At 37.9% G+C, this 283,592-nt stretch overlaps 1 protein-coding gene and 1 non-coding gene across 3 annotated transcripts; one reads left to right on the plus strand and one right to left on the minus strand.

The window, feature by feature from the left end:
- Positions 1-98,697: 98,697 nt before the first annotated feature.
- LOC131036115 (replication factor C subunit 1) lies at positions 98,698-240,556 on the plus strand. 2 transcript variants are annotated; one of them, XM_057967928.2, is made up of 23 exons: positions 98,698-98,919; positions 99,628-99,717; positions 99,971-100,450; positions 100,606-100,673; positions 100,799-100,874; positions 101,035-101,096; positions 101,194-101,348; positions 131,651-131,835; positions 131,966-132,169; positions 132,250-132,374; positions 132,465-132,672; positions 181,081-181,134; positions 181,499-181,668; positions 223,762-223,852; positions 224,128-224,309; positions 224,477-224,516; positions 235,376-235,500; positions 238,202-238,274; positions 238,405-238,497; positions 238,641-238,863; positions 238,980-239,012; positions 239,141-239,200; positions 240,093-240,556. In XM_057967928.2, the coding sequence occupies exons 1-23, from the start codon at positions 98,917-98,919 to the stop codon at positions 240,224-240,226; spliced, it is 2,934 nt and encodes a 977-aa protein (XP_057823911.2). In that variant the 5' UTR covers positions 98,698-98,916; the 3' UTR covers positions 240,227-240,556. The 2 variants fall into 2 exon arrangements, with proteins under 2 accessions (XP_057823911.2, XP_057823912.2); XM_057967929.2 differs by having other exon boundaries at positions 98,709-98,919; positions 131,651-131,811.
- TRNAS-UGA (transfer RNA serine (anticodon UGA)) lies at positions 198,969-199,040 on the minus strand. Its single transcript has one exon. It is a non-coding gene; the product is annotated as a tRNA-Leu (tRNA).
- Positions 240,557-283,592: the final 43,036 nt, after the last annotated feature.

The following is a 283,592-nucleotide window of genomic DNA, read 5'->3' on the forward strand; positions in this document are numbered from 1 at the left end:
GTCCCGGTGTGACCTATTCTACCAGGCATGTGTGTCAGTATTATGTAACCCGCTTGTTACCTGTTGGATATAATTAACTTTCATGAAATAAAAGTATCTGTTATGCATTTCCTCCATCATATCTGTGTGTTTCCATTGTATTAACTCTTGTTGACCAGTTTAGACTGATCTCCTCAAGGTCCCTCTTCACCGATGACTGCTTCAAGTGCTCAGGTACTGCAGCTCCCTTTCCCTTTCCCTGAACATTCGTCTGTTACAAGAATATCATTAACAATTACAAAATTACTCTAAAACACTCAAGAAAATAACATAATAATGTAACAGTTTGCTTCTATCTAATTTGTACAATTACAATGATGTTTACCTGCTCGGTAGAAGTGTCGTGACCTACATCCCTGTCTGTGCTATGTGATGGATCCATGTCACCCTGTGACAAAGAAAAAATATAAAAACGTTAGAGAAATGAAACCAATAGACTTAGCAAAAAATAATAATAATAAAATGGTATATTGGAGTCATTAATTGGAGGTTGGTTAATTTAAATGGTATATAGTATGTACCACCCCCATGATAGTAACTTTGTTTGTATCTATATTATTCAAATTGTAATCGTTTAGCATCTCTTCCCTTGCACTTATTGATTTTATCGCACATACGAATACATGATTTCCCTCGCGCGCCCCAAATATACAATTGGGTTGTTTATTAGTTGACCTAGGTCACGTACTATTTATAAAACCTGCAATATTCCATGTTTCTTTTGGCCTTCCATCAATGTATACAGCCACTCGTTTACTTTGATCATTATCTTTCTATTCTATATAATTTGCTGACAGTGCATACCTACGCATACTTTTTTTTATATCAAACAATCTGCATCCAATTATTTTCATTGTAACAAGGTCTGACAAACTCCATCAATTCAGCAACTTTGTTGTAACAGAACTTTATGTCTTCCATGGAAAATAGGCCCAAACCATGTAACGACAAAGGTGCTATGCGATATATCCTATCGTTAACACAAAAATCGATGTTTATTGGAAGAAGTTCTTTGGGTACCCATTGTTTTTGTAGATGTTTGTACTTCAAGGGCACCTCAATGTTGCCTTTGGTCTCATAATCATAATAACATGACCCCCCTTGATCAAGGAAAAATTCCATGTGTTTATTGAATTTTCTTCCAATCTTTTGACCTCTAGTTAATCTCCCTATTGTAGACCTACTACATGTCTCACTTTCATTTTCTATTCCTGCATTTCCCTCACTCGAGGAAGACACATCTGACAAATAAGAATTTGGTAGTACCTGCACTCCATCAAATGAGAGAGTTAGTTGGTAATGAGAGATATATTTTGCAAATGAGGTTAATGTTGATGAAGAAGTCGGCCCTAAAGTTGATGTTGAGATTAAAATTTGAATAAGTCCAACTGGGGCCTCAAGTGTTGATAACTGTATTAGATTTGTTGCTAATGTCGAGGTTTGAAAAATTGAGGAAGTTTATTTTCCAATTAATTTTTTAAAAATAAACTATTTCTATAGGGTGTATTGACTTATACCTGTGGATCCATGAGACTATGCAGGATCCTCGTTAAAGGGGTTCAGGTTCCTACTCATATAATTTAATTATCTTATGTTATCTAAAAATTACATAGTACACAACATGAACAACATGAACTTTGTAGACAAAAAGAGTATTAAATAAAAAAAATATGTTATCATAATCATTGTAAATTTTATAATTCCTTACCTTTACTTTATGTAGACTATGGAGGATCCTCGACTAAAGGGTTGACGATGTCTATAGTCAATGACTTGTTCCCACCAAGGGTGACAGCATCACACAAAATATATACATGAAATCAGCACCATCAATTGAGCATCATAAGCATTACATTTGTAAGTTAATAAATAATAAATACATATGTATCATAAGCATCATAAGCATCACATATGTATCATCATATATTTAATTGAGCATCATAAGCATCACATACGTGTCATCATAAACATGTAATCCATCACATATGCATCATAAATCACCATCCATCACATAGGTAACGAACAATCCACATTCTATAAATAAACACAAAGTTCAAAAAATGTCACATGTATCATCATAAACATGTAATCCATCACATATGTATTTTAAATCAACATCCATCACATAGCTAATAGAAAATCCAAATTCATAAATAAACACAAAGTTTAAAAAATGTCACATAAATAGTCACTCTCCCTATCTCCATCTCCTCAGGGTGGCATAGTTCTACTATTAGGACCTGCAAGAGGTGGAACATGAATTAAAAACATTAAAAGGTGCATCATGAATTAATGATGTAATGGCATTAAAATTCAAAACATAATGAATTAATTATGTAACCATATAAGTCAAATAAATTTCTATCAAGAAATCAATATTAAATAGATAATATACTAATCGCATACCTAATACATTTCATTCATGTCATTGATCTTCTTCTTCATCCAACTCATCATCATGACCATCACGATCATCATAGCCATCATCATCATCATCATCATCATCATCATCATAGCCATCATCATCATCATCATCATCATCATCATCATCATCATCATCATCATCATCATCATCATCACCATCACCACCACCACCACCACCACCACCACCATCATCTTCATCATCGTCATCACCATCACCATCACCATCACCATCACCATCACCATCACCATTACCATCATCATCATCATCATCATCATCAGCTTCTTCTTCTTCATCATCATCAAGTAACTATCGATCGTGATCATCATCTACAACATCTTCTACTTCTTTGGTATCTTCTTCTTCCATCACATTATACTTTATCGGCCTTCCTCTGGGTTCATGTCTAACAACAAATGACCCACCCGGTTTATGTGGAACCTCTGAGTAAAATACCTGCTCACATTGGCTTGGAAGAACATAGGGCTCATCCCCAACTGGTTCAAACAACCTTGTATTAACCATTGTAAAACCATTATCATGTTCAATAATAGTTCTATTAGGATCATTTTTATTCAATCGTAGCCTATACCATTTGATGACGAACAAAACTAATTTGAAGGAATTAAATTCACACTCAAGTATATCATCCAAAATGTCATAGTATCAATTTTGAGACTCTTGAGGATGTATGGTGTTTCTCGATGAAATATTTGTCGCCTCAAAGACTACAGTTATCTCAAAAACACAAGTTTTCTTTGTGTCATCCAACTTTTTGATGTGAAATTTATGACCATTGTAGCACATAGCATTGTGGTGTTTGACCTGCAATATGTCAAACATGTAAAAATAATTACATCATGAGTTGATAAACATATGGGTGATTAATAAATTTATACGTACCTGTTTATCTCTTAAACCATATGCTAAATCAATTTCCCTTTGCCTAACATTGGAATCTCCATTACGATGAGCTTCTTTAACCAATGAAGCCACACCTTCCCATATTAATGTGTGACCAGAATGTTGACAATGTTCAATCCATACCGTCAACCAATCAAGATTATTTGTAATATACAAATGTAGTGCATCCCACTCTCGACCAAATGTACAAAAAATAAATAGACGTCTTACAATCGATTTATTTTGAAGATTAAGAATTAATTAACTACAATAACATCTTATAATTACCTCTCACTTTCCTCAATCTACCTTTCCTCGTCAAGTACTCTCCTTCGAATTTGTTAATGGGGTTGGGATCCCAAATGCGATCCACATGGATCTTTGTTGCAAACTTAGGAAGATATTAAAAAATGTACACCATAGTCTGGTATACCATATATCCCTCCACCATAGAACCCTCTGGATGTGCTCTTTGTCAAACCAAAGCCTTCAAAAATTTCAAGTGCCTCTCAACCATCCACATTGATCTAGTGTGTACAGGTCCACACAATTCAATCTTCTTAACTTGGTGTATGAGGTAGTGTTCTTGTGCATTGAAAAAAGTTGAAGGTAGACACTTTTGCATTTCACACATTAGATGAGGATTTTTTCTCTTCCAATATTTAATATCTTCTTTATGGATTTCTTTACATGACAACCACCTACAAGATATTCAAGACGCAAAAATATATATTACATAACAAGTAAAACAAATCACAAATATAATATCTATACAACGCACTAAACAAATATCACTACTTACCTCATGTATTTTCCAAGATCATATATGACTTGCTTGACATTATTGTCGAAGTGGTCTGGGAGAGATAGAGGTAGAACGTATTGCAACAATTATAAAATTATCTTTTCATTTTGTATAACATAATACAATGAAAAGTACATGCCCAATATACAAATATATAGTAAATACACAAGAACATGAATTACCTTAATGAAGGTATGCCAATCATGCGTTTTCATCCTTGGCCCAAATTCACTTTTCTTTGATATAAGATTGTTTATGTTCGCAGCAAAACCTGTGGGAAATCGAATCTTTTGTATGGCTTCTTTTATAGCATTGCTTTGTTGGTTCGTTAATAACCAAGGAAGGTCACTTATATTAATCTGGTCTCCATGGCTATATGATTGAATGACATTTTTCATTGCATGATTGGATTCCTGAATGTCACTACAAATTTTGACCTTTTTTTCTTTGTCACGCCTTCCATCCAATATTTTCCATAATGTCTCTGTTATATTCTTTCCAATATGCATAGTATCAAACAAATGCACAATTTGTAATTGCTCGTAGTAGGGCAACCTACTAAAATGTCGAAGATAACTTTTTAGTCTCTTAGGAAGGTGGTCATTAATGCCTTAACGACCTTCATGATTATCAATCACATCATCAGTAAACAAAACACAATAGAAAAGATGTTTTATGACATAAACCATTAGATAGAATGGCATTACCTTAACAATTAATTCTATTATATTCCAACTTCCACATGTGAGGTGTCATTCTTTGTGGCTTTGATGTATTCTCTTCTTTCCCATTGAAAATATGTTTTTCAGTATTTTGATACTTATGATTTTTGTGGAGAAAGTACCTATACTCATTAAACACCTGCTTTCCTAAACTTTTTGAATGATGAGATTTCATCTTTGGACCACAAACTAGACATGCAAATTTTCCCTTTGTTTGAAGACCTACAAGATAATGTATAATTGGATTAAATATGTTAATTTTTTTAATTATAATTATCATGCGCAACTTGAACACTATAACATACCACAAAAATGTGTTAGCCCTGGGGCATCGTGTATTGTCCATACAAGCATCACATGGAATTGAAATTGTCTTTGTCCTACTGGTCTAGCGATGTCATACATAGTGACACCATTCCATAACTGCAGTGATAACAAGCTCAATATATACATTCATATCTTGCAAAGGTACTTACCTAATCGAATGAACAAAAACATTACATAATTATTATGACCATTTTACTGCAATATTTATAATTAAATGTAGACGACTATTAAATGATAAAATACCTGGAACAATCATTGCCAACATTATGTGCTCCCTCTTTATTGACATCCATGGAGGAATGTTATTGTTGATAACTAAAACAGGCCACACTGAGTAAACAGATCTCAGCTCTCCAAATGGATTGACACCATCCACAGCCAATGAAAGCCTGAGATTACGAGGTTCTTCTTTAAAGTGTGGCCACTTTTCCTCTATGTCCATAAATGTTGAACCATCCACAGGCATTCGAATAATGTCATCTCGACTTCTATTGCATGCATGGTAATCCATAAATTGTGCCAATCTAGTGCACTTGAATAATCGTTGCATACATGGAATAATGAGAACTTTGATCTGTTCGATATCTACTAATATGACATTCAGGGCATTCAGTTCGAAAATCATGTTGTTTGTGATATATAATATGATCATTGGGACAAGCATCTATTTCTTGATACTCCATTCCAATATCTTTGATAATGGCAGATAATTCTCGGTATGAGCGAGGTAGAATATTTGATGGTGGTAACAAAAACTCACCTATCAATCTACAGTAAAAAAATATAATTTGTAATATAAAGAATATTAATGGTACATGATTCACCATTTATTAACTATAATGACATGTATATGATATACCTTAACATACGTGAGATTGTTATGTTGGATAAACCATTCATAACCTTCAAGTTCACCAACAACAATACTACGGAGAGAAGAGTTGTTTGGGAGCCTTCGTAAAGGGCCTCATATGCCTTCTCAAGTAGAGGTAAATCATGAACAACATCAAGGTCATTTTTGTCATCATGATCAGTTACGCCAGTACTAAATGTGTCATGGATCAATGTATTTGTACCATCATCTTCAATTGTGTTTTGTGGCTCATGATCGTCATCTTCCATGGGATCATTATCTTCAGCTTCGATATTCACACCTCCATGTTCCTCCACTTCGAAAACCATATTCTTCGGGTTGTGTTGATCCATATCATGTGCTCTGGGGTTCTCGACCTATATAAAAATTATAAACATAAATAAACCATGATTATGATCTCATCATCAAGTGATTTCTTATGTATATAAATTGTTAAAATGATATAATGAAAAACTTGCCAATGGATGATAATCATGTCCCCCTTCAATGTGACCATGCAGCCTACAATGTTTCTTAGTTGTTTTGATTAGAAGTCTTCTAGTCTTTAACCCCTTACAAATTTTGCAGGGACAATAACATTTTCCATCACTTTTTCTTTTCAAGTTAGACCACAATCTAGCAATTGTCTCCTTATTTTGTTGTTGGCTGATATTGTCTGACATGGTCTTTCTTGACAGGCAAAAAAATCGGGCTATAGAACTAGTTATATGGAAGTTGAAATGTTAGTTATGAAATCACATTTCAATATAATATACCAAATTAAATTACTTGAACATAGAAATAATGCAAATTGAACGAAAATCATTTAACTCTTCTTTTTCATCTCAAAACATATCTAATGGATTTGTGGTGATTTAGAGCAGGTGATATGCTAATGGCTTTGTGGTATGCAATCCTTGTATCACATCTTAAGTTGATTAATGTCTAATTGGGGTAATCCATGAGTGTCTAATGTGAATTCATTATCAATGTTGTGAAGTCATCGAGAGTATGGTGATAGTCATCCTTATAGAATCCTCTCAATACTGTCCAAATCAATCTAAAAGGAAAGTAACTATCCATTCTCATGCTCATGCATACTTACACGACTAATGTTGCCTTTGTGTATCCTAAACATTCGAGAGACCTTATTTGACTTGCCTAATCAATGTGGTAGTTGTCCTAATATGAAATACTGAGTTCTACCCTTGCCTCTCCATCAAACTTCTCACATCATGTTTCTTCAACAAAACACACTATTCTGATCCCAATCTTCCTCAATACTCTCAATGGAGGGGCATGTATAATGGTTTCAACATACAAAGTCAATGATCATACAGTCCATTCTTCTAGACACCCTTGGATACATTACTTGGTTTCTAGGCTTGGGAAAACTAATATGAATTGAGCCAACACCATGAGGATAGGGTCAAGTATCATGGCAACTAATCATAATACGTGAAGACGGGGTTCACACCTAAGTGTTGGCTCTCAAAAATGCTACACTTCCAAAATTGTCAGTCTCAAGACTTCTCCTATTGGGCCAACACTCATTGATGGCCACAAGGCCAAATCAATGTATCTAGGGTTCGAACTCCTTACACTGTGCTTGGAGGACCCTACATAAGGTCTATGAACACTCACTTGGTATTACAATAGAAAGAGCCTTCCTCTAGAACTTTGTTTGCAACACACACATCATTGGTAATCATTGTTATGATGGATGGTCTATTAGGACAATAAATAAAATGCTTATTCTTTTTCCACCCTTTGAAACTACAACAAGGTATTTGACTTGGCAGGGTCCCAACAATCACTTCAGCACCAAACATTAGGCAATTCAACCTTTTTCCTTCTCAATGCATTTATTTTTGTTTTTCACTGGTTTTCTCAGTCTAATACATAGGGATATCAGACCTTTCATGGCATCATCACATGCGTAAACTTCCCCATATGTCCATGTAAGTCTAAGATATTAAATACATTTCACCTAGCACTATCTGGTACAGATTCTTGTGTCCTATCCATATAGGATGTTTGCACACCACACTATCATCCTTGACTCATGTGTATGATGCAGAGGTAGGGGCATGTATAATGGTTTCAACATACAAAGTCAATGATCATACAGTCCATTCTTCTAGACACCCTTGGATACATTAATTAGCTTCTAGCCTTGGGAAAACTAATATGAATTGAGCCAACACCATGAGGATAGGGTCAAGTATCATGGCAACTGATCATAATTTGTGAAGATAGGGTTCACACTCATTGATGGCCATGACAAGGCCAAATCAATGTATCTAGGCTTCAAAATCCTTACTCTAGGCTTGGAGGACCCCACACAAGGTCTTTGAATTTTACCATTATAATTATTTTTTAATGGATGAGGATCTATATTATCATTTCCAAAATAGTGTTATGCATATTCATAAAAAGAAAGGTAAGTGGAAAGAGTCACATCCCAAATTCCAAACAAGACAATAGCTCAAGACAAAAAACTATTATAACAAGACAACTAAGAGGAGGAGGTTAGCCCTAGTCATTTGTTTTGCTCTTGATCTATCATTTCTTGTTTTGCATGTCACTTGAAACTACACTTCTATGACCCTATTACAGACAATAGGAATAATTTTGTAAAATTAGCAATAGCACTATCTTTTCACCCAACTATACTGAAAGTCCCAAATCATCTTTGGTGGTTCCTTAGTGAGATTACAAATGTGTCTCATGTAGCATAGGAGCTCATTTTCTATGTGAAAATCAAGAACGTACCACCTAACTGTGAATTTTTGGTATATGTCAAAGAATTGAAGATCTCTAATGTTAAGTTAAGGTCATTCTAATGTTTCATGCTTGCAAGAACCAAGTGTTGTTATCAAAGTTGCAGATGAAAGATAAGTCAAGCATATATCTCTTTGTTATATTTTAGGTACTTACCCACTATGTTATAAAACATCTTGTTATGGTAAATAGAAAAAGTCTCAGGTGACACTATGTTAGAAATGGCTCACCATTGTAGGTATATGGAGCACCTTTGATGGTCATTTTGCAACTCACCTTGAGTCTACATGAGTTGCAAAAGCTTGTGATAAGTATGGATGATTGTCTCCTTCCAATATGCAGTCTTTTGATTATATGCAGACCTAAACAATAGCATAAATCTCTGTCATATTTTAGGTGCCTATACACTATGTTAGAAAACATCTCACTATGGTAGGTAACTAGATGCTAATGTTATCCAAGATTTCTCCCCATACATGCTCTAAGGCATCTATTTTGATCTCAAAAGATTGCTACGAATCAGCAAAACAAAGAGTGGTACTGAACAAAACTTCTATTTCAATTGAGTGAATGCTTGTTGTTGTGACCCTACTCATATGAATTTTTCTTAGGCCCCCCTTTTGTTGCATGTTTAGAGGCAATGCAATGTGAATAAATGTGAGCAAAAACCTAATGTGGAATTTGGTTAGCCCCAAGAAACTCAAGAGTTTTATGAGAATCCTAGGAACAATATATTCTTTATAGATCAAGATCTTCTCTAGGTCAACATGTACACCATCTTCATCAACAATGTACTTGAAGTACTAAATCCTCTCCATGCTAAAAGAGCATTTCTCTATATTGGCATAAAGCTTAAGCTGATGCAAGTTCAAAAGAACTTATCACGTGTTATTCCCATATCTTTTTTAACATAAGAATGTCATCCAAGTAAACAACCACAAACAGCCTATGAAGAATCCAGGTACATCATTCATCATCCAAATGAATATTTTTGGTGTAGTGATTATGGCAAAGGGCATCAATAACCACTCAAACAAGCCCTTCTTGGACTCAAAGAAAGTCTTCCAAATGTTAATTAGCTCAACAAGGAATTCATGGTTCCCTAATTTCAAATCAATCTTGTTGAAAAATTCATCTCCTCAAAGCTAGTTCAAGAGGTCAACAATTTGAGGGATCAAAAAACTTGTTCTTGATAGTGGTCTTGATTAGGACCCAATAGTCTATTTGAATCACCATGTCCCATCTTCTTCTTGGAAAGTACAAAATGGGCTTCCACAAAGCAAAAGTAGTTGGTCAATATGACCAGTTTGAATCAACTGCTCAAGTTGTTGTTTAAGTACTGATGTAGTCTTAAGACATCTCAGGACTCCATTACATGTCCACACTTGGGTTTACAAACACAACTCTATCAAAACAAAAACAATATCACTAGTAAAACTATGACTGTGACAATTAATACCCTAGGACATTCATACAAATTTAATCTATTTCATTTGGTTTTGATCCACAAACCCTTCCAAAGGTTGCATAGGGTCCCCTCACCCCTCTCTCTGTCATCAACCACTTCAAAATACCAATCACTTGGTCTTCCCACCAAATTCTTCACTCTTACTGCCTTTTATTGTCTAATACATAGATATATCAAATTGTCCTCATGACCAAACACGTACCAAATCTAATTTGGAGCCCTACACATAACATAATATGATACATAGCATGAACACAAGTCTTCCCACACATTTGGATGAATTTATATGCATGGGAGACCAAACTATACATTATTTACTCCTCTCGGTAAACACTAGGTAGGGTTTTGTCAATTTTTGGAAAAACATATCTTCTTTAAAACACAATGAAATTCAATGCCACAAAAAGACAAAATTAAGTTAAATCACTGCTCTACCACATCCCAATTGACTTCCCATCAAATTATGATAATTTTCACAATGAAAAATAAAGAGAATCAGACCGAAACGTCAAAAAATGCACAGAAAACCCCAATTTTATTAAGCAAAACTCTTGGATGGCATGCCAAAGGCCTATTTATTCCCATCCAAGTGGGTTACAACCTCAAACCACCATAAACTAACTTTCCAACCATATTTTTAAGAATTTGCTACAAGAAATGCAAAAGTTGTCATGGCAAAATGATAACTTTTTTCCCAATGGACCTCAAACTTTCACAATTAGGTCCCAATACATGAATATTTGAATGGTATGGCAGCTTCCAAAGAGGGTAAAGCATGAGGTATGGATAATGAAGATAATGAATACTTGAGATGTTTTCTACATTGCAACACCACTTCCACTCTAAGCTATGGTATTTCAACCTTCATGGTAAAGAGCAATTCAAAACAATGAAAGAGTTTTTCTTCATGGCATATAATAGTGAGTAAATTGAGAGCATGATATGCAATGACCACTAGTTTCAAACAACAAATAGATAGTGTTAACATCCCTTTGACAATCATATAAATCAAGTTAAAGCATCAAATAGCAGTTTAAGGCCAAAAAAAGATAGAGCATTCAAGATCAAACCAAGTGAATATTAAAAATAGTTCACAAAAAGGCACAATGACTGTCAATATAGTGAAATTTAAACAGTTTATAGTACAGTATATAAACATCCATCTACATATGCAAATGTGATAAGGCAGTGTGCTTGGGATCACCCATACATAAAATTGAAAGAGCACAATCATTTCATTCATCATGAAATCAAGAATAAGGAGCAGTATTTTCAAATTTTTATTGTCCACACAAGGACATTATAGCATCCATGTGCAGATTTAGAGTTTGTATAGGCATTAAGGTGTAGGTGCAGGGTCAAGAGTGTAGGTCTGAAAAAGAGTAGCTATTGGATAGTGATTTTGTAAGCAAAGAGCAGTCATGTTAGCAAGGCATAAGTCGCATTGCATGGTATCAAGAATATGCATGATTAAAGGCATTATAACTACACCTAAGACAATGCATTTGTGATAAAATGTTGATTGCTTTGAAGCCAACAGTAGTCACGGATATAGTGGTAAGTACAGTGCAGCCCATGGAGATTTACAATAGATGGCAGCCTGAACCATGGGCAAAAGTATACAAACAAATTCAAATATTGTACATATCATGGGCATGTATATATCTCTCAATATTTTTGTGTAGATCAAATCTCTTGAGACCTTCGAAAAAGATTCACCTAGGTCTATTTGTAGGGCTTTGTTAGGAAATTTGGAAAATATAAGGTGTGACATTCGATGTTATCAACACACTCAAGATCTCTATCTCTTATACCATTTGATGCAAGCACATAAATATTCCTCTACCTAACTTAGAAACTAAATAATAGTTAGCACAAATGTATAGATTCTTTGCACACAATTGAACTGACTTAAAGATTACAATAAAATATTTATTCAAATATGCAATTAACAATCTCCATGCACGTCAATCATCTTCACATTTAATGTCACTCCCTAGCATTTCAATTTTTTAGATAGTTGTTGATTTGATCAAACACATGGCAATTATATTTATGGTAGAGTTTCAAAAGCCTTTATGCTTTGATGGATATCATACCCTACTCTACGGCTCAACCTTGCATCTTTTATATTCTTGTTTCTTGCATAGCCTGTCTCTATATTGAGCCACGCACCATCTTTGCAACCTTCCAAAGTAGTGTTATATTTGTTCATTGCCCCTTTTACTAAACTCTATAAACTGCAATCTTGTATTTATTTTTAATCGATGCTTTCCTACATTGTTTGATCTGGCATCTTGTTAGAAATCTCCTCTCTATTATGCTTTGATGGATGTCACATCCTGTTACAAACCTCACATTTTGGCATTGGCGGAAAGGATATTAGCAAAGGTTGTGGAATATGGCTTTTACATCTACCAATTGTCATTCCATCTTGTGCATATGGCTTTTACATGTAGAAGAAATAAATTTGATAAATAGGCCATATGGTGGATGATAAGTGGAGGATATAAGTACTAAAGGTGTGGCACTAATGGCTTTGGTACATGAAGGTGACTAGAGGTTGTGGAAGGAGAAATGGTGGAAGTTGGATCTATGGTAGAGGTGGGAGTAGATGTTATTTACGCATGAAAATGTTAAGCTAATACTCATAAAATAGCTAGGAATCCAACTTAAGGCCTTCTATTTGTTAATAAAGTTCTCTACCATTGAGCTACTACCCCCTTTCTTACCATTCCATTGTTAGCTTGAGTGTAGATTATTTTCAACACCCATTATAAGACACATTAAAGGTTCTTAGGGCTCCTAACCTAACCTAGCTTTGATAACATTTTGAGCTACTACTCATGGACTAGTTAGGTTACCAAGCTATGACCTTCTATTTGTTGTTAGAATGCGATCTATGACTAAGCTTCTAGCCCCTTTCTTGTTAGGTCATTTTTGGTCCAAGTTTTTCTTATTTCCAAAAATTAAAACCATTTGTAAATTTTTGCGTCATGTAGATTACCTTGGAGGTTGCAAATGAATTGGTTGATTACCTCAGAGGTTGCAGAGCTACAAATATACTAGTCACTGCACTTTCATAGAAAGAGACAAGCCCATTATAGGGTGGTAAACTAGTGTTCACTTCAGTTGTGAGGGGTCATCAAGTGTATGACCGAAATATTTGTGCACTAATACGTGCAATCAAGAAATCGAAACGCTATCTACTAGGTAAGGAGATAATTGTTCACATGTGCCCCGCCTGGGCCCCCTAATTCCTAAATTCAAAATGTTTCTTGAGCAGTACAAGCTGCTCGAGAAAAAAAAAAATTAGGCCCAGGTACGGCTAACCAAGCTCAGCCAATCGGATATACAAATTCAAGTGCTTCCCCGCCTTGGATTGCCAGGACAAAGAAAAATAAAGGTGGATAACCACAAGTGTTTTCCACTTACCCAAGTGCATTGACGAATAGGCATGCAGCTCTGTGAACATGTTTATATCGCTTTCATTCCTTATTCATTAGGGATTCAGGAGTGGAGGTATTGAAACTCGACCATAAGACATTATAGTATTTGTAGGTTCAAAGCAAGTTTTTGCAGAGATGCCATTACAAGTTGGTTGCAAAAGAAGGTGAAGATTCTACCTTGAATGGTGAGTCTATGAAAGTATCTCGATGGTGAGTGTCGTTTGATCTTGCCAAAGGTCAACGAAGCCTACGCAGGATTGATTGCGCAAATGACTTGCCCTCTTTTGTTGTTGTTTTTTTGTAATGCTTGAGTTGTCGTCGAAATTTCGTAGAACGCAGACACTTTTTTTAAAAAAAAAAATTCATTACTAATGCCTTCTCTGTCGAAACCAAATGTGAAATTATCATCGGAACTCCAACGAATTCGGGCATTTTTTCAAAAAAAAATCAAATTTGGTCACAATATACCTTCCCCATCGGAATTCTAGACCAAATGTATTAGTGCCTAATCCCCAAGCAAACGATACAATAAGGGTCTATTCTACACATAAAAATCCATAAGCATTAATATCATTAATAAGAAAATCCAAATAATAACTTTTAATCTTAGTGAATAGGAGCTCAGTGAACAGTGTGGTTCTTTTTTGATATACATATATATACTGACATAGGAGGCATTTTGTTGTATTAATCCTCTCTATATTATGTTCATATCATAATACCTAGTGATCTGACACGAGGCTACGACCTTTTTGATATATATGTGAAAATGATATTGTACAAAGCATAATACATGTAAAATACAAGGCACCGGAGGTTATGATGTATATGTTTTGAACTGTTTTAATATAAAAATAATTTTTGATCATAGATTAACATCTCATAAAGTATTATATTAAATCAACAATATCTAATCCAAGTCATAAGTATACCATCACTAACATCAATATGTCCATCGCAATTAAATTACAATAGTAATCATGTCTTGAAACATATAAGCATCATAATAAAGTCCAATAACATGGACCACATGAATGTATCCACACACACACATGAACAAAATAAAACACACATAATGAGCCAAACATAGTCTAACAACTCAAAGTAATAAGTATCTAAAGAAAAGCATAGATGGGTACTACGAGACATGCTATGTGTAAGATGGTGAAAATTAGGGTTTCACCAATTAAGTTAACAAAACCACTAATTTTACTTAAGAAACCACCACATTGTAAAACGGATGGACCTAAAAGATCTAGGCTTAATCCCGATGGTAGAAAGAGTGAAATTCTTATTAGGTTTACTTGGTTTGTTTGCCCCTCTTTCTATATTGAAGGCCCATGTATTTGTGAAATGTTGAAATTAGGGTAAAACAACGAATTTTTGATGTAAATTGACATAAATAGTAAGCTACAAATGTCCCACAGAGCCACCGACCTAGATTTGAGCATCTTTTACATATGCACAATTTTAGGCATATATGCACAATTTAACCATATGTGGAAAAACAAGCAGTAAACGCACAACTTTATGATGGATATGCATGAATAATAGGTAAAAGTGTAGTTTGGCTATATGTGCCAAATCAAGGGATAAATGCGCAGTTTGGGGATGGATGCACAAAAAAGAATGGTTAAATGCATAGAAACAATATTCTTGCACATACAAACAAGTTGATCAAAACCCTCAAAATTGACCACAATAAATGCAACTTAAAAGCTAAGAGAAGGTACACATACTGGGGGGTCATACTCCTTTGGCCAGTCGAATCGTGGAATCACCATCTTCATCGGGAATGCTCTGCTCTCCTTCTCTTCACAACCAATTCTCTATAGCTAAATGTGCAAATGAGTTGAAAGGGACACCTTGACACCTATTTATCTATCAGTTTTGATCTTCTTGTCTATTTTCTTACAAATTTGCTTGTTTCTTTTATGCTAGATCTATTTTATTTCTACTGGAATGGACGCCTTTTGTCTTGCCCTCGTCTATAATTTAAGTGATCAATACTATGATAAAATCTGCAATATCTGCATATCAAAGACATAGATAACTCACATTTGAGAAAAAATCATGCAAAATATGTTCACAAGAACTTAATGAAGCAAGACACATTAACAAAAAAACATCACAGTTTTTCACAACCTGCTCAAAAAAAATAAACTACCATTGGTTTAGTTTTCGGTGAACATTTCCTTTGGTGTAAAGATGATATTTTCTTAAATTAGAAGAGGCTAAGCATTTGATTTATACTATCCTCTAAATATTCTAGAATGACATGTGTTTTGTCTATTACAACCAAGTTTTTCATGTTAACTAAGAGCACTTGTTTTTTTCTTCATTGCGTTCCTCATCCCATAGTGTGTATGGTACCCCACCAAACTATCAAGTTTACAATCAACAATTATCCTTCAATTAATACTTTTGGTAGTCATTTACAATGAGTTATACACATCTATCATTTGAGCAAATAATATTCAAATTATTTTCAACATTCAAATCTTATAATAGTTTCTATTTACAATGAGTTATACACATCTATCATTTGAGCAAATAATATTCAAATTGTTTTCAACATTCAAATCTTATAATAGTTTCTATGATTTTTAATGCCACATAAATAAAATATTCCATCCCAAGCTTTTATTAGTAGGTTTGTGAGTTGTAGGCTAAGTGTTTGTGACTTTTTTATTTTTATCTTATAGCAAAATATCAGTGTTACCGGGGATGCAGTTTCGACATTATTTGACCTGTCCTGGAAATGGGGTGTCCCATAAAATTAATGATTGAATTTTGATTATTTGTTTGACTTCCACTCTCATGCAAACTCTCAATTTAAATTATTTAACACAAATGTTATATGTTAAGGTTTTACAATGTATATAAGCATGATTTATCCATGTTTTTATACAAGTATTTAAAATTTCCCTATATATTTTTAATTTTCCCTACTTTTTATATAGATGTCGCCACATGTCTTCCCCTACTCAGAAAAAAAAATTCGTCCCGGAAACTCTACGTAACATAGCAAAATGCTTTTTAGATTTGAGTTTATGAATTTTAGCATTTGCCATGTTATTAGCTAATGACATTCTTTCATTTTATTTTTGAGTTGGAGATTACTCTCTAATATAAAATGTTAAGAAACAATCAATTATATAGTTGTTTAAATTCATTTTAAGGAAAGTCCAGATTTATCATCAATAATTTCAATAGTTTGAACTAAATTATGAATAAATATTTAGGGTCTTATTCAATACGGATATACTAACCATGGCTTATAATTTTTATGAAGTTTAATCAATTAGATTTTCAAAATGTTAATATTATATTACAAATTTCTTATTATTTTTTGATAATTAGGGAGAGTTTTACCACAAAATCTTACATCTAATTTTGTCACCCAAATTATATTTTATTTAATCAATTTGTATACATAATTTTGTTGTTGTTCACATTGCATGAATTTCTATTAAAATGTCCAAAAAAAAATCACTTCTAAAAAATGAGTAGACTCTTGCTCTCATGCATCACATACGTGTCTACAAAAGGTCAAAATCAACTACAATAATAAATGTTAACGATCAATGACATATAGAGTGCAATTATTTTATAAATTTATTTTTCTATACTTTAAGACTATGTTTATGATCCACACTAATTTTTGATGATATTTTTATGCATAACAAAAAAAAGTTTTCCCTTAACATGTATCAATTTTTTTTTTGTCAATTACATGTGGCACAAATATATGGATTAAAGTTTCTTCTCTACTCTAACTCTATATGAATTGTTGTTGTAGAACCATCAATCTAATGTCCAATGTCCTCAATTCTATGTTAAACAAAAATCAATGTTCAAAATGGTGTTGTATCAAGCCTTGCAAATGATATCACGCATGCCAAGACATAATATATAGCATTATATCAAGATCTATAAATGATAATTAATTATTAGTACATTCTTCTAATATTCTCTCATTTATTAAATAAAGGAATGTTATGGCTTCAAGAGTTACTAACAAAGCAAGTAAATTTGGATACACAATTGGAACAAAAACAATAACAATTTGTTTGGGCAAGTTGTGTTGATTTTGAGCACTTCGTCTTTTGTGGTATCCTTCATTTTGATCATTGCTTCACTTGTAAGCCTACTCTTCATTTGGTCAAAGTGAAATGGATGTAGTTGTCTCTATTGATTTGGTCATATACACTACCCCTTTTGGTATGGTATACACATTTAGAATTGTCTAGTAGTCTCATTGAAATGACAAAGAAGCAACCAAGAAATTGCGTTCATGCACACACATCACTGAGAGGGATACCTTAATAGACTAATTAAATGAGTTTGCATTAGCTAATTAGAAAAAAATATCCTATAAATGATATCATTAATAAATAAATAAAATGGCTTCTTTATTGATCTAATTATACATTCAAATTTATAAGATTTTCTATATAAATTAAAGTCAACATACCATTGTACTTTCATTACAATCTTGGAGTAAAATTGTCAATTTGTTAATCAAAACAAACATACCACCCAAAACATGAAAACAAATAATCAATATAAAGTCATATTATATTTAGAAATTGTATATACAAAAAATATTATTCTATATATAAGGTGTTGTAAATTAAATTAATTTATTTTTTATGGACATATAAAGTTGTACTTTCTAGAATATATATATTATCTTTGACATCCTTCCTAGTCAAAAGGGAGTGGGAGACTTATGTGTCACAATATATCCTATTCATTCTCCATCTTCTCTATTTTCAAGACTTTGGTCTCTCCACCTCACCATGGTCAAATGTGACTCATGATACACATATCTCATGAGGCCTACCTTTGCTCTTACATTCCAACAACTTGAAATGTTTCAAAATACTGACAAATCAATGTGTAGTATCTACCAATATAATCTTGAGGCAAGTCTTACAATTTTACTCTGTTCAAAATATCTTTTGTTGTATAAAGGAGCTTCTTACAGTTAACCTATTCTCAAGTTTGCCTAATAAACTCCATTTAACTTTGCAGTATCCCTAGAACACAACCAAGCAGGCACAAGTTGAGTGGCACAAAAAACCCTTCAAAATCCAATATTTGAACCTATGGTAGGCTCAGCATTTCTTTCAGCTATGTCTTTTCTTCTCTTTGTTTGTGAAATTCATTCATTATATTCTCTATAGCTCTGTCTTTCTTCTTTTTATTTGTCATTTTCTCTAAGGAATTACTGATCTGTAAAATGGCATTTATTATTTGAAGAATCAAACACCCTCTTTGTTTATGAAGGGAACCAGCGGTGACAAATGTTGTTGAAATTCCAACACAATTTTAATGCAATTCTAATGCAGGAGCATCCCTAGTTCTTGGCAATCTTTCATCAACCAAAAACATTTTCTTTTCAGTTTGTTCTTGTTTTGCAGTTTCAGCATTTCTTTATGCGTTTTCTTGCATTTCTTCACCGGACCTTGTGGAGCTAGATGTAGATTGTGGACATGGTCATTTTCCTTATCCTAAGTCTATGGGATGTTTGGATCTTTTCTCGAAAAGTTATCACTTCTAGAATCCGAGATAGTTTTCTGGCTTAGAACACTGAAACCACTTGGACCTAATTTGGCTATTGGTGAATCTTGCAGATCATTTCTATAGCTAGTGGAGCTTCAATTCATTGTTTCCAACGTTCCTTGGCGTGTGGCCAACCTTTCCTTAGGTCTGCACTTCATCCTATGGATTTTTTGGATGGATCTCTTCAGTGGAGGCTGACCTTGTTGTTTTACATATTTCATCTTGTTCATCGGTTATTGTTTCACCTTGGGCCAATGTGGATCACCCTTGATCATATAAATCAATGTAATTAAGCATTTAGAATCATTTTTTAGAACATAGAAGATAGATCTTGAGATTAAGAGGTCTAAAGTTGACCGATACTATAATTGATCATGTATGCATTTAGGCCAGTGAGCCGAATCTTGTAGCCCACATGTTGTCAGCAGATTGTAAAATATTTTCATGATATAATACATTCAGTTTTGCATTGCCTCCATCACATTGTGTTTCTTATGTTGTGTTCCTCTTACTGCATGGTCCAAATTGTTCTCTTGAGGACCCTCCTCACCGTGATTTCACTAAATTCATTTCTTAAACAAACTATCATGTTCGAAATTGTTTTGCATAAACCAATATTTTACAGATATCTGACTGCAATAATAAAATCATTTACCTCATGCCAAGTTGTTAGACCCGTCTTTTTTCTATGAAGAGGGTTATCTCGTTGGTGAAATTCATCCACCTAGCGTCATCCATTACTTCATTTTATCGATACCAATTCAACATTTACCCTATTGACCATATAACATTTCTCCTAGGAATTTGAACATGCCATATGAATAATGAAATTTAATTTATTAAAAAATTTATTCTATATTAAAATCATAGAAATTCACCTTTGTTAACTCACTCCAAGCTTGAACCAAACTAAGAGCTTTGGAACAAGTTTTGGACATCCATCAATGCATAATGGAGATGATATAGTTGCAAATGCCCTGGTACACATGTATGCAAAATGTGGAAGCATATACAAGGTGCATGAACTTGTTTTAATGAATGCCTCAAAAAACTGTCTCATGGACTGCAATGGTGGTAGGATATGAACTGAATGATCAAAATCAGTTTGTTGAAAAGGCCTTTGAAACTTTTAAGCAAATGCAATCGACAGATGTAACACCTGTTTCCATAACCTTTGCCACCATTCTATCAGCTTTCAGCAAAGCGGGAGCTTTGAAATAGGGAATGAATATATACATCAAAGAATATTAGAAAGTGAATTTTCATTGATGTTGTAGTTACATATGCTTTAATAGATATGTATGCAAAATGTGGAAGCATAAATAAGGTATATGAATTGTTTGATATAATGTCTTATAACCTTTTCTTGGATACTCTTTATTATGGTGAGTATATAAATTTTGGATCAAGTGCAATACTTGTAGGACGGATCAAGTGGCCCAGTTATCATGTATTGAATATTTTGAATGAAAACAAACTTAGGCCAGCCTTAAACCACACACACTAAGCAGCATATTAAGCCTAGAGAATGTTAGTCAATTCTGAATGTTTAACACTTTTAAGTTTAGAAGTCAAAGCTTAATGTGTGTGATTTAAGCAGTCTAGATTCATCATAAATGTATGGTGGTTATTGTAATTTCTTTTATTTGTTAATTGTACGTCAGAGATTTGAAATTTTTGGGGGATTTCAAATTGTATTATGGGGATTGTATTTGGTCAAGGATTGAGTTCCCATTCTGAATTTTTTTCTTTGTTTAATGTGGAAGTTGCGAGTTGCAAGTGCCCTGGTAGACGTATGCAAAATGTGGAAGCATCCTCCTTGCTTGTGCCAAAATGGGAGCTTTGGAACAAGGTATGAACATCCATCATTAAAGCACAAAGGATAGAGGAATTTTGTCTGGTGATGTAGTTGCCACTATCCTGATTGCCATGTATGCAAAATGTGATATAATAATTAGAACATAATATAGATTAATGTTATATATGTTTTATAAAAAAAGGTAATATAAGATAAAATAATAATAAAATAATTTGAATGATAATATAAAAATATTTTAATGATAGCATAATAAAAACAAGGGACACAATGCATTGAGTTCCTGTCATTAGTGTTGATAGAAGAGGTGAGAGAGAAGGATATATATATATATATAGAGAGAGAGAGAGAGAGAGGAGAGAGAGAGAGAGAGAGAGAGAGAGAGAGAGAGAGAGAGAGAGAGAGAGAGAGAGAGAGAGAGAGAGAGAGAAATAGGGAGATAATGAGAGAGGGTGAGATGAAGAGATAGAAAGCTAAACACATGAGACCTTACGTGCCTTGTAGTTTCCTATGCCACTCACTAAAGTGGTTATAATCTCCAAAAATGTAAGGTGCATTTTTTGTTTCAGAGAGCTTGAAGTGCATGTACATCATCCCATACAATATGTTTGACAATTAAAGTGACTTTAAGCAGTATTTAAATATTTTTGTACACATACATATATATCATATGTGTATATGTATGTATATGTGTGCATATATGCATTGTCATATATATAATTGTAAAGATATACAATTTCTTTCACATAAATCTAGAATAATTAAATAAATGTTTAAACAACAAGCATATAATCAAACTGCATTAAATGAGGATAGTTGTTGTCAATATTGGGCCATGAACAAAACTTGGCACAAAAGTGTGTCACTTATCAATTTCTAGTTATTTTAAGGCATTTGATCAAAATGGAACCAAAACTAATGAGAATCTGCATGTGTATGGAAACATCACCATTAAAATTATATATATATGATATGTATTCCTATTTCAGGCTTTTCTTCCCATACTGTAGTCATAAAAAATGGCAAAAAAATTAAGGAGTAACTATAGGTGTTACATTATAGAAAACATTAATAATGAATCTATATAAAATGCCAGTCATTTTTGGCTAACACTATTTTTACTATTGGTTCTCAATTATTTCTTTAATGCTAATGTGAAGCATGTGTTTGAAGATGAGATTTTTAGTTAGCCATATATATTTATTTACAATTAATACTCTATCACATGATTTGGCAGTTTAGCTTTTGATATAATGAGAGAGATGGAAAACATAATAAATTCACATACCTTTAGACAACCTTGAGCCATTTTTCTTTATTTTTTAAAAGGTCAGTTGTACAGTCACAAGGCACAAATGATGTGTTCTTGGATGAAAATGCCTTAATTTGTTGTGGTCAATGGCTTTGAAGGTTCAAACTTTTGGCCATTTCATTTTAGAGAATTCAAGCTTCTTGGTTTACTTGCATCTTCAATCTGTGGCGATATAGTGAGTAATAATTACTCATTTAATGTATGTTGTTTAAAGAGCACTAAAAGAACTAAAATTTGATCAGATACCCAAAGAGGAAGAATGGTCGTATGAGTGGATGCAAACAATGAACTAAGTAGAAGGTTGATGCTTTTGTAGAGAGCATATAAAGCGCCACAAGATTTTAAGGATATGTTTGAAAGTGCCTTATTTTATATTTGCATCACATAATTCCTTAATCTATAATAAGGCATTGATGCTATAAAATTACAATATGTTATTGGTAAATAAATAAATTTTCTACCATTAAAATGATGTCACATAGGAAAATGTTTGCACACAAAGCAAGTGGTAGCCGCTTTAAATTTTGAGTGTAGAACATCTTAATGTATGATGAAGGCATTAATGCATTATAATCACAACTTTTATTAGTAAAAAATGAATTCTTTACCATTTGTCACAACCCTATTTCATAACTTACAAAATAATTACACTTATTTATTCGTTGATTTTTCATTAAATTCTTAAAGCAGTGAAAAAAATAAAAATATTTGAATTAGATATATTATTAGTATCACTATAAAAATCTTTATAAATATATTAAATATTTTATTGAAAAGCTTTTATAAATTAAATAAAAAAATTTATATGAAAAACATAAATAAAGTAGAAACTCTATCTAAATGGATTATTAGAAATCTTTTATTATGAAATGCAATTTTTGATATATTAAAAAAAAAGTTTGAATATAAAATTTATTTTATATTTTCTTTATTATGAAAAAGTTCTTTCTTTTAACGAATTGATTCTTGTAAGGAAAAGAAAGTATTAGTAAAGGTAAGAAAATTTTAATAAGGAAACTTAGCATGAAAGCAAGTTAACGAATTATTAAAAGAAAAGTAAATTTAATATAGAAACTAGGGGAGAGGGACCAATAGGTGATAGGGGTACCAATACATGTTATATTACATGGATACTTTTAGACCAATAGTGGTGCCTTAAAAATGTCATGTCAATGCTTATCCCCAAAAAAGTACCTCTAAGTTTCAAAAACAAACCAATGATGTGATGCCACATCAACGCACAAGTAAACATGACTTAGTGCACACCTATGGGTCTTATGACAATTTGGGACCATTTTGGACACCTTCACAAAAATGCATGTTGATGTGGCATCATATGTGACCATATGGACTTGAAATTTTGTTTTTAAGTAGGGGACTTGACAAGTGAGTTGCTATGCAAAATTGATTTTTTTTTTTAAATGTCCACATTTGATTTTGAGAAGCGTGAAGTTAGGGTGAGCATGTGTTGGCTCCTCTCCCCTATGATATGATAGTTGGGAACCAAACAAAGAAGGTTAATTTTGGGGAAATCAATGAGAAACTTAATTTAATGAGAAGATCGAATCTGCAAAAAGAATAGGAAATTATTTAATCAAAAACTTCAAGTTGATCTTGTTATCTAGGAATTTGACTGTCACCCTTCCTTGTCATATGATTTTTTAATGACGTTTTCGTCATTACAATGTCTTTCATTTGACGTTTTAAGAAAAATATTAATTATCAAAAAAATATTTAATTTAGACAAAATATTAAAAAAATATTTTCTCTCACAAAGAAGTTAATGATAATTTTAAACTTTTCAATTGTGGTTGTTTAGAAATGAAAATCCTTGTAATATATGCAACAACAAAAAAAATTTACTATGCAAATTTCTAAGTTCATACTCAAAAATCTTGTTTATAATTAAAATAGAAACTATTTTAAAAATTAATATTAAAATATCATTTGAATTATGATAAGTTTCTAAATTCATATAAAAAATATTTAAAATAAAAAAATTGACTAAATTTCTAAATTCATGTAAGAAAACAGATACTAAAAATTCATATTAAAATATTATAAAATTAAAAAACAACTATATCCTACCATTTTAAATGAATTTGTATTTTTATAATAAACAATTTAAAATAATATATATGGATATTAAAAATTATAATACTATATAATATATATTACCTACTATATTTTTTTACGATTTATTAATAATTTGAAGTGTCATATATACGATTTTAGAAAAAAATAGCATGTCATATACTATCTAAAAGTGAAAAAACGGCCATATAAACCGTCAAATTTCAAGCTTGTTGTCATCATCACACCCAAAAAGGCTACAAGATTTCTCACTTGGTATGAATCCTATCTTTTCAACAACCATTAAGGTAAGGATAGTCTTCTTACAAGGAAAAGGATGCACAACAAAAGGTGAGGGGTACACTAGAGAGGGACACGGGTGCATAGATTGTGATGAACAGGTTATTAAGTTAATATATATTCCAAGTTAGTCCAAATTACCTCTATCTGATTTGTGCATGGCCAAAACTCTAGTTTTGTCACTCGCTAGTCTATGATTTTCTTGCCTTCTTAGTCTGCTTGCATTTGAATCAAAAGTTTATGCGTAGACTATAAAATTTATCTTTGTTTTTAATATTGATTTTCTCATAAATTTTAATGTCCAATGCAAGTTAAATAGACATATATAGTGGGAAGCGGGCCACAATATCTATAGCCACTGTTGTTCCTTCTCATGTAATTTATTTGGATTGATTAAACCTACTTTATTTTCAGACCGACTATTCTATCACCATTGTTTTGAAGACCCTATATACATTTACCTCATCATATTTAGGATGTCTTACTATAATCCATCATAGCATTGTTTAAGGTTCTATAGATCTCTATTAAAATCGACTTTCATTATCAATTCATTTCAGTATAAACTTAAACTTCCTTTGATAGGAAATATTGACCTTTTAAAGCCTAATTTTAGCACATTGCAAGAATGAGATATCTATATTTTAGTCATGCTTTGAACACTTAGTAGAATTGCCTTTCGATCAGTGTATGAGGAACCAAATGAATTATAAGGTTGTTTATGATGTGTCTTTTATACAAAGAATCTTTGGTCAATGTTAGCAAATTATGTTACTTCTTATCAAAAGCCAAATTTGGAAAAAGTTTAACTAGAGTTTCAATAGTATGTCATTCATTGATTTTGGAGAATTAGACATTGCAAATATTAGTCATTACTTAAAGATGTTGTCAATGTGAGTGTTGAATTATATCTGCACCTATGACTGATATTCGATAGACATGAAAGAGTTGTGCTTATGTAGCTATAAGGAAGTTATATCATCCTTTATCAATTGATGTGCATATCACTCAAAGTATTCTTTTTCATAATGCATTGAATCGCTTGAGGATTCTTGACTTCAAGAATGAATGTAAGATTATATTATGGAGTCTTCTTGACCTTGTTTATCATCACTATGTTTTCCATGTGTTGAAATGGAATTAGACTTTATGTAAAAGCATCAAATGGAGATGATTGTTGCTCCTATCTTCATATGCTTGCTATGATCTTCTTGTGTGTTCATGTCATGTTGCACAAATTTCATTACCCCTGCCAAATTTTTATTGTTAGCCTACCTCATGCTAGGGTCAGGTATCTTCCTTGTTATGAAAGATTTCAAGGAAGTGCAACTACTTCGTGGTAGGGCGGATAAGCGTCTCGACGATGTTCTCACCCATGGTAGACAGATGCCAAGGGTTGTCGTTAGGATTGCCTTCATGAATTGTTCTTTATGTATTTATTGTAATCGACCTTTTGGTCCATTGTAAACCTGAACATGTTTACTTATGTTCTACCTCGCTATGGGATTACACACTTTAAATCTTTAGCTCAAAATATAATTTCAAGTCTGCAACCTTGTATATTTCACGAGTGGCAATTATTTAAGTTTGTTTATGTGTATTATTGTGAATTATGTTATTTTAAAATAATGGAGGTCCTTACACCATTAAAATGATGTCATGGAGGAAAATGTTTGCATTCGAAGTAAATAGAAACCATTATAAATTTTGAATGTAGAAACTATCAATACTAGAGACAAAAGTATGAAATCTTAGAAATCAACAAGGTTATTACATTCATATATTTTCTCATCAACACTAGAAATGCTACAGAATAATCAAAATGGCATTTCACTACAAGCAGCAAGCCTAAGCAATCTACCAAAATCTTTTACCTTCCTATAGCATTTCTTACTATTGACACATACACACTCGAAGTAAATAGAAACCATTATAAATTTTGAATGTAGAAACTATCAATACTAGAGACAAAAGTATGAAATCTTAGAAATCAACAAGGTTATTACATTCATATCTTTTCTCATCAACACTAGAAATGCTACAGAATAATCAAAATGGCATTTCACTACAAGCAGCAAGCCTAAGCAATCTACCAAAATCTTTTACCTTCCTATAGCATTTCTTACTATTGACACATACACACATGTATACACACACACGTATATGTGTGTGTGTGTGTGTGTGTGTGTGTGTGTGTGTGTGTGTAGACGTATACATATACATATATGTAGACATATATATACATATATATATATATATATATATGTATGTATGTATGTATATGTATGTATTATATATATGTGTGTGTGTGTATATGTGTGTATATATATATACGTGTGTGTATATATATACATATATATGTATATATGTATATATACATATATATGTATATATGTATATACATATATATATATATATGTATTGTATATATGTATACATATACATATATATATGTATACATATATATGTATATACATATATATATATACATATATATGTATACATATGTATATATATACACATATATATATGTATACATATATATGTATACATATATATGTATATATATATATGTATACATATATATATGTGTATATATATACATATATATGTATACATATATATACATATATATATATATATATACATACATATATATGTATGTATGTATATATATAGATATTTATATATATACATATATATTTATATATATATGTATGTATATATATATATACATGTAAAGCGGAAAAATCGAACCCTAATTATTCTCCCCTCCCCAACTCCATGGAGAGAGAAGGGAGAGTCACTAGGGTTGATGGTTTTCACTTAGGAGAGACTCTACATTCAAAAGAGGGGTTGAAACCCACAAGATCCAATCCCACACAATGCAAGATTGGATTCTAAATGAGTTTCAAGGGTTGTGACATCAAGGATACGCTCTTTTGTAAATAATGTAGATAGAAAGATTGAACTAGGAATGCATGTAAAGTAGGAAAGATTCGCTTATAAACAGAGATAGGGATACGAGATGAAGCTGCAGACCTGGAATTAGCAGTAAAATGTCGAGACGGTGCTGTTCTGCAAATTTGAGCGAAAGTTGACGGGACGATGGCGCCCGGCGTGCACACGGTCCTCCGAAAAATCCGCGAAACGAAGGTGGATCTGTTCGTCTCTGCACAAGGATTCCAGATCTTCAATTACAATCGCGTACCTGCAACCTACACACTGAAAAGAGAGGACGATTGGGGGGTTAGGGATGAGGGGTTTGCCTTTAGGTCAAACCCCGGTTTTGAAATTAACCAAGAAATGAGAATGCTGTAAATGTAAATGTTTGTAATGTAAACAAGTACTGATACCTTGTTGTAAGAATGTTTGTATTCTTACATGCGAAGGTGTAATGTATGTAATATGTTGTATGTTGTATGTGATCTCCTCTTCAATGGTTGAATCCTTGTCTTGAATGCAACACCTAGCCTTGAATGGAGACTTAGAATGCTCAATTGCTTGAAGGAATGCTTGAAATGCTTGAATGTTTGAATGTTTGAATATCGCTTCCGCGTCTTGCTCTTGCTCCTTTTCTTTCCTCTTTTTCTCCTCTAAAAGAGGAAAAGTAGTTTATATACTTGTCAATTAGGGCTGATAGACTGATTTTTCCGACCTTAGGCCGACCAGGAAATATTATTTCCCGAATTGCAAACTTAAAGACCCGATGCCCAAAAGAGACCGGGCCCAAAATAGGGCCAGGGACCAGGGCGCTGGGCGCCATGGTCCTGGGGGACTAGGGAACTGGGCGCCCTAGTCCAGAAGGACCAGGGCGCTGGGCGCCATGGTCCCGCCTCCCGAGACAGCAGGGTGCAAGGAGGGATCAGGCCAGGGTGCAGAAAAATGCAGTTTTTGGTGTTATAAACAAGTTTCGGGGTCTCCATTCAAGTTCAACGTTGCGCCGCCATCGTGAAGACCCAAATGCAGTCGAAATTGCAAGTGTCACAATTTTAGGACGCTACAATACATATATATATATATACATATATATATACATATATATATATACATACATATATATACATACATATACATATGTATATATGTGTGTGTGTGTACATACATACATATACATATGTATGTATATGTATGTATGTCTATGTATGTATGTATATTACATACATACATAGACATACATACACACATACATACATACATATATATGTATATGTATGTATATATATATATATATACACATACATACATATACACACACACACACACACACACACACACACACACACATATATAGATATTCAAGCTGCCTCAGAATTCTGCAAGAAAGTTGGACAATCTATTGAAGAAATTGGGTGGAGTTGGACTCCACAAGATGGAATTGCAGAACTTGGCGCTAGGTGTCAAACTTGTGTGGAAAATGTAGGTAAACCCCAAAAGCTTTGGTGCACAATTTTCAGAAAGAAGTACTTGGATTCTGATGAGCCTAACAAAATTTTAACTGTATCAAACACGACCAAGGGATTTTCCCCCTGGAACTTTTTATGGCGATCTAGGCACATAATCACGGAACACATCTCATGGCAGATTGGGGATGGGCACACTGCAAAATTCTAGTATAATTCTTGGAATGGCAAGGTGGCAATCTGTGATATTATTAAGGACCCGACGTGGATTCAAATGGTCGAGTCCCAATATGGGGAGTATGTATGCGATTATTTTGAGGTGGATCCTCAAAATGGTTCTATCAGAAGATGGAAGCAAGTAAACATAGGGAATCTGTTTCTTTGCGATCTCCTGCAAAGCATTCTAAGGTCTAGACATATCCCTATATCCAATGCAGATGATATTATATTCTGGTGCGGATCTAAATCTGGAGAATACAAGGTTCATTCGGGATACCTTGCCCAGAGAGAGAGTGGCACCACATTGACATGGCCTCATATGCTTTGCTGGAACAAGAAACTCCTTCTGAAAGCCAACGCTTTTCTTTGGATAGCTCTCCATAATCGAATCCTAACTAGGGAGAGACTGAAACATATTGGGATTTCAGGACCCGACTAGTGCATCATGTGCAAAAATGCGGAGGAAACTACCAATCACTTGTTGTATACATGCCCGATCGTGGATGCATGCTGGAGCTGGTTCTTTGATAAAATCAACTTCACCACAGTAAGAAATGAATCACTAAGGCCGACATGCCAGAAATCAAAATGGAGTGATATATGGCTTGTTGGTCCCTCTCTGATAGCGTGGCATATCTGGAAAGAGAGGAACAGGAGAATTTTTAAAGACTCTCAACTTTCAATAAAAAAGCTCATCGAAAGTGCATATGGTGAAAATGGATAACAATAATAACAATATTGAAAGGCTAAATGAATCCAACCACAAAACCCTAGCCTAACAATCAACAAAGATCCACCATAACATATGAAGATTACCTAAGACAATGTAAATAAAACAAAATCGCAAAGATTATACCATCACATGTCCAATAGGGTTTGGATCTCCATTCTTCCTATCTCCATTGATCTTGCTTGATATATTTGCTCTCAGATTTTATGTGCACAAGAGCTCAACAAAGAATGGAATGTGGTTGCAAGTAGGATCGTAGTGTAGCCAAGTGTATAAGATTCATTCGAATGTCTTCTTAGCTCATTAGGATGCATCATTAGGGTTTGATAATGAAGGAAGCATCTCCTTATATAGAATACACAATATGAAATGGAGGGATAAGATTGAGAGGTGTAAAAGGAGGTTGGCTATGATTAGAGGGTAGGTAAAAGAAATAATAAAATAATGAAAGGGGTAGGTAGTGTATGAATTAAGAGATGAATGACATGTGTCATAGGTAGAAAAGGTTAATGAATTAATTAAATAAATAAAGATCTATTTAATTAATAGAGGAAGTGGGATCAATTAAATAAATAAGATATTTATTTAATTTAGGAAAAGGATAATTTAAATAAATAAATGAATTTATTTAAATGAGAAATAAGGCTAGAAAAGGATAAATGAATTAATTAAATAAATAAGGATTTATTTAATTAATAGAAGAATTAAGCTTGGATAATTAAATAAATAAAATATTTATTTAATTAGATTGGACAATTTTGGGTGTCTACATTTTGCCCCTCTTTGAGACAATGAGGCTTGTCGCGTTGTTTCAAAGAAGATAAGATGAACTGATAAAGAGTTGCCCCAAGATGGGAATGATATGCCCCCTCGAGAGATTGGATGAAAATGTCTGGAAAGATCACAAACAATCTCTCGATAAGAAAGAAAGGCTAGAATGGGCTGACCGGATAAAGTGACAAAGTCATGGGATAAAGAAGACTGACTCGGGAAACGAAGGCTAGGGGTAGTCTATAAGATAGACCACGGGAGAAAATACATCCTCGTTGTCATCTACACATCCACGAGAGCAGAGTGCAGAGCGAAAATAGAGCAGCAGCAGTCAGCAGCGATGGCCTTCATTCATAGATTCGACCGCGTTCGCCGATTCTAGAGGCCAGCAGAGGCAGGAGAGCCGGTAAGTACTGTATATGGTGAAAATGGATAACAATAATAACAATATTGAAAGGCTAAAATGAATCCAACCACTAAACCCTAGCCTAACAATGAACAAAGATCCACCATAACATATGAAGATAACCTAAGACAATGCAAAATAACTCAAAATCACAAAGATTATACCATCACATGTCCAATAGGGTTTTGATCTCCATTCTTCCTATCTCCATTGATCTTGCTTGATATATTTGCTCTCAGATTTTTATGTGCACAAGAGCTCAACAAAGAACGGAATGTGGTTGCAAGTAGGATCGTAGCGTAGCCAAGTACTCCAAAATCAGCCATTAGGGTTTGACAATGAAGAAAGCATCTCCTTAAATAGAAGACACAATATGAAATGGAGGGATAAGATTGAGAGGTGTAAAAAGAGAGGTCGACTAGGATTAGAGGGTAGGTATAAGAAATACCAAAATAATGAAAGAGGTAGGTAGTGTATGAATTAAGAGATGAATGACATGTGTCATAGGTGGAAAAGGTTAATGAATTAATTAAATAAATAAAGATTTATTTAATTAATAGAAGAAGTAGGATAATTAAATAAATAAAATATTTATTTAATTTAGGAAAAGGATAATTTAAATAAATAAATGTATTTATTTAAATGAGAAATAAGGCTAGAAGAGGATAAATGAATTAATTAAATAAATAAAGATTTATTTAATTAATAGAAGAATTAGGCTTAGATAATTAAATAAATAAAATATTTATTTAATTAAACATGACAATTTTAGGTGTCTACATTTTGCCCCTCTTTGAGACAATGCGGCTTGTCGCGTTGTTTCAAAGAAGATAAGATGACCTGATACAGAGTTGCCCCAGAATGGGAATTATATGCCCCCTCGAGAGATTGGATGAAAATGTCTGAAAAGATTGCAGACAATCTCTCGATAAGAAAGAAAGGCTAGAATGGACTGACCGAATAAAGTGACAAAGTCACGGGATGAGAAAGACTGACTCGGGAAACGAAGACAAGGGCTAGGCTAGGCTATAAGATAGACCACGGGCAAAAGACATCCTCATTGTCATCCACACCCTTAGAAGATCACAGTGCAGAGCGAGAAAAGAGCAGCAGCAGTCAGCAGCGATGGCTTTCATTCATAGATTCGACCGTGTTCGCCGATTCCAGCGACCAGCCGATGCAGGAGAGCCGGTAAGTACCCGAAAACCTCCTCGTACTTTCACGCATTTCAAGTTTTTTCATTAATGCATGCTAAGTAGCAATAAATGCGCTAGAAATAGGGTAGTTGAAATATGCAAAAACGCGCAACCACGTCTGTGTTAGTGCCAGGCACGTCTGTGTCGGACAGGCGCGTCTGTGTCGGGTCCAGGCGCGTCTATGCCTGGAACCGCGTTTGTGCTTAATACGGACGCGTTTGTGAAATGTAGAAGCGTCTGTGCCCTGTAGGGGCGTTTATGTCATGCAGGGACGTCTGTGTTCCCTGGTCGCGTTTGTGCATGGTATAGGCACGTTTGTGTTCAAAAAACGCGTATGTGTTGCAGAAGCGCGTTTGTGCAGTCTATAAGCGCGTTTAGGAGTTAAAAGTGCGTTTGGGAGTCAAAATGCATAGTTTGAGTCTTCTAGGTCAAATCGGCAGTTCTGTGATGAACATACGCTGTCGATTGGATAAGCTGCTGAGAGGATACACTCAAGCAGGTCCTCTAGGAAGACTAGGATAGATCAAGGCACTTTGTGATGAACAGGGAGCACCAAGATAGGCAGCACTTTGTGATGAATAGGGAGTGCGAATGTGAGTAACACTTTGTGATGAACAGGGAATGTCACCCACGTAGTACTTTGTGATGAACAGGGAGCACTACTAGGATAGATAGCAACACTTTGTGATGAACAGTGAGTGTCACTAGGATAGGTAAGCGTATGCATTTAGCTAGCAAGTAGCATTTTGTGATGAACAATGAATGCCACGATAACTGACATGATTGATTGGTTGACTGCAGGAGTATCTGCCTATGTTGGAGTCACGGGAGAGATTCCCATCGACTCAGAGGTTGCGACCAGAGTTGTCGATCCAGGATAGGATTTCCATTGAGGAGATGGGTCTTACACATGTGCTATTTGTGCCTGAGTTTTGGGCAAACATGGGTTTGCTGACTGCGTTGGCTGAGAGATGGCACTCTGAGACGTGCACGTTTCATCTGCCAATGGGTGAGATGACAGTGACACTGGAGGATGTTTACAGGATTTTGCATATTCCGATCGACGGAGAGTTGATTCCATACGATCGTGACGGTGACAGGGAGGCATTGAGACGGGTATTCCAGGATCCCGGTTTGGAGATGAGGGCAGGTCACGTAGCCTGGGATACCATGACCGCCACAGGTTTAGCTTTGCCAGCGGTTATTGGAGGAGCCATCAGTGGTTACTTGTGTCCGGACAGAGCCACATGGGGATTGGCAGTTGGCTGGGGAGGGGCATTAGAGACGCTGATGATAGAGCACACCAGATATGCATGGGGGCCATGTGTCTTGGCACATTTATACTATGAGCTGCATCAGTTTGTGTATCACGGATCAGTGGGCTTGGGCTGCGGAGTGACTCTCCTTCAGGTGTGGGCATATGAGCATCTGCCGATCACACGGCCGATCCACTTCAGAGGCAAAGGGCAGGGACGGAGTTTTGTACACCTGTATGATATGATTACATCACAGCCTCGGATTGGTCGACTAGAGCACTGGAGGCGTGTCATAGATGACATTGATATGGTTATCTGGAGGCCATACCTGGGGTGCGAGGAGTGGGATGACGACGCACTGGAGCTACCCTATGCATTCAGGAGCAGGTATCTGATTGGGCGGACGCCCTATATTCTGGAGAGGCAGCTTGTTGACAGGGTATGCAGGCAGTTTGGCCGTATTCAGCGGATGCCACGAGGCTCGGGCATGTATGCCCGTACAGTCAGAGATCAGGTACAGTTCGGGCCGCTGTTATCATATGATCAGGCCGTGACACAGCTGGCAGAAATGATGCCATTACCATGGGACATGTGGCCGGAGGTAGAGGATGCAGGGATGGACACAGAGTACTCTGCGTATTGGGCAGAGCATCCCTTTCCGAGATTGATAGATCCGGGAGAGCTGTTGGAGGGAGAGGTCGGGGGGGATGATGATGATGATGGTGGAGGAGATGGAGGCAGGGGCAGACGGAGGCGGAGAGGAGTGGTGGGGGAGAGGCGAGTAGCACCTCAGAGGGAGGGAGGACAGGAGAGAGCAGCTCAGGTGGTGAGGGGTCGAGGTGGATTGCCCCTACATGTACCAGCAGCACAGGGTCCTAGAGCACAGGGACCTAGACAGGTACAGGGACAGGGACAGGTACCTATTCAGGCACCGAGACAGGTGCAGGCGGAGGCACAGGTACAGGCACCTGCAGAGGAGGAGCCACAGGCAGAGGCTGAGGGCGGAGATCCTGAGGAGGATGAGCTGTTAGAGCTACGAGAGATCTGCCAGGGCCAGGCAGATGAGATTGAGGATTTGGTGCGGGAGAGGGATCGCCTCAGGATCAGGCTCAGGGACACAGAGCGGGAGAGGGACTAGGCCATCCAGAGATATACTGAGGCCGAGACAGCTCTGAGGGCAGGGAGGCGGGCAGCAGAGGATACAGGGGCAGGCTACGCATATGTGCTGCGAGCCGGGGAGGAGATCGCTTACTGGAGGGATCTGTACTATGGTGTCGTGCCAGCAGATCAGCGGGCGAGGAGCTTCCATAGATCGTCGCGCACAGCGACGGCTACGGGAGGGAGTTGCAGGAGGCAAGCATCCAGCGGTGGGGTCATGGGTCCTCCACCACCACCAGAGAGACAGGGGGATCCTAGAGCGGGTCCATCTATAGCTTAGACTCCGTCGAGGCCAGGTGGCTCCGAGGGAGGGAGTTCATCATAGCCATAGAGGGCTCCCCTTTGTATCAGTATATGTACTATTTTTATATTGTAGACACCTACGGGTGATTTTTGTAGCCATATGATTCTTTTGACATCATTGTATCATGACACATTTTGATTATATATGAGATATGGTCCATTTTTTGCGGCAGCTATATGCATGTGTACCTTATGTGATGAGATGTTCTTGTGTAATACATGTTTTATGATATGGATGCTTATATGATGCAATGCAATATTTTATTTTATTTTTGTTCGTTTATGTTTTATATGTGTATGCATGATGCAAATGTGAATGTAAGTAATGCAGATGAATATGATAATGCAAATGATTATTTACATAATGAAAATGTGAGATGTGCTAACATGTGTTGTATGCAGGATGTGATGAAATTGTGATATCTATATGTATGTATGAAATGCTTATATGTGAGAATGCAGGTGTAACTATATGAAATGCAAATGTTTTTGGTGTGTCATTATACTCAGTCATGTGATAGCGGGCTACGCGGACTCGAGAAGGACAATGGAAGTCAATAAAGAAAGGGGGATGGAAGACAGAAGATATGAACGTGAAAGAGCTTCTTGTGCGTTATCATCATTGAGCTTTATTATGGCAAGTAGGTTATGACAATCGAGGCATTTGTTCGGCCCAGAAAGTCATTGTACCTGTTTGCATGGAGATAAGACAGTCACAAACAAGGAATGCCCCAGTTCACACTAGACTCACAGTGTCCTCATATCCTTGGACAAGTCATAGCATTACTAAGAGACAATCCACAGACAGCAAATGCAAATAGGTGACGATACCCCATCCTCGCCTTTCTAGTCAAAGACATCCTGGAGATAGAATCTCTAGTCAAAGACATCCTGGAAAAGCTAAAAGACATGTCACCAAAAAGATAAAATCAAAAGAAAACCAAGACTCGACACCAACATCCACTGTAGTCCTCAAGTTTAGTGTCTCTTGTCACTTGTATAAGTCTTATTTGATTATGGTCACAATGTTTACTTTCACAAAAAGGATAGATAGCACTGAACCATAATGTTGTCTGAGTCTGTTGAAAGATTTGATTTGTTGAAGCCCATTGTTGCTGCTGTGTCTCATCTGAAACTGACTGAATCCATGAAACTGATACTTTATTGCGGAGAAGATGAAACTTTATTGCGGATCTGGCGATGCAGATGTTGCTTTATTGCGGATTGTGCGCGAATAGACTGAAGAAAGCTGGAAGAAACTTTACTCCTTGAAACATGTGATGTTCTCAGTTCCACACCCATTACTAGATGTAGGATTTGTCTTAGCCACAGATAGGATCTGATTTATTATGGATGGAAAGGGATGTGAAAAGGGAGGTTTATTATGAATGGCTAACCAATCTTGGGTAGATCAATAACAAGCCATGATGAGAATGGGTAAGTTTATTGTGAACGAATAGGTTATGAGTGTGTGCGAAGTGAAAGGATGAAAGAGAATCCTGAAAGAGGGAGGAGCAAAGTCTCTACGCATGGCGCTGGTGACCCAGTTTTCACCATGGTACTTGCCTAGGGCGCCACCGAAGTGGTTTTCACCGTTGGACGAAATTATTTCTCTTTACTTTTTTCGATTTTTCAATTTTTTTTGTGTCACAAGGCGCCTGTTTGCCAGGTTTTCACCAAGTAACGATTTTTTTTGTTTTATAATTTTTTTTTTTGTATTTTTGAATTTTTTTTTTTTTTTTGTATTTTTGAATTAGGATATTCCAAAGAGCTTATGTGTAGAACCTGCGAAGGTGCATGCTGTTGATAGGATCCTCCAAGGGTTCACCTTCTGTAGTTGAGAGTTGATATGCCCCAGATCCATATACTGCTATAATGATGTAAGGACCAAGCCAGTTTGGTTCGAACTTGCCCTTCTTATCTCTGTCTTGCTGATTCTTGGGGTTCTTTCTGAGGACTAAGTCACCTACCTCAAATGTGCGAGGCTTAACTTTATGATTGTAACTACGACTCATTCGTTGTTGGTAAGCCTTGAGATGATTAAAAGCAGTGTGCCTTCGTTCCTCCAGCAGTTCCAGTTCTTGTAAGCGAGAGACCCTGTAGTCTTCATCGTTGATTATGTTTCTCAAGGAGACTCGTAAAGAAGGTAGCTCGACCTCAATAGGCAAGATGGCTTCAGAGCCGTAGACAAGTGAGTAGGGTGTAGCTCCTGTAGGTGTGCGGACACTTGTGCGGTAGGCCCAGAGTGCAGGATTGAGTTGGGATATGCCAGTTACGGCCAGCGTCGTCGACTGTCTTTTTAAGGATTTTGAGAATTGTTTTATTAGACGCCTCAGCTTGGCCATTACCTTGGGGGTAATATGGTGTGGAGAAATGATGGGAGATATGGAAGCGCTCACAAAGTTCACGAACATCCTGGTTTTTGAAGGGACGCCCGTTATCAGTAATAATGGAAGTAGGAATCCCGTATCGGCAAATGATGTAGTTCAGGATGAAGGTAGCGATTTGTTTCCCAGTAACTTGTGTGAGAGGCACGGCTTCAATCCATTTTGTGAAATACTCTGTGGCTGTGATAATGAATTTATGTCCATTGGAAGAAGGAGGGTGAATCTTGCCTATGAGATCGAGTCCCCACTGACAAAAGGGCCAAGGAGATGCAAGTGGTTGTAGTTCCTGTGCTGGTGCATGTATGAGGTCTCCATGAATTTGACACTGCTTACACTTCTTGACAAACTGATATGCATCTCTTTCCATAGTAGGCCAGTAGTATCCAGTTCTGATGAGTTTCTTGGCCAAAGTAGGACCACTAGTATGCGGACCACATATCCCTTCATGCACTTCTCGTAACGCAGTCTGAGCTTCGTCACTCTCTAAACATCTAAGAAGGGTGCCATCTAGACCTCGTCGGTATAGGATATCTGCTAAAATGACGTATCGAGAGGATTGGCAAATGAAAGTGCAGCGTTGATTGTTTGATAGATCGGGAGGTAAGATATTGTCGCGAAGGTATGTGAATATGGAACCATATAACTGGGATTCAGGACCAACAACACATATCATTTCTGTAGGAGTGATCTCATATGACGGAATCAGCAGGTTGTCTACCAGGAATTCATAGCAAGTCTCGTTTTGCGGTAGATCAATGAGCGAAGCAATTGTAGCCATGGCATCACCAGCGCAATTCTGTTCTCTTGGTATCTGCTCAAACTCTATCTTTGCAAAGTGTTGTTTCAGATCATCTACCAGTTGTTTGTAAGGCATTAGCTTTTCATCTTTTGTTTGATAATCATCAGTTTTTTGACGGATGACAAGTTGAGAATCCCCAAAAACACGAAGTTCTTGGATCTTCCATTGAACTGCAATTCTTAACCCAGTTGTTAATGCCTCATATTCCGCTATATTGTTAGTGCATGGAAATAATAAACGGTATGACTTTGGTATAGAATCGCCTTGGGGAGTTATAAAGAGTATACCCGCTCCTGCCCCGTGTTGTGTATATGAGCCGTCAAAATATAATTGCCATGGCTTTGCAGGTGATATTGTCAGAATGGATTCATCTGGAAATTCTGACTGTAGAGGAGCATCATCTATCATGGGAGCATCTGCCAGTTGGTCTGCAATGGCTTGTCCTTTGATTGCTTTTCTATCCACGTATTCAATGTCGAATTCACTCAAAATCATTACCCACTTGGCCAGCCGCCCAGTAAGTGTAGCTTTGTTGAGAAGATACTTTAGTGGATCAATTCTTGCAATCAACTTAGTTTTGTGAGTGAGCATATAATGTCGTAATTTTTGTGAAGCAAAGACCACAGCAAGACATGCACGCTCGATTGGTGTGTAGTTTAGCTCATATCCCACCAATGTGCGACTGATATAGTAGACTGCTTTTTCCTTGTCGTCAGGTATTTGCTGTGCTAGGAGTGCCCCCAGTGCTGTCGGAGTAGCTGATATGTAAAGTAGCAATGGTTGATCTGGAATTGGTGGCATCAAAACTGGCGGGTTCAAAAGATAGTCTTTGAGCGCTTGAAAAGCCTGTTGACAGTTCTCATCCCATTTGAACTTGATGTTTTTGTGTAGCAGGTGCTGGAAAGGGTTACACTTATCTGCAAGTTGTGCTATGAATCTTCGTATGGACTGGAGTCTCCCTTGTAAAGATCGAAGTTGACTGATATTCTTGGGTGGTGGCATGTCCAAGATAGCCTTGACTTTTGCTGGATCAGCTTCTATTCCTCTTTTAGACACAATGAATCCTAGGAGCTTCCCGGAGGTTACTCCAAAGACACATTTCTTTGGATTTAATCTTACCTTGTATTTTTCCAGTCTATCAAAGACAACTGAAAGTATGTCCAAGTGTGTATTTCTGTCTATTGATTTAACCAAAAGGTCGTCAACATAATCTTCCACTGTTACATGCATGAGATCATGAAAGATAGTGGTCATTGCTCTTTGATAAGTGGCGCCTGCATTTTTCAGCCCAAAGGGCATGACATTCCAACAGAAGGTTCCCCATGGACAAGTGAATGATGTTTTATGTTGATCTTCAGGTGCAATCCTGATTTGATTATATCCAGAAAATCCGTCCATTAAAGATAACATTTTATGGCCTGCTGTGAGATCAACGATCAAGTCAATGTTTGGTAATGGGAAATCGTCCTTTGGACAAGCCTTGTTGATATCTCTGAAGTCTGTACATATTCAGAGGCTGCGATCCGGTTTGCTGACAGGTACTAAATTGGAAATCCATTCAGGATAATCAATTGGGCGTATGAATCCGACATCCAATAATTTCTCCAGCTCTGCCTTGACTAGCAATGCCACTTGTGGATGCATTTTCCTTAATTTCTGCTTTACTGGTTTTGCCCCTGGTTTGACTGTTAAATGATGCATCACCAAATCCGGGTCTAGCCCAGGCATATTAGCGTAAGACCATGCGAAGTTGATTTGTCGTCCCTTAAAGAAGCTTATGAATTTTGCTCTCTCGGCCTCTATCAATGATTGAGCCAAAAATATGTTGTGTGGAACCTCTGTTGTACCAATGTTTGTCTTTATAGTCTCCTCTACCAACATGGATGATTTTTCCTCGTATGATGCTGGGAGAATGTCGAGCCTTCCATCTTCGGGCGCCTCAGAGAGGTTTTCACCCTCAGATACGTCCTTTCTTTTTACTTTTTTGGGGTCAGATAGCGCCACAGTGTGGTTTTCGCCATAAGACCCTTGTTTTGTTTTTATTTTCACATTTTTGCGACTAGAAGGCCCGACACCCTCACCAAAGTATGCTATGTTGTTGAGCTCTATGGCGTATCCTGCTTTGTGGTCTCCAGGGGGAAGATCATCTCGAATGCCAAGGTAGTCGATAATAGCTTCGTCATTTTGAAATGTATCAAATTGTGTTGGTCCTTCATGATCCCAGTCAATGAGTTGGGGGTGAACAAGGGGAAGGTCTTTAGTGTTTTCAGATTTTGCAGGACTAATAGTGAAGATGTGGTTATATTCGGGTATGTCAAGGTAATCGTCGAGGTCATCGATGGCACTCTCCTCATCAGTTTCGATCGTGAGCGAATCCAAATTGTCATCACTAGTAGAGCCTTCTGGGATAGGTGTCCTCATCCTATGTGATTTTGACCTAGGACCTTGAAATGAAGCTTGTACGGGATCCTTATGGGTTGGTTCTTGACCAACTCTGAACTTTTTGTAAAATTCCTCCTCCTCTGTGGGTTCATCTGGCTCTCTGAATGTTTCAGTGAGTTCATAGTCACTGGAGGATTTGTCTAAACCCCATTCCCACTCATTGGAATCTGTGGAATAGTAATCTTCTTGTTGAACTTCGGCAACTTTAATTCGCCATACCTCTTTTGTTCTTTTATTTTGTAGTCTGGGATTCAGAAAACCAAGCCCCTTGGAGCGTTCCCTTCTTGTAGTTAGCTCAGGTTGTAAGGGCTCCATGACACCTTCTTTGCGTAGTTCGAGAGGTCTTTTTCCATCATACCCGAATCTTTGCAAAATTTTGAAGCCTTTGCCATAGTTCTCACAGGGTATAATAATCTGATCACGTGTGTCCTCTTCAACGTCCTTATAGAGCATTTTGTATAAATTTTCTTCTTCTAGTTCACCCCATTTTTGAAAGATGGTAGGATCCCATTTGAGCATCATGATAGAGATTTACTTGTTAGGATGTGGCCTCCCATATTCCTTGGGAGAGGTCATGACTTGTCGTAAAAACATTGTTTGATTCAAATTGTATTCTCCCATGCCTTTGTCTTGAAACTTGGCTCTAAGTTCACCTTGTTTGGATGTCGAGGGCTTTAATGACTCAGGATCAATATATGCTGAAGAAGGAGTAGCCTCACGATTGTTGGGGATGATAGTCTCAGTATGTGATCTCAAGTTATTACAATATATGAATGGATTTGGATCACCATTGACCGTTACCTCGACTCCATTGTGAGGAAACTTAATGCACTGATGGTATGTTGATGGTACTGCCCTCATTTCATGAATCCACGGACGTCCTAGCAATACGTTATACGTGAGATCTAGATCTAGGACTTGACAAACCACATCCTTTGTGACTGGCCCTATTCTTAGTGGTAAGGTGACCGTGCCCTTGGACGAGCGCTCTTCATCATCATAAGCCTTAATGGTGATTTGGTTTGTAGAATTCACAGTTTTGTCAGAATATCCCAATTGTCTGATGGTGCTCAATGTACAAATATTAAGACCTGCTCCTCCATCTATCAAGACTCGCTTTATTCGATGTTTATGTATGAAGGCTTCAACATGTAGAGGTGCATTATGTGGCTGACTTATGGAGGCGTCATCAGCTTCTGTGAATGTGAGGGAGTGTGGAACGGATAGGTATCCCACCATGGCTTGAAACTGGTCCACGTTCAGATCAGTAGGGACGGCAGTATCTCTCAAGATTTTGTCAAGGATAGCTTTATGTGCAGGAGATATACGTAAGAGCTCAAGAATAGAGATGAGTGCAGGTGTCTTCCCTAGTTGTTCTACAAGGTCGTACTCAGGCTTGATTGATGAAAGATTGGTATTCTTAGTGGAGGTACTTGGCAATGTGATCTTACCTCGACGGGTTGTAACATGACATTCAGAGGTAGATGCAGACGAAGATCCCACACCTTTTAGGACAATTTTGGGTCTCTGAGAAGGATTCTCAGGATTTTTGTTTTTGATAGTAATGGTAGAGATATGATTGTCCATTGAGATGTGATTGATAGTAGAATCATAATTGTAAGGTGCTCTAGTGTAATTGGCTTGATCATCTGTGACTTTGCCTTTTCCTTTGTCATGTTTTGGGAATGGTTCCTTAAACACCTCATGCTCTTGATTAGATGAATGTCCCTCAATCTCAATGTCACCTCTATCAATGAGATCTTGCACAATGTTTTTCAATCGATGGCAATTACCTGTCTTGTGACCCTTACTCTTATGAAATTCGCAATACTCATCATCATTCCACCAATTTGGTTTTACCTTTGGTTCATAAGGAGGAAAATCTGGAACTGTAATTACTTTGTTTGCTACAAGCTTTTTGAATACTGATTCAAGTGGTTCTCCCAATGGAGTGTACTTCCTTCGTGGTCTAGAAGTTGTTTGAGTGTTCACCTGATTGTTGGTAGAACTTGATCCAGAAAAGACGAACTTTGGTCTCACTGTATTGGCATCAACAACGCCGTCATTAACTGTGTTCTTGTTCTTGTTCCAAAATTTTGGTTTGTCCTTTCCCTTAAAGTCCTCTTTATTTTCTTTGAATAGTTTAATAACTCCTTGTTCAATTAAGACCTTTTCTGTTGCTAGGCCCTTTTCAATGACATCCTTGAATGTAGACAAACAAGCTTTTCTGAGATCATAGCCAATAGCCTTATTAACGTTTTGTGTGAACATCTCCACCATTTGTTTTTGCGGGATTTCACAAGAGCATCTGCTAGCTAAGTTTCTCCATCTTTGTAAAAATGACGCAAAAGATTCTCCTTCCTTTTGTTTAGTATTGCACAAGGTAGTAACTAAGACATCTGTTTCTATGTTGTAGGAGAAATGTTGAATGAATGCCTCTGCTAAGTCGCCCCATGACTTAATACCAGGAGGTAATTGAGAAAACCATTCCATAGCTTGATCGCCTAAGCTCTGTGGGAATAACCTCATCAAGTATGTTTCTTCTGCCGCTACCTCAATGCAAGCTGTGAAGAATTGTCTTATGTGTGCCTTGGGGTCTCCTCTCCCTCTATATTTGTCGAATTTTGGTGTCACAAAGTGTGGAGGAAATGGAGGCATTGGAATGCTCTTATCAAAGGGATAAGGGCATATATCTCTCATAGTGTATGTAGGTTTTGATGTACTCATGTCCTCCATTTTCTTTTGTAAATCTCTAATTTGTTGCTCCAAATTATTCTTGGGAGGAGATGGATTTCTTGTAGCATACCCCATGTTTGAAACACCCATTTGAGGAGGAGCTTGTTGCATGTATGGATGATACTGATCGTAGACATGTCCATATGGAGGTCTATATTGTTGCGACATGTATGGAGCACTTGGCATAACTTCTTGTTGGGGAACCCCATATCTGTTTTGTGTGTATAAACCATATTCAATAGGCCTTTCATTTTCCATTGTGTTGCCCCCAATTTTGACATGAGGTCTCCTTGTGTCAAAATTTTGAGGATGTCCTTGAGTATCCACTTGTTTTGATTGATTCATACCTTGAGCATGTGATTGAGCATAAGGCCTCCATGATGGTCCTTGAGTGTAAGTATCATATGTTTGACCTTGTGTATGTGGGATTGCTGGCTTTTGAAGCAAAGCTGATGGTGACTCCGGCATCATATTATTCGGTCCTCTATTTCCTCCACTATTTGGTCTCCTTTGATCCATGTTGGGTTGAATTTGTTGTGAGGGTCGACTTTCCATAAGTTGAGATAAGTCAAAATCATGCGGTATTTTAGCTCCACTTTGTGCCATCATGTTTAAAAAGTATTGTCGATCTCTCCTCATTATCTCTTCAACCAATCTATTGAATTGAGGATCCATTATGGATTCTTGTATGTCTGCTGATAGTATTGAAGAATTGTCAACTGTGTCATTGTGTGTAGCATTGTTGTTTATAGTGTTTGCGCTTTCCACATTTGGATTGTGTCTATAAACATTCATATCTGGTAATGTAGTGGGCTCAGGATTGTAGAATAGATCATTGTCATACTCATAAGAACTCATGTTTACGGATTCTTGAGCTTCCTTAGCTATACTCCTAGATTTTTGAAGGCGGGTTTCAACCATGAACTAGGTGTTAGACCAAGATGTGAGAAACTAGATGAAAAATGACAAGAGTACGGAAGACCAAGAGTTGTATGGAGTGTAAATGAATCTTGGGGTGTACTTGCAATGTCCAAAGTGTAAGACCAAGTCTGTAAGTAGTAGAGTAGGTGTGACTTCCAAAGAGAGGATAGTTTCTCTTGATGAGGTAAGCTGACCTTGACTCTAAGTAAGACCAAATGAGACCCAAAGGTAAGAAACCTTGATGAGGGACCACTTAGCAAAGTGTAGTTGTATGTAGTGTGTTGAAAGGGTATAGTGAGGACAAGCAAGTGACCTTTTGACTCAAGTTTAGACAAGTATGAATGTAAAATGAGGTGTGAAGCAATGATGGACTGTATGAGACCTTAGGACAGGCTGACTGCTAGATGAAACCTGAAGAGACAACCTAAGAAGCTCAAGTATGCTGAAACTGACTTTCTTTGTTTGCTTGACTGTTAAAGTTTTCAAATCCTGACACAGACGCCTCTGTATACTTCACAGACGCGGTTCCAAGACACAGACGCTACTCTATTTTATGCAGACGCGGACAAAAACACAGACGCTATTCTGTACTTCACAGACGTGCTTATCCGACGCAGACGCGGTTTGAACAAACACAGACGCGTTTCTGTAACCTTAGTGCAATTTTTCCTATCTGTGAAGTTGTTTTGTTGTGACCAAATCTGATTTTTCGACTGTTTTTCGTGACAAGAGGACACAATCTTGATGACTCAATGTTTGCAAACTGTTTAGACTCCAAAAGTGTGTTGTTTGATGTAAAAAGTTTTTTTTTTTGCATACACTTGAAGACACAAAAGACACAATGTTTTGCTATTTTGTCTTGAATGTTTGAGTGTTTAGTATAAGACAAGCACAAATCTTAGGGCTGGCCAAGACAATAGTTGTTGATCCCACATAGGGTTTTACCCCCGAGGCTACGCTATTCAGAGCGGATACTTAGATGCTTGAACTCACTGGCTCCACCCTCGGCACTCACTTCTCGGGTCAGCCAAGCATCAGTCCCCATGAAAACTCCCCATGGCGAACTTTGTATCTCTACTAAGAACCGTATGTGTGTGGGCCGCTACCAGAGGTCCGACCTCCTGCCTCAACAACTAGAAGGATTTTGGCATCTAAAACAAAGGGGTGCTAGTAAGGGCATCCGCTCGTGTGGCCATACATGCGGCACTTTCAGCTCTGTAAATACAAAAGGCTCCTAGCCGGTAGGGGTTACGCCCTACAAATGATCAAATAAATTTGATCAAACGGGTTTATGGGGAGACATAGTGTCGGTATGAACTAATCAGCACACGTTATTCATAGTTTTCACCATGAATACATTTGATTATAGTGATTTGGATGAGGTGGGTTTTCCTTGCTACCACTTGGGTCATTCTCTTCTCACTAGTAGTCCTAATGACCACACGGGAAGACAGACCCTCTAAAGATTAAACAAAAAGAGCCTATTGCTCAAGACATAAAAGACAATGATTCAATTTTAGTGCACCAATGGAAGTGTTTGCTAATCTATGAAAACAAGGCACACAACAAAACTACAAAACCCTAGCCAAGGCCCTGCAACAAAATTGTTAGTAGTTTGGGTTGTTTCAAATGATCACCCCTTCCTGCAAGCACACAAGTTAGGTAAATTTTTAGAAAACCCAAAAGACTTTGTGAAAAGGGGCCTTCAACAAAAATATTTTTGCCTCCAAAGCAAGCTGCACAAACTAGGTTAGCTAGATCTGCAAGGGTTAGCCAAAAATAAACCAGATCTGAAATCCTAAGTACAAAATCCGAAAACCCGAATCAAAGAAAAATTGAAAAATTGCAAAATAGAATGCACAGACGCCTTTATACCAGACACAGATGCGTCTGTACGACACAGACGCGGTTCTGCAGTTCACAGACGCGACTTTCGAGTGCAGATGCGATAAGATCAATCACAGACGTGGTTAAAATTCTCAGACGCGATTCCAGAAACCTGCAAAAATAAAAATTGGCAGAAACACAGACGCGATTCTCGATATCGCAGACACTTCTGAAACACAAAAAACGCGATCCGAACACTCGCAGACGCGGTAAAACCTAAAATGTTGTCGAAAACTGTCCGATCTGCAACTTAAAAATGCAAAATCTGCAACAAAAATGTTAAATGCAAAGGGACAAGAGTCCCACCAGGCGTGCCAAAATGTATATGGTGAAAATGGATAACAATAATAACAATATTGAAAGGCTAAAATGAATCCAACCACTAAACCCTAGCCTAACAATGAACAAAGATCCACCATAACATATGAAGATAACCTAAGACAATGCAAAATAACTCAAAATCACAAAGATTATACCATCACATGTCCAATAGGGTTTTGATCTCCATTCTTCCTATCTCCATTGATCTTGCTTGATATATTTGCTCTCAGATTTTTATGTGCACAAGAGCTCAACAAAGAACGGAATGTGGTTGCAAGTACGATCGTAGCGTAGCCAAGTACTCCAAAATCAGTCATTAGGGTTTGACAATGAAGAAAGCATCTCCTTAAATAGAAGACACAATATGAAATGGAGGGATAAGATTGAGAGGTGTAAAAAGAGAGGTCGACTAGGATTAGAGGGTAGGTATAAGAAATACCAAAATAATGAAAGAGGTAGGTAGTGTATGAATTAAGAGATAAATGATATGTGTCATAGGTGGAAAAGGTTAATGAATTAATTAAATAAATAAAGATTTATTTAATTAATAGAAGAAGTAGGATAATTAAATAAATAAAATATTTATTTAATTTAGGAAAAGGATAATTTAAATAAATAAATGTATTTATTTAAATGAGAAATAAGGCTAGAAGAGGATAAATGAATTAATTAAATAAATAAAAATTTATTTAATTAATAGAAGAATTAGGCTTAGATAATTAAATAAATAAAATATTTATTTAATTAAACATGACAATTTTAGGTGTCTACAAGTACCACAAAACCTCCTTGTACTTTGTTGCAATAAAAGTTGTCATAAATGCATGCTAGGTAGAGTAATAAATGCGCGTTTATGTCAGGAAAGCGCGTTTGTGTCCAAAAATATGAATTTTTGTCTTCTAGGTCAAATCAGCAGTTCTGTGATGAACATACGCTGTCGATTGGATAAGTTGCTGAGAGGATATACTCAAGCAGGTCCTCTAGGGAAGACTAGAATAGCAAATAGGGCTAGGATTGACAACTCTGTGATAGAACATACGTTGCCAATTAGGAAACTACACAAGAGGATTCACTCAAGCATAGGCCCTAGGATAAGATAGATCAAGGCACTTTGTGATGAACAGTGAGTACCAAGATATAGTACTTTGTGATGAATAGGGAGTACTAAAATATGAGCAGCACTTTCTGATGAACAGTGAGTGCAAATGTGAGCAGCACTTTGTGATGAATAGTGAGTGCAAATGTGAGTAACACTTTGTGATGAACAGTGAGTGTCACACAGGTAGTACTTTGTGATGAACAGGGAGTACCACTAGGATAGAAGCAACACTTTGTGATGAATAGTGAGTGTCACTAGGGTAGATAACAATATGCATTTAGATAAAAAGTAGCATTTTGTGATAAACAGGGAATGCCACTATGACTGACATGAGTGATTTGCTTGACTGCAGGAGTATTTGCCGATGCTGGAGTCACGGGAGAGATTCCCGTCCACGCAGAGGTTGCGACCTGAGCTGACAGCCGAGGAGCGAGCTGCTATTGAGGAGATGGGATTGAGACATGTCCTGTATGTGCCTAAGTTTCGGGCGAACATGGGACTATTGACTGCGCTGGCGGAGAGATGGCACTCTGAGACATGTACATTTCATTTGTCGATGGGTGAGATGACAGTCACCCTTGAGGATGTATATAGGATTTTGCGAATACCGATCGACGGGGAGCTAATTCCGTACGATCGAGATGGAGACAGGGATGCCCTTAGATGAGCATTCTAGGATCTGGGACTGGAGATGAGGGTGGGACATGTGGCATGGGATACCATGACATGGAGAGGATTAGCACTACCAGTAGTATTGGCAGGAGTGATCAGTGGGTTCCCCTGTCCGGATAGGGCGACACGAGGGGTGGCTGCAAAGGACACAGGGGCCAGATATGCCTATGTTCTGCGGGTCGGGGAGGAGATTGCCTACTGGCGAGATCTCTACTATGGTGCAGTGCCAGCAGATCAGCGGGCGAGGAGCTTCCATAGACCATCGCGTACAGCGACAGCTATGGGAGGGAGCTGGAGGAGACAGGCATCGAGTGGTGGGGTTATGGGTCCTCCACCACCACCAAATAGAGGAGAAAGGAGGGATGATCCTGGGGCGGGTCCTTCAGGGGCTCAGATTCCATCGAGGCCAGGCGGCTCTGAGGGAGGGAGTTCATCATAGCCATAGAGGGCTCCCTATGTATCAGTTTTTTGTACCATTTTTGTATTGTAGACACCTGCGGGTGCTTTTGTAGCCATATGATTTTGACATCATTGCATCATGACACTTTATATATATATGAGATGATTCATCTTTGCGGAAGCTATATGCATGTGTACCTATGTGATGAGATGTTCTTATGTGATGTTTGTTTTATGCTATGGATGCAAATATGTATATGATGCAATGCAATATTTTTGTTCTTTTATGTTTTAAAATGTTATGCCAATGCAAATGTGAATGTATGTAATGCAGATGAATATGATAATGCAAATGTAAATTGTGCTAACAGGTGTTGTGTGCAGGATGTGATGCAATTGTAATATATATATATGTATGTATGAAATGCTTATATGTAGTAATGCAGGTGAAACTACATGAAATGCAAATGTTTTTGGTGTGTCATTATACTCAGTCATGTGATAGCCAGCTACGCGGACTTGAGAAGGACAATGGAGGTCAATCAAGAAAGGGGGATGAAAGACAGAAGATATGAAAGTGAAAGAGCTTCTTGTGTGTTATCATCGTTGAGCTTTATTATGGCAAGTAGGTTATGACAATCGAGGCATATGTTCGATCCAGAAAGTCATTGTACCTATTTGCATGGAGATAAGACAGTCACAAACAAGGAATGCCCCAATTCACACTAGACTCACAGTGTCCTCATATCCTTGGACAAGTCATAGCATTACTAAGAGACAATCCACAGACAGCAAATACCAATAGGTGACGATACCCCATCCTCGCCTTTCTAGTCAAAGACATCCTGGAGATAGAATCTCTAGTCAGAGACATCCTGGAAAAGCTAAAAGACATGTCACCAAGAAGATAAAATCAAAAGAAAACCAAGACTCGACACCAACATTCACTGTAGTCCTCAAGTTTAGTGTCCCTTGTCACTTGTATAAGTCTTATTTGATTGTGGTCACAATGTTTACTTTCACAGAAAGGATAGATAGCATTGAACCATAATGTTGTCTGAGTCTATTGAAAGATTTGATTTGTTGAAGCCCATTGTTGCTGTTGTGTCTCATCTAAAACTGACTGAATCCATGAAACTGATACTTTATTGTGGAGAAGATGAAACTTTATTATGGATCTGTGATGTAGATGCTACTTTATTGCGAATTGTGCGCGGATAGACTGAAGAAAACTGAAAAAAACTGTACTCCTCGAAACATGTGATGTTCTCAGTTCCACACCCATCACTAGACGTAGGATTTGCCTTAGCCATAGATAGGATCTGATTTATTATGGATGGAAAGGGATGAAAAGGGAAGTTTATTATGAATGGCTAACCAATCTTGGGTAGATCAATAACAAGCCATGATGGAAATGGGTAAGTTTATTATGGATGAATAGGTTGTGAGTGTGTGCAAAGTGAAAGGATGAAAGTGAATCCTAAAGGAGGGAGGAGCAATGTCTCTACGCATGGCATTGGTGACCCAGTTTTCACCATGGTACTTGCCCAGGGCGCCACCGAAGTCGTTTTCACTGTTGGACGAAATTATTTGTCTTTACTTTTTTTTATTTTTCAATGTTTTTTGTGTCACAAGGCGCCTGTTTGCCAGGTTTTCACCAAGTAACGATTTTTTTTGTTTTATAATTTTTTTTTGTATTTTTTATTTTTTTATTTTTTTTTATATTTTTGAAATTTTTGATTTTTTCTTTGTATTTTTGAATTTAGGATACTCTGAAGAGCTATGTGTAAAACCTGCGAAGGTGCATGCTGTTGATAGGATCCTCCAAAGGTTCACCTTCTGTAGTTGAGAGCTGATATGCACCAGATCCATATGCTACTGTAATAATGTAGGGACCAAGCCAATTTGGTTCGAACTTGCCCTTCTTCTCTCTGTCTTGTTGATTTTTAGGATTTTCTCTGAAAACTAAGTCACCCACCTCAAATGTACGAGGCTTGACCTTGTGATTGTAGCTGCGACTCATGCGTTGTTGGTAAGCTTTGAGATGATTAAAAGCAGTTTGTCTTCGTTCATCCAGTAGTTCTAGCTCTTGTAAGCGAGAGACCCTATAGTCTTCATCAGTGATGATGTTTTGCAAAGAGACCCGTAAAGAGGGTAGCTCAACCTCAATAGGCAAGATAGCTTCAGCACCATAGACAAGTCAATTGGGTGTAGCTCCTGTAGGTGTGCGGACACTTGTGCGGTAGGCCCAAAGTGCAGGATTAAGTTGGATATGCCAATTACGACCAGCATCGTTGACTGTCTTCTTTAGGATTTTAAGGATTGTTTTATTAGACGCCTGAGCTTGGCCATTACCTTGGGGGTAATATGGTGTGGAGAAACGATGGAAAATATGGAAGCGGTCACAGAGTTCACGAACATCCTGATTTTTGAAGGGACGCCCGTTATCAGTGATAATGGAAATAGGAATACCATATCGGTAAATGATATAGTTGAGGATGAATGTAGCAATCTGTTTTCCTGTGACTTGTGTGAGAGGCACGACTTCAATCCATTTTGTAAAATACTTTGTGGCAGTGATAATGAATTTGTGACCATTGGAAGAAGGGGGGTGAATCTTGCCTATGAGATCGAGTCCCCACTGACAAAAGGGCCAAGGAGACGCAAGTGGTTGAAGTTCTTGTGCTGGCGCATGTATGAGATCTCCATGAATTTGACATTGCTTACATTTTTTGACAAACTGATATGAGTCTTTCTCCATATTGGGCCAGTAATATCCAGTCCTGATGAGTTTCTTGGCCAAGGTAGAACCACTAGCATGTGGACCACATATCCCTTCATGCACTTCTTGTAACGCAATTTGAGCTTCGTCGCTTTCTAAACATCTAAGAAGAGTGCCATCTAGACCTCATCGGTATAGGATATCAGCTAAAATGACATATCAAGAGGATTGGCGAATGAAAGTGCGACGTTGGTTATTTGATAGATCAGGAGGTAAAGTATTATCACGTAGGTATGTGAAAATGGAACCATGTAACTGGGATTCGGGACCGCCAACACATATCGTCTCAGTAGGCATGATCTCATATGAAGGAACCAAAAGGTTATCCACCAAGAACTCATAGCGGGTCTCGTTTGGAGGTAGATCAATCAGTGAAGCAATTGTAGCCATGGCATCTGCGGCGCGATTCTGCTCTCTTGGTATTTGCTCAAAGTCTATCTTTGTGAAGTGTTGTTTTAGTTCATCCACCATTTGTTTATAAGGCATTAATTTCTCATCTTTTATTTGGTAATCATCAGTTGCTTAACGGATGACCAGTTGGGAGTCCCCAAAAACACGAAGTTCCTGGATCTTCCATTGAACTGCAATTCGTAATCCTGTTGTTAATGCCTCATACTCCGCTATATTGTTAGTGCAAGGAAATGATAAGCGGTATGATTTTGGTATAGAATCCCCTTGAGGAGTTATAAAGAGGATGCCAGCTCCTGCCCCATGCTGTGTGTATGAGTCGTCGAAGTACAGTTGTCATGGCTTTGCATGTGACATTCTCAAAATGGATTCGTATGGAAATTCTGAACTTAGAGGAACATCATCTATCATGGGAGCATCTGCTAATTGATCTGTGATGGCTTGTCCTTTTATTGCTTTTCTGTCCACATACTCGATGTTGAATTCAGTCAAGATCATTACCCATTTGGCCAGTCGCCCAGTAAGTGTTGCCTTATTGAGAAGGTATTTCAATGGGTCTATTCTTGCAACTAACTTAGTCTTATGAGTAAGCATGTAATGTCATAATTTCTGCGAAGCAAAGACCACGACGAGACATGCACGCTCAATTGGTGTGTAGTTTAGCTCATATCCTAGTAATGTACGACTGATATAGTATACTGCTTTTTCTTTGCCCTCAGCAATTTGTTGTGCTAAGAGTGCCCCCAGTGCTGTTGGAGTAGCTGATATGTATAGTAAGAGTGGTTGATCTGGAACTGGTGGCATCAGAACTGGTGGATTTAGAAGATAATCTTTGAGCATCTGAAAAGCCTATTGACAGTTATCATCCCATTTGAATTTGATGTTTTTATGTAGCAGGTGCTGAAAAGGATTACACTTATCTGCAAGTTGTGCTATGAATCTTCGGATGGACTGGAGTCTGCCTTGTAAGGCTCGAAGTTGACTGATATTTCTTGGTGGTTGCATCTCCAAGATGGCCTTGACTTTTGTTGGATCAGCTTCAATTCCTCTTTTGGATACAATGAATCCTAGGAGCTTCCCAGAGGTTACTCCAAAGACACATTTCTTGGGGTTTAATTTTACTTTGTATTTTTCCAACCGATCAAAGATGATTGAAAGTATGTCCAAATGTGTATTTCTGTCTATTGATTTGCCCAAGAGGTCGTCAACATAATCTTCCACGGTTACGTGCATGAGATCATGAAAGATAGTAGTCATGGCTCTTTGATATGTAGCACCTGCATTCTTTAGCCCGAAAGGCATGACATTCCAGCAGAAAGTTCCCCACGGACAAGTAAATGATGTTTTGTGTTGATCCTCGAGCGCGATCCTTATTTGATTATAACCAGAGAATCCATCCATCAATGATAACATTTCATGACCTGCTGTGAGATCAACAATCAAGTCAATATTTGGTAATGGGAAGTCATCCTTTGGACAAGCTTTGTTGATGTCTCTGAAATCTGTGCAAATTTTGATGCTGTGATTTGGTTTACTGACAGGTACTAAGTTGGAGATCCATTCGGGATAATCGATTGGGCGTATCAATCCGACATCCAATAACTTCTCAAGTTTCACTTTGACTAGTAATGCCACTTGTGGATGCATTTTTCTTAATTTTTGTTTTACTAGTTTTGCCCCCGGTTTAACTGTCAAATGATGCATTACCAAATCTGGATCCAATCCAGGCATATCAGCGTATGACCAGGCAAAATTGATTTGTCGTTCTTTGAAGAAACTTATGAATTTTGACCTTTCAGACTCTGTCAATGATTGAGCTAGGAATATGTTGTGTGGAACCTCTTCTGTATCAATGTTTGTTTTGATAGTCTCCTCTACCAACATGGATGACTTTTCCTCATATGATGCTGGGAGAATGTCGAGCCTTCCATCTTCGAGTGCCTCAGAGAGGTTTTCGCCCTCAGATACGTCCTTTCTTTTTACTTTTTTGGGGTCAGACAACACCACAGTGTGGTTTTTGCCATAAGACCCTTGATTTGTTCTTATTTTCACATTTTTGCGACTGGAAGGTCTGACACCCTCACCAAAATATGCCACGCTATTGAGTTCTATAGTGTATCCCGCTTTATGGTCTTCAGGGGGAAGATCATCTTGTATACCTAGATAGTCAATAAAAGCTTCATCGTTTTGGAATGTGTCAAACTGTGCAGGTCCTTCATGATCCCAGTCAATGAGTTGGTGGTGATCAAGGGGAAGGTCGTTAATGTCTTCGAAGTTAGCGGGGCTAAGAGTGAAGATGCAGTTATATTCGGGTATGTCAAGGTAATTATCGAGGTCATTGATGGCACTCTCCTCATCAGTCTCGATCGCGAGCGAATCCAAATTATCATCACTAGTAGCATGTTCCGGGACAGGTGTTCTCATCCTATTTGATTTCAACCTAGAACCTTGAGACAAGGACTGTGTGGAATCCTCATGGGTTGTTTCGTGACCAACTCTGAACTTGTTATAAAACTCCTCTTCTTCTATTGGTTCATCTGGCTCTCTGAATATCTCAGTGAGCTCATAGTCACTGGAAGACTTGTCGGAACCCCATTCCCATTCGTTGGAATCTGTGGAATAGCGATCCTCTTGTTGAATTTTGGCAACTTTGATTTGTAAGGCTTCTTCTGTCCTTTGGGTGTGGACCTTAGGAGTTAAGAAACCAAGTCCTTTCGAGCGTTCCTTCTTGATAGTCAATTCAGGTTGTAAAGGTTCAATGATGCCTTCCTTTCGTAATCCCAAAGGGCTTTTTCCATCATACCCGAATTTTTGTAGAATTTTGAAGCCTTTGCCATATTTCTCACATGGTAGACTAATGTGATCTTGTGTTTCCTCTTCACTGTCTCTGAAAAGCATTTGGTATAAATCTTCCTCTTCTAGTTCACCCCATCTTTGAAAGGTAGCAGGGTCCCATTTAAGCCTCATGATGGAGATTTTCTTGTTAGGATGTGGTCTTCCATATTCTTTTGGGGAACTCATGACTTGTCGTAAGTACATGGTCTAATTTAAAGTATATTCCCCCATGCCTTTGTCCTGAAACTTGCCTTTAAGCTCACCTTGTTTTGATGTCGAAGGTTTTAATGACTCAGGATCAATGTATGCCGAGGAAGGAACAGCCTCACGATTACTGGGAATGATGGTCTTAGTCTTTGATTTCAGGTTATTGCAGTATATGAATGGATTTGGATCACCGTTAACTATTACTTCCACTCCATTATGAGGAAACTTAATCCATTGGTGATATGTGGATGGGATTGCCCTCATTTCATGAATCCAAGGGCGTCTTAGCAATATGTTGTAAGTGAGATTTAGATCCAGGACCTGACAAACCACATCCTTTGTAACTGGCCCAACTCTGAGAGGTAAGATGACTGTACCCTTGGATGAACGCTCTTCATCGTCATATGCCTTGATGGTGATTTTGTTTGTTTGATTCACAACTTTATCAAAATATCCCAATTGTGTAATAGTGCTTAATGTGCAAATGTTTAGACCTGCTCCTCCATCTATCAGGACTCTTTTTATTTGATGTTTGTGTATGAAGGCTTCAATGTATAGTGGTGCATTATGTGGTTAACTTACAGAGGCGTCATCGACTTCGGTGAAAGTAAGGGAGTGTGGAATGGAAAGGTATCCCACCATGGCTTGAAACCGGTCCACATTTAGATCAGTAGGGACGGCAGTATCTCTCAAGATTTTATCAAGAATGGCTTTATGTGTGGGAGATATGCATAATAGCTCAAGGATCGAGATGAGCGTGGGTGTCTTCCCTAGTTGTTCTACAAGGTCATACTCAGGTTTGGTTGATGAAGAAGCGGTGTTTTTAGTTGGAGCACCTTGCAAAGTGATTTTACCTCGACGAGTTGTAACATGACATTCAGAGGTAGGTTCAGAAGAAGATCCAACACCTTTTAGGACAATCCTGGGTCTCTGGGTAGAATTCTCAGACGCTTTGTCCTTGATGATAATGGTAGAGACATAATTGTCCATCGAGATGTGATTGATAGTGGAATCATAGTTGTAGGATGCTCTGGTATAGTTGGTTTGATCCTCTGTGGCTTTAGCTTTTCCCTTGTCATGTTTTGGGAATGGTTTCTTAAACATCTCATGTTCTTGATTGGAGGAATATCCCTCAATCTCAATGTCACCTCTATCAATGAGATCTTGTATGATGTTCTTCAGTCGATGAGAATTTCCTATCTTATGACCCTTGCTCTTATGAAATTCACAATACTCATCATCATTCCACCAATTTGGTTTAACCTTTGGTTCATATGGAGGAAAATCTGGAACTGTGATTACCTTGTTTGCCACTAGCTTCTTGAAGACTGACTCAAGTGGTTCTCCCAATGGAGTGTACTTCCTTCGTGATCTGGAAGTTGTTTGAGTATTCACTTGATTGTTTGTAGAACTTGATCTTGAAAAGATGACTTTGGGTCGCACTGTGTTGGCATCAACAACACCATCATTGACTGTGTTCTTGTTTTTATTCCAAAATCTTGGCTCGTCTTTTCCTTTAAAGTCATCTTTGTTTTCCTTGAATATCTTGATGACTCCTTGTTCAATTAGGACCTTTTCTGTCGCTAAGCCTTTTTCAATAACATCCTTGAAGGTGGACAAACAAGCTTTCCTTAGATCATAACCAATGTCTTTGTTAACATTCTGGGTGAACGTTTCTACCATTTGTTTTTGTGGAATTTCACAAGAGCATCTGCTGGCTAGATTTCTCCATCTTTGTAAAAATGATGAAAAAGACTCTCCATCTTTTTGCTCGGTGTTGCACAAAGTAGTGACTGATATGTCTGTCTCTATATTGTAGGAGAAATGTTGAATAAATGCCTCTGCTAGATCACCCCATGACTTAATACCAGGTGGAAGTTGGGAGAACCATTCCATAGCTTGATCTCCTAAGCTTTGTGGGAATAATCTCATCAAATATGTCTCTTCTGAAGCTACTTCAATGCAAGCTATGAAAAATTGTCTTATGTGTGCCTTAGGATCCCCTTTTCCTCTATACTTATCGAATTTAGGCGTCACAAAGTGTGTAGGAAAAGGAGGCATTGGAATGCTCTTGTCAAATGGATAAGGACATATGTCTCTCATTGTGTATGTTGGCTTTGGTGTATTTATGTCCTCCATTTTCTTTTGTAAGTCCTTGATTTGTTGCTCCAAATTGCTCTTAGGTGGAGATCGACTTCTTGGACCATATCCCATGCTTGAAGTGCCCATTGGAGGAGGAGCATGTTGCATATATGGATGATATTGATCATACACATGTTCATATGGAGGAGTTCTATAATGATGTTGCGTATATGGACCACTTGGTATAGATTCATGTGGAGGAACACCATATCTATTTTGTGCATGTATACCATACTCTACAGGCATGTCATGTTCTATTGTATTGCCCCCAAATTTGACATGGGGTTTCCTTGTGTCCAAATTTTGAGCATGCCTTGGAATATCCCATTGCTTTGGTGGTTGATCCTTAGCATTGATATGTGATTGAGCATATTTTTCTCCATAAGACTTCCATAATGGTCTACGAAGGTGAGTATCATATGTTTGACCATGTGTATGTGGGACCTCTGGTTTTTGAAGCAAAGTTGATGGTGATTCAGGTACCATATGTGGTCCTCTATTTCCTCCACTATTAGGTCTCCTTTGATCCACGTTGGAGTGAGGTTGTTGCAAAGGTCGATTTCCATTATTTGAGACATGTCAAAATCACGAGGTATCTTGGCTCCACTTTGTGCCATCATTTGTAAAAAGTATTGTCTATCCCTCCTCATTATTTCCTCAACCAATCGATTGAAATGGGGATTCATAATGGATTCTTCCACATCTGCTGAATGTACGGAAAAGTTGTCCATATTGTCATTGTGTATAGCATTGTTGTTTATAGTGTCCATGTTCTCAACATTTGGAATGTTTCTATAGGCATCCATGTCAGGTAATGTAGTATGATTAGAATTGAAAAAGATCTCATTGTCATACTCATAAGAACTCATGTTTGCGGATTCTTGAGCCTCTTTAGTTTCTCTCCTAGATTTTTGAAGGCGGGTTTCAACCATGAACTAGGTATTGACCAAGATGTGTGAGCCTAGATGAAAAATGGAAAGAGTATGGAAGACCAAGAGTTGGATGGAATGTAAATGAATCTGAGGTGTACTTGCAATGTCCAAAGTGTAAGACGAAGTATGTATGTAGTAGAGTAGGTGTGACTTCCAAAGAGAGGATAGTTTCTCTTGATGAGGTAAGTTGACCTTGACTCTAAGTAGGACCAAATGAGACCCAAAGGTAAGAAACCTTGATGAGGGACCACTTAGCAAAATGTTGTTGTATGTAGTGTGTTGACAAAGTATGATGAGGACAAGCAAGTGACCTTTTGACTCAAGTTTAGACAAGTGTGAATGTAATGTAAGGTGTAAAGCGAAATGTGAAGCAATGATGGATTTTGTGAGACCCAAAGACAGGTTGAATGTTAAATGAAACCCTGGAGAAATGACCTAGGAAGCTCAAGAATTCCGAAACTGACTGTGTTTGTTTGCTGGACTGTAACAATTTTTCAATTCTGGACACAGACGCGCCTGTATACTTCACAGACGCGGTTTCCTAACACAGACGCGGCTCTGTTTAACGCAGACGCGTTTCTAAGATTTTTGCAAAGTGTAATGTTGACTGTTGGAACACAGACGCGAATCTGCCCTTCACAGACGCGGTTATACCACACAGACGCTATTATGTCCGACACAGACGCGTTTCTATAAAATTTGTGCAATTTTTTCCAATCTGTGAAGTCGTTTTGTTGTGACCAAATCTGACTGTTTGACTGTTTTTCATGACAAGAGGACACAGTGTTGATGAAGACCCAATGTTTGCAAGTGTCTAGACTCAAAATGACTCCAAGAAAAGTGTGTTGTTTGATGTAAAAATGTTTTGCATACACTTGAAGACACAAAAGACACAATGTTTTGTTGTTTGGTCTTGTATGTTTTGAATGTTTAACATAAGTCAAGCACAATTCTTATGGTTGGCCAAGACAATAGTTGTTGATCCCGCATGAGGTTTTACCCCCGAGGCTACGCTATTCAGAGTGGATACTTAGATGCTTGACCTCACTGGCTCCACCCTCGGCACTCACTTCTCGGGTCAGCCAAGCATCAGTCCCCATGAAAACTCCCCATGGCAAACTTTGTATCTCTACTAAGAACCGTATGTGTGTGGGCCGCTACCAGAGGTCCGACCTCCTGCCCCAACAAATAGAAGGATTTGGGCTTCTAAAACAAAAAGGTGCTAGTAAGGGCATCCACTCGTGTGGCCATACATGCGGCACTTTCAGCTTTGTAAATACAGAAGGCTCCCAGCCGGTAGGGGTTACGCCCTACAACTGATCAAATAAATTTGATCAAACGGGTTTATGGGGAGACATAGTGTCGGTATGAACTAATCAGCACACGTTATCCATAGTTTTCACCATGAATACATTTGTTTATAGTGGTTTGGAAGAGGTGGGTTTTCCTCGCTACCACTTGGGTCGTTCTCTTCTCACTAGTAGTCCTAATGACCACACGGGAAGATAGGCCCTCTAAAGATTAAACAAAAAGAGCCTATTGCTCAAGACACAAAAGACAATGATTCAATTTTAGTGCATCAATTGAAGTGTTTGCTAGTCTATGAAAACAAGGCACACAAAAAATCTAAAAACCCTTGCTAAGGACCTGCAACAAAGATTTATTAGTAGTTTGGATTGTTTCAAATGATCACCCCTTCCTGCAAGCACACAAGTTAGGTAAATTTTAAACCCAAAAGACTTTGTGAAAATAGGGGCCTTCAACCAAACGATTTAGCTTTCAAAACAAGCTGCACCAATTTCGTTAGCTAGATCTGAAAATGTTAGCTCAAAATAAACTAGATCTGAAACATTAAATGTAAGACAAAATGGCGAAAAATGAAAACCTAATTTTTATTTTTTTTATTTTTTTTCAACACAGACGCGATTTAACACCTCACAGACGCGTTTTTGCAAAAAAAATGCAAAACAGAAAATCCTACAAAGCACAGACGCGATTAAAATGATCACAGACGCGATTAAATTGCCCACAGACGCGATTCCACAACATAGACGCGTTTCTGCAAAAAAATGCAAAACAGAAAATCCTGCAAGACAGACGCGATTAAAATGATCACAAATGCGATAAAATCTCACAGACGCGATTAAAGTGCCCACAAACGCGCTTCTAATGAAAACTTGCAATCTGAAAAATGAAAATACTGCCAGAAACACAGACATGGTTCAGAGGTTCACAGACACGATTTGGGAACACAGACGCGATCCGAAAGTGTACAGACGCGACAGAAAGCCAAAAACGTGATCTGAAAGTGCGCAGACGTGGGGAATATCAAAATGTTGTCGAAAACGTCAAATCTGCAACTTCAAAACACAAGATCTGCAACAAAAATGTTAAATACAAAAGGGACAAGAGTCCCACCGGGCGTGCCAAAATGTATATGGTGAAAATGGATAACAATAATAACAATATTGAAAGGCTAAATGAATCCAACCACAAAATCCTAGCCTAACAATCAACAAAGATCCACCATAACATATGAAGATTACCTAAGACAATGTAAATAAAAAAAATCACAAAGATTATACCATCACATGTCCAATAGGGTTTGGATCTCCATTCTTCCTATCTCCATTGATCTTGCTTGATATATTTTCTCTCAGATTTTATGTGCACAAGAGCTCAATAAAGAACGGAATGTGGTTGCAAGTAGGATCGTAGTGTAGCCAAGTGTATAAGATTCATTCGAATGTCTTCTTAGCTCATTAGGATGCATCATTAGGGTTTGATAATGAAGGAAGCATCTCCTTATATAGAAGACACAATATGAAATGGAGGGATAAGATTGAGAGGTGTAAAAGGAGGTCGGCTATGATTAGAGGGTAGGTAAAAGAAATAATAAAATAATGAAAGGGGTAGGTAGTGTATGAATTAAGAGATGAATGACATGTGTCATAGGTAGAAAAGGTTAATGAATTAATTAAATAAATAAAGATTTATTTAATTAATAGAGGAAGTGGGATCAATTAAATAAATAAGATATTTATTTAATTTAGGAAAAGGATAATTTAAATAAATAAATGAATTTATTTAAATGAGAAATAAGGCTAGAAGAGGATAAATGAATTAATTAAATAAATAAAGATTTATTTAATTAATAGAAGAATTAAGCTTAGATAATTAAATAAATAAATATTTATTTATTTAGACTGGACAATTTTGGGTGTCTACAGAAAGTATTAAGATGGCAATTGAAGAGGTGATCAACGGCAAACACAAAACTCGGTGCAAATCTTATAACTTATGGGATAAAACTATTGAAAAGTACTCGCTACTGAAGGAACACAAAAATGGATCTATACCCCTGAAGAAAAGGATCAACAGAAAACATGTTAGATGCAAAGCCCCAACCCACGTGTAGTACCCCTCCTCGATTGAGCTTGTTAGACTCATTTTTCTCTATGGGGTACTTTCAGTGGATACATTGCTTTTATGTGTTATTCAGACTTATGGACATTATTTCATGTTTTATCTGAATATGGGATGCATACTTTATTTACAGTATTCAGTAATTGTGATGGTAGAATTTATGGACTATTACATTTCACTGACACTTTACTTTATCTATGCGATGTGTCATATATATGTTGCGTATTTGCAAATGTATTGGATGCAAGAGGATGATTTTCCTTCACTCACTCCAATGAGACAGGGAACGTCGTGATTCTCCTTCATCAGTGTGTATGTCATGTATTCTATAATTATATATATGCATGTATGGTTCGATGATGCAGGATATTGCAAGTACAAGTACCGGGTAGGTACGAGGTATCGTCTCCACCTGGTTTCACAGGTCTAAGGGTGTCTTATTTGTCCAATGGGAGTGGAGGAGATAGTGGTAGACCCTAGTTTGACCCCTATTACACTCTTGTGAGTGTCGCTAGTCAGTTGTCCTTCTATGGTTCGATCTTCGAGTTTTGCCTTGTTGACCTTTTTCAGAGTCTTTGTTTGGGGTTGCTCTGTTTGTGTGCAATTATGGATTAATTAATTAATTTAAGTTCATAATGCCATTTCATAGTTAGTATATTTAAATTATGTGTTATTATGTGTTTGTAATTATGAATTTAATTAAATAAAGGAAGTAATTAAATTTGGTTGCGAATTGCATTATTGTAAAAATATAATTGTATTTAAATATTAGTAGAATATGAATTAAATCAATTGTATTTAACGATCTCTAGTTTTAAAAATAAATAATAAATAAAAAGAATTAAATTATTGCCTTATATTCTTTTTGGGAAAAAGTTAATTAGAGGGCATGAGAAAAAGAAAAGAAAAAAACAAAGAAAAACAATTTGTTTTGCTAATTCATTCTATTTATGTGTTTTTTGGAAATTAGGAAAGAAAAAGAATATTTCTTTATTAATAAATTTAATATTATGTTTTAGAATAAGATTTTTCAACCTAGAAGTTTAGGTTAAATATTATTTTATTTTTCATTTCCTGGGAGTTCACGGGAAGAGGCTGAGAATTTGGGGAGACAAATTATTTTGGAGGCAAGATTTGGAGGAAAAGAAATTTTACCAGAGGATTGCTGGTAGGAGAAATTAGCTTGGAACTCGGTTGCAAGATTGAGCTCATCCCAGAGAATCTTCCAGGAAAGCTTCTCAGGTTGGGATCTTGGCTGGTGTTTTTTTTTTTTTTTTTGCATTCCTTAAATCTTCTTAGTTTATTGTTGAAACTCCTATCTCTGTTGAGGAGATTCTCATGTTTTTTTGTTCTCTCCTTTACTTTTTAGTTATAGTTTTGTGAAAATCGTAGAGAGCTGGCGAAATTGTGTCAGATTCATCTTCTCTGTGCATGAAGGTTTATTCCGTGTTATGCATATTGTATTCCTGTTAGAAAGGATTCATTCAAATGAAATTTGGGTAAAGAAAAGAATAGGTTATGGAAGATGCATTGATTTTAATCTTTGTTCATTTTAAATTTTGATGGAATCTCTGTTGTAAAAAAATAATAATAATAATAATAATTTTATTTCCTGTACAAATTGATTTCTCTTAATTTCTAGAAAAGTTGGATATTCTCAGTTTCTCTGTTGAAGTATTCTAAAAAAATAATAATAATAATTTAGATTAAAGGGCCTGGTAAATTTTCAATCTCTGTTTGTACTCAAGCAAAATTAAAATTTATTTGGGGAAATTTTACCTTTGTTTTCAACTCTGGCTATATTCAAAATTATTTAAAAAATAAAAAAAATATAGGAAGAAAAATGTATGCTGTGCACAGAGAGATTCATCTCTGTGAATTTCATTTTAAATGGAATTGAGAATCTTAAAAAAAAAATACATTTTAGACAGAGAAAATAATCTCTGTAAATTCATTTTTTTGAAATGAATTGTAAATTTTAAAAAAATAATAATAATAAATAGATATATATATATATATATATATATATATATATATATATATATATATTATATTATTATTATTATTATTATTATTATTCTGCTATTTAGTTATATATTTTGGAAAAAAGTAGATATCGTATTAGTTTGAAAAAAAAAATGTTATTTCTAAAAATAAATTTAGTAATTTGGAGAATAGAAGACATTGCATAATTTTTAGGAAATAAATGTTATTTCTAAAAATAAATTTAGTAATTTGGAGAATAGAAGGCATTGCATAATTTTTAGGAAATAAATGTTATTTCTAAAATTTTTTTTAGGAATTTGGAGAATAGAAGACATTGCATAATTTTTAGGAAATAAATGTTATTTCTAAAAATAAATTTTTTTTTTTTATATATATTTTAATATAATATAATCATATAATATGGTATTCAATGAATATATATGTATATTGAAATTATATTATATTATTGTATATATAGGTTTAATTTAGAAATAAAATTAGATTATAGTTATTGTCAATTCGGATTTAATTGTAATTTAATCATGAGCAAATGATTGGGGGGTGAATTTATAAATGTGATTTTTAATTAGCCTTATAAGACATGTGATTTCATTGTTTTCTTTATATTAATATAGAATTAAATTCTTTATTTCTGAAAAATCTCTGTTGCAAGTATCTATGCTTTTTACTGCTTTAAGAAAAGATTGCTTGATGGATCTTGTGTTATTAGTTATTGCAATTAAGTTTAGATTTCGATGCAATTTTGGTGAGTTATCATTTTGTCATATGTGGTATATCCCCTTAGTTCAGGTGTCGTTGTTTAAACCCTATGGATGTGAACCATTATGTGTTATGTTTCCTAATGGTCAATCCTGAGTAGTGGTTGTAAACCCTTCACCTGTGTTATGTCAGGAGTAGATATGGCCTTCAGTTCGCCATAGAGTCTCATAGAGAGATCTTTCCTGTTAGTTTCTTAGGAGAGAGAGTGGCTTTCGGGCGGGGGCCGCACCCAAAGAGGATGGCAAGATAACCCCTCGAAAGTCAGATAATAAGTGATAACCTAATAAATTGGTTAGGGGGTGGGTAGTTGTAATGCTAATAAAGATATTGTACCTCGCATACGATTGAGTGCTTGTTTAGACTCAAGGTGTCGTGAGAAGGCCTAGAATGGCATACTTACCATCCTGTCCTCACGAAGGATTGGTAAGGTCCACATGAAACTTGGATGGAGCCGGGGGTTCGGGAAAGGTTACCAGGATAACCCAGGATGGGGGCCGGGACCTATGGAGACCTACCTAGAGTTACCATCTTAAGCCATGTGATGACACTCTCTCTTTAGGGTCACTAGTATTTGTGAGTTGAGTCACTTGAGTTCTGCGGAGTCATGTGTACTGTTGTTCTTGTCTTATTGCTTGCTTGAGGGTCTCTGCTATCTCCTAGCACGGTGGGGTGGTAGTGCCACTTCCCATCGGATATCTTGTTCTTACCTTCTTGCGAGGATCAACTTCGTTGGTGGTTCTTAGCTTGTGACTCTTGTTCGAGCTCATGTTCGAGATCTTTGTACAGTTGTGACCATGTGGTCATTGTATCATTCAGCTTTGTAACCTGGGCATTGTAACCTATGTAGTTATTTATTCTATTGAAGCTATGTAATTTATGGAATATTGTAATTTAAGGTTCAATGGAATGTATGTTATTTTAGTTATCCTCTTCTTATGTGTAAATGAATCATTGGAAGTAAATACACTGTAACTCTTTAAACCTATCTAGTTGGATTTCAGTTTTTGAGTTGAGTTAGTTAATCGTATTTGATTTTCCCTAAATTAGATGGATAATTAGATTAACATTGTGATGTAGTTTTAATTCGAAGTAATCTTCATTGGTAACCCTTTAGGATGTCATTGATAGACTTCCGCTTGTGTTATTAAACGTGCTTTATTATAATAAATGCACTTAATCTTTTTTTAAAAAAATTGTTGTACCCTTTAGTTGCCTTGTAGTGTGGTTTTTCCTTTAGGGTTTTTGGCAGGGCATTACACCACGAGTGGCTCAAATTAAACTTCGATGAAGCATGCAGAGGCAACCCAGGTATCTCAGGATATGGTGCAGTGGTACGAAATGCCAAGGGGGAACTGATTGTCAGTACTTATGGATCAATCGGGTTGGCGACCAACCATATGGCAGAAATTCTTGCTCTGATAGCAGGACTAAACCTATGCATTGCCAACAACCTATCAAATATAACTATTGAAGGTGATTCATTGAACGTGGTTAATGGGATCATGAATTCAAAATTTGAAAACAGAAACCTGTGCCAATGGATCCCGTGCATAAACACGCTTCTGAGCTCGATCGAGACATATGAAATTAAGCACGTTTTCAAAGAAGGGAATAGGATAGTTGATGCACTTGCTAATCTTGGTATTGATGAACAAGTGCAATCAAAAGATTTTGACATTTCGACGACCCCCAAATTGGTCAGAGATCTGATCGATTCAGATTGAGGGCAGAGCTCTTGACCGAAAAGAGGAGAAATGTGTCCCTGGTGAGGTGCGGTGGCAAGATATGAAGTGATAACACAAACCACTCCTTGCCTATCGATAGTCTCCCAATGTCCTCTTTTGGAATGGATTGCGATGGCTCGACGATAGTGTTGGGACTGTATTCTCAATTTGGTGATGCAGATTTAAACGCGTCTCCCACACGAATTTCAATAAAAATTCGCTCGGGATGTAGATACAATCTAGAGATTGGCTATTTCTATTTAAGGGGATCCCTGGATGAATGATGGGCAACCGAACTCAGAGTTGTTTTTGAAGGAATTTTGTTTGAGTATGGTGTATTTTGGACACATCTTGTGTGTTAACTGTAAGGAATGCCTAGAGGTACAAATCCGCAACCTTTTCAACATAGAGGAACATGTATATGAGGCTATTCGAGGTTTGATCGAGGTCACCCTTACCAGCGACAGGCACAGTGTGATAGTAGGGTGTATGAAGCCGTGCTCCTCCCTTTAGTTGACATTATGGAATCCTGAGTGGTGCTGGTTGAGCTTGTAGATGGCTTCGTCAAGATCGATGTGGGAGATGCCATTGTGGATGGCATTCTAAGTCTCCCGGTGGATATGTGGGTGAGCATCCTGAGAACATACTTCAACGTGAAAGATCATCTTCCAACGGATTCCTCGGAGGAAGACTCACAGGCGGGTTCTGATGAGGAATCCCAGAATGAGGTTGCGGATCGCTACTTTCAGAGGCTGCAAGAACGAGCAGTTGAGCAGGAAAAACAGTTGATATTCAGAGATAACGCGTGGGAAGTGTTCAGGTGTGATGTTCGTAATGGTCACTTGTCCCCATTTCGCAGACTTACCAACGCTCCGGAGTGGTGTCTTTCAGATTATTCTACTACTAATGTCACCAACATTAGTGAACATGCTGCCATTGTATTACATGCCATTAACAGAAATTATTAGGTAGATGTTGTCTATATGTAAATGTCGATTATGTTGATTGGTCCTATGTTTTGTACAACTGGCATTATCTTCTATGTAACAAACTTTTTCAGTTTCAATATAGGGCGCTATCCTCATCCTGATAGCACTTACCCAAAAAATATGTGTGTGTGTGTGTGTGTGTATATACACACATATATATAGACATACACATATACATACACATATACATATATATGTATATGTATGTGTATATATATATATATATATATATATATATATATATATATATATATATATGCAGACACCTAAAAATGGTCAACGCTTGCAGAGTCATACTTCAACATTGGCGCATTGTCTCATTTTAGAGTTTTTGCATCGCATTAACATTTCTCCTATGTTACGCACTTGGTCTTTATCATTTGTGAGCATTGAGTCATTCTTCTGCATTCTTCATTTATCTCGCTCTCGAATTTGGTCTTGTCGACAATAATCTTCAGTCATGATTTTGGTCAATCTTATCTTGTCACATCTATGTGCGTATTCATTTGTCATCATTTTGGACATCCTCAATCCTAATTAGGGTTTTGTCCTTTTACCAATCTTGTCATCATGCGATCGATTTGTCATCGATCGTTGTCGTTATCAATCTTGTCATCATGTGATCGATTTGTCATCGATCGTTGTCGTTATCAATCTTGTCATCATGCGATCGATTTGTCATTGATTGTGGTCATTTTCAATCTTGTCATTTTGCAATCTATTTTGTCATCGATCCTTGTCTTCTTGTCAATTTTGTCATTTTGCGATTGATTTGTCATCGATCGTTGTCCTTCTTAATCATGTCAATTTGGATCAATTTGTCATTGTTCCTTGTCAATTGGCGCATTTATTAAATCAAATTGTTTGTCAGCATTGGTCTTTTATCAAGTCAGAATCATGATCAAATCGAATCGACGTCAATTATCTTTTGTCAGGACCTAATTGTCATTCTTGCATTTTCTAATTCATCTTTTAGGGTTTCATGATTTTATTCATTTAACCCTATTTGTCATTTCTCCCTCTAGGTTAAATAATTTATTTATTTATCCTAGGTCTTCGTGTCACAATTAAATGTTTAATTTAATTGGCTAACTAATTATTCCTCTTTTTGTGGATTAATTAATAAATGGCAAATTATTAATTGATTTACCTAATTTCTCCTAATTTCATCATTTCCTAATTTTTCATCAATTTCTAAATTCCCTCTTTGTGAATTAATTAATAAATGAAAAATTATTAATTAATTCACTAAATTCCTAATTTCCTCGTTTTCTAATTTCCTAATTCCTATTTTCCTCATTTTCTAATTTCCTAATTCCTATTTTCCAATTTTCTAATTTTACTAATTTCTAATTCAATTTCCTCCTATTTTTCTCCTAATTTCATGGGAATGACACTTCAATTTGTCATAATTTGTCATAATTGACAATCAATCAATTTTTGACATAGAAAGTTGTCATAATTTTGTCTTGAATTATCAATCAATCAATTTTGCATAGAAAGTGCAAATTTGTCATAATTTGTCATAATTGACATTCTTGATTTGCAATTTCCATTTGAATCTAATTCATGCTAATTTGATCTTTTCTCCAATTTATCTATAAATTGGATGAATTTCTTCAATCAAGACTAATCACATTATCAAACGAATCACTTTTCGAATCGATTCCCAAATCAATCACGCTTCGAGTATTCTTGAGAAATCATCTTGTCTACTTGCTTTCATATCATGATCATGCACTAGTAGGTGAGATCCACAACAAAGCTATTTGAAGGAGAAAGAAGGACAATGGAGCCACATGAAGGAGACATTCAAATCTACATTTGGTTTGCTTAAGTTTTTAATCTTGAATGTTTTGTTTTCATATCTCTATTGGATGTAATTAGGATTGTTATCACTGCATTTAAGCTTTCGTGATTGAGCTATGACTAATAATTGATTTGCTTTGATGATTTCCGATTTCCTAGATACATTAATTGGTGAACCTGACGTGAAATAACCCCCTAACCATGCTTTTGAGTGCTTTTGAGTTGATTTGCAGGTCAAAAACCCAAGAAACAGGGTAATGTAGGGGTTTCTGGGAACTTCTGCGCCTGTGTCAAGCATTCTGCATCTGTGTCAAGCATTATGCGCCTGTGTCAAGGACATTCTGCACCTGTGTCAAGCATTTTGTGCATGTGTCAGACATTCTACGCCTATGTAGGGCCAGAAACAAAGGTAAAAGACAGTGTTTTTCACTTGCAAATTGTTTTCTTTTGCATTTTGTTTCTGCTTTTTTTGGTTTTTTGGTACTGATTCTCTGTGCAACACCTTGGCATATGCATGGCAAAGACCACAAATGAAACTACTAACATGTTTTATGCAGGTTCGATAGTCAAAGACTAAAACATATCAAACTTCTGACTTGGGTTTTGCAGGTTGCCTTGGACTACAACTAAACTTTGTGTTTGTAATTAATATTTAGGCACCTAGTATGATTTCTAAATAGGATGGAATGAACGTATGTTTGCTTTGATTGTTGAGTTTGACATTGGAGTAGGAGAGTATGCTCTCATCCTTCTTAGGGTGATCAGAAATCCAGATCTTCGATACCATGCTCAGGTTTTTGATTGTGTGTCACCTTTAGAGGGTCTGCCTTCCCGACCATTTGCTTTTGCAAGCAAGTGACAATTGTGAGAAGGGAACGACCCAAAGTGAGTACGGCTAGAATACCTTGGCATTCTAACTCACTATAAACAAATACCTGATGGGCGAAAGCTTTGAAGGAAGGGTTACGTGGGAATTGCAGTTACTTGGGAAGTGATGACCCTTGGACTCTTTCTCATATCAGCATCTAAGTAGGGCCTCACGGTCTAAATCGTGCTTGCGCGACTACATTTGTTTGGTATCTTGGTGGGCTTAATGTCTCAATCACGCTTGCGTGACACCAAGGAGTAGCGCTTAACATAAATCCTAACTAAACACCTTGTATTTAGAGGCCAAAAATCCTTCTAGTTGCTTGAGAAGGACAAGTTCGGATACTTGGAAGAGATACTAAGTTCGCCATGGGGAGATTTCCATGGGGACTGATGCTTGGCTGCCCTGAGAAGTGAGTGTCATGGAGGGGAGCCCGTGGGGTCAAGCATCTATGTATTCTCCTTGAATCCCATAACGAGTCTACCTCTCAAGTACCTAATGTCCTTGCCTACCATAAGAAATGTGTGAATGAGCATGATTGTCTTGAGTCTAAGTTGAAATATCTTGTCTTCTTTGTTTGTCAAAAGTTGAGTTGTGTCTCATTTCAAAAACAAGACAAATTGATTCAAAACAAGGTTAAACACAAGAACATTTCATCCAGCAAAGTTCAAAACACTTTCAAACATGGTTGTCAAACATTTTTCAAAATCTTGTCTCAACATTCATGTCACTTAGATTTAGGTTCATCCTAGGTGTCCATTTTGCAAAGTCATTGTCAACTACCAAGGTTAGGTCTCATCTAGGTCATACTCCTTTTGCATATCAATAAAAGTCATCCATTTTGCATGTGTCCTCTTGCACTAGAGTAACACCATTGTCATACATTCATATTTGCATACCCTAGGTCTCTTCATTAAGTTTAGGTCATTATCATATCATATTAGGGTTATTTGCATAGTAATTGTCCCTTTGCATATAGTGCCAAAACTAGGTTTTGTCATACTTGAGTAATCCAAATCTTTGATAAACCCTAAGTCATTGTTAAGAAGTCTAGACCTTATCAAACTTTTATCTTTTGTCATCAGTGTCATTTCGTCAAACCTAGCTTAGTGTCCAAGCATATAGGGGAGACATTGTCACTTTGTCCTTTGTCACTTGGTCCTTTTGTCTTTTGAGGTCTAGACGTCATTTCAATTTCCTAAGGGTCTCTTTTAGATTTGCATTCCAAAAAGTTTGTCAAAATCTTCAAAAAACAACCAAAAACATAGGTTGCATTCTCATTCATTTAGTTTGCATTTAGTTGCATATCATATATTGTCCTTGAAAAATTCCAAAAATATTGCATTTGCATAAGTGACATGCCTGTTGAAACAAGGTCAAAATCTAAGAAGATGGGCCAACCAACGTATCAACCCATTGACAACATATCAAATTCACAATTTCAAACCAATCAAACAGTACAAATTGAAGGTTTATCAAACACATCACTACCACCATATGGAATGGTTCAACTTGGACCACCTCCATTATATGAACCAGTGTTTGTACCTATGAAACCAGGACATGGGAGTGTTCCACCAACTCCAAGAGGAAATGCACCTTTCGATTGGAATCAACCAAACCTGCAACATGAAATTCAAACATTACATGAGGAACAAACCCTTTCACAAGGATTTGGTTCAGATCAAGGCATTCAACAAGAAACGAATCGAAATGTCCAACTAGATTCTTCATCAGATTCCGATGCATCTGATGATGTTGACATGTTCCTTCAAGATCCAAAGTTGACAAAAAAGATGGATAAATTCTTGAACAAGGTCTTTAAGATGTTCCCACAAAAGTATCTTAACATGATGAGTAATGTGACCTCCTCAAGTGAGCAAATCAATGTGCAAAAACAACAAGGCGGTGAGCTGTTAAGTTTCTCTCCGCATCCAAATGAAGAAAATATGCAACAAGAAACTCAACCTACCTTGATGAGTAAACATGCTTCAAAGGCATTGACAGTGACTATTCCTCAAAAGTCACCATTTGAGACAATAAATAATCCATTATTCAATACAACACCTGTAACACAAGATCAAATGAAGACCACGCAAATATTGACAACTATCCCTCAACAAGAAGTGGTTCCTTACATGCATAAAATTGGATCCAAATCTAAGATGCAAGAAAGCTTCACGACTGGAATGCCTGATATTACCAATGTCCAAAACAATTCCACGATGCAACAAAGTTCTTATGTCCCATTAAGCTCAATATATTTGCCAAACACTATTGCGAAAGATCCTTCGATAATGGCGACACAAAGAGCTACGAATAGTGGTTTGCACCAACAACAATTGTTGCAACAATTGAGTAATACACAAAAGGTACAATCGAATGTGCAAACAAGCAATGTACAACAACAACAATATCGCATTCGACAAAAAATTGCAGTGCCTTCTCCCCCATTACAAGTCAATGCAAACTTGCAACCATCACAATGGATTGGACAAACAACACATCAAGGTAATGCAAGTGCCATACCCCATCTTAAGGAGAAACAACAAAAACCACCCAAACAAAGTTTTTTGCAAATGATGGGATATACACCGCGACAACAATTGGCACAAAGTCAGCAAATTTCGATTTGTCAGCATCAACAACAACATGTGCCTCAATATGTGCCAAGACAAACAAGCTATCATACTTCACAACCGCAATTGGTGCCTGTGCAATATCAACAACACACTCAATTGCAATATCAACCTAGGCTACAAGAAGCACATCAACAAGGTCGATATCAAGGCATGGCACAACCACAACAACAAGAGATGTACCAAGAACATTATATGCTGGAGACACCAAAAATGGCCATTTCAGAGCATCAACAACCGATCGGAAACACGATGTATCGACAAAGAGTACCCACCGGGATTAATGATGGACCTCCAAAATCTGATACAATTGCGCAACAGCTTGAGAAGTTGCAATGACAAGTTGACGCATTAGAAACTAAAGGAACAAAGAAATTGTATACAGATCAGGATTTATGTCCTAATCCATTTGACAAGAGCTTATACATGCCTCCATTCCCTAAGCATTTTGAAGCACCTAATTTTGAGAAATATAAAGGGAATGGCAATCCAAAAGATCACATTCGAGCATTTTTCGCGACATGTACTGAAGTGAGTTATGAGGAGACATATTTAATGCACTTATTTGCATGAAGTCTCATGGGACAAGCCATGGATTGGTATTCGCATCTGCCAGGAAACATAAAGACTTGGTCGGAACTAGCTCAAAAGTTTACATCTCACTTTGCATTCAACATCGACAGTGACGTGACCATGTCAGATTTATGCAACACCAAGAAAAAGCAAGGTGAACCATTAGTGACTTTCTTGCGATGATGGCGAAGCTTGTATAGTCGTTCTTCCCTAGATATACCTGAAGAACAACAAGTGAATCTGTTTATCCAAAATTTGGTCCCAGAAATGATGTATGAACTAAAATTGAAAAGTCCCAGTACTATAGAGAAACTCATTAAGAAAGGGATGAACATTGAAACTGCTCTTGTAGCTAAAGGAATCATTAAGCTTAACAAAGACAGTGACAACACGAACAATTTAGGGGACAGAAATAGATTTTGGTATAAGAACAAGAATGTCACTAATGATGGAGTTGTTGATGCAAGAGCGGTGAATACAAATCAACCCCCATTCACAATCAAGAAATTGAGTGTTCCTAATATGTCAACTATGGAACAAAATCAAACACCAGCGAGCAATGTTACTCAACAGCCGCAATACCAACAACATCTTCAACAATATAATCAACAACAAGGCCAGCAACAAAACCAACAACGCAAACCTTTCTGATCAAGGGATGGGCCTCCTCGACAGTTACGCCATTGGGAGAGCCTATTGAGTTAGTAATGAAACAATTAATACAAGCAAAATTTATTAAGCTACCAGATATCAAGGCAGAACCAGTGGTAAAACCGCATTGGTGGAATGATAATGCATATCGTGAGTATCATTGGTCAAAAGGACATAAAATCGCATCATGTTTTCAATTGAAACATATGATTCAAGACTTGTTAGAGCAAGGAGTAATTGAGGTAGATCCGCCCAACACGACCTCTAACACTGATCATACAATTTTCAAAACTCCTTTGCTTGATCATGACAAGGGAAAAGCATCTTCTTCAAACTCTACTCAAACAACAAATTATGCAAATACTGGTTATAATAATGTCATCAATTGTTTTCGCACATCAGAGGAGTATGTTTCCACCCTAAGAATAAAGGGACAAGATCCTTCTTGCACAGTCACCACTCGTCGATCCAAAATAGTCCTGAAAGGAGGTCCTGCAGCTCCTCCCAAACCAACTCTTGCAAGTCAATATAATCTATTGGATCATCTAGGAAAGACACCTGCACAAATATCAATCCTTGAGTTGTTGAAAATGTCCCCCATGCACCGTGCAGTCCTAGGTAAAGCTTTAATTGAGTCCACTGTCCCGACAGACATTGATGTTGACCAGTTTCAAGCCCGAATTGGACATCTAGCTGTTTTCCAAAATGTCGCATTTTCGGATAATGATATCTCACCTGATAAGCTCCCTCATAATGATCCTTTACACCTTGAAGTCTTTGTCCATAATTGCAAAATCCGACGAGTCTTGATAGATGGCGGAGCGGGTCTTAATATTTGTACCTTGAGAGTGGTCATTGGCCTTGGTTATACAGAAAATGACATTGATGCTTCCAGAAGAATAACAATCAAAGCATATGATGTTGCTGAGCACCCATCTAAAGGGATAATTACCTTACCTATCAGAGTCGGTCCAATGACGGAAAACACTCTCTTGCAGGTCTTAGACCTTGATCTCCCTTACAATATGATTCTTGGCTGTCCATGGAACCATGCAATGAAAGCAGTTCCATCCACCTATCATCAATGTTTAAAATATCCTTACAATGGAACTGAGATAACAATTCCAGGAGATCCTAATCCATTTCAATTTTGTGCTACTCTAAAGGATACCCCTCAGCAGCAATTCCCCGTCAATAGAGAGGCCAAATCACATAGTTATGTGGATCCTAATGAATTGTTAGATGTTGTCAAAGGAAAATTGAAGATACAGGAACAAGGATGCGGATAATATTCAATGGATCAAACATTCCTCATCGGGAATTTACCAATATCTCCAAAATCATATGGCAAACCGCATTTGTTGCAAAAGGAACCTGAGGTAATTATTCAATATCAACCTCCCACTACATTTACAAGATGGGGTGAACTTGACAAAGAAACTGTAGATGATGATGTCATAGATTGGCTTTATAAAGATCCAACTGAGATCCCACCTGTCAGATTGCCAGTGGAACGATATGGCAAAGGATTTACTATGTTGCAAAAGAAAGGATATGATGGCTGCAGTGGCTTAGGCCTGAACAACAATGGAAGGCTAGAACCTGTTATACCCAAGATGCGACCTCCAACTTTAGGGTTAGGTTTTGTACCATTGCGAATTGGATCCTCATCTACCAAAGTGACCACGTGTGGAAAAGGGCGTGACTCTGATGATGAAATAACACCTGAGGATACCCGACCCGAAACTGATTCCAATGAATGGGAGTGGAGTTCCTTTTCTTCTAGCTCTTATGCCCTTGACAATATTTTCCTTGACCCTGATAATTTGCCTATGGAAGACAAACATGAAATAACTCCTCTTCCTAAAACATGTCCTAATGCTTGGATAGAGTCATTCTGGGACCCAAGCTCTGAATCAGATACAAGTAGTTCAGATAATGATCCCACAGATGTTTACATCTTTACCATCTCAGTCCTCTCTCTCCTTAAAACTGATGATGACATGCCCCTCGTCTATCCCCAGCTTATCCAACATGACCAACAAGAACCACTCACATTGGACTATTTTCAAAATGACGAAGCAATTGCAGAATTCCTTGGACTACGGGAAGGCATACCACAAGGTGATCATAAGGTAGGATTTTCTATTGACCTAGATTCCACAGCATATTTCGGGGAGTCAACTCCATCTTCTAGTCATCAAAATGAAAAAAGAAAAGAAAAAATACAAAGTCAAATCAATAGGTCTTTGAGTGAAAACTGTAAGGCACTCTCTGATCATACAAAAGTAAAAATAAAAGATGTACCTGCGGGTGAAAACCTCTCCAAGGCGCCCAAAGGTGGAAGAGTGGACATACCCCTATCAAGTCAGGATAAATCAACATTGCTTGTGGAAATGACCGAAGAAATCAATTTGGGTACACCTGACAACCCTAAGGTCATTCATTTTGCTGCTTCTCTATCACAACAGGAAAAGATAGATTTTGTCAATTTCTTTCTGGAGAAGAAGATCAGCTTTGCATGGTCCTATGCAGATATGCCTGGCCTAGATCCAGAATTAGTCCTTCATCACTTGCCATTAAAAGCAGATGCCAAGCCTGTCAAACAGAAACTTAGAAAGATGCATCCCCAGGTGGCTCTTTTGGTCAAGGTAGAACTGAAAAAATTACTGGATGTGGGCTTTATTAGACCCATCGATTATGCAGACTGGATTTCAAATTTAGTACCAGTTAGCAAAGTAACTGGGAGCATCAGAATCTGTACAGATTTTAGGGATCTCAATAAAGCATGCCTTAAAGATGATTTTCCACTGCCAAATATCGACATCATAGTTGACATGACAGCTGGATATGAGATGCTCTCATTGATGGATGGTTTCTCCGGCTATAACCAAATTCACATTGCTCCTGAAGATCAGCATAAGACTGCATTCACATGTGCTTGGGGTACTTATTGCTGGAATGTGATGCCCTTCGGTCTTAAAAATGTAGGCGCAACATATCAAAGAGCGATGATGACAATTTTTCATGATTTTATGCATACTTTGATGGAGGATTATGTTGATGACTTATTATGCAAATCAGTCACAAGAGATAGTCATCTAGCCATCCTGGGCCCAATCTTTGACCAAATGGAGACCTACAAGCTATGACTCAATCCAAAGAAGTGTGTCTTTGGTGTCACAGCCGGCAAATTACTTGGGTACATTGTTTCTCACCGAGGCATCAAAGTCGACCCGGCCAAGGTTAAAGCAATAATGGACATGCCTCCTCCTTCTAATCTCCGTCAACTAAGAAGTCTACAAGGAAAGCTACAGTCAATCCGCCGCTTTATAGCTCAATTGGCAGACAAATGTCATCCATTCCAGTATCTATTGCATAAAGGAGTCGCTTTTACATGGACTGAGCAATGCCAATCAGCATTTCAAGCTCTTAAGGACTATTTGCTATCGCCGCCTATTCTAATGCCTCTTATAGAAGGAAAGCCATTTATATTGTATATTTCTGCAACTGAAACGGCACTAGGAGTTCTCTTGGCCCAACAGGATGAGAACGGCAAAGAGCGAGCTATTTATTATATCAGTCGGACACTAGTAGGCTATGAGCTGAATTATTCAACTATTGAACGGGCATGCTTAGCAGCGGTCTTTGCAACGCAGAAACTTCAACACTATATGTTAAATCACTAAACATTGTTGGTTGCAAAAATTGATCCCTTGAAATACTTGCTTAGCAGAGCAGCTTTGATGGGTCGCCTAGCAAAGTGGGTTATGATCCTCAATGAATTTGATATTGAGTATATGGAGCGAAAGGCAATAAAAGGACAAGTCATAGCAGATCAACTTGCAGAGGCTCCTATTTATGATGATCATCCCATGTTGACAGATTTTTCAGATGAATCAGTCTTTGCTCTCACATCTTCTAATGAATGGAAGTTAAACTTTGATGGATCCCATACCAAGTTCGGGTCCGGAGCAGGCATCTTGTTTGTCACCCCTCAAGGCGATGCTATTCCCAAGTCCTACAGAATAACTTTTCATTGTACCAATAACATTGCAGAGTATGAAGCACTGGTCACAGGACTCCGAGTAGCAATCCACTGGAATATCACACATTTGCAAGTCTATGGAGATTCTCAATTAGTCATCTGACAAGTGAATGATGACTACAAAACAAAAGATGAAAAGCTTATTCCCTATAAGCATATGGTAGATTTCTTCAAGACAAAATTCACAGCTATCCATTTTAGTCAAGTCCCAAGAATGCAAAACAAGTCGGCAGATGCGATGGCTACGATTGCTTCCATGTTTAATATGCCCCACAATATGGACAAATGTGAATTTTTGGTTGAACAGTTGCTTGTCCCTTCTTTTGACATTCCGACAGTAGATGTGATGTGCGTTCTTGTTGGTCCCAACTCCCCGTGGTACAAAGATGTATATCAATATTTGAAATCCCAAACCTTACCACCTAACCTTTTCGCTAACCAATGCCGAGACTTCATCCGACAGACAGCCAAATATGTCATCATCGCCGACACCCTTTACCGTCGTTCCTTTGACCATACCCTCCTCAGGTGTTTGGATTCTGACGAAGCACAAACGGTTTTACACGAGGTTCACGATGGTATATGTGGGGGCCATTTTAATGGTCTGAGCTTAGCCAAAAAGTTGATTCGTGTTGGGTATTATTGGCCCACTCTGGAAAAAGATGTTCATGATTTTGTTAAGAAGTGCTACAAATGCCAGATTCATGGAAACTACATTCATGCACCAGCCCAAGAGCTTCATTCTGTTATATCTCCGTGGCCTTTTTCTCAATGGGGATTGGATCTTATTGGCAAGATTCACCCGACATCTACAAATGGACACAAGTTTATCATTACAGCCACAGAGTATTTTACAAAATGGATCGAAGCTATCCCCATGACCTATATCACTGGTGTGCAAATTTCAAAATTCCTATTGAATTATATCATATGCCGGTATGGGGTTCCCCTTTCCATAGTCACAGATAATGGTTGTCCCTTCAAGAATAAAGATGTCAAGGAACTCTGTGAAAAGTTTCATATCCAACACCGTTTCTCCAGTCCATACTATCCACAGGGTAATGGTCAAGCCGAAGCATCAAATAAAACCATTATCAAGATCCTGAAAAAGGTTGTCAATGATGCTGGTCGAGATTGGCATGTTCAGTTGAATCGAACACTATGGGCTTATCGCACTTCTATCCACACACCTACTGGCGCAACACCTTATTCCTTGGCGTATGGTGTGGAAGCCATTTTACCCTTGGAAGTGGAGATTCCTTCCTTGCGTGTTTCCTTGCAACATCTGATTGATGATGAGACGCACAGAGTCTCTCGGTTGCATCAGCTTGAGATTTTAGATGAGAAACGTCAGACAACCCTGACACATTTGCAAGCATATCAAAACCGTCTCTGTCGCTCTTATAATAAGAAGGTCAAAGGGCGACACTTTGAAGTGGAGATCTAGTTTTAAAGGCAAACCCTAAGAATGCACAGTCTACTAACATCATCAAAGGTAAGTTTGAACCTAATTGGGTTGGGCCTTTCATAGTGACTGCAGCCTATGGCTCGGGGGCATATCAGCTTGCCACTCCAAAAGGTGAACCTTTGTCTGATCCTGTCAATAGCATGCACTTTCGCAAGTACTGGGCATAATTTTCTATCAGCACTTCTTCAAGTATGATCCTGAAAAAATACAAAAAAATCAAAAAAGCAAAAAAATACAAAAAAAAAAAAAAAAGCAAAAAAATACAAAAAAAAAAAAAAGCAAAAAAATACAAAAAAAGTGAAAAAAAAAGCAAAAGAGAAAAAGAGCACAAAAAAGAAAAATGATTCGCCCTCTAGTGAAAACCTGGTAAACAGGCACTTTGGGCAAGTACCATGGTGAAAACCTGGCAATCAGGCGCCATGTGTAAACGAGATCATTGCTCCGCCATCTGTCATGACCTCTAAGCTATGCTTTCTCTCGGCCGATTTATCATGCCTATCTTTGTCTTGACCCATTGTTCTGTTCCAGGCCTATGATTGGTCAACATCATTGTCTTACATACTCCATTTCTTGTGCATATGTTTTGGTCCTGGTCGCTTTATATGTCTTTCCGATGTGCATTGGGTGCGTTCCCCTTGTCATGATCAATCACTGGAACTTTAAAATTGAAAAATGTCTTGAAATAAATCATAAAAATTGAAAAATATCCTGAAATAAATCATAAAAAATTGAAAAATGTCCTGAAATAAATCATAAAAATTGAAAAATGTCCTAAAATAATTCAAAAAAATTGAAAAATGTCCTGAAAAAATCTCTAAAAATAAAAAAAATGTCCTGAAAAAAATCCCTAAACATCAAATACAGTCCTGAAAAAAATGAACACAAAAAAATTGTAAAATCTCGAAAAGCAAAAAAATAAATAAAAAATATCCCTTTTGTGCATAAGACAAATCACTGAGCATCCCTCCAACGACACGCAATCACACATTGTGCTTTAATGAAATCACACATTAACAGATGACCTTTTCAATCAAACTAGACATTCAAACTACTCACCATTGTCATATCAATCAAACATCAGCATCACTATCATTCGTCCTTGTCACACTATCATGGGTCTTATACAGGGTGTGGTATGCTCGAAACCAAACTGTGTCCTGTCTTAGACGGGGTACTGCATTCCCTGAAACCAGACAGCATGATCGTCCTATCAACACTTTCAACTTTTGACAATGAAGATCAAGATGTTTGTTTGATTTGTTGGAATTTGTGCATCTTACCTTTTTACTAATTTATTTTTGGCTTCGATCATGTTCCTATGTTGCTCGATGATGTCACTGAGTGATTTAGAGTGACCGAGATGGTTCATGGTCCCTTTCTTTTTTGTTGTGATTGTTGTTTGTCTGTGATGTGTCTGTCTTTTGCAAAAAGGGTTGCATTTCAGCTCTGGCCTTCAATGCCATGATGCTACGCATCCATTTTGCTACATTAAAATAAAGGTTCTCACCTACAAAGTGCATTAGTGAAAGCAAGTTTTTCTTCGCCTCTAACTATCCTTTGTCTCATTTCTTCTTACTAACATTTCTTTCGTCAGTTCGGATAGTCAGTTCGGTCTAGTGCTCTGATTTCCCCAAACACATATGTTGCATCTTGCATTCATTGGTTAGTACATTTGCATCACATCGAGCATCATATCAAGTATTTTATCCATTTCATATTATAAATGCATCAAAAACACATAAAAAATAGATCCATACATGTTCCACAATAATACATCAACAGTGCATAAGTCATCTATACATGGACAATAACATAAGTCATAACACATTGCATCCCATCATATCAATGCATATCATATCATATGTCACAATAATATCGAAGTACAAAATTGGACTATCTGTCCTAAGTATGGCCCGCAGGCTGACTACATAATGTCAAACTACATTTGTCTCTGTCCTAAGGAGCACGTGCCTCTGTCACTGGGTGCTTCCTCTATCCTCCTCATCCCTGCCATGTCTCACGGATGATGTCCCTCCTGGTCCTGGCTGTGGTGGTCTCATAGGTCCACTCACCCTCATGCTGCTCAATGACCTCCGAGAGCGTGCCCTGCTCTCTGTCCTCGATCGTGCCCGATATGAAGCTGCTCTCTGCTTTGGTGGAACTGCACTCTCATATAGTGTCCTCCAATGGCGTATCTCCTCTCCGGTCTCTACCAACATCTGTGCCATCTCCCGTGCACTGGCGTCCCTAATCGACCCAATATACTCAATGACTCTTTGTTCTCGCTGTGCCTAAGCTATTGTTGTATCTCGAGCCGCTGTAAGTCTGGCTATCTCTGCTCTGAACTAATCCTACTCTATCCTCAAGATGGCATTCTGTCTCTCTAATGTCGCAATATGATCATGCTGACTCGCTATGGTAGCCCTGCACATCTCCATCTCCTCTATCCTAGCTGTCTCCGACTCTATGGGTATATCTTGCAATGCCTCCTGCTCGCCTGAATCTGGCTCATCCTCGTCATCCCCATCCTCATCTTCATCCTCGTCATCCTCATCACCGCCCTCATCCTCCTCGTCCTCATCATCTCCCTCCTCCTCTCCTGCGAGAGGGAAGTCCTCCCGTCTCCTCGGTATTGGAATGTCAGGATCTGTCAATGGCATTGGTCGTCATCGTGCAAACCGTCTCTCATACTCCTCTGTCATCCCGACGTCCTCCACATCTGATCTCCAATCCCACTGTCTCTGTTGTAGCTGTGTGAAGTCAGCATATGCTATGTGTGGCTGAATCATTCTCCCCCACTGACTCGACTCTCTGTGAGATCGAGCAAAGTGTGCAGTCCTCCTAGGTACATCTTGTCTCTCTCCAAACTGTCGTCTGACTCTCTCTGGCAGATACAACTCAATCACTCTCTGGCGATTCACTGGTCGCCCAATCAGGTACCTCTCCTGTCTACAATACGGTAGCTCCTCACTATCATCTAACCATCCAGGGTAATCACGATATGGCCTCCATGTGAACTCTCTCAATCTGTCTAGCTCGTGTCGCCAATACAATATGTGTCCAAACGGACCCTGTCTTAGTGCTCCCCCATAGCAGTACACATATGGTCGGTGTGGTAATACCTGTCTCTCTGCAATCGGTCGACATATGGCTATGTGCTCGAATGCCCATACCTGTAACAATGTGACTCCACAGCTCAAAGTCTGAACTCCCTAATATGCTATCTGATGCAACTGAAAATACAACATAGCCAGTACACATGGTCCCCATGCGTACATCGTCCCCTCTGTCGCCATCCGCTCCAGCACTCTTCCCCATCCAATAGGGAATCCATGTCCTCGTCTGTCTCCTGCTAGTAGAGATGCTATCACCACATATCGTCGATCATACTCTGATGCCATGGTCTCCTAGCCGATCTCCCTCTCTACGATATCCAGATCATCTGCGTCGCACTCAAATAATCGGCACAAAGCGTCTCTCCCTATCACTGGGTCATACTCCACCATCTCTCCATGAATTGGAATGCGGAGGATACGCCATACATCCTCTAGTGTCACCGTCGCCTCTCCAGTCGCCAGATGAAAAGAGGAGGTCTTCGAATGCCATCGCTCTGCCAATGCGGTAAGCAGTCTTGTGTTTGCCCTAATCTCGGGCATGAATGTGATATAGTATATCCCAAGTCCTGTTAATGTATCTCTGTCTGTGCTCCTGAGTCTATGTCGTAACATGAAGCAGTCAGGTCGGTTCTCTCGCGTGATCAATGGATATTGTCGACTCTGCATCACAATTGGGGCATATTTTGTCAGTTTTAGGGTTTGCTCCTACGGGTTGCATTTCCTTGTTTCATGTCCAAATCAGAGTGTTTTTCATCTATTTTGACCTATCCTCTTCTTATCCCCCCTTTTCGGATCATTTGCACGATGTTTTTTGACCAAATTAGGGTTTACACTGCACAATTGCGCCTGTGTGACAAGTCCTGCGCCTGTGTCACATAACCTACGCTTGTGTCCCCCTACACAAGCGCAGAAGACATTCCACAAGCGCAGAATTCGCCCTACACAAGCGCAGAAGACAGTTTCTACATTCCCTGTGGGCCCCGCAATGTCCCGCAAGCAAGTCAAATTCATGAAATTGAAAATATGGGTTTTTGAGATACATACCACTACTCCCGCGTCATCAGGTCGTCTGAATGTGCGTACACGTTCTTCGAGGTGATCCACCATTGGAATGTTTGCCATCTCTCAGCAAGTGTCCCTTTCCAGAGCAACAAATTCTCCTCCTTGGCTAGTGCAAATGAGCAAATTTCACTCTCTTTGCCTCATTTATAGATCTTTGTTAGTGCATAGATGGACGTGCACCCTATCCATCTTATGTTGGTCGCGGTCTTTTGCGTCTTCTTTTGTTTGTCTTTCGTGCATCCAATCTCCGATTGTTGGTCCGTTCGATCCTATCATTTTTATCGACCAATTAGCCTCTTTTCTGCATGTTTCCGGCCAATTCCTCGAGGGGGCATGCATATGTCATTGTTATTGTCTGGGACATTTTCATTATTGTTCTTTGAAACAACGCTTAAAATCGCATTGTCTCAAAGAGGGGCAAAATGTAGACACCTAAAAATGGTCAACGCTTGCAGAGTCATACTTTAACATTGGCGCATTGTCTCATTTTAGAGTTTTTGCGTCGCATTAACATTTCTCCTATGTTACGCACTTGGTCTTTATCATTTGAGAGCATTGAGTCATTCTTCTGCATTCTTCATTTATCTCGCTCTCGAATTTGGTCTTGTCGACAATAATCTTCAGTCATGATTTTGGTCAATCTTATCTTGTCGCATCTATGTGCGTATTCATTTGTCATCATTTTGGACATCGTCAATCCTAATTAGGGTTTTGTCCTTTTACCAATCTTGTCATCATGCGATCGATTTGTCATCAATCGTTGTCGTTATCAATCTTGTCATCATGCGATCGATTTGTCATCGATCGTTGTCGTTATCAATCTTGTCATCATGCGATCGATTTGTCATCGATCGTTGTCGTTATCAATCTTGTCATCATGCGATTGATTTGTCATCGATCGTGGTCATTTTCAATCTTGTCATCATGCGATTGATTTGTCATCGATCGTGGTCATTTTCAATCTTGTCGTTTTGCAATCTATTTTGTCATCGATCCTTGTCTTCTTGTCAATTTTGTCATTTTGCGATCGATTTGTCATTGATCGTGGTCATTTTCAATCTTGTCGTTTTGCAATCTATTTTGTCATTGATCCTTGTCTTCTTGTCAATTTTGTCATTTTGCGATCGATTTGTCATCGATCGTTGTCCTTCTCAATCATGTCAATTTGGATCAATTTGTCATTGTTCCTTGTCAATTGGCGCATTTATTAAATCAAATTGTTTGTCAGCATTGGTCTTTTATCAAGTCAGAATCATGATCAAATCGAATCGACGTCAATTATCTTTTGTCAGGACCTAATTGTCATTCTTGCATTTTCTAATTCATCTTTTAGGGTTTCATGATTTTATTCATTTAACCCTGTTTGTCATTTCTCCCTTCAGGTTAAATAATTTATTTATTTATCCTAGGTCTTCGTGTCACAATTAAATGTTTAATTTAATTGGCTAACTAATTATTCCTCTTTTTGTGGATTAATTAATAAATGGCAAATTATTAATTGATTTACCTAATTTCTCCTAATTTCATCATTTCCTAATTTTTCATCAATTTCTAAATTCCCTCTCTGTGAATTAATTAATAAATGAAAAATTATTAATTAATTCACTAAATTCCTAATTTCCTCGTTTTCTAATTTCCTAATTCCTATTTTCCTCATTTTCTAATTTCCTAATTCCTATTTTCCAATTTTCTAATTTTCCTAATTTCTAATTCAATTTCCTCCTATTTTTCTCCTAATTTCATGGGAATGACATTTCAATTTGTCATAATTTGTCATAATTGACAATCAATCAATTTTTGACATAGAAAGTTGTCATAATTTTGTCATGAATTATCAATCAATCAATTTTGCATAGAAAGTGCAAATTTGTCATAATTTGTCATAATTGACATTCTTGATTTGCAATTTCCATTTGAATCTAATCCATGCTAATTTGATCTTTTCTCCAATTTATCTATAAATTGGATGAATTTCTTCAATCAAGACTAATCACATTATCAAACGAATCACTTTTTGAATCGATTCCCGAATCAATCACGTTTCGAGTATTCTTGAGCAATCATCTTGTCTACTTGCTTTCATATCATGATCATGCACTAGTAGGTGAGATCCACAACAAAGTCATTTGAAGGAGAAAGAAGGACAATGGAGCCACATGAAGGAGACATTCAAATCTGCATTTGGTTTGCTTAAGTTTTTAATCTTGAATGTTTTGTTTTCATATCTCTATTGGATGTAATTAGGATTGTTATCACTGCATTTAAGCTTTCGTGATTGAGCTATGACTAATAATTGATTGCGGAAAAATCGAACCCTAGTCGTTCTCCCCTCCCCAACTCCAAGGAGAGAGAAGGGAGAGTCACTAGGGTTGATGGTTTTCACTTAGGGGAGACTTTACATTCAAAAGAGGGGTTGAAACCCACAAGATCCAATCCCACGCAATGCAAGATTGGATTCTATATGAGTTTCAAGGGTTGTGATAGCAAGCATACCCTCTTTTGTAAAGAAATGTAGATGGAATGATTAAGCTAGGAATGCATGTAAAGTAGGAAAGATTCACTTATAAACAGAGATAGGGATATGGGATGAAGCTGCGGACCTGGAATTAGCAGTAAAATGTCGAGATGGTGCTGTCCTGCAAATTTGAGCAAAAGTTGACGGGACGATGGCGCCCGACATGCACACGGTCCTCCGAAAAATCCGCGAAACGAAGGGGGATCTGTTTGTCTCTGCACAAGGATTCCAGATCTTCAATTTCAGTCGCGTACCTGCAACCTACACACAGAAAAGCGAAGATGATTGGGGGGTTAGGGATTAGGGGTTTGCCCTTAGGTCAAACCCCGGTTTTGGAATTAACCAAGAAACGAGAAATGTTGTAAATGTAAATGACTGTAATGTAAAACAAGTACTAGTAACTTGTTGTAAGGATGTTTGTATCCTTATATGCGAAGGTATAGATGTTGTTGTTTGTTGTATGTTGTATGTTGTAGTGTGTGATCTCCTCTTCAATGGTTGAATCCTTGTCTTGAATGCAACACCTAGCCTTGAATGGAGACTTAGAATGATCAATTGCTTGAAGGAATGCTTGAATGCTTGAATGCTCAAATGTTCGAATGTTTGAATATTGTTTCCCACTTTTTCCATCCTCCCCAAAATGAGAGAGGAAAAGTAGTTTATATACTTGCCAATTAGGGTTAAAAGACTGATTTTCCCGAGCTTAGGCCGACCAGGAAATGTTATTTTCCAAATTGCAAACAAAAAGACCCGAAGTCCCATAGGAGACCGGGCCCAAAAATAGGGCCAGGGACCAGGGCGCTGGGCGCCATGGTCCTGGGGGACCAAGGTGCTGGGCGCCCTAGTCCTGAAGGACCAGGGCGCTGGGCGCTCTGGTCCCACCTCCCGGGACAGCAGGGTGCAAGGAGGGATCAGGCAGGGTGCTGGAAAAATGCAGTTTTTGGTGTCGTGAGCAAGTTTCGGGGTCTCCATTCAGGTTCAGTGTTGCGTCGCCATCGTGAAGACCCAAATGCGGTCGAAATTGCAAGTGTCGCAATTTTAGGACGCTATATATATATATATATATATATATATATATATATATATATATATATATATATATATATATATATATATATATATATATATATATATATATATATATATATATATATATATATATATATATATATATATATATATATATATATATATATATATATATATACGTGTGTGTACATGTATTTATATATGTATATATATGTATGTGTATGTATATAATATATATACACATACATACATACATACATACATATATACACACATATATGTATGTATGTATGTATGTATGTACATATTACAAATGTATGCACATCAACCCTTGAAAGAGGCTGCTAAAAATTACATAAAAAAATCAGCCTTAAACTAGAGGAGATGTACAATTATTATTGCTAGAAGAGACAAATTACTTCCTGAACAATGTACCCAAACCTATGGACCTACATAAAGATCTCAAATAATAGCTATATCTGATGTGACTGCTGCTAAAAATAAATTGTTTGTGTTTCAAATAGAGGTGTAAATTGGGTTCCATCAAGGTGCTCTACGAGAAAATCAAAGAAGTGATATTCCAAAAGCTTCGTGTCCCACTTACACTTTCTTCTAACAAAGGCAAATCTGCCATTGCTACAAGCTCTTCTTCTACATCAAATAATAAGCTTGGTGTCCCACTCACACTTTCTTCTAACAAAGGCAAATCTACTATTGCTACAAGGTCTTCTTCTACATCAAATAATTGGAAGACAAAAATCTTCAAAATATTTAACTTAAAAGAAAATTTCTCAAAATATTGAGGGAGTAGAGAAAAATGGGTATTTGTAAAATTGTAACAACATGAAGAGCATATCCCAATATCCATAGATTGTAGATAAATTTAAACAAACTGAAAGAAGAATAGCCGTAGCTTATTTCTTGCCCCTTTTATAAACCAAGGGTGGAGATGAAAATACAGTAAAATAGTTGACAACGAAGACAAAAGAATAAAATAGTCACATGCCTGAAGAAACATTTCTATGAATTTATCATTGTACCATGCAAGATCATTAAGTATACGAGTCGTGTTGGCTTAACCACCAAAATGTTCCTGCTGTTGGTCTTAATATAATGTTGTGCTACTATCATGATTCAGACATTGCAATAAATGCAGTCTTCTGGGAAAAAATCATTACCGCTAGCAAGGACTGGTAAAATGAATGATGAGACAGGTGCGAGGGCTCAACCATAGCCATAACTTATTACATGTCTTAAAAAGATAGAGGGGATGCAAAAATAATGAAAGGAAAATTTAGCCATAATATTGAGAGGGCAATCATAATTTTGAAAAATAAATATAAGATCTACATGATAATTGAGGCTCTTGAGATTGAATGTGGAGATATATCACTAAATTAGGGCTATCAGGATATTAATGTCCACTGAGGAATATGATTTTTTTTTGGCATAAAAGTGAACTCACATGCACAATACCAATTATGAGAATAAATTAAATAAATTACTGTACTACAAAAAGGCTTCCTGAATAAAATAAAATTATTGGCACTACCAAGCTGTAGCTAGCTGTCAAAAGGGTGATCAATTTAATAAATGAAATGTTCTTCGTACTTGCTCACGTCATTGTTCTTTTGAGTTCTACAGTACATAAATCAATGAAAAGAGAGATAAATAAGTTTTTTTGAAATTATTAAATAAGAAGTTAATTGAAAACTATAGAAACTGTAGTTCAAATTTTAATTCTATGCATTGATTGGTTGAATTAATTAAAAAATAAAAGTGAATGATTCTCTATTTGGATAGTTGCTTTACCCCCAGTTCGATGTAGTTTTTTATGGCTGACCTGTTCCATCTTGAATTAGGTAGTTGAATTCCATGAGTAATGAGGGACCTAACTACTTTGGGTTGGCTAGACCATCCTTGTCAACCGATGGTGTGGGATGGGGCGGGAAGGAACCTCACTCGACAGGAAGGAAGTGGTGGAGCCCTATCCGAGGTCGAGGAATGGGTGGGATAAGCCCTACTATTCGTGTGTGGGTGGGAATTCTAGTCAGTAGATGCCATTGTGGGGGCTTATATTGGGGTGAGCAGGAATTCTAATTGCCGGCTAACTACTTTGCATTCTCTCGGGTAAGATAGTTGGATGGATGGAGAATAGGTAGTTCACCCATGCTTGGTAAGAGGATGGGAGTTAACACAGGAAGGAAGGTATACTCCCTCAATGAGAATTAGTGTCCCACCTTACATAAACTAATAATTTTAATATAAGATGAATTAATAATAATATAATGGCAATTAAAATATAATAATCAAATGGTAAATAACAATAATATAATATAATATATTATTTATTATATTTGTATTAAATTAAATCATATAAGAAAAATAAATTAATGTCATAATCTATAATGTCCCCTTCTTATCTAGCATCAACAAATTTGGATCAGTCTATTAACAAAGTCCTTGTAGACTAGTAAGGATGGACAAAGGACATTGGATTGGTGATTTTCTCCCATTTCAGAGGGCGCTTTAGAGTAAACAATGGTAGATTCATTGGACAATATTATTACCTCCAGGTCGCCAGTTAAAAACTACATTAAATCCAAGTATAACACCCTCAAAGGCATACATGAATATGGTGAGAGAGTGAGTGGTTAGAGAGAGAGAAAAATAAACAATGAGGAAGGATCTTTAAAAGGTTATAAATGTGATTTTTTTTAATAAATCGGTTTTAAATATGGGCAAATATACAAGATGCTAAAAGTGAAGCCTTTGGGAAGGGTCTAAAAGGCAAGTAAGTGAAAAATTAAAAGATTTTATTAAGACCATAACAAGTGAATACTATGAGTTTATTTATTTTAAGTGAACTCATTATTAAAACATAAAGTGGGCTCCCACTTGAAAAGTCTAATTAGGGTGTAGCTTTTGGAGGCTATTAAAAGGGTTATTTGGAAATCATTTGTTATATTATTGTTGTTATTTCACCTTGCCTCCTCAGAGGAGCTTGCTGGACCAGGTTTGAGTTGCTTGTGGAAATGAAAACCTCCATTAGCAAATGCACTTGTAGTTGTTGGAGATCAACCAAGAGTGTGCAAGGGAAATCTCATAGTAGGGGTTTCATTGAAGCTTCAAAGATTTTCAATTTTGAGGAGTTGCTGGTTGAAATCTAAAGTGAGGTGTTTGTGTGCCAAGCCACCCCCTATTTTGGCTCATTGGTAGCTAAGGAGAGGCTTTCTTATTGTTGGTGTAAATAAATATTCATTCTGGATATTATTACACTTTACTCAAGTTAACTTAGGATAATGCATCTCTTCGTAGTTTGGATTTGAGACACTTAGGGAAGTGTGCACATAGGGATAGAGCTTGTAGGAGAAATTCCACCTTTTGTGGTCTTATTTTGCTGTTACACTCCACATTCGGTGGGTCATCCACCTCTTGTGGAATATTATATTATTTCTCCTACCTACCCTTGTTTCTCATTGAGCCACATGTCATAAATGTGTGCTCCTACATCCATATGGCCTTGCATATATAAGTAGGCCTATATTCATTGTATTGGTTAATCTAGTTGATCATTTGCATATCGATGAGAATACAGTTTGTTCTTATCATTCTATTGTCTCTCTTTTTATGCTTTTCATTGTGCCCTTGATCTTGGCAAAATCCTACATGGTATCAGACCTATTGGGGCTTCATTGATTAGTTTTTTGGAGACATTTTGGAGGCTTCTATTTTCGGATTTGGGGATCTTCATTTTTTGGGGGCGTCGTACAACGATTTGGACATCACCGTTGAATCCGGGAGGCCGTTTCTATGAATTTCGACTATAAAGTTGACCTATTTTGGTGAGAATTTTTTTCCCCCATTTTGGCTATTATTGTACGGATTTCAAAAAAATTTAATTATTTTTCAGAAAAAAAAAGAATTTTTTTTTCGGATAAAAGCAATCAAAAAATAAATTAAAAAAACAAAACTTTTTTTGTTGTTTTGGGGGTCCGCAGACCCCCCCGTACTCCGCAGTACCCTGTGTTGCAGGGTCGTACCTGTGTTGCAGGCGTTGCAGAGCTGCCGCCACCACAGATCTCCCCCGTGCCACCGAGACCCGCGTCGCCCAGTTCCCACACCATCGGGACCCAGTCACCGTCGCCGGCCAGGACCTCCGACGACCTCCAGTCTCACTGCCGGTCGTCGTGTACCTCTAAACCGACGGACCCATACCCCGCCATGCGGAGCCCAGTCAGCTGCCAGGACCCCACCAAGCGGCACACACACAGTTCAGTCGTATGCCTAGTCATTGCCACACACACAGGCCAGTCAGATGCCACGCCACCCGCCACGCAGAGCTGACATAGACTGCCACATCAGCCTGTCCGTACAGTACGGACACCCAGTTAGCAGGCAGGTGAAGTTTTCACGACGGTCATACGACCGTCAAATTTAAGCCAGTAAATTGCTGACGTCAGCAGACTTTTGAAAATTTTCAACCCCTCTCCATTGAGCTTTTCAGTTTTGCTGTCCAACTTTGAAAGGCCATATTTTGCTCATTTTTGCTCCTTTTTTGGTGCAATTTTTTTTGAAATGGGCTAAAATTTCGTGATCTTCGCAGTGGTGTGGTTATTTTCTGATTTTGGTGCACAGGTTTTTCAGAATTTTTGGATTCTCTCAGCTGTACCTGTCCAATCCTCAATTTTGCAACTTCAAAGGCCTCGTTTGAGCTCATACGACCTCCTTTTCAGGTGCCGTTTTTTTTGAAAGTGCATGTTTTTTCGTCTACTTTCATAATCTATGATCAGATTTTAGAGATTTTGAGTGGAAATTGTACTTTCATATATTGGTCTTATTTGGCCTATTAAGTACTTGTAAAGTGCTTGGATCTTAGTTTAGATCTCTTGCATTATCAGTTTGAGTCTCTTTTGGCCTTATTGAGGCAGTTGTAAAATTGTAATCAGAAGTCCACTTTGCCATTTTTTGCAAGTGGCCCATTGTATACGCACTAATTATAAAGTGCCAAATCATCACTTTTGGGGGGGTTCTTTGATTGAGTGAATTTGGGGGGGTGTCTTGTGTGATTGTGCCCCTCTTTGTGCTCTTTTCTTTCTTGTTGCAATGAATCCTCATAAATTTCCACCTTTAACTCCACATAATTATGCATCATGGAAAATTAAAGTATGGAGTAAATTAATGGAAAAGGGTCTCACGCATTACATAGATGGAACAATAGCAGCACCACCTGATCCTAATGCTCAGTTAGAATGGCTCACTAAGAATTGCATGGCTCTTGGAACTTTGCGCGAGTATGTATCAGATGACCTCATTTTTCACATTGAGAAGTGTACAACAATCAAATAGGCTTGGGATATGTTTCAGAAATTGTATGGTCAAGTTGATGAAATCAGAGGTTACAAAATTGACAATGAGCTCACCAACTTGGATCCCAAGAGTTTTGATACAATCCAAGATTATGTCACCAAAGCAAATGAGCTAAGAGCAAAGCTTAAGGATTGTGGAATTGACAAAAAGGATGCTCAGTTGATATTCAACTTGTTGGACGAGCTTGCACCAGAATATGCAGCATTTGTGTCTAGCTTCCAAACTCATCGTTTGACAGTGGGGAGTTCCTATGTTATGCCTTCATTTGATGCTTTCACATAAATGTTAATATTGGAACAATCTAAGTTGTTGAACATGGGACTTCTCAAGTCTTCAAAGTCCAAGGCTTTGGTGGCTAATCAAGGGAATCGAGGAAGTCAAGGCAAAGATTCCAACAAGAAGAAGAAGCACTCTAAGTCTAAGCCACACCAAGAAAAAGGACAATCATCCTCTCCATCACAAGGCGATTTTTCATCCTCTTCCAAGAAGGGGACACTACCTAAGAAGGATAAACCAACTTGTGCATATTGCAAGAAGTATGGTCATGATGAGCATCGATGCCATGCAAAGCAAGTTGATGAGTTAACTAATCTTCTTAAGAAAAACAACATCAACTTACCATCCGCCTACACAAAGAAGGATTCATCTCCTTCCTCTTCCTCACATTCTAACAGAAAAGGGCAAGCATTTGTGGCTACAACAGGTTCTTCACAACAATGGATACTTGACTCAGGTGCCTCATATCACATGGGTTCTACAAAGGAGCAGTTTTCTTCATTGGAGCCATCTAAGGTACCTCACATTTACATAGGTGATGATACACAAGTAGAGGTTGAAGGGAAAGGTTCAGTTGACATGGATGATGGAACATTTGAGAATGTTCTCTATGTTCCTAACTTGTCTACCAACCTTCTCTCTATCTATCAAATCACTCACTATGGAAATGGGAAAAAGGTTGAGTTTACACCAGATTCAGTTGTGGTAAAGGAACTTGATGATGATGCCTTGGTAGCAGTGGGACAAGTCAATAACAACTCAAGGCTTTATTCATTCTCCCACTTTGTGCCAAGTTCACCTTCTAGGGCCTTGCTTACTCATTCAAATTCAGAAAGCAAGCTATGGCATGAGCGGTTTGGTCACCTCAACTACTGCTATCTTCAGCAGCTCAGCACTAAAGACATGGTCATGGGTCTACCTCGAATCAGTTTTTCAGAGGGTCTATGTTCAGGTTGTTCCATGGGCAAGCATCTCGAAGAGAAGTTTGATAAGGGGAAAGCTTGGAGAGCTTTGGAAGTTCTTCAACTTGTTCACAGCGATGTAGCAGGTCCATTTCCAGCACCTTCATTTAGTAAGGCCCGCTATGTTCTCACCTTTATTGATGACTACTCCCGCTTCACTTGGGTCTACTTTCTTATTCATAAGAGTGAAGTATTTGACAGATTTCAGGACTTCAAGACTCGTGTGGAGAAGCAATCAGGGAAAGTGGTCAAGATTCTTCACACAGATAATGGAAGGGAATATGTGAACAAAAGACTTGAGGATTTTTGTACATTTGAGGGGATTGATCTTCAGCATTCTGTCGCTTACACTCCACAGCAGAACAGGGTTGCAGAACGCAAGAATAGAACTCTCAAAGAAATGGCTAGCTGTATGATTCATGCACATTCTCTTGATCCCGCCTTTTGGGCAGAGGCTATCAGTTGTGCCACACACATCCAGAATCGGGTTCCTCACAAAGCTTTGCAAGGTATTACTCCTTTTGAAGCTTGGGCTGGTAGGAAACCGATTGTGAGACATTTCAGAGTCTTTGGGTGTCTAGTATGGGCTCACATACCTCCACAGAAACACAAGGCATTGGAACCTCAGAGTCGGCCTTGCATATTTGTTGGATATCCTGAGGGTGTTAAGGCATACAGATTGATGGATCCTGAGACACATGATGTGTTCATTGAGAGGAGTGTTCACTTCGAGGAAAGCTCTCCTAGCTTAGCCTCTCTACCTCCACCTTCCTCCATTGTGGATAGTGATGTTAGTGATTTAGATGACGAGACTCCTTCAACTCCGACTCGCAGGGTTACACCTCCGCAGGGTCCACTTGCAGTTGAGGAGCCTCGTTCTCCACCTCCACCTCGACCTCGTTGGGCTCGATAGACACTTGAGTCCACGGGTTCTCTTGTTGGGGATCCTTTAGATACACGGAGAACTTGATCACAACATCAGGATCTACCACATGCATTCATTGCTACCGCTTCCGATCCACAGACATTTAGGGAAGCATCAGGGGTTCCTGAGTGGGACCAAGCTATGGAGGAAGAGTATAGTTCCTTGATGAGGAACAACACATGGGATTTATTCCATCTCCCTGAGGGGAGAAAGATGGTTCAATGTAAGTGGATCTATTGGACCAAGTTTGCAGCAGATGGTAGTGTGGATAAGTATAAGGCTCGGCTTGTTGCAAAAGGTTTCTCTCAGGTTGCAGGTGTTGACTATACTGAGACCTTTGCACCCGTAGCCAAGATGAACTCCATTCGTTTGACACTTGCTATTGCTGCAGCTCATGGTTGGGTTGTACATCAGATGGATGTGAAGAGTGCTTTTCTTCATGATGATCTTGATGAGGAGATTTATATGGAGCAGCCACAGGGTTTCATCCAGGATACTTCCTTGGTTTGCAAACTACGGAAATCTCTCTATGGCCTGAAGCAGACCCCCAGGGCTTGGTACGCCAAGATGGATTCCTTTCTTCTCTCCGCAAGGTTCACCAGGTGTCATTTCGATCCGAATGTCTACATTTTGCGACAGGATGCCTCTCACTTGATACTTGTCCTCTATGTTGATGACTTGATCATTACAGGGAGTACCACATCCATCATTAGCAGGGTCAAATCTGCTCTGCATGACATATTTGCTATGATTGACTTGGGTCTTTTGCACTACTTTCTCGGGATCAAGATTTCACAGTCACCTTCCGGGATTACACTATCGCAGCCCAAGTATGCTCTTGATCTACTTGCACGCTTTCATATGGCTGATTGTAAGCCTGCTCCGACTCCCTTTCTTTCAGGAGTCAAGCTTGAGGCTCAGTGTTCTTCTCCACCAGTTGATGCCACTTTGTATCGTCAGCTTGTGGGTAGTCTCATCTACTTGACTCATACATGCCCTAATATTTCATTTGCAGTTGGCATGGTTTCTCGCTTCATGCAGGAACCACATGAGCTTCATTGGAAAGCCACCAAACATATCCTTCATTACATCCAGGGTACACATCACTATGGGATTCACTATGCAGTAGGCACAGGAGTTCGCTTGGTTGGTGACACAGACTCCAATTGGGCTGGCGATCTTGATGATCGTAAGTCTACTTCTGGCTACAATTTTCACCTTGGTTCAGGCCCCATTTGTTGGTAGAGCAAGAAGCAACATGCTATTGCTCTCTCTTTGACTGAGGTTGAGTATCGAGGCGCTGTTAACGCAACGACTGAGACCATTTGGCTCCAGCAGATTCTCACAGAGTTTGGATTCACCACTCCATGACCGACAGTTCTACATTGCGACAATCAGAGTGCTATTGCAATCTCGAAGAACCCAGTCCAGCACCAGCGGACCAAACACATCGAGATTCATATGCACTATATCCGAGAGCTCATTCAGGAGTAGGTCATTGATTTGTAGTATTGTCCTACAACGGAGCAGGTTGCTGACATATTCACCAAACCTTTCACCGAGAGTAAGTTCCAGCAGTTGCGAGCTCTCTTGGGGGTGCGAGATGTGTCATTAGGGGGGGTCAGCTGACTTCTCCTTCCTCTCTTATGGGGGGGACTTTTTCCTCTTTGAGGTTTTGTCCTTCTTATTTGAGAGTCTTTTGTACTTTCATCTCTCTTTTGGGGGGGAGTTTTTTCCCACTGGGTTTTCTCCCTTTCTCCGTTTGTGAGAGATTGCATTGCATAGTTTTTCTTGCATTTGCATATTGTACATGGGTACCTATCATGGCCTAATAGCCGGGACCCATCTTGCATTGTTGACTTGAGTCTTCATTCCCCTAAGTTGCACTTAAGGGGGGGTGTTGGTGTAAATAAATATTCATTTTGGATATTATTACACTTTACTTAAGTTAACTTAGGATAATGCATCTCTTCGTAGTTTGGATTTGAGACACTTAGGGAAGTGTGCACATAGGGATAGAGCTTGTAGGAGAAATTCCACCTTTTGTGGTCTTATTTTGCTATTACACTCCACATTCGGTGGGTCATCCACCTCTTGTGGAATATTATATTATTTCTCCTACCCACCCTTAGTATTTCTTACCTACCCTTGTTTCTCATTGAGCCACATGTCATAAATGTGTGCTCGTACATCCATATGACCTTGCCTATATAAGCAGGCCTATATTCATTGTATTGGTTAATCCAGTTGATCATTTGCATATTGATGAGAATACAGTTTGTTCTTATCATTCTATTGTCTCTCTTTTTATGCTTTTCATTGTGCCCTTGATCTTGGCAAAATCCTACACTTATGCATCTTCATCTTGAAAGACATCGAGACTTGTCTACACCAACAATATAATTTAAGTTTGCAACAAATTTAAGGGAGTTAGAATATATTTATTGAGTTTTCAGAGTCAGCTCCTTGCTTGCTAAGCTGACCCCCTTATTGAGCATATTAAGAGTAAGGCAAAGCCATTATTGTTGTTGTTTGGTATTGGTTGTTTATGTTTTTCACCATCGAGAAAGATAGAGGTAGTTTTGTTGAGAGTTTTCAAGCTTTTGAGATTTTGAATCAGATTTTTGAGCGAGGTACTTGGTAGTTTGGCTGATCCATTTCTTGGCCATATTTGGATGCATAGTAGTTATTTTGATGCTATCTAATCTTCAAGACACAAGGTTCTTCCCTTTGCAGCAATTTACACAAGTATTTCACCTTACTACAAAGGGTTTGACTATTACAATAGTAAACTATAAATCAAATCAGACTGAACCAGTTCTTGCAAATGAAGGGTTTCAAGGGTTAAGCGCCTAGTTACTTGAAGGCACACTTCTACACTTTGGGGTGCCTTCAAAGACTCTATACTCTGAAATAAATTTAAAATGTGAAGGACATTTGTAGCTGCTGCAACTCATTTTCTAAGCGACCTATGTGGCTGCCACCTTCCGAATCAAACTTGCTAACAACTCTTTCAGGCCATTCTCCTTATCTTATTTGCCCTGTAAAGGGTTATGTTTCATATCCTAACTTAGAGCTATCAAATGGGTATGTTCCATTCCAATTGTACTTTCAAAATTGAAGTAGTTAAGATTAAAATCGCTAGTAGTTGTAGTTTGATTTCTACATCAGACTTGAAACTTTTGTAATCAGATCTATGATAGTAATGAAATAGTTTATCTAAGGTTGAGTTATCATATCTATTGATTGTGAAGTAGAAATACTTGTTACTATTGTTGTTTATTCATTGAAAAACTCTTATAAACACACAAAATCGGTGTATAAGTGCTAGACCAAGGTTTAGAGGCAGTTCAAAGTGCTGCACACTAGGGTGGGACATTACATAATCATAATATTATAAAAAATTAATACTAGTATAATAATAGAAAAAAATATAAGATAATATAATGATATATGAAAATATTATTATAATATAATAATATTTTTACCTATATCTCATTCATGCATACACACATTACTTTAAAAAGGTGTTATACAGTGTTACTCTCTATTGTTGCAAAATGTAAAAAACTATAATAGATAATTAGCATACCTAACCTTTCAAAACCTTAGTGATATACAAATGCAATAAGCATCCTGGGAAGGATATCTCCTTTTTAAGATAGGTATGTTAGATTATTTGTATTAGTTTTTTTATAATTATTTCGAGGTTTACATTTTCTACATAATTTTTTTTAGGTTTTGGAAAGTGTCAATATCTTTAATTTTAATTTTTTTTTTTTTTTGATCGGTAAGAGGCCGAAGCCAAGAATTTTATTAATCATTTTTGAAATTTTACATTACTCCAATTGTGCAGGCGCCGGTAGGAAAGAGTGGAGGCGAGAAAACCTTCGACCTTGCCCGAGACTGTAGTCCTGATAATCTCTATATCTATCTACAAATAGTCACAGATTCTAAATAATACATTAGCACCCCGGGCTAGGGTGAGCAGGTGGGAGGATATTTTCTCTCCCTTACAAGCCCTTGATTTTTATATTGAATTACAAAAATGAAAAAAATGATCTAATAATAAATGTTAATAATATTTAAATTTTTATTTCTTACCAATATCTTATTTTATTTTAAAAAATTAATTGATTGAAGATATTAATTATATTAATTTATTAAAATTATTCATTGTTTTTCTATAATAGATAGTCTATCCGCTAGAAATAGATGATTTGCTACAATTTTACTCAGTTCAAAATGTATTTTGCTGTACATAGTAGCTTCTTACGAACTATAAGCGTCGCTTAACCTATTATCGAGTTTGCCTAATAAACTCCATTTAATTTTGCAGTATCCTTAGAACACAACCAAGCAGGCGGGAACGAGTTGGGGGTTTTTGTTTCGCAGGCACAAGTTGAGTGGCACGGAAAACCCTTCAAAATCCAATATTTGGACCCATGGTAGGCTCAGGATTTCCTTCAGCTATGTCTTTTCTCCTCTTCGTTTGTGGAATTCATTCGTTATGTTCTCTACAGCTCTGTCTTTCTTCTTTTTATTTGTCTTTTTCTCTAAGGAGTTACTGGTCTGTAAAATGGCATTTATTATCCGAAGAACCGAACACCCGCTTTGTTTATGAAGGGAACCAGCGGTGAGAAATGTTGCTGAAATTCCAACACAATTTTAATGCAATTCATTTCTTAAACATACTATCATGTTCAAAACTGTTTTGCATATACCAATTTACAGATATCCGACTGCAATAATAAAATCATTTACCTCATGCCAAGTTGTTAGACCAATCTTTTTGCTATGAAGAGGGGTATCTCGTTGGTGAAATTCATCCACCTGGCGTCATCCACTGGTTACTAGTATATGCTCAGCACACCCAGAATTGAATGTGGTATTTTACCGGATACCCATTCAACATTCAACATTTACCCCGTTGACCACATAACATTTCTCTTGGGAATTTGAACATGCCATATGAATAATGAAATCACCGATGATTTTCCACTTGAACTCATCCCATTCGACAATCAAAAAAGATTTCTATAATACCCTGTCCAAACATTTTCCCTCTGTAGATAAACTATTTTTCAAGCAAATTCTAAAAATTGCTGGTTTAAAGTTGCATAACATTGTCTCTGAATTTCTTATTGTGGTTTCAGTCGGACATACGCAAATGGTTCATGAAACAACCTCACAAAAATGCTATGCCTGATAAGGAGAGACCAAAGCAAACAGAAACTCCAAAACAGGTAAATCCAAAGCGTCTTCTATCTTTGTTTATTTGATTATTTGGTATGGTCTTCATTATAATGGCTCTATTGGCATTTCGGAGCATGCCTAGTGGGGTTTGAACTTTGAACCTTGCAAATTAAAATATCGTCTCTGCCTTAATGCTACTGGATGAAATGGGAAGTTGGTTTTTTTAAATTGAAAAATTAATATCTAGTTAATGATTGCTTAGAAGATGATTTTTAAGTTTGTTCTTTTACTTCTAATGTCCAGGACAATACCTCAGAAGGAGCAAATACAGGAAGGAAGAAAGTAAGTAAATATTTCGCCACACCGAACCCTGAAAACACTATTAAATCAATCCCGGATGAAGATTTCAAGCCGGAAAAGGCTTCAACAAAAAGAAAGAAACAGAAAGTGGACGTGGATGACACATCTGAGATAGAAGTTCCATCCCCCAAGAAGCTTCACAAAGATGATACAAATGTAACTAAGGAGAAGAGTAAGACTGCTCATAAAAAAGATGATGGAATATCAGGAGATTACTCAGATGGGTCTAATTTCGGGAGCCGTGGCATTGGTGGTAATTTGTCTGCAAAAAATGAAAATGAAAATCTTCCTCAGCGTGGTGGCAGAGGTGGAGTTGGCAGAGGCGGAGGTGGAAGCGATGGTGGAGGTAGAGGCCGAGGAGGTGGGAGAGGTGCTTTTGGTAACTTCGGGGAAAGAGCTGCTCCCCCGCATAAAGGTGAAAAGGTAGATGGTTCTAATGACCTTATCATACATTTATTAATTACTTCAATGTTTCGTTGACCGAGTCCAGATTTTTTTTGACAATATCATGGCAAAGGATGTGAATTGCTAGTTTTGCCATGCATTTTATCTCAAATTTTCTCTCAATATTTTTTCAGGAGGTTCCGGAAGGTGCTGAAAACTGCTTGCAGGGTTTGACCTTTGTAATAAGTGGGACTCTTGATAGGTACCTTTTCATGTCAACTGGTTTGCTCCTTTTTTTAATTAAGAAATTGAATATACCTAAATTTCAGTATGCTCATAACATTTCATCCTTGAACTCAAATTCATTGTCTCTTGTTTCTAACACAGTTTAGAGAGGGAGGAAGCAGAAGATCTGATCAAGCGCCATGGTGGCAGAGTTACTGGGTCGGTCAGCAAGAAAACGGTTGTTATAGGGTTATCTTATTGGAAATAAAGTCTTTTATTGCTCTTGATCAATAACAAGTAATTGTCAATTGGCATCAAATATTTGCCACGCAAAAATATTTTTTTTTAGGATATTTTAAGTCAGCTGCCTTTTGAATTACTCTTGTTTTGATCATCAGAGTTATTTACTGGCTGATGAAGATGTTGGAGGCCGTAAATCTGAGAAAGCAAAGGAGCTTGGGTTTGTAGTTGTTGTCTTCGGATTAGTTCTGTATAATTTTTATGTGATTTATTTTCATTTTGAGATCATGTTACTTAACTCACTCATCTTCTTGTAGAACACCTTTTCTTTCTGAAGATGCTCTGTTTGACATGATCCATAAGTCGAAACCTACAAAGTCGACTGGCAAGGAAAATCTGCAGAAGAAAGACCAGAAAGATATTAAAGTTGCTGAGTATACGAGTGGTATTATGCCAAAAATTGGGGAAAAAGGTATGAATAGTTTCTCATATATCTCTTATTTCATGACTTTTGTCTTGCTAATATTTATTATGCTAAATGATGGGCCCTTCCTTTATGTCTGGATTATATTGTGTTACATGTGGTCTTCAAAGTTTATATTATTTGCATATAATATCATTTAAATAAGAGCATTATGTATTGTGTACTTTTGGAAATCTGGTTCAAACATAATGCTAAAATTTCTCTGAGATTATTTAATCTATTAGTGCCTGTTGGTGTAATTATTTATTCATCTTGGATATAATTACATTTTACTTAAGTTTACTTAGGTACATGTATAACATTGTAGTTTGCATATGAGACACTTAGGGAGATGTGCTACATTGAGAGTGTGTATGTAGGAGATTTTCCACCTTTTATGGTGTGATCTTGTTGTTACTTTATCATATCCACTTATTGTGGAGTGATAATTCCACCTTTGGTGGGTGATCCACCTTATGTGGAATATTTAACTATTTCTCCTACCTACCCTTGCATCTCATTGAGCCACATGTCATCATTGTGTGCTCTCTTGTCTCTTAGCCTTGCCTTTATAAGCAGGCTCATCTACATTGTATGTAACAACAATCTTGATGATCCAATTGATCACATTTTGCATCATTGATAGGAATATAGTTTATTCTTGTCACATTTTGTTCTCTCTTATTTGTGTTTTCCATTGCCTCTAGATCTTGGCAAATTCTCATATGGTATCAGAGCCATTGGAGTGCCATTGGTTTGCCAATTGAGAGAAATTTCATGCTATTTGAGGTTTTGCATTTTGGAGCTTTCTATTGCAGGTTATTATTGGAGTTTGCTTGGTCAAATCTGAGGTCACCATTGGATTGAGGAGGTTCGAGAAAGTTAGAATTGCCTTTTGTTTCGTCCAAATCCGACATCCGAGACCAAATCTAGAGCCGTTTGAAGGTGGAGGGTGGTGACTTGTCTCGACAGCGATCTGCAATTTTAGAGCATTTTTGGTAAACTCCGTCGTTGCCATCGTGCTCAGAAGGCCCAAAAACCCCAAGATCAACTGTCAATTCGTTGAAATCGGCCTCCGTCAACCTAAGTTAAAATAATTCCCCCTCCTGGCCCGCCACACAGACTTGTAGGTACAGGTCTGAAATTTTAATAAAATAAAAATTGTTTTTTGTTTTTTAATTATATTTTTTCAGAAATTAAAAAAAAAATCAATTTTTTTTTGTTTTTTTTGTTTTTTAATTTAAAAATCAATTTTTTTTTTTTGGGGGGGGGGAGGGGCATTTATTTCAGGGCCCGCAGGCCCTACAGTTCACAGGAACTTGCGGGTATCGTAGGGTACACTTGCGGCCACCCATAGGCCTTGCTACGCAGGGTACCTGCGGACCCCGCAAGGGCATTTTCAATTTTTAAAAGTTTTTTTAATTAAAAACAAAATAATGTTTTTAATAAAATTTTTTAATTGAGTTTTTCATTAAGTTTTTTAAATAAATTTTTAATATGCTTCCATATTTGCATGCTCTTGCATGAGCAATGTTGTACTCGCACTATCATAAAGTGCCACACCTCTTTGTATCTTGTCTTTGATGATATATTTGATGTAATCCTCTTGTACACTTAGATTAGGAATATCTTGTGAGACTTGGTGCATGGCTCCAGTTGAGACTTAGATTGTACACATTTGTGCATGGCTCTTGTGAGACTTTGATTGTACCAGTATTTCTGCCATTTACGAGTATCTAGTTGATGCTCAAAGCAGGCTGTCTCCATGCCTGATCTTCATTTTGTTGCAGCGAGTGATTCGTCGTCATTGACTTGGTACTTGGTTTTGTCACACTTTGACATTATTGGTGCAACATTGGCTGTCCTTCTTCCTAACAGGAAGGTTTTTTGGTCAACATCATTGGACCATCTTTGCAGGAGATTTTACATTGAGAGGGGGCTTCATGGTCTCTTCTTCTCTCTTATTCATCATTGAGAGCATTGTGTGCTTTCATCATCTATCTTTTGGGGGGGAGATTTTTCCCATGTGGTTTTTCTCTCTTTCCCCGCTTTATGGGAGATTGCATTGCATTTGTACATTGGTACCTAACATGGCCATGTAGCCGGGACCCATCTTGCATTGCTTAGTTGCATTGTAGACTTAAGAGCATTCCCCTAAGTTGCACTTAAGGGGGGGTGTTGGTGTAATCATTTATTCATCTTGGATATAATTACACTTTACTTAAGTTTACTTAGGTACATGCATAACATTGTAGTTTGCATATGAGACACTTAGGGAAATGTGCTACATTGAGAGTGTGTATGTAGGAGATTTTCCACCTTTTATGGTGTGATCTTGTTGTTACTTTATCATATCCACTTATTATGGAGTAATAATTCCACTTTCGGTGGGTGATCCACCTCATGTGGAATATTTTACTATTTCTCCTACCTACCCCTACCTACCTTTGCATCCCATTGAACCACGTCATCATTGTGTGCTCTCTTGTCTCTTAGCCTTGCCTTTATAAGTAGACTCATCTACATTGTATGTAACAACAATCTTGATGATCCAGTTGAATACATTTTGCATCATTGATAGGAATACAGTTTATTTTTGTCACATTTTGTTCTCTCTTATTTGTGCTTTCCATTGCCTCTAGATTTGGCAAATTCTCACAGTGCCTGACTGTTGTGGTATAGGTTTAGACTACCTGCTTTTCACTGTTAATGTCTTTTACTAGGTATTATAATTCATGCGTCACATATTTTGAGGAAGAAATGTCTAAGTGAGAAATTAACGTTTTAAAAGAACAACATTGAATTTTAATTTCAATAGGGTGGAGACTTGTTGTGACCTTTTTTCACACTTCGCCCCATTGCAAATGGGGACCCTCTCTTTTCCTGCTTTCTAGGATTTTGTTAGTATCCTGTGACCTTTTGTTGCAGTTTCACCAAGCCTTGTCTAGCTCAGAGCATTTCAGGCCCTGACGATTGAAAGTTAGTTTTTGCAAGTTATGTGATTCCGAAGTGTGAACACCACCAGAGTGCTTAGAGAGGCCGAAGGATGAAGATCGCAATTGATTTGGACGAATTTAGAAAGTTTGCTTTTTTGCTTTTTCCTATTTTTTAGGAAGTTTCGTTTTTGGCCTTTTTAGCCCAATCCTCGGAATGGCTATTTTTAGAAAGTTTTCCCTATTTTTTAGGGATGTCTGCTTTTTGCTTTTTCCGGATGCAAACTTAGGGTTCACACTTACACCATCGACCAGCTCCGACCAGATCTCGAAAATTCCAAGTTTTGACCTAGAAAAGCTGAATCCCTAGATTTTAGGCTTTTTGCTTTTTCCGGGATGCAAACCTAGGATTTACATTTGCGCCACTGACCTGCTTCGACCAGAACTCGAAAATTCCAAGTTTTGACCTAAAAAAGCTGAATCCCTAGATTTTAGGCTTTTTGCTTTTTCTGGGATGCAAACCTAGGGTTTACACTTGCGCCACTGACCTGCTTCGACTAGAACTCGAAAATTCCAAGTTTTGACCTAAAAAAGCTGAATCCCTAGATTTTAGGCTTTTTGCTTTTTCCGGGATGCAAACCTAGGGTTTACACTTGTACTATTGACCTGCTTCGACCAGAACCTGAAAATTCCAAGTTTTGACCTAAAAAGCTGAATCCCTAGATTTTAGGCTTTTTTGTTGCTTCAGACGATCCACCTAAGCATGGATTTCAAATTTCAAGTTAAATCCGATTGAATTAGATTAAACTGTGAAATTTTGAAATTTCTTTGAAAATTCTTCTAAGTCTGGCTAACAAGGGTTTTGAAGTGTTTCTGCAGGTTCAAACCCCATCGCGAAGGCTGAAGAGGCCATGAAGGAGCCATGCATGAAGTCCGCCATGCCTTAGGGGTCCATGTGGGTGCCTTGCCTAAAGTCCGCCATGAGTTTGGAGGTCATGTGGGTGCCCACTCTAAAGTCCGCCTCACCTGAAGAGGCTATGGAGGAGCAAGGGTCAAAGTCCGCCATGCCTTAGGAGACCATGGAGGAGCAAGGGTTGAAGTCCGCCCAAGTCTATAGAGGTCACATGGGTGCTAAGGTGAAAGTCCGCCCAAGGAGGAAGGAGACCTTGAAGGCGCAAGGGTTGAAGTCCGCCCAAGCAAGAAGAGGGGCCATGGAGGAGGTAACTTCAAAGTTCGCCATGGGTTGAAGGGGCCATGAAGAGGCTAAGCCAAAGTCCGCCAAGGGTTGAAGGGGCCATGAAGAGGCCAAGCCAAAGTCCATCGAAGCTTGAGAAGCCATGAAGAGGCTAAGCCAAAGTCCGCCAAGGGTTGAAGGGGCCATGAAGAGGCCAAGCCAAAGTCCGCCAAAGCTTGAGAAGCCATGAAGGGGCTAAGGTTGAAGTCCGCCCAAGTTTGAAGGGGCCATGAAGGAGGCCAAGCCAAAGTCCGCCAAAGCTTGAGAAGCCAGGAAGGGGCTAAGGTTGAAGTCCGCCAAGGGTTGAAGGGGCCATGAAGAGGCCAAGCCAAAGTCCGCCAAAGCTTAAGAAGCCATGAAGGGGCTAAGGTTGAAGTCCGCCCAAGTCTGAAGGGGCCATGAAGGAGGCCAAGCCAAAGTCCGCCAAAGCTTGAGAAGCTAGGAAGGGGCTAAGGTTGAAGTCTGCCCAAGAGGAGGGATGCCTAAAGTCCGCCCTAGGAGGTGTCCCCAAAGTCCGCTCAAGGAAGGAGCTAACAACAAAGTCCGCCCAAGCTTGCCAAGTGTTGGGAGCTAACAACAAAGTCCGCCCAAGCTTGCCAAGTGTTGGGAGCAACCTCCAAAGTCCGCCATAGGCTAGGAGGGTCCATGGGTGTCATAGCCAAAGTCCGCCAGGATGATGGAGACCTTGAGGGTGCCTACTCCAAAGTCCGCCCCACTTAAAGGAGGCCATGGAGGAGTCAACACCAAAGTCCGCCAAGGTAAAGGAGGCCATGGAGGAGTCAACATCAAAGTCCGCCCCAATGCCTTAGTCAAATTTTCACGTTAAGAGAGGCCATGAAGGAGTTCTAGCCAAAGTCCGCCATACCTTGGAGAGGTTGGCAAAGTTCGCCAAAATTTGAAAAGATGGAGATAAATTCGAAAAATCAACCTACACATGGAAGGTCAAACAAAGTCAACATGATGTCACAAAATCCACAGAGATTTCAAAATTAAATCCAAAATGAAGAAATATCTAAATAAAAAAAAAATCCTCAAAATAAATCCAAAATGAAAAGTTTTTTGGGCATATCGAGGGAATATTAAAAAATTATTGAGATATTAATTCAAAATGGAAAGTGTTTTTTTGAAAGGGAATATTGGAGGATTAATGAATATCTTCAAACTTAAATCAAAATGGAAAGTTTTTTTAGAATTAGAAGTATGAGTTGGATGATTTTAGGGGTTTTGCTTAAAACTTGTCTACAAATACTTCATTATCAAATTCATTATTACATCAAGAAGTTCAAAATTACTAAGGAGAGCTTAGTAAAGTATGTTAGTTTGAAGATCATCTGGAGGAAATTCTAGATATTGCTGGAAGTGGGATAATATTTTTTTTTGGTAGAAGGCTTACAGATTTCTGGAGAAAGGCATCTTTTTTGAATTTTCTCAATATTTTGGAGAAAAGTCTAGCCTTATTCCTATCCAAGTCAGAGGTAAAACTAAAATTGTGAATTTTCTGAATATTTTCCAGAATTTAATAAATGATTTTTCTCAAAAATTTTGGAGAAAGAAAATTCAATTTTTTTGGTTAAGTATGAAAGTTTTTGAAAATTTTAACACTTGATGGTAACTTCAACCGACCTCAAGGCTGAGGGCCTGGAGGTGAAAATTCAATTTTTTTGGTTAAGTATGAAAATTTTCGAAAGTTTTAACACTTGATGGTGAATTCAACCAGCTTCAAGGTTGAGGGTCTGGAGGTGAAAATTCAACTTTTGTGGCTAAGTATGAGAGTAAAAAAATGGAAAATTTTCCAACACTTAGCCATTTCGCGGCTCCGTTATTTTTTTTCGAAATTCTGCAGAATTTTTCTAACTTAAAGTTTTTATCATTCATCTGCAGGTCTTAAGCACCATGAAGTTCCAGGTAGATAAAGATGCTCCTCCAGAGTCAAGGATGACTTCCAAGTGGAAGAACATCAGCGACACCAACCTTGGACACATCAATCTGAGGGAGTTTAAGAAGCGAATGTTTGGTCTGGACAACCTTGTGCCTACCACCATTGTGCGGAAAATGATGAAGAGTTGTATCGTGCACGCTGTTGGCTTCCTCCCCACCATGCAGTGCAATGAACTAGTAGTTGAATGTGCCAAACACTACAACCCCATCAATAAGGATATTGTTGCACCTGATGGAAGAGTGTTGGCGAATGTCAACGATGAGGCCATCAGAGAGGCCTTCAGGATCCCTGAGTACCACAACACAGTATATATGACCAAGGACGAAGCTGACAGTCTGTACCATGATCACCTGGAAGAATATGATGCCATAGTTAATCATTCCTGGCTAGACAAGCCGAGGAAGGGCGCCTCTAAACTCCAGAGAAAAAGCCTAGTGCGAGCATACTTCAAGGAGGACATTGGAGACATGATTATCTTGCTCAATAGAATAATAGGAAATCCTCAGGGAGCTCCATTCGAACCCTGGATGTATTATTTCATTAATGAAATAATCAATGGAGTAAAAATGATAGACTGGGCCCGTATGATCAGCGACAGTTTAGACAGCCAATTAAGGAATCTGGAGGCAAATAAGACTTTCTTCATGAGTTCTTACTTGTTCTATTCTTTAGCCAGGACCTACAGGTACAGAGGTCTCACTTGTAGAGGAGAAGTTGGGAACAAGGAGAACCAATTTCCAGTATATGATTGCTATCCCCAGCTCCATATGGAGGAGAAGTTCCATTTCAAAAGGGTGAATGATGCCTTCCTGATGCACATTACTCGGATCCTTCAAGGTGGCCTGCACCAGAGGCTCTCTCAAGAGTCTATGGACTTCATCGGTCAGTTCGGGTGTTGGTACATCCAATATCCAAAGTTCACTTACCTCCGAATTCAGGGATTCTCTGGTCCTCCATACAAGCTTCCAGCTTACCCTACCAACCGAGTGGTGTTGCTCGAGGTTGTGAGACAATTGGAGGAGTATATAGTGATTCAAAGGGATAAGCAGAAGAAGGCAGGCACATCCTCACTTACAATTGGTAATGGGCTGGAAACATGTCCATCATCACAAGCTGCAGCTACCGCTGAGAAAGAACTGGCCTGGTATCCCTTTTACCAATACAAGGCAAGAAAAGATTTCGATCCATTCCATAGGATAAAGAAGATTGAAGGGACAATGTTTGAGCACAGACTGGATCTGGAAGAGTATTGGGCTAATGCAGTCGATAGTTTCGAGATCCGGAAGAGGTTCTGGTCAAGAATTCCGTTAAGTATGGTGAGAGCAACGAAAGTGTTCAAAGTTGCCGATCAGGTGGAAGAAAGCCTAGAACTTCAGCAATCAGGTTTTGAGAAGATGAAGAATGAACCTTTAGTCTTGATAGATTGGACAGAGGGAGAAAAATCAGATCTAGCCGACCTCATGAGGTCAGTGGTTGAGTACTCAAGGTGGTGGGCATCTGAAAAGACAAAACAGTTGAAGGCCAAAGGTATGGTTCTAACTTATGAATTAATGGGAGTGGATGATACTCTGTCCGTCCACCCTTGTACCTCCGCCGGTGATGCTCGGAATCCCGAAAGCGTTGGATCTCGAAAGAGAAAGGAGTTGGGTGGAAGCTCCACAAAGTGCACAGGGAAAAGGGCTGTAGTTGGGAGAAGAGAATCCAGCGAAAGTCACTCCATCCTAAGTGCTGCTTCCATTGCACCTGATCAGAGTACACTTGGGGAACAAGAGATGAACATCTATGTGAGTGATGATGAAGTAAGAGTGCTTTCCCAGCCAGTTGAGGAGGTGGTGGAGAAGGTCTTCTGAACTCCAGACAGGGGGCAGGATGAAGCCCCTATAATCTTCTTGGATGGCATACCAGCGAACCCAGGAGAAGCAGACGATGAGTTTGATCGGAACACTGTAGAACAATCAACCATTCCTGATTGGCTGAGAGCAAGGATAAAGGCCAAGGTTCCCAAGGAGGTCCACTCAACCGCGGAGGCTACCGCAGCATTCCTGGAGAAGGTGAATGAGCCCGCCGGAGCTAAACCGCCCAAACCAGCCAGGAAGTTCTCCCTGTTTCAGAGAGATAGTGCCGGATTCAGGACAGTCCAGATAGTAGTGCCCAAAGAAGGGAAGACTAGGGACAATGTCACTGCAGATGACTACAAGATCACCACCATATAGATGGGTAAGCCTACCCAGGACCAGGAGATCCAATATTTTGACGACTCTTGTAATGTTCTAAAGACAAGGCTGGCTCATGAGAAAGAAAAGAGGAAGAAAGTGGAAGAAGAGAACCAGCAGTGGAGGAAGTATGTTCTCCATCTTACTAGCCCGCTCAACCATGAAGTCCCAGCTACTCCACCATAGCCTCTTCAGCAGGGATCAATGAAGGACTATGATGAGATGAAGGGATCATACACTCAAGAAAAGGAGTGGATTTCAGATGCTGTGATACGTGCTGACACCCTGGTAGAAAACTTAGTATCAGCGCATGAGGCAACTTCTTTGTTGATTGATCGTATCCAGGATCTATCATCCAATTGGGAAGAAGTGGGTGAAATTCAGAATGAAATACTCCCTCACCTAAAGGTTATCCGAGACATGTCAAAGAAGAGCTTAGTGGATGCAGGCATCATACAGATAGGAGACAGGTACGACTTTGGCACGTGGTACTATGCTTTGGTCACTCGGATTGAGGTTCTGAAGAAATCCGAGACCAAGTGTTTTGAGACAGAGGCAAGGGTTAGAGAGATCCTGGGCAAGGTATTCCGGGTGGTGTTAGAAATCTGGCAGAAGGAAAGCCTAAGGGAGAAGCATTTACAAGCAGAGAACCTGAGAGCCAGGATTTAGACAAGCTTCTTCCGAGATTCAGGGATGATTGACAAAGGCGATCTTTCTAAGATTGCAAACTTCCTCTCCATCAACGACAACTTCCTCATCCAAGCAGTGGAGTGGGAAGGCATCCTTGCTACATGCGCCGACGATGTGGATCTCTTTGACTTCCAAATTGGCGGTTTGCCAAGTGTCACCATGGAGGAGGTCAAGCTCGTGGTGTCTAGATACGTTGAATCTCTGAAAGAGGAAAGTGGCCACTCACCTCAGTAAAATTAGCAGCTGCGCCACTTGTCACTCTTTCATTTGCTTGAACTGATAGTATTTTGGGAAACCCTAATTAGGGTTTAGGACTTTCAATCTTGGCCCTTGATCACTGTTTGATCTCAGCCATTCATTTATTTTTGAGAAACTATATAAGGTTGCCTCCCCTCATTTGAAAAGGGTGAGGTTTTTGATGTATTGTTGCTTAAGGTCATTTCCATATAATATATTGCATGTGCGCTGCTTTGTAATCTCTATTATTTGAATGATTTGCATGGTTTCAGTTGCCTCAACACTTAGTTAAAATTAATTTAGATTTGCTTTCATTGTTGTTAATTCGAATGAAGGATTTGATAAGTGTCAATTGATGGTGTATCTCCGCTCATACTTTTGGTGTATGGATGATTTCCATCTCACCGTGCAAAGTTAGTCTGAGCCCATCCCCTGTGCATCCCAACATCTCGATCATAAGCACAACCCATTGAAGATTGCACCGACCTTGTGTAGTTGTCCCTAGTGTGGCAAAGCAAGGTTTGGTTTCTCGAGGGCATCCAGTTGATACTGTCTCCAGAATTCGTAGGATTAGATTAGCCTCCCTAAACCCTATCTCTTTTTCCCTTTCTTTTGAAAGTCTAAATCCCAGAAAATCCCCCCCAAAAAAGAAGAGCCTAAATTGCTAAATCCATCTAAGTTCAGCAGTTCAAAAGAATACTTGTCAAACGTAAGTCCCCCTTGAAAATTTCAGCATACACTACCCAAGAAGCTACTCCACTAAAGTCGCTTGTTCGCACATATAGACCTTGGAATCAGTAGTGATTTTTCAGGAGAGGATAGAATACCTTCGGGTATCCTATCCTAATGTTTGGTAGATGATAAAACAGACACCAACAAGATTGACAAGTAGTAACTTCAGAAACAATTCAGTTTCTCAGCTTTGTCATTTTCAGTGGAGCTATTATTGATGTTGAGAATTAAGACCTTACTAGCATCTATTTCTTACTTTACGATTGAATTGCCGAGAGCATCATATAATGATAAATAAAAAGCAATTTAAGGAGTTAGTGATCTGTAAAACTAAACAGGTGTGGAGACTCCACCAATCTGCTCTTCAACTATAGGTTTAATTTTTACCAGCTCAATAAACACTTCCTATTACCCAAAACAAGCTAATACTTACAAAATTGGTCTCATTCAAGCTTCAAAGGTCTTATACAAACAAGTATCTAAATTACTGAAAGAGGACTGAAATCAGCAGATGCAAACATGGAATGGACTGAACACAATTGTACACCTGGAGAAACACTTTCATGGGAAAAAGCTCCATTAAGAGTGAGCTTGAAACTCCTCGCTACTATATATCAGCCTTGCAAGTAGAATTAATGCGCCAAGCGAAACTGAAACTCAACAACATGAACCATCAAGTTCCACAACTACAACATGTCTGCAACTCCATGAAAAGCCTCTTCTACATCATGCAACAGCCTTCTATGCTCACATAGGAAGAACATAACATAAGCCAGCGTTTGTACAAGGCTATACAATTATTTTTATATCTTTGTACATATTGCATGTAAGGTGAAGAGACGGCATTTTCAACCATTTCTGCCTGAAAAGACAAACTGTGTGAAACCATTGCTTCTGTCTGCTGGTAGTTTTGTAACCACTTGGGTCATTCCAAAACTGGCTCTGTTGAAACTGGCAGGTTGTTGTTGACACCAAAATACTCACTTTTTCCAGATTTTCTGTGAATCCTGGACTTCCTTGAGATGCTTTAGATTCACCCAAGGTTAGCTGCAGTATGTAGTTATGCTTAGCTGGCTTCGTAACCAGTACACAAAGTTTTGTGGGTTTTTGAAGTCTTTTGACATCTTCTTGGTGAAAGTGATTACAATTGTTCTTTCAATCATGCAGATCAGATTTACAGATCACATCTCCCCAAATAGGAGGCTAGGAACTCATCAATTTTTGAAATTTCTTATCCACATCCTCTTTCATATACACATTTCGGCTGGCCTGGTTCAGCCAAGTCTTGTGTCTCTATGAGTTCTCCTCTCCTTTTGAAGCATGAGGTCATTTTTCAGCTCCTCTTGATTGTGTGGAGCAGAATCATCAATGAGAGGCGGCAACAAACCTTCTTTTTCATCAGGCACTAAAGGATCAAAACAATTGCAGATTCTTAAATTTTCATCACCAGTTACATCTTTATGGATGGAAGCAGATCAAGGCGAAAAGCATTCTCACTCGTTCCAAAATCCAGAATTAGCCATATCTTAAGGGCTTGAGCTTCTTTACTTGCCTTTGGTGTAATGCCCCAACTTTTACATCAAGACATTAATAGACAAAATATGAACTAACAAATTTTATTTGTTACAATTGTGATGAACACATGTCACAACTCATGCACCTATACACAATCTTGTTGAAACTGAACAACAATATGATCAAAGCACATGTTGACACTACCAAGTACAACACAACACAAATTCAATCATCACAAACATAATCACATTAGTGGAAGACTTACAAGATCATTTTGGGATGATACCATCATGATGGCGATAGAATCTCCCCACAACCAACGATAGCTTACTCCACTCTCCTCTTCAACACAAATGGAAGATAAGGATGGAAAGGTCTAAAGAAGAGCTATGGCTCATCCCTCACACATCCAAACCTACAAGTAAACACTCAAGGAATGAATTCACACACCCAAATATCCTATCGAACAAGGCATGAGCTGGTGGTCACAAGAGAGGTACGAAAACTCATCATGGTCTCACTAGAGAATGACTAAGCACACCTAGGAGTACAAGAAGACCTTGATAATTGCCAAAGGATCACAAGAACATCAAAATACATCAAACCAAGTGAATGGGCAGAACAAGCAGACTATAAGGTACAACTTTCCTTTTTAAGACTTTCTGGAAAACATCTACAACTACCCATTGTCTCAGGATCACCCTTGTTGGTTTGTTTTCCAATCGCTACCTTGAGCTTCTCTAAAGGTAAGCTACTTCTTATAATCAAGAAAATTAGGACGACCAACTTAATAGAGAATTTCTCTTTGCCCTTTAGGCATTGCAAAACCAAGCTGGGTTTCCCTTCACATGACATCATTGCCATGTCCCTTCTCTAGCCGCTGTTATTTTTTCTCCTAATAAGGCTTAAGTATGTCTCTTCTCCATACTTAGCCAATTTTCTAAGTTAGAGAAGTCTTTTGATTCAATAAGTGGTGGGGTCCGGCTCACTTAAGTGGCTTCCTGATTTTCAGTCATGGCTTGGGGCCAAGATAAATTAGATATTTTATGACTTCTTCCTACCTTGTGGATCAGCGTTGAGGGTTATTCTTTTCCCTAATATTATCGCCAAGTTTAGGTTTGAAGGTGGAGTGCATATTTTAGGGTTGAGGGTTATATTGCTACGGTGGAAGAAAAGGAGGGATTCTGCAATCATTATGATTTATATTATTTTTGGTTTGCCGCCAGATCTCCATGCTAAGGATGCAACCCCTGAGCATCAAGCCTTGGGCGCCACCCCAAGCAAACAGTCCTAGTCGCTGCATGCATATGCTACAACAGTGTAGGTGCGGTTACAATAGCAGATTTCAGTTTCAGAATTACAGTTCGCCATTGCTGAGGGTTTCAGAGGTATTTGTGAAGGGTTTCAGAGGTATTCACTCAGGCAACGCTGATGATGGACAATGAAGGGTTTGAGACTGCCGTGGGTCCTCCCCTAGATTATTCTGTCAGCTCTTGGTATTCCTCAATCATCCAATAAGAAATAAATAATTTTATTTTTAATACCTTACTTCTGTTTTAGACAGTTTAGGCATATCTGGTTTATATCCAATAAGAAATCTGTTCCAGAACTGTTTGATCTATCTTGAATGGAATGCTTCAATTTGATAGTATTTTCAACCCAATACCCTATCTGGGTTATTTCAATCATTTAAGACACTTAAAGTTACAAATAATGCAAAAGCATATAACAATTTCACACAATAAGGTGAGGATTGATAAGATACAACTTAATTTTCTCCAAATCCTCTAAGATCCTTTTAATTTTGGTATGAAATGCAGAAAAACAAAACAAAAAGCAGTAAAATAGACTTTAGATTTTCAATTGTTGATGATTCTTAATGGGTTTGAATAGAAAACTCTACTAGACTAGTGCCTTATCCATTACAGAGTCTTGAACCTTGCAACTCCTCTTGATAGCAACTTAAACATTAATTCAATGGTTAATTAAGCATTATTGCATTACAATAATGTAGCCTACTACTGCCCAACAATGTTATTCTACTTACAAATCCTTAATATAACAACAGTATTCTGAACATTTAATTGAAAGCAATACTTAAATTGATCCTTGAACAAAACCTATCAATTAAACATTCATTACAACAAATGTGCAATGAAGACCTGAATAGTTCTTGATTATATTGATCAAAAGGACACTATATTAAATTACAAAAGATGACAACATTGTGACATTCTATTCATATATGCCACAATTGAATTGTATATAATCATCACAATGAAAATTACAACATTCTCTTTTTGAACTTTAAAAGAATACCAAAATAACTGACCTACCCATCCAAAATTACAATTCCTAGTTTCAAAACCATTTACAAAGAAACATGAGTCCCTTATATAGAAAAGTGGAAAATTAAGAGCTTTCATTTCTTGGGTAGTAATACTTGATACAAATGGTTGAGAAGAGGAAGGACTAGAGGCAGCGACATGTGGAGAAGGCAATAGTGCCACCATTGTAATGCCCCCTTTATTTGGACCTTAGGATTTAATTAAATAATTAAAATTTAAGTTGTCAAAAATAAATAAATTTAATGATGACTTTTTTTAACTATTTAATAAGGTCACTAAAGTGACTTAGTTATGTCAACAAAGAATTGGAAAAGGTCATTATATTATTTTCCATTGGTAATAGTTGAATATTATAAAGTGAGGGAAATTTGAAAGTTCTTCTGGAAGCCTCCCCAGAGAGTTATAGAAAAGATAGTTTGGGTCTCTTTTTGGTTATGCTGGTTTATTATTTTCTTGGAAGAGCTCTGAGAGCTTCTGGCTTTTCAGCAAGCCCTAGGATGGAAACCCTTGGGTTTGGGGAATTGGCCGAAAACCTAGTTCCATTTATAAGGTTAATTCATCCAGGATTCACAAGTGCACTTTAATGTTCAAATTGTTGGGGGTTTGAATTGGAGATCTCGTAGAAGGGTTTTAATGGAAAAGTTTAACAAATTTGGAAAGTCTCATTATAAGACATTTGTAGGACATGAGATTCAGGTATTCATCTGACATATCATATTGGGAGTCATTGAGGGTTGAATCCAATAATAAAAAATAAATGGATGCCCTTGTTTCTAATATTTGATTAATGAAGGAGTTGATTTCATATTGTTGGGCATTTGTTGATGTGTTTTTTATGCACATGCGAACACGGAATAAAATACCAAGGTATCTTATCCTCTCTTGAACAAAGTTTCCCCGATTGCTGAAGATTTCGCCCAAGGATCAATCGAGGCAACTCCAAGGTTCTTATATGTAGGGTCTCTACGTGTGGATAAGCTCAATTTGGTCTGATGTGATTATGTTGGAATCACAAGGAGACTTACATTCGAATGCCTGAGCATTTGATTTGCTGGAACTCAAGTCCTATCTACTCACCGGGAAGAATAAAGAAATAGCAAAAGGTGAAGGGCTCAGAAAGTCTAATCTAAGACCTAGAATGCGAGAAGATAGATGAACAACTAGGTGGAGTCCTACTGGGTTGGGTCTCACCATTAGGTTGAACAATCCAACACCAACTCAATGCGATCTTCTAAGGGATACTTTGAATATATTTCAAATCGTTACACCATTAGACATTGATCACCATTCAAGTTAATGCATGAACAATAGACACGTAACGACTCGAGATTAAGCTCATTCTATGCCAATGGACCACGCATGGCACACTTACAGTCAGTAAGAGGCTAGTGGTTTGGACTAGACGGATTCCACGCGAGTGCATTCAGTGACTTCTTTCATTCAATCTAATTGTTTACCATCTAAAACGAAGATTCAACAAGAAACCATGCATACTGCAAAGAAACAACACACTTCACCATAACTTCAATGAAAATGGAGTTCATTTACAATTTAGGCAACAATTTCTTGCCTTTTCCTCCTATTCTATTCTAATTGCTATTCTATTTGCTATTCTAACCTCTATTAACCCACTATTTACCTTTACAAATGAAGAGCTAGAGCTTTATATGGAGAGCTCTTTACATTTCAATGGCTCTGATTGATTTACAATCAATGGCTAGGATTACAAGATGGAAACCCTAATTAGGGTTTGTTATAACAAACTCCTTTAGCCAATGATAAAATTACATTTCATTAGTGTGGACCAATAGGAAACCGGGGTAGGTGCCTCGAAGTTTGTGCTATCATTGGTGAGTCAGGTACATTGAATTTGGACATGCTGATGTGGACCTATCTGACTGGAGGAACAGTGATTGGAATGCCACCTTGTCTTGTGTTTGTGCTTGGTTAATCAAGGAACGTTGTATTTCTTGATATTCAATGTGATGATGATGAGAATCTAACTTTGATTAACTCTTCTGAAACTATCTGCTTCTTTCAACGTACCCTTGCACTGGGTTTGGTTGATCTTCCTTCGTCCTCGATGTACTCGATGAATGATGTACCACTCCTTTACTCTTTTGTGCTTGATGAAGCCTCTTCACGGTCGAGTCACTCCTCTAGTAGCTCACTTCGCCCTGAAGTATTTGGAAGATCCTTCTTTTTGACATCCTGTGGTTTCTCCATGTGGTAGAATGAGGCCCCTAAGGTTGGCTAGTTCCATTGCTTGCAATTCCTTGAACACTTGAAGTCCTTCAACTTGGTAGCACCTTGAGTCCTCTCTCACGCATTTGAAGTGTCCTTGATGATGATGAAACTTGAAGAGGTCGCCCTTGTCTTGGCCTGATCTTCCTCCATCTGGATTTTGTCGATCTGCAAAACAAACAAAAATTGTGTCAAGGACTTATGATATATTCATCCTAACATGGTATTTCTCACTTCAAACCATCAACAAGAAGGCATTAAGAACAATTTCGCTTTAGACCCTCTGGAAGGACAGGCGCATAATGAAATTCGCTCTGGACCCTTTGGAAGGGTCAGGAGTGAAAATTGACAGAGTTGCTCAATTAACCGCACATAGACTTCATTTTCAACCTTACCTTACCAAGATCAAATCATTCACCTCCAAAATTGCTTAGGAATAGGTTTCGCTCAAGGGCCTAGGCAAAACATTAGACCTCCTAGGAATTTCGCTCTGGACCCTCTAGAAGGGTCAGGAGCGAAATTGACATTTTGCTTGATTTTCCTTCATAAAACTTCATTTCTCATCCTTTCCTCATCAAAAACAAGTCTTTTGCCCTAAAAAATGCTTAGGAATAGGTTAGTTCAAAGGCCTAGGCAAGGTACAAGACTTCCTAAAGAAATTCGCTCTGGACCCTTTGGAAGGGTCAGGAGCTTAGGTGAATTTCGCTTTGGACCCTTTGGAAGGGTCAGGAGCGAAATTTGCATTTTAGCCTCAAATTCATCATCTCTTTGCCTCAAATCACTTCTCAAGGCAAGTATACATCAATCTTTCCTCAACCATGCCTTAGGAACCAAGATTTCGACCCCAAACAAGGTGCAAATAGAGGTTTTAGGAAATTTCACTCTGGACCCTTTGGAAGGGTCAAGAGCGAAATTGGCATTTTTAGGCTCAATTCACATTCAATTTACCTTGGACTTGTCTTTTCCACCCTTACCTGATCATACTCAAGCCAATTTACTCTCAAAGTGATGTCCACTCAATGCTTTGGTGACAATTTAGGTCATTTTAAGGATTTCACTTTGGACCCTTTGAGAGGGTCAGGAGCTTAGAAGGAATTCGCTCTGGACCCTTTGAGAGGGTCAGGAGCTTAGAAGGAATTCGCTCTGGACCCTTTGAGAGGGTCAAGAGCGAATTTTGCATTATAGGCCTAGTTCACATTCAATTTCACTTGGCTTTATCTTAAACTTGACTTTTGAATCCTTTCTTTGCCATGCATGACCACCATTCAATGCTTCTAGTGAGGAACTATCAACTAGGTCATTTGGGGAATTTTGCTCTAGACCCTTTGGAAGGGTTAGGAGCGAAATTTGACAATTATGCTCAAATCCCTCACATTTAGTGATCATGACCTACTCAAATGCATGCCTAGGGGTGCCTCTAAGTTCAGTCAACCTCAATTAAAGCTTTGGAACCTAAGTTTGATGCAAAGAAGGGAGATCTAAGAAAATTCGCTATGGACCCTTTGGAAGGGTCAGGAGCGAATTTGAGGAATTAGCCTTAGATGTCATTCAAACATTCAATATTTCACCCTCATTCACATTGCTCTCACCTTGGGACATGCTAACAAATCACCTTAAGGAGGCACCTAGTTCAAAATCTTGGATCGCAAGTACATCTTAACAATTTCGCCCAGGTACCCTTGGAAGGACAAGACCTAAAGAGGAATTTTGCTCTGGACCCTTTGGAAGGGTCAGGAGCGAAATTCATATTTTCACTCAATTTATCCTTCATTTTACTTATGTTTTAACGTTGGTCCATTCTAAGAAGGCATCCTAAGGGTTTTCTTTGCTCAAATTTGGGATCAAAAGGCAACTATTGACAAGATCGCTTGTGTACCCTTGGAAGGTACATACCCCTCTAGGAATTTCGCTTTGGACCCTTTGGAAGGGTCAGGAGCGAAATTTTGCTTTTTGGCTCAAATTCCTCATAGAACTTCATCTCACTTGGTTGAAACTCACTCCAAAGGTATGCATGAATCAACCTTGCCTCAATCATGCCAAAGATTTTGACCTAAACAAGGAGATCAAAGGAAATTCGCTTTGGACCCTTTGGAAGGGTGATGAGCGAAATTTGCCATCTTGGTCAAATTCCTAACATTTTCATCATCCAATCTTGTTTGAATACGCTCACAAGGCATAAATAGGTCATTCCTCATTTAGTCAAGGCGTAGGAGCAAGTCTTTTTGACATAAGTTAGGAGATGCAAGGAAATTCGCTCTGGACCCTTTGGAAGGGTTAGGAGCGAATTTTGCAATAATGCTCAAATTCATGACCTTTTCTTCAAATTACCAGGTCCAAGTTTGTTGAAAGGCATCCAAAGGGTGAATTCAAGCTAATTTCCTCCCAATCCACACCTTAAAGTGAAGGTTTTATCCATAATAGGAGTCAAAAGGGAGCTAAGGAGGATTTCGCTCATGTCCCTTTGGAAGGGTCAAGAGCGAATTTAACAATCTAGCTCAAATTCTTCACCTTTTGCTCAAACTTTTAAGTCTAGGCTTAGTTGTTAGGCATTTCCCAAGGATAAATAGGAAGAATCTCAAACCCTCAAAGGGAAGAATCCTTGAGAACACCTGCTCACATACCTCCATTCACTTCCTTAATTCAATGACATAGGCCTCAAAAGGCAAGATTCCTAGCATGACACAAACACTTCGTCAAATTCAATCAAGACTCAACCCTAGAAGCAAGACCTAGGCCTAACTAAGAGGAAACTTTCAACAGAGACCCTGACCTGGACCACCTACTGACCCACTTCAATTAAAGCAGACCTTGCTATCCTAAAGATCTCTCTGGCAACTCTCTAATGCAAAGATTAATAGCCAGGAACCTAAAAAACTAAGCCAAGAAAACCAACACCAAAAAGCAAAAAGTAGGGGTCCCCATTTGCAATGGAGCGATGTGTTAATGCGTCACAACATCTAGCACCACCTCGAATAAATGTTCTTGAACATTTCAAAGATAAAGACCCAATCGACACTTAGAACCTTCGGAATATTCAATCCAACTTATCAGGCGACTAGAAAATGCACTCAAAGTGGAAGGAGAATCCTTAACCAGATCAAGACACTTAGTCTTTGATTACCCACGTGTGTGTAAGTGTATTCATTCCTCTCGACAAGACGACTATGACCTTTAGGTTCCCCTGTGATTAGCTACGTAGTTTATCTAAACTTCATAAGCATCCTGGATAGAGCTCGCTGCCAGTCAGACGTCTATAGTCTCGACGAGGTTATCGCCACAATCTCACAAACATTGCTCCATTTCCAGCTGGGCGTCCATAGCCTTGATGGAGTTACTCGCATGTTCCCATTAGCCAATTTTGATATTTCTTTTCTTTTTCTCTTCAATTCTTTTTCTTTTGATTTTTCTCTTTCATTTTCTCATTTTTCTCTTTTGATATTGCTTTTTCGTTCCGTCAATTCCTTTGGCTCGTAAGCAGTGAAGCTTACTAGGGTTTGAGGATTGCAGTGGCGCTGAAGCCAGATTTTAGATTTTTCACTAATCACAGGTTTGCCTGAAAACGATAATGACTTGGAGTTTATTAATGTGTAAAGATATAGTAACCAAAAGATGTCGGTATCAAGACATAAAAAGTGATTCCCTTCCAAGTCAAGTACAAGTCCTAACCAGATGATAAAGTCGGAGAGGAATAACCTTGGATTTAAAGCTCTTCATGAATAGATATCTAAGAAATGAACCAAACATAAAATCCAAGATGTTGCCAGTGTGTGAGAAATAACACAAACGCCTTTCTCACAAATGGAGGCTCCCACTAAGGACATCTAAATTAAACAAACCAACCGACCAACTGACTCAAAGCAAACTAAACTAAAGCAAACCAAAAGCCAACGAACTAAACTACCCAAGCCACCAAAGAATCACGAGTCAAATGACTCAAGGCAAATTAAGAACAAGGCTCAAAAAAACTCTAACCTAAAACACACGAAAGGAAAACCTACTCTAAAACTATGTACAAGACTCCCAGACTTGACACGACTGAAAGAAGCTAAATATATACATGAATTTACATGATTTCTCAGGTTGTGCAATAGGAGCGTGGCAAAGGAGATGGTTGTCAGTCGAGCAAATTCATCTTTGAATACGAAAAAGGAAGCTCTCACCATGCATCTCTCATATTCAAGCAAGGTTTCATGTAAGATAATTAGTTGAGGCAACTCATTAGGTCCATGATCAATCCAAATGCAAGTTGTTTTCCCAAAACTCCCATAATCAAAATCTTAATAACTTTCAAGGCTAGGATTAAGGAAAGAGGCAACCTGGCATATTTCAGGCTTAGATGGAAATGCTTGCTCAAATAGAAGTGTATTGTCGGAAGTGAGATCATCAGCAGCCTCAGGAGGTCGCCATTGGTGATGCATTGTTCCACAAGCATTCGCAATATGTTGATCCTCGCTTGCAAGCTCTCTTTTGAATAAGCTAAGCGTCCCTTCGAATAACTCAACTTTCTTTACTCTCATAGTGACATCTTGCATAAACCATGCACCATCTTGAAATTTTGTGAGCATATCTTCAAATTTTAAGCACTCCTTGATGGATTGAGATTCAAAATTTTCCTCTAGTTGATCAAATACAATCTTTGGTGGCATCTCATTCTCAAGCATCGTCTCGGGAGGCTGAAGTTGATGATGAATCACATAACTGACCATATCTTGTTTGCCTTGAAATTTTTTTGGCAGCGATTCCATTTGTACTTCCTCTATAAGATCCTTCAGTGCCCCTTCAAATAGCATGATGATGATGGTGTCTCTGAGTGCCCCCTCGAATTGTTCTTCATATCTGAACTCACTTATGATGGTTTGTTTTTCCTCATTCAACATCTCAACTTGATTGTTTTCTCCAAGGGTGCTACTTGAAACCTCTTGCAATTCATTCTCAATAATCTCCATTTGTAGTATGAGTGAAAATTCTTCAAGGAATGAGTCATCTTCTCCTTTGATTGCTTTCTCACCACTTTGATCATTGCTTGCCACTACTTCAGCATTCTCAACTACTTCTTCAACTTTCGTTTCATGGCATTCTTCTTCAGGCGCAAGGCATGGTGAGCTACTTATTGCAATACATTGATCATCTGGTGCATTTGTATCGTCGACCTGCAACTGGCTTCCTTCACAATCAGGAGGTGTAGTGATATCTTGTTCATATGTTCTTCTGAATTCCGCTGCGAGATGTGCACCCCAGGATTTGTTCACGATGCACTCTTCTTCGGATAAGGCTGGCATTCCAAACTGATATTTGACTTGGTTGATGGCCATCTCACACAATGAGCAAGTAAATTCACAGTGAGGTGCGTTATGAATCCTACACCACAATGGTAGTAATATGCCTTCCAAGCGCATTTCGCCATTCAAAACAAGCTGATTCCCGATCATCCATAAGAAGCTTGAAAGAGGATCTTTGCTTTCTGGGATGTTGAAACTGCCTTCTTCTGCTTCTGGTCTAGGAACATCCCAAAAGAAGATCTTTCCTTGTACTGCTGACTCCATTCTTGATAGGTATTTCAAGCAATGCATTTCATCATGTTCATTTGTCTCATGGATTCGACACTACCCTGGCCTTGCAAACTCAGACAATCGGCGTGGATAAAGCTGTGTATTTAATCTCCACCAAAGTTGAGGAAAATCAACTTGTTGATCCTCACTATGAGACTGTTGTCGCTCCACTGAGAAATCTTGATTTTTTGATTTTTTTGATTTTATTTTATTTTTATTTTTATTTTTTATTTTTCTGCTCTTTACTTTTTTTGGATTTTCTGGAATAAGAGAGATCTTGAATATCTCAAATTCAACTTGAAAGCTCAACTGGTTCCAGCTGCGTGAACTACTTCTTTGTTATGCAAGTATACCAAAGGGTGACTTCCAACATTAACTGCTTCACTCATGTATCCACAATCATGCCTTCTTGTACTTCAATTCTGTCGGGCATTGAGGGTGGCTCTCCACTGATCTTCCTTGGATTTCAAGAGTTTGCATTCGTTGTCAGGCACTCCTAATTCTGTTGAGCGTGGGAGAAGGTTGAAAAGTCCTTAAAATTACTCCCCCAAATAGAAATTGATAAAATCTGGATATCAACTGTTTAGGCGTTCATCGCGATAATGCCTTCCTTCTAGCGCCAATTTTGTTGATGTGTTTCTTATGCACATGCGAACACAGAATAAAATACCAAGGTATCTTATCCTCTCTTGAACAAAGTTTCCCCGAATGTTGAAGATTTCGCCTAAGGATCAATCGAGGCAACTCCAAGGTTCTTATATGTAGGGTCTCTATGTGTGGATAAGCTCAATTTGGTCTGATGTGATTATGCTGGAATCACAAGGAGACTTACATTTGAATGCCTGAGCGCTTGATTTGCTGGAACTCAAGTCCTATTTACTCACCGGGAAGAATAAAGAAATAGCAAAAGGTGAAGGGCTCAGAAAGTCTAATCTAAGACCTAGAATGCGAGAAGATAGATGAACAACTAGGTGGAGTCCTACTGGGTTGGGTCTCACCATCAGGTTGAACAATCTGACACTATCTCAGTGCGATCTTCTAAGGGATGCTTTGAATATATTTCAAATCGTTACACCATCAGACATTGATCACCATTCAAGTTAATGCATGAACAATAGACGCATAATGACTCGAGATTAAGCTCATTCTATGCCAATTGACGGGCGCACTTATAGTCAGTAAGAGGCTAGTGGTTTGGACTAGGTGGATTCCACGCGAGTGCATTCAATAACTTCTTTCATTCAATCTAATTTTTTACCATCTAAAACAAAGATTCAACAAGAAACCATGCATATTGCAAAGAATCAACACACTTCACCATAACTTCAATGAAAATGGAGTTCATTTACAATTTAGGCAACAATTTCTTGCCCTTTCCTCCTATTCTATTCTAATCGCTATTCTATTTGCTATTCTAACCTCTATTAACCCACTATTAACCTTTACAAATGAAGAGCTAGAGTTTTATAGAGAGAGCTCTTTACATTTCAATGGCTCTGATTGATTTACAATCAATGGCTAGGATTACAAGATGGAAACCCTAATTAGGGTTTGTTATAACAAACTCCTTTAGCCAGTGATAAAATTACTTTTCATGAGTGCGGACCAATAGGAAACCAAGGTAGGTGCCTCGAAGTTTGTGCTATCACTGGTATGTCAAGTACATTGAATCTGGACATGCTGATGTGGATCTATCTGACTGGAGGAACAATGATTGGGATGCTACCTTGTATTTCGATTGATCCTTAGGCAAATCTTCAGCATTCGAATAACTTTGTTCAAGAGAGGATAAGATACCTTGGTATTTTATTCTGTGTTCGCATGTGCATAAAAAACACATCAACAACATTAAATAAGGAGAAGTCTATATTATTGATATTATATCCTTTTGTATCCCAAGTATGTAAATATTGTATGAATCAATTTATTGGAATGAGAGACAAATGATATTATAAGCTAAATATTATTATGCTTTGTCACGACTTGAAAGATTGGATTGTTGAATATTCAAATTGGTGTTTGGGTTTGGTACAAGTTCTAGATTTAATTAAGGATATGAAATAATTCTTGGGTTGATGGTCTCTTTTCTGGCATAGAGTATTCTTGGTGTTTATTTGAATCGGAAATCCTCATTCTCTTGGCATGACTCTGTAAGGAGTGATATGTTTGTATTTAAATATGAAGACTAAGTTGTTGTGATGATCCTGATTTAGGTTGGGTTAGCTAGCTAGTCTTTGGTATTGTTGGTCAACACCCTCCCTTTTTTCCGAGTACTTAATTATATAAATAATAAATATTAAATAATAAATTATTAATAAATGAATATTATAAAATAATTTTGCTCTTACTAATGACTTGGATAACGTGTTCAGATGAATATTATCAAATAATTTTTATTACAGTTCCAAGGGCTGACTTGCATAATGGGTTTAGGATTTTTCCTTCTTTGGCGAACTTGTGAAGAATAATGTATAAATATAGATTTTGTGGATGAAGAAGACATTGCATTTTTTGGAGTTCAAAACGTAGTTCGCTTGCTCTTCTAAGACAAAAATCTTAGAAGGCGCCTGCTGGTAGTGTTGGTGTACGTATCATATACCGAACATTCAGAATAAAATATCCAAGGATACTCTATCCTCTCCTGAACAAAATCACTACTTGTGCCAAGATTGTGAGAAAGACCACAAGGCGACTCCAAGGTCTATATGTGCGAACGAGCGACTTTATGTGGATAGCTTCTTGGGTAGTGTGTGCTGAAATACAAGGGGGACTTACGCTTGGCCTGTTCAATTCACAATGAAGATATATATCATTTGGGTTTTGGATCATGGATTTCAAGAAAACTAAAAAGGAGATAAGGTTTGGAAATTCTAATCTATTCCTATGAATTTAAGAGACGGTAAAGATTGGGTGAAACTAATCACAACACTTCGTTTCGCCACACTTAGGACAACTACGCAAAGCACGTGCAATCTTCTAAGGTTGTGCTCAAAATTTTCATACTTACGAATAATACCAACAATTGAACAATATTACTCAAAGTAGAAGTTAAGCTTCCACATCTAAGCTCAGGCTAACTTTACACATTGAATGAAAATCATCCATCCAACAAAAGTATGAGCAAAAGTTTCACCAATCTAAACTATCAAATCCTTCATTCATCTAACAACTTGAAATAAAATCTAAACTATGATGAGAGATAAGAACCATGCCAACTCCAAAATAAGAGAGGTAATCACCATCAATTTGAACAATGCGTTACTTATTACTTTGGCAGTTGTAAGCAACAATTCCTTATCTCAACATGTTTTGCAACATGCTTCCATGATTTACAAATGAGGGGTGAGCTCAATTTATAGGCTCCCCAATTACAATTCAATGGCTAGGATTGATTTTACATCAACGAACGAGATTACAAAATAAAACCCTAATTAGGGTTTGTTACAACTAACTACCTCTCGACCAATGAGAAAATTACATTAGAGGACACTTGTCCTTCTTGCTAAATAAAAACCAATAATAAAATAGAAGGTTGTTAGATTGTGAAGTGTGCCTTCTAGAAGCTTCTGGATAAGTCAGGTTCATTGAACCTAGACATGTTGATCTTGATTTTTGAATGTCCTTGAATTTTCCAATTTGTGCTGAAAAATTGTCTATGTATGAAAATTTGTTTGGAATAGTCCTTTTGCCACTATCTGATCTTGATTGGGAGCTTGTCTTCGACTCTTTAGGAGATGAAATCCTTCAAGAAGTTGTCAATTTTTGCCAAGCCTGAAGACTTTTCTTGATGCCTGGAAACTCTTTCAAGTGCCTTGAATTTTGGAGAAGAATTCTCTTGTGCCTTTGCCACAATGAAGGAAATTGGAACTTTTTCTGTGAAGTATTTCGCATACAGCCAAATTTTGGCTAATTTTATTTTGTGACACCTTCATGTGGATCCTCTAGCACCTAGCCAAGATTTTGACATTTCTATGCTCGGACACACTTTGCCTGTGGATTTGCCTTCAATTTTGGATCTGGCTTGTGCTGAGTAGAACAAACTCCGCCCTTGGACAAGGATTTTATTCATTTTCTCCTTACTTTTCCTCTTTCTTCTTCTTCTTTCTTCCCGTTTCTTCTCCAACACTTAGTCAAAATTTGATTCTTTTGGTTGTGGAAAATTCCACACTTAGCCATTTTTCATGTGTCAAACTTTTATTTTCCAACCCGTTCATTTGTTTGACCCTGGATTTCATGTGTTACTTTGTCAAATTTGTTTTTCCCTTTAGCCATTTTCTTTCTTTGCCATGGCAAGTTGATCATCTTCATGTCTTATCCTTGAGCCATAGGCGAATTTTTATGTCTTGCTCAGGCTTCTTCACATATTCCATTTATGCCTAGTCAACTTGTGTTTTATGCAATTTACCTCAGTAAATTTTATTTTCTTTTGTCATGCCAAACCCCCACCTTTCCTTGCCTAGGCGGACTTCGCTAGGCATAAGACATTCTTCTCTTTGCCATGTGTTTTGCTTTTATCCCTCTTGTAACCTTGTCTTCATGGCGGATCTTGATGTGGACAAGACATGGCGGACTTGGAGAGTCTCATGCCCTCTTCCATGTAGCATGGGCGGACTTTATGGATATTAAGACAATTCCCTTCTTGACATCCTTTTATGCCTTGTCTTGGACAATTTTATCCATTCTTTTGTTTTTGCCAATGTCCTCTTGTTTTTGGCGGACTTCATCTTTGTTTGGACAATCTTCTTTTCAAATTTATCTTTGCCAACGTCCTTGGGCGGACTTTGAAAGCTCTTTGCCATGCTTTAATGCTTTCATCTATTCGGCGGAGTCTAGGCTTGTTTAGACATTCTTCATGCTGGGCGGAGTTCACCTTCCATGTATCATCATTCAATTTGCTTTCTTCTTTGGCAGACTTGATTGCTCACAAGCCAAGGCGGACTTGGAAGACCATGTGACATATTTGCTTTAGCTTTTCTCCTTATCTCTTTGAGGGCGGACTTTGAACTCTCTTGGACATGTTGTTTTCTATCCTTGTTAACTTTGTTTTGTTTGTTTTTATGCGTTTCTCCTAGAGGGCAGACTTTGGCTCTTCTCAGACAAGGCGGAGTTCACACAAGTCTAGACATCCCTTTTTTTTTTATGCTTTGGCGGAGTTTGAGGGTCTCATGGCATGGGTGGACTTGGAAGAAGTCTTGCCAACTTTCTTTATCTTTATACACCCCTTGGGCGGAGTTCATGTCTACCTCGCCATCTTCACATGTTTAGGTGGAGTTTGCCAACCTTTGGACAAGGGCGGAGTCCGTGAGTTTTATGCCATGTTGCTTTATTCCTTCAAGGCGGACTTTGAAGACAGCCTGCCCTTCCTTATACATGCCTAGCGGACTTTGGAGAAGTTTGGACATCCATCATAGGGGTGGACTTCAGACATGCTTGGACAATCCTCCCAAGGTGGACTTCATGTGTCCCATGCCAAGGCGGAGTTTATGTGTGCTAGGCCAAGGTAGGGCGGACTTGGAACCTTATGTGCCATGTTTGCTTGGCTTATCTTTAACCAAAGGTAGGAGTTTGCTTGACTCTGGCCATGAGTTTCTTAACTGAAGGTAGGAATTTGCTACTTGTTTGCCAACCTTACATGTTCTTGGGCGAACTTGGAAGACCATGTGCCAACCTTTCTCAAGGCTAGGCGGAATTGGAAGATGCTTGGACAATCTTCCATGAGCTAGGCGGACTTAGAGCTTGGCAAGCCATCCACACCCCGGGCGAACTTTGCCAATGTCCTGCCATGTTCTCCCTTGCTTGAGTGGGTTTGGATCTCCCTTGGTCATGGCGGACTTTGATCTTCTTCAGCCATATTACTTAGACTTGAGCAAATTTTGAGGTTTTCAAGCCATTTTTCTTCCAAACACCTTCATCCAGACTTCTATGTTCATATCTGACCTGCCATGTTTATACTTGGATTATTTGGAACAAAACCCTAATTAGGGTTTTCACCTTGCTTCTTGCACTTGGAGACATAATTTTTCAATTCTGACAACATGGGCACTGATGATACGGCTTGAGGATCAAAACCCTAATCCCACAAAAAAGTAGAAAAAAACATAACCTTGCTTTTTGTACTTAAAGAGACAATTTTCTGAATTTGAAGACATGGGCATTGACCAAATGACCCAAGGAACAAAACCTAGGTTCTATTTTCAAAAAAGCGGGAAAAAGCAAAAAGCGAAAAAAGCAAAAAGCAAGCCAAAAAAACAAATTCCCAGAATGTGCCCAAAGTGCCAAAAATCAAACTTTCTATTTTTAGAAAAAAAGCAAAAAAGCAGAAATTCCTAAAAATAGAAAGTTGTCAGAAATGACTCAAAGCAATTGTGATCCTTGTCCTTCAGACCTTCTAAGCACTTTGACAATGTTCAAACACTATTTTGAGCATGATTTCTCTACTTGGCTCGGGATGACTTCTCAAAACTCTTAACTCCTCATTTGCAAAAAGATTGGTGATTAGCAGTTGCGATGCCAAAGCAAAACCCTAAATGAAAAAACAGGGGGTCCCCATCTGTGATGAGGCGATGTGTGAAAAAGGTCACAACAGGTAGGACGTCACCCCTGCCTGCATTTGTATTGTTTCTCTAAGTTGTCTGCTTGTTCCGAGCCAATTCACAGTGCAGTTTAATTCGCTGTTGAAGTGCTGCCAAGAACATAAGGTATCGGGTAGATCGAGGGATGCTTAAGACAAAGTTCAGATTGTGCAAATCACAATGACAGCCCTTACACCGTGTAACCTTCTCATTTGATGTTTGTCTGGCGATATTAGGAAAGCAGCAGGAGCGATTACAGAGGCCTCTCAAAACCTTCATCAGCATCATTCGTCATTAGTGCCAGCATAGTTGAGGAAAGCATGGAATTAGCTCAGGCCTGGTACAGTCTGTGAACTGCAGACATAGGAGAATTTTATTTCCTGGCACTGTTATATCAGATTCCGTGTAATGTTGAATTGCCAGTGGATTGTATGCAAGCATAGATCATTAATTGGCCATCTGAATGTTGTTAGTTGATGATGTCATTAAATGATGCATATACTTTCTGGAAAAATATAGTGTTGAATAGTTGATAACTGTGCTAGCCATTCTGGAAGTCTGAAAAAAGAATTTCAGTTTGCAGTTTTTTTGAGTTTAAAATTTAAAATATTGTTGTTTTTGAGTGGGACATCTCAAGACCGCCCAGGTGGGGAATACAAAACCTTAGGTACTATTATTCTGGAGATGATGGAGGAGCCAACAGTATTATCATTGATCACTGTACAAATACCAATGCAGAGTTTGGGAATGCTCATTGAATAAGTCCAGGGCTAAGGTGGAGTGCTGGACAACACTATGAGGCAATCAATTTCTCATAGAACCTCTCTTAACACTCGTAGCCAAAGAACTGTTGCTAGTACAGAAGAAATTGGTAATGTGGACTTGCCCCTAAGATGTGCTGTGAAAGAGGATTTGTAGAGGGCTCCCAACTTCAAGAAGAGATAGAGCCATGACCAGAAGAAGACAATTGTGGTGCCAATTAGTCTTAGCAACAGTAGATCATAGGGATGAGTAATGTATCATTAATCTGTCTCCATCCATATGCTACTCAATGGTATCCAAAGGGCACTTAACACCTACATTTGTGAAAGGTTGAAAAGAGGTAATCAGTCTGGTAGATCTTGGACCACCAGACTAACATGCTTTATAGCCTTTGTAATTTTACTAACATATTGGAGATATTAACATTTAATGTGCAATGTGTGATATGCAGCATGTTAAATTTGGATTCCTGCATGCCACTTTTACACAAATAATAACCCTGTCAATGCATCTCTCTAATTGTCCCGGAAGACTGATTGTTTCTGGTGTGTCTAAGGTCTTATGTACTATCAACTATCTAGTAAATGACCCATGTTGATGATAGTTCAGTAAATAACAGAAGCAAACACATATTTTCATTTGCATCATTATGCTGTGCCATTTTTTTGTATGTGTGTTATCCTTAATGTGGATGGTATACCATTTCTCTGTAAATCTTTTCCTTTCCTCATGTAATCCTGGACTTTGATCTTTAAAACCATGTTACTAGGTCCCTCAGGAATCCCTGCTGTACCCATATGTGTCTGGTCTGGGGCTAGTTCTCCACTGGGACTTGGTAAAATAGGAATTATATACTGCGTATCAGCTCATGTTTTTTTTTTAATAGATATTTAAATGTTCAGCATTTTAAAATTTCGACTTTATTTAGTTTGATTAAGTTATTTTTAGTTTATTTGTATTTTAAAAATATAAATCTATTATTTTAATAGCGCCCCCTTGTTGCCCTCCCTACTGTCCCCAAAAGGGGGAAATTTTTTGCCTGCCCCATAAACTCTGCAGTGCCCCCCTTGGTCTGTCTTGCTCTCCCAGAAAGTCGGATAAACGCTGATAAAATATAACATCTGCCATTGTAATATATATTTCTTGGGTGTGGCATGAAAATATATATATATATTTTGGTATAATGTGAGAAAAATAATGTACAGATTTAAAAGATTCAAAACTTTGCACATAACAGTTACTTGATTCTTACTTTTCTTGGCATCCAATATTTCTTTAAATGCTCTTTTAAAAGGTTGAATATTTTCCTTTGTTTAACACTTTATTTTTGATTTCCAATCAAGGTCAAATCAACAAGGATTTTGGCAGGAAAACAAGTGAAAAATGTTTGCAGCCCGAGGTTCCAGACAGGAAAATAAGTGCAAATGTTAAAGGAAATACAGAAATATGGACAGAGAAGTATCGGCCAAAGACTCCTAATGATATAATTGGGAATCAATCCATTGTATGTATCATTCTTGATGTCTTAGTGAGTTTAGACTTCACCTTTGTATATGATTGTTAAGTTTGGATTATATTGAGTTTATTGCACTTGAAGATGTGAACGGGTATGTGGAGATCTATTTTGAGCTTTTCCTTGTGATGGGTACTCTTCACAGGTGAAACAGTTACATGATTGGCTGGCACATTGGGATGAACAACATCTAAATGTTGAGAATAAGGGAACTAAAAGCAAAAAACGCGGTAGTGGTAGCAATAGTGACATCTCAAAAAAGGCAGTGCTGTTAAGTGGGACGCCTGGTATTGGGAAGACAACTTCTGCAAGATTGATAAGTCAGATGCTTGGTTTCACAACGATTGAGGTAAAAATCTTGCTTTTGTGCACATTATGAGATGGAAGATGGTAGTCTTTTTCTAAGCAAGGCTAATTATGATGACTTAGGTTAATGCTAGTGACAGTCGTGGGAAGGCTGATGCTAAGATAGAAAGAGGCATTGGAGGGAGCACATCAAATTCAGTAAAGGAGTTAATCAACAATGAAGCTTTGAATTTTGGCCACTCAAATAGGTAATTTACTTTTTTGGAAGGTGAGTCGCAGTTAAGTTAATGCTTGTATATTAGCATGTTTTGACCCTGATATAGCTTAGTTTTCTGCAGTTCAAGGTGTCAGAAATTTGTTTTAATTATGGACGAGGTTGATGGCATGTCTGGAGGAGATAGGGGAGGAGTAACAGATCTTATATCCAGCATTAAAATGAGCAAGATACCCATAATTTGCATTTGTAATGATCGCTACAATCAAAAATTGAAAAGTCTTGTCAACTACTGCCTTGCTTTGAATTTTAGGAAGCCAACAAAGCAACAGGTACTTTGTTTTTTGGGAAGCTTTTTGCATCTTATGTAGATAGTTTTGTTTTCTCTGTTTATTTGCCATTTTCTATGTTTCAGAGTTCATGTTTGTAAGAAGCATAACAGGATCAAGGAATCTATTGGAACATCAGTCTACCATATGTCTACCTAATGCTGGTACAATGTATAATTATGCTATATGCATTTATATTTTTTTGCCCTTTTTTTTGTGGTTTTAACCTGCTGCAACTGTGACAAAAAATGCTATTTAACTGGATTCTGCTAATCATTCTTTGCTGCAGTTATTAACTTGTAGTTTTGTCCTTGGATAAGTGAGTAATGGGGTATTGCAGAGTTAGATTTTATACTTGTCAGAAGAACATCTTACATATGTATGTCCTCTAATCATTTATCTCTGCAAACAAAATTCTAACAATATAATTGCAGTATAATAAAAATTATGTAGATCATTTGTTTTAGTGAGATATCACATGGTATGTTGGGGCCCAAATCTGGAATGTCCTTTTTGCTTGAGTCCCTTCTTTTCTGTGTCTTAAATTCTTAATATCTTGACCCATTTTTAATAAGTAATAACCAATGTGAGAAATTCTAAATTTGTCATCTTGCTAAATTTATGCCTCTAAATGTTGTATTGGCCATCTTTTCATGCTTTAGAAGTTTAGTTGAATACCCAAGTTGAAAAACCAAAATTTGGTATGTGTTGAGGTTTTTGGGATTTTGGAGTTTCAAGGTTGTTCATGAATGCATTCCTTCCCTTTCAATGTCAACTCCCCACTCCAATCCTTTCAAAATTGGCTAAGTCATGTTTGTTGCCTTGTCAGAGGTTCGACGTTGCTCATCCTTTCATTCCTTTCCTATCACTTTCCAAACCTTACCTTGAAGGCCTTGCATTTTGCCTGATTGTCGAAGTTGTCAAAATTTTGGGTTGCCGGGGTTTTCCTTGCACTCATATGCTAGAGTTCTGAGACTCGCTTGGACTTGGCGAGTCTTGGGGGCTCAAAGTCTGACTCGGCTGAGTCTAGGTGAGACTTGTCGAGTCTTGCAGACTCATCGAGTTAGAGCGAAACCCGTCTCCTGGATTCAGCCAGATTTTGATTTTTTTTTTCCATAACAAAATTTAATTTCTTTTTGGGTTAATGAAATGCCCCAAGATTATACATGAAATATAGCATGTAACTCCCCATGATTGTCTTCAAGTCAGTCTAATTCTCTTCATTAGAATATATACTATTGCAAATATGTTTGTGTAGTCATTAATGTCAAACTTGTTTAGTGTTGACATAAGTGTCATGAGTTTGTGCTTGTGTAGTGGTGACAAAGGTGATGAAGTTGTAGTGGTTTAGTTGTGTGGTTGTGGTATGTGGTTAGGAACGAGTGTTCATATGTTATGTTGTTTGGAGGTGATATGGAGTAAGTTTGAGGTGTTTCCGGAAGATGACAAGTAGTGGAAGTTACAATATGCAGGAAAGAGTATTTAATGCCCTTATGGAGGATGCTCTGCTTTCCTCCAATCTTTGATGATGATGGCTTGCGGTTCTGGATATGATGTCTATGTTTTGTGGATGTTGCACTATCATGTTTTCAGGTTCTTTGTTGCTTAGATGGTAAAGTTGATGGTTGCAGTTTGCTAAGAATAAGACTCTGTCAGCACTGGGCTAGGGAATGCTCCACATTGCTCCACTATGATGATTGAAGTGTTGCGTTTTGGAGGACATATTCATATGGTTCATGCAATGTTCAAGTTCAGATTTTATGTGTTGTTTTGCCCAACAAATGAAGTTATGTTGTTTTGTTGCTCGGTGTGTAGTTGTGTTGGTCCCTAGCCTTAGTTGATTTATCTTATTTGGATCATACTCTTTTGGTCCGGATGTGCATTGGAGGTTGAATTAAGATGGTTTCATGGGTTTTACTGTGGTGTATGAAGATCCACATTGAGTAATTTGCATTGGGTGATGTTTTTGGGCTAATTAATTAACATGTTTTATTGTTTATTTACACGTTACATTTGATGCCGACTTTGGAGGATGTGTTAGTATGTGTGGTTCGTTGGAATTGACTCTAGAAGACTTGTTTTGATGTATTTGGGTCCCCTTTATCTCCTGGAGTGGACCGCATTTAGCATAGTTGATCATGGTGGCCAACCTTGTGTAATTCATGTATATTTTGTCTGTGGCCGGCCTAGTTGAGGGTTCAATGAATAACTTAGTATATATAGATGTGTGGATGTGTGAATTTGATGATGGATAGTGTGAATTAATTGTGAATGATGTGCATGCATAAGTGGAGAAGCAAAAGTGCGAATGCTAGTTTATGATGAGCATTGATGATCATGTCTTTCATTGTGACAGAGTTTTGAGACAGTGAATGTGTGAGATATGTTTGCCATGTTATTGTTTGCTTTACACTCTGGTTCAAAGATAGTATCATGATCAGGAGATCTTGTTCATTTCAATTCATCATTTCCATGTGCCTGCAGGAAGATAGTGTGTCCTTTGGGAGCTTGTGTAGATTTGTATCTTGCCTTGGAGCAGTGAGGTTCAGTAATGCAAGTCTATTGTATCTTGCCCTGAGATTGTGTGTCTTAGTAATGCATGTCCATTGTAGCTTTCCCTAAGGTTGTGCACCTTAGTGTTGTAAGTCAAATCAGGAGCATTGAGCTAACTTTGCCTTGAGCCTAAAACATTGTAATCAATTATTCATATTGTGAGTGTGATTCTCACTATGGTTTTTCCTAGCTTAGGGTTTTCCACATAAATATGGCGTTCTCTTGTGTATTGTGTTTTATGGTTTCATGTTTTATTATTGCAGAGAAAATATAATTTTGGTTTGAGGTTTAAAAGCTTGAGAATAAATTAGTTTAAGGTGCAGATTGATTCACACCCCTCTCAGTCTTGTGGTGTGTTTAACATATACATGAAATATAACAAAGTATACTTATACTTTAGGTTATATTGCATGTATCCCACTATCCCATCTCTCCGCTCTCTCTCTATCCGCTCTCTCTCTCCCTCTATCCCCCAAGATCTTGGCCTCTCTCTCTCTCTCACCCTCAGACACTTATGAGGGGTGCTACCGGTTGTGTTGTAAACACACACGTCCCATTGCATATGGGCTTGGCAGTAGTTTTTGGTCTCCTAGCCTTTGGGAGAAGATAGCAAGGTCTTGTCAATCCGAAGGATAACATTGATCAATCCATGAGATAACCCTAGAGTGCAATGACTTTGTAAGGAATGGGTAGGTTGAGTCAAGAAATCCAAGTCTAGGATGAGGAATAAATAATCAATCTTTAAGGAATTTAGGAAAATCCAAGATCTGAACAAGGAATATGCATTTGATCCAAGGTTTCAGTCCCAAAGCAGGGAGAATTCATTGTCAAGGTCAGATTTCCGACCTTGACAAGAATGGAAAATAAGTTTGAAAGTGCATGAATGAATGATCTTCAAGATGATAGATAGAGTGCAAAATCATGAGGGAAATTTGCTTGACGAAACATGGAGTTAAAAAATTGTGAAGAAAAAATTGTCAAGAAGAAAGTTGTTAAGGAGAATTTGTGAAGGAAAATTCCAAAAGTTCAAGTAAGAATTTTACCAATGACAAGAAAGTGAAATCTGAAAAATTATGAAAAAATCAGGAATGAAGGAAAAATGATTTAAGTGTGGATTAGAAGAGGATAATGATGGAAAATTTCCGAGTTTGAGATTAAGGAATTCCAAGATCAAGTAAAAACATGCAAGATGATTTTTTTGAGAAAATTGGATGAAGTTGCAAAAGTCCATGAAGTCGTAAAATCTACGACAAGGTGAAATCCACAAATTTTTTTATGAATTTGGAATTTCCTTGCAAAATCCATCGATAGACAAAATCTACTAAAATTTTGGTGAGTTTGGAATTTCCACGAAAATTTTGATGAGTTTGGAATCTTCCATAACTAATTGAAATCCCCAATTTTTTTGAAGGATTTGGATGAAGTTGAAAATCTATGATAGGTTAAAATCCCCAAAATTTTCAAGAATTTGGATGAAATCAAAATCCATGACTAGCGAAAATCCCTGATTTTTTTGATGAATTTAAATAAAAATAAGAAAATATGGGAAAATCAGACAAGCCACACAATAATATTGTTTTTCTTATGTCATATTCGTTCAACACACATAAATATATAGGAGTTTGATTTCCTACATTTTAGGAACCACTCCCTAATAATATGAGTTGTTTTAACAACTCAAATCCCTACAAATACTCTGTGAGTTGTATTTACGACTTGCATTATTATACAACTACACACCATAAAATTATGTTGTTTCTCAACAACTTAATATTTACATAACTTTATTTTATACAATATGCTTAACTTACACACCCATGCAAACACTAAAAATGCAAGTGATGAAAAAAAATGCAAGGCAAAGACTAAAATTCACTTGGAATTCCATGACTTAGGGTGAATTCCGCTTGAAAAATTCCTTGTGTATCTCAAAATCCTACCAAGAAAATTGGACCTAGGGTAGAAATCCATAGGGATAAATGCATAAGCAATATGAAATCTGCTTGGAAAAATATGAGGGCTCACCTTGTATTTATATCATTCAAGGCATGGTGAAATTAAATTAAAATGAAAGGAGGCCAACCTGATTAAAGAACAATGAAATTTCCTTTTAAAAATTCATTTTTTTAATGCAAAATTTGAAGGTAGGGGGCCAACTTGAAGGAGGAGAGGGTTTGCAGTGTGAAAAACAAAATGAAGCTTTGAGCTAGGCCAACCTTTATCAAAGAAGGTGCAATCCCTTATGAGCGCCTATAAAGGTGAGTCAAGGAGGTCATTTCTAACATCAGTCCAAGGCAATTCAAATCAATTAAAGGTAGAATCAATAGCGAAATAAGGAGCAGAGATTGGAGCAGAATTAAGGATTAAATTCCAGCTCGGAAGAAAACGAATTTGTGAGGAGAAATCAGGTTTCAAAGCCAAGAAGTTTAATGAAAAGGAAGTGCTTGATGGAGTGAATTCCATAGCAGAGGCGAATTCCAGCAGACAGATTTGAATTCAATGCAAGAAGATCAGATAGGAGTTCTTGAATTATGAAGAACTAATATTAGAATAAGTTGATGTTAACAGCGAAGAAGAAGTCAAGCAAATGGAAGGAACAATACTTCCATTCAATATAATCTAACAACATGGAAGAGTGAATCCAGGACAGGGTAGGCGACTTCCAGAGATAGCTGTGATTAGTTGAAGAAGAAAAACAGATTTTCAACTCAAGTAAGATGAGGGAGGATCATAAGGAGTTAACATTAAAGGCTAGAAGAAGCAATTTTGAAGAAGAAGAAATCATTAATATCTAGATTTGAGTCGATTTTCATCAACAATTTGATCATTTTTTTCCATACCTGGAACATCATTTTCCAGAATTTTTATGCACATGCAAATATCAAACATTATCATTTCTAGATTTGAGACATCACTTCAATAAGAATTGTAAATGTGATTGCAGGAGGGTTTGATAAGCAATTGTGGTGGATTACTGATGTTATTTTAAGATTTGTTTCACAAATTTCTCGTTGAAGTATGTTTATCAAAATAAATTAGGAATGCAAGTTTTGAACTCTCATTTGTTTGTCATAAGATTTCTTTCATTTTACCCATGGGATTTCAAAGTTAACATATGGTTTTATTCACAATTATGATCCAAGGAATTCTCTTTCTTTTCATCTTTGATGCAAGGAATGATGCATGGAAGGACGATGAGCGATGGAGAAAGATGCAACAACATGAAGAGGTCAAGGTTCAAGTAATGCAAGGAAGTGGATTGCTCTATGATGAAGGACAACAATGTGAAGGGAGACGAGATCAAGGACATTTCAAGAAGATGGCAGGGAAGGACGTTACAACATGGAGGATACAACTATGGCAAGGAGATCAAGGTCAAGGACATCAAGGAGGATGGTGAAGAAGATGAAATGCAAAATAAATAATCAAAGTTTCAAAAGAGTTAATCAAAGTTAGAGAGGCAGAGACTTCTTTATGATGATATAGAAGTGGAGTTGAAATCAAGATGAAGAAAGAAGAAAGTTTATAAGATGTCTAAAAGCTAAGGTGGCACCTACTCATCTCCACTAAAAAATAATCCAAGGTCATCATGTCCAAATTCATCGAACCTGACTCCTGCAAAGAAGGAAATTGGCATGTGGAAGTACATTTAATATGATTTTACAAAGGACGTGCATTCAAAGTTGTGCAAATTTCTCATTGGTCAAAAATGTTGTAAGTGGTGTTAGTTATAACTAACCCCACCTCAGGGTTTTGTTGAATTATCTTGGCCATTGATCTAGAATCAATCTGGACCCTTGATTTGTAATTGGAAATCTATAAAAGGCTTGCCCTTTTCATTTGTAAAGGTTAATAGTGGTAATAATAGAATTGAAGTCGATAATAGAAGTAGTAGTAGTAAGAGGAGATTAGAAATTGTTGCCAAGATAATGTTGGAATCAATACATAATTTTCATTGAAGATATGGTGGATCTTTGTATGAAGTTTCAACATTTTACATGGTTTCTACTGCTCAAGTTTTAGTTAAAGTTCATTGATTTTGATGGAGAAATGTGAAGATATATGATGAATTCCTTGGTTCATACCATTTGTAATTTGTTGATTGCAAATTGCAATGTATGGTTAGTCTGAACCTTATTTTGTCAATAGTTCTATTGTGGATGTTCATTTGGATTGCACCAAATGGATGTTTGCAATATGAAAATCTCTGACTACCTTTGGAGATCACATCAATTTTGTGTAATTATTGTTATCATGGTGAAGCAAAGGTTGATTTAAGGAATCCATTTATCTTAAGCACTATCCATTATTATCATTGTTCATAGGTCTTAGATTAGATTCCCTAACCCTGGTCCTTTTGATCTTTGTTTGGTAGAAGTTTAAGTTAGTTTAGGAAGAAAGCATCATTGGATTGATATATTGGATGTTCAAAGTTTCAGCTTTGTAGAAGTGAAAAGTGTAAGCCCCTTTGTGTATACAACAAATCGCATCATTTCAGTGAGTCTCTCCATTGCATGTCAAGACTTGACAATAGGAACGTTGGGGTTAAGAACAAGTTCAATTTGTTTTAATGACCTGGTTTGAAGGGATTATTATTATTTTACTTGTTGACTTCTTGCTTTCTCTTTGATTCTTATATTGCATCCTTACTAGATGTCTGTTAAAGAAAGAAAGAAATAAATTTAAAGATGATAAAAGTTACTTGCAATAATAAATTCAAATGTCAAAGAGAAACCTTCATAATAGGAGGGTGATTTGTAATCTTAATTAAGATTTGGATATGTTACTTATGCACTGTGTTTTGAATATGGAATGTTTTCAATATCATGGGTGCAATAATATTCTTTTTTCCTTTAAAGAATGTAGGGGGTATGAGTGGTGTAACATACAGAGTCTTGATGTGCTTCAAGTCTTTGGCGATCCTGATCTTATTAACCTCACCTCCACCCTATAAAGTTGTTCTAAATGATGACACTAGGTGTACCATTATGAAGTCTTTCCAATCTCAAAGTTGAGGCATCAAGACATTGAAGCTTTTCTTGAATTGGAAGATCTAATGGCCATTCCAGCTACTTGGTTTAGTTACTGTAGTAATTGAAATCGCCATCTGTGTAGGTGGGCTTGTCAATTGACTGAATGTAATGGGAAAATGCAAGTAGATGGACATTGCCTCCACTTATGTAGTTTATTTTGTCTTGTTCTGTAATGTCCCCACTTTGAAATATGATTTAATAATAAATGTAGCAATCACTATTAATTAATTAATATTTTATTATTATTTATTAATTAATAGTTAATGAATGTTTGTTTGATAATATTATTAATTAATTAATATTTATAAAATGATGATATTCATGAAATGTTTTGGATGAAATAAATTAATAAATGAGTCCCTAATCTCCAAAGTGGTCCCATGTAATCCTAAGGAAGCAACTCCTTGGAAAAGTCAGCCGGCTTTGAATAGTGGTGACTCTTCCTCGAGTCATCACCGTCCCTTTCTCATTTAAAGCATTGAGAGGTAGGAAAGGGGGAGGGAAGTGAAGAGAAAAAAAAAAGGCATGGGAGGAAATGAGAAAGAAATCAGGAGAAGATAATTAAAAAGGGCATAGACCATCTTCAGTAAAAGTCCGAATCAGCAAACACATAAGGTCAGACTTTTGTCCACCACAAACGGTTAAGGGGATTACGTCCCTGTCTCAATTAAGAATACAGCATTCTCTTTCAGTCAGTGTATTATTTGTATGTATTAGGAACAGCACCGATATTATTAAGGATGCTGGAAATATATATTACATGGTTATACTAGAATATTACTGTTCTGAATATATATATATACACTATTTGAATAAGTCAGATTTAACATTACCCAAGAAAATATACTGTTTAGTTATATCTGAAATTAATGCTGTTTGTTCAGTAGGGTGTTATCAGGAAACTGTTATTAAGTCCATCTTGTGGATAAGAGTATCCAGTGGTGACGAGGGGCTTCCATGTGGTAATAAGTGTTAATGCATTAGTAGCTTCTGCAAGATAAGACTCTCCTAACCTATTAATCTCCTCTGTTCTGTTCTTATTATGCTATCTGACTTATGCTTTCCGAACTGAATATGCTTATCAGATTACAACATTGATCATGATTATGATATTGACATTGATAAAAGAAGGATTAGATGGATGACTTGCTTAACATAGTCAAGCGTCGATCTAATGCTATCGGGCTAGTAACCCGATAGCACATTAATGTCGATCCATAAATGGATCGGCATTAATATGCTATCGGGGTATTAACCCGATAACATATAGAATGCTGTTGTTATCGAGTTTAGTTCATAAACCTGTTCGGGTCATTAACAAAGCATCTTAACTAAACACCGCTTCGGACAAGAGTTTAATTATTAATGTTAGATACCAAATGTAACATAGATCGGGATGTGCACTATGAAGAGGCACCGATCAATGGGTGCCTTGATCGGTCATGTCTAAATGACATGACCGGTCAAGACATCCATTGACTGGTCCTCTAAACATATAAAGCCCAATATGAATCATTTGGAGAAGACACAGAAAACGTAAATGATCTCTCTCCTTCAGCCTGCAAATTAAACAATAAATATTAGACAATATTATCACATATATATAATAGTTCTTTTATTGCAATTGAATATAACTTTACATGGTATCAGAGCCAAGTTGATCGAACTTGAGGCTATTCAATTTTGTGAATAATTTAAGAACAAGGTTATATACTACATCACATTTCTCCAATGGCCAGCGCAATCAGAATCGAAGACAGACTTGGAGGTGGCGATGATTTTTCAGCCCGGAAGTTCAGAATCCGGATGATCTTAAAGGAGAACAAAGTAGATTCATTTGTTCAAATTAAAAATGATCAACCTGAAAATGAATCTGACAAAACCGCATGGATTGAAGGAAATGAAAAAGCAATCAAAATAATAGTTGATGGGGTGAGAAACAACATAATGCCCATCATAAGAAAACATTAGACAACCTATAAAATGTTCAAAGCACTTGAAAGCACATTTGAGATATCAAATGCAAGTCGAACTCTGGCATTAAAACGAGAAATAAATCATAGCACCATGAACAAGGGGGAGACAATCAACGCTTACTTTATGTGGATATCAATTCTAAGAGATGAACTAGCAACTCTGGATTACGAGATCCAAAGAAAAGAGTTGACACTCATTGCTCTAGATGGGTTGCCTAGTGGATGGAGTACATTTGTCCAAGGCATCAGTGCGAGGTCCAAGTATCCTAAGTTTGAAAGATTAAGGGACGATTGTCTTCAAGAAGAATCAAGATTGAACAAGATGGGAATAAAAAAAAAAACATAGATGAAGACCTTCAAGTCCTAAATACTAACACAAATAAGACAACCAAAAAGAAGCAATTTAGGAAGAGGAAGGGTCATCAAGGCAAGAACACTTCAAAGAAAGACCTATCACATATTCAATGCTATAGGTGCGATAAGTTCGGACACTTTGTTGCAAAATGTCCAGAGAGAGCCAAACAAGCCACATTTGCCAGAGCAGGAAAATCTAAAAGAGAAGATGACTCCCAGAACTATGTCCTCTACTCAGCACTTACAAGCCATGCATCAAATAAATCTAACTCCTGGGTGATCGACAGTGGTTCATCTAGACACATTACATGGTTTAGAGAAGTGCTAGACTCCATGACAGAGGATAATGAAGAGGAAGTAACCATCGGAGATGATTCCTCACATCCAGTTAGAGGAATTGGTTCCTGCACCATCAAACTGAAGACAGACACATCATTGCAACTCGAAGGAGTACTGTATGTCCCCGGCATCAAGAGAAATCTAGTTTCCATATCAGCCCTAGAAGATAACGGATACAGAGTAACCTTCATGGAGAACAAGGTGTTGGCTTGGCCGAGAAACTCTTCCATCAAGAAAGCTAAAGTCATTGGTCAAAGACGAGGCTATTTGTATGAGCTGTGCACAGAGCCCAACCTAACCCTAATTCATGAAGCAACAAATGCAAATGAGGTTTGGCATAGAAGACTAGGCCACCTGAATTATAGAGCTTTGTCATCTATGGGAAACCTTGTCACAGGTTTACCTAAGTTGCAGCAATATCATTCAGAGGCATGCAAGGGATGTGCCCTAGGTAAAAATATCAAGGGTGCCTTCCATAATAGTACTAGGAAAACAAGCAAAGTATTATAGTTAGTTCATTCTGATGTATGTGGACTCATGTTTGCTCCCTCTCTAGGAGGATGTTTGTATTATGTAATTTTTGTTGATGACTACTCTAGGAAAACTTGGATCTACTTTCTGAAGTGTAAAGAATCAGAAGAGATCCTTAGTAGGTTTAAAGAGTTTAAATCACTAACAGAGAACTACACAGGTAACAAAATCAAAACCCCAAGGACTGATAATGGGGGGGAATACACATCAGAATTATTTAGAGATTTTTGTAAAAACTCAGGGATTAAGAGGGAGCTAACAATACCTTATAATCCTCAACAAAATGGGGTAGCTGAGAGGAAAAATAGGACAATTGTAGAAGCTGCCAAAGCCATGATTCTTGATCAGAATCTAAATATAAATCTTTGGGCAGAAGCAACTAACATTGCCGTGTATATACAAAACAGATGTTCTCACTCTCATCTTGAAGATAAAACTCCTGAGGAAGTGTTTACCAAACTAAAACCAGATATCAGCCACCTTAGGATATTTGGGTGTCCTGTCTATATACATGTACCTAAAGAGAAAAGACTAAAACTAGAACCTTCTAGAAAAAGGGGAATACTTGTAGGATATAGTGAAACATCCAAGGCCTATAGAATATATATACATGGTCAGAAAAATATTGAACTTAGTAGGGATGTAATCTTCGAAGAAGACTTAGCCTTCAAAAGAGCCTTAAGTACAATAGAGCCTGAAATCTATATCCCCACTCCTAACATAGAAGAAGACCATACTCCCGAGCTTCAGAGGGAGAATCTTGAGGAAACTATAGGTGAAATTCCAATCCCACCTAGAGAAAACCTCAAGAAAAGACCTCTATGGGCCACCAAGACTGTAGCAGAAGCTCAGAAGTTTGCTGCTCCTTCAGGAACCTTCAAGGAAAGCAAAAGACCTAATAAATTCATTAGCTATGTTGCTCTCATGAATGATCTCTCTAAAAATGAACCAAACAATGTATCAAATGCACTTAAACATCAAGTATGGAAGGATGCCATGTCTGAAGAGTATCAATCCATTATGAAAAATGATGTTTGGGAAATTGTTCCTAGGCCAACCAGGAAATCCGTGGTTTCATCTAAATGGTTATTTAAAATCAAACATGCTGCAGACGACAGTATTGAGAAACACAAGGCCAGATTTGTGGCTAGAGGATTCTCTCAAAGGGAGGGAATAGACTATGAAGAAACTTTTGCACCTGTTGCCAGGTATACATCAGTAAGGGCTGTATTAGCCATTGCAGCAGCAAAATGATGGAAGCTACACCAAATGGATGTTAAGACAACATTTCTAAATGGTGAAATGTTAGAAGAAGTCTACCTAGAGCAACCTGAAGGGTTTGAAATTTATGATGCAGAATCTCATGTGTGCACACTCAAGAAAGCTCTCTATGGGCTTAAACAGGCCCCCCAAGGCCTGGTATGAAAGAATTGACACTTATCTCTCAGGACTAGGTTTCTATAAAAATGATGCAGATCCTAATCTCTACTACAAAAGAAATAAAGGTGATATGCTAACGTTGATTTTATATGTTGATGACTTATTAATCATAGGAAATGATCATCTTATAGATCAATGCAAGAATGATCTATCCAAAGAATTTGATATGAAGGACTTAGGACTCCTTCATTACTTCCTAGGATTGGAAGTATGGCAGAATTCTAACAATATTATTCTAAACCAAGGAAAGTATACCTTGGACATCTTGAAGAGATTCGGAATGCATAACTACAGACCTATGACCTCTCCCATGGAAACAAATTTACATAAACTTAGAGAAGTAGCAACAGAGTCACAATCCATTGATCCTACACTCTACAGACAGATGATTGGGTCCCTGATGTCTCTGGTGAATACAAGGCCAGATATCTGTTATGCTGTCAATGCTTTAAGTCAGTTTATGTGTGAGCCTAAGGAAATTCACTCGATTGCAGTGAAACACATTATGAGATACTTACAAGGTACTCTAAACCTTGGTCTCAAATATGAGAAAGTCAATCTAGACCTACACGGATTTACAGACTCAGATTGGGCTGGGAGTGTGATTGACAGGAAAAGCACTTCAGGGTGTTGCTTCAGTTTGGGATCAGCCATGATATCTTGGATCAGCAGAAAACAGTCCTCTGTAGCTTAGAGTTCCTAAGGCCGAGTACATTGCAGCTTCCATGGCTGCTCGAGAAGCAGTATGGCTTAGGAAGTTGCTTGTGGGACTATTTGGTGAACCTATGAAACCCACTGTCATACATTGTGACAACCAGAGCTGCATAAAGCTTTCTATAAATCCAGTATTTCATGACAGATCCAAGCATATTGAGATTCCATATCATTATGTGCGAGACATGGTAGACAAAAATGTGATCAAATTGGAATATGTTAGCACAGGAGATCAGACTACAGATATTCTGACCAAACCACTTTCCAGAGTGAAGGTTGATCACTTCATAAAAGGTTTAGGTATGATAGAAAGATAATCTGCTTTGTAAATAAGATGTTTAATGTGTAAACTTCTTTTGTCATGTTGGGACATTTTGGGTTTCACCCCCTGTGTTCATATCTAAGAGGTGACGATCTCTAAGATAATGAGCACTTGTATACAAAAATCATAAGGTGACGATCTTATGATTCTCTAACCAGTTATCATGTTGGATCTCTTGTATGTCATGGATGTGCCATGATGGTGTTGTGATAAAACATTTTGTATAAAATGCTTGTGCACATATCACAACCTGGATAAGATGAGAATTTAATCATCCTCATATGTTTATCCTTAGTATTGCGTGTTTAGGCAATACTGATATCACGTGTTCAGGTGATATCTTGTCATAATGAAATAATGAATCTTTTATATCACATGGTTAGAGTGATGTTTTATATTTGTATCTTGTGTATTGATGATACTTCATATCGGGTGTATTGATGATATATATTTTGGAGACTGACATTATGAAAAAGAAATGTGATGCAGGTTACTTTATCTATCTTCCAAAGCTAAGAGGGAGTGTTAATGCATTAGTAGCTTCTGCAAGATAAGACTCTCCTAACCTATTAATCTCCTTTGTTTTGTTCTTATTATGCTATCTGACTTATGCTTTCTGAACTGAATATGCTTATCGGATTACAACATTGATCATGATTATGATATTGACATTGATAAAAGAAGGATTAGATCGACAACTTGCTTAACATAGTTAAGCATCGATCTAATGCTATCGGGCTAGTAACCCGATAGCACATTAATGTCGATCCATAAATGGATCGGCATTAATATGCTATCGGGGTATTAACCCGATAGCATATAGAATGCTGTTGTTATCAAGTTTAGTTCATAAACCTGTTCGGGTCATTAACAAAGCATCTTAACTAAACACCGCTTCGAACAAGAGTTTAATTATTAATGTTAGTTACCAAACGTAACATAGATCGGGATGTGCACTATGAAGAGGCACCGATCAATGGGTGCCTTGATCGGTCATGTCTAAATGACATGACCGGTCAAGACATCCATTGACCAGTCCTCTAAACATATAAAGCCCGAAATGAATCATTTAGAGAAGACATAGAAAACGTAAATGATCTCTCTCCTTCAGCCTGCAAATTAAACAATAAATATTAGACAATATTATCACATATATATAATAGTTCTTTTATTGCAATTGAATATAACTTTACAATAAGGACCCATGAAGTCAAGGAACCAATTACCCTCTCCATGCCATTCTTACCAAGATGGAAAGTGTATGCCATTCTTACCAAGATGGAAAGTGTTTAAAGGTATAAAGCTTGGAAGGATAGCAAATAGGGCCACCTAGCAAGGAGGTTAGAAGCAATCATTCCTTGGGCTTGGTAGACAACGGACCTGTGCAATCCTCTCTCATGTCTCATATACCAACTTCTATCTGTTTTTTGCATTAGAATGGATAGAGGTGTAATCCAGTGGCGATGAGGGGCTTACAAGTGGTCATAAAGACCCTTGGAGTCAAGGAGCCAGATTGCACCCTCTATGCCAAACCCACAAGGTAAGACTTGTATGAGTAATGGACTTGAAGGGCAAGCCACATGGGCCACCAAGTCTAGCAAGGAGGTTAGAAGCAACCATTCCTTGGGCTTGGTAGACAACGGACCCGCATGACCCCCCTCATGTTCCAACTACCCAACTCTATCTGCTTGAATAGATTAGATCTAATTACATTAATGGAATATGTATGTAGGTGGTTGCTTTCTTGGGTGCAAGTTGTTCTCCCAAGGCTACATTCTTCCAATACAATGCCTATAACTAGTTGGGGAAATTACATGTTCTCCTATAAGTAATTGTATGCAATATTTCAAATTAGGCATGTCAAATGACTGGTTACTGGAGCTCTTGTTGATGGCTCAAATTTTTTAATTTTTAGCTTATGATCCAAGTGCAAATTGATGATTCAGCCTTTTAAGATATAGTGGAATCCACAAAGGCGTGCTTAGTGCAAGAGTAGCTGTTGCTGTGTAGGCTGATGCACACAACATTTGTGTTAGGAGAACTGGTAATCAACTGGTGTCTTACTACCATCAGCTTTCCACTTCTACTTATTCTTGTTGCATTACATGTGCAAGATAAACTCACTTCTTCAACCGAGTAGACATGGGTACTGGCGATGAATCTGCAAAAGATAACTCTGTGCAACTATATTTTGAGGGGAGATTTTTTTTGAGAGCAACTGTTTAAACTATTGGCCATAACCTTTGCCACAATTTTATAAATTGTGTTACATAGTGATATTAGCCGAAAATCAGAGGAATCTTGCACCTCCTGCTTCTTTGGAATGAGGGCTATATTTGTATTGTTCATCTCTTTGAGTATTAGGCCTTTCTTTCTTGATTCTTCTACCACCTTTCATAGAATTCTAGACCTGAAATCCCAGCATTTTTGGAAGAAAAGGGCAGTAAAGCTGTTAGGCTTTGGCGCCTTGTCTGAATGCATCTGGAAAGTTGCTGTTTGACCTCTTCCATGGATACTGGTGCCATCAGTATCACATTGTGTTCTCTTGTTATCAACTTAGGAACCTCTCTAGTGAAATCTTTGTCTAGGACATCTGCTCCACCGTCACCACCCAAGAGGTTGTAATAAAAACTGAATCCTTCTTGTATAGCCACAATTTTTGTCAACGTTCTACCATCTCAATGTTTGACTTGTGATATCCTGTTCCAACTCCTCTTCATCTTCACAAAATTGTGGAAAAATTTGGTATTGTGGTCTCCTTAAAGGTAGCTTTTTCTTTCTGGGAGCATTCTTCTCTAGCCAATACTTCTTCATATTCATTCATAAGGTCTCTTTCCTTTTGAAATTCTGTTTGTGACATGCCATTCTCCAAAACAAAACTACTCAATTGTTCCAATTCTTCTTCTATTCTTTGTTTTTCTTCAAACATAGTTTTGGGAACCGTTTTGTTCCATAATCTTAGTTTTTCTTAAATAATCTTAAGTCTCTTGCATAAGACAAACAATTCTAGTTTCCTTAATATGCTTGGAATTCATTTACCATTCTTTTAATAACTCCAACAAACCCAACCATCTAAATCACATTTTTTTAAATTTAAATTGAAATTTGATAGGTTGAGAGTCTTCCAATAGATTCAGTTCCACTGGGAAATGGTTTGAAATTGGAATGGGTTTAATCAACGAGCTTGGAAGTGGAGTAGAGTTCACCCAACCATCCGATACAAATAATTTATCAAGTCTCTTTGCTTTGTTGGAGAAATCGCATTTTTGATTTGTCTAGGTAAATTTACCATTTGAAGGGATGATGTCCGCCATAACACAATCCCGTATGAAGTTATTGAAGTCAATATGTGTTTGAGCCATTCTTCCCAATCCTCCATTTTTATTGCTTGGGTGTAGTATATCATTGAAATCTCCAGCCAAGATAATCCTTCCTTGATTACCTTGCAAATCCATGCTCAAAACTCTCCATAATTCCAATTTCTCCGATGTCTTAACTGGCCCATAAATATTATTTAGAGTAAATTACAAATCTGATGTGTTACTCTGTACCTCGCATTTAATCCAATTCTGATTTGATGCTAAGATAGATAGGTTTACCTTATTAGGTTTCCACATAATGCACAACCCTCCACAGGCACCAACCGTTGGATGCGCAAATCCTCTCCAACCAAAACAATATTTTACAAAGGAATCTGTATTTTCTTTAGATAGCTTCATTTCATGAAGCAAAATTACATCGATCAATTGAATATCTATTTGGCACTTGATCATATGCCATCCGTTGGGGGCATTTAGGCCCCTAACGTTACATGTGAGGATCTCAATAAGTATGTTTTGATGGATGACTGATCTGGTCGTAATCCATCCTCGACCCTCTTTTTATTATTGATCTTTCTTCCCTTTCTTTGTTTGGGAGGATCCACCTTTTGAGAAACAGTTTGGCTAACTGTTCTTCTTTCTGTTATGTCTAGTTCCTCCTCATTTGTTTTTGGCACTTCCATATCCAAAGGTTCCTCCATAAGACCTTGTGATTCCATGTATTCTACTAGTGCCAATTTGCCCTCCTCCATCATCTCTTCACATTTATCTGTGCTATCACCCTCAGCCGGTACATCTGGATTCAGGGTATTTCCTTTTGATACTTCCACTTCCTTGTTAGAAATGGGTTCTGTTTGCACTTCTTTCTGCTTTGTCTCGTAGGCTTTGTTTTGTTGATGGATTCCTTGTTTTGGCTTCCAAACCGTATTGGAGGGGACTTTGCAATCTTCTTCATTATGGTTTCTTTTCTTGCATCTTAGGCAGAATAATTTCTCTTCCTCTATTTTAACTGATTGGGTCCAAACTCCGACTCTGGTTTTTATGTTTATTTTTATGGGGAATGTCCTTAATTGAGAGTAACTGAATTTTTACGAATAGAATCATGTCATCGCCACCTATATCAACATCCATAGTTTGCTCTATGCTATTTCCAATTGATCTGAGATTCTCTTCGCTCCAAAATTCAAATTGTTTTGGTTAGTTGGTACCCAAGGGGTGGAAGTTGCGGCGCGACGGTTGGCGCTCGCACCCCCTCGGTACCCTTTTATACTCCGGAATGTAACTTGTAAAATACAATTATTAGATATAGAACATCTGATACACTTTGTCTGATATTTACGGCATTATTCTGCGTTATGTCCTTTATGTCTTAAGTTATTCACCTGAGAGGGCAAACATTTGGCGCCGTTGCCTAGACGAACTCGGGAAGGGAAGACACGGATGGCGCACAGACACATTGGGCCTACCCGTTGGTGAGGGAAACCCGGAGGCCGACGACGCGCGGACAGAACTGTACACAGGAGAAGACACGGCAACACGAGAATTCTCGATTTTGCTCCAGGTAGCCATTCAGACATACGTTCGACGAGAAGCAGCGGAGGCAGAAATCCCACCAAGTGCCGTGTGGACAGCGCTGGAGGTTAGCCCGGAAGTAAACCGGTTAATGAACCACCTCCCTCGGCTGCTTGCACAGGCATCGCTGGCACAGCAGGCCCACCTGGAGGAGATTGCCCAGGAGGAACGACGACAACAAATCCTGCAACGCTACAAGGAGAACAGCTGGCGGGACACGGAGAGAGATGGCGCCAGGCCAGGAGGGAATTGAACTGTGAACTTTTTATTTTCAAATAAAAGTGTCATTGACACGAGTTGTACTTGAGCAGATGAATTAATAAAGATATGTTTTGATTTAAGAGTTGAGAGTTATGGAGATGTGTGACAATTAATGCCAAACCTATTGAATAAAGATAGGAATAGAAAACCGGAAACGAACGAGTGGGAGGCCGCGCAGAGGGCTTTGATTCTGGAGCAGCAAGTAGAACGAAGACGGAGGCTGAGGCAACTTGTCGAAGGACGACCTGCCGAAGGGGGGCCCGAGGGGAACCAAGGAGGTGTCACGGAAGGTGCAGAGGCTGACGAAAATTTCTACGTGTCGCTAGATCATCGTAGGACGCGGAGCCACGAAGAATTTTTAGAAGAAACAAGGTTACGGCGAAATCTAGTCGAGGAGACTCGGGATCAGTTTAGGAACTTATCCCTCACACCACGGAGTGAAGATCACCAACGGGAAGCAGGAGTAGGAGTGTGTCAAAACGAAGGGGAGGGCAACAGTACGGGTGTAGGTGCCACACGCGACAGGCAAAACACCGTACCTCCAGGACACACCACCAACACTACCGGAGGTAGCAGCACAGGGCCACAGACACAGACACAGACACAGACACAGACACAGACACAGACACAGACACAGACACAGACACAGACACAACCGCCTCCAGGAAGACGAAAAGGGATGGCGAGCAAACAAAAGTTACCAAAGTTCACAGGGGACGGCAAGGAAGACCCCTTACGGCACTGCCGTACATGTGAGACCATTTGGTCCGCCAACGGAGTAACAGACCACGATGACTGGGTACAGCAGTTTTCAGCCATGTTACGAGGAGTCGCCATAGATTGGTACTCCGATGCAGATAAGCAAAAAGTGGCCACATGGGCTACCCTACAGAAGGAATTCACGGAGGAGTTCCGGTTGCTTCGTGATGACAACGAAATTGTGACAGAGATATACAGTACGAAGCAAGGTACTAAGGAGATAGTACGGGCATACAGTCGGAGGCTGAAAGAACTCTTGGGTAAAATGGAGAGCCAGCCGGCTGAGGGCTTAAAAAAATGATGGTTCGTGGAAGGATTGAAATCCTCCCTACGGAAAAAAATGAAGATTGTACCTCCGACGTCATATGACGACGCTTATAACAGGGCAATGGATCTGGAAAGCGAGTACAAAACATCAAGAAAGAAGAGAAGTAATAGATATTCATCTGACGATGATGAAGATTCTGACGGAGAGAGCAGTAGCAGTAGCGAATCGGGTAAAAAGGTACATGCGCTCCAGAAGGACATGGAACGAATGCTGAGAGAATTCAAGGCCATGAAAGGGAGTACAAGTAAGACGGAAGAAACTGAAGTATAGTGTACAGACTGCAGGAGTGATGGACACACAAAGGGTACTTGCCCGAAGAAGGCATTCTGTGAGATTTGCCAAATGATGGGACACTCCACCAAGGAGTGCCCATACAATATGAAAACCCGAAGCTCGAACCAGGTGTTGTTCACAGAGCAGGCCACAACATCCGCACCAGCGGGTACGGCCCAACAGACTAACACAACGACATCATCTGGAGGATACTGGGATAATAGACGCGGCGGCGGCGGAAGAAACAATAACAATAACAACAACAAAAACCGGATCCAGTACGATGCCAAGGGCCGGCCGATGATTCAATGTAGGGCCTGCAATCAGTGGGGACACTTCGCCCGCGATTGTCCGAAGGAAGCCAGCACTCAGCACCTCTGCCGATGGTGCGGGCCAGGCAACCACGAGGACGCAAATTGCCCGAAGCCTGGTGTACACCTTCTGAACATAGAACCTACGAAGGCAGAAGTATTGGCAATCATAAGGGCACAGGCTAAGAAGATTGCCTACCCAAATCCCCACACAGAGACCGAGAGAGTACGGGAGGCCAGAGACGAGATCACAAAAGAAATGGCCGCACACGGACAAAACAGTCACCAGACAGCAAGTCCACCACGGATGAAGGGAGAAGAGGAAATCTTACGGCAAATCTTGCAGGTAGAGGTACCGGTGAAAATTCAAGACCTCCTGGAGAGTATGCCGCAGCTAAAAACGGCTATTTTAAACTCTGTACCCCCACAAGTAAAAACGAAGGAGGTTGTGCGCCCCACAACCAACCCCGCGTTTAGGGAGGTCGCGAACCCCGCGGTCGACCCCATGTTGTTGGTAGTCAACAGTGGACGCCACCCGGCGGTGGTAGAAATGGGTATACTAGGGACCACCCTAACAGACACGATTGTGGACGGAGGGTCAGGAGTAAATGTACTCCCAGAAGCGACATGGAAAAAGTTGGGAAAGCCTACGTTGTGGCCCCCTACGTTCAACCTACTAGGGGCAGACCAACATGGGATTAAACCCATTGGTACCCTCATGGGCCAGCAGGTGATGGTCGGCACGCAGCCATTCGTGCTGGACTTTGTGGTAATCCCCTTAAAGCAGAAAGGATATGATGCCATCCTGGGGCAGGGGTGGCTCATTGCAGCAAAAGCCAACCATAACTGGAAGCGGAATACCCTTTCTTTGGAAAACGTCGGGAGGAAGTACGTAATCAATCTCCGTACGCAGATGGTGAGCGAGGAGTTAGCCTCTTCCTCCGACTCGGAGTCCGCGGGACACTTGTTAGCGGAGGGTGGAAATAGATGCCGCATGGAGCCCAGTGATGAAGGGGTGTTAGAACTGGAGGCATGCTCAGGGGACGATGGGGACTCCTTGAATGGCCTCTTCCATTGGCAAATGGGAGATTATGAACTATTTACACCATTGTGCAACGTATTGAGCATCGAAGAAGAACTAGATATATTTCCCCCAGAATATGGCGAGTATAAGGAAGGGGAGGCAGCAGTGAATGAGGCGCCGGCACACCAATTCCTGAAGGGGGAGCCTATTAAGTATCAGGAAGCCACGTTAAAGGAAATGAATCTCGGGGAGACAAGTGACCCCAAGATCATCCTGGTTCGGAGATGATTGGAATCTAGTGTTGAAGGCCGCAGCCTTCAAAATTTTCCTGGAATACAAGGATGTCTTTGCATGGACATACAAGGACTTGAAGGGCGTGCCCCCAGAGCTATGTGTGCACCGAATAACGTTTGTACCAGGAGCCCAGCCAGTGAGGAAGCGGCCGTACCGAATGAACAAAAATTATGCTGTACGGGTGAACGACGAGATTGAGCGGATGTTGGAAGCGGGCATAATCTTCAGAGTACAGACAAGCGAATGGGTGTCCCCCATTGTGATTTCCCTCAAGAAAGAGGCCAATCAGATCCGGATCTGTGTAGATTTCCGGTGCTTAAACTCTGTCACTGTTAAAGACCCGTTTCCCATACCCTTCACAGACAACATCTTGGAGGAAGTAGCTGGACATGAAATCTATTCCTTCATGGATGGATTCTCGGGTTACAACCAGATATCCATCGCGGAGGAAGATAGGCTGAAAACAACTTTCGTGGTGGAGGACGGTGTGTACGCATACAACCGAATGCCCTTCGGTATATGCAACGCGCCTGCCACCTTTTAGCGCATCATCTTGCACATCTTCGACAAGATGTCGGTGGGGAACTTCAAAGCATTCCTGGATGATTGGTCTATTTACAGCGAACAAGACATCCACTTAAAAACTCTTGGAGAATGCCTGGAGAGGTGTCGGAGGGCACGGTTGGCCCTCAACCCGAAGAAATGTAGATTCATGGTACCACAGGGAAGACTGCTGGGACACATTGTGTGTAAAGAAGGATTGAAAACGGACCCAGACAAGATTCGGGTAATAGTAGAAATGGAACCTCCGACGGACATCACGGGGGTAAAGTCCTTCCTTGGTCATGTGGGGTACTATAGGAGGTTCATCAAGAACTTCGCTGAGATATCCCACCCGTTGGATAAGTTGACAAGGAAAGGGGAACCATACATTTGGGCAGAGCCACAGAGCAAGGCCTTCGAAGAGCTAAAGACAAGGTTGATGGGAGCGCCCATACTGGCATACCCGAATTGGGATAAGGAATTCCACGTTCACGTGGATGCCTCGAACTATGCCATCGGGGCTACATTAGCCCAAGTAGGAGGACACGGGCTGGACGACCCCGTTTATTTTGCCAGCAGGTTGCTCTCGAAGGCGGAAAAGAACTACAGTACCACAGAACGGGAAGCACTCGGTATGGTCTATGCCGTACAGAAATTCCGTCATTACCTCCTGACCACACCATTCACATTTTATGTAGACCACCAGGCACTTATGTATTTAGTGAACAAGCCCATTATCCAGGGGAGGATAAGTCGTTGGCTATTACTACTACAGGAGTTCACATTTCTAATTGTGGTGAGACCAGGGCGAAGCCATGTCATAGCCGACCAGCTGTCGCGAATTAAGTCAGGGGAACCTCCAGAGGGAGTAAATGATGATTTCCCGGATGCACACTTGTTCCAAATACCCGTGCTCCCTTCGTGGTACAAGAAGATTGGAGAGTACCTATCGACGTCCCGATTTCCGGAGGGTATGCCTCCAGGGGAACGAAGAAAGCTCGCATTAAGGAGCAGGATTTTTTCGCTCATCAACGGGTTACTTTACAAGATGGGGCCGGACCAGATATTAAGGCGTTGTGTCATGGAGGAAGAAGTCTCGAGTGTACTAAGGGAGGCACACGAAGGGCCCGCAGGTGGACACATGGGTCCAGACACCACAGCCCGAAAGGTGCTTCTCGCAGGACTATGGTGGCCAACGGTATATCATGACGCCAGGGAGTGGGTCGTGAGGTGTGACACTTGCCAGCGGGCGGGCAAACCTCTGAAGTGGGACTTCATGCCCCTCAACCCGTCGCATGCACAAGAACTCTTTGAGCGATGGGGACTCGACTTTGTGGGTCCTCTTAAGGCCAGTCGCACACGACGGTGCCGATACATTATAGTTGCGACAGAATACTTGACCAAGTGGGTGGAGGCAAGGGCCCTCCAGGATAATTCGGCAGTAAGCATAGCGAAGTTTATTTATGAACAAATCATTATGCGATATGGTATACCTATTCAGTTGACCAGTGACCGGGGAGGCCACTTCGTGAACCATGTCATACACCGGTTGACATCAGACTTCAAGATTTTTCACTCATTTTCAAGCCCGTACTACCCACGTGCCAATGGTCAGGCCGAGGCCACAAATAAAATAATAATGTCGATGATATATAAGTCTTGCGGAGTGGAGAAGGATGACTGGGAGGAGCGCCTACCGTCAGTACTTTGGGCATACCGAACGACCTACAAAGTAACTACTGGACAGATTCCTTTCCAGCTAATGTATGGACAAGAAGCCGTGGTGCCAGTTGAATTCATGGTACCGAGTCTGCGGATTGCCATCGATAATCGCCTTGGCGACATGGAAAGCCTGAGGGAGAGGCTGTACGCGTTGAACAAATTGGACGAGCGAAGGATGATGGCTCAGTGGGCGACAGAAACAGCCTAGCAAAGACGGAAGGTGTGGCACGACAAGCACCTCCGGCGAACGAATTTTACTCCCGGACAACTGGTGTTAAAATTCAACGGGAGGAACGAAATTAAACCGGGAAAATTCAAAGTCCGATGGTTAGGGCCCTTCCGGATACGTGAGGTCAATACGAATGGGGCGATAAAGTTATGGACGCTGGACGGGAAGGAGATACCAGACGCAGTCAACGGGTCGAAACTGAAGATCTATCACGAACGGAGGGAACCGGAACCCCCAGTCAGTCAGCCGCTACTAAAAATTGAGAAAATTTGAAAAAATATATATAAAAGAAAATTTGAAAAAATATATATAAAAGAAAATTTGAAAAAAATATATATATGAAAACAGAAAACAACAACAACAAAAGAAAGAAATAAAGAAAAAAAAAAAAAAAAGTCACCGTACGGTGGGCCCACCAAAGGTGGCATCACCGCACGATGGAACCACCGTGCAGTGAAACCACCGACGGTGGAACCATCGTGCGGTGGGACCACCGACGGTGGAGCCACCGTGCTGTGAAACCACCGACGGTGGCACCATCGTGCGGTGGGACCACCGACGGTGGCACCATCGTGCGGTGGAACCACCGACGGTGGCACCACCGTGCGGTGGAAGCCACCGAAGGCCGCGAGAAGCATAAAGCGTCGCAAGGTTGAAACGCCGCACACCGTAGGAGACACCACGCCGAAGAGAAAAGGAAAGAAGACGCCGAACCCCGCACCACCACGCCACCACGCAACGCCGCACATCGTCGAGGAAAGGTAGAAGCTACCACGACGAGGAAAGGAAGAAGACATAACCCCGCACACCGCCATCACCGCACAACAAGGAGTGAAGGGAAGAAAACGCCGAACACCGCCGAAGGAAGAACATAGGGGCGCACCGCACAGCAAGTATGGAGAACAAATACACCATTGGTGCGGACAGGCATGTTCCTCCACTGTGCGGTGGATAAAATCGCCACAAGGGGACCGCTAAGGGAAAACGGGATTTCGTGGCCAACAAAGAAAACGGGAGGAGCGGTGTCGCCTAGCGGACATTACAAGTGTCGTGCACTTTTTTTGGAGGTAGTTACCACCGCACGGCCACACCAAGTCCGCACAATCCCACGCAGCCACAACAAAGGTTAAGCGCAGCAGCCGCAAAGGGAAGAATAGAGCCACAGGTAGACCAAGCAGCCGCACGAAAAAGAAGGCCGTTACGAAGGGTAGAATTTTTATAAACAAATCGGTTACAGGGAGATTAATGGATTCAGTAGGGAAAAGAAGCTGGAAGAAACAGCTGCACGCTTCCTCCAGTAGCAGCCAGAGAGATAGGAATAGCAACATCAGGGTCTTAGCATTGGGAGTACGTGTTGCAGGCGGCACCATGGATGCCAGCGCTTGGCAAAAACAAAAACAGAAAGCACCATAGGCCGCCGCAAGTGCGAAAAACACAGTGATGCCACAGAATGTTACTTTCGAGGGCCTGAATGGATTCAAATGCTGAAAATGGTGGCAGGACACCCCCGATAATGACCTGGTAAAGCAAAACCTCCAGAAAGCACAAGTAGAGTGGGCTATTCGGATGCCTGTGTTCCCTATCCGAGAGTATGAGGGTGCCCTACGCTTCATGGTGGACACCTTCGACAGGCATACATGCACCAGCACATTTGAATACCTCCGGAGGGATGTCACTATATCCTTCAAAGCTAGGGATTTCATGAGGGTATTCGGCATTCCGGGTAGCCAGGGCAAGAAAATAGACCTGAAGGCCAAGAAGATGACACAGGAGGAGAAGGAGCGGTGGATTAAATTAGTCTCCCGGAATTTGACCACAGCAGAGTTGGACAGCGTGGCTAGAGCCACGAAGAGTTGTGGAATCCGCAAGACTTTTGTTGCGGAGGGCCACTGGAGGTGCATCATGGATGTTATCAAGAGCAGATTGACAGGGTCGGGTAGGGCGTCGGACATTGCCCTCCCTCAGATTATGTTGATGAATGGGCTGATGAATGGCATCGTATATGACTGGGCAGCGTTACTGGCAGAGCATATGTATGAGTTTCTGACGCTCCAGCATCGCACATTCTATATGCCTCATTATGCTATAGGGCTATTCCTGGAGGCCATGCGGGAAGTAGTGCCGGAGGACGAGTTGGAGGTACGGCCACAGGGACCGTTGGCAGCGGGAGAGCCTCCAATAATGTATTGGAGGCACTTGGACATTGGGCACTCTTCCGCGAAGCGGAAACGGGCGGTGGATAGGGCCTCGGCCTCAGGGGAGCTTGACAGCGGGAGGGAGTCCAGCAGCACGGAGGATTCAGAGGAGGAAGATGAGGAGGACGATAGCAGCCAGGCAACGGAGGAGCCTGTACGAGTCCGGTTTGCCCCACCTTTGTTACCGATGGGCACGACTGTGCCAACATCTGGAGTAGGTGGCACTTGTATTCCGGCCTTCGGGCAGAGCCATATGCCTGTTACACTTGGTCCCCTCCAGCATGAGCACCAGGGAGCACCGTCGGGCCCAACAACAGCGACACCTACCGAGGACATGGCAGAGTCAGGGACGGAGGAGTCACCGCACCGGGTAGTGGTCGAGCAGGGGCCGACGGAGGTGGAGGATACCGAGCCTCACGTGCGGTTGGAGGTCGTGGGTAGTGACGCTGTGGTGACTGTTTCTGCTTCGTTGTTGGAGGAGCCAACGACAGCGACCCATCCCCCGGTCATAGAGATGCGTGCTGACCTCGAGGCTATGCAGAGCTGGCTCACACAGCGGTTTCAGATGACACTGGCACAGCCGGAGGGAGCTGTTGTATTCTCACCGTGTCGAGAGACTGGAGCGGAGGTAGTCCACTTGGATGACTCGTCAGGGGAGGCACATGGACTCACAGTTGGGCACGAGGCAGGGGAGGTCGCCTCTGGGCAGGCACCAGGAGATGGTGCACCTTCGATGGCGGAGGCGGTACCTTCCCAGCAGGATACAGTAGTGACTGTTCCACCAGGGATTTCCTAGTCTTCGGCACAGATGGGAGAGGATGTTGAGACTTATCTCGCTGACATGGCTGATATGGTAACGAGGGGTAGGCGGGTAGTGGCCGCCGCCCAGACACAAGCTTTGCAGTAGGTGGTGGTGGAGCTAGAGCAGGTCCTACAGTTTATGCGGGTGGGCTGCCCGACAGCTTTTGCTACCTGCTTTGAGTCTCAGGGGTGGCCGACTACGGAGACAGAGGAGATGCTCCAGGCTTGAAGGTTGCGTCAGCCCGTTGTGGAGAGTCGGGTGACGGCAGTTGTCCGCGAGATCGAGCAGGTCTACCGGGATGCCTATTATATATTGAGGCGTACACAGCATGAGTCTACAGTTAGGGAGGCTGCCCGAGTAGCGTTGGAGAGAGAGGTGGCCAGTCAGCAGGCCTCATGGGCAGCCGAGAGGGCGCAGTTGTTGGCACAGCTAGAGGTGGCCCGCACAGAGACGGCTGAGATCCGGACAGCGAAGGCCGAGGGAGAGGGCCGCCTGGCAGCCGAGCAGACACGGTTGGCCTGCGCGACGGAGGCAGTGGATACCAAAGAGGAGGAGTTACTGGAGGCAGCACACATGGTGAAGATAGCTCTAGAGAAGGTCCTCGTAGCGGAACGGGATGTGGCTGCACGCACTTAGCAGGTGTATGAGCTCTGTGCCCGCCTGGCGACTCAGACACCGCCATCTCACACTTCTACTTCAGGGATGCTTTCTTAGCCCCCTCCCTAGTCTTTCAGATATCTTGTATAGGTTGCATTATCTCCATTTTTGTAAGTCGCTTGGAGACGACTTTTCTTTTTGGGGGGGATGATGTTGGCGGCATTATTGTACACGGGAATAACATTAGTTAATTATGTGTAATTGTTTTGGTTAGTTGGTACCCGAGGGGTGGAAGTTGCGGCGCGACGGTTGGCGCTCGCACCCCCTCGGTACCCTTTTATACTTCGGAATGTAACTTGTAAAATACAATTATTAGATATAGAACATCTGATACACTTTGTCTGATATTTACGGCATTATTCTGCGTTATGTCCTTTATGTCTTAAGTTATTCACCCGAGAGGGCAAACAATCCAGATAGGCTTATCAACAAGGTGCATGACCGTTGGGTCAAAAAATGGGTTCCATCTCTGTGTATACACAAACGACTCATCCATCTTCCAGGGCCCCCCATTAACTATCATATGTCTTTCGTTTTCACTTCCAAATTCAACCAAAAAAAATGTTTTTGCATGAAATAAACTTCCTTCGCATCTGGCTAATTTTTAGTAATTCAGTTTCTTATATCCTTCCTTTGTCTGTTCTTCCCCAGAGTATGCCCATTTATTGCCCTATGGTGAAAGCCCTCAAAATCTCTTTCCACAATATTTGCCAGATCTATTTCGAGCGGGTTAGAGTTTGACTGAATTTTTGCCTTGCTATTCACTCTTGCTCTCCTTTGCGTCATCTAGACTTAAATTAGTGGTAAAATGTTATTAACAAAACTGCATTCCAAATTATTATCAATATAAAAGAATGTTTAACCATAGAGTCTGAACTATCATAACAAACTCTAAAAACTTTGTAAACTTAGTATGACCTCAAAACAACTACAATAAACATATTTGCATTCTAGAAATTTTCAAGTAGGAAATTTCAAAGATTATATCATCCAAATAAAAATCTAATCAATTGATAAAAGAGAAACCATTTATCATAACAGGTAGAGTCAAATAGGCATGAATTATGCATTTTAAAGACTCAAGGTAGAAAACCAAGTCACATTCAAAAGCTTTGCTATTAAACCAAACCTTCAAATTAAGTCAAATTACTGATTCATACAAAGTAGTAGAAGATAGACAAAACACATTTTAGGATAGATATGCATAATATCAAAATAAGCATAGAAAATCACAATGACCAAGATTTTGATGTCACAAAGATTGCACATTTTGTGCAATATTGGGTTACATATAAACATTAGGTTGATGTTTTTATGCAGCCAAGGGTTTTTGTACTACAACTTGAGAGAATAGAAAAATGTTATGAAGACAAAAGATGACCTACACATAACATTACCTCTTCACTTCTAGTAATAAGACTGTAAAAAAATGAAACTAGAGCATTACCATATTCTTCAAGCAAAGCAATGATACGATAGAAAGCCTAAATTAGCATTAAAATTCAAGCTATTTAGCCTAGAATATGGATTTTTTTTTCTTCAGATTACTGATTTATAAGGCTATCAATGTAGACCATCAAACATTGTTTGGACCAAATAACCAACCGATCTTCACAATAACAATTTAGTTGTGCAAAAAATCAAGAGAAGTAGACACAAAATTGAACCATGATAAAGTTCACATAAAACCTGAATTAGACACAGTGAGCTAAAATATAATCTCAACATGTAGACCATGCACCTATCATAACAGTAAAATACTCTCTTTGGATGGAAGCCTTACCAAAATAAAATAGATTGAATTTTTTTTATCTTGTTAATTTAAATGGAAAAATTCTTGTGATGTGCACATTAAAATTTTTATTTAACATTTGACATAGATAAGAAGTAGACACAAAATTAAACCATGTGTGATAGTGTATTGATAGAAATCCTAGCATCTAAATATAGATAAAATTAAACCATGATAAAGTAGACACAAAATATGAAGTATGAACAACGAGCAAGATATAACCTCTAATATAGACTATTTGCTTGTCATTAAATTAAAATACTATCTCTTTGGATGGAAGCCCAACCTAAATAAGACAGATTTAATGTTTTTAATGTTTTTTATCTTGTTAATTTAAATTGAAAGATTCTTGTGATGTGCACATTGAAAATTTTGTTTAACAATTTATTTGTCTATTTGTATGCGCTGATTGAATTTTGTGTATAGTATTTATATGGCATTAAGTTATAGAATGTATTCGGAGCAGTGTTGCTACAAAAAATTGTTACATTTCCGGACTCCCTGCAAACTTGCAACTAGTTGTGCCTTCCATGCATGTCCCGATGAGCTCTCGTTTGTAGTTGTGCCCTAAAAATATCACACAACTATGCTATTTATAAAATATTTTAGCGTTTAACAAATTAGTGAAAGATTTATTAAGGTTTCAGATGCAATTTGCAAAAGAATTGTTGAGATTGCAGTCAACGATTTTTTAAATAGTGTGGATTTGTTGGGGGAAAAAAGTTGTTTGTGGAAAAGATTCACAAAAAATGGGGTATAATTGGGATTTTTTGGAGATTTTTGCTTCTTTGGACTTCCGAGTCACCAAGAGGATTGGAGAGGTGGCTTATGAGCTTGAGCTATTTGAGAGTAGTGTTGTGACGTTTTCACACATTGCTCCATTGCAAATGGGGACCCCCTACTTTTTTAGGCCTTTCCGGTCTTTTGGCTTTGTTTTTTGGGTCTTTTCGCAGTAGTCTCGTCAGTCTCTCTGCTTTGTGAGTGAGTGGGGTTAATCTTATCAAGTTTGCTTTTCGTTTGAGCTAATTTGGTTAAGTCTAGGGCTTGTTTTGGTCATTTTAGGGTTTTGTCCTTCGGTCCTAGATTTTGGGGTTTCTTTTAGGGTTTTGGAAGAACTGAATGTAGAAGTGGAATTAGGACCCTTCAAGGAACCTCCTAGTAAAATTTGAGCCGAAACGGAGCAACTTTCTATTTTAGGGATTTCATCGAGTCCCGAAATGTCTTCATTTTGCCAAAAATCAAACTTACTATTTTTAGTAATTTCTATTTTTAGTAATTTCTATTTTTAGTAAGTTTCTATTTTTAGTAAGTGCTTTCTTGACCTATTTTGTCCAAACCCTAACATTTTGAAACACTTACTATTTGGGAAAATCTATTTTTGGCAGGTTTTTCACAGAAAAACACTGAAAACTGAACATCCCTGAAGACGCTGAAGATTGAATGTTCCTGAAGATCATTTCTAAATCCGGAAGAGTTAAAAGCAGACAAGTGTGATCAAAATTTGGCACTGTATGGGAACCAGTCCAAGAATGGAAAGCTTGAAAAATCATCTAAGTCTGGAAATTCACATCAATCCACAAATGTCATCCTGATTCGGAAATGGCCTGAAATTTGACTAAGTCTGAAAATTTAAAAGATCTTCTAAAACCTAGAATTTGCATTATAATTCCTAGAGATCTGAAACCACTCTCAAATATCCTGCCTATATATATGAAATATAACTTAAAGTATAAGCTTATACTTAAATGTTATATTTCATATATATATATGTTTAGAATTGTTAGAAAACTTCAAATTCCTCCAGAAGCATGGAAATCTGCCCAGGCAAGGATGAGGGCGCCAAAGTCAAGAAGTCATGGAAGATAGTAAAATGTATAAATTCCTTGGACAACTCAAAATCCCGCCCAGGAAAGTCAAAGGGCGCCAAAGCATGGTCAACAAGGAGAATGGAAAAAATTGTGAATTCCTTGACCTTAGTCAAATTTTGCCCTACTCCTTAGGAGGGCGCTAAATAGGAGAGGTCATGGAAAGAAGGACAAATAGAGAATTCCATGACAAGGTCAAAAATTTGCCCAAGAAGGTCAGAGGGCACCAAATCCAAGGGATGATGGATAATTCAAACAAAGCATGAATTCCTCCTTTAGTGTGAATTTCCACCCATGTACATGAAAGGGGGCCAAAATGCCTAGGCTTTGGAAAATGTGTAAACGATGAATTCCTTCATCAAGTGAGTTCAACACCCAAGTTCAAAGATAGGAAAGGAAGGTTTAAATGATGATGAAATTTCTACTCCAACATGATTCCACGCTCAAAAAATATCGGAAGACTCCCATGACCAAGGATGAAATGATGAATTCCACCATGCAAAGTGAATTCCATGCTCAAGCCGGGAAACTAAGGAAATTTGTCTAAGACATGAAAATCCAGGGGTCAAGGAAGAATGAAAAGCAGAAATCCCCTCGGGAAAAAATTTCCATTTTTTTTGACACCAAATCTTATCAGAATCCGAAATTTTTTGCAAATTTGGACTCGTGGGAGAATTTTCTCTCTCCTGGACCTGGGTCCTAAATCTTAAGGAAATTTCCTGAAAAATAGGAGATGTGAAAAATGGTTGAAAAGCTCCTTGCGAACATGATGAATTCAAAGAACACAAAAATTCCTTCCTCAAGGAACAAATTTTATTACTTCTTCTCTTGTTCCAAAATGTGCCCAAGGTTGGAAGCAAGACGTAAAAATCAAGGTTTAGGAAGAAAGGTTCAAAATTAAAAAAAAATCCTTCCTCAGGGAAGAATTGCCCCCAAGAAGAAGAAATTCCAAGAAAGTGAAAAAATTGACTAAGTGATGGAAATTCCTTCCTTCACAACAAAATTCTTGGAAAAGGTGAGAATTTGGCTAAGTATTGGAAATTCCTTCCTTCACGACAAAATTCTTGGAAAAGGTGAAAATTTGGCTAAGTGATGGAAATTCCTTCTTTCAGGACATAGTTCTTGGAAATTATGAAAATTGGCTAAGGCATGAAGAATTTCCTTCCTCCGGGGTAAGGAACAAATTTCTTTCCAAATAGCCCTTCGTGGGGGGCTGTACATATCCTCCTTTGGCACATGGGTCTTGAAGGGCTTCAAATCTGCTGTTTGGAAGGCCTGAAATATTTGAATCTGAGTGCTGAGCTATGCAGATTGGGTTTTGCATGTTTTGGAACAGATTTGGTGAAGCTTTGAAGATCTAAGAAATCGCCCTTGTTCTTGGTTGGCCCCCGTTTGTTGCAGATATTTTCTGAGTTTGTATTTCATGCTTGGAATCCTATTACAAGCTACAGAGAAACCATTTTCAGGTCTGCACTTGTATTAAATCTGATTTCAGTTCACTTGAATGAGATTGAGTAAGAACTATCAGTGAATTTCATTGATTCAATGCACATTGTTTCTATCCTAATGCAATGCTTTATGTTCTATTGTATGTTCTTAATGTGAATGAAATCTGAAAGTAAATAATCAGCAAAACATTACGGATTGGTTCTGAAACTTGCAACACTTTCCAACAAAAGTCATGGCTGCATATTATAGTGGTATTGAAGCAGATCATTCTTAGTAGCCTGTGCTATTCTACAGTATTGATACACATTTCCTTCTATGAGTGGAAGAGAATAGTCGTATCAAAACAGATCATTCTTACTAGCCTGTGCTATTCTACAGCATTGATTCCTAAGTGATTGGCTCTTGCCAAAGCTATTTTTTAGGTCTCTTTTCTTTAGGTTTGTGTGGCCTTCCTAAGGGCTAGGAGATCACTCTACTAAGTTGTAGGTGCCTTGATGCATCTACCTATAGGGCTTTAAAATGCCTTTTACAACAACCTTTGGACATGGGTGGGTGGGGTTCTGTTAGTTCACGTTTTATCATTCACCAAACATTAGAATAAAATTTCCAAGGATACTCTACCCTCTCTTGAACAAAATCACTACGTGTGCCAAGATTGCGAGAAAGACCACACAGCGACTCCAAGGTTTATATGTGTGAATAGTCGACTTTGTGTTGGATAGCTACCTTGGTTATGTATGCTGAAATACAAGGGGACCTTACGCTTGGCTAGTTCAATTCACAATGAAGATCTAGACAATGAAGCTCTATCGTTTGGGTCTTGGATCATGGACTTCAAGAAAACTGAAAAGGAGATAAGTTTTTAGAAGTTCTAATCTATTTATAAGAATTCAAGAGATAGTATTGACTTGGTGAAACCAATAACCACGCTTTGCTTCGCCACGCTAGGAAAACTACACAAAGTGGGTGCAATCTTCAAGGGATGTGCTTATGATTTTCACATCATGAATAAGTACCATCAAATCGAACAATATTCATCCAGACAGAAGTTAAGCATCCACAAAGTCAGCTCAGACTAACTTTACACAATGAACAAAAATCATTTGTTCATCAAAAGTATGAGTGGAAGATTCACCATAAATCAATACTTATCAGATCTTGCATTCGTCTAACATACATGAAATAAAATCTAAACTATGATGAGGGATAAGAACCATGTAAACTCCAAAATAATAGAAGTAATCACCATCAATTTGAACAATGCATCACTTATTACTTTGGTAGTTGTTGGTGTTGGAAATAAGCCACACCCGGACTGACGATGGATTGGTCCAAGAGGGGCCAGTAGCTCAGTGGTAGAGCACTCTAGCAGCGTATGGAAGGTCCTAGGTTCGAGTCCTAGCTGGTCCATGTCTCAACATGGTATCAGAGCCAGGTCCAGGCTAGGAGCCCCAAGCACACGAGAGGTGTGGCTTAAGGGGGGGTGTTAAGCCACAACCGGACTGATGATGGACTGGTCCAAGAGGGGCCAGTAGCTCAGTGGTAGAGCACTCCAGCAGCGTATGGAAGGTCCTAGGTTCGAGTCCTAGCTGGTCCATGTCTCAACAGTAGTCATAAACAACAATTTGCTTATCTTAACATGTTTTGTAACATGCTCCCATGATTTACAAATGAGGGGCGAGCTCAATATATAAGCTCCCCAATTACAATTCAATGGCCACGATTGATTTCAAATCAACGGTTGAGATTACAAAATAAAACCCTAATTAGGGTTTGCTACAACTAGCTACCCCTCGACCAATGAGAAAATTACATTTGAGGACACTTGTCCTTCTTGCTAAATATAAACCAATAATAAATTAGAAGGTTGTTGCATTGTGAAGTACGCCTTCTAGAAGCTTTTGGATAAGTTAGGTTCATTGAACCTGGACATGTTGACTTGTAACAATTTGATTGTTGAATGTCCTCCCTGAATTCTCCAATTTGTGTCGAGAAATTGTCTAAGTATGGAAATTTGTTTGGAATACTCTTCTTGCCACCATCTGATTCTGATTGGGAGCTTGTCTTTAATTCATCAGGGGATGAAATCCTTCAAGAAGTTGCCCTGATTGCTTCAATAGGTCTGGTATTGTAAATGAAATCCTCCAAGAAGTCTGGAATTTCTTTCTATATTTTTGCCAAGTGTGAAGACTTTCCTTGCTTGATGCCTTGAAATTCTTTCATGTGCCCTAAATTTGGAGAAGAACTTCCCTGTGCCTACGCCAGAATGGAGGAAATTGGAACTTTCTTTGTTAAGTATTTCCCATACTTGGCCAAATTTTGGCTATTCAATTTCATTTTGTGACACCTTCATGTGAACCTTCCAACACCTAGCTGAGATTTTGGCCATCTCTTTGCTCGAATGAACTTTGCCAGTGGATTTGCCCTCAATTCTGAATTTGGCTTGTGCTAAGTAGGACAAATTCCACCCTCGGACAGGGATTTTATTCATTTTGTGAGATTTTGCCAAGATCAAGGGCACAATGAAAAGTATAAAAGAGAGACAAAAGAATGACAAGAACAAACTGTATTCTCATCAATATGCAAATGATCAACTGGATTAACCAATACAATGAATATAGGCCTGCTTATATAGGCAAGGCCATATGGATGTACGAGCACACAATCATGACATGTGGCTCAATGAGAAACAAGGGTAGGTAAGAAATACTAGGGGTGGGTAGGAGAAATAATATAATATTCCATAAGAGGTGGATGACCCATCGAATGTGGAGTGTAACAGCAAAATAAGACCACAAAAGGTGGAATTTCTCCTACATGCTATATCCCTATGTGCACACTTCCCTAAGTGTCTCAAATCCAAACTACGAAGAGATGCATTATCCTAAGTTAACTTAAGTAAAGTGTAATAATATCCATGATGAATATTTATTTACACCAACACCCCCCCTTAATTGCAACTTAGGGGAATGAAGACTCAAGTCAACAATGCAAGATGGGTCCCGGCTACTAGGCCATGATAGGTACCCATGTACAATATGCAAATGCAATCAAAACTATGCAATGCAATCTCTCACAAACGGAGAAAGGGAGAAAACCCAGTGGGAAAAAACTCCCCCCCAAAAGAGAGATGAAAGTACAAAAGACTCTCAAAGAAGGACAAAACCTCAAAGAAGAGAAAGTCCCCCCCATAAGAGAGGAAGGAGAAGTCAGCCGACCCCCCCTAATGAGACATCCCGCACCCCCAAGAGAGCTCGCAACTGTTGGAACTTACTCTTGGTGAAAGGTTTGGTGAATATGTCTGCAACCTGCTCCGCTGTAGGACAATACTGCAAATCAATTACTTGCTCTTGAATCAGCTCTCAGATATAGTGCATATGGATCTCGAAGTGTTTGGTCTGCTGGTGCTAGATCGGGTTCTTCGAGATTGCAATAGCACTCTGATTGTCACAATGTAGAACTGTTGGCCGTGGAGTGGTGAACCCAAACTCTGTGAGAATCTGTTGAAGCCAAATGGTCTCAGTTGCTGCGTTAACAACTCCTCGATACCCAGCCTTAGTCGAAGAGAGAGCGATAGCATGCTGCTTCTTGCTCTGCCAACAAATGGGGCCTGAACCAAGGTGAAAACTGAAACCTGAAGTAGACTTATGATCATCAAGATCGCCAGCCCAATCGGAGTCTATGTAACCAACCAAGCGAAGTCGTGTGCCTGCTGCATAGTGAATCCCATAGTGATGTGTACCCTGGATGTAATGAAGGATGTGTTTGACGGCTTTCCAATGAAGCTCATGTGGTTCCTGCATGAAGCGGGAAACCATGCCAACTGCAAATGAAATATCAGGGCGTGTATGAGTCAAGTAGATGAGACTACCCACAAGTTGACGATACAATGTGGCATCAACTGGTGGAGAAGAACATTGAGCCTCAAGCTTGACTCCTGCAAGAAAGGGAGTAAGGGCAAGCTTACAATCAGCCATATGAAAGCGTGCAAGTAGATCAAGAGCATACTTGGGCTGCGATAATATAATCGCGGAAGCTGACTGTGAAATCTCTATCTCGAGAAAGTAGTGCAAAAGACCCAAGTCAGTCATAGCAAATCTGTCATGCAAAGCAGATTTGACCCTACTAATGTTGGATGCAGTGCTCCCTATAATGATCAAATCATCAACATAGAGCACAAGTATCAAGTGAGAGTCATTCTGTTGCGAAATGTAGACATTCGGATCAGAATGAGACCTGGTGAACCCTGCTGAGAGAAGAAAGGAATCCATCTTGGCGTACCAAGCTCTGGGGGCCTGCTTGAGGCCATAGAGAGATTTCCTTAGTTTGCAAACCAAGGAAGTATCTTGGATGAAACCCTGTGGCTGCTCCATATAAATCTCCTCATCAAGATCCCCATGAAGAAAAGCACTCTTCACATCCATTTGATGTACAACCCAACCATGAGCTGCACCAATAGCAAGTGTCAAGCGAATGGAGTTCATCTTGGCTATGGCCGCAAAGGTCTCAGTATAGTCAACGCCTGGAACCTGAGAGAAACCTTTCGCAACAAGCCGAGCCTTATACTTATCTACACTACCATCCGCTGCAAACTTGGTCCGATAGATCCACTTACATCGAACCATCTTTCTCCCCTTAGGGAGATGGACTAAATCCCATGTGTTGTTTCTCATCAAGGAACTATACTCTTCCTCCATAGCTTGGTCCCACTCAGGAACACCCGATGCTTCCCGAAATGTCTGTGGATCAGAAGCAGTAGCAATGAATGCATGTGGAAGATCCTGATGTTGTGATTGAGTCCTCCGTGTATCTGAAGGATCCCCAAGAAGAGAACCCGCTGACTCAAGTGTCTGTCGAGCCCAACGAGGTCTAGGTGGAGGTGGAGAACGAGGCTCCTCAACTGCAAGTGGACCCTGCAGAGGTGTAAACCTGCGAGTCGGAGTTAAAGGAGTCTCATCATCTGAATCACTAGCATCACTATCCAAAATGGAGGAAGGTGGAGGAGGTACAGAGGCTAAGCTAGGAGAGCTTTCCTCAAAGTGAACACTCCTCTCAATAAACACCTCATGTGTCTTAGGATCAGAGAAACGAGACTCGCCTGAAATCGCCCAAACTCGGCGAGTCCGAGTCCGAGTCAGGCCAAACGAGTCCCAGGGGCTCGGACTTGGACTCGGCCGAGTTTGGAGAGTAAACTCGCCAGACTCGCCGAGTTGGTGATTTTGGCTCAAAATCGCCAGACTCGGCGAGTCCTGAGCCCCAGACTCGGCTACTGGCTGGGTTAATAAAATGACAAAAAAAAAAAACATTTTAAAAAGTTTTTTTAAAAAGTAATAAGTTTTTTTGGAAGGGCGAAATTTGACATTTTGGTCTCTCCGTCAGGATTATTTTATGGAATATAACCTTTAAGTATAAGTGACATTTCTTATACTTTAAGTTATATTCCATATATACTGTCAGGATGTTTGAGAGTGGTTTCGGGCCTCCAGGAGTTATATTGCAAAATCTAGTTTTTGGAGGATTCTTCAGTTTTCCAGACTTAGTCAAATTTCAGGATCAGGACATTCCAGACTTAGCCAAATTTCAGGGCATTTGAAGATCAGGATGACATTCCAGACTTTATCACTCACCAACTTGACCTAGCTTGGACCTTCAAGAATGATACTCACTCACCAAGCAAGACCCAATTAGCAACAAGAGCAAAACCAGGCCCTAAGGAAGACTCTCAAAGAAACCCTAATTCAGACTTGTAATAAGTTTTTTTGGCCTTGCGGGACAGCACCTCGCCCTGTATTGCGACAGGGAGCGCGCAAGGGGCGCTGCCCCTTGACCCCACCTTGGGGGCGCTGCCCCCAAACCCCCGTCGAAAAATATGGGGGAAACTGCGTCGATAGAAGTAGAGAAAATTTAACCTACGAGTCTGACATTGATTGGATCGACCAGGTAGATATAGAGGTTGAGACTGTAGCCATGGCAGAGGAGGAGCAGAGAGCACGAGCACAGACAGGAGATTCAGAGGCAGATAGTGACACGGGTGTTCCTGATGTTGGTGAGCATGGCATGGTGTCACGGGGAGCGGCTATGGCAGTCGAATCATCCAGGACCTACCTTAGACACCTTCGTAGGGGGCTGGAGCCGGAGGGTGCAGGCTCCTCTGAGCCATAGACTTGTAGTTGTATTTACCTTTGGTATTTGTATGAAACATTTGATGATGATCATATGATGACATGGATTTTTTATTCCATGAGTTTTGTAATATTGTATACATTTGACAATATTTATATATCTATGTTTGTTATTTTCTTCAGCTACAATTTGCGTTTATGCTTATGTGATTGATGTATACTTGTGTATGTAATCAAATGAGCCGAGTTTGATGATGTTATTGTGTCTTTAAGGTGTATTCAATAAAGGGTGTCTGAAACAAGTTTTAAATATTTAAAAATCTCTAAATTTCTTGAGTTTTTCACTATCCCGAGTCCAGACGAGTCTGGAGCCGAGTCTGACGCCGAGTCCCGAGTCCGAGTCCGAGTTGGCCTTGCCGAGTCTGAGCCGAGTCCGAGTCCCGTTTCTTTGCTTAGGATCCATCAATCTATATGCCTTAACACCCTTAGGATATCCAACAAATATGCAAGGCCGACTCTGAGGTTCCAATGCCTTGCATTTCTGTTGAGGTATGCGAGCCCATGCTGGACACCCAAAGACTCTGAAATGTCTCACAATCGGTTTCCTACTAGCCCAAGCTTCAAAAGGAGTAATACCTTGCAAAGCTTTGTGAGGAACCCGATTCTGGATGTGTGTGGCACAACTGATAGCCTCTGCCCAAAAGGCGGGATCAAGAGAACGTGCATGTATCATACAACTAGCCATTTCTTTGAGAGTTCTATTCTTGCGCTCTGCAACTCCGTTCTGCTGTGGAGTGTATGCAACAGAATGCTGTAGATCAATCCCCCCAAATGTACAAAAATCCTCAAGTCTTTTGTTCACATATTCCCTTCCATTATCTGTACGAAAAATCTTGACCACTTTCCCGGATTACTTCTCTACACGAGTCTTGAAGTCCTGAAATCTGTCAAATACTTAACTCTTATGAATGAGAAAGTAGACCCAAGTGAAGCGGGAGTAGTCATCAATGAAGGTGAGGACATAGCGGGCCTTGCTAAATGAAGGTGCTGGAAATGGACCTGCTACATCGTTGTGAACAAGTTGAAGAACTTCCAAAGCTCTCCAAGCTTTCCCCTTATCAAACTTCTCCTCGGGATGCTTGCCCATGGAACAACGTGAACATAGACCCTCTGAAAAACTGATTCGAGGTAGACCTATGACCATGTCTTTAGTGCTGAGCTGCTGAAGATAGCGGTAGTTGAGGTGACCAAACCACTCATGCCATAGCTTTCTGAATTTGAATGAGTAAGCAAGGCCCTAGAAGGAGAACTTGGTATAAAGTGGGAGAATGAATAAAGCCTTGAGTTGTCATTGATTTGTCCCACTGCTACCAAGGCATCATCATCAAGTTCCTTTACCACAACTGAATTAGGTGTAAACTCAACCTTTTTCCCATTCCCATAGTGAGTGATTTGGTAGATAGAGAGAAGGTTGGTAGACAAGTTAGGAACATAAAGAACATTCTCAAATGTTCCATCATCCATGTCAACTGAACCTTTCCCTTCAATCTCTACTTGTGTATCATCACCTATGTAAATGTGAGGTACCTTAGATGGCTCCAATGAAGAAAACTGCTCCTTTGTAGAACCCATGTGATAAGAGGCACTCGAGTCAAGTATCCACTGTTGTGAAGAACCTGTTGTAGCCACAAATGCTTGCCCTTTTCCCTTAGATTGTGAGGAAGAGGAAGGAGATGAATCCTTCTTTGTGTAGGCGGATGGCAAGTTGATGTTGTTTTTCTTAAGAAGATTTGTCAACTCATCAACTTGCTTGGTGTGGCATCGATGCTCATCATGACCATACTTCATGCAACATGCACAAGTTGGTTTATCCTTCTTAGGTGGAGTCCCCTTCTTTAAAGAGGATGAAAAATCGTCTTGTGATGGAGAGGATGATTGCCCTTTTTCCTGTTGTGGCTTTGACTTAGATTGCTTCTTCTTCTTGTTGGAATCTTTGCCTTGACTCCCTTGACTTCCTTGATTAGCCACCAAAGCCTTGGACTTTGAAGACTTGAGAAGCCCCATGTTCAACAACTTAGATTGTTCCAATATCAACATTTCTGTGAAAGCATCAAATGAAGGCATAATGTAGTAACTCCCCATTGTCAAACGATGAGTTTGGAAGCTAAACACAAATGCTGCATATTCTGGTGCAAGCTTGTCCAACAAGTTGAATATCAACTGAGCATCCTTTTTGTCAATTCCACAATCCCTAAGCTTTGCTCTTAGTTCCTTTGCTTTAGTGACATAATCTTGGATTGTATGAAAACTCTTGGGATCCAAGTTGGTGAGTTCATTGTCAATCTTGTAACCTCTGATTTCATCAACTTGACCATACAATTTCTAATACATATCCCAAGCCTCTTTGATTGTTGTGCACTTGTCAATGTGAAAAATGAGGTCATCTGATACATACTTACGCAAAGTTCCAAGAGCCATGCAATTCTTAGTGAGCCATTCCAACTGAGCATTAGGATCAGGTGGTGCTGCTATTGTTCCATCTGTGTAATGTGTGAGACCTTTTTACATTAATTTGCTACATACTTTAATTTTCCATGATGCATAATTATGTGGAGTTAAAGGTGGAAATTTATGAGGACTCATTGCAACAAAAATGAAAGAGCACAAGGAAAGAGAGGCACAATCACACATGACACCCCCCCAAATTTACTCAATCAAAGAACCCCTCTCCCCCTCACCCCCTCCCCCCCCCCAAAAAAAAGATGATTTGGCACTTTATACTTAGTGTGTGTACAATGGGCCACTTGCAAAAAATGGCAAAGTGGACTTCTGATTTCAAATTTACAACTCCCTCAATAAGGCCAAGGGAGACTCAAACTAATAATGCAAGAGATCTAAACTAAGATCCAAGCAAATTACAAGTACCAAGTAGGCCAAATATTGGACAGGTACAACTGAGAGAATCCGAAAATTCCGAAAAACCTGTTTACCAAAATCAGAAAATAACCACACCACTGCGAAGAGCACGAAAAATTAGCCCAAATAAAAAAAATTGCACCTAGAAAGGAGCAAAATTGAGCAAGATATGGGCCTCCAAAGTTGACCCAAAAATCCAAACTGCTCAACGAAGAGGGGTCTAATTTTTTTTCAAAAAATGTTGACTGGGCGCTGATAGAGCCGCTGACTGTGTGCTTCTGACATACCACCCGAATTGGGCAAAAAAATTCCTCCAACACCCAAAATTTGATTTTTGCCAAAATAGGTCAAGTTTATACTTGATTTTTATGGAAACGGCCTCCCAGACGCAATGGTGAGGTCGAAAACGCTCTAAGATGCCTCCAAAAAGCGCTGTTCCTCAGATCCAAAAATAGAAGCCTTCTAAGATGTCTCCAAAAACCAATGAATGAAGCCCCAATGGCTCTGATACCATGTGAGATTTTGCCAAGATCAAGGGCACAATGAAAAGTATAAAAGAGAGACAAAAGAATGACAAGAACAAAGTGTATTCTCATCAATATGCAAATGATCAATTGGATTAACCAATACAATGAATATAGGCCTGCTTATATAGGCAAGGCCATATGGATGTACGAGCACACAATCATGACATGTGGCTCAATGAGAAACAAGGGTAGGTAAGAAATAGTAGGAGTAGGTAGGAGAAATAATATAATATTCCACAAGAGGTGGATGACCCACCGAATGTGGAGTGTAACAGCAAAATAAGACCACAAAAGGTGGAATTTCTCCTACAAGCTATATCCCTATGTGCACACTTCCCTAAGTGTCTCAAATCCAAACTACGAAGAGATGCATTATCTTAAGTTAACTTAAGTAAAGTGTAATAATATCCATGATGAATATTTATTTACACCAACACATTTCCTCTTTACTTTTCCTCTTTATTCTTCTTCTTTCTTTGTGTTTTCTTTCCAACACTTTGTCAAAATTTGATTCTTTTGTTGTGGAAAATAGCTATTTTTATTTTATTTTATTTTCTCTTGGCAAATTCCAACACTTGGGTCGGACTTTGGAAATTCCTTTCCTTCCTTGGGTAGGTTAATGTGTTGGCAAAGAGCCTTTAGAAATTCACGTGTTAAAATTTTTTCAAGTGTTGATTTTTTTTGAAAATTTCTTTGTGTTGAATTTATTTTCCCTTTGAAAATAATTCTAAGTGTTGAAAAAAATATAAAAACTATTTTAGGTGTCGAGCTTTATTTTCCAACCCTTTCAATCTTTTTTGATCTTTCAATGGTGGATCTCATGCTTCTTGTCCAATTTGCCTGTTCCTCTAGCCATTTTCCTCTTTCATGGCGAATTTGGTCTCTTGCTAGGCCGAATTGGTTATCTTGTCATCATTTTCTAGTCATGGTGGACTTTGCACATGTTTGGACATAATAACTTTGTCCCATTTTACCTTGCTACCTTCAATTTCCCCTAGGTGAACTTTGTAGATGTCTAGTCATGTGTAGGTTGATTGGCCAACTTCTCTAGGTGCTGGGTGGACTTTAACCTCTTCAAGCCATCTTTTCCTTCTCTTTGGCAAACTTGATCATCTTTGTGTTTATACCAAACTTCATAGTCTTCCAACCATAGGAGAACCTCATGAATATTTGGACACCTTCCTTAGCTGGGCGGACTTTAGGCTTGTCTCGCCATTCAACCTTACTCTCTCTCCTTGGGTGGGGTGGACTTGACAAGTGTTTGGACATTTTTCTTGACTCTATCCTTGGCAGACTTTGTCATAGCTTTGCCAAGCTTGGGGCGGACTTTGCAGATGCCTTGCCACTTTCTTACATAGCTGGGTGGACTTTGGAGTGGCCATTTCTTGAGCGAAATTCATCATAGATTGGACATTTTCAACTTTTCTTTCAATCCACCAACACTTTAGCCAAATTTTCCTTCATCTTCCTTGGGCAGATTTGCTTCTTGCTTAGGGAATTTCCTTGACACTTAACCAAATTTTGAAATTTTATTCTCCAAGGTATCAACACGGCCAATTTTTTGAAATTTTTTCCTTGGCGGACTTCAACTTGTGCCGGACGTTGTGCAATTTGGGTGGGCGAACTTCACCGCTGATTGGACATGTCCAAACCTTGGGCGAGAATTTTGGCAGGCTCTTCAGACATGACCAAACCTTGGGCGAGAATTTTGGGCAAATTGGATGGACGCTTTTCTAGGGCGAATTTGACATTGGTCTAGCCATGTGCCATGTTTGAATCCCTTCCATCTCTGCCATCCTCAAGTTTGATCTGCCATGTCGATGATTGATGTACCATGTTGCTTATTTGGATCTTCTGGAACAAACCCTAACCTAGAGATTTTACTTTGCTTTTTACACTTGGAGACATAATTTTTTGATTCTGGAGACATAGGCATTGATGCCATGACCCGAGGGACCCAACCCTAGGTCTACTTTCAAAAAGTAGAAAAAAACAAAAAAGCAAAAAGCAAGCCAAAAAAGTTGCTTCCCGGATTGGTTCAAAAGTGCCAAAAATTAAAAAAATAGAAAAAACAAAAAAACAGAATTCCTTAAAAATAGGAAGGTGTCAGAATTGACCCTAAGCAATTGCAATTTTCATCCTCTAGGCCTTTTGAGCACTTTGACAACATCCAAACACTGTTTCGAGCATGAATTCCCTATTTGACCTAGATGACTTCTTAAAAATTCTAACTCATTGCAAAAAGATTGGACTTCACAGCTGTGACACCAAGGCAAAAGTTAAAACCCTAAAAAGCAAAAACAAGGGGGTCCCCATTTGCAATGGGGCGATGTGTGAAAAGGTCACAACAAGTTCTTTTGAGAGGCTTCACTTTCTTCATGGTTACCTAACAAGACTACACAGTTGTTGAGATCCACTTTATTTATCATTACCACCTTAGCTATGCTTATGAGGGCGTGTTGGTGCATTGTTTTTCTTTTGCATTTAGATTATTAATTTATTACATTATATTCATTTAGTATACGACAATTTTCACTTGTTTAAACTTTAGCAATCACAAGACATTAATTAAAAGCATCCATTCAAGTAAGATCTAACAATATTGAACACAAAATGCACACACAATTTACGTGCAAACCCTTACAAGAGAAAACTACAGCAAAATATTGCTTTTATATATCTTCTTAAATGCTTTGTAGGCGCCAACCCACAGGAGACACCAATCTTCTTATCAGTGGACACCAATGCAGTAAGAGACACTGATCTTTTTTCGCAATAAAGCTCCAACCTTTGATTGCCTTACAATAGAATATGAATGAGGGAAAACTTCTTGATCAATAACGCTTCATAAATCTGCTCTAGATCTTTTTTCACAAACCTGGCTTTGAATGATGTATATCTTTCTTTCAAATATTTGATACTTTTTTTCACAAATCTGACTTTGAATGATGTATACACTCACAATCCTGATCACAGGAATGCACTGCTTCCACAAGTGTTTCTGCCTTAAGTTGCTCTAATCTCACTTACAATTCTTCTCTTAAATCTGCCCTGAAACAATCAGAAAACTACCCTTAAATCTGCATACATTTCTTCATAATTCTTGTACAAATTTCAAATTTGAAAACACTCTTATTCATATATCTGATATATATCTGAATTATACTTCATGTTTTTCTGCTCTCAATCTTCTTTTTACTACTTTACATCTGATAATAATATTCAATACATAAACTTGCCTTTAATACTTCAAACAACTGTGTATATACCTTTCAAGTGCCTAATCGCAAGGGATGTGTTGCTTCATGAAGGAGGTTGGCTGTCTTGAATAAATTTAATTTATTTCAGACCTTAATGAAGGCGCCGACATATGGAGAGGGGTTGGCCGCTATGATAGGATTTATTTTCTTCATAAGGAGCCAGCCGTCACTATAGAAATTAACCCTATTTAATTTTCTTTTACCTCTCTTTGAAGTTGGCCTTAATCAAACCTTGCAAATGATTTAAAATGCAATGAGGTCAGCCACAAAATTTGATATAAATATTTGTTTTGTCTTGCATAAACCTGGGCATAGTTTATGGAGGTCGGTTAGGTTGACTTTGATGAATATGAAGAACACATTTTAAGCAAAATCTGTATCATTCATTTGGGCTCTTTTACAAGGAGATCAGCCACTATGTTATTACTGTTTTTTAGGTCAGCATAGATATCCTAAACTCTGATCATTGATTTATACTTATTTTCCTCCTTGCCTCTGAGATCAATGACAATATGCTAACAATCTCAGACAGTGAATTCCTTCTTACCTTTGACATCAATCACTACTAATTTTTAACATAAGTGTGCATCCTGGCGCAAGCCACACAACCAAAGATGCCAATGACAAATATTAGACTGAATTTGGCAGCTGTGCCTTTCAGATTTCACCAACAATATTTAAATCAATCTGTTGGAGAACCACTTAGATTTCACAATTAATCATCCAGATGTTCTACGATAAGCAATAATGATTAAATTCAGTCAATACACCTGCCTAACACAATGTGAATTAATTTAGTATGCTGCTATAGATGTACAGTTGATGTAAAGAACACTATAAGTCCCAAATTTGCCTCTTATGAGATAATGTAAAGAGCTAAACAAATATATGAGATGATCTAAATATCAATGCTGAAACACTTCTGAGGCAATGCTGATTATGTATCAAAACTGAAATTGACATGCATAGATGCAAGAATGGTTTATGACGGTAATAATTAGATTATGCACAAGATTTAGATTTCCTTATTTCTGTTCGGTCTTGACTAGTATAGATAATTATTTGATGATCCTCAAGTGTGCGACATCCTTCCAAGCAACTCCAGGCACCCAGAATTGAGAATGCTGTAATTCATATTAATTGGCAAGACTGTCACTTATGTGGAATATCTAAACCCTACCAAGCACAATAGGCAATTGAGGTATGACACCCAACATAGATGGTATGGTAGCAATAAAAATTGATTTGTGTGACTTAAATTTGATGAGTTAGTTTCTGAAATATCCAAGGCAGCTTTTGTCACTATATGACAATCTTTTCCTTGTATGACATGAAATCTAATATGCTGTGGCAGTTTTGTTCTTGTATGACAATTTCAAAGGAAAGGAACTCACTTGATAATAAGCTGTGATAGGGATTCAAGGGAATACGACAGGGTCTTAAGTGGTACGTCCCTTGCAGAAAATATACCTCCTTAGCAGACAAGCAAATATAGATTATGATTTGCTGTGCAACAACAACTAGAAAGAAGGCGCAAATCTAGAATATGATTTGCACATCTTCCACACACAAAAAATCTTCAAAGCCAACTGAAACTAGAATACTTTTGCATCCTTCAGCACAATGGTGATCCTTGAATAGAATCACTTTAGATGATACGGAGGGTTTTCATTCTTAGGCAAGAAGATGAACATACTTTTGGCCGCTTGAAAGAAAAGGTTTTGATTTCATAAAAATGGATCATTTCTTCTATATGCCTAACTTCTCCTTTTATAACTCTATTTTTAAATTAAAAACACCTCCTTTATTCTGAAAGTGTGTAGATTTTTTTTTTAATATTATATTATATTGACCACTTTTTCTAGAAACTCTTTGCTATTGGACCCTTTCTAATAATAAAATTAAAGTTGCCTTTTTATAATTATTATAACATAAAGTTTCTAGGACAGATTAAGCTATATTGATATAATATTGCTGTAAACTTATCCCTTTAGTCTACGTGAAATAAAATAATAGGCTAAGGGACTTCCAAATACTTATTTTGAAGAAGGGGAACATGACAGTGTCAGAATATAATGCAAAAAGATGTCCATGCTTAAATTACCATATTGATGCTTGTAATTGTGTTAGTATTGTAAATGGATTTTGTATTGGTGTTTAATAACAATTGTATGTACAACAGTTTATGCACTAATACACATATACGATAAATGTTAATATATTATATGAGATGAATGAAGAACCAACAAATGTTCAACAGTATTGAGGATGTTTTATACAGGTCGTGATTGACAGCCAATTGATGACATAAAGAAGGTTTCAATTGTGCTTTAAGAATAGCTACCAGCAAGGAGTGGGAATAGGGATCATCACTGGACAGAATAACCTCAAGGGCTGAGCATTAATTCATGATGATGAATTGGGATGCAGAAAAATAAAATCAACACCAGAAATATGTGCCAGGCTTCAGGAAAGGACTGAAGTTAGTGCTGAAACAGATAGAAACCCTAAAACACAAAAATTGTGAAAATGACTTAGAAAGTTGCTATCAAGTAGAATGATAATACCCTTTGACTATCTTGAAATCTGCAAAGAAGCAGTATGATTAACTTTTTATTTATTTGAAGGTAAAAAATCAGGTTGCTTAAACTAAGAATACATTTCACAAACAGTTAACCTAAATATCCTAGTGCAGTACTAGGCAAGAACAAAACATTTTTTATAACTCCTCTTCAAGACTTCAACCATTCATATTTTCTTGCAAATCTGTCGTATTGGAACTATGGCTGTCACACTATATTCTTCTAGATTATATGTGTGGTTTTATTATCAATCCTGTGATTTGTCATGTAGGAGAAATTTTGAATATGTTGCTTGTTGAAACAAGAATTTTTTGATTTTAACCAGTCATTCTACTTCAAATTGCAGATGGCTAAAAGGTTGCATCAAATTGCAGAATTGGAGGGTGTTCAGGTTGATGAGGTATGTTTTTTGTAGATAGAGCAAGTACTGCTAAGTACTGAATAATTCTAGCAGTCTAGTTGATGGATTTTTTCAAATATTGTTATATTTGAATGCTGCCTTTTTGATCTCATGCACATTAACTTCTTCTTTAACATCTAGGTATCCAGCGGGTATTGATTCTTTCTAACAGGATTTTACTTAGATAAGAAAATTCTTATCTGATATGTAACAAACTAAAATTAGAAAATTCCAGTTCTTTTCTTCATAAATCTGAACTTTGGAGATCATAAGGTATCATAAAATGAACTAAATATATTATTAATAGTGATTTAAGTTTATGCTTCAACAACTACCCAAGGAATGAATTGTAACTTTAGTGCAGATAGCACTCGAGGAACTTGGCGAGCGTGTCCATGGAGATATGCGGATGGCAATAAATCAACTGCAATACATGAGCCTCTCATCTTCTGTCCTTAAATATGCTGATATGAAAGCTCGTTTGCAGAGTAATGCAAAAGATGAAGATGTTACACCATTTACAGCTGTGGACAAGTATTACAGAGATCCTTTCTTTTTTTAGTTATTATTATTTTTTCTTTTACTGCTTTAATTTTTTAATAATTTCTGAGAAGGTTACTGGAATAATATTTTTGATTTTAAGTAAATTTGTGAGTGTTAGAACTTCCCACATGGAGCTGCTTTCTACTCATGTTGTTCTGCAATTACGCAAAATATATTTTTGTTAACTTTTTTGTTACAACTTATATATGGGTATTGCAGAATTTATTTCTCTTATTTAATATTTTTGTGGTTAGTGATACTGATGACCAATTTGGTGATAATAGAGATGCTGCATGGTATTCTAGTATTAGTACCTAAATTTGCGCACAATGGAATTTTAAGTTGGAAAAAATGTTTCTTGGTTGGATGCGTAGCAAGTATTGTCAGATTTTTTTTTTTAATTTTCTATTTTCTTTAATAAAAGCTAGAAATTTGATTGTCATTGTTAGTGATATTAATGCAAACATTTTATCAGTGGTAATTTGAATTGTAATAACTTTCTATTTTGTTACCATATGCTTCCTCGTTTGAATATTGGATGTTCTATTTCATGGAAGCAGTGACAACAGGCAAGGAAAAGATCGATTGGGCAATGATGATAAGAAACAACATTTATCTCCAATTGAGAAGACTTGAACGCACAAGACAGTTTTACATGAGTTCTTACATCATCTGCTCCTTAGCACGAGCTTATGAGTATAAAGGATTGTCATATAGAGGCCCAGTCCAAAATGAAAAAGGAGAAATAAGAGTGTGTGAAAACTACACACAGCTGCACTTCCACAACAAGGCACATTTCCAAAGAGTGAACAATGCTTTCTCCATGCATATAACAAGGCAATTGCAAGGTGACATCCATCAAAGGCTATCCCCGCAAGCACAAGAATTAGTGAAGAAGCATGGTGCTTAGTTCATTCAGTTTCCCAAATTCACCTACAATAAGAGTTCAAGGATGCTCATCCCCGCCACATAAGCTTCCATGCTATCCTAGCGACAAGATGATATTATTAGAGCTAGTGAGGCAGTTGGTTACCTACGATAGGATCCACAAGAACAAGCATAAAACTGGGATCTCCTTTCCCATTGCAGTTGGACAGCCATTGGAAGTGTTTCCATCCCTACAAGCAACAGAGAAGGCGGATGAAGAAATGAAATTCCATCCCATCGTCGAGTATCCTCCTCGAATGAACTTTGATCCTTATGGCAATATGAGGAGGATCGACGACAGCAGGCATAAGCATAGGATATACATAGAAGAGTATTGGATGAACGCTAAAGATGATTTAGAAATCAAAAGAAAGACGTTCTCTAGGATTCCTATAGATATCATTAGGATATGTGGAGTATTCCCCATCTCGAATCAAGTGCAAGATGATGGAAGACACCTCCAACGTACTTATGAATACAAGGGAGAGGAGATTTATGTCAATTGGACTGATGTAGAGGTTGCTGATCTGAACGAGTTAATGAGACTAGTCATGGCCTTCACACTGAAATGGGTAGACAACCAAACAAACAAGTTGAAGAGCCAACGTGTACAATTGACATTTAACATGATGGGAGACCCTTATTCTCAGATGATGAGATAGAGAGTGTAGCATGAGTGAGAGTGCCATCCACTCCACTCAACCTAGGATCTCCAAAAGAAAGGGAAGCCACAAGGAAGGATCAACGCAGAAGAAGTAGAGGACAAGTACAAGCCATCTTTCTACTAGCATGCCATTCACCCATGAAGTCACAAGGAATGTGACAGCCATCAATGATGGACAATCATCCAGCAAGGGAGTTAGTGAACACGATATAAATGAATCATTCGAATCCGCTATTCACAACAACCAAAGTGATAAAGCTAAAGGAAAACATTTGCAAGAACATAATCCTTTAATGAAACAAGATAAGGTTAAAGACAATAGGGCTGCCGAGGATGAGTATGTAGAGATAATGGATGATGATGGAGAAACAACTTCTCCACTCTGTGAGGAACAACAACCCAAGGAGATACAAGTAGAGAAGGAATGATCCACCATCCTGGCATGGTTGAAAGAAAGAATGAACAGCGAGGTGATAGTAGCTGAGGAAGAAACAATAGATAATTTGGATAGTATCTTGGACATAATTGGTCATGCAGCCAAGAAGAAGGCGGCTGCCAAGCTTTCGAAGATCACAAGAGATAGTGCAGGAGCCTGAATGTTATAGCTAGCTAGCCCAAGAGTAGACAAGACATAAGACGAGATCACTGTCGAGGATTATGATTTGGAAACTATTGAATTAGGTCCTCCTACCACCGAACAAGCAATGGAAGATTTGAATGATTCAGTGAAGACAGTTCATGATTTATTGAAGATTGAGGTGGAGAAAAATAGAAAGCTCAAAAGGGAGATGAATGCCTTGAAGAACTATGTGGAGCAACTTAGAGAGCCACTAAGGTAGATTGATCCTTCAAGCATGCCTACATCATTTGCTTCCACTAGATTCAGTGGATAATTTGGAAGAGATGAGGAGTAGCTCCCAACTGTTGAAAGGATGGGTTGACAGTTCCTTTAACAAGGAAAATGAGTTTGTAGGAGAATTGGCGCATGTATTTGATACACTCTCAGCTGCCCTTGACATTATGTACGTTCTTATGGCTACCCATTATGTTTTCACCTATACTAGAGATTTCACTATTCCAAGATTGCATGCTTTGATGAATATTCCCAGGCAAAACATGGAGGATGCCGGATTAGCTAAGGAGGGACAGAAATGTGACTTTCGTAGATGGTATTCCATACTCAAATTGAGAAGCAGTATGTTTGAGAGCATCAACAGTGGTTGTGACTGAGTCGAAGATATGACTAGGGTGGTAAATGACAAGGTTGTAGTAGTAGCTGAAATAATCCTTGGAACTAAGATGAAAGAAGAAGTTGATATAGCTGTTGATAGGATGACGAAAAGAGTAAGAAGTATCTTCTTTGGAGCATCATGTCTAGATTCATTGAATTTGCTTATAAAGAAAGAGATAAGGGAAACAAACTTCTAGAAGAAAGTTATGATCCTAGATGGCATCCAATTTTCTCATTGGAGGATTTCTCCTTGTAGTTTGTGCCGAATGTTGTCATTTTCTTATTGGCTGATTTTTAGAGATTAGGTATCGTTTATTGTAACAAATCCTAATTAGGCAGAATGTGGCAGAATGTGGGCCTTTGATTTAGAGTCAATCTTGGCCATTCATTGTATTGAATGCACTATATAAGCTCAACTCATTTCATTTGTAAAGGAATGACTAGAAGAATTTTGAAGTATTGTTGCTTTGATGCTGCCAGAGATAATAAAATCATTGAAGTTTGGTGACTTATTGTGTTTGGAGCATTTGCTTGTTTCTTCATCCTTTTAAGAGAGAAAACTTAATAAACAAAATTAAAAAAAGATAGAGTAAATTTGCTTAAGTGTTTTAGATGAATTGAAGATCTTTGTGCATGATCCATGGTGAAATTCCCTTTTTCATACAACTAGCATTTTGCTGATTGTGAAGTGTCATGTGTAGTCAATTGAACTCCTTTGCTCAAGCTTAACTTCAATTACTACTTGCCTATTGATATGCATCTCCTTGATGGTGTCCATGTCGGTGATAGTGATTCGAACATCTTATGCTTACCTTAGGAGATTGCACTAGCTTTGTGGAGTTGTTTAATGTATGTTAAAGCAAAGCTTAGTTGGATTTCACTTAGATTGTCCATTGCCCTTACATTCTTAGCTTTAGTTTAGCATTCCTCAACCCTCAATCCCTTTTGCACTTTTTTTTGAAACCAATCATCCATTAGTAGTAGTAGGAAAAGAGCTTCATTGCACATCATTCGAAAGATTAAAGCATTCCTTGTGATCAAGAGACTTATCTTCTAAAGAACAAATAGGTAAGACCCCTTGGAGGAGCAGCAATCACATCAACCACACGCCAAGTCCTGACATTCAAAACCTTGGAATCATCCTATTTGATCACGTAGTTCAGCATTTGGGGGGATTTTGTTCAAGAGAGGGTAGGATACCTTTGGTATTTTATTGTGTTTGAAGTGCATAAAACCCACATCAACAGGTAGTATCGGGAATAATTCTGGTTTCTCTCATTTGGATAACTCTGGAACCCATTTGTTAGGAGATTGGAAAAGAAAGTATGCATCTTAAGTGGTATTTGTGTAAATGTACATTTATATGTTAAATTTTTCAAAGTTGGAATGATTGTATCGACATGTAATCAAGATGTTTGAATTTGACAATATTTAATCATGAAATTCTTACGTAATGTCCTACTTTATAAGCTTACATATATTATTCCTAGGTTGCCGGTTCAGGTTTGGGGACTGGTTCAGGTTCGAAGAACCTGGTACGGCAAAATTTTGAAAAGGGGTTTGGGTTCGTTGGTACAAAAGCATGTAAATTATATATATATATATATATTGATATCTGTGAAGCCTATAAGCATGAATTAAAATTTGCATGTCACATAGCATCATATAAACAACAAAACAAACATAAACTTGTAATCATAGCATCATGATCATACCATAATAGCATCATATACATCAAGTTTAATATCAAAATGACAAAATATTCAAATATCATTGTTTCAACTTTCAACAATATAAACTTAAAGTTTAATCATCAAATGGATCATCTAATTCATCCTCCTCCTCCTCCTCCTCCTCATTGACATTGACATTAGATGAGCCAATGTCACTTGCACTTGCACTATAAGTTGGCTCAATTTCCGAGTCATCAAGTGTCAATGCAAGAAGCTGAGAAGCAGGAGCATCCAAATCAATATGCTCTGGCTCTATATCCCACATCTTCGTTTCCCCTTGTGTGTAGTCACGTTGTTTGTGTGAAAAAAGACGTAGGTTGGAATGCACATATACTAAATTCTCCGCTCTTTTTGATAGCAGCCTATTGCGCTTTACTGAGTGGATGAAAGAGTATGTGCTCCAATTTCTTTCTGAAGCAGATGAACTAGCAACCTATGAAGACAAAGTAAACAATTAAAGTTATATGTTAATAAAAATAAAATTACTAGCAACCTATGAAGACAAAGTAAACTATAAATAAACTAAAACTTGTAAATTTAAAATTTTAATTAATTAAACAAACTTGTGATAAAACTTTTATAGCGAGAGGTTGTAGGTGTTGGAAGCATGTGCCATGTAAGTACCTCCAGCTATGAGCATCCTTCTTGGATCTATGACGAAGTGCATCAACACTTAGACCATTCCCATTTGCGAATTCTATGAACTCATTTGTAACGACATCTCGCAAATCATCATCGGGATATAGTCTAACAAATGCTGCCTTGTACCCATTAGATACTTCTAGATCTCTCCATGGTGGAATCCTTCCTGGTTTATCAAGAAACTGATTGCTATAGTACTTAGGTGTCAAGGCATAGGCAAGAAGGTGCAAAGGAGTGGTCATCTTATTCCACCTTTCTACAATAATTACTTCCAGTTCTTTGAAGAATTTCTCCTGGGGATCATTCTCTTTTTCATTTATAGTGACCTTTATTTTTTCAAGCATTGAGTCAATGACATCATAAATCTCACCTATGCAAGGCCTATCCATGTCTGTATAGCAAATCATGCTCATGATGGGCTCAGTGATACTTAGGAGATATGTAACAAGATCCCACCATTTCTCATTCAATATTCTATCCCCAATTTTTTCTGCCCTCTCAGTGCTACTCTGCTTCCATACAGTCCAATTGGTGCTGATCACCATATTGCATAGTGCCACTCTAACTTTCACAAGTCGTCTTAAGACGATTGTGTTTGATGCAAAATGGGTCTCAGCAACCTATAACACAAATTAATGCCAAATGATTAAAAAATAAAGCCAAACTTTAAAGAAGAATACACAATATAGCTTACACAATGATATTATGAACATCGAAAATTAAAAAAAATTAGAAAATGTAAAATTAAATTACTATTTCACTTACCTTCAATAGCTCCAAATTCGAATAGGTTCTAAAAATCCCTTGAGACATGTGGTGGTTTGTGATGAACATCTGGATGTCCTCAGCCTCTGCATACACATCTCTGATCCATTTTATTTTTTGCCCAGTCCTTTGTAGCATAAGATTGAGTGAATGTACCACACAAGGTGTCCAAAAGATGTGATCATAGCATTGCTCAACCAACAAACCAGCAGCTCTACAATTTTTTGCATTGTCCGTTTTGACTTGGACAACATTGCGGGGTCCCACAGACTCAATGGCAGAGATGAAAATTTCTGCAATAAATTGGCCATCTTTTATTTGGCCCTCACAATCCACAACTCTCAAAAACATTGCCCCTTTAGGGGACACCTCTATGACATTGATCAAGGGACGGTTTTTAGCATCTTTCCACCCATCTGAAACAATTGTTACACCTGTTTCAACCCACGAATCCCTTATGGGTTTCAATGCATCTTCAACCCTCTTCATCTCTTTCTCCAATAATGTTCCACGTACCTTTTCATAACCGGGGCCCTTATACCCTCTTGGAGCCTCATTAACACCTTTTATCATTTGCTTCCAATATGGGGAGCGAACAACATTGAAAGACAACCCATTTGCATAAATGCACCTTACTATATCTTCGTTAGCATTGTCTCTACTCTCATTTTGGAATGCGGTTTCTAAAGGCCCCTTTGTTCTTTTACGTGTCAAGGGTGGTTCACTTTGAGGTTCATTTGTGGCAAAGAAGGGGTGGTCTTCTACTACAATACTGGGATTAGAAGGGTCTTGCATTCCCTTTGTTTTCTTTGATGCGGTTTGGTTTAATCTACGGGCTTCCCTCTCTTCTGCCGCCTCATGCTCCCTAATATATTTCATCACTGTCTCATCTGGTATAGGTTTACCATTTTTTTCAGGGCATTTTTTGATGCCTCTTCCTTTTATTCCACACAAATGGCCTACCACCCGATAATATGAACTATTACGTTCAATATCACATCCATGGCATCTCCAACGGAATCCCCCACCTCCCAGAAGTTGTTTTATAATGTCCACATATTTCCATAAGGGAGAATTTGGATCATTTCTTTGTTTTGCAATTATTTGTTCATTGCCAATGGAGGAAGATGTAGATATCATTCTAGTTCCTATGGCAAGAAATAATATAAACATATTCAAAAACAAAAGCTAAATAATGAAAAAAAATTCAAGTTTCATGTTTGACAATTTGTGAAACAAAAATAGTTGAAAAAAAATGTTTAAAAACCTACCTCTTGCAGCCAATGGAAGCTTGAAAATGTATGGAAATGATGCTGCAACACTTGTTAAAGCTTCAAAAATCAGTCTTCAACTCCTCCTCTTTGATCTTGGATGCCAAATTTTGTTCACCCTTTCTTCAACCTGCTCATAAAACTTTTGTTTGCAACACAAATGAGGTGAAATGAGTGAATAAAATGTTTTAGAAGTCACTTTTAGGTTATAACTTTCACTTTTTACAAGGCGGAATTGAAAAAAAAATTAAATTTGCATTATTTTTGGACTTTACGGGTCGCCTAGCCGCTCGGGTTCGATTGGGTCCACCTGGGTTTGTCTGGGTTCGACCCTGGGTTCGTCTGGGTTCGACCAGGGTTGAACCACCTCTAGGTTTTTCGAACCCTGGTCGAACCGGACCCGGTCGAACCAGGACTCGTACCAGGGGGGCCCAGAGGCGAACCCGGTAACATAGTATTATTCCAATGTCTATCTAATTGTCAAGTGGGGAAGTATGTGACCGAAACATACTGGCAAGAGATGTAGCAATTAATGGAAGGAGCACAGAAAGCAGGGACAAGGATGCTAGAATTCAGACCGGGAAAAGTATGTAGTCTAACAAGAGGCAGGGTCACAATTTTCCAAACAAGAGAATGAAAGGAGAAGATGGATGAGATCAGGCTGAAATCAATATATGATAAACAATGTTGTTCATTCATTAGTCTCTTCTATATTGATAAGAAAATCTTGGTTCTTCAACTCCTTAAATACTGGAGAATGATCAGCAAATTCGTTAAGACGAATCAAATTTTTCTTTCCGAGGTAGTCTACTTAAACTCTCATGCTTTGATCTAATATGACAGAGTTCATTGTATACATTGGTTAAATTTCAGAATTTAGCACATTTGATATAGAAGAAATTTTTGTTGAAAGTCAACCATAAAATTCTTATTGCTCACTTTTTTTTTGGGCAAATTTAACAAAATTCACAATTTTTTTTGCAAAAAATGTAGAATTAAAATCATCAGCTATTACTTGGGTTTTAATGTTGATTTGTGGTTGACTATTGTGATATGAGAATTTGTTGTAGGCTGTATCCATTTAGTTATTTGTTTCCTTGAAATATATGCTAAATAATCTTAACGTTCACCACCGTGTCCAAATATCTGTGTTTCTTGAAGTATAGACAAAAAGAGGACAACATTAAGTAAGAAAATAGGTTACAATTTCATAAATAAAAGAGGAATTTGAAGTCTGAGAATAAACAAAAGTCTTTTTTAGGAATAGAAATCTTCACTAGTTTCATAACAACTGAAAGAAATGCAACCCTTTACTTTGAAATTTGATCTTTGAGCAGAAACATTTTTCTGGGCTTTTGGCAGACCTGTCAATTGCTGTTGCCCTCAATAAACCTAATGGTTTTTTTCTACTTTATTGAATCAGCTGGATATAGCCTTGTTCCCGGGTACGAGTCATATCAGAAACGGATGCTGACCAAAATCGCCCATAGAATCAACTAGGGTTCAGATTATTTTGCCTGTTGATTTTTAACTCTTATCTAATCGATTTCAGATGAAACCCTTGTCTTTAAACATATCATATCACATTTTGTGTGCTTGAAAAACATTCACAAGAAAAGTTCATGCATGATTTGCTTACGATGGAATTTAGGGAAAATTCATTTATGTAATGGTAATGTGTAATGCCAGTTTATTTATATACCTGTTGTGACCATTTCACACATCGCCCCATTTGAAATGGGGACCCCCTCTTTTTGCTCGCCTTTTGCTTCGCTTTTAGGGTTTTGTCAGTCAGTCAATTGTTTGGATTTAGGGTCAAGCCTTAGGGTTTTAATTGCCGTCTTTTCAGGCCAGAATCCAGTCAGTTTTGAGAGCTTTTGAGCTTCCTTTTGTAGGATGCAATTTTGAATGCAATGATTTCGCCAAAGTGGTCTATTTTCAATTGGAATTTTTTTGAGTGCAGAGCTTAAATTTGTCTAAGTATTGAAGATGAAGTGTGAATTTTTGTCCAATTGAGTAATTTTGACCAAATTTTGACTTTTTTTTTTGATTTTTGATCTCGGGCATGGGGAATGATTTGTTTTCGCCTTGTGAAGTGATTAAACTTGTGAAATCATGTTATTTTGGCCTGTAGGAGCAAAATCGCTCCTGTCCCTCAGTGAAGGACCGGAGCTCGTTTTCAAATATCTTACTGTCCCTGCAGAGTCAAAATGAATTTCGAATTGGAAGTGATGAGGAAGGGCGTGATCTTTCCGTTGAATATAAATTGAAGAATTTCACGAACACGGAAATGCCTGTAGGAGCAGGATCGCTCCTGTCCCTCAGTGAAGGACCGGAGCTACAAATCAAATTTTGCCTTGTACTTGCAGGTTTTTAACGACTTGATGATTTGAAGAGGTCCAAGGAGATATGTTTTATCAAATGAATATAACTTGAAGTGCCGACATGAAGGAGAATGACCCAGAATGCCAAAATTGCTCCTGTCCCTCAGCTAGGGACCAGGGCGAAGTTCTTTGTAGCTCCCGTCCCTCTCCCAGGGACCAGAGCGAAGTTCTTCATAAGGCAAAATCCAGACGAAAATCAAGCAAGTTATAAGTTTGAAGGCAAGAAAGGAGATGAATTGAACCCATTGAAGACAAATTGAAGATTATCCAACATCAACAAGGGACCTAAATACCTAAGTTCGCTCCTGTCCCTCAGGAAGGGACCAGAGCGATTTTTGTCTTTAGATGATTTTCTTGCTCAATTTGAATGGACCCCAAGGCATGGGTGAATGGAATGGAACATTACGAATCCGTTGAAGATAGTTTTCGAAGATGATGAAGGGAAATGAAGGCCACAAGGCCAGGATCGCTCCTGTCCCTCTCCAAGGGACCAGGGCGATATAATGATTACATTGCCTCCTCTTCAAATTCAAGACACTCCAAGGCGAAGAACAAGGTGGCAAGGACGTCTTAAGGTATCTCCATCAAGCACAAAGCATCAAGGGTCGTCAACATTGAAAGATTTGTACAAAATACCCTAGTTCGCTCCTGTCCCTCAGGAAGGGACCAGAGCGAAATTTGCATAAAGGCATAGATTTCGAAAGTTAAACAAGCATCAAGTGACCAAGAAGGATCAAGGGACTACGCTTTACCCAAGGAAGACGATTGCAGGTTGGAGAACGCAAGCATGAACCCAAAAACTTGAAGTTCGCTCCTGTCCCTCAGGAAGGGACCAGAGCGATATTAAATATATTGACCAATTCATGCAAAAATCAAGTTAAGTTAATGTTTTGCAAGGACATACAGGGTTCAAGGCGTCTTTTGAAGGTCATATACCAAAGTGTTGCACGTTAAAATGCTACCAATTTGTACAAAAGGTCTATATCGCTCCTGTCCTTTGGACAAGGACCAAAGCGATTTTTATTAAAATACCCATGTTCCCTCAAAACCAAGACAAGGCAAGGATAGGCAACGTCAAAGATGCTATTTGGAAGGTGATGAACAAAGAACAAAGATCAAAAGTTTGCAAATTTGACCAAGGACACAAGGATCGCTCCTGTCCCTCAGGAAGGGACCAGAGCAATATCTATTATATTTGCTAAGTCCTTCAAAAATCACGTGAGGTCAAGGTTTTTGCGGATCACACAAGGTCTAAGGCATCATAACAAGGTGATATGCAAAAGGGTTAAACGTTAAATGATCATCAAATTGAACAAAGAGGCTATATCGCTCCTGTCCCTCTCCAAGGGACCAGAGCGATTTGCATAGGATCCTTCATTTTCCTTCAAATGCATGTCAAGGCAAGTTCACGCAAGATCAAGGACGTCCTTTGGAAGGCAATGAACGAGGAACCAAGGTTGAGAGGTGATGCATTTGGACTAGAGCTTCAAGATCGCTCCTGTCCCTCTCCAAGGGACAAGGGCGATGATCCTTCCAACGTTTAAATGTCTTGTGGAATTCAAGCGAAATGAGCATGGAATGAAGGAATAGCATTGTTTGTCCTTCACAAAGACGATTGAGGCTCGAATTTACAAAGATTAAGGAGAAATTATGAGGATCGCTCCTGTCCCTCTCCAAGGGACCAGGGCGATATTTGCCAAAACACCTATTATCCTTCGAAGATCATAACAAAACAAGTTGCAAAGGGTCTAAAACGCCATTTGGAAGGCAATGAACGAAGAGTTAGAATCAAAAACGATGAATTTCAAGCTAGAAGACAAGGATCGCTCCTGTCCCTCTCCAAGGGACCAGGGCGATATCACATTTAAAGACATTCCTTCGCACAAACAAGTCAATCAAACTCGAAGGACCCAGCTAAAATGTCGATTTGAACGTGGAGATGAAGACTTTGGACGTCAAAAATTGCAAGAATCAAAACCAAATTGATGAATCGCTCCTGTCCCCCAGTCAGGGACCAGGGCGATGAGGTACGTATCTTTCATCTTCATGAATTTGGCGCTCAAACAAATGTTTTTTGAATTTATTTTAAATGCTAAATCGATAATTTTTGAAATTCAATAAATTAGCATTTAAATGTTGCGCTTAACATTTATTAATTATTTTGCCTTTAAAAAAATCGAATTTGATAATTTAAAAACAAAGGCATTTAATTAATTATTAATTAATTAATAAAAAATCAAAAAGAGCGCTAAGATATGGAGGTCGGCCTTTATTACTTATTAAAAAATCGTTTAAAAATTGCTTTATTTCACCAAAGTCGGCCTATATGGTGGTAAGAGGTGAGCGCTATAAAGGGAGAGGTGAAAATCATTATTTTCACATTTTCATTTCCATCTCATATGCGATCAAAGGAAAGTGCGAACTATTATCCAAGGTGGCGCTAATATCATTCAAAGGTGGTGCGATATTTAAAGATCCATTTGTGCGAACTTGAAGTTTACATTTGAGCGAACTTTGCCAAGGATAGAGGAGATCACGTCAAAGACTCAAAAGGTGGCGAAATTGATATTTAAAAGGAAGATTGCGTTGAAGACTATCTATACGTCAATTTTGCCTAGGCGATTTTGTTCTTTTTGCATTCTAGAGTTAGCTCTCTATTGAGGTATGGCGATATTTGCTTTATTGTTTTAATTTTGAATTGTTTATCGTCATGGCCTAAATTTTGAATTTTGAATTTTGAATTCCTAGCTCAATCGTTTTATTTTAGGAAATGATAACTCAAAGACTTATCATGAAGTTTCCTAAAATATTCTCTAATCTATGTTATTTATTGCAAAATCTAGCTTCTCATTATGAAATGTTGTGTAGGTATGGCAACCCCAAAGGCGGGAGCATCCACCAGTCGTTCAGCTCTCATGAAAGAAGATCAAAAGACCGAAGAAGTGGAGACCAAGATCGTGTCGAAGTGGAGCAACATTGGAGATACCAACTTGGGTAACTTCAGCACGAAGAAGTTTCGAGAGGTCCCTTACATTGGCAAGCCATCACCTGTCGCCCGGAGAATAATCGAGAGTGGTATCATTAAGGCGGCCGGCTTTCCTCCAGCTGTTCAGTGCCATGAGTTGATGATCGAATGTGCTCGTCACTATGATCCACAGTCCAGAACGATCGTGTCCAAAGAGGGAAACACTTTGGCGTACCTTTTAGAGGAAGCTATAAGTGAAGCTTTCCATCTTCCAGAGCACAGGGACATGATATACAAGAGCATAGAAGGAGCCAGATCAATGTACGAAGATGATCCAGATGCTTGTCTAAGCATTATCAATAAGAACTGGCTACTTAAGAGCCGTCCTCGTCTGAGCAAGGTCCCGAACACACCGCACAGGATTGATTTCCAGGAGGAGTACAGAGATTTGATTACCATGCTCAACCGAGTTACAGGAGCCCCTCACGCCTTCTATTTTGAGAAGTGGATGTTCTACTTCATCCAGGTGATTGTTCAGGGAAAAGGTACCATACATTGGGCTAGGATGATTAGCCATTGCTTAGACGTACAGTTGAGGAGACTCAAGGCTACTAAGTCCTTCCACATGAGTTCATACGTCATCTATGCCTTGATTAGGAGTGTTGAGTACGCAGGACTACCTCACAGAGGAGTGATTGGAAGAGGACCCGGCGAGGTCAGAGCTTGTGATTCCTATGCCTACTTGCATCATCCGCCAGGGAGCAACTACAAGTTAGTTAATGATACTTTCACGATGAACATCACAAGGACGTTGCAAGGTGGGATTCACAACAGATTATCTCAGGATGCACAGGAATTCATAAAGAGGTACGGAGCTTGGTTCATTCAGTTTCCCAAGTTCACTTATATTAGAGTGCATGGATGTCCTTTACCTCCATACATGTTGCCGAGATATCCGACAGACAGAATTGTGTTACTTGAAGTAACAAGACAGTTGGCAGCATATGCGAAGGCATTCAGACACAGACATCAGAATGGAGTTCCAGTACCTATCATTTTGGGCAATTTAGTTGAGGTATGTCCTAATGCTTTAGCCATGGATGACGCAGAGAAGGAGTTAGCCTTGTATGCTTTTTCATCTTTTGCTTTGAGGGAAAACTTTGATCCACATGGACATTTAGAGGAGACAGTTGGCAGGAAGTTTAGGCATGAGTACCAAATAGAAGATTTTATGATGAATCTCCTAGATGATCTTGAAGTGAAACGAAAAATGCATTCTAGATTGCCTTTGGATTTCATCAGGAAATGCAGAATTTACAGAGTGGCCGACCAAGCTCAAGACAGTGGCAGACATATCCAGTCATCCTATGATAGAGAAAGCAAAACAATAAGGTTGGATTGGAATGAGCCTGAGGTCGTGGATTTAGATACTTTGATGGCACCAGTCTTGTCTTGTACTCGCAGATGGGTTGACATACAACATCAGAAGCTGAGAGAACAAGGCATAGTGATGACTTTCACTTTGGAAGAGAAACCAGCCGAAGGTGGAGCTAGTGTGAGTGAAGGCAATCCTAATCCTAGAAATTCAGGTGAAGGAAACCTTCGATGTGCCAGTGAGGGCAATCTCCATCCAAGAGGTTCGAAGAGGAAAGAGAGACCTAGAAAGAGAGAATCTTCCAAGAGGAAACAAGAGGCTAACAGAGATAGATCATCCGGTACATCTTCTAGACCAGAGAAGAGAACAATTCAAGTGGAAGAATCCATGGAGTCTATGGTACAGAATGACAGGCAGGAAGAAGGACAGGCACAGCATGGTTCACCAGATGGATCTCTCCAGGACTATGAGTTAGATGAAGATAAAGAAGACAATGAAATGACATCTCCTCCCAGACAAGAAGAAATAGTGCACAAAGAGATTCAAGTTCAAGAAACAAGATCGATTATCCCAGATTGGTTGAAGGAAAGATTAACCAAGGTGATCGTAGTAGAGGACGAGGACAGTGCAATTGATTTAGAGAGCCTTGTTGGACGTTCACACGAAGTAACAGAGAAGAGAAAGGCTACCAAGATGTCCAAGATGATTCGAGATGAGACTGGATCTAGAAAACTGCAGATAGCTACATCGGCAGTAGACAAATATGAGGGTGAGATCCTAGCAGAGGAATATGATATACAGACATTTGAGCTAGGACCATCTACAGCAGAGCAGACTTTAGATGATGCCACCGATTCATTTGAGGCATTGAAAGACAAGCTTAGAGAAGAAATGGAGAAGAACAGAAAGCTTGAGAGAGAGGTCGGTGCATGGAGGACTTATTTCAGTCACATCAATGAACCTTTGGGACGTCAGGATCCAGCTAGATCACCAGTGCAAGCACTTCCACTTCAATCAATCAATGAGGCAGAAAGATTCAGGAACATGGTCCAACGTACAAGTACTTGGATGGATAAATCTCATACAGTGGCCATAGAATTTGTAACAAGGATGATGAAGATTATTCATCAAGCTATCCAGGTTCTTGAGATAATCCACAATTTGATGATAACAGTAGCTGCATTCGCCCATACCAAGGATGTTATCATTCTTGTCTTGAAAGTTATTAGACACACATCAAGGAAAGTTTTAGCGCAAGAGAAGATCTTGGATGGGGAATCTCACAGTTTGTTTCAGTGGTCAACCTTACTCCATATGAAAAGTGTTTTCTTCGAGGACATCAGTGTTAGATGTGGCCGAGTTGAGGAGGTGATCAATCCGATCCAGGACAGAGTATTTGAGGTACTTCGTACCATTCTTGGCAGAAGGATCGAGGTCGAGACAGATGTGGATATGCAGGAATTAGAGGATAGAATCAAGGTCATCTTTTGCAAGGACGCAAATGTTACAGATGAGCAATATGATCAAATGTTTGCCACTATGCTCCTGATTGAAAGAACAAAGGAACTTGAATCTACTTGGGACGCAGCTCTTCTAGATGCATTCGATCAGGTCATCCACTTGGAAGAGAGTATGAAGAATCTTCCCGAGATTCCAATTGCAGAAATCGAAGGAATCGTGACAAGATTCATTGCATATGCCAAAAAAGAGCATTGGAAAGGGAATAAGGTTCTAGATGAAAGGTTGTTATAGATGACATGGCATCTTATTTGTCATTGGTTTATGTCTCCTAGGTTTTTGTGCCAAATTTAATATTTGGCTATGTATTTAATTTTGTTCAGTAAAAAGGAGGCCATTTGTAACAAACCCTAATTAGGGTTTAGGTGTCATGATCTTGACCGTTGATCTACTTTCGATCTGGACCTTTCATTGTAACTGGGGATGCTATTTATACCCCCATTTTTCATTTCATTTGGTAATAGTCAATAGTTAGATATCAGAGAGTTTATTGTATTAGAGAGATTAGAGCTAGAAGCAATTTTATTTTGTAGCAAGATTGAGTTTTGAAGAGAGGAATTCAAGCAATTGTTGTACATGATGACTTGGAAATCAATAAAATATTGAAGTTATGGTGTTTTGTTGCAACTTTCTTGGTTATCTTCATGGTTGTTTAATTTACTTGAATCATGCTCAATCAAAGTAGTGTATTAGTTTGAAGGACATAGTGTGAGACTTGATCTTTGGTAGGATTCGTAATCCAAACCACTAGCTTCTTGCTGATTGTAGGAACGCCTTGCGTGGTCGACTGGAGAATACTTTGAGTCCCTTAATCTTCAATCATTGTTGTATCTTGGATATGTACCTTCGTGGTAGTGTCTTTGATCTTTGATGCATTGAATATCATTTTGTTACCTTAGAAGATCGCACTAATTTCAATTGAGTTGTTATCTTATGGCAAAATTGAAGTTGGTTGAATCTTGCCAAGTCTTGTCTACATGAAGTCATTCTTAGGGTTAGATTAGATTAGACCTCTTTCAAACCCTACTCTTTTGTTATTTTTGAAAAGTTTCTTTAGTTTTAGTAAAATCTTGAACTTTCGGAATGCGTAAGACCCCTTGGAGGAAACAGCAAATCACATCATACCGCTGGAAGCTTGTCCACACGTAGAGACCCTACTAACCAGAACCTTGGAGTCTTCCTAACTGATCCTTTATGCGAATCTTCAGCAGTTAGAGGCTTTTCTCAAGAGAGGATAAGATGCCTATTGGTATTTTATTCTGTGTATGATTGTGTACAAAATACACGTCAACAATACCATGCTAACTAAAATAGATAGTCATTTATAAACTATGATAATTTTTTATAGCAATGTGTGTAATGTGTAATGCCAATTATTACATCTCTACCTGTGTCAAAAATTTATATTTTAATTTTCTAATTTAATATGATAGTATATCAATGTGTAATATACACAATATAATAATATATCCTTTGCTATACTTGTGCTGTAAATTCTCCCCACACCAAATGGTAGTTAGATTTATAATAAGTAATAACACAATGCAAAAAAATATATCCTTTGATATACTTTGACCATGCTTGAATGGATATAATAATATTATACTTGTTGAGACATGGATCAGCTAGGAATCGAACCTAGGACCTTCCATACCTTGTTGGAGTGCTCCACCATTGAGCTACTGGCCCCTCTTGGACCAGTCCATCGTCGGTTCGGGTGTGGCTTATTTCCAACACCAACACCCCCCCTTAATCCACACCTCTCGTGTGCTTGGGGCTCCTAGTCTGAACTTGGCTTTGATACCATGTTGAGACATGGACCAACTAGGACTCGAACCTAGGACCTTCCATACTTAACTGGAGTGCTCTACCACTGAGCTACTGGCCCCTCTTGGACCAGTCCATCGTCGGTCCGGGTGTGGCTTATTTCCAACACCAACAATACTATCATTTACTATGATATTGAGGGGTATAATTTATGTGACAATTGACAGGTACAATATAATATTATATATTTTGATTTATAATAATATAATGCAAGAACAATATGTTGATTTGTTAAAATTAATATATTATGTTATTAGATTTTAAATTTGTACGGTAGTTTTGTTTAGTGTATACTTGATATGTGATATTATGAGTTTAATTCATGTTTATAGGCTGGATACACATGCACACACATGGATGTACCCATAACATACCAAAGCCCCCCAATTTTTTTTTCGTATCCACATGTTGTACCCACATACTTGATTCCAATTCCGATTCTGATTCGGTAACTTAGGTTTTTTTCAATGGGATTTGATTTTACCATTTCTAACTAATGGAATGAGGGATTTATTGGGACACTTGGATGATCAAAATTTACCCATGGGCTTATGGTCGTGAACATGCATACAACTTAATTGCTACAAAAAGATTTGCAAAAGTAAATTTCAATTGTAATGTCACTTTCTATAATTGCTCTAATGTTTCCATCATAAAAACTTGCTGTAATAAAAAATTGTCAGATGTTCATTGGTTATGTAAGGGTCAAGATTCTTAACTATTTATATCCTATAGAATATTTGAAATACGTACAAGATTGAGCTCTAACAACTTTGCAGAAACAATTAAAATGAACATGGGGATTCATTTGAGAGGTTTCGGTCACGTTCTAGAGAGACCCAACCTGAGCATGAATTTAGTCCTTAAGACTATTGATTCTATTGCCACCTCAAGCATAGAAGGCACATTAGAAATAATGGAATCTTGTGGCTCCTTATGGTAGTGCTCTAACATCCTCACTAGGCTATCAATCGTATATCCTATGTTACTTTGGGTGACCACAAATTTCTTGGTGCTATAAGGTCGTCATCTTCCACCACAACCCTCCAACTTGCTCTCAAAGACAACAAAAGGGCTTTATCTTGAAGCAAAGCTAACAATGTCCACCTCTTTTAGTTCCATTCCAATATATCATCCTTGATTGCTAGGACATAGTGAATTCACCATGCCATTGTTTCGTTGAAATCCATTCTTTCCAACTTCAAGGAGCTGTAGCTTCCCTTTAAAAATTCTAAAAGTGAGGTTTGTTTAAACACTAGCACCTTGTGAGGTAGATTTCACAATAAGTTGATGTTGACTTGATTAGGCTTTGGCATTTGACCAAAAAACGGTTGAGGTTGTGTTGACGTGTTTTTTGTACACGACCAAACACAAAATAAAATACCTAAAGGTACCTTATCCTCTCTTGAATAAAGTCTCCGAATGTTGAAGATGTTGCAAAAAGGATCAATCGGGATGACTTCAAGGTTCTTTGCTGTAGGATCTCTATGTGTGGATAAGCTCTCTGTGGTATGATGTGATTTTGCTGGAATCACAAGGGGACTTACACTTGACGACCTAAACGTCTGATTCACTTTGAATATTGCTGGAACACAGGATTTCACTAGCCTAGACTTTTTGAAAAAAGGAAAAAAGGATGAGGGCAAGTAAAGGATCTAATTCTGATACTAAGAAATGTAGGAGCAATGATTGATTTTTGATGAAATTCTAACTAAGTCTTGTTTTGACATCCCAGGACCATCTCCACAAGGTTAGTGCGATCTTCGGAGGAAAGCTTTATGATGTTCAGATCATCGCTACAGGCATAGACACCATCAGGCTGATGCATATCAATGAAGAAGCGACAATTGAAGTTGAGCTTAAGCTGAATGATTCCAGTTGACTACACAAGGCAAGTCTGCAATCAACAAACTGCTAGTAGTATGGATATACGAATTTCACCATCAATCAAACACATTTCTTCCACTCATCTAATAACATGAAATCAAATTTGAGAAGTATAGAGACCATGCAAACTGTTGAATCGACCCATAGATTTCACCATTTCTTCAATGAAGTTTTACAAGTCTTTTACAACATCTTGGCAACAATCTTTGCCTTCTCTCTCTACTCTACTCTACTCTAATTGCTATACTATTAACTGACTATTCACTAACTATTTACCCACTATTTTTCCACTATTCACTAACTATTTTCTATTAGCCTTTACAAAATGAAGAGCCGGGGCTTATATAGTGCCCTTAATACAATTCAATGGCTAAGATCAATTTGAGATCAATGGCCAAGATTCTACAATGAAAACCCTAATTAGGGTTTGTTACAACAAACTTAATTCCGACCAATGAAATAATTGTATTAATTGGACACATGTCTTCTCTGGAATATTCGACCAATGGATAGCTGGGGTAGGTACATCGAAGTTTGTGCCACCTTTAATGAGTCAGGTACATTGAATGTGGACATGCTGAGGTGGACCGACCCGACTGGAGGAGTGAAGACTAGGATGCCACCTTGTTTGATACTTGCAACTTGGTAGATATCCAATTTGATGATGCTGAGAAGCTAGCTTTAATTAATTCATCTGAAACTATCTGCTTCTTCAACGAACCCTTGCTTTGACTTCTTTTGTCTTTGATGTGCAGGATGATGATGTACCTCGCCTTGGAATGCAGGATTGGAAGAGGTTATTCCTGATGATGCTTGATCGAAGAAGGCCGTCCTTGTCGATGCTAGACGGGAGGAGGTCGTCCTTGTCCCGACTTGATCTTCTTTGATGAGGGTCCGCCAAGTAGTTGATCTTCCGACTCCGGGGTCGCCATTTGATGCCTACACAAAAGATTAAAGTTAGTCTTTGAGCATCAAACCTTAAAGCATAGAATTCGAGACCTTTCAAAGGAATAGTTCAAAACATTAATTTGAAAATGACATGATAAATCCAAAATTCTAATTTTTCAAATTAATGGCAATGAAATCAAAATAAATCTTGAATAAAAACTTCAAAATGATTCTTCATACCTTCTCCTTTGAAAGCCTAACTATAAAACCTTGGAAAATGATGAAAGAAGACCAGATTTTGCTAGACAAGGGTTGAATTGTGGTCTTCCTTTGGATGAATTATGCCTCCATTAGCCTCCAAAAGAGCTTCTCCTTCTTTAGCCTCCAACACTTAGCAAAATTTTGCCTCTAATCTGCTGGATTTCGCTCTTCAAATTGCTCCTCAATTTCGCACTTAGAAGGGATGAATGAATGATTTGAAACTTGAAGCAATACTCCCCCATTATATAGAGCGCTCACCCTACTCCCTTCAAGGCCAACTTGGCAAATAAGGGGTAAAATAAACAAAATTTCCTTGAAAAGGTGGCCGACTTGCCTATAAAGGCAAAATAATGTTTTTTGAGTGCTCATTTGTATTTTTTTAATTTTAAAAATTAATTTTAGTGCCTCCAAGGTAAAACTTTTTAATTATTTCAAGGCCTAAAAATTAATTTATTAAATTAAAAATACCTTAATTAATGCGCATTTAATTCAATCTTTCCAAATGTTTTAATTTAGGGAATTTAGCGCAAATTGGGGAATATCAATATTTAATCAAGGCCTAATGAAGCTTCCTAATGACTTCGCCCTGGACCCTCTGGAAGGGTCAGGAGCGATTTTCTCAATTTGGTCCTGAATATCTCATACCTTGACTCCAAAATCTCCCAGAAAGCGAGCTTATGTTTGTTTTGACCTAATCAAGTCTTGCATTTCAATTTTTTATCAGGAAATTAGGTGAAAATGTGAATTTCGCCCTGGACCCTCTAGAAGGGTCAGGAGCGAAATTGCCTTCCTTGTCCAAAATTCATCATTTTGCATGCTTCCAAATCTTTGAATAATGTCCAATCTTCACTCCAAGAGACCCTGCATATCACAATTTAGCCAAAATTAGTGAAAAATAAGCTCAAATAAGATTTTCGCTTTGGACCCTCTGGAAGGGTCAGGAGCGAAATTCCTCTTCCTGGCTAGAATCCATCATTTTTTCAAGGTTTTCAAACATTTCCAAAGTCCAAACATGTCCACTTTTCCCTTCAAAATGCCTTGCAAATCAAAATTTGGTCAAATAAGGCAAGAAATGAATCCTAGGTTGATGGACCCTCTGGAAGGGTCAGGAGCGAAAATCACTTTTTAAGCAAAATCTTGATCTTTGAAATCATCCAACTCCCTCTCAAGGCAAGAACATTCAAAAACATCTCCACACGCGCCTTGGAAACTAGGAACTTGGTCTTGATAAGTGATAAATTGGGGTGTATAAGGATTTTCGCTCTGGACCCTCTGGAAGGGTCAGGAGGTTAGGAGCGAAATTTGACTTTTTGAACTCTCCGTCAGGATCATTTTATGGAATATAACATTTAAGTATAAGTGACATTTCCTTCTATCTTTCTTCTTTCTTATACTTGATAGAAGGAAATGTCCCTTATACTTTAAGTTATATTCCATATATACTTTCAGGATGTTTGAGAGTGGTTTCAGACCTCCAGGAGCTATATTGCAAAATCTAGTTTTTGGAGGATTCTTTAGTTTTCCAGACTTAGTCAAATTTCAGGATCAGGACATTCCAGACTTAGCCAAATTTCAGGATCAGGACATTCCAGACTTCATCACTCATTAACTTGACCTCACTCAAGCAGGACCTGCTATCCAGGTGATCCCCTTGGCGACCCTCGAAAGTTAAAGGCTAACAGACAAAACCCTAAAAGACCTAAAAAACAAACCCTAGAAAGCAAAAAGCAGGGGTCCCCATTTGCAATGGGGCGATGTGTGAATACGTCACAACAGGTTGCGAATTGGATAAGACTAGTTTGTCTTAGTTGTCCACCTCTATCATCCTCTCACTATTATGGGCCAAAAAAGGAAATGTGATTTAAGGGCCTTAAATTTTTGGTTGAGCGTTTTGATGGAACTTTTCCATTTCCTAGTGTTCTTTATAGATGTAGGCTATTAGAAGGATCATTTTTGTATTCAAGCTTGACAAAGAAAAAATTGAAACAATTTTGTCTATTGATAAAAGTTGCCAGATAGATTTGTAAATTGCTTCCTCTATTATTTTGAAAATATAGTTAGAAGTTATCTTGTGGTTCATGGTTTCAATCACCTTGAAGAACACCATGCTTGTAGGGCAAGCCACTAAAACATTAATGAATGGCTGTTGACACATATCTAACCACCATTACTTAATATGGTCAATTTGTCATCTGTAATGTCCCCATTTTTAGGTTCTCTAGTACTGTAGTTGTCGCTGACTTTCTGGGTTTGTGCCAAATTGTTCAGAGGGGTAATCTGATGTTCCCAGTGAGCTTAGATGGTTTGTGGAGTTGTACGACTATTTTAGATGTTATTTCCAGCTTTTGGTTTGGTCTCCAAGATTCTTGCAGGGAGCGTTTATTTTTAATAAGTCGCCTGGTCGGGTCCATTTGTAATCTTTCATTATTGAGATCGCTCCTACATAGTCATTTTTTAAAATCTAATGCATTTCAGCCATTGTTACTATTTGGGTGCAATTTAGAGCTATATTTAGTTAATTTCACTAAGGTTGTGTTGTGACCTTTTTCACACATCGCCCCATTGCAGATGGGGACCCCCTGTTTTTGTTTTGGCGTCGCAACTGCTAATCACCAATCTTTTTGCAAATGAGGAGTTAGAGTTTTTGAGAAGTCATCCCGAGCCAAGTAGAGAGTTCATGCTCAAAATAGTGTTTGAAGTTTGAACATTGTCAAAGTGCTTAGAAGGTTTGAAGGACGAGGATCACAATTGCTTTGGGTAATTTCTGACAACTTTCTATTTTTAGAATTTTTTGCTTTTTTGCTTTTTTCTAAATTTAGAAAGTTTTGTTTTTGGCACTTTGGGCACAATCATTAAAATTGAAGGATTTTGCCTCTAAGTGTAAAAAGCAGGTGGAAACCCTAATTAGGGTTTTGTTCCAGAAGATCATTCCTCAAGCCATATGATTAGTAACCATGCCCTCAGAATTGAAAAATTATGTCTTCAAGTGTAAAAAACAGGGTGAAAACCCTAATCTAGGGTTTTTGTTCTAGATGATCCAGGTATGAACATGGCAAGTCAGAGATGAACGCGGCAGTTTGAATGAAGATGAAAATTTGTCCAAGGGAAGACCAAGTTTGACCAGCCAAGCACATGAAAGAATGGCAGACAAAAGGTAAAGTTCGTCCAAGGCATGAGGAGACTTGTCCAGACATCTTCAAACTCCGCCCAAGCCAATGAAGAGCAAGGTCCGCCCAGCAGCTCAAAGATGAACTTGTCCAAACACTTGTCAAGTACGCCTTCTCATGAAGACTTCCAACTCAGTCATGTCCTAAGATTGGCAAATTCCGCCTAGGAACATTGAACATGGCAGATAGAGCATGAAGTCTGCCTTGTCTAAAAGTTTGAAAGTTGGCACATAAAAAGCAATGTCCAAGCTCTCCTAAACTCCGCCCTACCTTGGCACAAGCAGCATCAATTCCGCCTAGCATATTAGAGGTTGTCCAAGAGACTTCTCAAGACCGCCTAAGTTGGAAAGGATAAAAGCATGATCCAATACTCTTCAAGTCCGCCTTGTCCAACAAGACATAAAGTCCACCATATGGAAAAGAAAGAAAAGGTTATAAAGTAGAAAAGCATGAAAAATATATGTCTAAGGAGAGCCTAAGTTCGCTTAGCCAAGGGAGAAAGAAAGTTGTCCAAGAGTCTTCATATCTGCCATGACAGGGCAAAGCAATGTGCAAGCACATTCAAGCTCAGCCCAACCAAGTATGGAAGCAAAACATGTCAAGACTTCCATGAACTGCGCCCTAGCAAGGATATTATGGCTAAGACTTTCTCAAGTCCGCCTTGGCATCAAATACTCAAGGTTCGCCAAGCATAAGCCCAAAACATATGGCGGGGATGAAGGTGAAATCAAAGGTGGCAGGTAATGATCAAAGTCCGCCCAAGTGAAGCTAGGAAAATGGCGAATAGAAGACAAACTCCGCCTTCCTAAAGCACATGGCAAGTTGCCCATCAAGTCCGCCAAAAGAAAGCATGGTAAAAGCACAAGGATGGCATAGAACTCATGAAGTCCGCCTAGGAGAAGATGAAGGTAGCAAGATAGAATTTGCTAAAGAAAAGTATGTCCAAACTCTTGGCTGAACATACTTCAAGGTCCGTTCAAGAAGAAAATAAGATTTGTCAAGATAAATTGCACAAAGTTTGCCAAGATGGATAGACATAAACATTCCAAGTTTGCTAGGCGTAAATGGAATATGTGAAGATGCCTGAGCAAGACAAAAAAATTTCCCCTATGGCTCAAGGATAAGACATGAAGATGATCAACTTGTTGTGCCGAAAAAAGAAAAATGGCTAAAGGAACAATAATTTCAACCAAGAGACACATAAAATCAACTATTGAAGGGTTAATTAATTAAATGGGCTGGAAAACAAAGTTTGACACATGAAAAATGGTTGTGGAATTTTCCACAACCAAAAGAATCAGATTTTGACTAAGTGTTGGAGAAGAAATAGGAAGAAAGAAAAGTAAAAAGGGAAAGTAAGGTGAAGATGAATAAAATCCATGTCCAAAGGCGAAGTTTGTTCTATTTAGCACAAGCCAGATCCAGAATAGAAATGGTCAAATCTTGGCTAGGTGTTGAAGGATCAACATGAAGATGCCACAAAATAAATTTGACTAGCCAAAATTTGGCTAAACTTCATAGAGAAAGTTCCAACTTCCTCCATTGTGGCGTAGGCACAAGGGAATTCTTCTCCAAAATTCAAGACACTTGAAAGAGTTTCTAGGTATCAAGAAAAGTCTTCAGACTTCTTGAAGGATTTCATCTCTTGAAGAGTCAAAGACAAGCTCCCAATCAAGATCAAATGGTGGCAAGAAGAGTGTTCCAAACGAATTTCCATACTTAGGCAATTTTTCGGCACAAACTTCTTGAAGGATTTCATCTCTTGAAGAGTCAAAGACAAACTCTCAATCAAGATCAAATGGTGGCAAGAAGAGTATTCCAAACGAATTTCCATACTTAGAGAGTTTTTCTGCACAAGGGAATTCTTCTCCAAAATTCAAGACACTTGAAAGAGTTTCCAGGCATCAAGAAAAGTCTTCAGACTTCTTGAAGGATTTCGTCTCTTGAGGAGTCAAAGACAAACTCCCAATTAAGATCAAATGGTGGCAAGAAGAGTATTCCAAACGAATTTCCATACTTAGGCAATTTTTCAGCACAAATTGGAGAATTCAAGATCAACATGTCCAGGTTCAATGAACTTGATTTATCCAGAAGCTTCTAGAAGGCACACTTCACAATTTAACAACCTTCTATTTTATTATTGGTTTATATTTAGCAAGAAGGACAAGTGTCTTCAAATGTAATTTTCTCATTGGTCGAAGGGTAGTTAGTTGTAACAAACCCTAATTAGGGTTTTATTTTGTAATCTCGACCGTTGATTGAAAATCAATCCTGGCCATTGAGTTGTAATTGGGGAGCCTATAAATTCAGCTCAACCCCTCATTTGTAAATCATGGGAGCATGTTGCAAAACATGTTGAGATAAGTAAATTGTTGCTTACAACTGCCAAAGTAATAAGTAATGCATTGTTCGAATTGATGGTGATTACCTCTCTTATTTTGGAGTTGGCATGGTTCTTATCCCTCATCATAGTTTAGATTTTATTTCATGTATGTTAGACGAATGCAAGATTTGATAAGTATTGATTTATGGTGAATTTCCGCTCATCCTTTTGATGAACAAATGATTTTTGTTCATTGTGTAAAGTTAGTCTAATCTTATTTTGTGGAGGATTTAACTTCTACTTTGAGTAATATTGTTCAACAATTGGTATTATTCATGAGTATGAAAATCATAAGCACATCCCTTGATGATCGCACTCACTTTGTATAGTTGTCCTAAGCACAACAAAGCAAAGTGTTGTTATTAAGTCACCTAGTCAATACCGTCTCTTTAATTCTCAGGAATAGATTAGAATTTCTAAACCTTATCTCCTTTTCAGTTTTCTTGAAGTCCATGATCCAAACCCAAACGATAAATCTCCATTGTGAATTGAACAAGCCAAGTGTAAGTCCCCCCTTGTATTTCAGCATACATAACCAAGGTAGCTATCCAACACAAAGTCGCCCGTTCACACATATAAACCTTGGAGTCGCCGTGTGGTCTTTCTTGCAATCTTGGCACACGTACTGATTTTGTTCAAGAGAACCAGCCAACAAAAGCCAGCAAACACTAGCAGGAAGAACCAGCCAAACACTTAAGATATAATCAATATAAATCAAGTTGGCTACCCCAACTAGGCTAAAGATTCAAACTATGATGAGGGTTAGCATGCACCCTCAGCCAAACAACAGGGATGTTTTCGGCTCCCTTGACCTGAGACAGAGACTTCAGAAAACAAAAATCATGACTAGCCCATAACCAAAAACAACCACAATCTGGACTGGGCCCTTGAAAACTATCAACAACCAGCCAGATAAGAAAAGACAAGGCAAATAAAACAAGATGCCTAGAGATAAAGGGATTTTGAAAGGCTTCCCTAACCTTAAAACTAGCTTTTGAAATGGCTCCCAGAACCACTTCAAAGGGTTTTGATGTGGTACCCTCAACCACCTTGAGCTGAAACAGAGGCCTGATCAGGAAAGCATCCATCCAAACAAGCACCGCCACACTCTCCACCTCAATAGGAGAAGATAGAAAAGAGCTTGGGAGAAAAGATCCAGCAACCAAAAAATCACCAACCTCAAGAGACAGGTCCTCCAAACCAGGAGATGTAGCACCAAAAATCCCCTTAACCACTCAAACACCAAGCAGCCACTCCACCTCCATAGGAGGGCACAACGCCTCAAGAAGAGATCCATGGGACTAAGTAGTAAGAGAAAAAACCCTCAAAAGGAAACCAATAGTGGAAGCACCGAGGGCCAGTATAGAAGAAATAGGATCACCAAAAGTGTAACCAAACTCCAATAGCAAAGAAACAACCCCCACGTCGATAGGGAGAGAACAAAATTTCTTCAGAAGGAGAGACCAAACCAACTGTAGCCCAATACCAGAACAACCTCTGTCCAACAAAGCCGCCTCAGAACAAGAGCATCCAACTCCTTCCGCGAAAGATATCTCCACCTCTATAGGAGATAAAACCTTCTTAACAGGCACATAGAGAGAAGAAGGGTGCCGGGAAACTGCCCAAAACCTAGGCATTTCCACCCAAAGGGCATCAAAAGAGCTCCACAAATCCCAGCTCAAGAGGAGGAAAACGAAAAAAGAAGCACTGCAAGCACAAAATCCTCCGACCCAACAGGGGAAAGGGCGCAAAGAAGGGACACAAGCCAAAGCAGAGCAAAACAGCCTAACAAGACCGACCCAGCAGACAAGAGAGGAAGAGAGAGCTGCCAGAAGAAATCCCCACTGGCGTCGAACCACTAAGCCCGCAACAGCAGCAGTCCAAACAGCCGCCTCAGCGAGAGACCCCAGAAGCCGATCCACCAGAAAGAGGGAGAGAAGGGGGCATCGCGAATCATCCAGGTCAAGCCAGGCAGCGATACCCATTGCCAAGGCTCCCAAGCAATCGTCCTCATCGTCGTCTGATTCATCCCCTTCCTCAGCAACAGCCGAAACCCTAGCTCCCGCACTCCCGCTCCTGCTCATCCCCTTTGTCCCAAAATTTACACAATTAATACCACACGAGGAATATGTTGTATTATTACTGTCGCATTATATGCTTCCACCCCTCAACATTTGATTTAGAAGACAACTAATGACATTGAACACTTAAACTATTAACAATCACATTAAATATTGTGAGAAATGATACAATTTTTTAGAACTGACAATTCAAAACATTGGTGATCACATTATTGGAATTTCCAATCTATAAAATAAATAAAAAGAAAAACTAGAAACATTGATATAAATAATTTATAAGTAGCATTTTTTTATTAATTTTTTAGATGATATTAATATTATATACTTGTCACCGAGCAAAAAACATATTATATACTTATCAAATAATTATTAATTATTGTTTAATAGTTAATGTTTAGTCATGGAACGTGCATCAGACGTGTTGGTTCCCCAACTCGTATTCCAGAAACTCCTAATGATTATACGTAATTCTTATGCTCAAAGTTGCTGGAAGTTAGGCCAACGAACAATAAAGACTTTCAATTGTGTTTTCCTTCGCACTTCAAGCTTTGCAAACCTAGGCAGGTTTCCCTTTATGACACTGAGTGTAAGTATGCAACGAGTCTATAAATCAGCACATAGTGGATTGATTGAAAGAAAAGACAAAGCCAAAATGACATCTGAGATTCACTATGCACCTTTAGTATCCTATGTTTTTCTTTGATCAAATGTTCAACAACTTGATACAAGTACATACTGTTGTTTTTAACTAGGATAAGGTATGGGTTTGGATTGCCTTAAAGGCAACATCTGAACCCACTTAGGACTGGGCCTTATCCTAAAGGGTAACGTGCCCCAAGGATAAGCCCAGCCCTATCCTAAATACCACATGCTACAACAATATTGGTGCCTAAATTAATGAGGCCAACTTGCAAATAAAACAAGGTTAAAGGTGCATATAAAAACAAGACAACTTGCAAGTCAAAATACATTCATCATTTCAGCTAATTACCTCTGCTTGAAGAAGTGCGAACTTTCTCCTGAGAGGTGCGAAATTGTCCAGACTTAGGCGAATTAGTTCTAGAGGACAACAACAATCTTGGTATAGACTTGAAGGAGTGCAGATCTGTCATTCATGAAGGATTCAGATTTGTAACAGGAGCTAAGTATTGTACTTTTGCTACCAAGAGAATATATAATCTGACCTAAGGGTCTTTAATGCTGGGTTTTTCCTCCGTGAAGGTTTTCCCAGGGTATTTGTGTTTGTTCTGATCTACTTTCTTCATTTCTGGTTTTACTGAATTATGGCAAATCTGATTACAATCTAGGACATAACTAAAGGATATAAATCTGTCTAATAAACCTAGGGCATAAAAATTACATGGTATCAGAGCCAAGGTTTCACTAACCTCTGATTTTAGCAAATCATTTGTGCATATAGCTGCTATGTGTTTTCAGATTAAGATGAGGGAGCCATTGATTTTGCTGCTTGGAAAGTCCGTATTCTATTGATCCTTGAAGAGAATGATTTGCTGAAGTTTGTAGAACAAGAAAGGCTGTCTCCTCTAGAAGATGTTGAAGAGCTGAAACAGTTCAAGAAAGATTCCCTCAAGGCTAGGAGGATCATAATTGAGTCCATCAAGAATCATCTTGTCACTGTCATATCAAAGTTTGTGTCTGCCAGGGAAATGATCAAACACTTGGAAGGGATGTATGAAGTCAACAACCTCAACAGGGCCCTTGCTCTAAGACAACAGCTTCTTCACATGAAAATGAAAGAAGAAGACTCAATCATAGCTTACTTCATGAAGATCAATGAACTAAAGGACAAGCTAAGCACTCTTGGTTGCCAAATTTCGGATAAAGATCTTGTTATGATTGCCTTAAATGGTCTACCTGATGAATGGGAACCATTCATTCATAGCATTGGTGGAAGAGCCGATCGTCCCAACTTTGAGCGTCTTCAATCTGATTGCATCGAAGAGGAATCTCGAATTGAGGTAAGAGGAAAACTCAAGAACTCTCACAAAGATAATCATGTTCTCTTAGCTAAATCTAGGAAAGGTGGCCATTGGAAGAAAGAAACGAGAAGCAAAGATTTCAGATCCTCCTCCTATGATCCAAGGAAAAAGTCAAGAGATTCCTCTCACATTCGTTGCTTCAGATGTGATAAGTATGGCCACTATGCCAGAGATTGTCAGAATGACCCAAAGGAAAGGGAAGCCAACTTAAATGAAGTTGCCGAACAAAGTGAAGATTACCTTCTTATCTCTACTCTATCCAGCAATGTTTCTACGCATAGCAATACGTGGATACTTGACAGTGGTGCCTCCAGACACATCTCAGGATTTCGTGAGCATCTCTTAGATCTGATTGAAAAGGACACCAACCTTCATGTAGTAATCGGTGATGATGCTCGATACTCGGTAAAAGGTTCTGGCACTACCTCTTTAAAACTAGATTTTGGTATTTCCTTACAACTATGTGATATTCTCTTTGTACCTGGTATTAAAAGAAATCTTATTTCCATTTCTGCCTTAGAAGATAAGGGTTTGCAAATAGCATTTTCTGAAGGGAAAGTACTCGCTTGGCCTAAGAAATCTAATTTCAAATCGGCTCGTATTATTGGAAATAGATGTGATAGTTTATATAAGCTTGCAGCTAATTGAATTCAAGCTTTAATTCATGAGACCCCTGAATCATGCGAGCTATGGCATAGAAGATTGGGTCACCTACATTTCCAACCTCTCCCCACTCTCGGTAAAATGGTTAAAGGTATGCCTAAACTCAGTTTATCTCATGATGATGCTTGTAAAGGTTGTGCAATGGGTAAGAATGTAAAGAACCCTTTTCATAAGAGCGATAGTAGGGCTAAAGAAAGGTTAGAACTTATTCATTCAGATTTATGTGGTCCTATGTCTGTAGCCTCTCCTAGCGGTTTCCTATATTATGTTATCTTCATAGATGATTTCTCTAGGAAAACATGGATCTATTTTCTTAAATCCAAAGAGTCTGAAGAAGTCCTAAACAGATTTAAAGAATTCAAAGCCTTAGTTGAAAATACTACAGGAAATAGAATTAAATGTTTGAGGTTTGACAATGGAAGTGAATACACCTTAGGTAGTTTCTATGACTTTTGTGTTAAAGCAGGAATTAAGAGGGAGTTTTGCGTTCCCTACAATCCTCAGCAAAATGGAGTTGCTGAAAGAAAGAACAAGACCATTGTTGAAGCTACAAGAGCCATGATCCATGATCAAGACCTGCAACCTTTTCTATGGGCGGAAGCATCCAAAACAACAGCCTATATTTAGAATAGATGTCCTCATTGTGCCCTAAAGGATGTAACTCCTGAAGAAGCATTTACAGGAATCAAACCTGACATCAGTCACTTGAGGATATTTGGGAGCCCGGTGTATGTTCATGTGCCTAAGGAAAAACGAACCAAGTTGGATCCATTTGGAAAGAAAGGCATCTTAGTGGGATACAACGATTCTTCCAAAGCCTTCAGAATCTACATTCTAGGTCAAAGGTATGTTGAGGTAAGTAGAGATGTAACTTTTGAAGAAGATATTGCTTTCAAAAGATCTAAAGGTTCATTATCCAACAATAATGATATGGTGATTGAAAATCAAGATTCAATAGTTGATGCTAACCCTGAGATACAGGAGGATTCTACTGATCTTCCTGATCAGGAAGTTCAGAATGACCCATCAGAACCTATGCACTCCACCGATATACCTCAGGATATTGTGGTTTGCAAGAAGAGACCACTTTGGGTTAGAAACATGATTCAAGATGCTGAAGGATTTGCTGCTCCCAGAGGAACTTTTAGAAATAGCAAGAGATTCCAAAATCACGCCAACTACATTTCTGTGATGTGCAATATCATTGAGTCTGAACCTCACAATGTCGAAGAAGCTATGTCCCATCATGCTTGGAAATTAGCCATGGATGAAGAGTATGGGTCTATCATCAAGAATGATGTTTGGGACATTGTACCCAGACCCAAAGGTAAGTCTGTTGTTTCCTCTAAATGGTTGTTTAAAATTAAACATAATGCTGATGGTAGTATTGAAAAATATAAAGCTAGGTTTGTAGCTCGTGGTTTTTCTCAAAAGGAAGGAATAGATTATGAAGAAACCTTTGCCCTTGTTGCTAGATATACTTCTATTAGATCTATAATAGCTATTGCTGCAGCCAAAGGTTGGGAGCTGCATCAAATGGACGTTAAGACAACCTTCCTCAATGGCGTCATTGAGGAGAAAGTCTACATTGAGCAACCAGAAGGTTAAGTAATCCATAAAAGAGATTCTCATGTTTGCAGGTTGAAGAAAGCCTTATATGGGCTCAAACAGGCTCCTCGTGCATGGTATGAAAGAATCGATAAGTACTTTCTAAGCTTAGGATTTTGCAAAAATGATGCTGATGCTAACATTTACTTGAAAGTTCATAATGATGAGATGCTTATTTAAGTCTTGTATGTGGATGATTTATTTCTCACTGGTGAAAGTAAATTAATCATAAGATGTAAGAAGGAATTAGCCTCAGAATTTGAAATGAAGGACTTAGGTTTAATGCATTACTTCCTAGGGTTAGAAGTATGGCAAAGTTCCAATGAAAATTTTCTAAGTCAAGGAAAATATACTATTGATATCTTGAAAGGATTTATAATGATAGATTGTAAACCTATGCATACTCCTATGGAATCTAACTTAAAGAAGTTAAGTGTTTCTGCAGCTAACTCTGATTTTGCAGATTCAATCTGAGTACAGGCAGTTGATTGGTTCCCTGATGTACCTAGTTAACACTAGGCCATATATCTGTTATGCTGTGAATGCTCTCAGTCAGTTCATGAGCTTACCTAAACTTGTTCACTTGGTTGCTGCCAAGCACATTCTAAGATACCTGCGTGGCACGATTGGTTATGGGCTGAAGTATTCACTTAATACCTCAATCCTCTTGGAAGGCTACTCAGATTGAGATTGGGCAGGAAGTGTCAAGGACAGGAAAAGTACTTCAGGTATCTGCTTCAACTTGGGCTCTGCAGTGATCTCTTGGGCATGTAGAAAGCAATCTTCGGTAGCATTAAGCACTGCAGAAGCTGAGTACATTGCCGCATCTATTGCATCCAGAGAAGCAGTGTGGCTTCGCAAGCTCCTTGTTGGATTATTTGGTCAAGCTAGTGGTCCTACCACCATTCATTGTGATAATCAAAGCTGTATAAAGATGTTTGTAAATCCCGTATTCCATGATTGGTCTAAACATGTGGAAACTCACTATCATTTCATTTGGGACATGGTGCAAAGAGGCGCCATTCATCTAAAGTACATTAGAATAGATGAACAGATTGCGGATATCCTTACCAAACCTTTATCCAGAGTGAAGTTCGAATACTTTAGAGACAGACTTGGTGTCGTGGAAAATGGAACCTTGATTGAGAGGGAGCTTCAATCTCAGTGACTCTTCTGCAGCACTTTGAATCATTCTTTGCTTGTGTGCAAGAATGAATTATGTCCACTTGTGTTTTACACGTTCTATGCTTGTGTGCTAGGTGGAAGATGTAATTCTATGCTTTTGTGCTAGATCCATTCTATGCTTGTGTGCTAGATGGAACTATAAAGGTTCAGATTATGTATTCTCTTCTTCCTTAGTTAAGAGGGAGTGTTGTTTGTAACTAGGATAAGGTATGGGTTCGGATTGCCTTAAAGGCAACATCTGAACCCACTTAGGACTGGGCCCTATCCTAAAGGGTAACGTGCCCCAAGGATAAGCCCAGCCCTATCCTAAATACCACACGCTACAACAATATTGGCGCCTAAATTAATGAGGCCGACTTGCAAATAAAACAAGGTTAAAGGTGCATATAAAAACAAGACAACTTGCAAGTCAAAATACATTCATCATTTCAGCGAATTACCTCTGCCTGAAGAAGTGCGAACTTTCTCCTGAGAGGTGCGAAATTGTCCAGACTTAGGCGAATTAGTTCTAGAGGACAACAACAATTTTGGTACAGACTTGAAGGAGTGCAGATCTGTCATTCATGAAGGATTCAGATTTGTAACAGGAGCTAAGTATCGTACTTTTGCTATCAAGAGAATATATAATCTGACCTAAGGGTCTTTAATGCTGGGTTTTTCCTCCGTGGAGGTTTTCCCAGGGTATTTGTGTTTGTTCTGATCTACTTTCTTCATTTCTGGTTTTACTGAATTATGGCAAATCTGATTACAATCTAGGACATAACTAAAAGATATAAATCTGTCTAATAAACCTAGGGCATAAAAATTACACATACTACTAAGCCATAAAGTGGAAATGGACAGTTGATTTCCCATGACATGAACTCTTAGAGGAAAGATAATGTAGTTTGCAAATCTAACAAAATTTTGATAGCATAACAACATGTAAATTAACATTTTAAGATCATGAAAGAAGAATAGAAGAATGATAGATTGAAGAGAAGAAACATTGATATACTCGGGGAAAACCCTTTTAGGTAAAAATAACTCTACGCTCCAAAGCATTGAAGCAATGTATTAATCTTCAATAAAGTGTTACAATGCATTTGTAGTCTCTAATCCTTTGCACGGAGTCTACATCTTTCTCTTCAAGAGGATATCAATAGCATAACCTTGCAAAGAACAATTCTCCTCACTTCTCTGACATACCCCCACTAACGACATATTATATAGAGATCAACAATTTCGAGGCAATTTCTAGACCAAGCCAAAAGAGGTGGGTGTCCAAATCCATGTGGCACATTTTTCCAACGTCTCTAAGCATGAATGCAACAAACATTTGTCCAAGATTCTCTAACCCCTTTCACATACCTCCAAACTTGGGTGCTTTATTTTTGTTAAAAATAAGTATGATAGATGCTCTTACGCATCTTATAATTGTCATAGAATCTGTCATAACTAACAATATTTAGAGTTGTAAGAGAATCCATCATGACTGACTATAAATGGTTGAGTCTCTTACAACTTATCATAACCCAACTTGGGTACCCATATTCTCCATGCAAGATGCCTTCTAACACTTGTCTAACTTGTCATAGGAATTCGTCATAACCTATTACAAGAGTTTATCATGCAATTATGACTTAACAAAAACATGGCAGAATATCTCTACCAAATGGGACAACTACATTCCGATGTAGGGACAAAAACACGTCATCTTCCATGTCACTTGTCGGCATGAAGACTACTCACCATTCCTTGCCAAACTTGACAACAAAAAATGATCGGCAAGAAATTGCAATTTAGGAATCATATAACTAGATAAATAAATACAATATTAGGAATGGGTAAGGTTGAGACACCTTAATTCCCAACATTGATTCTTGTATGCTTGTGACAAGGATTTGTGAATTAGATCTTAAACCATGCAAGCTCCTTGTGATCAATTTGTTTTAGATATGAGGATTTCAAACAAATAGAGAAATATAAATTGGTTGATTTAAGATTTATCATTTTGTGATCAATTCTAAGGCTATGGGAGAAACTGGACTGATTGGTGCCTATTCGGAGTGACTGAGTCAATACAACATAGACATTCATTCATAACAATCAATATACTCCAATGGTCAATGTAGAATTATCAATTTGTAATAATTCGTCTTGCAAAGGGTTAACAGTGTGATCTTCTTCAAGATCCATTTTGTAACAGCAATATTCTTTATTATCTTCAATGAAAGAATTTTAATGCTCCTTGAACAAATTTAACAATAAAAATAATACATCTGCAGCAAATGTGCATTGATGAACATCACAATACTTGATTATTTTGCTCAAAAGAATACTGAATCACAAATTGGAGATGACACATATTGAGAGCATGTATTCATAATACATATACACTCAGATCACAGTTTGTATAGTTATTATAGAAAATTGTAGTCACTGACTATGTACCCCAAAAAATGAAACACAAAAACAATCAAGTCGTTGCCCAAAATCTTCTCTAATTCCTTAAATTTTTTTCTAGAATTCTCAAAAATAGTATTGAATCCCCTTTTAAAGACGAGAATTCAAATTCAAGTTGCTTTGAGAAATTGTTTTCAAATTGAATATATAGCCCTAGTTATGCAAACTAGGCATCTTTGTCATTACAGTATGCTGCAGTTCAAATCTATAGTGAAAGTTGGAAATTTTGCTATCAATCCACTCATGCAGATGCTAATTCTAAGATATGGTGCGAAATCAAGCTTTGTATGCTGCAAACAGTAGTTTTGGAGGGCAATTAGCACTTGTCGATGGCAAAAAACACGTTTGCCAAAGAAATTGCAGAAATCTGTGCCCTTCTGCACCACTTAGAAAATTCATGGGTCATTTTCTACTGTGGAGATTTAGGGGTCATTTTCATTATGGAGATTTAGGGGCCATCTTCTCCATTGCCGAAATTTAAGGGTTATTTTTAATTTGGGTACCTTGGCTGAAATGGGGGAATGAATACAATGACTAGAACATCACCAGAACATCACAAACCCATGAAAACTTTCCCAAATTGGTTATACACGATTGGGAAGAAGATTTGTGTGTGAAAACTTGCAAGACCTAACAGGACCTTGGCCCATAGACGTGAATTTGACAAGGCTAGGCTTTGTCTTTAGTTTGTAAGTTTGATATTTAATCACAAAATATTGGCATAACTTCAGTAACAGCTTGAAACTCAGAATATCGATCAGAAAATTGAAAGCTTTGAATACTTAAAAATGGATTCTCACTCTTTTATTTGCTCAACTGTGTCCGGATCTGATCTTTGTTTATGTATTGAGCAACCATTGTGTAATATAACGATACTCCATGGTAAACTCATCTGGCTTTGGTTTTTTGTCGATCTATTAAAATTGCTCAAAAGGGATTGTTAGACATTTAATATCCAACCTACATATTTTAGTTACATGTTTTTTACAAATTTTTTTTCATACATTACAAAATTTTATGTCAAATAAATAATAGGAACTGAAATTAATTTATAAGTGCATGAGTTCAAATTTATTTTAAATTTAAAATATACATTTTTCTGTCAATTATTTGTAATTTACTTTATAAAGCTGAATAATATGAATACAGCTTTTGGCAAAACCTTGCTTGACTATAAAATTGACTTTTTGGAACACAGCATGTGGTCCATTATTAAGAAGAAAATTCTATGAATGGATTATGAACTAGTATAGACATCTTAAATACATCTATCTAAAAAATGCTGAGAGAGATTAGTAAATTGTGTTAAGAGTTATTCTATTTTACTTCAGAACTATTTTATTTTGATTACCATATGCATATACACAAATTTTAATTTTGATTTAAGAATTATCCACATTGTTTTATTTTAATTTGAAAGGTTAATTTTAATTTGTATGTAACTTTTAATATTACTTTGGTGAAAGTCATGATTTATTAATCTGGTAATTCTTTTGTTTTGTTTATACTTTGAAAAGTGTAGTCAATATTATATGCTTATATGATACTTTTAATAGTTTGACATTAAAATTATTTTAGTTTTGATGTTTTAATATTTAAAAAATAAATGTGAGCTCTAAATAAATATGAATCAGCTGTGTTTTTTCTTTTTGCGTACACGTTCACAACATGATGCCACTGAGGAAAACAACTAATTTGAAATGGGTGAGTGCACACACGGACAGGGAGCGGCTAGGGCTTCGGATGAAGTTGTAGACGATGAAGAAGACAGTGACTCCGATGGGGATGGGGATTGTGTGGGCTCCTTTATGGCTTTACTGGTCTCCTTCCTTCATTTCCTTGGCTCTTCTCTTGTTGTCTGCGATGATTGTGGTGTGGGAGGCGGTTTGGATCAAGGGTTTCGGTGGAGGATGCTAAGGAGTTTGGAGATGGGGACGGGGATGTTGAGGTCGATGGTCTGCATGGCTTCTCTTCCCTGGTTTGGGGGGTCTTATGGTGGCAGATTTATGGCTTCAGTTTGCTTGACTCATGCCCCTGTTTGGAGGATTTGCTTTGGCTTTCCTTTGGGCTTGTTCTCTACAGGGGCCTTGTTTTGCCGACCGGGTTTGGTTGAGGTCAGGATGGTGTATCTCCTCCTTGTAGGTCTCGAGGATTTCCCTTTGTGTGCCGCCCTTGATGCACATTGAGGTTTTGCTCAGTTGGATTTTTTACTTGCGAGTTGGGCTGGTTTGAGGTACCGTATCTTTTGGGCCTGCTGGTTTTTCTGTGGGAGGCTCCCCCATGTTTTGTGGGGTCACGTAGAAGTTGTCTTTGCCTTGATTGGAAGATCTTCATGTCTGAATATTTGAGGGCTTTATTCAAGATCTTAGCTTCTTCTCTGCCCTTTCTTTGGAACGATGGTGGTTTCTCTATTTCTCATCTCTCATGTGCTCCTCTATTTATTTTGATCTTTCAGGAGAGGCTTTTTTGTTTCGGGTTCCTTCAGAACCTCTTCGGTTAGTGTTTTCTTTTATGGGGGTTTGGCTTTCTTTGTTTTCTCTTTGATGGGAGTTCTGTTTTCCCCCTCCCCCTTGTTTCCCAAGCCTTGGCCTTTGTGCTTCATTTTCTGCATCTTTGGGTTACTCTGGTTTTTCCTATAGAGGTGGTCCTATCTTCAATTGAGGAGGAGATGGATATGGCTGGAGCTAACCTTTCTCCTATTGAGGTGGAGTTAGATGCTATTGGTGTTGCCTGGAAGTGTTGTTGGGAGGCTGATGGAGCCATATCCTTTGTCTGTAAGGAAGCTGATGCTGGCCTTCTTGCTGACTTTCGTTTTTCTCCTATAGAGGTTGAGATCTTGTCTGGCAAGTTTTTATCAATGTTGCACATTCTCAAGGATAAGGTTATGGGAGCCTTGACAAAACCCATAGTTAAGGTTGAGGGAGCCGTGTTCCCTATGCTCATGCTTGTCTAAGCTCTTTGGAGGATGGCTTCGGCTTTGTTCTTTTACAACCTGTTCCTCAATGTTTAATCTTTTTTGTTAGGTTGTGGTTGGGCTGTTGAATGGCTATGTTGTATCCTATTGCAGCGTTTTATTGTGGGTTCCGGATCTGTGAAAAATTTGAGGGTTTCAAGTCCCTTCAAAATTTGTTGTAAGGGGTTTTGGGTCCCCTCCAAACCTGTTTTTTCCTTAATCAAAAACATGATGTTCTATGTCTTGCTGCCATTATAGAATACCTCTTAACTTAAACGAACTCTTTAAGTTTATATAGATAACTGTAATTAATTACATGGTGCCAAGTGGAGTTACTAAATTAGTGTTGAATGTCTTTATCATTGATGTCAAGAGTGGTACGCTGTTGCCATGTGTGCACAAGTTTGTGTTTCAGGTTGCTGATTTGACTTCACTTTAGAAGTCGACATGTGTTAAGTTACTCTGTTCTTAGTTATTCTGGTTCTCTGCGATCAGCCACTGTCATGTAGGAGCCGTTTCTCTTCAGGAGTTTTTTTTATTTCTATCTTCTTCCTTGCAGAGAGTTGTTTGGTGGAAGGAGAAATTCGCTGGGTTCTGAATCTTAACGGCTCTGTCAGGAGTTTTGGTAAAAAAGATCTGTGGCGTTTATTTTTGGGATCAATAATTTCTTGGCCAGTATGAAGACCGTTTTTTTGGTGAAATGTTTTTCATAAACTTTTAGTTCTCTTCACATTTGTTTCGAAAGTAATGTGTGTGCGATTATGAACACGTTGAGGTGGTATATTGACATCGTGGAAAGTTTTTTTTGAGGGACGTGCTGAGTGTAACAATGTGTTGGTTCTAATATGACTGGCGACTGGGTGTATGCTGCTGCCATCTAATACATCAGTAGATTTGGTGTCTGCAGTTTCGGTTTTCTAGATTTAAGGCTCCTTCATGATACCAGAAGTTTGGTAACGCACTGCTGTTCAGAAAAGTTTTTCTTATGTGGCTGCTGGGATGCCATCCGTTTCGCTGAAGATGAAATGTCTCTCTCTCTGTAACGTTCTGAGTAGAAGTTGGTGTTGAGCCTACCTGACAAAAAGAATTAGTGAGAACAAAAATTTGTGACACTTTTTAAAAATGATGGCTTGATTTCTTTGAAGTTTTTTTTGAAGAAAAGGGCGAAAAGAAGAATAGCCGATTTTTGATTTGAGTCGTGTTTATATTTTTGTGTGCCGTGATATTTCTTGCATGATGAGATTGGTGGACTGTGGTTTTTATTTGAAGTGCATTTGATGAGTTTGTAACGACATGTATTGTAACTGTCGTCAAGTATATTGCGTGTTGGCTCTTCGACTTCCTCCGTCTTAGATATTTCATTCCTTGTCTTCTTTTTAAAGGAAGTTAGTGGTGTGTGTTTCGGGTGCGTGAAGAATATAAGTGAAACTATATTAATTTATATGGGTCCGTGATCATCTGCGCGATAAGTTTTCGTCAGTAACCTTATTCTGCGACTTTGTATCTCCTTCAGCTATTCTGTAGCTTCTTATTTCTTGTCACAGAAAGTTATTGTTCTGATCACTTTGTAGAAGCTATCAGTTTCTTTTCTGAGATGTTATTGGCTTTTCCAAAGTTTGTTAAGTGTTATTGATGATTAAGCTTGAGAGCATTGTATATATATCTGTGACTTAAATAAAGTTTATTTTTTTGTGTGGCTGGGTTTTTCACCCTCAGGTGGAGGGTTTTCCGAGGATAAATTTTATGTGTTTCGAGTTTTTTTGAGATTTCTAGTTTCAGATTTCTGAGTCTTTCTTTTCTGGTTCTAGTTTTAACACTATAAATCTACTTAACAGGGCATTGTAATGATTATTTGTGTTTTTTTGAGTACCTAGCAAAGTAAAGCTCTTCCATTTAATTTGTTGCTTCCCATGAAGAAAGCCAAAATGAGAGTATCTTCATTGTTATTTAAAGTTTAGGGCATGAGTATGTCAGAAAGATGATCTCTTGTAACCCTCTAGGTGTATCTATGTACCCCATTACAAGTCTGCTAAATAGACATTTTAAGTCCAATGGTTGTATGTTAAAAGATGCAAAAAAATGTTTTTCTTTTGCTATTTTGATTGGGGCAGCCTGTGGGTCTACCTCGGACACCCTGTGTTCCTTGTGGGCAAACCCTAGGTCCTCTCAGCCCCAAGTCGGACCTGAGATTTTTCAATGGTTGGCTTATTATCCTTCTCTAAGTTAAGCCAGTTTGGTACCATGATAACTAAAGTTATCTATAGAAAGGAGCTATGGTCTTCAATCCAATCATATCATTTTCTTTTTGATGGTGGACATGGTGTGGTGAAATGTCTATTTCAAAATCGTCAACATGGTTTAAATGAAAGCGGTTTTCTTATTATTATGAACTGTGGAAGCCCAAAAGTTTATTACACATGAGTTTATTTATGGGCACACACATCTAAAATTTTAGATGTATAAATTCTAGAACCTGAACTCGATCGCAAATTTAACAACCTGTAGTTATCTTTCTTTTCAAATTTAATCCTTGACGAATCAGAGGACTATTTAAAATCTTGTGACTTAGCCGGTATCTAAGAATACCCGATTTTAATTGCTGCTTTCAAGGCAGTTTAAGATGCCAAGAAATGGGTCATGTTTTTCATGTTCTAGATCAGCATAAGCTTAGTAAATGTTAGTTATGGAATATACTATATTAGCAGCAATGTAAATGCTAGTTAATTTTTTATGTAAAATGATTCAATTAACTTGTCACTGTGCAATTCTTTGGTTAACTTTGTGTTCCTTTATTTGATATTGTATATTTGTTCTGTTTACATGTTATTAGATCTACAAGCGTAGAGTTGCAGTGCATTTAATGGATTGCATAATTGATTTACTAATTAATTTGGGCATCTCATCATTGCTAGACGTTTGTTATACATTTTTACTGCTTGGCACCATCTTCCTTTATGCCAGGTCTCTTGCTGTGACATTCTAATGAAAATTCTCCGAAGAAAATATGCCATAGAAACATTCATAACATGAAAAATCATTTTATACCGTAGAGACCTTTTTATTGCTTGGCAACATTTCACATTTTTTTTGTACAGTTTGATCTTATCACCACCTCTATTGCAAGTTAAATATCTTTTTGATTTCTTTAGGTATGCATTCCGAAGACAAACAACATGAGTTGGTCTGAAAGAAACGCATGCTAGAATACTGTGTGATATAGTTGGAGATTTTTGATTGTTTTTCTATATTCTTGGTGTATAGGTTACTTGGATATGAAGGAGGTAGACTAAGACTTGATGAAAGAATGGATTTTTGCATGACAGATCCAGATCTCATTCCTCTTATTATTCAGGTTTCTTTCATCCGCCTTTCCTCGTTTTTTAAATTTTGTTTAATGATAAGAAACAAGTGAAATACATAGCTTGATTATATGGATTATGAGAAAAATCTCATTTAAGTCACACTTAAGAGAGTATCTCTTCTTCAGCTATACAGCATAGAGGTGAAGCAAGTAAAATGCTTACAAATAGAGTTAGATACTTTAGATTTAGAAGATACTAATATCATTTTTCAAGTGAGAATTTTAAATTTTTTCACTTATTTAATGGTTGTTGCAAATTTCTTTAGGAGAACTATTTAAATTATAGGCCAAGTGCTGCAAGTCGTGATGTAGATGGTACACTTCGGATGGACTTAATTGCCCGTGCAGCAGAGTCTATTGCAGATGGAGATATAGTAAATGTACAGATTCGTAGGTATCGCCAGTGGCAGCATTCTCAAATGGGTGCCTTTGCATCATCTATCATCCCGTAAGATTTTCTTCAATCCTCTTTTGTATATAGCTTTCATAGCCAGTTTTCTGGGTGATCACATGTTCCTCAAATTTCTACACTAGTGTTTAATAGAGAGTAAGATAGAACCTGCTGAAATTTTAGTATCATGGAACTAACAATATCCCTTTCCTTTGTGCCAACAGTGCAGCTTTTATGCATGGTCAGAGAGAGGTCCTTGTGCAGGTGATTTCCAACATTTCAAAATGTTTGCTCATTTTTAATGTCTGATTTATGGCAAATTGCGTGGTTCTTAAAAAACACTATTATTTCTATATCACGCACATTTATTTAGTAACGAAATTCATCTCATTGGATTGGTAGTATAAACAGTTAATAATTACCTGGGATACTAGTAAGCTCTTCTGGTTGTGTTTGAGCTAGGATTCTGAGAAGCTTGTACATTTTGTGTTACAACAAAGAAGGTAATAACACAATTGTCTATTCTTAAGTTGCTAGTTCTGGTTTGGATTTTGGTTTGCTTCGCAGATTCAGCAAATTTTTTTAGGGGTTTGGATTTGTCCATACAAAAGCCATATAAAAGTCATAAATATATTCATATTTGCAACCTAAAATCAGGAATATTCGAGGCAATATATGTTGGCGTTGGAAATAAGCCACACCCGAACTGATGATGGACTGGTCCATGAGGGGCCAGTAGCTCAGTGGTAGAGCACTCCAGCAGCTTATGGAAGGTCCTAGGTTTGAGTCCTAACTGGTCCATGTCTCAACATGGTATCAGAGCAAGGTCCAGGCTAGGAGCCCCAAGCACACGAGAGGTGTGGCTTAAGGGGGGGTGTTGGTGTTGGAAATAAGCCACACTTGAACCGACGATGTCCTAATACCAATACGTATTTCCTAATATTTTCATTGGACAAGAATATTTATTAGCCTTATAGAATTTTAATAAAGTTAACATATAATATAAATAGGTTAAGGTGACTACATAATATTAATTACTATTTTATTTTTTTTAGACATTTTAAGATATTTTTAGCTGTCCAAAGTTTGCACTTGTATTGCAAGCAATAGGTTATTGCCTTCTCATAAATAGGTTTGAGTTGATTTTTACCCTTAAACTTTTAAAAGCAATGGCACTTCTCATTTGCATGAGAACTACTCCTATACCTCCCTAAAGCATCACACTCCACTACAAAAGTCTTGGTGAGATCTAGAGTGGCTAGAACTATGGTGGTACACATCCTCCTTTGGTCTCTCTGATGCTATATTAGCTGCCTCATACCATTGAAAAGTTTCCTTTTTCAAATGTGTTGTGAGGGTTTCTGTTAATAGTAAAAAAATCATTAAAAATGGTGATGAATCCATTTATTTGAAATTTAAATGCAAAAATACTACTTATTTAGCATATGATATATTTTTTAACCTAGATGCTGGAGTTTGCAGCCAAAATGAAGTTAAATGTTAAAAAAAATTTGACCTGTGCTTCAAATATGCCTTCCAAATTTGCTAGAAAGTCTTTTTTGATCTTCTCTTCTCATTGGAAAAATGTTGTAAATAGTTTCTTTGAATTGGCAGGCACGTTGAGAAATGGGAGGCGTTTTTGATGTTTTGGGGGTCTTTTTTGTCCTGTTGTGGTTTTGTGCTGCTGCCTGCGAGTTTAAAACATGGACTTGCCGATCTTTTAGCAAGTACTTGCTAGAAAATCAGCGAGTACTTGCCAAAAACCAGCGAGAACTTGCCAGAAAGTCGGCGAGTATTCATTTTGATTTCTTCTCGTTGAGTATGTCATCTGTGGAATCTTGGATACATTCTAATATCATATTGATGTTACCCAATGCTACTTGTATGTTGTGCATGCCCTCTTTCTAATGGGATTACTCGCCAAAAAATTGGCGAGAACTGGTCAGAAAGTCAGCGAGCGATTTCAGGGAGTTAAACTTACGAGTACTTGTTTTGATTTCTACTCACCGAGTAAGCCATCTTTGGAATCTTGGGTAGATTCTTATACTATATTGATGTTAGCCAATTCTACTTGCATGTTGTACATGCCCTCTTTCATATGGTGCACTTTGTCATGTAATGAAGATAATCCCATATATAAAGTGCCACTTCATCCTAGCTCTGAATTTATTTCCTCTTGCAAAGAGTTTTTTCCAATACATAGGAATTCTTGTGTTGACCTCTTATTTGGGGCCCCATCATGATGCTGCTAATATAATTTTGACAATAACTTATTCCAAGCAAATCAAAATAAGCTTTTTTTTTACTGTAACTTACTTGATTCTAGACCTCACTTAGCTAAGATAGCTACTATTGCAAAATGCAAATTGGTTATGCTAATTATGAGTCGCAAATGGGGATGGATGGTTTGTATCTCTCTCTCTCTCTCTCTCTCTCTCGCTCGTTAAATTTAATGTAGAAAAAAGGGGGATATAGAACCTTATCAAGAAGCACTTCAAAGACATGACCGGACATAGATGGGAACGGGGGTGGGGGCAGCCAAGGGGCACCTCCTAGCATTCCCAAGTTCGATTAACCATATAATTAAACATATTTTTACCATTTTTGCAGATGACTCCATTACTAGTTTGACCCCTACATCCCTAGATCCAAGTCTGGTTTGACTTTGAACCCATTTTGAAATGCAAGTCAATCTAGGCAGGGGTTCTTGCAGGGGTTGTTTTTCCACTATGGGTTCATCCTGGAAAAAGCCAAGCAAATATGTAAAGAACCCAGACAAATCTGTCAAACCTGCACAAAATGTGTCTTGTTGCTTTTTTTTAAATTATCTTTTTGCCTTCGACTTGATATACAGAAGTGCTGTATTTATTGGTTGTTTGTCAGCTGCTGGAAGAACCTGCCATCATTAGGCAAGCAGGGCATGTAGTTATAGAGTTATAGAGTTATAGAAGTGCTGTAGTTATAGAGTTACTTTGCTTTATAGCTCATGGACTAAGAGATCACTTAAGGGCCCTAGAGCACCTTTGTCAGGAGGTAGGGATGCAGGTGAACATTGCCAAAACCAAGATCATGATCTTCTCTTTAAAGAGGAAAGAAAAACAAACTACCTTCCTTTTTGATTGTAGCCCATTGCAAATTGTGGAAGAATACAAATATCTTGGGATTGACTTCCACTATAAGCTTAGTTGGGAGACTTGTAGAGCGAAAAGGATATAGGGGGGGATGCAAAGCGTCATTTCTACTCCAAAATAGGTGCAGAAAAGCTGAATTGTGGGATTGGAAAACCAAGAAAACTCTTTTTGGTTTGTTGGTTATGCCGGTTGTTCTCTATGGTTGCGAAGTTTGGAGAGGCAGCATTTCAAATCGTGGATGGAGACAGTTAGAGAGAATTCAAAAACAGCTAATCACAACAATCTCAAAGTTAAAACATCAGTACCATATGAAATCCTTTTAGCGGAAGCAAGTACTTTTCCGTTGGAGGTGGCAGCTATAACCTGGTCAATAAGTTATCTAAAGAAGGTTGAAAACATGGATAACCTACGGTGGCCCAAAATTGCGATGGAAGAGGGTCTTAATCGTAGGAAGAAAACTTGGATGGAACAAAACAAAAAGTGGTTGAACAAGTGGAACGTCAAGCTGCACGAATGTCCTAATACCAATGAGGAAGTAAAAATGTTTGTAATAGAAAACTTTCAAATTGCCATGTGGACTAACCCCATTGGACGTGAAAAGGCTTATTACATCAAAGAGTTTAACCCAACTTGGGAACACAGAGTGAAAGCATATTTAGGGGTAGTTGTTAAAGGGAAGGCAAGGCTGTTGGTGGCACAATTGAGGACAGGTTCACATCATCTCAGGTGTGAAACGGGTAGGTGGAAAAGGCCCAAAGAGATATGGGAAGAGAGAACTTGCTTGTTTTGCAGGATGGGTGCAATTGAGACCAAATGACACTTTCTTATTGAGTGCACAGCGTATGATGATATTTGTGCTCAGTATGAGATCATCTTGAAGACCGACAACGTGCATTGTTTATTTGATGAGGATAAGATCAACTAGACTGCTAGCTTTCTAGTCAAGATACATAGCACGAGATCTGACATTGAAAGGAATATGAAGATAGTTTAGATTGTGATTTCTTGGTCCCATAGACTGATCAGCCTTGTGGATGTTAGTAAAATCATTCATTCATTCATTTGAAAATTTTGAATGGGATGCTTTTTTCGTTTTTTTCAGAAGTGCATAAGCCACGTTTCTTTGTGTGTCGTCAAGGAGCCTGTGAAGAGAAGGTATAGCAGTTATTGCGAAATTGATTAAAGGATGTATGCTCAATAACACAGTTTGAAAACATGAACCAAAAATATATTTTTTTTGTGATTGAAGGCATTATTTTTTTTAGAGTCATGGCTAGTAAATTCGAAGTGCTCTATTTATTTTGCAAGGGAGCACGATGGCAGTGGTATTTTTTTTTTTAGTTCGTGACTTCTGGGTTCTTCCTTGGAAATTATGTGCAATCCTTTTACATTGGTGTGTTTTCTTTTGAGGGTTGTGTTCAATTTTAAAAAAGGCTGCCATAAACTTTGGAGGAGCTGAATCTCTTAAAAAAAGCTTTTAGTAGGGGGCAGTGGATATATATTTTTTGGAAGGTGTCGGCTTCTTTTCTGAAGATCTGATATTATTGTTTGGTCGAAATTTTTGTGTTTTTGGGAGGATATTCAAAAAGATGAATTTGTGTTGAGTAGAATGACAAGGTATTAGTGGTTCCAAGGTTGGTGAATCTTAGCTGAAAATTTGGCGTCATAGTTCATGAATCGTTCTGGGCTTTAATTACTTATTTTCTCAGAAATACGTGGTCTGTAGTATGTCTGTGGGAAGTGTACTTGAATTGACTTGTCTTTGGGATGTAATTTCTGCCTTGTGATGAAACTGTTTGGGTGATTCAAGCATAAGAAGTGTAACTAACTGGTTGACATGTGAAAAGTTTTTTTTTTAGCAGGGTTTAACCTTTTGGGTCTGTGTATGTGCAAAGATACACAGTTTAAAAGATCATCAGACCAAGTTGTTTCATGCTTCAAATGAGTTTTCAGAATCTATGAGTTATTTCTCAAACTGAGGTTGGTGCCTCTTTCTGGTGGTTTTAGTTCTTCCTTAGTATGTTTGTGAGTTGGTGCTCACTGTGTAGAGCTGGGTTGGTGCCCATTGTGAGTTGGTGCCCATTGTGAGTTGGTGCTCACTTCTTGTATCTCTGAGTTGATGCCCTTTAATGAAAGTTTTCATGCCATGGTTTTTTTACCCGAAAGGGTTTTCCATGAGAAATCTTGTGTTCTTGTGTTATTGATCTTTCTGTGAATCTTTTGGTGTCTTTCTGAAAATTTGTGTAAAAAAAATTAAAAATTGAAGCACTGATTCACCCCCCCCTCTCAGTGTTTCCTGTGTGCTTCTCACCTTTCCCCATTCTTGTTGAGAGTTGTGCCCCAAGGAGGTTAGTGGTTATCCATTTAAGTAGTTTATCCTCTTAAATGCCCTTGATCAAGGCAGATTTTCACCACTCCAAGGCCTAGAGTGCTTTCATTCGTGTATTCTTATCTATCATTATGCCACTGTCTTTCAGCAGTTAAAGCTTCAGATCACCCACAACTAGAAGAGCAATATAGGATACATGCACATCATCTTGGGAGTAGTGGTTAGCCATTTTTGTTTTTGTCCCATCAAAACTGTTTTGGAAAATCTGTACTCTTCTATCAGTAGAAAACTGCATATAAAACAGTATCCTTCACCTTGCACAAATTTATATTGGAGGTTCCACTCTATCAAAAGCATAATACTTGCAGCATTTCAACAAATTAGAGTATGACCTTCCATTTAACTCTGTAGAATTGCTATTGGTGGTAGGAGAGGGTATCGAAAGTTTCATAAATATATTAAATTCCATGAGCATGCCTTAGAAGAAATCAACATCACACAAAGGAGAATTGGATTGGTATAGAGTACAAAAACTATGACCTAATATGGGGCTTTGAACAAAGATTCTGAGTAGAGGTGGGTTGACAGAACCTTCTTTTCAATCTTCCATAAGATACCATGGTCTGCCCGATTGACTTAAAAAGATCCTTCTTTTTTCTTTTTGACACCATTAACATATGGAAGAGACTTGAATAACAATAGAGCTCATCTTTTTTTCCTTGAATTTGAGAACCAAATCATCCATGACATGCCAGGTCACATAATGGATTCAAAAAGTTCTGTTAATATTTGAGTTTCATGTTTGGAACATTCAAGAAGCAAGCATGGATATACCATGCCAGATAGGGGAATTTAACAAGGGGATAGATTCATATGACAACTTTACTAGGTAAATAGAGCAACATACAGTATGAACTTTCCATCTTAGGATTAAAAAGCCTTTGAAATCTAGGCTGAAATGGTTCTCTGCCTCAACCCATTCCATGAATGCTTAAATAGATATGAGCCAACCAAGAAAATGGGAAAAAACAAATGGCATTCTGAAGTCCACGAACATTTTTTTCTTAAATTCTGCCAATTCTCAGATTGGGCAAAAAATATATACCCCCAGAACAAGAAAAAATAGCCATAAAGACAACAAAGATATGGGAGGAAACACAATCTCAGAATTTAAATCCATCGTTTAAGAGGGCAGATTGTGTTAGAATTTTTGGGGTAAATCGAGTCATCAGAAGGGAGATCAAACTTTGTAGCGGTGGCTTGGTCTCAAGCTGCAGCTTTAAGGGTGAAAACTTGCTTGGAGCATCAGTTAGAGGTGGCTTATCTTGTATATCTTCTACCAACAGGATAACTTAGTGAAGAAAAATCTAACAGTTAAAGTGGCATCAAATTTTATCAATCATATTGGGAGATTGGTTGTTAAGATTGCAGCAACCTGCTGAATTTTCTTTTTTATAAGTAATAGTCAAAATATCATCATCAAATCAAATTTGTAATGATATGAACAAACAATAGTAGAAATATGACTTGTATTTAAATTCGTGGCAGTATTAAAAAAAATCTATCAAATCAACATTTTTCTCTCCTGATATGTCACCTTGTCTCCTCATCCCTGAAGTTTGGAGGAAAACTGGATATTCGATATACTCTGGAAAAAATACCCTTAGAGGCAGGTTCACATCTTAAAGCTTATGGAAGGAATGACTCCAAAGTGTTTCATTTTGGAAGCTGAACTGACTATGATATCTTGCATGATGTATAGATAAATTCTAATCTAATAACATTCACAGTAGATGAAACCCTTATCCCACATGTACCTTGGATCAACTTAATATCAAGATTCAAATATTTATTTGACAGTAACTCATTATCACTAAGTAATGTTATGCATGCCACAGATTGGCTACTCCATTGAAATGCACACAAGAAATACTGAGTGGGGGGTGGGGTTGGGTTGGGGGTGTGAATCAGTATTTCAGATTTTAAACTTTTAAATCCATGAAAACATATAGAAACTTAAAAAGAGCAACTATCAAGATGCAAAGAGCAGTTTTCTTGTTGAAAACCCTTTCGGGTAAAAAAACCATGGCATGCATTAGCTTTCATTAACAAAAATGGGCACCAACTCAAATTACAAAAGTGAGCACCAACTCACTGAGAGCACCTACTCCCCTTGAAGCACCGACTTACAATTCTGAAACAATTATTTTAAGTTCAAACTTAATCACCGAGCAATCTAAAATCAGAACTGATAGGAATGCAACATCAAAGAGAGACTGACACACAAGAAATACATGGAAAACCCGAAATGGGAAAAACCACGGTGAGAAATGCTGCTAGGATCTACTGTCCTAATCCAGTCTCACAGTTAAAAATGTTTACAAAGTTTTAGGGTATCAACCCCAAGGAATCACCAAATTCCTTATTAGAACACCAACTCTTTCAAATAAACAACCTGAGGATCAACCTGGCATTCTTAAGGTACCAGCCAAAAGAATGTTACAAATATATCATTCCAAATCTGAAGCACAGCACTTTACACTGTTAGAATTACATTTAAAACCATTACAAACTGATTACTGTTGCCTTTCAGATGTTCTGATAAGATTTACAAGTCATAGCAGTAGTAGCCTGTAAACAAACTTTCTTTAAACAAAAGCACTGTCAATAATCTTCAGAAATCCTGTCTAAAAAATCAGAAACGTTCATCAAACAATTTACATTCTACTGCTTTTATCTGAATTACTATTTTGTTCAAAACTCTCAAACTTTTACCACAAAATGACCATATACTTGTATTCACAGCACTTCATTAATTGCTGTTATTGAATGCACCTTACAGTATTGCAAGATGAATTCTCCCTTCTTTTCAGCAATGATACATTCAGACTTTTCAATGTAGATATCTTTGTATCATTTAACAAAGTTTGAATATATAATATTCTTCAGCAATATTATAATTTTTTCGCATACCTTCTCATCTCTCTCACCAAAAAATGCCTCAAATTTGCATCCATATAAATAAAGAAAGAGCTGTTACAACCAAATGATAGTTTTTTTTTAACTGATGATAACTGATCATGACAGGTAGAGGTTAGTTACAACTTGTCTAACCAACTTGGAGGATCATTCTCTATGTCATACGTACTAACTCTTTTTCACCAATTCTTTGCTCTTTGTAAACACAAGTAACCATCAATTGAATGGTTAGAAGATAATCAGAAACTGCTTTAACTGTCAAGACAGTTATACCTGTACAGTAGTTATAAGTTATAACCAATGCCAGCCTTATAAACTGCAGACATAAGTAATAATAAAGTTCGCTGTGCCCTGATAAGAAGTAGGATAGACACCATGTTTTGATATAAACAAATCATTCAATCAGAACATATTGAAGGTAAGGATGGACGCCATTTTTGCTGTATATTTAATGCACAATCTTTATTACCATTCATCATTAACATCGTTCTGAAACTGCAGGTACATGTATTAATATGACTCATCCCCGTGAAACATGAGACTGCAAATAAGAAAATCTTCAGAGATCTCAGCACCGAACAATATGCAGTCTAGGATACACATTGATACAACTGCTGTCAATTCGGTGACTATCAAATCTCTGAGGAATTGTTACTATATGATCTGTGGGCAATTACATCTCTGCATATCTCCTTTTGACATCAATGACAAATACAAATCTGTCTATTTGTTACATTGTCTAACAGCACCTACTCCAGTCTCTTTATATTCAAAAATACTGAAAGAGATAATAGATCTTCAAAACTTATCCTATCCACATATTCAATTCTATCAAGTAGTTCTCAGACATGACTCCATACCCTCCTTATTCCACTACTTCACAAATTCTGATGTCTTTCACAGTGCACACACATCTGGCTCAACATAAATAGTGCTGCTCAGTAGTTATTTTGATACCACCAGAAGCAATTGATACATAAAACATTCATTCCTAGCCTTGCTGCAGTGCTAGCAATTGATATGATGATAATTCTCTCCCAAAGTGTAAGTCTGGAGAAATATAAATCTTCCCTAACATCACACGCACATCTTCAGTGGCAGCTTACAATACAAAAGAATAATAGTTCAATAAATCTCTCACTTGAAATTCTTACGCCAACTTCCCTAAAAAAATACTCCCATCCATCCCAAGTTCGCACCAAAGACAGTAGCGCAAAAGAAGCTTTTCCCAGGATCTCCACTCACGCATATACAACAAAATCTAACCAAGGTTTAACTACGAAGATGTTACAAGTTTCTGAAGCCAATAAAATTTCCACGCAAGCCTAGCCAATCACAATTTGCCTTGAAGGTTTTAAAAAAAAATGCTCAACTTGGTTCATTCAAACGCCGAACCGTCATGCCTTCTAAAAAAAATCTTTCCATGATTTAGGGAATATCGTGCCAATAACTTTAATTGCCAGGCAGAATAATCTTTTGTTAGGCAGCCAATTTTTTTTACAAAGTATATTAAAATAAGCCGCCACCACTAAGCATATAAAATTAATGAATTCGTTTGCCATACATAAGAATACTGATGCTGGCTAGACTTCATTTCAAAATTAGGGTGAATAAGTATTTAATTTAGCCGAGTCCACTATGTTGGGAAATCTCATTCAATTTAGCTGTCTTATTTAAAACTAACTCAGCCTGTGAATAAAGAAGTCGACCCTTTGAATATTCCAATGCTGACACGGCCTATAATTTGACTTGGCAAGGAAGTGGACAAGAGGACATACAGCTAGCTGAGGTAGACATGCAGCCAGGTGAAGTAGACACGTAAGCAGCTCAAGTAGACACCCAAGCAACTCAAGCAGACACCCAAGTAGCTGAAGCAAGCAACCAAGCAGCTCAAGTAGTCAAGCAAGAAGCGCAAGAAGCTCAACCAAACAAGTAGACAGCTCAACCAAGTAGACAAGTAGCTCAAGTAGCTCAAGTAGGTTACCAGGTAGCTCAAACAGCTCAATTCATTCTTCATTCCAATTCCTCTTTTCGGAACAATGACAATCAGGCTTGACATCAATGACAAAATCTGTAACATCCATAACCCGTGTACACTATATTATCACAGGCCTGAGCAGACAACAATGTGTTTTATTGCTGCTTTGATATGTCTATTGGTAAAATGATTAAGATGAGCATCTAATCAAATATGTAAATGAGCGAAAGAAAACTCAAGGCTTGATAATTTTATTGAACTGCGAATACTTTTTATACATAAATTTCCTACACAATGGTTGTAATTAATTATATGAGATTAGCTTAGAAAACTATAAATACTTTACAAACATAGATTAGTATCTTGATGAGCTATTGTTAAATATTGCTACTCATAAAATCTTATGGGTGCAGAAATCAACCAACCTAAAAATATTTTCTTTGTAGGAAGAATTGTAAAATGTGTCTATGTTTCTGTAAATCGTTTCAATGTAAAATTCCTTTTTCTTCTTTATCACATTTCATTAATAAAATTTGTGTGTGTACCATATTATTTCTGCAAATGTTATTTTTGGGATGGAATCTGCAAATATTTGTAGGAATAATATGTCAAATGTATAATTCCTTTTACTTCTTTAAAACTTTTTACTTATACAATTTATATTTTTTACACCATATTATCTCTGGGAATGTGCCTTTTTTGGCAGGGAGAACGCAATTTTAATAGGTTTGGAGGATGGTTAGGGAAAAATTCAACCTGGGGCAAGAACTATAGACTGCTGGAGGCTGTACATGTTCATGTTCTTGCATCACGTATCAGTGAGCCAACCAGGTTTGCTTTGTGACTTATAAATCCACTTCTAGTTATCATATGATTTATCATTTGCTATTTTTGGTTTTTAAATTAATTTTTTAGACATTGTTTTATACATGGTCATTTAACTATCTTCATTTTATACTGTCAACAAACTGAATTGTTGAGCTTTTTTTATTGAGCTAGATGTAACTTTGCAGCTTTGATTAGTAGTTTGTGAAGTGCTAGGTCTTGACTTTTGAAAGTTCCTGTCTAGATTCTATAGATTTTATTGTTTTTGTCTCTTTATTCTTTTCATGGGTACTTTCGTTTTCCTATTTCTTAATGATCTAGTTAGAACTTACATTGATTTGCCTAGCAGTATTTAAATCTTTTGATACAAAAGATTCTTTTTCTTTTTTAGTTTTTATTTTATGTTTACTTCTACTTGTAACAGTCTAAAATATTAGAAATAGAAAAGAAACATATTTATCCAAATAAGTTTCCAAATTTAATTTTGGATTAGTTTCTCCTATAGTCACGTTAAACACTAAAATGGATTCATTTAAGAAATGGTAGAAATGCATTTAAAGAATTAAGCTCAACATTTGATTTTGGAATTTGTTTCTCCTACATGCAGTTATGAATGAGAATGTATGACACTGTTTATTATAAGACATCTGCAGTTACAAAGCAAAAATAATCCCTTTCAAGCTAATTAGACTGAACCATCAGCATAGTTATAATAATGTTTTATTTTACACATGGCTCTAATGGGATCACAGTTTATTATATGGTGGGTTTATTTAGAAAGGGTATTGGGAAGAACTGAGTCGTAATTATAAGTTGTGAAATTTTAAACATTTGGATTGCAATATAAAATGGTAGTTTTCTTTAATGGTACTCTGTATTTTAGTGTTTAGAGTGATTATTCATATGCAGTTATTAATGAGAATGTTCAATGTGTATTATAATACATCTACTAGCTGCAAAGTTAAAACAATGCCTTTCAAGCCATTTAGATTGAAACGTCAACATAATTTAAATTATTTGTTATTTAGACACATGGCTATGATCTATTTAGCAATTGAACATATAAGGGATTCAGGATACCCAGGATACCGAAACTTGCAAATAACAAAGAGGCACCTTTGAGTGTTCGCTTTCAAAATGAGCACCTTGCATTTTTCATGAGAACCTGTTGTCCGTCAAACTCCTGGAAGTATTTATCTTAGCTATTAAGATCAAAGGAATTGCATTTTGAAACTTTCAAAACACTTTCAAGAAATTGGTCTCTATTTAAAGTTGTATACGTGTATCTTGTAGACACTGCGCATGACCATTGGTTGCACAAAAAGATATGTGATAATAAATTCAGACAATTTTTGGCTGGGGAAAGCTTGATAAAGATCAATTATTGAAAGTTCAGGCTGATATAATCAATTCTGCTTATTGAGAAAATAAAGAATCAATTTATGTAATAGAGTTGATTTGCTAGGGTATTGAGTACTGTTGTGGAATCAGATCTTAAATATGTGAAGTAACCTCCTGCCAGTTGTACATGGAATGTACCATTTGAAATTTCTGTAGATTATTTCTTTTTGGTCCGAATGGCTTGGTATCGAGTTGATTATAAATATTGTGTTGATACACATGACCTCTATAAGTCTCCAACTGATCAGAGACCAAGGAGAGGGTGGGAAAGTAATGTACATACTTCTAAATGATCGATTCATATAAGCTTTGTAAGATCCACAATCTAGACTGAATAGATAGAAAGTACCAAGTCTAAACCACCAACTATTGAAAATTTGAAAGTACCTTTTAAACAATTTGCAACATAATATGTAAGTAGTAGGATATCTTAATGAGATCTTTCATTTACAACTTTGAAGTCACCATAGAATTCTTTTTTTAATATCAATCTAGACATTGTAGGGATATAGCATTACAATACCAAATTGACAACATATCATTGGCATAGTGGGGACAATACATATACCGCTTATTTAGATTGAACAAACAATGAAACTACAACCCAAAGTAAATACAGTAGAATGATTCCGCTCTTTATGCCTAATAGTATAGCTTACACATGTTATTAAGTTTTCCTATTCCGGCCTCTATACTCAGTTTGAATGGCTTCAGGTCTCATTTTAGGATGGGTTTGCATAGGGTGTATCCAGGGCATGAATTGGACAACTTGGTTATGTCTCCCATCATCTGGGATATGCCCTGGCAAAGCCCCAGACCAAACGAGTCATAAAGAAAAAAGCGAGGCAAATTTTTTTGATAAAAGGTGAAACCCTGAAATGAGAATAGAAAACTAGCACCTTCATTGTCAATGAAGTGGCAACTGATGTCATCCCTTGCTGATGGATGTGTATGGAATTTTTGATTAATGTTCTACTTTTTTCTCACTTTCAGAAACTACTTGCAAATTGATCTTAAATGTTACAGTGAACTTTACTGTTTTTATAGTTGAGGCTTAAATGTTGGAATAGTGAGCAAGCATAGTTGAACTTATATCCCTTCTCACTAGTTTATTTCTTTTGGACCAGACTGGTGTATCTGTTTCTAGTTTTAAGATCTTCCTCGATGTCTTCTAGAGTTTGCCTTTTTGAGAATTAATATGCATAATCATCTCTTTCCTGTTTGACGTTTTTTGGCCTCTGGCATCTAGTTATCTAAATTTTTAAAATTATTTGGTATTCCTCCAATATTTTGGTTTCTTATGCAGAGAAGCTCTACGGATGGACTACCTGCCAGTTTTCTTGTTGAAATTAACTAACCCTCTGCGGACATTGCCTAAGGTGAATTTCTCATTGCTTGCAGTGATTTTTTTTTTCTTATTTTCTTTTGCTGAATGGAAAGATTTCATTTTTTTATTTTTAAAGTTGGCTATCTGCTGATGGTATACTCTGTTTCATTTTGCAATTTCAGGAGGAGGGAGTACAAACTGTTGTAAAGTTCATGGATGAGTACTCTATAAATCAAGAAGATGTAGACACAATAGTAGATTTATGCAAATTCCAGGTACTGCTACGAAATTCTCAGGCTCTTATGATATTCAGGTTCACTGACAGATGTAAGAAAATTTAGTTTACAATTACATTCTTGTGGAGAAAATACATCTTCTAAATCATAATTTTATACTATGTTAATGTTATGCATGACAGGGTCGTCCCAATCCTTATGATGGGGTACCTCCTGCAGTTAAATCAGCCTTGACAAAAGCATATAAACAACATGAGCAGGGCCATCGTGTTCGGGCAGCTGATCTACTTCCATCTGTTCTCATTCCTGGTCAAAAGAAAACACCGAAGTCAAAACGAGTCGCTTCTCTTTTGACAGAAGTTGAAGATGATTTTGTTTTACAGAATAACGGTGATAATGTTGAAGGTGAAGTCTTGAGGTCCAAATTGTAGTCAATTTAGTAGCATGAATAGAAGTAATTGAATATCCAAAAGTAGTGTAAGTAATTATGTCTAATGAATCAAAGTCTTTCTCATATGCAGAGGAGGAAGAACCTGTTGATGAAGAAGTCTCAGGTAACTGCCTACAACTTATATAAGTTTAATTATATTGTTTACTGGTACCTGCCTATTTTTTCTTATTTCATTTCTTTTTATCTCATTACCATCTTTTTGCCTCCTGTACTCGTGGTTTAACTATGCAGAAGTTTCAGCCCACAGCAACGGAAGTTTACACTTGAGCCTTCAAGAAAACAAACCAAAAGGTATTGCGCTGATTTAAAAGGTTCATTACAGTGTAGAAAGAAAGAAAGAAATTTATTTTAATGTCCACGATGGGACAGCACATCAGATCTAACCGATTTCTGCAAATCTGTCCGCTTTCTGTGTAAAGTGCTGACAAGTGGCCCCAACCTCTCGACAAAATCCTCGCTCAAAAAATCATACCAAGATCCCACAGTCAATAATTTGTTATACTTGTCCCTAACATCTTTGAAGGCGTCGCACTCTAAAATGAAGTGTTTTTCGGTTTCAACTTTCCCAGATTTGCAAAAAATACACTCTTTCCTCCCAAATTTCTTTAACGACCAGTTTCACTATGGAGCTGATGAGAGTTAGTTCTTAATTGAGCAATAATACACTTAGCTTTCCACGAAATATTAGCCCTTATATAAGATTTTTGATGATGATCATAAGCAGGATTGAACTCCATGATATAATATTTTTTCTTTCTCGCTAACTCATTACCCCAAGCCCACTTGTGAAACTTATCCATAACAAATGCCTTTATCTCTTTACTATTTGTGGGGCATGAATTTAGGTAGATATTCCATTTACTCAACCATTTGATGTTTTGTTGCATCCAAGTTTTCTTTCTTTTGCACAAGGTGTCATTGAAAACCACTTTAGGCCATCTTCCTTCCTCCATTTGCCCAATTCTTTTGCACAAGGTGTATGTTTTGCACTGGAACCACCCACAATTAGATTTAGTGCATCCTTTTGGAAAATAATGGCAATACATGTTACTAGGTCTCTTACATGCTTGTTTCTTATGTTGTCTAATAGCAAATTAGTAGTAGTATATGATATGAATAGGTATTTTAGGACTATTTCTGAGTCAATATTGATACTCTCGCTTTTGACAATCTGCAACACCAGGAGTCGAGATACAATTAGATATAAAGAACAAAGAGGTGTTAAGAGGAAATCCATCCAAGGCAAACCAATCTAAATCTCATGCTGAAAAGGAAAAGCCAACTTCTGGGACAAAAAATGTTAAGAGGAAAAGATAACTTAATCAATTGTTTCATATTTTTGTTTGGTCCTGCAGATGACACATGCAAATGATGTAAATCCTTGGAGTGAACTTGGTTAGTGCAGTTGTTTTATGTTTTGGAAAGGCATATATAATTAGTCTTGGAGTAAAGTTTCTATGTAAGTGCTTTTTGCATTTGAAAAAAAATTGATGGTGGAGCTATGATACCCACAGATTTGTTATATGTATCCAAGTATACGATGCTAGTTTCTGAGAATTGTCTTGGCTAGATTATATTCTATGGTCAGCTGTAATTTTATTTCATGTTTATGCTAATAGTAAAAGAACTCTTTGGAAGGTTGCGGTTTGATTTGAACTCCCTTTTCTTTTTAAGCTCATATCAAATTTTTGTCAGCAAGAACTTATTTCTATACTAGATCACCGAGAGATTAATACAAAAGAAATTGCTAGTGCCTAGTGCGTGTTGTCTTAGATAATGACAGGGAGGTTGAAATGGTAAATTTTTAATTCAAGATTTATTGACTTTCATAATTATAACTGAATGTGAAATATGAACATAAATTTCTTGAAATTGGTTTTGATAAATAGCGCTTCCATTTTGTTGCTATTGGTAGCTTGCATAGGTGAATGGTTTGGTAAGGGTTATCTGCCATTCAGTGTAGGTGCCAGCGTACACAAGCTTACATGCATTCTAAAAACATTTATATGGGACATAATTTACATAGGAGATATACATCAATGTCAAAATGTATCTTATTGATGCCATCATTGTTGCTAGGTATTATGAAAGGCCACTTAAATGAAAATTTACATATAAAATCTACATCACTCTAAAGATGCTCGGAATAGATATGTTCCTACCAATATACTCAAATTCAAAATTTTGGCCCACATTTTCAATTCACAGCAATGTTAAGTGCCACAAAGTTTATTTCAGTAGGATGAAGCTTTTGATTTAATGGTGATCTATTAGTTCTATTTGAGTTTTGTTTGCATAGTAATTTAAAAAAATTATTTTGTATCCTTTGCTATTTGCATGCACTAAAAATTGAGTTCTTTGTGTATGGCCATCAAAGTTATTGTAGTGTGGTTTAGGCCGTTTCCTGAAAACAAAGCAGTGCCATCAAGTGACAATTTGCAGCTAAGCACCTTTTTTGGCTCTTTGTGGCTAATGCAGTGGTGGATGTTGGATCCAATTAATGACTGCCCTACCACACAGCATAACACAAAATCACTCACAAAATAGAACAGAATTCAAAATTCAAAGTCACTAGAGAATTTAGAAATGTAGTCAACATAACTTATTAAATTCATTCTTCAAAAGTACATCACAGATTTAGCCTCAAGGGCTTACAAACAAATTTGACCTCAACCTTTACTTCAATGTTAGATCTAAGCACAAACCAGTGTGCCATCTCAAGTACAATCCTCTCAAAGCAGATCTTCTTTCTGTTGCTCACTTTGAACTCCTGGGTAGCAACTTGATCCAAAATCTTCCAACCCTTTTCCTCTTGTTAAGCACTTCCACCACTCTTTTATAGTCGTGGTTGATGTAGTTAGGTAGTGCCGACCAAAAATGTATTACATTGGTCCATACAGCGAGTATTAAACATTTGGGACCAAAATTGAATAAATGCATTGTTACTTGCCTCTTTAATCAAAGTTGACTTTGACATACACCATGTGACTTGTAGATGACCACATCCTCATGTGTGGCAAGGTGTAAGGCTCCAAACTTGATGTGATTCCAATCATAAACCTCGCTGGGACCAATAATGGCATGAATGTCACTAGCTATTGGTGCAAAGTTCAAGTTAATGGAACATACCTTGTAGACTTCCTTAAATTGGTGCAGCAAGCCACAACTGATCAAATTACATTAAATACTCAAATAAACATGTGGACATGCTCATAACATCTTATTTATGCAATGGTTAAACTGTGAAGATCATTAGATTTCATAGTAACACATAAATGTGTTACTGACAGTTGGTCTGAGTGCACAATTTGATGTTTGGGATAAGAATGTAATGACTGCAGCAACGATTGAAACTTGCAAAAGATAAATAAACGTAGCAAATATTTTTGGGCTTGGGATTCTCCTATATCAGCACTTGAGTCTCATTGTTAATCGAGTATGCAAAATAGTGCCATGTGGCTTCATTGTGCATCTTTGTTCTTCACATGTTTTGTTGGGTTTCTTTTGGTTAGAGTTGTATGATACTTTTAATTTTGTATTCTCATTTATTCACACCGTTTATCTAAGCGGTATTTCCTTATGTGATGGGGATGTGTGCGGTGATGACTAGCTTCAATTTGTTGTGTCCTACTTGTGCACAACTTTGAGTCTCTATGGCTTGTGCAATGAGGCCATTTGACTTTTCCAACACTTCGCAAAGAACACGTAAGTTCATATCCTACACCTCTATAAAACATTTTTCTCGGTACTTGTCTATGGGTTGTTTACTTTGTGAGTTGTGTACCCTTGATCTAAGGGTGTCAACCTTTGAAAAACATTTTGGTGGTGGTTGTCTATGGGTGGTTTAAATTGTAAGTTGATGTGAACTATTTATATAAATGCCTCAAATTTACATTGGGATTAATGATTTCCTCCCTTTTAAGAAGAGCTTGCTTTTGGGACTTGATTTTAATTGATCCTTTTCCCTTATCCAAGCAATAATTCAATCATTATAAAATTGATGCACCATGTTATTTAATTAATCTTCCTAGGTATGTGCATCTTTGTTTTATAATTAACTGGTGATTATTATTTTGAGTTTTGGGATTCAAAGTGTTTTAGATCTCTCGAAGACTGCTAGTATTTAAATTTGAGCACATTTTGATATTGGATGAGGAAAATGAATAGTGAGAAGGAAAGGTGTCGAGTTCCACTTGAGCATTGGTTGTTGGGAATTTGATATACTAGACTTTGAGCTTTGACAAGTAGGTTAAGAATTACTTAGGTATATTTTCATTGCAAAGATGTTCCCATTTTTCCTACCGTTGACCAAACAATTGTGAAGGGAGTGTATAATATGAAAGTTAGAGGTTTCTATTTTCACTTTAGTCTTGATTGTATCAATGATATTCCACTTATGATAATCTCTCATGTTTTAGACAAGGGGAAAATAAGAGGAAGAAAAAACTATGCACCTTCATGGGCATTAATTGTTTATGAGCAAATACTTAGATAGATGGACTTTTGAGCATGTCCTTTATGAAGTATTAGAAGACTAGATCGAAGTCAACATCACTCTATAGGTGGTCAAAATTCTCACGTGCTACACCTTCAAAACTTTTAACATAGGTGCCCGAAATACAATGTGGCTCTACTGTGTAGGGTAATTGGTTAAAAAAGTGTAGCATCAACACTGTAGGGAATTATGGCACCTCTTAATGCATGAGATCTTGTAGAATGTAACCATAGTGAATTAAGCTAAGTTGAAGTCCTTTTATGTGGAGCAAAGAGTTAGGGATACACAAACGAAACTAGAAGATTCTAAATTGTTTCTATATAGCATATTGTATGTGTACTGTTGTAGTTTAGTTTGATGAAACCTTAAAAATGAGCCTATTCATGATCACTTGAATAAGCTCTACAAACATGGACAATTCTCTTGAACTTCTTGTCTTGCATTTACACATTGATGCGATGCAATCTCTTTTAGATAAGCTTAGGAAACCATAAATATTATGAAGAATCTTGGATATTTGTTTTTGTTGCCTTAGGGCACATGTATTGCAATGGATGAGGTTATGGACGTTACTCATAAATTGCCTAACAATGGCCTTAACACCTTCTCTTAGGAAACAACATATCCAAGCATTTGTAAGGGTCACAATGGTCTTAAAAGCCAATACAATCGTTTGTAATACAGTTTTGCACTTTGAATTGCTGCCATGACCTCGAGAAAAGTCCTTTTGTAGTTAGGTGTGGAGAAGAAAATGGGACTTACCAATGTCTTACAGTTACTCTAAGGAGGCATGATAACGAGGAAAAGTGGGTGTTTTCCTAAAATTTCACAGAGTATAATGCATTTGGAATATAAGCTTGTATAAATAGAAATAAACAATTTTGTGATGGATTATCTACATTTAATTATTAAGCGTGTCTACTTTATTTTTTACAAAATGACATTAATTGATATAACAACAAATCTAATTATAGTAAATTGAATGCTATAGTTGAGGTTGCATTAGAAACTAGAAATGGCAATGAGTGGGAGAGCATGCTTGTTAGATGGTTTTAAAAGGTTGAAGGTTGCTAAAAGTTGAATGGAGTAGGTGTTAGAATGTCAGAAGTTCATTGTGGCAAGTTTTAGAAGGTTATATTTTTGAACATTCATGTTTGAAAAGTATGTTGATGTACACTCTTGGGTGCTAGTGCTTGCTTTGGGTTGCTAGTGTCCTTTATGGAGTGCTTGTGTCCCCTATGGAGTGGTTGTGTTCTTTTGAGGCACTTGTGTGTAGTTTTGACTAGGGCAGTTGGTAGCTTGCGTCATTAAAACCTCCTAAAAGCATGCTAAACCATTAAAATATGTACATATTTGGTTGTAATCAAATGATGCATGTGAATTTGCAACAACGATGATATGCTTAGTTGCAATGTTGACATTCCCAAAGAGGAAAGCATGTGCGAGTGGAAGAGTTTGGAGAAAGATGAAGAACTAGAAGGATGATCATGGATCTATTGCATTTTTGGAGAGCTTCCATTTATAAACATGCCTATGCACCAAATGACTTTAATAATTGTAGTAGGTTTAGGGTTTTGCATGAAGAATGATTATTAGGTAAGGAAAAACAAGGTTTAAATTTGTGAGGTTCACTGATGCGAATGCTAGTGTCCCATGGGCTTAAATGTTCAAGTACATAGGAAAAACAAGGCATTCATAGCATAGATCTCTTTTTGATGGAATAATCCGTTTTACATGTACTTTAGCAAACATATGAACTTGATAAAAAGATAAATAGTAAAATATGCAAGAATTGCATTATTTGCCACTTATTGTCTTTTGATTTGCACTTCATCCCTAAAATTCGAATATACAAAATACCAGTGACCGATTTTAATGGAAATAAAAGAAATGGTTTTACATATTTAGTAACTATTTTTACTCATGTTTGTTGAACTTGATGGCAAGGAATGAGGTGTCCATGGAGATTCAATTGGATTGATAGTATGGGAAAGAATGTGATTGTGAAGACATTTATATAAGGTAGATGATGTATGGTTGTGAGGGAGCCTACACAAAATGATGTGATCTATGGTTGTGATAGATACATCGCAATCAAAGAGGCATGATAGTGATGGAGCTAGTGCAATCAAGTGAGTGTAGCTGTGGATTGGAATGAGGTGTCCATGGACATTCATTTGGATTGATAGTATGGGAAAGAATGTGATTATGAAGACATTTATATAAGGTAGATGATGTATGGTTGTGAGGGAGCCTACACAAAATGATGTGATCTATGGTTGTGATAGATGCATCACAATCAAAGAGGCATGATAGTGATGGAGCTAGTGCAATCAAGTGGGTATAGCTATGGTAGGGTCAACATAATCAAAGGGATATGGCCATGAGAGAGCCATCATAAATGGTTGGTATGAGGTAATTATTTTGATGAAGCCATCATGATCAAAGGGATGTGGTTGTGACATATCCATTGCAAAGAAAGGGATATGATTGTGATTGATCCATTCATTATCAAATGGATGAGGCATGGCTATTATAGAACCATTGTAATCAAATTGCACGATATATGATTGTCACTAAGGGTTCGTTATCAAATAGCATTTTGTAGGGATTGTATAGGACCTCTTTAACCAAGTGTGCATAATGTAGGAAATGTGGATGTCCACTTTATCCATTGCACATGTTTGATTATTTGTAGTGCGTTGGAAAGTATATGCCCTCAAATTGATTGGATAGGAGATGGTACAATCGATTTAAGAAAAATTAAAAAAATGGAGAGTTGACACAAATAAATAATTTATAGAGATGAACCACTTTGATTGGTAAGAGTAAAAGTATAATAAATAGAAATAGGCAAGATTGCTAGGTTAGGGAGAAGAGTGAAAAAGGCATTTGATGAGAGTGAATATGGTGTATTAGGAGGTGATAATATAAAGGTTAAATGTTAAGCATAGCATGATGGTTGAATCGGGGGGAGTAAAGTCAAGAGAGATTATAAGTGACATGCCATAAAAGTGAGAGCACAATAATGTTTGACTTTTGAGCATTATTAGGCCACTACAATCATTATTTAGTATTTTACAATGTTAATTATAATGAAAAATAACACAAACACAAAGACAACACAAACTATTGAATTGTCATATTTTATTTGTAGACTCAATTTTTAATGTCCCAAATGTTTTAAAGAACCATTAATATTTTATTCCATGGAGGGCCATCAATAGCCTATTCTTAGGAATGTTTTTGTTAGGAACATGCCACTAGTGTGTGCACCACAAATATTGACGTACACTTCTCTCAATGTGAAAGAAGTCTCTTCCAAGTTAAGGCACATAAGTAAAAGGTACCATGAAGACTCCTGTGATATAGTGTTTTGCCATTGATGGTAAAGTAGAACGAATAATCGATGAAGGTTTTATGTTGAATACAAGATATGGTGGGTTAGAAGATGTGAATATGGAAGGAATCATATAAATCATGATATCTTGATTTGTTAGGACCAACAAGTTTTGAAATAAGATCAGGTTCAAGGACATCATGCACACAGAATACAATGGCATTCAATCCTTTGTTATTGATTTTGGACACTTTTTCCTTTGTTAAAAAAAAGGTGAGTTCTTTGTCTATACACACATAAGGGACATTATCATCAACATGCATGTCACGTTTTATTTATTTTTTTGTTTTCTTTACATGCAATAACTCCTTAAGAGGTTTTGACAAAGGCACTTTTAATTTTTTTAAATATTTTTTCTATTCAATTTTTTAATTGTTTGGAATAATAAAGGCAACTTATTCCTTGAAAGAGACTATTTCATCAACATTGATTTTAAAGCCTTTCTTAAGGTTACTAATTGGAATGTCATCATGGAGTCCCATGAATATAGTTATAGCTTTGTTGTGTTTGAATATGTCAAGAGACACATGATTTTGTTGGTCCCAAACAGTAGTCACTGGATGGATGAGTACAAGGTTGATGTATGGTTCGATGCAAGGGTGATGGCACAAATGGTAATGCCATGGAAAATTCAATGGAAAAATTAGTGAAATTCTTTTAAGTCCTATCTTTTGATGTTTTTAAAAATTAAATATGATCTTTGCCATAGTGGGTTATCATAGGATTCTTGAAGTAATGGCATGTATCCTAAACCAAATTACTGTGCTTAACTTTGATGATGATGGACTTTATAATTTCTTCTTAATGTTGTCTTAGGAAATTGCTTTTGTAGCCCATATTTTCGCATATTTTGATGCTTTTGGATAGGTTTATTCAGCAAAACATGATGCATATTTTTCATCTTGCATAACTAGGAACTTGCCCTTAATGCTGATATTGTCCTCTAGGAAACCATTTTGAGTTTAATTTTATAGTACCAATTGTATTACCTTAGGATTTTTTTTTGTAGTGTCATGGTTTCAATATAACTATGGATATAGAGGGATTTGACCAACATTGAATGTGTTGAGGAGCTTATACTCTCCACATGCCTTGTATTACCTTGACATTACACTAGTGGATGATGTTGATGCCAAAGTAGTAGGATCAACATAGGACAAGGATGGTAATGTTATGGACGAGATGACAACGTTTGTACTTGGATGATGATTGGATCTATTGTATGGGCCTTTTAACATTCTACAATGTGGAAATTGGTTTGCATGAACGAGAACTATGATTTTGGTGCCGTCATGAGGAAATTTGCTACATTGGTGACCTGTTGATGAAATGAATTGGATGGTATGAATCTATGGGCAATCAGTGACAATGTTGTAACAAAGCTCAAGATTGAGAATACGGATCATTGTTGCAAGGAAAGACGTACCTAAATTGGAACCCAAATGGTACCTTTAAATTCTTTCTATATGTAGAGGATGGGATTTACTACTCTCGATGTGATGAACTTCGAGGAACAAACCAACCTTCACTCTACCTCACTTTATTGACGCTTAGGTGAGTTGGGGGATACAAACTATGAAGCTAAACAAATGAGCCACAAAGGCCTCTGAACAACCTCTACTAAGTTTATTCTTAGGATGAACACGTGGAACTAGGACGCCAGTGCAACACACTAACGTCTTGTGCGAACATAGTACAGAAGTTGTACAACGATTGTGCATATAACAAACTTTCTAAACTAAGAATGCTACACTAAATGAAAGAGATAATACAAAATGATAACATCCAAAAGGAGATAGGGAGGGATGAAGAAAGTTTACAACCAGTCCATGATTGAAGCCTCCAACAAAGTAATCTCCTTCTTTTGATCACAGACCTACACACTTGCAAAAAGGGAAAATGTTAAGGCTGTGTTAAGAGTTTGCCTTAGTCAAACCCCCGTTTCGGTGTTTCCAGCTCCACAGATAGAAAATCAAAATAACAGACATGCTTGATATAAAATAATGGGTGTGCAAAATGAATCAAGATGGAGAGAACTCCCCTTCAATGCCCCCAAGAGCTATCACCCAAAGGAGTGGAGTTGAATAGCAAGAACTCTCCAAAATTGTGACAATGGTGGATGCTGAATGTTGAAAAACCTGTATATGATGAAGAATAGAATGCCCTGAGCTTGAGAGATCTCGCAAATGACCAAGAAGTAACAAAATAATCTGAAATGAGTGAGATACAAACAACCCTGGGAAGAATCTCAACATTGGTGGCTGCGAACAGAGGCGTTACACACTCTTCCAAGCGTAGGTGTAACTCTTAAACAACGACCTAGAGACTGGCATATTCATGTGATGCTAGTGCGACACACAGAAGTCTCCGTGACACGCTAGAGTCCATAAGTCAATTGGTCAGCATGGTTAGGAAAAGGCCAGATTCTAAGTTGACAAGGCGATCCATGTGTACAAAAGGAATGGGAGATGAGGAAGGACTTCGATCATCCTAAAGAGAAGACGCTTATGTGACGTGGAATTGCACGGGTTGCAATTTACGACGTTATGCTATACATCCTCATAAGCTTTGCTAATTGTTTTCTTTTGAGATTTTGTGGCGACCAAAAAATATCACAATTTTTTGACAAGTTTGTATATACAAAGATTTTGCAATGTCCTGGATTAGATTTATTGTATCTTCATCAATTTGTACATTTAATGAATTCAACTAATAAATCCAAAATCCCTTGAAATTAACTTATCCAAGATAGACTATGTTTATGTTGAATTTGAACCTATTTGTAAACCTTATAGAGATCCAACCACTAAACCCAAGATCTTAAAACAAATTCTACACATCAATGAAAAATTTGTCAAATATGCAAATACTAATGAAATAAAACAAAACTATACCTTTCACATGTCCAATAGGCTTGTCACCATTGTTGTCCTATCGTCCATGCTATTGTATTTGATGATGTTGCTTGTACGTTACGTTTGTGTTGCACTTGCACAAGAGCTCAAGGAAGAATGGATATGGTTGTTATGATGTATGCTAGAGTGATTTTGGTAGATTGTAGGTATGCTCAGAATGTGTTATGGAAAATGAGAGGATGCCTCTTTTATGTAGATCAACCTTAGAACAAAGGGTTTAAATTTAGAGGTCAAAAGGTGAATGCCCAGGATCACATAGATGAAAGAGAATCAATAAGATTTGAGAGTAGGGAAAGATGGAATGAGGAGATTAAGAGATGGAAAGGTAAAATATAAGGATGAATAGGATTAAAAGGTTAAAACCAAGGTTGCAGGGAACGTCTCCTTGACCACCTGGTTCGCGTATCCACTGGTTCGCGTATCCAGTACCGGAGGCGCCCTAGGATTCTCGGGTGCCTCTGGGAGACTTGGGTGGGAGACGAGAGGAAGTATCCCGACGAATCTTGGTCGGAAAAAGGCAAAACAGTGGCGTGCGACTTTTTCGCTACTTTTCCACCCGTCAAAACACTGTCGCAACCATAAAAAGTGCCGTTTTTTCCGTGTCAAACCACTGCGAACACGTTTGAGCCGTGCGATTTGGTTTTTTTAGGCATTTTTAACCTCGCGAAGGGATTTTCGGGGTTTACGGGAGAGGAAGGCTGATCCAACTGGAATTTGTTCTGTGGGAACAACGAAACAACAAGTATTCCTCTAATCCGTGACCATAATCCACGAATTTGTTCTGTGCGAACTTCAAATTTTGTTTACTGCCGTTTTTCACGGGTTCACGGTTTTTCTGGGTTCTAACTTCTACGATTTTTCACAGTATATAAACTGTGAATGTTCGATGGTAACCATCGAACATTCACAGTTCATATACTGTGAATTTGTTTTAAGACTTAAGTTAAAACTAATTATTAATTTTAATTTTAATTTTAATTTTGTAATGTATTTGAAAACTTTTAAGTTTGAAGTTTTTGCATTTATAACTTATTAATTTTATATTTTATAATGTATTTGATATTTCATTATGAGACAATGATTGTATGACATTTTGATCCTAAACTTCATAGTTAATGTTAATTCTTGTTTTGAAAGTTCAATGTCTATCATCTTTTCAGATTTTCTATAATTTATTAAATTATATTAAAAAAAAAATTGGCATCTCCAAGTACCCTCGTCTCCTATTTTGAAAAAATAGCCGTACCAGTACCACTACCAGTCTCCGGCATCTCCAAGTACCCCCGTACCCATGCAACCTTGGTTAAAACTGAAATGGAGAGCTAAGATTAAGGAGTAGGCAATTTAGAGAGACGTGTTGTGATGTGGATAGGAAAAAAAAGGTAAGTGAATTAATGAAATAAAAATGTTTATTTAATTAATAGAAAAAAGGCTACATAAATTAAATATTTATCTAATTTTTGAGAGGAGTGAGATTAAATAAATAATAAATATTTATTTAAATTAGAAATAATAGGCTTAGGGAATTAATTAACTAAATTAAAAGATTAATTTAATAAATAGTGCAAGAGGCTAATGAATTAACTAATTAAATAAAAATATATTTTTAATTAATAGAAATACTTAAGGATAAAAAAATCAAATAAATAAGAAATATTAATTTAATTGAAGGACAATTTTAGTTGTTTACAGACTAAAATTTAATCTTGCAAATGATATGAATTATGTAGATCGGCTAACTCCAATGACTTTGCAATTCACACAAACTTAAGGAAACTTCTTGAAGCTGATATGAAATGATTATTTTGGATTTATTTAAAAAAAAAATATATTAATTTCTTATCATAGGCAACACATTAAATCTGCTGCAAATTTGGAAGCAAAATTGAAAGAAAACTCACTGCAAGCTTCACCGAATTTTAGGAATAACTCAGCAAACTTCAAGCCAACTTCATTAAACACAAAATATCATGAAAATGCATAAACTAACAACTTTCCTATTGCTTGAAGGCTTCCATGAACTTTTGTGAAACTTTGGGGCACCATGAATTGAAGATCACACTCCAAATAAATACTAACCAAAGAAATCCTAAATCAATCAACACAATGATAACCTCTAAACTGAGATTATTCAATGGTAATTCTTGAATCTTTAAACGGGTGGGACAAGGATCCTCTAGTCTAAGACTTCAAATCCTAATTTGTTTCATGAGAAGAATCAATAGGAGGAAATAGCCAACAAGATCCAACTTCATTTCCAAATGAGAGTTGGATGTTGCATATGATTACTTCTTTTCGATTATGATAGGAAAATGCAAGCATTATGTAAAATGAAAAACAAATATAGAATTGGAAGCAAACATAGGAGTACAAATTTGGAATCAAGAGACAAAGAAGAATTTGTAACTGAAATATGGAGCTGAAGGTGCTTGATAATGGAGATAGGCTCCCTAGTCTTATAGGTGTCTTTGTGAGTTGAGGCTTTAGATTCCAAATCAAGAAGCTCTTTAGATCTTTCCCTCCAAAATTAATCTTAGCCATGAAAATAAAAACAAACAGATATAGAATTGGAAGCAAACATAGGAGTGCAAATTTGGAATAAGGAGACATAAGAATCTGTAAATGAAATCTGGGTCTGAAGGTGCTTGATTATGGAGATAGTTTCCCTAGTCCTATAGGTGTTTGTGAGTTGAGGCTTTAGATTCCAAATCAGGAGGCTCTTTAGATCTTTCCCTCCAAAATTAATCTTAAAAGTGTTAGGCAAGTGAGTTAATCGACATAATACAGGGGTTTTCACCTCTTCAAATTTTGGGACTGTCTCTCAGTTTGCTCTGTGAAATTCTATGACCTTTTATTGCTGGATTTGTAACTTGTACACATAAAAGCTGGAAAAATGTTGTTCTATATAGGGGCTTGTCTATGTCAAACACTATTTTCATTTTTCCACCTCCACTATGAGGATGTTGGATGAAAGAGAGCTTACCCCTCGTACGACACATGCTCAAAAGCTTAAATGAAAGGCTTGAAATGACAAACTATAGCTTTGGTGTGAAACTCATTGCTTTGAAACCTCACATAAAGCTTGATGTTGCATGATGTATGTTAATGCATGCTTTCATCATGAACACATAAACTTTGATTATGATTGTTGGAACTTGAATGCTTGAATCATTGATAGTAGAATTCTGCTCAATTTCTTGAAGATGCTAGATTTAATACTGAATTTGAATTGATAATAAATTATAGTTGTGAGAGATAGATGCTCTTGAAATGAGAGAGGGAGTTGTATTTATATATAACCTACACCTTTTCGGGTTTATTTTTCAAATAAGGTTGACATTGGGGAACACTTTCTAGCTACTCGTAAATACAACCATTATGATTTCAAATTTTGGATATAAAATGCCTTGGTAGGGGTGTTAGGCATCGTAGTCTAGGAGGACAGAGGCGCTAGGCACTCTAGTCTAGCATTTCAGGCTAGAAAAAGGTCTCTAAGCAAGGGATTGCACTGAGTGTGAAATTGAGTACAATTAGTCATTAATCAGGGGCATGCGACACAATCACCAAAGTGAGTGCAAAATGAGTGTGAAATTGTTAAGGGTTACATTTGCTTGTTTTTGTGCACTCGTAGAGTGAGAAGGTTAGATATATTCTACATCTTGTAGGTCCGCAAATGATATTTTTTGTTGATTTTGGGACTTGCAGAGCTGCAGGTGGCAAATGATAAACAGTGCGAAGGTAACAAGTGTTACCCCTCAAGTTCGTAAGTGGTAACATGTGTTCAAATGTATGCTTGTGAAACTGCGTGGTGGTCAACAATGAAGCATTTAAAATGAACAAAGTCACTTTGCAAGTCCGCAAGTGATGAAACAAAAAGAAAATTGAACTTGCGGAGCTGTGGGTGGAAAGGAACAAAGACTTATGTGGCTTCGCAGCTCCGTAGGTGGTTGTGCTAGAAGGAAAATAAACTTGTAGTGATGCGGGGTAAGGTTATGTACAGTCCGCAGCTCTGCAAATGGTAAAATGCAAAAGAAAATGGCCTTGTGGAGCTACAGGTGAACCAATGGCAATAAAGGTGGGCCCGAGAGCAATGAGGTGCCGCTACCACAAGTGCACAAAGCATAATAAGATAAGGTGTGATTGCCATGGTGGGTAAAAGCCGCTCAATCAGTAAAAGTCAAGACAAAAAGACCGAACCATGGTCATCCAAAATGGTCATCCAAAATGCACATGTGGCAAGATCAATGGCAAAAGTTTAAATGTACGCACGACTACTAAATTAATATTGCTTGCGTCAAATGCATTAATGCGGACATGGCTAAAGTTTGCTACGAATCAAGAGCAATAGTTCATTGTTCAAATAATTGTTTCTTACCTTGCATTCAAGAATTCAAAGAGAACAAAGCGGAGTAATTCCAGCGTGATTGCATAATTAGGGTTTCATAAGAGCGAATCAAAATAGTAAGCCTGTGCCTATTGGGCTCAAATTTTGCGAATTTTAGTTGCTCGTGTTTGTGTTTCAAATTTCTTTGTAGAATGAAATTGTAGAGAAGCCCTAGGCTGTTTTAGTTGTAAACATGCCAAAGAAAGGTGAATCATCGAGAGGGAAATGGAAGAAGGTGCTAGAGGAGGTAGTAATCCCGTATGAGACAAGCATTGAGCCAAATGTAGAACCTTGTGTTGAGCCTGCAGTAGAGCCAAGAGTAGGGACAAGTGTTGTTCCCACTGTTGCTACATCTGAGACTAAAGCTAAGAAACCTATGGCTCCGAGGAAGAGGAAGGGAGAAGTGTCTGGTTCTCAGGATCCTAAACCGAAAAGACCACAAGCCCCAAGAAAGAAGAAAGAGGACACTCCTAAACAAACCCAAGTCCCGACTTAAGCAAAAGCACGAGTGCATGACCAATATGCTGACATAGTGGATCCTATGGGTGCGACAGAGAAACTTGTAGAGGAGGAAGGGAAGAAGTGTTTTTATCAAGACTTTTTGGATATTATTCAAGACTTTTTGGATATTATTCAAGACTCAAGCATAGATTGGAGAGATAGTGACATCTTTACAGATGCAAGTACTCATTGTGGAAGTGCTCGCCTTCCTATTACAAGGTGGAGTTTTTTTTCATATTTTTGCAAGAAAAGGAATGAGCATGTTCCCCTGTCTAACCCATGGTCCGAAGACTTGATCAGAATTTTGGCTTTTAGATATGATTATGCTACGAAGACAATCAAGGATGTTGAAAGGAGGGTTATTGTTGATTTCAACATGGTTGCAATCATTGAATGTTTCGGTCTAAGTGGGTAGGCTCTAGCAAAAAAATGACTTGGATAAGTTTCAAGCAAACTATGAGAGGAAGAAAAATCTTCCAGGGCAGATGAGGTGCCTCTATATAGGCCAAAGGGATGGGATAACAAGAAGGTCCCCATTTTTTATTTTGAGAAGGATCCATTTTTGGTGGAGAAGTTTGAAAACTGTTTTATCAACACATACTATGTATTGTGTCAAGTTTTGGCAAAGGATCCTCAACAAAGAATGGCAATTGGAATGATGCTGATGGCAATGAGGATTTAGCACATGTATGTGAATGTGTTGTATGATTTTGCTTCATTCATTGAGGAGGAAGTACACCAAGGTTCGATCAAAGTAAGAGATGATGAAACAAATATTGTTTTTAAGTATTATGCCTTGGTATGTCATATGATTCTGTATCAACACAAGTATGAGTGGAGTAATAACTTAGGATTGAAATTTTTTGATGAACGTGGAAGGGCATTGGCAATTTAGAGGTGGTCTTACTCATGGGACAACCAATATCCCACTGCAAATTACTTGACCTTTCATGAGTGCTTTTTTTTAGATTACTTCATGATGCAACTGTTTCCTTGATAGGCTGTCAAAGAAGACCATGCAGCGACTGAGACCAAAAGTAGAGAGGCAGGATGAGGTTGGGGAGTTTAACCATGGTGATTGGTTTTTTATATCAGATTAAACCCTCAAGAGGATCTATGGTTTCCCTCAAGTACCACACCTTCCCATTTTTGTACTCCTCGCATGACATTTTTATAATATATGTGGCAATTCATGTGGATGGAGAAGGATATTATGCAGAGGTAGAAGAAAGTTGCCTTCCTTCCCAAATGTGTCAAGTACAATGATTTTGCTATTGGTTCTAACACTTTAGAATGGGTCCAAGATTACATAAATAACATATATTCTTTGAAATCAAGGCAGAAGAGATGTTATGACCTGAAAGGAATCATTAATTGGTTAATGACTCAAATGAACAGTGGGAAGTATTTGCATGAACTAAATTATGCTAAGGACATGATTAGGAATTGTGATGACTCTAGAGAAGTAATTCAAAGGAGGAAGAAATGATCCATTTTGTCCAGCATTGAGATTGAGAGAAAGAAATGGGACCCCAATTTTGTATGCTTTTATCTTGAGGAGAAGAATGAGGTGAGGAGGATAGAGCTCATGGTCAAGAATTTTGAAAGCATTAATGTTGGAAGTGTTGTGAATAAGTGCAAACAACCAAAGATTGCAGAAAAGCCTATTGTAGTAAGGGAGCCAACCATTGAAGAGGTGGTAGAGAATGTGCCACAATAGGTTGAGTAGGAACCACCATAGGTGCCAGTGCAGGAGGCAAAAGCATTTGATTATGTTCCTCCTATGCTAGAGGGACTACTGTCACATAGAAGGGAAATTGTACTGCCTAGTGAGTCAAAAATATTGCCAGGCTTTGTCCCAATTGTGGCCTATGAGGTCACTCAAGATACATATGAAGCAACTCAAGCTCTTCTTGATTGAGCTGTAGGGCAAAAGGTTGACCAACCACTAAGGTCTCCTCCAAGAGAGGTTGTAGTAGGTCAAGAGCCACAAGACATAGTTAATGTGGATGCACGACTTACTCTGGACCAGATTGATGATGAGTGTGTTGCGGCTATTATTAGGGTTTAGTCAGATGATGATTTCATCAAGACACCCAAATTTAAAGGATTATGGCTATGAATGAAGGGTCAATTAGAGGGTAATATATTGGGAGAGGGCACAACCCTGGATGAGCTTAATTTAAGTCACATAACGACAAAAGGGGCAAGTTAGATAGTAAAAGGGAATGACATGTTATTGATTCCCTCTTGGAACTTGGAGGGAATATTTTTGTTAGATCAAATAAGGCAGCAACAAGATCCATTGTTTCTGGTAGAAGTCAATAATAAAAGGGGTGTGAGTGGTACAGGGTACCATCCTACATTAAAGGTAGTATCATAATGGGCTACAACCCCAAATACAAAGAAGCTACTATTATTAACTGGAGTTGAAGAGACGACTGGTGATGGAGGTGTAATAAGAACTTTGAAAGACACTAATGCTCTAGAAGCCGCCACCATCACCATGCATTCTGCAATGTTTGCCTAAGATGCTGCAGAGCATCAATAAAAAATATTAGAAAGATTAATTGTAGAAAGGTTAAAAGCATGAATGAATTTTATAATAAGTTGTTTTAGGAGAATGTCGGGTTAAAGATTGCTACAGGGATTAAAGACCCCTTCCCATTGCCCAATGATGCTTCTCGACAAGAAGAACCTTCCTCCTCCGCTCAAAATATTGCTTCTTCATCATTGCAAGAATTGGAGAGCACAAAGACACAATTAAGAGCAACAGAGCAGGAGTTAAAGCACAAAGATGAGTTGTTGATAAAGGCCATGAATGATGAAAGAAAAAAGTCACTAGAGATGATGAGGGAAACAAAAATGCATTTGCTAATATCAAATTTGGATAAACTAAATGATGTTCATATGTCATATCAAATTTGGTCGCAAGTTTTGAAGCAATGCAAAGAATTCTTGCAGTTTTGACACCATTAAGTGACATTTGGCAACCATAGATTAACATCTTAAGATAACTAGTAATGGCTACTAAGAATCTTCCAACGACTCTAGGACTAATTAGTGCTACTAGGAAAATGTTTGGGATTTCGATCAAAGAGTTGTAGTACCTTGAGGGTAAGGAGTTGGCTGTTAGAGAAAATATAGATTCTTTCAAAACACTTCAACATTGGATAATCTCAGAGATTTTGGATGGGAATGGATAAATAAAGAGCCTTGATGTGTGGAAGAAGGATTTTGAAGACATGATACAGGTAGCTATAAGTAAAATTGATGAGGGGGATCAACCCCAAGTATCTACCTATCATTTGGTGATTGATAATGTCATTGAAATAGATACTTTGTATGAAATATTTATAGTAGATGCCAAAAATATGGTTGATAATAAGTGCAGGGAGACCCCAAGTAGAGTACAAGAGCTTCCAAATTTCAAGTGGCCAATCAATTTTCAGATTGCACAAATGCATCAACAATACTGCACAATTAAAGAAGAATAGACATAAAAAACACAGTGCTAGGAGGGACAGACTATGTTTCATGCATAATTCAGCTACATATATAGGAACCTTGTCGGATCATGCAGATCACAGGTATCCTACAATGATATAGAGCAGTTGATTATGTTTGAAGCATAGATGCATCGGTCACATATTATTCAATGCCTTGATCAATTAACAAGGCACGCCTTCAATTGTTATTTGTTTCTTTCTCTTTCAACTTATGCACTATCCATCTCATCATCGATTGTAATATCTTCAACAACAATTTTTTTCTCTAAGTGAAGCGATCATCCAAACAGTGCAACACATGAACACACCACCTCACCAAAAGCAATCAACATCAGTTTTGAAGATGAAGATGATTATATTTGTTGTTCCCTCCAAGGATGCAAATATTTTTTTTGTCATATGTAAGCTTGAAAAGGTACCATAACATACTCTCTCTCAAGTAAATCAAATTTTGACACATGCATTTGTCCTGAAGCTTGTTTTGCTCCCTTCTTTTCTATAAAAGGGAATTCACGACCATTTGCAAAGGGTTTTGGAAATTTTCTTGGGCAAGTAGAATGTATTAGGATTAAAATTATTGATAATAGAAGATAGTTATAAAGTTTTTATGGCTTTACAAAATCTGTATACACAGTTGAATGGAATGAAATGAATACAAGCAAGTTTACATTGTCTCCTATTCATGTGTTTCCTTTATATGAATTGATGCATCTAGGGTGTGCTTAATTTGTGTTCACAGTTAATTATGAATGTGTAATATGAGTTGCAGGTTTCTTTCAAAGAGGATTAAATTTTGTAGTCATATTGCACTAAAGTATACATGTCTTGTAGTGATTTGTAAGTAGAATCTTGAGTTGTTGTAGGGATATTTGTGTGAGCTACAAGTATTAGACAATAAAATTGTGAATGATTTATACAATTTGTGAGCGTTGAATTATTTGTTGTTGGACTCTATTACCTTAAGGAATAGGCACTGATCTTTTATCTTCTCAAATATTTTCAGGATCAAAACATTCATATAATCTTTCAACTTTGATGTAGTAGTAGTATTAGTTTAGGTTTTTAGTCCCAATTGGTGAACTAAAGACGTTGAACCAAGAGGTATAGCTATATTTGAAGGTGGGTAATCTTTCCTTGGTATATTTTCATTGGGATGCATCTGCTTATTTTGCAATATTGAGAGTTAATGCATTAGTAGTCATTAGTATTGTAGGTATACTTGCCTCGATCTTGCAGAGCCTAAAGAGTAGTAGATCTTTCAATATTTAGGTTAAGATCTCATTTGTTGGTCATTGATCTGAAGACATGCAGATTGAGTTGAGCAAATTCATAGGAATTCCTCACGCCATTAGTTGGAAATACCAACTGGCCCCCATGCATAGGGACAAAGAGAAGGATTGCATGACCTTTAAAGATAGACTATACATAAAAGATATAACACTTCAAGCAAATAAAGGTCCTAAACAAGGAACACACATGTACTCACATGAAAGAATATTCAATACAAGAAAAGACATCAAGATACATATAATTCAACCCAATTGAAGAGGTAATCTTCGAAAGGGAGAAAAAGGAAAGGAGGATGCAAAATGCTTGCCCCCCAAGCAAGGAGACAAGGAAGAATTGTGTTGCTATCCAAGTATGATTTGAATTGAAGATGCGTCACCACACAGGACAAAGACCCTCGAATGAAGTTAACTACTAGTGTCATAGGGTGAGGAGCATCATGATAAGGTGAATGGGGGTGTTGAGGCACCACCTGTTCACCAAGAAAAAGTGTAAGATTAGTTGTAAGAGCTATGTGAGCTCGATCATATTGTTCTTGAAGAAATGCTTTAAAATCCTTATAATTTCCAAGAGAATTAAAATAAGTATGATGAAAAAGACAATGGTTATCACCTTATTTATTCTTATAATTGTAAGTAAGTCCAATGAAGGGAAAAACAACATTCTTATCATACTTCAATCTCAAAAAGATTCTTGCTGCTAATTTCTCTTAATTGTCAATAAGGGTAGGTCTTGTCTCTTGAGATGTAGGTCAAAGTGTGACAATAGAAGGAGATGGATTGTGTCTTCTATGAGTTTTATAGTGCCATTATCAATGAGTCCTTATATTCCTTTTTGAAAATCAAGACAATCATTTGCATGATGATCATTAGTTTGATTATATGAGCAAAAAGGATAAGAGGAAGAAGCACATTTAGATGGATGATAGAGCTTATGTCTTGCAAAATATTCCCTAATCTTTTGAAATCTAAGAAGATCATCCATATGTGAGTGATGATGTTCTACACCTTCAGTAATAGTTTGTGATAGAGGATTTATAATGACCTTGAATGCTTGTTTATATTTTCTAAGTCCTGGTCCATTATAGCCTTGTTTTGAGATTATATTATAACGGCTCCTATAAGAATGTTTCAATTGTGAAGGAGTATTATCAAGAGTTTTGCTAAATTTGGTACTGTAAGGGCACATGGAGGGATCAAAGAGACAATTAGATGAAGGGATTTCCTTTGTATGGAATTTCTCCTTGCTATCATCATTCATGTTTGCTTTGATATGTTGGAAATGAGGGTCCTTATAATCTAAAGCTTCATCTTTGCGCAATGTTATTTGAGGAGAAAGATCATGAATAAAATGCATAACATCATCTTGTCTACCAATGTGTTGATGTTTAAGATAAGCTCTAGGAGAATAAGGAGGGTCTAAGAAGATTGATAAATGAACATTGTGATCTTGCCCCCCTTGCCCTAGAGTATGCATATATGAGAAGAGGACGGTATCATGTTGCTCTTCAATGCTTTCTCTCCATTGGAGAGATCATTGATAGGAGTATTAATTTGTTCCTCATTCACAACAGATACCTTAGGAGAGGTACAAGTGTTAGCTTTGTCAATGTCATCAATAGGATTATCATTGTCTACACAAGCCTTGATGTGATACACACATGTAATGCGTTTCTTTTTAGTTACATTTATCACTATGATGTGTTGGATAATGGCTTTTTTTTAGTTACATCACCGGTTGGAAAAGGAGCTAAAACAAACCTAGAGAGGGGATGGAGATAGGACACACTAAAGTAGGAGCAGAAAAATGAGGTGTAAATTGTACTAGTTACAATTTACGATGCTACACAAACTAAGGTTCATAGTCATTCTTTGAGGAACATTTCCACATACAAAAATTCGTGAAGTGAGCTACTTCAAGCTCTGATAACCCTTATAGGTCCAAGGGCCACTAGATAGCCAGCTCAAATTGCACATCGACTATATGTTTCAAATTGGACAAGCTTTCACTTGCTAGACTTTTATAAGCGACTCAAAGCAAAAAATCGCTCGAATTCAAACCAAGGGTTGATGAAATCCCTAAGGAAGCTTCTTCTAAAGAAATCTCAATGTTTTCTCTGACACCCAAGATCTGTGAAGGTGAGGGGAATGGATACTTCTCTTTAGAAGTCGGGGTAAAAGAAAAATAAATTTGTCAAAGCACAAGACACTCAAACAAGGGGTTAATTCCTTTAAGAAAAATAAAATGTTTTCTAACTCCCAAGTAGATGAAAACAAAAAATAATAAATGAAATCTTGCAAAGCATGTGTTGGTAGTTTGATTTGTTTGTCTTGGACACACGAGCGCTACACACTGTAACTCAGATATTAGTAGCAAAATACCTAACCTAGAAGTGCAAGAAAACAACAAAAAACCAGAACAAAAACTGTCAAAAACATAAATCAGCAGTAGAAAACAAACATTATATCTTTCAAATTTTCTCATGCAATTTCAAAATTCTATCTAGTAATTTCAAAATTTTTGACCAGCAAGTGTGAAAATCTTTTACAAAAGATGTGAAAATGTTTAAGAAAATGTGAAATATATTAATGTCCAATGTGAAAAATCAAAGCTAAAATTGTGAAAATCCTGGGGCGATTACAAAAATAGAGACCTTTATCTACACACAAAAATAAAAAATTTGTAAGTTGTTTTTTTATGTTAGGTTCACCAAGTGTATACACGGGGAAATTCATGATGCTAATAGACATAAAAGGAAACCAACAAAGACCTTAAATCTACTAACAATATCCAAACTTAAGACAATAAAGTAATACAAATGAACGATCAATCAACACAAAACATCAATAAAATATGCAAACTCATGGTTGATCTGCAATGCACTTGGCCTCCACTACTCTCCTTCTTGTGGGGATAATGGCTATCAAAGTTACACTTCACAAAAACGTGCAATATGTAAGCACAAGAACTACGAAGATCGTGGTTATTGATAATGAGGATTGAACTTGAACTTATAGATTTCGAGAGGTTTGACTTGATGGCTGAGATTGATTTGGAGACAAGATTGATCAGCGGTTGAGACAAGTTGGTGATGTTTGTGTAATTTATGTCTCATGTAATTACACTTACTTAAGTTGACTTAGGATAATGCATATCATAGTAATTTACATATGAGACACTTAGGGAATTGCATATCTAGGGAATATGGTTGTAGGAGAAATTCCACCTTCAGTGAGTGATCCACCATTAGTGGAATTATCTATTGTTTCTCCTACTTACCCCTACCTACCTTTGTATCTCATTGGGCCACATGTCATGATTGTGTGCGCTCATTTCCCTATAGCCTTGCCCTTATAAGCAGACTAATGTATATTGTAATTAAGCTGGACATTTTGCATCTTGACGAGAATACAATTTGTTCTTGTGTATTTTGTTCTCTCTTGCTTTTGTGCTATTCATTGGCCTCCAGATCTTGGGTTGCTAGAGGCAAATTCTCATGGGTGAGAGACAATTACTCATTCTGATTGAATCTGATTGGGAGAATAACTCACTTAACTAACTAGTTAAGATATTTGATTGAGAATGTAAATGAATTGACTGAGTAGTTTAGAAAAGTTGGTTTCAAAAAATGAGGAAGTGATTGACTAGTTAGAAAAAGTGATTGATGAGTCACTAGTTAGAACTAAGTGTCAGTGTTAGTTAACAACTTCCACATATGATGTAGGAAATTTAGGATGAAATGTCATTTAGACTAAATTTGGGCTTTCAAAAATGTGAAATGAAATTGGAATTCGTGGGAAGTGAGTTTGAATTGAATTTGGAGGGAAATTTGATTAATTTGAAATGAGAGTTGAATGACATTAAATAAATTTATGAAGTTTATTTAATGAGGACATCATTAGATAATCAAATAATTTAAATAAATTTTTCAATTGTGGGAATACAGAAATTGAATTCAGTTAAACGATAAAGATTTCTTAATTAAAGTAAATTGTCGAGATTAATTAAATATTAAGATTATTTAATTAATTTGAGAAGGAAAATGATTAATTGATTAAATGATTAAGAGATTATAAAAAATGTCGAGGATTATTAATTGAACAGAATAAAATAAAATAAACTAAATAATTAAAATTATTTAATTAAGAAAGAGAAATTAGCGACATTAATGTTTGCAGGCGCTAGACAAGTTTAAGTGTTTACACATCCAATTGTCATAATATGCAAGATAGCTAGTAGAATTGTATGAGTCATTTTACAATTGTTACAAATGTAATAGCTTCAAATTTCCCATGTACGTGTGGAGAAATGCAATTAATTTATTGGATAATGCTAAGAAGGTATGATAAGACTTGTTGGCTCATCACTTGCAATTTTTTTAATTTTTTAGGTGCTCATATGATCCAATAGGTACAATCTCGAGGTATATTTACAAAAAGACAATTCATATTCTTCACATCAAGGACTATAAGATAGACTGTATGGATAACAAAGAAGTGAGAATGAGAATATATCAAAGGTTCAAAACAAGTCAAATGACCACACTAGGATCACATAATGTTCCACCCCAAGTTTGTGAAGATGATGAAAAGGTATGAATGCACATATTCATGGATAATAAGAGATAAGGTAGAATCATCAAGAGAGATGCTCAAAGAGATTCCATAAATTCAATCTGATAACAATAATAATAAGGGAGTACAACTCAAATAGATGTAGATACTAGTAAAACATTCTAGGTGAAAATGACTGTATCCAAAGCAACACGAGTTGAAACTAGAAAGAAAGCAAAAGAGTTTGGAAATGTAAAAGAGTTATCCCAAATGATCAAGGGTTAAGGTGGAACAACATATTGGTGTCGCTAAACCTAGTACTAATGAATAAACACAATAGATTGAGAAAGATCCATGTAAAAGTTGAAAGCTATAAAACATATATTAGAAGAGGCTTTGGCAATAGAAGAGATAGTCCATGGCCAAACGTAGGACAAAGAAGGCCCAAAAGTACAAAAATGTTTCGTGCATAATTGCAGATGTGAAGGAATATAAAAATGTAGGAGTTAGTCAATTGGAATGAGATCTAGATATGTCTCCACTAGAAGATGCCGATGAAGAAATACAAGCAAATATGGAAACTCACAAAGAAATATCTAAATAGCTTACAAGACAACTATAGGAACTGATGGAATTTCATATAGTTCCTATTAATTTCAAAAGTTTGATACAAGAGCTAGAACACTCTATGAAATGGGGTAGACCAAAAATAAAGTATGCTGCAAAAAAATCTTGCAAGAGAGGAGTTGCATAATGGCTTCCCTATGGATCTGATAAAGATAAGAAAAATATTACAATTCATTATTATGAAATCATTACAATACATCTAGGGCACACATCCAAGGTTCAATATATTGAACACATGAGGGGAAATGTGAAAGTCATTGTGGCTAGACTAATGAAAATTAAAGAGTTGAAAGAATAGGTCAATAAATTAAAAGAATTTATGAAGGAAATGACACAAGCGAGACAGTCTATGGTAGAATTTGTAGCACACTCTTTGATTATGTTGAAGGAGGATATGGAGGAAATAAATATGATTAAGAATGAGGCAAATGTATTGGAAAATTGCGTTAAAATTACCCTAAAAGAAAACAAAAGTGATCCAAATAATGATAGAAAGGTAGCAATCAACCTCACAGATGGAGTAAAGAATAAAAAGGTTAAAGAAGGCATGTGGAATCTAACTAAATAAAAATGAGGAAGAGACTAAAAATATGATCTAAATTTAGAGAAGGGATCCTCAATTATTGTTGAAAGAGAGGATAGTCTCAAAAGATGACAACACAAAGTTAAATAGATTTGAAATACAATTAGGGTGAAAAAAAGAAAGATTGAATAAATGCACGCTATCTTTGTAGCCAATGAGAAAATAAAAGTAGTGATGTTAAAGTCATCAATATGTTTATCGATGAGTTGTTAAAAGTTGTCAAAATACGAAGAGATGGAGAAGAAATTAGAAAATTTGAAGATTATTTAATAATGAATTTTTTTGAACCTATAACCCATGTAAACATGGAACTGGTGGATGATATAGGGGTAATTGAGAATATAATTGTTGATTACCAAAGGGAGACTAAAGGATGAGATGCAAAAAATGCCAATTTGATTCATAAGTATAATGCTTAGATGTTTTGAAACATGTATAACATTTCCCCTCAGGATTCATGACATGGTTTAACAACGTCCTATGAGATCCTTTACTGGATGATAGCGGTTTCCTAAATAGGTGTATCTTTTAGGAAAAATGGCTTGCTCAACTTCCTACAAGTGCTATCAAATTGGAGTCATAGGTTCGAATCCCTTTGGGTAATGCTGAAGGGGAGATTGTTGGAACATGTTTAGTGTCTCCCCTCAGGATTTGTGAGATGGTTTAATAACCTCCCGTGAGATCCTTAACTGGAATGGTAGCAGTTTCCTGAATAGGTGCATCTTTTAGGAAAATCGGCCAGCTCAACTTCCTACAAGAATTCAATTGGACACTTTACCAGAAGCTTAAATGGTAATAAATAAATTCATTACTAGCAACCTTTAACGAATTTAGACTTAGGATAGGAGAATAAATAACAATTTAAGTAGACATTGGAGTGGACTTGTAGCGTCCTAAAATTGCGACACTTGCAATTTCGACTGCATTTGGGTCTTCACGATGGCGATGCAACACGGAACTTGAATGGAGACCCCGAAACTTGTTCATGACACCAAAAACTGCATTTCTCAGCACCCTGGCCTGATCCTCCTTGCACCTTGCTGTCCCGGGAGGTGGGACCATGGCGCCCAGCGCCCTGGTCCCTAGCCCTATTTTTGGGCCCGGTCTCTTTTGGGTCTCGGGTCTTTATGTTTGCAAATTGGAAAATAATCTTCCTAGGTCGGCCTAAGGTCGGGAAAATCAGTCTATCAGCCCTAATTGACAAGTATATAAGCTACATTTCCTCTCCCATTTTGGTAGATGGAAAAAAAAGGCGGAAACGATATTCAAACATTCAAGCATTCAAGCATTCAAGCATTCAAGCATTCCTTCAAGCAATTGATCATTCTAAGTCTCCATTCAAGGCTAAGTGTTGCATTCAAGACAAGAATTCAACCATTGAAGAGGAGATCACATACAACATACAACATACTACATACATTACACCTTCGCATGTAAGAATACAAACATTCTTACAACAAGGTATCAGTACTTGTTTACATTACAAACATTTACATTTACAACATTCTCATTTCTTGGTTAATTCCAAAACCGGGGTTTGACCTAAAGGCAAACCCCTCATCCCTAACCCCCCAATCGTCCTCTCTTTTCTGTGTGTAGGTTGCAGGTACGCGGTTGTAATTGAAGATCTGGAATCCTTGTGCAAAGACGAACAGATCCCCCTTCGTTTCGCGGATTTTTCGGAGGACCGTGTGCACGCCGGGCACCATCATCCCGTCAACTTTCGCTCAAATTTGTAGAACAACACCGTCTCAAAATTTTACTGCTAATTCCAGGTTCGCAGCTTCATCCTATATTCCTATCTCTGTTTATAAGTGAATCTTTCTCACTTTTCATGCATTCCTAGCTTAATCTTTCTATCCACATTTCTTTACAAAAGAGGGTTTCCTTGCTATCACAACCCTTGAAACTCATTTAGAATCCAATCTTGCATTGCGTGGGATTGGATCTCGTGGGTTTCAACCCCTCTTTTGAATGTAAAGTCTCTCCTAAGTGAAAACCATCAACCCTAGTGACTCTCCCTTCTCTCTCCTTGGAGTTGGGGAGGGGAGAACGACTAGGGTTCGATTTTTCCGCTTTACATTTTGGTGAACCCGACGTGAACGTCCTCATTCTGATTATTCATGGTTAGATCTGAAAATTTTGCCTTCCTAAATTTCCATGTTTGATCTTTTGCAAATTTTAGAGGTGGATTGCATAAAAAACCCTAAAATTTTCTTTTAAGTAATTAAACTTGTGAAATGTTTAATTGTTAATGCTTGTTTCGGATCTACCCTTCTATTGCAAATTGTCAATTCATATTTGTGCTTTAATTCTGAAAATTAAGTGGTTAAATGTCAAAACCCTAATTTTTAAGACCTTCTTGATTCAACCTTTGACTGATAATTTCACTAATCAAAACACCTCCAAATCGGCTGTAACTTTGGATTCCGCAATAAAATCACAATATCTTTCATCCCTGAAAATTTGGAAAAAAGTTGCGAGGACCGTGTGCACTCCGTTCGCCACGGTCCCGGACATTTTTTCCGAAATTTTGGGAAATTGTCCTGATTGTATTTAACAGCTTAAATCTAGGAGATTGGCTGATTTTATTGAAATTTGCTACCTCTAAAATTCAAAATCTTCTCTCTCTCTTTAGTGCATGAGTTTTACAACAATAAGTCCTACTTACACTATTCCCGTTAGACGAAGCCTTAGAATTAAGTCTTTCCAAGGTGTAGTTACCAAGGAGATGGAACCTAATTTGAATGGCCTTTTTAACGAGGACATGGGTAATTCCTCTAATCCTCTTAATGATGAAGAAGCTCTCCATGAGGTTTCTATAGAACAGCTTTCAAAATTGGACAACCAATTTGATGATTTTCGACAATGGATGTCTCAAGAATACCCTGATAGTGAAGCTCTTTCCTTAATTGAGGGTCTAAAACGTATGGTTCAAAGTGATAAGAATGGAATTGATATTTTGCGTGGTATTGCACACATTGTGGATTCGAATGTGATGCCTATGAAAAGTTGTGCCGAAACCTTAGGTTATACACAACCTCCTACTCAAGTTAATCATTCTATTCCTTTGACGACTCCTATTGCTAGTATACCTACTTTTACATCAAACATAATGACTACTTCAATACAAGATATTCCTCCTATGATCACTAATCATGGGGGCAATCCCTCTTCTTCAATCAATCCTCTTCCTTCATTCAATCCAACTTCTTGATTCATTCCTTCAATGAGTGTTCCTCTTATATCTCCACAAATGAACATGACGCAAGGGGGCAATTCGTTTAATCATTCCATTCCTCCTTGTAGTGTTCCTCCTGTCCAATCATCTCCTATGAATAACTATCAGTGTCCCACCAACTTACTCTCTACCTTCTTTCAATAACATAACACCTCCAACACAATCTAACACGTCTAATATGAACTCTTCGACTGAAGCGACCATTAACAATCTTGCACAAACTGTCTCTTCTTTACAACAACAAATTGCCTCTATGAATCAATCTAAGTTTAGTGTGCCCACATTTGATGTTGCGAACCCACTTTCTCTTGACATTGTTCGAGCTATCCCCCCTAAACATGTTGAAATTCCGCATTTGGAGCTTTATAATGGTAAGGGTGATCCTCTAACACATGTTAAGACCTTTCAAACAATATGTACCGATTTTGCTTATGACCAAAGGTTGCTTGCAAAACTGTTTACTAGAACATTAAGAGATAAAGCCCTACAATGGTATTGCTCGTTGCCTTCCTATTCTATTACTTCTTTCGAACAACTTGCAAATGCTTTCATTCAACAATTTCAAAACAATATAAGTCCTAAAGTTACTTTGATTGATTTAATGCATTGTAAACAAGGTGTTAAAGAAAAAGTGACTGATTTCATTGGTAGATATAAGCATTTGTATGCTCAGATTTTTTTTCCAGTACCTGACAATGATATTCAAAGAATCTTTATTTCTAATTTACAAAAAGATATTAGAGAAAAACTCCTGTTTTCCGAGTTTACTTCTTTCCAACAGTTGTGCGCAACTCTTCACAATTATCAACTGACTGTGAGTCAAATGGAACAAGCAAATCCTATGGCTCCGAGTGATAAGGGTGATAGTAGTCAACAACCATTTGGGAAGTTTAAACCGAACAGAGAGTCCATTAAATTCAATGAAAACATCATTAACAACAATGTGAATGCAGCATCAGGTGTGCCTCCTGTTTCTAAGTTTTTCAAGAAAGAAAGAAAGTTTACTCCTTTGAATGAATCATTGCATAGTATTATGAATAAGTTATTGGAACAAAATGTGCTTACTCTTCCTCCTATAAGGCAAATAGATCCTGCAAAGATTAACTCACCCTATTTTGATAACAAATCTTTTTGTCAATTTCATCGTCATCTTGGGCATGATACTGAAAAATGTTTTGCTTTAAAGGGTAAAATTCAAGATTTGATTGATAATAATACTATCTCTGTTTCTGGTGTGAATGATAAAGGCAACACATCTGTAGCTCCTCCTAACCAAAATATTTAGATTTTTACTGATCCATTACCTTCTCATACCTCTAATGCAATTGATACTACTGACTCCTCTGTCTCACCTGATGATCTTGTGTCTATGACTCCGAATGTGATTAACTTTGTGGAGCAGCAGAAAATCCCTAAAGAACCTTCCATCACATTTGATTCCAGTGAAACTATCAGGGCACCTGATGGTCCTTTATATATAGTTGCAAAAGTCAAGAATACACCTTGCCGTGGAGTGCTTATTGATCCTTCTTGTATGGTTAATATCATTACTGAAGAATTTCTTTTTACTTTGCAATTGAATCAAGTGATCTATGACGAAACAAATGTGGTTGTGAAACTATTTGATGCATTTTCTTCTCCTGCAATTGGTTCTATTACATTACCTATTGAGGTCCATAACAAATCCCTTGATGTGGACTTTGCTATTATTCCATCATCCGAACAATTTCGTGTGAAGCTAGGCTATCCTTGGCTATCTTCCATGAAAGCTATTGCTTCTCCTATTCACAAGTGCTTGAAATTTCCCCATAATGGTGAAGTTATTACTGTCAATCATAGTCTCTTTAAACCAGCTAAAAGAACTTCTAGTGTTCCTATTGATTACTTTTGGCCTAAACAATTCCAATCTCTTCCACCGCGAAGTGATCATCTTTTCAAATCTTATCAAAAGTGGAAAAAAGATATGATCCTATCTCTAAGTGAACCTAGAACACCCAAACTTGACATTCCTATCATTCTTGAGAAGGAAGTTCTTCCTTTGAAAGATAAAACTAATGTCTTTCCTCAAGAAGATTCCCAACCCATCCCTATGGATGTAACTATGCCTATGTCTAATAAACTTTCTAAAGGTAGACCTATACCTCCTCGTCATGATGGGCTTGGTCTCCTTCCTAAACCAAATATTCCTCCTTTATATGGAGTAGTTCCTCCTCCTTCCTCTTATGGAGAGAAGAGACCTTCCTCTTCTCTTATTATTCAACCTAAGAGACCACAACCTAAACACCCAAGTGATAAGGATGAGAACATTCCTCCTCCTCAATCTTCGCAACTTCCTACTAAGACTAGACGAAATCGTTCTGCACGTGAACGCCGACGAAAGCGTTGTCTTAGAGCTCAGGCAGCTGCTTCTCAAACTTTGCAATCCCCAAAAACACCTTCAGCCAGTATTATTCCATTTTCTCCTCAGCCGACGATTGAGCCGAAATCTCCTAAACATAAGATGCATGATGGTCTTGATCTTGTGCGCGTTAAAGATCCTATTTTTATAAATCTTGATGATGATATAAATGAAAATGTTATTCATGATGAAAATGTTACTCCTGTTCATTTTGATAGTGAATATGAATATGTTGATGTTGATAACCATTTATCTAACGCATTTTCTAAAGCACTTATCCTAGCTCCTAGACAAGAACAACATGGCTCGGAACATGAACATAGCCCTTGTTTGGATCTTGTGATAGCTCCATCTGCTGTGTTGGATGTTCCTCCTCTAGCGTGTTTCCTACCTTCCCGAAATATTGATCAGCAAGATCGGGGGGTAGATGACGTGCTAGACTAGTTCATTAGCATAGCAGATTCTCTCCTCCTCTCTTGATTTTTTGTTACTTCTTCTATGTGTTATTCTCATTCTTCTATTTGTTGTCCTTAGTGTTGTCTACTTGAGGACGATGCAAAGCATTGAGATCTCTTTTGGTCTCTCTCATGTTGACTCAAAAGACACATGTGTTCCCTTCTTCTAGGTGACCTTCCTTGATTGGGGAATGAAGAACAATTATGCATACATACATATGATATACATGAATTATCATACAGCATACTGACCCTGAGGAAAGCGAAGTCACCTTGTGCTTTGTGTTCTGTGTCTATTATCCTTGGGCTTATCTCACACTTGGGGGCTAAATCCTTGTGATAACGTGCTCCTTTCCCTTCTCATTTCTTATGTGTATCACTACCTTAAAGCAATCACCCCCGTTGAGGCGTGTGCGATCACTTTAACGTAGGGGGGCATACACCCCGTCTATCCCTTCAGGATACTTGAAAATTTCTTGACAAATTTAGCTTTGCCTTGAAAATTTTTGATATCTTTCTTGCATGACTCATAGTGAGGGAACCTTACTACTGACAGTCATGGTTCTCCCTCGTGATCTTCCCTTTTACTTTGTCAATCGAAGTCGTAAGATCCTTAGTCCACTGGGGGCTTGGTATATCTTGCCTTCTTGACGTGGTGAAAGTCTTTCAATGTTGTTTCCTTGTACTTTACCGGAAGTATGAGCGTACGCTTATACTCCCGCTAAAGTGGGGGCTAAATGTAGCATCCTAAAATTGCGACACTTGCAATTTCGACTGCATTTGGGTCTTCACGATGGCGATGCAACACGGAACCTGAATGGAGACCCCGAAACTTGTTCATGACACCAAAAACTGCATTTCTCAGCACCTTGGCCTGATCCTCCTTGCACCCTGCTGTCCCGAGAGGTGGGACCATGGCGCCCAGCGCCCTGGTCCCCCAGGACCATGGCGCCCAACGCCTTGGTCCCTGGCCCTATTTTTGGGCCCGGTCTCTTTTGGGTCTCGGGTCTTTATGTTTGCAAATTGGAAAATAATCTTCCTAGGTCGGCCTACGGTCGAGAAAATCAGTCTATCAGCCCTAATTGACAAGTATATAAGCTACATTTCCTCTCCCATTTTGGTAGATGGAAAAAAAGGCGGAAACGATATTCAAACATTCAAGCATTCAAGCATTCAAGCATTCCTTCAAGCAATTGATCATTCTAAGTCTCCATTCAAGGCTAAGTGTTGCATTCAAGACAAGGATTCAACCATTGAAGAGGAGATCAAATACAACATACAACATACTACATACATTACACCTTCGCATGTAAGAATACAAACATTCTTACAACAAGGTATCAGTACTTGTTTACATTACAAACATTTACATTTACAACATTCTCATTTCTTGGTTAATTCCAAAACCGGGGTTTGACCTAAAGGCAAACCCCTCATCCCTAACCCCCCAATCGTCCTCTCTTTTCTGTGTGTAGGTTGCAGGTACGCGGTTGTAATTGAAGATCTGGAATCCTTGTGCAGAGACGAACAGATCCCCCTTCGTTTCGCGGATTTTTCGGAGGACCGTGTGCACGTCGGGCGCCATCATCCCGTCAACTTTCACTCAAATTTGCAGAACAACACCGTCTCGACATTTTACTGCTAATTCCAGGTCCGCAGCTTCATCCTATATTCCTATCTCTATTTATAAGTGAATCTTTCTCACTTTTCATGCATTCCTAGCTTAATCTTTCTATCCACATTTCTTTACAAAAGAGGGTTTCCTTGCTATCACAACCCTTGAAACTCATTTAGAATCCAATCTTGCATTGCGTGGGATTGGATCTCGTGGGTTTCAACCCCTCTTTTGAATGTAAAGTCTCTCCTAAGTGAAAACCATCAACCCTAGTGACTCTCCCTTCTCTCTCCTTGGAGTTGGGGAGGGGAGAACGACTAGGGTTCGATTTTTCCGCTTTACAGGACTAAGTGAACACAGTCGAGATTTTGTTCCTATTACATATAGGCTATTTTATGGAGTTTCAAGCACCTACTAGATAAAGGAACATACCAAATTATTTAGGCTCTTTGGTGACTAAGTCAAAATTTTGACTTGAAAGGCTAGAATATTCTTTTTGCTAGCTATTACTTGTTTGTCTTTTGTAAAACTTCCATGTGTTATTGAAACTAAAGAGGACTCAAATTATAACAATCTTGAAGCTATTGAATTCTATAAAAGTCCAAAGAGCTATTAGTTCTAGGGGATTATAAATTGGTAATACTTGTGGAACTAAGATTGATTGTAAATCTCTAAGTTCACCTAATGATTTTTATTCATCATCAATAATTTTTTTTGGATGTCTTTTGCATAATGTTTTGTTAATAAGATCAAATAGTCGATGTAATTTCCATATTATAAAATTGGTACACCTTCTAATAATTTTTGAATATCAAATTACTACATAAGAATGCTAGTCTATTTTGGTTATTTCATTGCATAGTGGACTTCCTCGAAGGATTTGCACTATCTCTGTGTAGCTGAAATTAATTTTGGTGAAGTATAGATTGTTTCCCTTCTTTTTCCATGTTAAGAGTTAGAAAGTGGCAAGATGAAATTGCAAAAATTTAGAAAGTGGCAAGATGAAATTTGATGCATTAGAATAATGATAAAATTTATACATGCAATCTTTACATACTCCAATTATGGAGGGAACATTGATTGGCAAATTGTTAGTCAAAACATGTTGTAATTAAATATATTGCAAAGTGCGTAGTGAAGGTAGAAAGAATCTCTAGTTATTTCATTGCATAGTGGACTTCCTCGAAGGATTTGCACTATCTCTGTGTAGCTGAAATTAATTTTGGTGAAGTATAGATTGTTTCCCTTCTTTTTCCATGTTAAGAGTTAGAAAGTGGCAAGATGAAATTTGATGCATTAGAAATGATGATAAAATTTATACATGCAATCTTTACATACTCCAATTATGGAGGGAACATTGATTGGCAAATTGTTAGTCAAAACATGTTGTAATTAAATATATTGCAAAGTGCGTAGTGAAGGTAGAAAGAATCTTTGAAATGTACCATCAAATTTTGTAGTGGCTTGCATTTCTACAAAATCCAAACAATTTACTAGCAAAGGCTTATAAAAGTCTTCTCACTAAAACACTAATAGAAAGGAACATTGGAGCCCAATAAATAAGCCACGTGCTATTGGAACTTCCATTCATAGAGAGTAGTAGAAGGTTTGTCAACTTAAATGTTTCAAAGGAAGTATTTAAACATGTAGACTTAAATGTAGATGATTAATACGAGTGACAAACCATATCTTTCATCGATGCATATAGGAACATGCCCCAATTTATGGAAGTTATTTGTTTTATTGATGCTACAAAATCATGGATATATAACCATAAAAGGAAAGGTCAAAACATATGGAGTCCAAGAAAAATGGCAGCTATTGTAATAGTATTTCCTATATTTCAAATAGTTCCATTGCATGACTCAAAGAAATGGATTGATTGATTCTCCTTAGAACTATTTCTTTACAAAAAAATTCATGAAATTCAAGCGGATATTGGTCATAATGAAGAACCAATATTCACAAGATGGGATAGCCTGAAATACAATCAATGACATTTACAAAAAAGAGAGGATGCTAAAAATATTGAAAATGATACTAATTATGAATCTGAAGAAAACAAAAATGCTCAAGATATTACTACAGAGAATGAATGGGAAATTCTATATACGGTTCGTCATCGGTAGATTATGCAACTTTCAAAGAAAGAAACGTTTGGAAAAAGAGATATAGATCGACATAGATTTTGGTGTCATGAATTTTAGGGTGAAGAATACATGAATCTAGCTACAAATTTCATTAACATGATGAGAAATACTAATTTTCTTATTCATGATGACATGATGAGAAATACTAATTTTTTTATTCATGATGACATACCGGAATGTGTGGACAACAAAAACAACAATGACAAATAGATCAGAGTAGTTAACATTATATTGTCCCACTATCATACATATGGAATTATACCCCCTTATATATGATGATACAAGGCACAACAAGAACCAACAAGTGATATTTAATTGATTCCATGTAATGCCCCGCCAGGAACCCTAAAGGAAAACAATATAACTAGGCAACTAAAAGGGCTTAATTTTTTTTTTTTAAAGATTAAGTGCATACCCATATCAATAGCATGTTTAACAACACAATGGAAGTCTTAGTGTATGATTTCCTAAGGGTTACCTACGAATATTACTTCGTAGACTATATTAACACCACGACTAATCCAATTGTTCAGCTAACTAGGAAAATTAAATGCTTAAGATAGATTCTACACATACATCTAAATTCCATATTGAAAGAATCAAGTACTCCAATGCATTCATTTCTCATAGTTTCATATATACAAAAGATTAAAGTAACTGAATTAACATACATTCCAATGACTCCCTTTTACAATATCCATAAATACATGGTTACCAAGAATACCACGGATTACAAAGTTACAATATCAAGGTTACACAAAAGTTTGATACAATGACCACAAGGTCTCAACTGAACAATGATCACGAACATGAGCTAGTACATGAACCACGAACCAAGAAACATCAGGGAAGCCCTTACTCGCCTGAAGATACATTCCAGAACATCCGATGGGAAGTGGCACTACCATCCAACCACGTGATCCCAAAATGGAACCACCCCACCGTGCTAGGAGATAGTAGAAAACCCTCAAGCAAGCAAAGTAAGACAAGTACGGAAGAACTACAAGACTCCGCAAACATCCATGTGACTCAACTCACAAACACTAGTGACTCTAAGGAGAGAGTGTCATCGCATTGCTTAAGATGGATACCATGGTACAACCTCCATAGGTCCCGGCCCCCATCCTGGGTTATCCTGGTAACCTCTCTCGAGCCTCCGGTTCCAACTAAGTCTCATGCGGACCCTACCAATCCTTTTGTGAAGACAAGGTGGTAAGTTTGTCATTCCAAGCCTTCTCGTAACATTATGAGCCTTGTACAAGCACTACACCTATGCACGAGGTACATTATCTTAATTATTATTTATTCTACCCATCCCCTAATCAATTATTAGGTTATCACTTTTTAATTGACTTTCGACGGGTTATCCTGTCATCCACTTCGAGGACGACCCCCGCTCGAAAGCCACTCTCTCTCATAGGACACTACAGGAAAGGTCTCTCTACGAGAACTCTATGGCAACACAGACATCCATACCTAATCCTGACATACCACAGGTGAAGGATACACAATCACTAACCCAAGATTGACCATTTGGACAAAACACACAATGGCTCACATCAATAAGGTTTGATCAAGGAGATATAATAACATAGGTCACAATGAAAACTCAACTAGAATACAATGGAATTTAAACTTGCAAACACCATTTACACAAGATCCTAATACAGGCAATCTTTTCTTAAAATAGCCAAATGCATAGATAGCTTGCAATTTAAGATTTCCAGAAAATAAGAATTACAACTATATTAATACAAATAAATCAATGTTGTCATTTGTTGAGAAAAGAGGTTAATGAACTAGGACACGTGGGAATATAGAGAGCTTAGGCGATATAAACTTAGAATTTTAAACCATAAGAAATGTCGATATTTCTTAGCGAAAAAGAAACATATTTGCAATGTTACGACTTCCGTAACTTCCATCATGCTCCCTAACAACTAACCTTATAATATAACTAATCATTTAGACTAATTTCACTACTATAGCAATTAATTAACATCTATATCTCTATGATTTCCTTACATCTATTTTAAACGATTTATAATGCATTTGCAATAAATAACGACATATGCAACACATATAAATAATCGTACTTTATATCTAAAACTTCTAATTCCATACTTTCTTATACCAAATAATAACCATATTCAAAAGAAATCCGACCTCTTGTAAGCTTAGACTGGTTTGTAAGACTTCGACGCTCTTTCGCCAAATAGTACTACACCTTGCTTGCAAATCTATCTCCAATCTATTCCTATCTCTATCTCAAATTTATCTCTATCTCTCTTCGATACTTTAAAAGTATCTTCTCTATTCCTCTCTTCTATTCTTCTCTTCACGAATCTATCATCCTTCCTTGCTTTCGAATGAATCCCCTCTCTTCCTATCTCCCACCTCTATTTATCCAAATATTCCCTACGATTTCTCCCTATTCAAAGGCTCGGTGTTTGTAATTGATTAGGAGTCTATTACTTTTAACTCTTTTTACTTTTCCCACGTCTACAAGAGATGGCATTCTTTGATGCATTTTCTGCTATTATCGTGCAAGATTTAACTATTCATTGGTTTCCTATCGCTGACAATCCTAGATTCTTGGCACTGTGTATGTTATCATATTATTTACTGCAGTTATTTGCATATTTTTTTGCTGTTTATGCCACCACTGAGTGTCTTCTTCTAGCTACATGGAATGGAGAAGTCAAACTATAGTTTTTAACGTGTGTGTGATAGCAGATTTTAACGCTCCATGCAAAGGTTAGTAAATTAAACTTGTCTTCCAAACACTTGAGTGGTGAGTTGAATGCCCATGCTGCAGATCTATCCATGGCCATGTTTCCTATGTTTATGCTATTCTTAAGTCTGTGTTATAAGTTTAGTTGATGGCCTTTGCATGCCATGATCTCCACGTTTAAAACCTCCAAATTCTGCATTAATGGCTGCCTACGTGTTGGTCTTATGCCACATATCGACTCATAGTAGTCATTGTCTCTCGAGTTGTCCATAGACCATCGACTTGTTGTTCTCTGCAGTGGTGGAATGCCAGGTCGATCACTTCCTTCCGAGTGTCGTGGGAGAGTTAAGGCGACAACCGACTTCTCTGCTAATTCATCGTGATTTTGGGGGGTAATCGGCGGTGTCGATTCCCTCCATTAATACACTTTGTACGTTAAATTTTCAACCATAAAGCTTAAGTGGTTGCACGTGGTTTATGTGACTTGCAATGTGGCTTTCTTAGCATTAGACTCCATGATTCCTAAGTTGTAACGTGGAGTATGTTTCATTGCAAGGGAAGAGTGGTCGGTGTTTAACTTCCAAGTGGTGTTTGGTTTAATGGAAAGGGAGAGAGGTGGTTGGTGGTAATACTGACCTCTCCCTTTATATAAGAGAGGGGGGATATATGATTTATTTAAGAAAAACCTAATAAAATAGGATATATATATAATTCGAAATTATATACATGCATATTCAAAAACATAATATCTTGAATTGACAAGATTATCTAATGATAAGGTAATCATTTAAGCATAATTTTAAAATAAATACACATAATTAAAAGTCACCTTTGTGCCTATAATATATAATCCTAATTTACGTATATGCTAATATTTATAAATATGTTTTATGAATAACCATTTTTATAGCATAAGACAATAATCATATTAATTAAAACCACTAAACACACAAACTGAGCAAACCTCAAACAAATACTCATAAAAGATCAAACAACAAAATACGAAGGCCAAACAAACTGACAGGTGGACCAACTGATGACACTCACACGAGTGTAACTGAATAAATTAGGGTCAACTACTATCTCCTCCACTTCCATCGAAAAATATAAGGCACGCTCAGACCTGTGAATCCAAGTGGAGACGATACCTTGTACCTACTCGGTACTTGTACCTGCAATATCCTGCATCACTAAACCACACATGCATATATACAATATAGAAAACACGACATACACACCGATCAAGGAGAATCACGACGTTCCCTGTCTCACCGAAATGAGTGAAGAAAAATCGTCCCCTTGCATCCAATACACTCGCAGACACACAACATATAATTCCACATTGCATAGATAAAGTAAAGTGTCAGTCATAGCAATAATCCATAAAATGCCATAAATCACAAGTACTGAAATACTGCAAATAAATTATGCATCTCATATCCAGATAAAGCATGAAATAATGTCATATAAGTCTGAATAACAAATCATGGTAATGTATCCACTGAAAACAACCAGTAAAATATGAGTCTAATGAGTTCAAACGAGTAGGGGTACTACATTCCATCACTTAGGCATTGAAATATGCCACCTCTACACAATGCTCTCCTTTAATTGTAGTTGCACCAATTGGAGTTGTGATATTCAACATTGGAGCATCGATGATTCGTTTGAAGCTAATAATACTAATAAAAGGTTTCACTGAGCTACATGGGACAAGAGTTACATGTTTCCAAGAGGAAATTTCTCACATAAAATATAATCAATTGATGAATGAAATGAGTGTCCTAGGAGAGAGGTTACTCAAAAAAATAGACTCTTATCTTTGACAAAAATTTCTCGGAAGCAATCCTAAAAGTTTTAGAGGTATGTTTACTATGTTACTTTATCAAAATAAGAAATCTGCAATCCAACACACTTTTTTCATCACTATTACAATAGTAAATTTAGATCACATTTATTTCATTTAGGCATATCTATGATATTGGTTGGATATTTTATACAATTGCCTCCAGTAAATGACAGACCAACATGTTGGAAACTTGAATTGTTGTGTTATGTTGTCATTAATGTCATTAATGTCATCATGTATTGCAGATGAGTTATGTTGTCATTGATGTCAACCTATCTTGTGTTGTCATTAATCTCATTGTCTATTGTAGATGGTCCAGAAAAGTATGGTTTGATGTTGTTGAGTGGTCTAGCAATGAAATTGAGTTAGTATGAGTTATTTACGAAAGATTGGTGTTGTAGAAGGTTAAATATGCAGAAACAATATTTATGTGGGAAAGAGTATTTAATGTCTTAGTGGAAGAATGTTTTGAATTCATCTGGTATGTGAATATTATGGAATATGGTTCTAGATATAACTTTTTATGATTTGTCTATATTGTATTATCAAGTTTACAAGTCCTTTATTGCTAAGATGGTTGAGTTAGTTGTTGTTTTTGATAGTGGAATGTGTGTCAAAATTGGTTTGGAGAATGCTCAACGGTTCTCTGATATGTGGTTTTCACTGTTGTAGCTTAAAGGACATGTTTATTTAATTTGTGTAGTGTTCCAATTCAATTTTCTCAAGATGGTTCAAATCAAAAGTGAAGTTATGATGTTCTAAGTGTAGTGTTGTCAGTTGGTCTGGATTCCAATTGACTAAGGTGATGTGTTGTTTTCGGATTATGCCTTTTTGGTCTAGACATATTTTGGTGGTTGAGTTTTGATATTGATATGGGTCTCACTATGGTGTGTGTAGATATGTACTATATTTTGTGCATTGGAGAGTGGTTATGGGTCGACTGGTTGGTGTGCTACATTGTTTATCTATAGGTTTCATTTGGTACCAACCTTCAACGATGTGTTAGCATGTGCAGTTCATTGGAATTGTTTGAGAAAGATGTGTTGTGATGTATTTGTGTCCCCTCTATCTCTTGGAGTGGATCAGAATGGATGTTATACGTTTAGGTGGCCAAATTTATGTAATTTTCAATATTCTATATGGGGTCGAGCTAGTTTGATGTTTCAATAAATTATTGTATATATAGGAGTGCGTACATATGAGTTGTTTATGGGATGAATGTGAATTTATGTGAAGTGTATATGACTAATCTGTAAGTAGATTTGATATTGCAGAAGTATGAAAGATGGTTGAGAAGAGAGTTTAGATAGTACTTGTGGTTACATATGCTTGTCATGATATTTTTTGCTTGACATGGTGGTTCAAGGACAGTTTCATAATTAGGAGATCCTATTCATTTTAGTTCATTGATCCTCTGCACCTGTTGAAAGAAGCTGAGTTCCTTTTAGCAGTTTGTGCAACCCCTTTGTATCTTGCACTAAGGTTGCACACCTTAGTCTTGCAAGTCCTTTTAGGGGCAGTGATCTCCTTGGCCTTGCGCCTAATTTTGTAATAACTTATTCAAATTGATTTAAGATCCAGACTGATTCACCCCCCCTCTCAGTCTCGTGGTGTGTTTAACAATTGGTATCACAGTCTAGTTCCTCTTAGAAAAGCTTAATTGCATGAGGAAGATCTAGAATGGCGTAGGAAGTTAATTTCAAAGCATCAAGATTTGATGGCACAAGTTACTCTTGTTGGAAAGATAGAATTGATTCTCTTTTGGAATCTTTAAGAATGGATATAGTGCTCTAGAAAATGGTCCCTAGACTCCATATGAGGCTAAGGCACACAAAAGCAATGCAAAACCTAAAGTTTATATTATCAGTTGTCTATGTGATGCAGTATTCTCCAAAGTTGTTGGACTAAAGTTTGCTAAAGAAGTATGGGAAAACCTGAGCACTGTATAAAAGCTGATGAGAAGACAAAGCAATCCAAGTTGACAAATCTAAAACACAAATTTGGGAACTTGAGAATGTTTGATGATGAGAACATTGAAAGCTATATACACCAAGTAAATGAGATTGTGAGTGGTATTTATAGTATTAGTAGTAAATTAGAAGAAAGTGAAGTGAGAAAAGTGATGCTCACATTGCCTAAATGCTACAAACAAGAATTATGTTTTATGGCTCACTCTTTTCCTTCAAGATTATTGAGCTAGATGAGTTGTGGATAGAGAATAAAGATGAACCTGGACCGAGAAACGACATGGATGAGTTCGAAGAAATTTTTGAAAAAATGACTAAAGAAATGATCTATAATGTACATAGGTAAGTTACCCTTCAAATATTTCAATTGTGGAAGAATTGGTCATTATGCTTCTAGACGTACTTATAAGAAATACCATGTCAGAAGATCTGATGATGATGATGAAAAGGGAAGATAAAATCATAGATGGATTAATGGAAATAGGATAACATATGATACAAACAAATATAAGAAGAATTTTTGTATAGTATAGTGTCATAAATTATCATCAATACAATTTGCACCCCATGTTTGTGCCCTTACTTTAGCCTGTCATATCTCCACCCCTTTTCTAAGGTTTGTATGGCCTCATTTTCCAACTTTGAAGTCATTTACACCCATTGGTGGATCCTATTACGAGACACCCTCACCCTTGATTGCTTATCATAGTCCTATTTATAGAAGGACCAGAGCGTGGGATGGCTTGGTCTGGACTAGGGCACCCCAAAACTCCCTGGTCCCTCTCAAATAAGCCTAATCGGCAATTTGACCTAGAAAACCCTATATAAAGACATCGTATTGATTCATTGTAGACCTAGGACATCATTCATATCATTCGTGCATCCGTGAAGCATTCATCATCAAGCATTTTTAGAGATTCAAGGCTGCATATACATCATCGAGCATTGTGGAGCAAAGCTACATCAATCTTCATGCAATCATGTGTGTGTGATAGGATTTTTTCATGTCCACGTGTTTGTCATTCCATTATATTCAACATTTGTGATAACATTCAAAGAGCATTGCATCATCATGAATTATTGCAGATCTGAGTTATATCTCCTTTATATTTATTTTAGTATTTATAATATTTCATTCAAGGCTAATTCCTAAACTGGGGTTTGACTTAGGCAAACCCCTATTCCACAAAATTCTCTTTTTCTGTGTGCAGGAAACAAGTGCAAGAGTTATATTATAGGAATTCGACAATGTTGACTGTGATGAATAGGTTTATCTTTAGACGAAGTATTTTTCAGAGGACCATGCCAAATTGGTGCTACCCGATCCCCAAAAATTAGGCTAAACTTTTGGGAATAGGTCCGAAACATCTTCTTATGCTTAGATCTCAGTTGGTAGCTCTGTGGGATATCTGTAGCTCACAATTTTTTTCATTTATGTCTCATTTTACCCAAATTTCAGCATTTCACAATACACACCTTTCAATATAGAAAAAGGGGCAAGCAAACTAGTTGAATCCAATCAGTATCTCAGACCTTTCCCCATTGGGATTGAGTCTAGATCCATTGGTTTCAACTCTCTTTCAATGTGGTGGTCCTTCAAGTGAATTTAGTGGTCTTACTATCTTAATTAGTTAAACTCTAATTTCTACCATTACATTTTGGTGAACCCGACGCTTCTTACATTTTACATATTTATGAGATGATGTCTCATATCTCATTTTTACATTTATTTTTGCACTCATAAGTCATTTTTGCAAGTGAACTACATAAATTTAGTGGTTAATTTCATAAAAACCTTAATTTATTTTGCTAGATTTGACTTGTGAGTTGCATAATTTTCATTTGCATTTTCAGATCCGATTTTAGACATTCATAATGGCATTTACCAAATTTGATTTATTTGTAATTTCACATATGATTGGATTGATTTTTAGTTACATTTATCACAGTCATGTGTTGGATAATGACTTATTTCATTTTACATTACTTAGTTTTACTCATAATACTCTTGCATATTGTA

This window comes from Cryptomeria japonica, chromosome 4 (genome assembly GCF_030272615.1).
Source record: "Cryptomeria japonica chromosome 4, Sugi_1.0, whole genome shotgun sequence".
NCBI lineage: Eukaryota > Viridiplantae > Streptophyta > Pinopsida > Cupressales > Cupressaceae > Cryptomeria > Cryptomeria japonica.

What these genes read in the sequence shown, in the direction of transcription:
- LOC131036115 (XM_057967928.2), top strand. An exon ending in GCCAAAAATTGGGGAAAAAG is followed by an intron (nt 101,349 to 131,650) that starts GTATGAATAGTT and finishes TTTCCAATCAAG; the next exon opens with GTCAAATCAACAAGGATTTT. An exon ending in GTATCATTCTTGATGTCTTA is followed by an intron (nt 131,836 to 131,965) that starts GTGAGTTTAGAC and finishes TACTCTTCACAG; the next exon opens with GTGAAACAGTTACATGATTG.